The sequence below is a fragment of the Somniosus microcephalus genome, unplaced genomic scaffold (genome assembly GCF_052327205.1).
Source record: "Somniosus microcephalus isolate GS21.2 unplaced genomic scaffold, FLI_Smic_1.0 unresolved_chr1, whole genome shotgun sequence".
Taxonomy (NCBI): Eukaryota; Metazoa; Chordata; class Chondrichthyes; order Squaliformes; family Somniosidae; genus Somniosus; species Somniosus microcephalus.
In genome coordinates, this window is record NW_028225179.1 from 138,537,247 (window position 1) to 138,763,886 (window position 226,640).

Below are 226,640 nucleotides of genomic sequence, written 5' to 3' on the forward strand. Positions count from 1 at the left end.
ATCCACAGGTCTGTGATGCAGTAGTTCCCTGATGGTCAGATCACTTGTACTTGGCAGCACAGCTGCGAGAGGGAGATTGGCACATCCCATTCAGCGGAGCCACGTCACGTCAATGTCTTTATCACTTGCACACATTCACATGCTTATTTATACACACAATGCACATACTTACACACTTATTTATACAAGGCACACACACACATACTTACATGCACTAATTTACACACACACACATACTTGTGACTTCACCTCCTGACTCCCCAAAGCCTTTCCACCATCTACAAGGCACAGGTCAGGAGTGTGATGGAATACTCTCCACTTGCCTGGATGAGTGCAGCTCCAACAACACTCAAGAAGATCGACACCATCCAGAACAAAGCAGCCCACTTGATTGGCACCCCATCCACCACCTTAAACATTCACTCCCTCCACCACTGGTGTATCGTGGCTGCAATGTGTACCATCCACAAGATGCACTGCAGCAACTCGCCAAGGCTTCTTCGGTAGCACCTCCCAAACCCATGACCTCTTCCACCTAGAAGGACAAGGGCAGCAGGCGCATGGGAATACCATCACCTCCAAGTTCCCCTCCAAGTGACACACCATCCTGACTTGGAAGTATATCGCCAATCCTTCATCGTCGCTGGGTCAAAATCCTGGAACTCCCTCCCTAACAGCACTGTGGGAGCATCTTCACCACACGGACTGCAGCGGTTCAAGAAGGCGGCTCACTACCACCTTCTCAAGGGCAACTAGGGATTGGCAATAAATGCTGGCCTTGCCAGAGACGCCCACATCCCAAGAATGAATTAAAAAAATACTTACACGCACTCACGTACATACACATACTTACTCACGCACTCACACACACATGCATACATTTACACACACGCACCCCCAAACACAACTAGACGAGAACAAAATCAGAGCCCACATGCCCGGTGGCGTAAAGTGTTTCTCTTACTGGTTAATTAAACCTCAGATGCCGAGAGCTGTGTTGCTCCCAATGTGGGCACAAACATCCCAATGATTAAGGGTTGGCAACAGGAGGGGCAACAACATTTTTTTTAGGAAGCTAGACACTGCCAGCGCTTGCAGAGGCCAGCCTCACAGAGGCCAAAGAGGTGCTTCGAAACTTTCATACCCTGCACAATGCCAGTCCCAGGCTGACATGACTGCCCGGCAGTGACAAGTACCCTCGATTTCAAGGCAGATCGACAGATTTTGGGTAAGGGTATGAATGAACGTGGATCAAATGCTCAAATGGAGTCGAGGTACAGATCAACCACAATCTAATTGAATGGCGGTACCGGTTCGAGGGCGGTGTTGTATCTATGCTTTAATACGTTCAATCAAGCATGTAGATACGTCGAATTAAATCAGAGTCAGGCAGACAGGCTTCTAACTGCAATCTCTTTATTGGTAAAATGGCTGACTGGAGTTTTCCTGGGTAATTCCCATAATGCAATGCACATTACATTACCGTATTGACTGGTGTCAAACTCGCAATCAATACACGACAGGCGGAATGGCCTCCTCCTGTTCCTACGTATCCCATCTCCTGTATTTAAATGGCTTTGAGGACATAAGCACAGGCAGCGATTGCACGGCCCTAGGAGGCGCACCCTAAGCGAAGGAGGCCAGAAAGTCTCGGCTACTACCTCCTCCATTTTCCCCCCTTCTATTCTTGTGTCCCTCAGCATCTACTCAACTATCTCTGAAAGTTTGCAATTAGACGTTTGAGGAAGTTAAATACAATTTAGTAGAAGCAGACTGGCCCAGCATTGTTAAGGAAACAAAGGCCCAGCTGCTCATTGGTTTTCCCCCTCCACCCCCTACATTCTTGTGGCCATTGAGATGAGAGATGTTAGTCAGAGAATGAGACAGGACAGGAGGTTGCCATTCGGCCCATCATGCTTGTGCCAGCTCTCTGAACAAGCTATCCAATTAGTCCCACTGCCCTTTCCCCATAGCCCTGCAAATTTTTCCTTATTGCCGAGGAATGGAATCTTTATCAATGTTCAGCATTCCCACGTCAAGTGTAGCTCCTTTTAACTCCAGCTGCACAGACATCTGCTACTGCTCCAGTGTAGGTTCCTCCCCCCTCACATTTTGCACAGTATGAATGTTACTGATTTTGTGCCAAATTGTTTTGTACTGAGACTGCGCAAACTCAATAGGGCCTGCACCGGTAACAGAGGCAAATCTCTTATTACATTAGTCTGAGCTGGTTTCAAAGCCAGATCCCAGGACCAATTAAAATATGTTTAATTGTTATAAAATGATTCACATTTTCACAGATTAATTTAAGTAATGTGCAGCCAATCTACACATACATCTTGGGACCTTCTCTTCAGGCTTGGGTCATGACTGTGCAATTAATAGAATTACATAGAAGATACAGCACAGAAACAGGCTGTTCGGCCCAGCTAGTCTGTGCTGGTGTTTATATTCCACACGAGTCTCCTCCCATTCCACCTACCTCATCTCAGCCTTTCAGCATATCTTTCTATTCCCCTCTCACGTACTCGTCAAGTTTCCTTTTGAAAGCATCTAAGCTATTCACCTCAACCACTTCCTGTGGTAGTGAGTTCCACATTCTAAAGACATTTCTCCTTATTCCCCTGTCGGATTTATTAGTAACCATCTTGTATTTATGGCCATAATAGCAAAATACTGCGGGTGCTGGAAATCTGAAATAACAACAGAATACGCTGGAAAAAACTCAGCAGGCCAGGCAACATCCGTGGAGAGAGAAACAGAGTTAACGTTTCAGGTTCTGATGAAGGGTCCCAGACCTGAAACGTTAACCCTGTTTCTCTCTCCATGGATGCTGCCTGACCTGCTGAGTTTTCCCAGCGTTTTCTGTTATTTTGTATTTATGGCCCCTAGTTCTGGATCCTCCCACAAGTGGAAACATTCTCTCCACATCTACCCTGTCCAACCCATTCATAATTTTTAAAGCAATAGCAAAACACTGCGGATGCTGGAAATCTGAAATAACAGAAAACGCTGGAAACACTCAGCAGGTCAGGCAGCATCGGTGCAGAGAGAAACAGAGTTAACGTTTCAGGTCGATGACCTTTCGTCAGAACTGGATAAAAGCTGGAGATGGAACAGGTTTTAAGCAAGTGTAGGGGGAGGGGAAGAAAGAATAAAAAGAACGGTCTGTGCTAGGGTGGAAAGCAGGAGAGATTAAATGTTGCAAATGGGGAATGGCAGAATCATCAACAGCTGCCGCCTGAAAAAATAGGGGTAGGGGTTGTAGTCTGAAATTGTTGAACTCAAATGTTGAGTCCAGAAGACTATAACCCCTGCCCCTATTTTTCCACATGGCAGCTGTTGATGATTCTGCCATCCCCCATTTGCAACATTTAATCTCTCCTGCTTTCCACCCTAGCACAGACCGTCCCTTTTGTACTTTTCTCCCCTCCCCCTTTCCCTGCCTCTGCACCTCCTTCAAACCTGTTACATCTCTAACTTTTTCCAGTTCTGACGAAGGGTCACAGACCTGAAACGTTAACTCTTGTTTCTCTCTCCACGGATGCTGCCTGACCTGCTGAGCATTTCCAGCATTTTCTGTTATTTCATCATTTTAAAGACCTCAATCAGGTCACCTCTAAGTCTTCACTTTTCTAAAGAAAAAAGGCCCAACCTGTTCAATCTTTCCTGATAGCTGTAATCTCTCAGTTCTGGTACCGTCCTTGTAAATCGTTTTTGCACTTTCTCCAGTGCTTCTCTGCCCTTTTTGGTGACCAGAACTGTGCACAGTTCTCCAAGTGCAGTCTGACCAGGGTTAACATAACTTCACTATTTTTGAATTCTATACCCCTAGAAATAAATCCCAGTGCTTTGTTTGTATTTTAGTTGCTTTGCTGGCCTACGATGCTGCTTTTACATAAGAACATAAGACATAGGAGCAGGAGTAGGCCAATCGGCCCCTCGAGCCTGCTCCGCCATTCAATAAGATCATGTCGGATCCAATCGTGGCCTCAATACCACTTTCCCGCGCTCTCCCCATACCCCTCGACTCCCTTGTAGTTCAAATGTCTGTCAATCTCCACCTTGAATATATTCAGTGACTCCGCCTCCACAGCTCTCCAGGGTAGAGAATTCCAAAGATTCACGACCCGCTGAGCGAAGAAATTCCTCCTCATCTCCGTCTTAAATGGGCGACCCCTTATTCTGAAACTATGCCCCCTAGTTCTAGATACCCCCACTAGGGGAAACATCCTCTCAGCATCCACCCTGTCAATCCCCCTCAGAATCTTATGTTTCAATAAGATCACCTCTCATTCTTCTAAACTCCAATGAGTATAGGCCTAACCTTTCGTCATACGTCAAACCCTTCATCCCAGGAAGCAACCTAGTGAACCTTCTCTGCACTGCCTCCAATGCAAGTATATCCTTCCTTAAATATGGAGACCACAACTGTACGCAGTACTCCAGGTGCAGTCTCACCAGCACCCTGTAAAGTTGCATCAAAACTTCCCGACTTTTATACTCCATACCCCTTGCAATAAAGGCCAACATTTCATTAGCCTTCCTAATTACTTGCTGTACCTGCATGCTAACTTTTTGTGTTTCATGTATTAGGACCCCCAATCCCTTTGTACCGCAGCATTTTGTAATCTCTCTCCATTTAAATAATAATTTGCTTTTTCATTCTTCCTTCCAAAGTGGATAACCTCACATTTTCCCACATTATACTCCATCTGCCAACTTCTTGCCCACTCACTTAACCTGTCTATATCCCTTTGCACACTCTTTGTGTCCTCCTCACAACTTGCTTTCCCATCTATCTTTGTATCATCAGCAAATTTGGCTACAATACACTCGGTCCCTTCATCCAAGTCGTTAATATAGATTGGAAATAGCTGAGGCCCCAGCACTGATCCCTGTGGCACCCCACTAGTTACTGATTGCCAACCAGAAAATGACGCATTTATCCCGACTCTCTGATTTCTGTTAGTTAGCCAATCCTCTATCCATGCTAATATATTAGCCCCAACCCCGATTTATTCACCAGTATCCCTCGATCCCTTTGCTCCACTACCCCATTCAGTTTCTTATCTTCTAAGGTGTAGGTGATGTTTCTATTTTTCCTACCAAAGTGCATCACCTCACACATATCTATGTTAAAGTTCATTTGCCATTTAATAATTTAATAATAATTCAACTTTATTGTCATTGTACAATGCACAAGTACATGAACAACGAAATGTGATCTTGCAAGCTCCCATGAGTCCAGTACAAATAACATTAACATTAAACGTAAATAGCACCGTCCTGGGAGAAGCAAAGCCGCTGCGTCCGTGCGCGCCGCCATTCCATTTCCACCATTCCTCCTGTCCGACAATCTTCAGCCCAACGCCCGGGCCTGCTCACCAGCCGCCCCTCCCGGGGCTCCTTCCGTGACCTTCTCACCAACCACCCCTCCTCGGGGCTCCTTCCGTGACCTTCTGCACCTGGTCTTCCCTGATGGTCACCCCTCCAGATACTGGCTCTGCTTAGCTTCCAAGCCTTGCCAGTGACCCTGTCCCTAGTCACAGGAACAGGGTCTGCCCAGTCTGCCAGTTTTCTAATGTCTCCTTGTATTATGTTGCGTTCTTCCTCAGTGTGAGCTATAACCCTCCAGGTACAGGAATCAGAAGAACTCGTACATGGCTTGGTGGTGAGTGAAATAATCTAAAATTCACCTCTCGTGCAAAATCTTTTGCATGTAGTTGGGAACAGGAGGAAGCCATTCAGCCCCTTGAGCCTGTTCCGTTATTCAATTAGGCCGCGGCAGAGCTGCACATCAATTTTATTTACCCGCCTTTGCGCCATATACCTGGATACCCTTAACCATCAAAAATCTATCGATCACAGTCTTTGAAAATTTGAATTGACCCCCAGCCTTTTGGGGGAAAGAGAGTTCCAGGTTTCCGCTACCCTTTGTGCACAAAGTGTCTCCTGATTTCACTCCCGTGCGGCCTCGCTACAATTTTAAGGTCGTGCCCCCTTGCTCTTGAATTCCCCACCAGCGGAAGTAGTGTCTCTGGATCTACTTGATCGAATCCTTTCCTCTCATTTTAAACAGCTGGACCAGATGACCCCTCAATCTTCTAAACTTAAGGGACTACAACCCCTGTGCATGCAACCTGGCCTCGTAATTTAACCCTCGAAGCCCCGCTCATTCTGGTGAATCCGCGCTGCGCCCGCTCCAAGGCCAGTACATCCTTCCTGAGGTGCGGTGGCCAGAACTGAATGCAGTGCCTCAGATAGGGTCTAACCAGAGCTCTGTACAACTGAAGCATAGCCTTCTTCACTGTTGCTATTCCAGCTCCCCTTCCGATAAAGGCCGTGGGAGATTGAAGGAGGGAAAATGCTTTCAACGAGTTGATGGTATTTGAAGCCGTGTGAACAGGTGTTGGATGGTGTCATGGATGGGGAGTATTTGCGTTAGGTTGTTAAGTTACAGATGCCAAAGCAACAGCTCTAACCCAAAATTGTAACGTATTAGAGAACTGAAGATTCCCCTTTTAGACACACACACACATATATGTGTGTTTATGTATGTGTGTGTGTGGGTGTATATACATATACATTTTTTTATTCGTTCACAGGATGTGGGCATCGCTGGCAAGGCTAGCATTTATTGCCCATCCTTAATTGCCCTCGAGTGGCTTGCTAGGGCATTTCAGAGTGCAGTTAAGAGTCAACCACATATGCACGTGTATATATATACACATATATTGCACATACATATATCGTACACATATGTACATATATACAATTTGATGATTTCCCCCCCCCCCCCTCTTTCTTCAACACTCCATGTTTACCAGGCAGCACAGTGGCATAGTGGTTAGCACTGTTGCCTCATAGCGCCAGGGACCTGGGTTCAAATCCGGCCTCGGGTGACTGTCTGTGTGGAGTTTGCACATTCTCCCCGTGTTTGCGTGGGTTTTCTCCGGGTGCTCCGGTTTCCTCCCACAGTCCAAAGATGTGCGGGTTAGGTTGATTGGCCATGATTAAAAAAAAATTGACCCTTAGTGTTAGGGGGGATTAAATACGTGGGGTTACGGGGATAGGGGTTGTGTGGGATGGCTGTCGGTGTAGGGACCGGGTGCTAGGGTTTGGATGATCAGCCATGATCTCGTTGAATGGTGGAGCAGGCTCGAAGGGCCGAATGGCCTACTCCTGCTCCTATCTTCTATGTTTCTATGTTTGATTTAGTTCATTCCTCATTCTGGAAATCTTTTTCCTTTGCTGGTATTCGATGTTGGATTACCTATCTCGAACCTCCTCCAGCCCTACAACCTTCCAGAGATCTCTGCACTCCTCCAATTCTGGCCTCTTGTGCATCCCCCCGATTTTCCATCGCCTCACCATTGGCGGCCGTGCGTTCAGCCTCTCTCCTCCTTCAAGACGCTGCTTAAAACTTACCTCTTCGACCAGGCTTTTGGTCATCTGTCCTAATATCTCATGTGGCTCGGTGTCACCCCATCCGCCCCCCCTTTCAGATGTTCTAGCCTTGATCAGCTAATGCAGCCCAGACCAGGGATCAGTCTGCGGGGGCTCAAGTACACACTACCGTTGCCAAATAAGAGCTACTTCCATCATTCTTTGAATGCAGTTCAACTATTACATATACACGTAAGCCTGTCCCGTGTAGTTTGGCACCTACAAGATGCGGAGAAGGGATGGTCATGTTCAAATGGCACCAACATCAAAAATACATCGCTGCTTTGCACAGAGGATGGGACTAAGTCCCTACCTTATCTCTGTACTTCATTACCACACCACCGATGAAGCATTAGAGCCATCGGTAGCCAGGCTTTCTAAATAGCTTTCAAGCTGAAAGGGTGAAACGGCGTGAGGCTGTAACAAAATCTAGGCCCAGCACCGTCTAGCCCAAAGCCTCTCTTCAAAAAGGCCGATTCTACACGTTTGATGTAGCATCCCAGGGGGCACACACACCCTTTATATATCCGGCAATGCCTCCATTTTAAAGTTCTCATCCTTGTTTTCAAATCCTTCCATGGCCTCGCCCCATCCCTATTTCTGTAATGTTCTCCAGCCCCACAACCCTTCAAGATCTCTGCGCTCCTCCAATTCTCACCTCGTGCCTCCCCGATTTTCACCATTAGCGGCCGTGCCTTCAGCTGCCTGGGCCATAAGCTCTGGAATTCCCTCCCTAAACCCCTCCCTCCTCCTTCAAGATGTTCCTTAAACCTGACCTTGTCAATCAAGCTTTTGGGCACCTGTCCTAATAGCTCATGTGGTTCGGTGTCAAATTTTGTTTGATAATGTTCCTGTGAAGCGCCGTGGGACGCTTTGCAACATTGAAAGGCGCTATATAAATGCGTGTTGTTCATTCATTGCGGATTTGAGGAACCCAATGAGCTGCGTACAGGTAGATGTGATGGTAGTGCAGATGATCGATGACCAGCTCAGGAATACCTCTCATCGCCTCTGTGGTGTGACGCAAATATCCACACCTACGGACTACCCAACAAAAAAAATACAACTGGATGGTGATCAGTAGTAGGAACCCTGGCTGATTTCTCCCTCCTCCCCCCAATCTACATATAGTGTAGGGTTGGCACCACAAATACCAGCCCGTTGACATCAATTCATCAGCTCAAAGTCCAAACCTAGGACCACCTTGGACTGCATGGTTCAATTCCACACCGGCCAGCGTGTTTAGCAATCGAGCCAGTGGGACCGTGACACGTTGAGTACGTTCCCCCCCCACCACCCCCAGGATTGAAGCCGCCCAATTTTCCATTGATGTCGATGCACAGTAAGCAGTCACTGCAAGTGCGCCTCCGCTTTCTCCACAAGCTGTGCACTGCAACCGAGGCCCAGCCACTAGCGTAGCACCTCACTATCCTGCCCACAGTTGTAAGTGAGGAGTAAAGGTGAAATCTGGTGGGTGGTGATGTGTCAGCCACAGCTCAGTGGGTAGCACTCTCACCTCTCAGGCAGAAGGTTGCGGGTTCATAAGAACAGAACATAAGAATGCGGAGCAGGAGTAGGCCATAGTGCCCCTCCATTCAGTAATATCATGGCTGATCTTTGACCTCAACCCCACTTTCCTGCCCGAACCCCTCATCCCTTGATTTCCTCAGAATAACTAACTAACTATCTCAACCTTGAATATACTCAATGACTGAGCATCCACAGCCCTTTGGGACAGAGAATTCCAAAGATTCACAACCCTCTGAGTGAAGAAGTTCCTCCTCGTCTCACTCTTTAAAGGCTGACCCCCTTATCCTGCGACTATGCCCCCTCGTTCTCGACTCTCCAGCCAGGGGAAACAACCTCTTAGCATCTACCCTGTCACTCCCCTTCAGAATCTTATATGTTTCAATGACATCTCCTCTCATTCTTCTAAATTCCAAAGAGTATAGACCCAATCTACTCAATCTCTCCTCATAGGTCAACCCTCTCATCCCAGGAATCAATCTATGGAACCTTTGTTGAACTGCCTCAAAGGCAAGTATATCCTTCCTTAGATAAGGAGACAAAAACCGTGCACAGTACTCCAGGTGTGGTCTCACCAAAGCCCTGCACAATTGCAGCAAGACTTTCTTACTCTTGTACTCTAAATCCCTAGTAATAAAGGCCAATGTGCTATTTGCCTTCCTAATTGCTTGCTGTACCTGCATGTTAACTGTTTCCTGTAAAAGGACACCTAAATCTCTCTGAACACCAACATTTAATAGCTTCTCCCCATTTAAAAATATTGTTTTTCTATTCTTCTTACCAAAGTGAATACCCTCACATTTCCCCACATTATACGCCATCTGCCACCTTATTGCCCACTCACTTAAGCTGTCTATATCCCTTTGCAGGCTTTTGTGTCCTCCTCACAGCTTACTGTCCCACCTTGCTTTGTATCATCAGCAAACTTGGCTACATTACACCCTGTCCCTTCATCTAAGTCATTAATATAGATTGTAAATAGCTGAGGCCCAAACACTGATCCTTGCAGTGGCTCAGTTGGTAGCACACTCGCCTCCGAGTCAGAAGGTTGTGGGTTCAAATCCCACTCCAGGGACTTGAGCACATAAAGCTAGGCTGACACTCCAGTGCAGTGCTGAGGGAGTGCTGTGCTGTCAGAGGTGCCGTCTTTCGGATGAGACATTAAACCGAGGCCCCGTTTGCTCTCTCAGGTGGACATAAAAGATCCCGTGGCACTATTTTGAAGATATCCCCAGTGTCCTGGCCAATATTTATCCCTCAACCAACATAACAAAAACAGATTATCTGGTCATTATCATATTGGTGTTTGTGGGAGCTTGCGGTGTGCAAATTGGCTGCCACATTACAACAGTGACTACGCTCCAAAAGTACTTCATTGGTTGTAAAGCACTTTGAGATGTCCTGTAGTCGTGAAAGGCGCTATATAAATGTAAGTCTTTCTTTCTTGCAGCACCCCACTAGTTACAGCCTGCTAATCTGAAAATGACCTGTTCATCCCAACTCTGCTTTTTGTCAGTCAGAGTTATACAGCAGAGAACGAGGCCCTTCGGCCCATTGTGTCCGCACTGGCCATCAAGCCCTGTCTATTCTAATCCCATTGTCCAGCACTTGGTCTGTAGCCTTGTATGCTATGGCGTTTCAAGTGCTCATCTAAATGCTTCTTGAATGTTGTGAGGGTTCCTGCCTCTACCACCCTTTCAGGCAGTGAGTTCCAGATTCCAACCACCCTCTGGGTGAAAAAGTTTTTCATCAAATCCCCTCTAAACCTCCTGCCCCTTACCTTGAAACTGTGCCACCTGGTTATTGACCCCTCTACTAAGGGGAAAAGTTCCCTTGGCATACCCTATCTATGCCCCTCATAATTTTGTACACCTCGATCAGGTCCCCCCTCAGCCTTCTCTGCTCTAAAGGAAAACAACCCCAGCCTGTCCAGTCTTTCTTCATAGCTGAAGTGCTCCAGCCCAGGTAACATCCTGGTGAATCTCCTCTGCACCCTCTCCAATGCAATCACATTCTTCCAAAAGTGTGGCAGCCAAAACAGCACACAGTATTCCAGCTGTGGCCTAACTAGTGTTTTGTACAGCTCCATCATAACCTCCCTGCTCTTATATTCTATGCCTCAGCTAATGAAGGCAAGTATCCCATATGCCTTTTTAATCACCTTATCTACCTGTCCTGCTGCCTTCAGGGATCTATGTACATGCACACCAAGGTCCCTCTGTTCTTCCTAGGGTCCTACCATTCATTGGTACGATAGCAAAATACTGCAGATGTTGGAAATCCGAAATAACAGAAAATGCTGGAAAAACTCAGCAGGTCAGGCAACATCCGTGGAGAGAAATTTGAGTTGACGTTTCGGGTCGAACCCTTCTTCAAAACTGGAAAGAAAAGTAAATAGATCGAAGGCAGGGCTGCGATCGAACAAAAGAAGTGAAAGAAACAAAAGAAGTAAAAGAGCTAGACGAGATGGTAATATGTAAGAAGTCACACAACACCAGGTTATAGTCCAACAGCTTTATTTGAAATCACAACCTTTCAGAGCGCTGCTCCTTCGTCAGGTGAATAAAGACACAGCTTATATAGTCAGATGGTAATAGGCTGAGATTAGGTGTAAAGTGTACTGGCAGGGCAAGAGATAGCTGCCAGGTGCGAGAGAGAAACAAAGAGGGGGAGGGAAAGGAGTGAAAAAATTACAAGAAAAAATGTGCAATAGGGGCCGAGGTTATGATCTGAAATTGTTGAAATCGATATTGAGTCCGGAAGGCTGCAGAGTGCCTAATCGGAAGATGAGGTGCTGTTCCTCAAGTTTACATTGAGCTTCCGTGGAACAATACAAGAGGCCACGGACGGTGAGGTCCGAGTGGGAATGGAGCGGTGAATTAAAATGACAGGCGACCGGAAGCTCAGGGTCACCCTTACGGACTGAATGGAGGTGTTCCGCAAAGCGGTCACCCAATCTGCGTTTGGTCTCCCCAATGTAGAGGAGACCGCATTGTGAGCAGCGAACACAGTATACTAGATTGCGAGAAGTACAAGTAAATCGCTGTTTCACCTGGAAGGGGTGTTTGGGGCCCTGGACAGTGGGAAGGGGAGAGGGGGGAGGTATAGGGGCAACCGAGGATTCCCCTCTACCGTGGTTGACACTGCCCTCGGCCGTGTCAGTTCTATCTCCCGCACTTCTGCCCTCACCCCTGCCCCTCCCTCCCGAAACCACGATAGGGTTCCCCTTGTCCTCACCTTTCACCCCACCAGCCTCCACATTCAACGGATCATCCTCCGGCATTTCCGCTACCTCCAGTGATCCCACCACCAAACGTATCTTCCCCTCCCCTCCCCTTTCAGTATTCCGTAGGGACTGCTCCCTCCGAGACACCCTAGTCCACTCCTCTATCACCCTAAACAGCCCTTCCCCTTCGCCTGGCACCTTTCCGTGCAAGCGGAGGAGATGTAACACCTGCCCTTTTACCTCCCCCCTCCCCACTGTCCAGGGCCCCAAACACCACTTCCAGGTGAAACAGCGATTTACTTGTACTTCTCGCAATCTAGTATACTGTATTCGCTGCTCACGATGCGGTCTCCTCCACATTGGGGAGACCAAACGCAGATTGGGTGACCGCTTTGCGGAACACCTCCGTTCAGTCCGTAAGGGTGACCCCGAGCTTCCGGTCGCCTGTCATTTTAATTCACCGCTCCATTCCCACTCGGACCTCACCGTCCGTGGCCTCTTGTATTGTTCCACGGAAGCTCAACATAAACTCGAGGAACAGCACCTCATCTTCCGATTAGGCACTCTGCAGCCTTCCGGACTCAATATCGAGTTCAACAATTTCAGATCATAACCTCGGCCCCTATTACACATTTTTTCTTGTAATTTTTTCACTCCTTTCCCCTCCTTTCCTTTTGTTTCTCTCTCACACCTGGCAGATATCTCTTGCCCTGCCAGTACACTTTACACCTAATCTCAGCCTATTACCATCTCGTCTAGCTCTTTTGCCTCTCGTTTCTTTCACTTCTTTTGTCCGATCGCAGCCCTGCCTTCAATCTATTTTCTTTTCTTTCCAGTTTTGAAGAAGGGTTCGACCCAAAACGTCAACCCAAATTTCTCTCCACGGATGTTGCCTGACCTGCTGAGTTTTTCCAGCATTTTCTGTTGTTATTTCCTACCATTCATTAATTAAGAAAGGGAAAATAGAATGAGAGTAAGCTTGCAGGGAACATAAAAACTGACTGTAAAAGCTTTTATACATATGTGAAGAGAAAAAGATTGGTGAAGTCAAGCGTAGGTCCCTTGCAGTCAGAATCAGGGGAATTTATAATGGGGAACAAAGAAATACATATTTTGGTTCTGTCTTCAGAAAGGAGGACACAAATAACCTCCCAGAAATGTCAGGGAACATAGGGTCTGATGAAAGGGAGGAACTGAAAGAAATCAGTTTTTGTAGGGAAATGGTGTTAGGGAAATTGATGGGATTGAAGGCCGATAAATCCCCAGGGCCTGATAATCTGCTTCCTAGGGTACTTAAGGAAGTGGCCCTAGAAATAGTAGATGCATTGCTGGTCATCTTCCAACATTCGATGGAATCTGGAACAATACCCATGGATTGGAGAGTAGCTAATGTTACCCCACTATTAAAAAAAGGTGGTAGAGAGAAAACAGGGAATTATAGACCGGTAAGCCTGACATCGGTAGTGGGGAAAATGCTAGAGTCCATTATAAAAGGTGTAATAGCAGAGCACTTGGAAAACAGTGACAGGATCGGACAAAGTCAACATAGATTTACAAAAAGGAAATCGTGCTTGACTAATCTACTGGAATTTTTTGAGGATGTAACTAGTAAAATAGAGGGAAAACCAGTGTATGTGGTGTATTTGGGCTTTCAGAGGCTTTCGATAAGGTCCCACATAAGAGATTAGTGTGTAAAGTTAAAGCACATGGGATTGGGGGCAAGGTATTGACTTGGATAGAGAACTGGTTGGCAGATAGAAAGCAAAGAGTTAGAATAAATGGGTCTTTTTCCAAGTGGCAGTGACTAGTGGGGTACCGCAGGGATTGGTCCTTGGACCCCAGCTACTCAATATATATTAATGATCTAGACAAGGGAACTAGATGTAATATCTCCAAATTTGCAGATGACACAAAACTGGGTGGGTGTGTGCTGTGAGGAGGATGCCGAGAAACTACAGGATGATTTGGACAGGTTGGGTGATTGGGCAGAAGCATGGCAGATGCACGATAACGTGGATAAATGTGAAGTTATCCACTTTGGTGGCAAAAACAGGAAGGCAGATTATCTGAATGGCAATAGATTGGGAGAAGGGGAAGTGCAACGAGACCTGGGTGTCCTTGTGCACCAGTCGCTGAAGGTAAGCATGCAGGTGCAGCAGGCGGCAAATGGTATGTTGGCCTTCATAGCGAGAGGGTTTGAGTACAAGAACAAGGATGTCTTGCTGCAGTTGTACAGGGCCTTGGTGAGACCACATCTTGAGTATTGTGTGCAGTTTTGGTCACCTTACCTGAGGAAGGATATTCTTGCCATGGAAGGAGTTCAGCAAAGATTCACCAGGCTGATACCTGGGATGGCAGGAATGACGTATGAGGAGAGATTGGGTCGATTGGGCTTGTACTCGCTGGAGTTTAGAAGAATGAGAGGGGATCTCATTGAAACTTATAAAATTCTGGCAGGACAGGACAGACTAGATGCAGGGAGGATGTTCCCGATGGTCAGGGAATCCAGAACCAGGGGTCACAGTCTAAGGATAAGGGGTAAGCCTTTTAGGACAGAAATGAGGAGGAATTTCTTCACCCAGAGAGTGGTGAACCTGTGGAATTCTCTACCACAGAAGGCAGTAGAGGCCAATTCATTAAATATATTCAAGAAGGAGTTGGATATATTTCTTAAGGCTAAAGGGATCAAGGGGTATGGGGAGAAAGCAGGGATCGGGTACTGAACTTGGATGATCAGCCATGATCGCATTGAATGGCGGAGCAGGCTAGAGGGGCCGAATGGCCTACTCCTGTTCCTATCTTCTATGTTTCTATGTGTATTCCCTTGCCTTGTTAGTCCTCCCAAAATGCATCACCTCACACTTTTCAGGGTTAAATTCCATTTGCCACTGTTCTGCCCATCTGACCAACCCATCTATATCGTCCTGTAGCCAGAGGCTTCCCTCCTCGCTATTTACCACTCCATCAATTTTTGTGTTATCTGCAAACTTACTGATCATACCTCCTACATTTATATCTAAATCATTAATGTACACTACAAACAGCAAGGGACCCAGCACCGATCCCTGCAGTACACCACTGGACACAGGCTTCCAGTCACAAAAACAACCTTCGACCATCAGCCTCTGCCTCCTGTCACTAAGCCAATTTTGTATCCAATGTGCCAAATTGCCCTGGATCCCATGGGCTCTTACCTTCTTGACCAGTCTCCCATGCAGGACTTTGTCAAAAGCCTTACTGAAGTCCACGTAGACGACATCAACTGCACTACCCTCATCCACACACCTAGTCACTCCATTAACCAATCCTCTATCCATGCTGATACATAAGATAAGGGCTCATGGGTTTGGAGGTAATGTAACAATCTTTTATGTGGCACCTTATCGAATACCCCATATCAGAGACTTGAGCACAAAATCTAGGCCGACACTCCCAGTTGCAGTACTAAGGCAGTGCTGCGCTGTCGGAGGTGTCGAATAAGACATTAAACCGCGGGCCTGTGTGCCCTTCAGGTGGACGTAAAAAGATCTCACGCCACTACTTCGAAGAAAAGCAGGGGAATTTGCCCCCATGTCTCCGCCACTATTTATCCCTCAATCAACATCACTTAAAACCCAGATTATCCAGTCATTTATCACATTGCTGTTTGTGGGAGCTTGCTGCGCGCAAATTGGCTGCTGCGTTTCCCACATTACAACAGTGACTACACTTCAAAAAGGTACTTCATTGGTTGTAAGGCGCTTTGGGACGTCCTGGGGTCGTGAAAGACACTGTGTACAAATGCAAGTCTATCTTTAGAAAAGTTGGAATTTACTTTCTATGATTTATCTCAATGCTTTAAAAAAAAAAAAAAAAAACCCACAAAACTGGATTGTGAATGCTCTGCAGTTGGCACGCACAAGCTGTGCATCCTCCTCCAGCAGGTGGGCAACGGAAAGGGTTGGAGTGCCAAAAGCTATAGCAGCAGCTGTACCGAGCCAAAACATACAAACATTTACCTGGTGCAACACAACCAACAGGAAACGAGGGAGGCTCAGTATCAACATTTGCTCGAGGAACAGCACCTCATTTTTCGATCAGGCACTTTACAGCCTTCTGGACTCGACATCGAGTTCAACAATTTCAGACCATAACCTCGGCCCCTATTTTTTTTCCCCCCACATGGCAGCCATTGATGATTCTGCCATTGCCATTCACACTTCATCTCAACTCATCTTTTGTTTCTTAACTTGTCTCATTCCCATCTCCTTTTGCCTTGCAACGTCATCCCTTTTCTCTCAATCTCTCCTGCCTTCCGTCCTATCACAGACCTTCCCTTTTGTTCTTTCCTGCCCTCCTCACTCTCCCTGGCACTTGCTTAAAAACCTTTTACATCTCCCAACTTTTTCCAGTTCTGACGAAGGGTCATCGACCTGAAACGTTATCCGTTTCTCTCTCTCTCTCTCCACAGATGCGGCCTGACCTGAGTATCTCCAGCATTTTCTGTTTTTATTTCAGATTTCCAGCATCCGCAGTATTTTGCTTTTGTATCAGTATCAAAGCAAAGTCCATCCACCCACACAGCTAGCTCACAGCACAAAGCTCTTCAGGACATTGACCCTGCAGTTATTCTGCGCCCCCTTTGGCCGATGGGCTATTCAGTACCCGAGCGAGGTGGAACAAATCAGGGAAAGTTGGTCGTCACCCCAAGTCGACAAAACGCACCATCAGTTGGGTTTCGGCTTCCAAGGAGTTCACAGCTTTTCTCAAAAACTCCAGCAGGATTACTGAAGTCCCTCTTCTACCCCTTCAGATAAGGTAGCGCCCACGTATGGTTGCTCCATGGAACATCGGCCTAAATGTAAAAGGACTGCTCCGCGAGGGAGATGTGCTTACACTGTGGAACGAGTGTGATGCAGGAAGATGATTTTTTTTAAAAAAATCCGTAAAACACGTCAACTGACTACTTTTCCCTTTCAGCACACATCCAAATATCAGAGAGTGGCACTCTCCCACACAAATCGCCAACAACTATTTTTTTTGCAAACTCTAAATAAAAGTTCAGACCAATAAAAAGTGCCTTGATTTAAACATTTTAACCTCCAGCAGACAGCAGAGTTCATCCACATACAAGTTCGACAGTATGTACTATTCAATGCAACCCGTCTTCTGAAACACTGCTTGCAGCTTTCGGAGTCCTATTTTCAAAAGGATGGATGCATTGGAAGGAGAGGAGAATGATTCTAGGATAAAAAACAGAAAATGCTGGAAAACACTCAGAGCAACAGGAGGTGGCCATGCAGCCCCTCGAGTATGTTCCGCCATTCAATTAGATCACAGCCGATATGCATCTTAACTCCATCTACCCACCTGGGTTCCATAACCCTTAATACTCCCGCCTAACAAAATCTCTGAGTTTTGACATTTTCATTTGAGCCCCGGCCTCAACAGCTTTTTGCAGAAGAGAGTTCCAGATTTCCACTACCCTTTGTGAAGAAGTGCTTCCTGACATCACCCCTGAACGGCCTAGCTCTAATGTGAAGGTTCTGCCCCCTTGTTCTGGACTCTCCTGCCAGAGGAAGTAATTTCTCTCGCTCGACTCCATCAAATCCTTTAATCAACTTAAATACCTTGATTAGATCACCCCTTAATCTTCTATATTCATGCGAATACAAGACTAGTAGACCACTCAGCAGGTCAGGCAGCATCTGTGGAGAGAAACAGAGATAGCGTTTCAGGTCAACGCCCTTTCATCAGGACTGTTGGGACTGATGAAAGGTTATCGGCCTGCAACATTAACTCGGTCTCTCTCCACCATTTTCTGTTTTTGTTTCAGATTTCCAGCATCCGCAGTGTTTTGCTTTTGTGTGAGAATGATTCTGGGACTCAAGTCACGCAAAGACAGACAGGACTTAGCTCATTTTAGGCAGTAAAAGGTCTTGGGTTGGAGAGACAGATGATGTAGAAGTAGGCAGGCTTTGTGGCTCATGAATGAGCACTGCACTAGAGGGCATGGGGTCAAAATGAACAAGCTTCAAGTCAACTTCAAAACACTTGCTACCTCCTTGCCAAGTAATGTGTGCCAGACAGACTCCTAAGAAACAATAGGAGGCCGAGGCTGTCAACTCCTCCAAAAAGGAACTGGATGAATTCCTGGTTGGAAGTATGATTCTGGGTTATAGGGATAAGTTGAGGCTGGGATAATCAGAAATTCCCACAGGAGACAGCTGCTGGGGGAAGAATAGGTTAGTCTTTATTACAAAAAGATTGGAGTACAAGAGTAAAGAAGTCCTAGTGCAATTATATAGGGCCTAGGTGAGACCACACCTGCAGTACTGTGTACAGTTTTGGTCTCAAAGGATATACTTGCCTTAGAGGGAGTGCAACAGAGGTACACTAGCCTGATTCCTGGGATGGTGGGATTGTCCTATGAGGAGAGATTGAGTAGACTAGGCCTGTATTCCCTAGTTTTGAAGAATGAGAGGTGATCTCATTGAAACATATAAAATTCTTAAAAGGGCTCAACAGGGTAGATGCTGGATGTTTCCACTGGCTGGGGAATCTAGAACTAGGGGTTATAGTCTCAGAATAAGGGGATGGCCATTTAGGACTGAGATGAGAAATGTTTTCACGCAGAGGGTTTGAATCTTTGGAATTCTCTACCTCAGAGAGCTGTGGCTGTTCAGTCAGAGTATATATTCAAGACAGAAATCGGTAAGATCTTTGGATACTAAGGGAATCAAGGGTTACGGGGATACGTGACGATGGAGTCGAGGTAGAAAATCAGCCATACTCTTATTGAATAGTGGAGCAGACTCGAAGGGCCTGCTCCTATTTCCTATGTTAACATTGCCTGGAGGCCTGAGTGAGAGTGGAGATATAGGGATGGATTAATTCTGTAGATTTGCTTGCTTGTCACTGGGGAATCAAAGAGTGTTGATACAAAAGGGGATGAACAGCTGGGGGTTTGAGTCCAGAGTAGGCAGAAGGAACATGGCATGTGCGAGGAGCAATCCGAAGGGCCAGTTGTTCGTGCTTTGCAGTTGATGGTCACCTCTATTTTTTCCAAGGTTAAAAAAAATAAGAAAGCTGCAATTTAAAATAGAGGAGCGAGTTTGCTGCAGCCCTAGGAACAGCCAGTTTTTATTAGGATTATAAATTACACTGTGTGACAGTACATGAAACTGGAGCCAGGTAAACGATGCAGCAGAGAGCTTTTCAACTAGTGAAACTTCACAGAACAATTCTGGCCCATCACAAATGAGGTCGCACACAATCACCAAAAGGAGGATTTGTTTTCCCCCATCTCTCTCCATTGTTTGTCTTTCCTCCCTCCCCCCCCCCTTTTTTTGAACATGAATAGTTTACAAATAGTGATAGAGTGGTACAAATGCTGATTGGCCTCTTGAATCCCTTGCATTTCACACTGTGGAGCTGTTGGGCGACTTGTTTTAAACTGGAATTGACGAGGACTTGGCGGAAAACTGGTCATCCGTGTGGTCCGCCCTGCCCGCGTCAACCCCCTGAACTTGGACGAAAGGTGGAGGAAGGATGGTCATTCCAACAGCAAGCAACTTTTGGGCGACTGAGCATGCGTTTTAAACACTTTACGGATCGAAACCCCCAAACTGAAATACACCCGAGTCTCTCTCTCACTCTCATTGGCGTTAAACTATTTAAGACATAATGTACTGCTATTTCCACCCTGGACTTTGCAACAGCGGGTCTGACGCAGACCAAACGTTGTGAAGCAGTAGCAACCTCGCCTCCTTACCTGCAATCTGAACAGCACATCAACTCCCGACAAGCATCTTATTTCCGTAATGAGCATTACAGACTGATAATACGAGGTGCTTTGATTATTGCAATGATACCTTAAAATAAAAATCACTAAGCAATGATGACTGCAATAAAAATTTTAAAAAAGCATTAAGTGAGGAGCGTGTGCTGCTTTTGTAACCTGCGAATTGCATCTGCATTCTGAGCTTGGATATGGAAGAGCAAACCTAAGGTTACCCAGATCTTAACGCGCTTGCTGCAGAAGTCTTTTTTTTTTTTTTTAAAAAGGGGTCACAATGTTGTGCTGAGATGGAAATATAATAAACTCTTCCCATACGTCTCTGCCTTCAAAATCAGCAGGCTGTTTGGGAGTAGACATTCTATGCACCGGTGTGCTGCTGGCCCGATGAAGATGCGAGTGGCAGCACCAGGATGGAGTAGCACACTCCCTTTCTCTGTTCCGCCAAACTTTTGCGGTGTCACAGCGACGTGCGAGAGGGGCGGGGGAAAAGAGGCGCACCCAGGCTTCCTCAAGCCAGCAGTTCCCCAGCGCCGAGCTCGCCATCGAGGGAAGATACCGGGAAAGGTCAAAGATAATCTCCTCGCCTTCCGCGTACTGGACAATTCAGTCAAAGGTAGTCTATAAATCGGTTTTGGATTCTGACTGGTGAGCGGCGCAGAAAGGTAAATCGATTCTTTAAACAATATAGATAGAAACTCACCCCTTTTGTTTCTTTTGGAACATTTTCCAGTAGGAGATTCACACAAAAAATGTGCACTCAGGGCACAAAACAAGCAATATTGCACAGCAACATACTATGCAGTTTGAGAGTCATTTAAAACCCTGAACTATTTATTCTGAAAAGTCGATATAGCCCTGCCACAATTCCAAATTGCCGTATAAAAGGGGAGTGAAACCCCCAAAGTGATGACCTGCTTCTACTTTTTGCACTGCCGGCTCCTTGTTCCTGTGTAGTATTCACTTATTTAACCCCACTGAGTTGCCATGATACTGTACTGAGAACTTACAGGGCACGCGTGTCACCATTGAGGACAAGTACTTCCCCATCCACAGACATCATTTTCGAACCAATTCCCACCCCACCCAGTTGTCCCCTTCGATACAAAGATGCACCTCGCACCCCCCCTCCCGATTATAAAAAAACATTTTGATAATATATATATTTTTCCCTAAATCAAAAAGGAGTCAGTGGTATGGATTTCCTCAATTAACTAGACTAACTTCATAAAGTACACACAAGATGTACTTTCCAGTGTCATGAATCTCCTACTGAAAAAGGTTGAATTCACAAAACAGGTCACTTTCCTTGCAGCAGCCATTCAAGCTGGGCAGTCTTTACAGCAGCATCTTTTCTGCTGGAGGCCTGGTCCTTACAAATGCTCCTTTTGCCCCCCAGCCCCCACCACCCTTAACTATTCCAAATAGAATAGCAAGAGCAGGCGACTTCACAACTACTTGGTAAGGGGAGCACAGGCCGCACAAACCTGTAAGCAGCAGCTCCCACCAAAACAAAAACCTCCTCCCAGTTTACTCGTAGTAATGTTATTTTTCCAAAACCACTAGCTAGTAAGCTTATCAGTCTAAGTATTTACCAATTGCCATACTTCCCCCCCCACCTCCAGGCAGCTTGGGGTGTAACAATGACCCAAAAGGGGGGGGGGGGGGGGGGTGAATATCGTCCTGAAAAATAATTGCGTTTTAGTTCGGTGTTTCGAACACTTTTTCCTACCCGCATCTTCCAGATATCCGAACACTCGAGCTTTGTCCTCCCTTCCTCGCCCTCAAAAAGAAACAAGGAAAACGCTGAGGCAGAGATTGGAAGATTATATAGCGTACATTGGATTCTGGATAGTAAGTGGGTGATCAGCACAGACTCCTACAGGGAAGGATCCATTAAATGCTCATGGTATACAAAACTCACTCATCACCTCCACCCTTCTATGCAACAGACACCCAAAATTACTCAGTGATCTGCAGAGCGGTTACAGCCACCTTTTAGGACTTTAAGAGTATTTCCGACTACTGGTTTGAGCACCGGCGCTCCACGGACGAGACTCGGGACGTGATGGCTTCGAAGGTCACGTTTGGTAAGGATGCTCATCATCATGGACAGCAGCTTAGAAAATGCTTCCCCACCGCACCCCTCCTTTCAGTTCACAGAACCTGTAACTAAACCACATTCTGCTGGTAGTCAAGTATCGGAAAGGTGGGGGGGGGGGGGGGGGCGGGCGGAAAATAATCCTGTGCTCTTCCCGCTCATTGTTGCAAATCTGACGCCACAGCCTGCAAAAGGGAAGACCTAGGTTACGGGACAGTAGGCGACACTGTTGTATAACCACCAGTGTTTATTTTTTTGTGCCCGCGCGAGTGCGCATTTTTAATCTCAAGTTGCTTTGCTCCACTGCAGCAGCCGTTTTTATTTATTCAAGAGCAGCGCCGCAATTTCACCCCCACCCCTTTGCTCCAACAGCAGCAGCGTGTACAGGTGGAAATCTAGTACTGGATTTGAAATGGTTAATGTTCAACTCTTCAAAGCATTTGTGATGATTGATGTCTGCGCTTTGGCGATACTGACAACAGGGAGCATCCACCAGGGGAGGAAGAAATAACCCAACAAACTGAATTTAAAAAAAGCCACTGTATATTTGTCAGGACTTTGTAAAACTGGGATAAGGGGGGGTGGGGGTGGGGAAGGGCAGTAGAGAAAGGGGAAAAGGAAAAGAAAAAAAGACATTTTGTTGATCTGGAGTGTATTACGTTGCTCAGCACCGCCAAACTTGCATCTTAACAGCGTGATGGACACAGTAAAAACAGTAACGCAAATGGTCATTTGTACCCATCTACCACTATTTACAAACATTCACAACCGTTTTTTTGTAACATAGACAAGACAGAAGCTACAGAGATCTGTCTGCATTACTTTTGAAATGCTCGACTCATCAAGTGGCCCTCTTATTCTAAACACCTTGTGTTCAAACCAATTCTAGTCATTATATGCTTTGTCCCTCAACAAAGAAAGCAGCTGCCTTATAAGGGATTGGCATTTATTAAGTGGATCTACAAGGACTTACTAGTTACCAATAAGATGAATGCTTCATTATGGTAGAGAAATCTAGACCTCTCTCTTCTTAAAAAAGGACTTTTAGCCTCTTCCTTCCCCCATTCCTTCCTCCCAGTTCAGCTTCACTCTCAATCCAGTTATCGCTGCTGGAGATGGCCCTTTTTTTTTGCAAAACAACTCGTGTAGTCCACTGAAATCAGTAATGTTTCGTCTTTTTTTTTTAAAGCCATATTCCTTTGAGACAGACAAATAAACCCCCTTAGATGTAGATTTCTTCAGTTTTGAGAGGCTGCAGTCTCCGGCCATTCATTACAGTTTCTCGTCCTGTGGCTTAATGCTCTGGGGCTTGATGGGCCCCGTTCGCACCGGCTTGGGGTTGCCCGAAGATTTCTCGTCCTTGTGCGGCGGCGCTCTCTCTCCTTCCTGGTGCTCCTTGGCAGGGAGCGAGCCGGCGTCGCTGCTGTGGCGGGGGATCACGCGCTCGAAGAACCTTTGCGTGCTCTGCAGCACCTCTGCTCGCTGCTTTGCCTGGCAGGAAGTGAATTAAAAAAAAGGTTATCGTGACAGCACACATCCGTTCCTTTCAGAAACTAGGTCATCTCCTGAAGGGGGTGGGTAGAAAGGAAAAGGAAGAAGTACTTGTGTATTTTCCCAAAATTACTTTAGGATGAGTAGGGAGTGATTTAAATGAACATTATCTCCTCTTACTGGTGCACAGTTGTATGGGGGCTAGCAGTCACATAGTACCGAGCTTAAGTGACATGCGAGACCCTAGACAGCGAGTGTCTGCAGGATATTCACAGCTGTGAAGGGCATCACAGCCAAGCCCAATGCTCTCCTCACCCAAAACGCATGCTTTCTAGTGAGGGTCGCTAGTTGTCAAGATTGGAAACATTACTGTAGCAGGCAATGCATTCATGCAGAGTCCTAAGGAAGTGTGCCTGCATTTTTGCTAAGACCGGCTCATACAGTCCAAACTAAAGTGCCCCAGTTTCATAAACGTTACAAATTAAAGTCAGAAATAATATATATTTTTTTTAAATGCTGAATTTATCCGTAGTTCTTTCAAACTTAAAAATAATCTCGAAGAACAGCCGTGGCGCGACATCCCTTTAAGAGCAGACCCCATTTCCACCTGTAAAGACCAAACGGTTGGCTGCAACACAACACAGGCACTACATTCAATGTGGAAAAAATAAAACATGCCTACTTGAAAGCTTCCTCCGACATCCCAGTGGTTTGAGGCACTGCCTGGTCGGATACAAAGCCATGCAGACCAGATGGTGCCAGGTTTGCTACCTGGTCTGTGCCGAGTCAGCCAGGAGCACTTCCCCTTGGGGTTGCCAGAGTTCCTGCTCCTGACCCCCAATCCTGCGATGCTGGTCAGAAAGTCCACGCATGTGGACATTAGGCAAGAACAGGTGGCGAAGCCCCCACATAAAGAAAGCCTACTTGAACGACCTAAGCAGAGGTCACCTGGCAACCTGGAACTGAACCCCTGGATAAATCAGTCTTCATAAACGGGAGAAAATTTAGAGAGCAGCACTCACTAAAACATTTCTATTTAATCTGCAATTAATCCAACCTTTAAAGATACCCGAAAATATGCAATTTTGAAAAATTACTACATTGGATCAAACAAAGAGAAATACGGACAATATCCTTGTCTGAATGGCTCTCTCCCCCTCCGCACACTACCCAGAGGTGGGCTGATAACACTCCTGCTGCTGGAGGGAGGTGCGTGCGCGTGGGACCCAGGCAATTGCATCTCTATCTGCTGCATGCCCTCCCACACTCAGCGCTGGCATTGTGAGGGGACTCAGCACAGGCAGATCACGGGTATCAACTAATGACTTGCATCTTTGTGGAGACATGTATTTTAGTGATGCATTGTGCCACCCAAAATAAACACACCACTAGTAAGTTAAGCCGTTGCAAGGTTGGGAGTAAGTGGTTGCAAAGCGCTTACCAGGATTATGCTTTCAGTGAAGGGCGTGTGAAATTTCCATACAATAGAATCAAAGAATTTGACAGCATTTAGCCCATCACGCCTGTTATTGAAGGAGCTCTCCACTCAGTCCCATTCCCCTCATGCTTCAAAATTTATTAAAAAATACATATTTACTTCTCTTTCTAAAACTATTACGGATTCTGCTCCCACCGATGTTTCTGGTAGGACTGTCCAGAATTAGGAGCAGGAGTAGGCCATACCGCCCTATGAGCCTGCTCCACCATTCAAGATGATCATGGCTGATCTTCGACCTTAACTCCACTTTCCCACCCAATCCCCATATCCCTCGAGTCCAAAAATCTATCGATCTCAGCCTTGAATATACTCAAAGACAGAGCATCCACAGCCCTCTGGGGCAGAGAATTCCAAAGATTCACCACCCTGAGTGAAGAAATTGCTCATCTCAGTCCTAAATGGCCACCCCTTTATCCTGAGACTGCGCCCCCTGGTTCTAGACTCTCCAGCCAGGGGAAACAACCTTTCAGCATCTAACCTCGGCCCCCATTACATTTTTAATCCACACCTTTGTTTTGGCGCCCCCCCCCCCCCTTTCTTTCTCTCCCACATGGCAGCTGTCTCCCATTCTGCCAGCACATTTCACACCTAATCTAGAGCCGTCTTTTGTCTCCACCAGTCCTATCACCATCTGGTCTCGTTTTGAATACCTCTTAATGTCTCTTCACTTCTCTTTTGTTCTCTCCCAGCCCCCATTCTGGCCTTTTAATTTGTTTCATTTCCTGTGCTTTTTCAGTCTTGACAAAGGGTTTGACCCGAAACATTGACTCTATTTTCTCTCCACGGATGTTGCCTGACCTGCTGAGTTTTTCCAGCATGTTCTGTTGTTATTTCTCTCAGCATCTACCCTGTCAATCCCCCTCAGAATCTTCTAGATTTCAAAATCTCCTTGGTTCTTTTGGTAATTATCTTAAATTTATACCTAGTTACCAATTCATTGACCAACGGAAATAAATTCCTCCCTCAACTTTATCAAAATCTTTTGAACACCCGAGAACTCCTCTTCACCTTCTCAGTTTTAATTAGAAGAGTTCTAGTTTCTCAAGTCTCATCTCATAACTAAAGCCTTTCATCTATGCCCACTTGAACAGTGGGGGAAAAAAAACCTGGCAGTGCAATTATAGATTAGGTCCTTCCAGATTTAATTAGTGCCTGGAGAGAGCATTTAGTAAGAGAATGAAGTACTGGTAGTTACAGCGCAGTGACTGGTGATCAAAGTAATTTAAGCCAATAGCGTATCTCACAAATCACACATCTAACCTTAGAATGTACTGACTCCAGTTTAATTTTTTCTATGAAGTACTGGTACATCTACATTAAATAAGCCTCGTGGCAACACTGCTGGCAGATTGAATCTCTATCGTAACAAGGGGGCAGATTGTGGGCATGTTGCACGTATTCACCTTTAATGTTCCTCGCCACCCAACCCCCACACCTCATACCTTAGCGTCTTCGTCAGTTTCCTTGGCAGCTTTGGGTGGAAGGAGCCCATCAGTTGGTCCAGAGGGGACTCTGGTCGCCAGGAATGGGCAGGGCGTGAAATAGGCGTTCCGAGTCGCTTGGATTAGGGGGTCATGAAGTGGCGCTGCGTGGCTTGCACCATGGTACGGTCGCGATCGCACCTTCGAGCTGGCGTAAGATGGCATCTGAGAGCAAAGCAGACATTTACCAGGCTTTGCTCCCATTCACTCTGGGCTGCGACATTGCAAAAACTTCAATTTTTTTAATACTAATTCTGCATCGCCAAAAATCATATCTTAATCTTAAGGTTCCAAGTGTATGGACAAGTTCGGGCTATGAGCAGCAAGGCATTTTACATGACTTTTTTCATATTTAAAAAATCACACCGAATTATGGCAAAATTTTATCAAACATGCGCCAATGTTCAATTTTGAAACATCTGGCTGCCTTAAAGTGGTACGAACCAGCAATTATTAATATATGATGGTGGTTGTGAATTTAGAAATTAAGCACCCAGGTTTACAATGATGCATATGTGGAAGAGCGAGCCAATTCAACAGGATTTGAGCAGGTCGGTCCGAGACTCTCGTCCTTCTCGATCACCTCTTATTTGTACGCACATCGGCTCGCTTGCATTTGCCTAGGTTAGGTCTCCTTCACTCCATCCACAAACCAGAACACTTTAAAAATGCTTAAAATGTCCTTCAGCTATTTCTGGCCAGGCTGCTCTTTTAAAAATCTACCAAATCCCATTAAAAACTAATGCTAGATCGGTTTAAAATAACACTTCTTTCTACATTGTAGCTGGATTCTCCAACCCTGGTAATATTGCCATGGCTTCTCTTACGAGTGAATGTGAGCTGCTGTACCAATGGGTGGTTCACTACCCGTCACATTCATGTGCCTGTCCTTGAGGGAGCCTGCCCCAAAGGAAGTTCTCCTGAAAGTAATTTCCCTCTCCCTCCTCCAATTTTCTTTCCACTCATCTAAAAGTACTAAATGTGCGTGTGTGAGAAGGGGAGAGGGCAGGAAGGGAGGGGGCAGTGCCACATGCAAGCAGCCATTCTTCATAGTAACAGGAGTAGACCATTCAGCCTCTTGATCTTGCTCCGAAATTCAATTAGATCAAGGCCGATTTGTTCCTCAACATCGTTTACACACCAGAGCTCCAAATCCCTTGATATCCTAACACAAAGATCTAACTATCTCAGACTTGAAGGCTCCAACTAACCCCCAGCATCCACAGCCTTTTGGGGGTTCAGAGTTACAGATTTCTACTACCCTTTGTTTGATAAAGTGCTTCCCAATTTCTCTCCTAAATCCAAGCTCTAATTTTAAGATTATTTCCTCTTGTCCTTGATTCTCCCACCAGAACAGTTCCTCTGTATCAATCCTTTTAACATGTTAAGCACTTTGATCAGATCACTGCTCAATCATCTTTACTCAAGGGAATACAAGCCAAGTTTATGCAACCTGTCCTCAATTTAACCCTCTAAGCGCCCGTCATTTTGGTGAATCTGTGCCGCATCCCCTCCAAGGCCAATATATCCACCCTGAGGTGCGGTGCCCAAAACTAAACGCAGTTCTCTAGATGGGGTCTGACCAAGGCTCTATACTACTGAAGCATCACTTCATCCCCTTTGTAATCCAGCCCCCTGGAGATAGTAGCCAATATTCCATTAGTCTTTTTGATTGCTTTTTGTATCTGTCTACAGCTTTAAATGATTTGTACTTGGACACCTAAATCTGTTTGCTCCTCCACAGTTTCTAGTTTCTCAGAATGATACAGTACAGGTGACCATTCGGCCCATCGTGCCTGTGCCAGCACTTTGATAGAGCTGTCCAATTAGCCCCATTCCCCTGCTCGTTCCCCCATAGTCCTGCAAATGTTTTCCCTTTAATTATTTATTCAGCTCTCTTTTGAATATTCCTATTGAATCTGCTTCCACCACCCTTTCAGGCCATGCATTTCAAATCACAACAACTCGCTGTGTAAAAAAAATGTTTCCTCATCTCGCCTCTGGTTCTTTTGCCAATCACCTTAAATCTGTGTCCTCTAGTTACCAACCCTTCTGCCACTGGAACAGTTTCTCCTTGTTTACTCTATTAAAACCAGTCATGATTTTGAACACCTCTATCAAATCTCCTCGTAATCTACTCTGTTCCAAGGAAAACCCCAGCTTCTCCACATAACTGAAGTCCTTCACCCTTGGTACCATTCCAGTAAATCTCTTCTGCACCCTCTCTAAAGCATTGACATCCTTCCTAAAGTGTGGTGCCCAGAATTGAACACAATACTCTAGCTGAGTATTCTTTAGAAAATATTCTGATTTTTCTTTATGTTCAAAGTGGATGACCTCACACTTGCCCACATTAAACTCCATTTGTCAAAGTTCTGCCTGCTCACTTAATCTGTCCATGTCCAATTGTAACTTCCTGCTCCCGTCTGCACTACTTAATGTCCCTTCAGTTTTGAACGTGGACATTAAGTGGCAGGTCACTCAACCTTTGAAAGGCACCACAGCGGAGTTTGATCCTGTCCGAACCCAACTTCCACACGTGCATAGCGGGGGTCATCAGATAGCTAGGAGGAGTCTGGCTACTTCTCGTTTCCTCCACAGACCTCCCCCTCCCTGGTCTAGGGGCACTGTAGTCGATTAGTGCTGCGCCAACAGCTAACTCGACAAAGAATGTGAATCGAACCGCAGATGTTTCGTCCGGTCAGTTCCACAGCGCATTTATATGCCAAACCTTCGGGGAGCCTGTAATTAGTTTACTCGTTGCCACAAAATCAGCCAATTCACGCCACTTCTACACAACAGCAGTGTTCACTGGTTTCTGCAACGAGTTCTCTAAATTTGTCAATGTGATGCCAGAGGAAGACGGAATGGATCATTGTCAACAGAATCCCCGGTCTTGGCATTCACTAATGTAATCATTAAAAAAAAGCCTATAAAAAAGGGGGAAATTAATACAAAAATCTCCTGTATTAAATAACAAATTCTGCTTCATGGAATCATACAGCACAGGAGTCCATTCGGCCCATCGTGCCTGTGCCAGCTCTTTAAAAAGAGCTATCCAATTAGTCCCACCCCCCCACATTTTCCCCTTCAAGTATTTATCTATTTCCCTTTTGAAAGCTACTATTGAATCTGCTTCCACCAGCCTTTAGGCAGTGCCTTACACTGCAATGCCATGCTTGTGGCATTTTCTCAGGCTGTGTGATGGACTAAATAACCCTGGAATTAACAGATCAGTCAGCAGAACTACAGTAAAACGTAGATAGGCTGGTTTGAAGTACAAGCTGGTGAAAATCTGAGAGATAATGAAATTATATCAACTTCATGCAACAAGTTTTCATGGAACGAGTTTTCATGAGTTGTTACGAGCGCGGGACCAGTCTGCCAAGTGTGAACCAACTTCAGGGAGAACACAGCAGTCAATTGCACTCCAGGATGTCGGGTGAAGATGGGATTGGCAATGCTACCCACTGCTGAATAGCCTGAACTGCCCAGGTCCACACCTGAAGAATGGCCACTTTGGAGGAGAAAATGCAGGGTAGCCAAAATCCATGAATCTAAACCCCAATAAGGGCCTGTGTTTTGAGAGGTGGGAAAGGGAACAACCCATATCACACAACTCCAAAAATGGATCCACCCCATTGGAAAATGCTACAGTATAAATTTTAGCACCTCCTCTGAATTGTAACCGTACTTGACATGAGTCTGCGTATAGAATATAGCACTTTTAATGATTAACTCTTGAATTAAGAGTTGAATACGAAAGATACAAAAATACACTGTTGTAAATAACCAGGGTGTGTTTGAGGTATCTCAGTTATGTAGAGAGATGCTGGCTCGAGCACAGGGCCTGCCGATAATGAGCTGTGTCAATGCCTTGCTTGGGCTGCCAGGCATGACAATTACTGTTAGTCAAGCTGGATAAAAGGGTGACGAATATAAAACAGAGGCTGCTCATTGCGATCAGGACCCATTAGCTGATTAGCAAGGGGTGCAAGGTGGGAGGCAGTGGGGAAACACAGACAGCTGCCCTGGAGAACCATGCAACCTTCATAGTCTTGCAGTTCGAAGTGGTAGTGTATACAAAAAATTGGCATTTGACCAGGTTTTTAAAGAGTATACGTGCTATGCTTCACTTTCTGCAATCGCTGTACATTTTGCACATTGTCTGTGGGAGAGTACACTGCGTTAGTTCATTTGGCTGTGCACAAGCCAGGAGGAATGCAGAATAAAGACTCAAGCAAATAGCCTGGTCTTGCCCAAATTAATTAGTGGTCCTGTTGGCTGGGGTTGCTGTCCCTGCCTGACTTCAGACGGGCTACTTTAGGAGTAAAATTAGGAATTGGGGCAAGAGGGCTGTACTTGTAAAGCAAGAACATCAAGTTAAGGGCCGAGGTCACCACCATAGCTACGGCCATAGGTTCAGGCAGACAGTGACCGCTGGGTTACCTTCATCTGAATTCAACAGTGCTTGCATTCGGCACCTAGCTCACCTGGGGGAATCCACTCTACAGGAGCTCACGGTTTATGGTTATTGAAAAGCCAAGGTGAAGGCTGTAGACTCTCAGCGGAGAGCGTGCCAAGTTTAAAGACAATGTAAATCAAGAAGTCATGGTTAGGTAATGCAAACACTGGCTTTCAAAAGACTGCAGCCCGTAGGAGGAAGGGAAGAGTCTGAAGGAAGTTTCAAAGTTTAGATATCTAGAGTACAAAATGGCACAATGAGTCTTTGGAGGTAATTTTAACCGGATGTGCCAGGCGGGAATCCCACAGGATTGGGTGGAATGCCGGTTTTACACCCCCCGTTGACGTCGATGGATTGCAAGTGTCCAAGGTGCACACTGTAACTCAAGGGGGAACACATACAAAAAAAAAAAGATCCTTACCTGCTGTGACACGTTCCCTCTGAAACACGGCAAGGGATTGATTCCACACTGGGCTGGTCCCGGAGACTTCCCTCTGGGACTCGTCGCACCAGGCCTGGGAAAAAACACAGGATAAAAAGTTACGTAGTGCACTCTCACGTGCAACGTGTGTATACAGCAGGCTTTGTTCAGGGTGTGTGTCCCTCCCCGCCTGTATTCACCGCACTCCGGTGATCTAACAGCCCCACGTGCATGGAAACTAAAAGCTGCCCAGTTAAGGTCAGGTCCGACACCAGGAAGCACTCGAAGAGTGATTAATACTTGGAATGGTTTACTGGGTAGGGTAGTGGAGGTAAAAACTTTGAAATCACTTGGAAAGTACAACAATACGAATCTGGTGGGACAGCAGCTTTCAATGGAAGGACGAAGCGAATGGGCCAAATGGCCTCCCTCACTGCACTTATCTGCATGTTAGAATTGTAAGGGCAGTGCCGGGGTGTGGACTGGAAACGTGGAAAGTGCTTTTTTTTTTTTTTTAAAAAGCCAAACTTTTCTCCTTTTTCTACTCTTCTGCTGATGGCGCTTTCACCAGGAGATGGTCGTGTGGGAAAAGCCAGCCCTCAGGTGCCTCGTGCCAGCCACTGTCCCTTATGATGGCGTGTCGGCACGCTACTCGATTGCGTGCTGCTTCACAGTCGAGCTAGATCTTGCCCGTAACTGAAATTCAATGGGTGCCTGATGAGCAATGCCGGTTGAAAATCTACCCTGTGGTTTTTTCCCCCCCAAGTGTAGGCCACTGGATTTTCAGTCAGTCATCAGAAGCAGGAACCTCAGCGGATTCTCCTCCTCTACCCCCCAAACCTGGGACCTTCGGTCTGTATAGCTTAGCACTGCATGAGGCCATCATAACAGGCTGGATCAAGTACCAATTCCTTTACAGTTTTGTGCATTACTTTAAAAGTTTCAAAATAAAAACAATGAAGTTTAGCATTAGGATGCAAATTTTAGTACTGAAAACAGAAACAAATTGGAGGTCCTGTATGAATACTGAAATCTAAATGAGGTCACTAACTTCTCACCTGAACATTGCAGGTGAGGGGACAGTGTAACCAAGTGCCCCGGGAGACAGATTCATTTTCCTATCCAAGTGAAATGTCTTGGGATCTATTGGGTTAACCTGCGTTAAAAAGCAGAGTTTCGGTTAAAATATATTGTAACTATTGTACAAGGCTGCAAACATAACTTGCATTTTAACTTTATTTTTTTAAGTGCTTCAAATTTCGTGTTTTTTTTACCTCCCTTCCTAGAGTAGGTGCAGCAGTGTGAAAGCTGGAATGAAGGATTCTTCGGGGAGGCCCTGGAGGGACGGTTTGCGCTTGCGAATGATGCAGAGACTGCGGAAGTTGAACCAGGGGCTGCTGCATGGACCCAAAGCCAGGGATAGACAACTGCGAGCCCAGCATCGGGACCAACATCTGTTAGAAAAAAGCAGTCCAAAATGAGCACAGGAATGGAGGCGGGAAACCGAGGCAAGAGTCTCAAAGTAAACATTAAAAAAAATAAAAATAAAAAGGGCTGCTTCAAGATACATGATCACATCTCAAAGCCTTGAAAGAGTCTGGTTAGGTAGTCAACGCTAGCATCTGTCTGATTTTCAGTTCCTTTTATTGTTTTCAAACCGGTAATAGCAAACCATTAATGGGGACAGTAGCATAGTGGTTATGTTACTGGATCAGTAATCCAGAGGCCTGGACTAATGATCCCATCAGCTACTATCAGTAATGGATTAACGCAAAAACCCATCTGGTTCGCTAATGTCCTTTAGGAAAGGAAATCTGCCGTCCTTACCCGGTCTGGCCTATATGTGACTCCAGACCCACAGCAATGTGGTCGACTCTTAACTACTCTCTGAAATGGCCGAGCAAGCCACTCAGTTGTGCCAAACTGCTACGACAAAATCACCACACAGACTGCAGGTTCAAGGTGGCGGCTCACCACCACCTTCTCAAGGGCAATTAGGGATGGGCAATAAATGCTGGCCTTGCCAGCGACGCCCAAATCCCTCAAATGAATAAAAAAAATCTGAACATATTCAACTTTACAATCAAATATGTGGACTATATTCACACTACACACGTCTACAATTCACGCAAGCCCACTGTAATCTGGGCAGATGTCCTCAGTGCAATACGAAGGAGTGCCGCATTGTTGGGACAGCAGTCCTTTATAAAAAATAAAAAAAAAGATTTGAACCAAGGCCCCTACCTGCCTGTCAGGTGGATCAGATCCCGTGGCATTGTTCAAAGAGGGGGCAGGGAGTTATCCGTAACAATAGACTTTCCTCAACCAACACCACTAAAGGAATGGGTTAACTGGTTATTCAACTCATTGCTGTTGCCTTCAGCTACCTAGCCCCTAAGCTTTGGAATTCCCTCCCCAAGCCCCTCCACCTCCCTCTCCTCCTTTAAAACACTCCTTAAAATCTACCTCTTTTGACCAATGTCCTAATATCTCTGTGTGGCTCGGGATCAAATTTTGTTTGATAACGCACTTGAGAAGTGCCTTGGGATGTTTTACTGCGTTAAAGGCGCTGTATAAATGCAAGTTATTGCGGGACAATCCTGGTGTAGAAGGGCTGCTGCATTTGCCTCAAGTCAGTGCACTTTACAAATAACTTATGGCGTCACATGCTTTAAGATAGTGGCATGATAAAGGCGCGGACGTAAAAAAACTACTAGGCACTTGGTCTAAGCGTTAAACAAAGCTTTAATCAACTGTTTTACAACATGGAGGTCTAGTTGTGTCCTTCACTAGTTCCTGTTAAGAATGTCCTGCACAAGCTGGGCCTGTGCCCGAGTATTTATACTTCCCTGGACAGCGCCACCCGTAGGCCGCTCAGTATTATTTCATAAGTCTTTCTTTCATGAATGACTGATTCATGTCAGGTGTACTTCTCACCTCTACTTACTTCAGATCTCAAATCATTTTCTTGAGTCTTGAGGGATTTAAAATATGGCCAGTTTAATAGTTTGATTTTCAAGCAACATTTGAATAGTTTCTCCCTACCCCCCAACCAGCAAGTAGTATCAGCAAAACTCACTGTCGAGGATTACCTGGTGGAGCGCGCCACTGGACATTGGTGCTGCTGCAAAGTAGTTGCTCTGAGTGGGCTGCTGCAGTGGAGAGGAATAGAAGTCCGATGGCTGGGCCAAGCCTTGCCTCATCTGTCGGAAAGGTCAGCCACGTTAGCATTCAACATGAATTATCTGGGCACATCATAGCGATTCTTGTATAATGTGACACAACCCAGCAAGTGTAAACAGTCAAATCAAACGTGCACTTCAGACGCGTATATAGGACAAAATGCTACCTGCTCCTGGTACAATCTCTTCTTCAAAGGCTGAGCTGCATGGATATAAAAGTAAGACTACTTTCCACGATTGCTTGTGGTGGTGGTGGGGGGGGGGGGGGGAAAAGAGAGAAGAGAAAGAGAGGAGAAGGAAAGGGGCTGCACTGGCACACTGTTCCTCTTGGAATGACACCATTCAAGCAACCCAATGGTTCAGTGGGTAAATGCATATCCTAGAGAGTGTACCAATCCATACAGGGGAGGAAAAGGTTCAGTCCACATTCTGTGCGAAGTTCGACGATCACAGTCAAGGCTGTGGTGTTGGGGCCTCATCATTGTGCTCATTAGGCTAGGGAGCAGTGAGAAAAAGCCAAGGTGGCCAGCGATCCTGTTCCTGCTTACCATCCTGCGATCCCTGCTGCAAAACAGCTGGCAAATCATTCACTGTCTCGTCTCGCCTCGCATATTAACAGAGCGCACTTGGGCGAGGTACTGAAGGGCCGCAGAACTTTTCTTTGGGGGGGCAGGGGAAAAGTGAGATTTTAGGAGTTAAGAATTGCAGGCCAATGTACAGTCATGTGTTCAATTTGAGATTTGAGTAATGACAACGTGGCACCAACACAAGTTTGGCAGTGAAATTAATTCAAAAGCCTTTAAATCGGGTTCATTGCACTGCCAAACTTGTATTGGTGACACATTGTCATTACTCAAACCTCAAATTGAACAGATTTATATGACTCACTTTAAAAAGGGATCCGAGTGCGTAAATATATAAATTGTTTCCCCACCACCCACTCACCTGATTGTCACTCTTCTGCCCCCCCGCTTACCTGAAGGCTGCTTGCTGGCGTCCCTCCTCTACCTCACCCAAGTGGTTACCAAGTGCAAGTTCAGATGGCGCTCACCAATGTTCTCATTGAAACTTATAAATCTCATTGAAACTTATAAAATTCTAACAGGACTAGACAGACTAGATGCAGGAAGGCTGTTCCCGATGGCGGGGGAGTCCAGAACCAGGGGTAAGCCATTTAGGACTGAGATGAGGAGGAATTTCTTCACCCAGAGTGGTGAACCTGTGGAATTCTCTACCACAGAAGACAGTTGAGGCCAATTCATTAAATATATTCAAGAAGGAGTTAGATATATTTCTTAAGGCTAAAGGGATATGGGGAGAAGGCAGGGACAGGGTACTGAATTTGGATGATCAGCCATGATCGCATTGAATGGCGGAGCAGGCTCGAGGGGCCGAATGGCCTACTCCTGCTCGTATCTTCTATGTTCCCTTTAAGCTGCGCAGCCGGCTCACCGGCTTTAAATGCAATAAACCGCGCATGCCCGTTAAAGGGGCAATGCGGCCAAAAAAAATTTAGAGGAAACATTGGTGCTCACCCGACTTCCACTTGACAGCAAGAGTGTCACTGATCAGGAGTGGTAACCAATGTTCTCTAAGCTGCGCGGCGCTCCAGGGATCCCACATAGCTGACATTTCAATGCAAATGCCCCTTAAAAGGGCCGCGTGGTGCCAAAAAAATTACAGGGAACATTGGTGGTAACTGTGGTCAATTTGCCCTCACTATCTCAACAGCATCAAGGTTAGTTACAGCACCTCTACCACCACCCTGGTGGAGATCAGTTAACTCAGCACAAGCCAGGCAGGAAATCTGGGACCTTCTTGACCTACATATGGCTCAGTTCTAGACTAGGTGGTGAACCAATCAACTGAGCAAAGTATTCAAAAAAAATTAAGGGCTTTGATTTTAAAATATATTGGTTGTTTAGACGGATGATGTTGGATGGGGTGAAGACTGGAAAGGAAGAGCTGCCCGAGGCAAATGGCTGACACAACCTCCTCCTCCCAGGCCTATTGTTAAAGACTGGCGCAGGACTCCCCACCACTCATTGAGCCCAGGGTTGCTGCAATCTGCATCAGCCCATGGGGAATTCTCTCCATGTCTTTTCTGCTGGTTCTTCTAGATCTGCAGCAACTACCAGGCTGAAATTCATAAGACAACTGCCCAGTCATTGTGTCTTTTATCCCCCCTCACTCCCATAAATAGACGCAAATTGTTACTTTCAGCCATTCTTCCGTGGTTGGCTTGTTTCCAAGACGATGAAGGAGCTGGGGAAAGTTGATCCAGTCAAATTATGGCAAGCGGGTTCAGATACGAGGGTAAAGTGTTTAGAAGTTAGGAGTAAGGAGGGAAGAGACCCGTGAAATTTGACAGTGACCAAGAAGTGCACAGAAGGAAGAGAGTCAAGTGGCAATTGGACATGCTTCTGAAGAGCAAAAAGACTGGGGAATATGGTGAGAAGGTGGGATTGGATCTGTGAAAAAGGGGAACATAAGAACTAGGAGTCGTCGGCCAACAGTCCCTTCGAGCCTGCTCCGCCATTCAATGAAATCATGGCTGATCTTCCACCTCAGCTCCACTTTCCCGCCCCATCCCCATATCCCCTTAAGGTCCAAAAGTCTACATCACAGCCTTGAATATACTCAACTTGGGAAGGACTTGCTCGGTCTATTTCCCCATTTCTAAATGTTCTTGAGATACTGACAGTGGGCACCAATGTTCCCTGTAATTATTTTTGGGCCCGCGCAGCCCATTCAAAATTTCGCCAATGAGCCGTCTTTTCCCCCCAATTTAAAAGTTGGCTCGCCAGCTGCACGGGACTCCTAGAGCACTGCGAGGCTGTGGAGCTTAAAGGGAACATTGGTGGGCACCCCTCTAATATAGGCAGTGTAGGCCTCTTACCTGTATCAGCTGAGAGTCGATGAGCTGGGAGTTGCCCAGCTGCGTGTTGTAGATAACCGACATGGGCGGGGTGCAAGCTGCCTGCTGGTAGGGCAATCCCGCCTGAGCCTTTGCTACCTCCCCAGCCTGCACTGCTGAAAAGCCAACGTACTGGCCTTTCACTGGACCCCCAGATATTAACGGAGAGCCTTGCACCATGGCTGCAGAGGGAGGGGAAAGTCCAGGCTGTAGATACAGCTGTTGGGACCTGTCAAATACAACAGACAGATGCATACTTTGAGACATTCACTGGCACACACACAGACAGAAGGCTGTGGAAATGCAAATGCACTGAACCCACCGCAAATAATGAGAGCCGCAGCATTTGTACCCTGCATTTTATAAAATGGTCCAGCCCGCCTCATTCCCATGAATTACAGCAACTACAGACAACCGTTACATTTTGCTGGGTTCCAAGTCTCAGGATAGTGATCTATGCTGGGTGGCTCAAGAATCTCAATTTTTTTTCAACCGCATCCGTGACCAGGCTGTGCCAACTTGAAGACGCCTGCATGACTGCAGATGGCTCGTTTACAGGTCGGGTTCAGGAACCGTGGGATATCGGGGGGGGAGGAGAGAGAGAACAGCAAAGAAAGTCCCCACAGCCTCAATATTAAACTTCCTTAATATTAAACTGAGTAACTTGTTTATACTGAATGCAATGAAAGAGACTCTAAAAGGAGGGTCTGTACAATTGAACACAGATAAAACTGTATTAAGGAATTACAATGCAAACAGTGAGCTCTGGCCGAGAGTTACAACCAAAGAGTTACCATGTCCGAGTGCATTTATACTTCTGTTCTATTTATCCCAGTGTGTCAAATCAGTGACACGTTTAAAGGGTTATTTAAAAAGGGGCAGACCTGTTGAACTTCGTGGTCTTCTGCTCTTATTCCGAGGCACAGACTGCAATGACTAGGAAAGCCTTACCTGAAAGACTGGAAGGAACTGAACATATCCTGTGTTTGGGAGACGGGTGTCCCCTGTCGGATGCCAAGAGCAGAAACCTGGGCCTGGCCCTGAAGAGGAGTGTGAAGAGGAAGCGTGATCTGCTGTGTCGGCATCGCCTGCAATGCAACAGAATAGTTTGCAACAATTCAACCTCTTTTCTGGTCCAGCTGCTTGAAAGTGGCTTTTTCTTTTTTTTAGAAAAAGGAAACATTTGAAGAGCATTAAATAATTTTTGACAAATTCTTCATGAGTTGTTCAAAGAAACTGGGGTAACAATTCGCAATACTGGTTACGTCACCGCTTGTTAACACGGGGTAAACCAATTGTGATACCAAACTAGACCATGAAGGCTCCAGGTTTGATCATTGGTCTGCATGGAATTAGACGGGGAAGCAGTGGAGGTGCAACAATTGGCCTCGGTAGCGCTGGGCTAGTGAGAGGAAAATCAATGATCACCATCCGGTTACCACACCCCCTCCCCGCCGCTGGAAAGCTGATTAGCTTCAGTTGCAATGCCCTCCAGTGAAACTCATCAGATTCCCCAACAATGGAGTTTATGGCTGGGGCAGACCCGGTTTAAAAGAAAAAGGATATTCTCAGACCCCCAGCCTCGACAATTCTGGTAAGCTTAACTTGTGTGCGCGCGTGCACACACGCACACAAAACCTGCACGATGGGAGCACGGAAGCTGTAGCTCAGTGGGTAGCACACTCGCCTCAGAAGGTCCTGGGCAATGGTCCCTTTAAGCTGCGCAGCCTAGCGCTCTGCGGCTCCCGCGCAGCCGGCTCACCGGCTTTTAAATAGGAAAAACAGGGCATGCGCGGTACTTTGAATGGGCCGCGCAGCCCCTTAAAGGGGCCACGCACCCAAAAAAAAAATTAAAGGGAACATCAGTCGTGTGTTCACGTCCCACTCCAGTGAATTGAGCAAAATTCTAGGCCGACACTTCCAGTACTAAGGGAGTGCTGCACTGTCAGAGATGCTGTCTTTCGGATGAGGCGTTAAACTGCGTGTAAAAGATTGAAAAGCTTGGGAGTTCTCCCCCAGTGTCCTGGCCAATATTTAGACCTCAAACAACATCACTAAAAAAAGAGATTATCTGGTCATCATCACATTGTTGTTTGTGGGAGCTTGCTGTGCACAAATTGGCTGCCGCATTGCCTACATTACAACAGTGACTACACTTCAAAAGTACTTCATTGGCTGTAAAGCGCTTTGGGACGTCCCGAGTGTGGTGTATGTGCCTTTAAGAGCCCCAGGTGTGCTGTAATGCCGGTAATTGCCACTCGGGCTATATAAGCCTGTATATTGTGTATATCCGTTAGAACCCCCCCCCCCCCCCCAAAAGACTTTGCTTAGTAAATACCTATGAACCAACTCCTGTCTTCAGTGTCCTTATCAACACACGGACACTACACCAAGGTCATGAAAGGCGCTGTATAAATGCAAGTTTTTTTCCCTTCTTTTCATTACAAAAGCACGTGTGGTTGCAAGGACGAAACCTATTGAAAGAGAAAGCTGAAATCTGTCCCAGAGTCCCTCTACATATCCGATGGCCTGTTAACAGCACCGGGACCACACTGGCAACTGCACACACCAAAACCCACAACACAATAGGGGATGACGAAGCTCTTACCCGCGAGAGTCCAGACTGGAACGCCTGATGCTGGGAAATGGAGGGAGGCATTCCGCGAGGCTGGCTTCCATAGAAATGACTTTCCATGTAGCAAGGTGGAATCTGGCCACTTGGCGCTGTAGGGGGTGGGAAAAATATTGATGATTTTTTAACTAATGAAATAGTTCAGTGTTCTCTAGATCAGAGAGAACACACAAGCTCTGTAAATTAAATTCTGACATTGCAGGGAGCCGTGAAGAGCTGCGAAAGACCAAGAACAGTGTTAAACCCCTCAAGAAACCCTTGGGCTCAGCTCAATTACACAGAGTCTACAGCGATGTAATTACTTCTTGTTTTGTGCAATTAAATTAGGATGACAGGTGCGGCGGAGTACTAAGAATATAGCAATTATATCCAATGGGGAGCCAACAATACAATTGCCGTTCTCTATAAAGGGAAGCAGCTTTTTATAAAAAATTAGCCTACTTTAGAGGAACCAAGCTGTTCCTTTAGGATGATTTTCTACCAGCAGATGGTGCTGCTGCACAGTACAAGCAAACAGTATAATCATTTAACTGTATAGCATCCGACCCCACCAAAACAAGAGAATGCTACTTTACTGTTGACAAATTAGATTTCTAAAAAAACTGAACAAAGAGAGACATCTTTAACAGTTTTTAATAGGTTGCTCCCTGATTGCTTAGTCAGTAAAGGCTTCGTCCAGTGAACAGCTGAGCCATCCAAACCAGGACAGTCCCAGGTTGCATCACTGGGCCGTGCTGAGTTCCTAGGCTCAGCTGGGGAGACAGCCGGTTTGGGGGAGGGTGCTACAATTCAATTTGGGCTAGGAAGGTAGAAAATTGCTGGGATCCATGCTGGAAAATTGCCTGTGTGTGAACATTGGGGAGGACCAGGTCAGGCTGGGCTCTGATGCCCTCGGTCACTAAAAACCCTACGGATACTCACTAGTCGTGGCTCAGTGGGTAGCATTCTCGCCTCGGAGTCAGAAGGCCGTGGGTTCAAGCCCCACGCCAGGGCGTTGAATGCATAATCCAGGCCGACACTCCCAGTGCAGTACTGCGGGAGTGCTGCACTGTCGGAGGTGTTGTCTTTCCTCGAGACACTAACCCGAAGTCCCGTCTGCCCTCTTGGGTGGGCGTAAAAGGCCCCATGGCACTATTTCGAAGAAGAGCAGGGGAGTTCTCCCTGGTCTCGTGAGCAGTACTTATCCCTCAACCAACATCGCAAACAGATTTTCTGGTCACTGCTGTATGTGGGACCTTGCTGTGTCATGTTTCCTACATCACAATAGCGACTATACTTCAAAACTATTGGTTGCAAATTGCTTTGGGACGTCCTGAGGATGTGAAAGGTGCTATAGAAATGCAAGTCTTTCTATTTATCAAGATTCACACGTGGGTGAGGTACTAAAGGGTTACCTGCACAGCATTGGCTCATTCAAGAGAAAAGAGGGGGGGGGGGGGGGGGGGGAACAATCAAAACACCCTGCCCCAAAACAAACAAAAGCAAAAGACCACAGAGGCTTAAAATCTGAAACAAAATTAAAAAACACTGAAGGGGCTCAGCATTTGTTGAGGTAACAAGTCAAGTCGACATTTCAGGCTTAGGACCCTCCTTCAGAACTAAAAAAAAAAATTAGATAACGAGCATTTAAAAATTAACAAAACAGAGAAGGGGGAAGTTAGAAAAAAAACAAACCAAGGACACATACAGAAAAAGAAACAGAATGACCTGAAAAGTGTTTAGGTAGAGAACAGGAGATGGTTAAATGGTAGAAGTGACATGCGGAGACGACAATGGGCATAATCAGACAAATCAAGGAAATAAAAACACCCAACATAATGCAGAGTGTGAGGACAACAAAAGGGGGATAGATAAGTGAATTAAGGAGCACAGGAAAAGAAAGCAGGAGCAGGAAGCAGAGAGAGGGAGAACAAGTGGGCAGGGAGCAGATAGGGAAGAGAGAGTGCGCACAGATAAGGGGCAGGGGAAGGGAACAGTATAGGCATTACATCAAAGTATTGAAATACTGAACCTGAGAGGGTGGCAGATGGTGCCACAGAGGCCACAGGTATTGCTGGCATGGAGGTGACAAAAGAATGGTAGCCGCCAGTAATCTCGGGCACGTCTGCATTGGTCACACTAGCAGCAACATCTTTTTCTGTGACACCCGGCGATTTCTCCCACGCTTTGCGAGCAGACTCCATCTGAGGAGGAAAGAGAAAGATCAGCAAAATAGCCTCTTTGATACTAGCCATGTTAAAACTATACTGCAGCCACCACTGTTAAAGCAGGCCCAGCGCTATCACGAAGATTTCCTTAAAGGGAAAAGGCGGACGTGGAAAATTTAGGTGCACGCGAACTGTGAAGAACACCCAGTGGTGCAACTGTAGATTCTGTCTTCCAAACTTGTACCTGGAGACAGTAGTTTGACAAGAGGGCGAGGTGCTGGTGCTGCGGATAGTTTGTGGTGCTGAATTAAAACATCCACAAGCAAGTGCATCCCAGAGTGTACCGGGTTAAGTGAGATTTTTCCTTTACTGTATTGGTATCTGGTCAAGAATTCCTTTTTATGGGTACCATCCTTTGCGATGAGCTAGCTGCATGTCTTTTTCTCAAGGTGTGGGAGTAACTTGTAGGACAAGATCAGGGTCCATTATCAATCTTTCAACAATACAAGACTGTGGACAAAATGGGAAGCCTGCAAATGTGAGGCATTTAGGGTATAAGCCAGACACATTGCAACAAGAAATAAAAGGTAGCATAGCAAAAGCAGAGAAGTTAAAATTGAAGAATTAGAGGTACGTGACAAATCTAGGGCTAATATGGAAAACAAAGTGGAACAAAAGGCTAAGAGAGGGTATGAAGAATGACTCGCAGGTAACAAAGGAATGCTATGTATATAAAAAAAGTAAAATAATTAAAAAACCAAAGAGTAGGGCAATACGATGAAAATGGAAATCTTATGCAGGATGAAGGCACAGCGGAAATACCGAACGAGTACTTTATCTTGGTTTGCACGGAAGTGTGGCAGAGTACAAGAGGAGAAAGTGGAGCAATTAGAATAACTACAGATAAAGAAATAGCACTGGAAACAAATGGTGGAGTTCACAGTGGAAGAGGCATTGAGCTCTTGACTTGCATCCTAGAATGCTGAAGGACAGCGGAGGCTCTGACCACACTGGGATGTTTACAATGAAACATCTCTGTTCAAGAAGGGAGAAAGGGATGAACCAGGTAACTATAGACCAGTCAGCCTAACATTAACAATGGGCAAGGTTCTCAGGGTCGTAACAGTTGGGGAGGATGGGTGAATACTCACTTAGAAAGATACGGGTTAATTAGGACAGCCTGCAAGAATCTGTAAAAAGCAACAGGAGGGGGTAAATATCAGGTCAGACTCACAGCCGGAACTCCAGCCCCACCACACTTCCGGCAGTGGAACAAGGCTCCGGGAATTTCAGATCCCTGATGTTCAAAACTATATGGGGTTTCAAAATAAAGTAAACTGGGGAAAACTACTTCCACCAGTCAGCATATTGGTAACTAGAGGGCAAAAATTCAAATCACAAGAGGGGAGGAAAATTTTTTTTTTTTTTTTTTTTTTTTTAAAAAAGAGGCTTTGTTAGCACATGGAATGCCCAACCAGAACAGCAGTGGAAGCAGAGTCTACAACTTGCTTACTTTTTATTTTATTTTTTTTTAAAAAGGGAAGTAGTAGATAACCATTTGAGAAGGAAACATTTAAAAAAGATTTGAGGAAAGGGCATGGGAATGTGACTTTCAATGAGCAGGAACAGGCACGATGGGCTGAATGGCCACCTCCCATGCTGTAAAATCCATAAACGTTGCTTGCATTCTGGGTGAATCCTGTTTGTACCGAGGAATGAATGCGAAAATCAGCAGTAACACTACGCATAGACCGATGCTCAAGAGGAGCAACCGCAACTTTCTTCATATTCTCCGATCAACCTCACTACTTGCATACACCCCATCACAAGGTCTTTGATTTAGTGGTTGGTGAGCAGGCTTGGTACGTGGCATTGTACTTTGATGTCAAGAACATCAAAGTGGCTGGCATGACCAAGCTGTCCCAGCCTTCCGCTACACTGAAGGCAATGTCCATTGTGTTGCCTACTAGAAAACATGGGATAATAGCAGCCGGGATACATTACCTGAAGACTGGGTACAAGCACGCTTGCTGCCTACCACGATTAGGTTGCAGAGAGGCAAACCGATGCCGATAAAGCTCTACACCGCCAAATGATAGACCCACTCACCATTCAATGGTGCATGCCTATGCTGGGATCAGGAGGATGATGCTAATGCGCCCCAGGTTGTATGGTGAATTGCGCTGTGCGCACTACGGCGGCACTCGAACTCCTAGCATCTGCTGTCCATCTGGCAAGGGCTCAAACTCGGGCTTCATCGATTGTCTAGCTGCCCATTAGTGACTAATGTTCCCCAGGAGGAGTCTCTCAGCGTCAAGGTGGCTCTAAAGTAATACAATTAGTAGCGGAAGCTTGGAACCAAGTCAAATGTTTGTGTGCAGGCTTGGCAATTGGATACCTGAGCCAGATAGGTTCACAGCATTCCCGGGCACTTTTGATGATCAAGCCCACTCACCTTCAGAAGTAAGCCCCAAAACCCTAAAACAAATGGTTCTATATAGCTGAAGCAGCTGTGGGAAGCTTGCCAGCGATCTCTGGTTTGCGGAGTAGTATTAGCTGGTCAAACTCGAGCACTACCTTTTTTTGGGGGGGGGGGGGGGGTGGGGCGGGGAAATGGGGGTCTCCTAATCCTTGGCTCTGACAACATGCAACTATGTTCTTTAAACTATGGTAAGAGGAATGTGTCCCGTAGGGACGAGTGTGTGCACTCCATGCTAGGCATACAGATTAACCCAGGGTATGGCTTCTCCCAAAGTAGAATTGCAGACTCAAACATGTTTCTGTGCGTGTTTAACAGGTAGCTGAGCACACACATTTTTAAAAAAGTCCACGGTTGTTCTCCTAGGGTTCCACTAGATCGCCATGTAAATGGCACAAAATTCAACTAAAAATTGATAAAATTCTTTCAGGATAAGTTTTAAATAGGCACTGATCTGAAGCCCTCTAATTCCTTGACAGAGTTGCTGATTAGTGACTTAGCCTAGTAGAACTGATTGCCCTTTCTCGTCAACAGTGAATCAGAAATCCTACCTTGAGAGTCAACTCATTGCTGGGGAGAGTTACAGGAGCCATCTCACTGTCCTGTGGTGGGGTCTCAATGGTGGGGACTGGCAGTGGGGCAGCTAAAGGCACCTGGGAAGGACAACATAAGAAAAATCAACACCCGACTCCTGATAAAAATAATGAGCTGACTAATATCCCATGCGGTCTGGCAGCCTACCTACACTCACTATCTAGGCTGACACACGAAGAATGGCCACTTAGGTGATTTAGCATACGATGCATTTGCAGCCCAGCAGGGATAAGCATCTTAAGCAGGGGAACAAAAAATAGGGAAAATGACCAAGAGCAGTGCAACTAAAATAGGAAAAAGGTATTCACTCACTGCAGATAAAATGTTACATTTTCATCACTACGAAACATGACTTACACAGGTTTGTCTAATAGAATTATCTGTGATGCACATTAAAACTACTGTCATTAAATCCTTTACCTGCCTCTTCTCGCTTAACAGCAACACATTTTTCAACAAAGACTTTTTAAACACGTACAGAATCATTGTTATTTAGGGATGACGGATAGTTGCTTGGCCATGCAAAGCACATCTTTATAAAGCGCTTTCTCTTACACCGGCCTCGTTTTAATTCAGATTGCGGCACCCACATCCTTAAATCCGGCTCCCTGGTCCCTAGCAAATGGGTCCATGAAGATGTCACCAGGATAAAGGAGCTGGATTTAGCAGTGCAAGGGTCAAAAGCGGGAATAAACACTGGCCAATATAAAAAGTGTCTTTACATTGCGTTTAGCGAGGTGCTTTGGGGTTGCCGCCAGATGTTCAAGACCCTCGGATTTGGGAGCCGGCGGCTCGGACACCCCACTAAACCCAACAGAAAAGTAGCCTTATTGTTGATAAAAATACACTGGTCAGATTAGCCCATTGTGCCCACTGGGCTGGCTTCACAATAGACTCCTGCCTAAGGGGGAGCGGGCTCGCTGTGTGCGCACACAACCAGAACAATTACTTGCAATTACCGCAGCCACTGCAATTAACTAGGAATTCTGGAAGCCCGTCTGTCTAGACCCCTGCAGACCCAGTATTTACATCAGAAAGGGGTTGTACCCTGCAAGCGTTTAACCTGGCAGTAAATCCACTAGTTTTGACATCTTGAAAGCCACGCTTTGCTCATTTAATGATGCCAGATCAATTTGCCAACAGCTGGAAAGCAGGATCTAGAGGAGGAAGTTGCATAAAAGGGAAGTGGTAAAATCATGAGCAGATTAACCTGTTCTTCTGCAGAGATTATAGTTGCTTTTACAAAGGAATTTAATTTGTTTGGATTCCAGGAGATCGGCAAACGTGTGGCAGCTTCCCTTTCGTTTATATTAAAATCGGGCTCCCTGTTCCTGCCAGCAGAATTGTAAACTCCTTGTTTCGTGGGGATATTAATCTGCCGCCAGGAAAAAAGGAGCCAGATTGAGCAGTGCAAAAAAAGGGGAGCCAGTTTATTGTCGTCAATCTCCCTGAATTTTAATTAAATGGCCCCATCGTGAAAGCACTTTGAGATAGTTGTTGTCCGTATTTCCTGAACTGAAAATCTCTCAAAAAAAAGGTGCAGCAATTTTGGTTCCATTCACTGCACACACTTCCGACTTAACTCAACCCCCCGTCTTCGAGACCAGGAACCTTGCAACTCCGTACCGTCCTTGCGCTCTCTTTCCTCCTATAATCTGCAGGCAGCTAAGACCCAAGCTTGGCAACACCCACATACCACTGCTGCATCGACCGCATCTTCGCTCCTGCTCCCGTCAACCGCGGTGGAGTCTTGCACCGTGAATGCTGGCTCTTCACCTACACTTTTGCAGTGGTCAGCAGTGGCACAATCACCTCCCCCTACCCCAAAACAAGTAGAACTCAAAAGCATACGCACACATTAAAAAAAAACACAGCTCCCTGCGATGGTCCAGTTAGTAAAAATAGCACATTCAGCAAGATCAGTAAGGTCTAAAGTTCTGGTTAGCAATGGGTGCAGCGATAGGGTTATTGCAATTGGCCTCAGTATCAGCGTGTTTGGGATGGGGGGGGGGGGGGGGGGGGAGGAAATAAAAGCCAAGGTTCCTGCTCCAAAGTGCATGTTTGTGGGCGCTGAATCAGGGCAGGATTGGGCTCCACACTCCATAAAAGAATAGCCCATCATGACCCATTCTTCAAGGATGAATATTTGGCCGAGTACCAGAATGCAATTGGTGGTTATGCAAACATATCACTGCAAGAGACAGCTTCTTCGGGGGAAAAAAATTACATTCCCAATGATTTTTAAGCCAGTTAAAAAGGCTACGGACCAAGTGCTGGAAAATGGGATTAGAATAGAAAGGGTTTGATGGCCGGCGCGGACACGATGGGCCTCTTTCTGAGCTGTATAACTATTACCTAGGCTCAGGCCCCTACTGCTACCCCAGGTCAGAGTTCAAACATGGAACCTTCCAGGTCTGCATGGCTCAGGTCGACAATGGGTAGTGTCTCTCAGCAACTGTACTGTCAGGGGATTATAAGTCTATACAGAGCACGGTACTAGATTGAAATTTTAGGCATTTTTAAAGTGTGTATGTGTGTGCGTGTGTGTAACCAGCTTATGAAGTAGCACTGTACCAGCAAGGAATTACAAAGGATGGGTAAGTGAGGTTTGCAGATCAGGCAATACGTACATCATTGTTGGCGGTATTCTGCAGGGTGCTGGGCGGTGAACTCGTGGATCTGGGCAAGGTACTCACAGCCAGACTGAAATCAGAATCCTGAAAAGGAAGAGGGCACAGAAGCACAATTAATCATCTGATGCTTACTGAAATTCAAAAAAATGGTTCTTTTGGTAATTGTTCAAAATAACAACCATCTCTCCTTTATATCAGCTTAGCAAAAACTAGCACATTTTCCAAGCTACACAAAAACATTTGGGACTGTCTGCTATCTCACCAGTGATGGCAAGTTCTCTCTCCATCTGGAGGTTCACGGCTCTGGAATTGGAGACCACAGCTCTCCACAATCTGTAGCTTCTGTACAAGTGGATTGTATCTGCCTCTCAAGTTACATCTGTCTGTTCAAGCACATCACGTCGCCCACATTAGTTCCCTGCCAGCTGATCCATCAAATCTTCCCCAGATGGTAATAATTTCAACTTTCCTTGTGACTCTGAATGTGCCAACAGCAAGTACTTTTTTTCTCACCATAATCAGCCTCAGCCCTTCTCAAAGTTGCTGTTTCGATCACTGTATTGTGTGCCAGCGTCAAGAGTTCCCAGATCAGGGCCAGCAGAGTTAGATGCAAATAAAGCTACCTCTGAAATGCTGTGGTCATTATGCATGGACATGCATGGCCAGTTAATCTGTTTTTGGTGCAATTGATTATCAAAATGTTGGCCAGAGTTAACAGGACTAATCCTTGCTCTTTGAATAGTGCCATGGGATCTTCAACAACTACAGGACCAGGCAGATGTCACATCTGGCAATACAGCACTGAATCAGGCCAGGTTTATGCACTTAAATCTTGGGTCTTGGACAGCTCTGACCAACAGGGCCAAATTGATGCACAAAATATGTTGGTGGGGCTAGCTGGAAAAAAAGGGGGCAACCTCACAGTATGGCATGATCTCATTGAATGGCGGAGCAGGCTCGAAGGGCCGAATGGCCTACTCCTGCTCCTATCTTCTATGCATCTACTACCTGGCATAGATGCACCATCCTCATCTCTGAAGAACAGAAAGTTACCGTAGCCGTGTCTTTCAGCAAGTTTATTAAATCATCAGTCTAAACAAACCAAGGTGGGTAGATGAGTTCAGATACAATTCAGCCATGATCTAATTGAATGGCGAGACAGGTTCAAGGGACTGAATGGCCTGCTCCTGTTCCTATGATTGCATACTCCCCATTTCAAACTTGAGGATCCTTCAAAATCATTTTCATGTCCTTGTATGTACTTGCCCCACTCTTTCTTAGTGATGATCTCCACACATCACAGTGTGTGCATTCTGACACTATTATTCATTCCCCATTCTCTTGACTTCACAGTTATTAAGCCTCTTCCCTATGGAAGCCCTGTCCTGGATCTCTCCAAAGTTTCAAAAGACTCCTCAAAAACATTGTTCAACCCAGACATTTCCCCCCACTCTTCCTCCTTTTCCCTTCTGCTTGGATTTCTTTACTTTATCCCTAAAGCACTTTGAGAAGCATTATAGAAGCGATAGTTGTTGCGGTGGTTATACCTGCCAATGACCAAGTTGAACTAGGATCCAAGGTCAACAGGCTCTGAACTTGACAATTTAAAAATCAAGTCTCTCCAAGGTGGTGACTCACCTTTGCACTCACACCAAACTGGATAGGCGGTACAGCGACTTCAGTCTCCAGGAGCAAGTCTGGATCAGGCTTTGATTTCGGCCTGCTGCTTATAGAAAAGCCAACAGCCTTTGCACCCCCCTCGGAACTCTCTTTATGCTGTCCTTCTCTTGCCTTTTTATTTTTCAGTGAACGCTCATTTCCGATTGGTCCAGGTTTATGCTCTTTACTCAACTCACTGGCAGACTCCTGAAACTAGATGAAACACAGACTCTTAATAGATGGTTTATAAAAGACAAAGAATTAATCCATCCTAGCATTAGAACCAAGAACTTGTACAAAAATGTTACGCACTACAATGTACTCCTCTTAATTAAAAGTCAATTAATCCAAATTATTTAATAATTCTACATTTTTAAAGCACCAAATTCCTGCCGTGCACAGTTATTGATTTTGCTAAATTCAAACGGTTGAATATTCCAGTTTTTAAGTACAAAATGCTTCTAATTACCAGGAACAGACTACCGGTGAATAAGTAACCGATTAGGCTAAAGCTCAGTTCGCAGGGCTGCGCCAATGTAGCTCTCTGCTAAGTCTGCAAGAGCAGGATGGCACGGCTGCCACCCTCCCTGGGGGAGACACACAGATGGCTTCTGGAGCCAAGTTTGTATAGAACTTAGTGTGCCAGCCTGTATCCTACCAGTCAGCAGCACCCTCCAAAGATCACTCCTTCAGAATCAAACCCAATGTTATTCAGGAGCGGAATTCTCTACACAAAGAACAGTGTACAGGAAAAATAAAAGACTGCTTAGGGGATGTAAACAAGACCTCTCAATGCCCATGTGCTTTTCAGTGTCATCATGAACATCACAAGATTACCAACTTCCCCCCCCCCCTCCCCACTTAGAAACACTGCATGCAGCTTAAACACTTATAAAAAGCAACAAGCTAATCCATACATATATTATCTAAAGATATATATAAAAATATGCGCCTTGGGAGTCCATTTATAGAACGGGATAGAATTCTGTGCGCTGGAGTGGACTATACATGTTGAACTTGTTGACTTCAGTGTGTGACAATCAGCCTCAGTGACACCTGGGCTGGCTAGGAAGAGAAATCACCCAGGGCTTCCACTGTGAAGTGGACCCTGCTGTAAAGAGAGTGGCACATGTACAGACACTGGATGAGGGAAAGGATCATGTTTTACCTCTGATGTCACCCACCGTGAAATAGTCCTGCCCGCAATACACTCAGATCAAGAACGACTATTGTGCAAGATACCAGGGAAGCTCTGGTGGCCATGCAGAAGGGTCAAGAGCATGAATAAGCACCTTCAGGAGAGGAGGCGAGAATAGCGAAGGGAAAACAAATCCAAACACAGCAAGGCATCAGCTGGATTCCTCTCCCTTTCCATTACCAGTATTAAGACATAGCCAATGAGAAAATGCATTCCCTAATCCTGGAAGTTCATTAGCTGAACCACTGTACACCACGACTCAACTGTATTTTGCTGCTGGACTGGTCATATGATTATGTACTTTGACAGATAGAGCCAGCTGTACTGTAGTTTAGCTTCTGGCCCGTGGTCAACTCAGTCCCTGATGTCGGTGGAGTTCAGTATATAAAATGCATCAAAGCAGGGCTCTGAGCAGCAGCAAAGCATCATCACTATGAGCCAGTGCTTACTCACAAAAAGCAGTATTTGAAATCTGTGTGTTAAATGTAGTTGGGAGAAACATGCTCAAGGCCATTAGGCTATCTATGGGTGGGCTTCAAGCAATCACTCTGCTCGAAATAATTGATCCACATTTGCTACAGATATCGGAAACATAATTTCTACAACATGCTCCTTTTAATTTGCTCCTGTCTAGAGCCAAGCAAAATCCTTAAGTTAAAGGGAGATGGGAGGGTTTAAAGTCTGGACAGTGCTTCATTTGTCTCTTTCACCAACCCCCCCCCCCCCACCAAAATCCCCCACACAAATCTCAGCATTGAAGAACTTTGAATGGGCATAACTCAAATTCACAGCCAAGGCAGAATTATTAGTCAGGACATAGTCTTTTGAATTGGCCACAATGTACACAGTAAACATGTAGTTAAATAAAAACCATAATTAATGAAGGAATTTTTTTTGCAGGGCTACAAGGAAAGGGCAGGGGAGTGGGGCTAGTTGAAGTGCTCTTGCAGAGCCAGCACGGGCTCAATGGGTCAAATGGCCTCCTTCTGTGCTATAACCATTCTATGATTCTAAAATTACTCCACTGTTCATCCTTGGGAGCCTGTTCTTCATTACAGTTGCTGTTACCCCTCACTAGCCACTTCCCCTTCCACCCATGAAAAGAAACACCCCCATGCCGCCCACTTGCACATATTATAAACACACATTCCTAAGTATATATAGAGTCAATAGGGGAGGAAAGAAAAACTGGAATTGTAAAACAAAAACGTAGAAAGTAAATTGGAAGGACAGAGGAATCAAGGAGGTTTGTCTGTACTAAATGGTATATACTTCAATGCAAGGAGTATAGCGAACAAGGCAAATGAGCTGAGGGCACAGGTAGGTTCTTGGGATTATGATATAGCTTTTACAGAGACGTGGCTGAAAGAGGGGCAGGTATGGCAGCTCAACATTCCTGGTTACAGGATTTTCAGACGGGATAGAGGGGGAGGTAAAAAGGAAGGGGGGTTCGCGGTATTGATTAAAGAAACTATTACAGCTGTGAGAAGGGATGATATGTTGGAGGGATCATCAAACGAGGCCACATGGGTTGAATTGAAAAACAAAAAAGGGGCGATCACACTGCTGGGAGTGTACTAGACCCCCAAACAGTGAGAGGGAGATAGAAGAACAAATATATAGACACATTTCTGAGAAGTGCAAAAACTATAGGGCAGTAATAGTAGGTGATTTCAACTACCCCAATATTAACTGGGATAAAATTAGTGTGAAGGGTATAGAGGGTGCGGAATTCCTAAAATGCATCCAGGAGAACCTTTTTAGCCAGTATGTAGCAAGCCCAACAAGGGAGGGGCAGTTTTGGATTTAGTTTAAGGGAACGAAGCTGGGCAGGTAGAAGGCGTATCAGTGGGGGAGCATTTTGGTGCTAGTGACCATAATTCTGTTAGATTTAAAGTAGTTATGAAAAAGGACAAGGATAGACCAGGAATAAAAATTCTAAATTGGGGAAAAGCAAATTTTGCTAAGCTCAGGGGGGATTTAGCCATAGTGGACTGGAAACAGCTACTTGAAGGTAAATCAGTGTCAGAGCAGTGGGAGGCATTCAAGGAGATCCAGAGGGCTCAGGCCAAATATGTGCCCTTAAAGAAAAATGGTGGGACTAACAAATCTAGAGCCCCCTGGATGTCGAGACATATACAGGGTAGGATAAAGAAAAAAAGGGAGGCGTATGACAGATACTGAGGGCTAAATACCCCAGAATCTTGAGGAGTACAGAAAGTGCAGGGGTGCAATTAAAAAGGATATTAGGAAAGCAAAGAGAGAGCATGAAAAATTCTTGGCAAGTAAAATCAAGGAAAACCCCAAAGATGTTTTATAAATATATTAAGAGTAAGAGGATAACTAAAGAAAGGGTAGGGTTAATTAGAGATCATGAGGGTAATTTGTGTGTGTGGAGGCGGGAGACGTCGGTAGGGTTCTTAATGAATACTTTGCGTCTGTTTTCACAAAAGAGAGGGGCGAAGCAGACATTGTTATCAGGGGGGAGGAGTGTGAAATATTAGATGAAATAAACAGTGAGAGGGGAAGTATTAAGGGGTTTAGCAGCTTTAAAAGTGGATAAATCCCCAGGCCCGGATGAAATGTATCCCAGGCGGTTAAGCGAAGCAAAAGAGGAAATAGCAGAGGCCCTGACCATCATTTTTCAATCCTCTCTGGCTTCAGGTGTGGTGCCGGAGGACTGCTAATGTGGTACCCTTGTTTAAAAAGGGAGAAAAGGATAGACCGAGTAATTACAGGCCAGTCAGCCTAACCTCGGTGGTGGGAAAACTATTGGAAAGAATTCCGAAGGACAGGATAAATCTTCATTTAGAAAGACATGGATTAATCAAGGATAGTCAGCACACATTTGTTACGGGAAGGTTGTGTCTGACAAACTTGATTGAATTTTTTGAGGAAGTAACAAGGAGGGTAGATGAGGGTAGTGCGTTTGATGTAGTGTATATAGACTTTAGCAAGAATTTTGATAAGGTTCCACATGGCAGACTGGTCACGAAGTTAAAAGCCCATGGGATCCAGGGCAAAGTGTCAAGTTGGATTCAAAACTGGCTCGGAGACAGGAAGCAGAGGGTAATGGTTGATGGGTGTTTTTGTGACTGGAAGGCTGTTTCCAGTGGGGTTCCACAGGGCTCAGTACTAGGTCCCTTGCTTTTTGTGGTATATATCAACGATCTAGACTTGAATATAGGGAGTATGGTTAAGAAGTTTGCAGATGATACTAAAACCGGCTGTGTGGTTAATACTGAAGGAAGCTGTAGACTGCAGGAAGATATCAATAAATTGATCAGGTGGGCAGAACAGTGGTAAATGGAATTCAATCCGGAGAAGTGTGTGGTAATACATTTGGGGAGGGCCAACAAGGAAAGGGAATACACATTAAATGGTAGGACACTAAGTAGTGTAGAGGAACAAAGGGACCTTGGAGTACATGTCCACAGATCCCTGAAGGTAGCAGGCCAGGCAGATAAGGTGGTTAAAGAAGGTATATGGAATGCTTGCCTTTATTAGCTGTGGCATAGAATACAAGAGCAGGGGGGTTATGCTTCAACTGTATAAAACACTAATTAGGCCTCAGCTAGAGTACTGCGTGCAGTTCTGGTCACCCCATTACAGGAACGATGTGATTGCACTAGAGAGGGTACAGAGGAGATTTACAAGGGTGTTGCCGGGAGTAGAAAATCTTAGCTATGAGGAAAGACTGGATAGGCTGGGTCTGTTTTCCTTGGAACAGAGGAGGCTGAAGGGAGACCTTATTGAGGTGTATAAAATTATGAGGGGCATAGATAAAGTGGATAGAAAGGACCTATTTCCCTTAGCAGAGGGGTCAAAAACCAGGGGGCACAGATTTAAAGTAATTGGGGGAAGGTTTAGAGGGGATTTGAGGGGAAATTTCTTCACCCAGAGGGCTGTAGGGGTCTGGAACTCACTGCCTGAAAGGGTGGTAGAGGCAGGAACCGTAACCACATTTAAAAAGTACTTGGATGTGCACTTGGGATGCTCTAACCTGCAGGGCTACGGACCAAGAGCTGGGAAGTGGGATTAGGCTGGATAGCTCTTTGTTGGCCGGCGCGGACACGATGGGCCGAAATGGTCTCCTTCCGTGCTGTAACTTTCTATGATTCTATGATCGATTCTCACACATCTAGAATCCTAGCTCCAGCTTCATATAAAACCAAATGTGTTTGCTTTATTAACTGACCTGCCATTTATCATGGAGTAAAATGAGTTCATGCCGATACCAGTTTTAAGCTTATTTTTTCACCCAATACAACTTGCATTCATAGTAATTTGCATCCTTTAAATGTACAAAAATGCCCCATGCTGCTTCAGAGACAACATCCAAAAAAATGGACATCAAGCCAAATGAATAGTTATGGGAGGAGGTTGGGGGGGGGGGGGGGAGTGCAACCATAAACTTGGTCAAAGAGGTGGGTTTTAAGCAGGAGAGGGAGGCGGAGAAGAGGGTTTTAGGGAGGGAATCCCAGAGCATGGGGCCTCGGCAGCTGAAGGCACGGCGGCCAATGCTGGGGTAAGAGATGGAGATGCCAGAGTCAGAAGAATGGAGAGTACTGGGAGGGTTGTAGGGCTTGAAGAAGTTACAAAGATAGGGAGAGACATGGCCATAAAGGGATTTAAATACAAGGACAAGGATTGCTGGAGGACTGGCAGCTAATGTAGGTACCTCGTCCAATACATGGATATCACTTTTTGTGGCACGATGGCCAGAAATGATTACAAGAGAGTGATTTGAAAGTTTTTGCATAACTTCTGTAGACTAATCGTCTACTGCTCTGGCTAGATGTCCAAGCACTATTAGTTTTAACTGCTTTGCCACGTCGTCTGAACATCAAAACCCAAGGTCCCATCACACACCACATTAGAAATTCTTCACACCCTATGGTTAATGAGGTTTAACGCTCTAATGCCTTTCCCCAAACCTATGTGGAGGTGGTTTTTTTTTTTTACATTGCCCTGCACCATGCAAAATGGAAGGCCCTGCGTTTGATTGCAGTTTGGGGTGGGGGCACAGAAATAATCGGCCAGATCTCTTGCTCCAAATCGCTCTCCACAGACCCTAAATGGAAAATAAGCGTGTGCTTCTGCAGAGACACAGAGACAGACGGCAAGAACGGTATCAAAATGGCTGTGATTCCCTCTCCTAAGCAAAAGCCTGCTGAAGCTCACTGTTTAGGGTCACACAAGAATGGCTACCGGGAATGGGGAATGAGGGAGGGGGGGGGGGGGGGGGGAAAAAGAGACAGAAGGAAGGACGGTCCCAAAAGTGACCGGTGACCAGTAGAATAAGCACCTTCAGGAGAGGTGCTGTGTGACAGACAAGGTGATTAATAAGGCCAAGTCATGAGAGCAAGTGCTATACCTTATTTTCTTTCAGCGCTCCTGTCCTAGCAGGTCTCTGTCTCTGCTCTTTGGGTTCTGGGAGCTGGTTTTCTGCCGATCGCATCTCGATCACTTTTGTGCCGATCCGGTTAATAAGCCCAACACGCTCCCCGGTGTCTGTTTTCAGGCTGCCATCTGGAGAACTACGCTGCGAGGAACTGGTTGAAGAGACCTGACAGTCGCTGCTCAAATCCACCCCACTGTCAGTCTGGCTGGCCTTGAAACAAAGGGCAGAGAGATACACGCTGCAGTTTAATCAAAATACATAAACTACACTGTCCTTTTAAAGTGCACGGCACCAACTCATTACCTTTTTCTAGGCAACTGTACATCATGGCCAGTTCCTTTAGCCATCAGTCGTTGCACTCCCACTTGCAAAGCTAATTAACCCTTCAAGGAGTGGAGAAGCATTTCTAAAAGCAAATCAAGTCTACTATAACACTTTCCTCCCCTCCTGAAGACATTGGTATCATTCCGTGGAGGCCAGTTGCTCTCCAATAGCTCGCTTGAGTGACCATTCTCCAGGCATGAGCCTAGACAGTGAGTGCCAGCAGGCTGTTCAACCTTTGGAAAAAGAGGGGGGGGGGGGGGGGAAACCTCATCATTCTCCATCTGACATCTAAACACCTGCACTTTGCAGCAAGGGCCACTGAATAGCAACCAGAAGCAGGAACCCTGGCCGATTTCCTCCCTCCTCAGCCAGAGGCTCCAAGACCAAATGAAGCACCTTTACCGCCTTAATTCATCACTGATGTTCAGAAATGGGGTGGGGAAAAAACAAAACAGGGTGTTTAGGGGAGTGGGGGACCGAATGCGGTTCCTTCTGGTTTATAGGGCTGCATTTATGAGTTGTCGGGGGAAGCAATGAAACATTGTGAAGCACTTGCTTTGTATGTTTGCGACTCGAAGTGTTTGTGGGGGGGGGGGGGGGGGTGGGGGTGTCATGGGATCTTTAAAATCTACCTAAACAAGCAGATGGGAGATCGGTCTGCAACTGAGGGGGACAAATGCAGAGCCTGCTCCCAGGTACTGCCATATGCACCCATGTGCTACAGTGCTCCTCTGGTCATTTTCCTCGTCAGTGGAGCTTGAACCCAGGTCAATTCCTGCTCAGCACCTCCCACACGGTAAACGGCAAGCAGCTGCTTTGAAACAACATGAAGGGGATGGCCACCGCCACACAGTCTACCTTGCCTGTTTTAATCAGTCGGGTTGCAGAAAAATCAGATACATGCTTGCATCTGCAGATTACTCCAGAAATACAATCTCAAGTCAGAATAAGGAACTGCAGCAGGTTCGCTCCCGTGACCGCCAAGAGTTTGGGGAACGTTTCTTACCTCAGCACTGGCTGCCTCTGCAAAGACATTCAGAGGTTTGATCCAAGTATCCAGACCCGAGGCTGCTGGAGGACTCAGGGAGCCAACTGCAACATTGGGGGGAAAAGTTATTATTTTTTTACTTGTTTTTAAAAGAGAAAACCACAATGGACTTGGTACTGAGAGCAAAACTAGATTCCTGATCTCTCACAGAAAGTACAGTGGAACTCATTATCCACAAGCTAGACCAGTGGAGTTGGAGACTTCTGGATGTTTTTTTTTGACTGCTGCGTTGAATCTTTTATGCACATTAGATACAACCTCTACACCCAGTGGGCTTCATCAGGTCACGTAGGGTCTTTAATGCAGATTATGCTGCCACTTCTAAATGGATTGAGCCCTTTATTGGCACTGGGCTGCATTTTTGAGTTGGGAGTCAGCTGCAGCCATAGCTGCCAAGTTCTAGTATCACCAAGGGAGGGAGGGTAAGCCTCATTATAAAAGAAGGAATTTGCATTTATATAGCACCTTTCATGACCCCAGGATGTCCCAAAGTGCTTTACAGCCAATTAAGTTCTTTTGAAGTGTAGTCACTGTTGTAAGGTAGGAAAGGTGCCATCCAATTTGTGCACAGCAGGACCCACACAAAGAGCAATGAGATAATGGCTGGATAATCTGTTTTCGTGCGGTTGGCTGAGGGATAAATATTGGCCAGGGCACCAGGGAGAACTCCCCTGTTGTTCTTCGAAACAATGCCATGGGTTGTTTTACATCTACCTGAGTGAGCAGATGGGGCTTTGGTTTAACGTTCCATCCAAAAGCCTAGATTTCGCACTCAAGTCTCCGGAATGGGACTTGATCCCACAACCTTCTGACTTGTAGGCGAGAGTGCTACCCACTGAACCAGAGCTGACAACCCAGTTTTCACTGTAAAATTAAATTCCTAACAGCGTACAAGTGGGATGAGTTTTGGATTGTAAAGCTGCGGTACAAAAGGGATCTGGGGGTCCTAGTACATGAAACACAAAAAGTTAGCATGCAGGTACAGCAAGTAATTAGGAAGGCTAATGGAATGCTGGCCTTTATTGCTAGGGGGTATGGAGTATAAAAGTAGGGAGGTTTTGATGCAACTTTACAGGGCGCTAGTGAGACTGCACCTGGAGTACTGCGTACAGGTTTGGTCTCCATATTTAAGTAAGGATATACTTGCATTGGAGGCAGTGCAGAGAAGGTTCACTAGGTTGCTTCCTGGGATGAAGGGGTTGACGTATGTCTTATGTTTTTATGTAAAGACCTGGCATAGGAATAATAGCCAAATGGCTTCCTCCTGTGCTGTGAACTTCAATGGGACTCGAGACTTGATCCAGAACACGAGGGAAGACCAAAACCCCCAAATTACATTCGTTCAGTGCCAAATGTAGAATCGCTGCAAGGATCTCCATTCAAAAACAATATTTCACCTTTAATGAAGGCTCAGATGCACGCCGGGCTGTCGAGCCATCAGTGCAAACAGCTCTCGGTAACCTTACTCGTGGCCATTCTTCACGTGGGAGTGGAGACAACAAACGTCGAAGGTTATCGGGTGGGGGGCAATCATGGTCAAACCCAATTTTGTCCTCTCCTAACATTCACACATGTCCCCTTGCGAACAGGATGAATTTAATAATTATGGGGAACCGAAAGCCAGAGGTGTTTTAATGCAAAACAGGGGCACTTCAGCCAGAATGCAAGCGCCGCTCGGCAAGCAAAGACATTCTTGGGACATTGATGGGGGTGCTGTTCGCTGACAAATAACTTGCCCAAGCTTTCCTCTTCAGAGTTTGAAGTACTTACAGGTTCCCACTTATACCATGGGAGAAATTTTGATTTAAAAAAAAGACTTCACATCCATGCCCTCACATTACCTTCCCATTCGCACTGCAGAGTGACGTACCGGAATGCGTGGTATTCCAAATCTGGGTTCCCAGATCAGTTGCATTAGTCTGCCCCTTGCAGCTCTCTTCAGGCTCGATGTTTGAAAGAGTCACCTTCTTTGACTGCTTTTTGGGGAAGCCGGGTAATGAAGGATGCAGAGAATCCATCGTGCAGATTTTAACAGCCTTCTGGTGAATGAAAAGCACATCACGCATTAGGGAGAATCAAGTACCATGAGCTACCCAACACAGGTATCACTCCGAATACTACATAGGCTTCTGCCTTACTGCCTGCTGCATGACCACGTCCCCCTCCACCTCTCAAACTCAGCTAGCAATCACAGCCTTCCAGCCCACTGGCATACAGCAGAGGGCTAAAGCAGCAAATCTTCTCTGCTCAAGGTTTCAGGTTCTACCCAACGCCGTCACCGTCATCTGCCAGTTTCAGATTCAGCCAGGAGGTCCAGACAATCTACCATAACTGCAGCAAGTTTTAAGCGGTTATATGTTGTGTGGCAACAAGGTAGTACAGAGTATCGCACCGTGGTACAGGTGTCTGTTCACTGCCCCCTAACAATCTCCCAGTCTCATATGTGCTGTTAGGCAAGGGTGGTGGTGTTTGGGGGGGGGGGGAAAAGAGAGAGCACGGGGAGGAAAGAGAAAGGAAAAACTAACTATCTCACCAGTGGAAAAAAATGTATTCACTCCTAGGATTACACTTGAGTATTTAAACAACCACAGGCTGGAGCCAGGGGTGAGGGGGGAAGAGAAGTTTTTTGGGGGGGGGGGTGGGGCAAGGAGCAGCTATTTCCCAGTTGTTGTAATTAAATGTGTCTGTTTTCTTGTTCCTCTATGTCTGCCTAGGCCTGGCAGCTATAGGCATCATCTTGGTCTCCACGGATTTTCCTGCGTGGCAGCCCCTCCAGTACCATGATGCAGCTCCAGGTAAAACCCTGCAGATCTGTTGCCTTTCTTAAAACAATTTACCAACTCCACGGCAAAGAGCACGAATATTTGCCACGACTGGGTTTCAGACCACAGAGCAACAATGCTCCAAGTAGTGGGGCCACCTCTAGAATCTCCAACAAATACATCGATAACTAGATTCTCCCATTTCCCCAAATTTTCTGCCCTCTTTTTCTGAAGCCCTGATCGATGCCAGGACATGATTTCGAAAACTAGCAGCCCCTCCAGTACCTCACTCAAGTGTTCCATTCTTCACACGTCAGTCTAGATGGTGGCTCCTTCACCATGGAGTGTACTACAGCCAAGCATGATCTTGTCCTCGGCCATCTCCCACACATGTACATTTTCCACCAGGCAGCGCCAAGTAGGCATCGTAGCTGATTCCGCTCACCCTGCCCTCAGCAATGAGGCCATCTGCGGCCTCAGTGTCTTTACTCACTAAATCACAGAGGACACCCACCATCACCTGTTCTTATTTTTATACACAGGCTGCACTCCCGACCAAGAGCCCGCCTCATTGCAGTCACATAGAAACATAGAAGATAGGAGCAGGAGTCGGCCATTCGGCCCCTCGAGCCTGCTCCGCCATTCAATGAGATCATGGCTGATCATCCAAATTCAGTACCCGGTCCCTGCTTTCTCCCCATATCCCTTGATCCCCTTAGCCTTAAGAAATATATCTAACTCCTTCTTGAATATATTTAATGAATTGGCCTGAACTGCCTTCTGTGGTAGAGAATTCCACAGGTTCACCACTCTCTGGGTGAAGAAATTCCTCCTCATCTCAGTCTTAAATGGCTTACCCCTTATCCTTAGACTGTGACCCCTGGTTCTGGACTCCCCGAACATCAGGAACATCCTTCCTGCATCTAGTCTGTCTAGTCCTGTTAGAATTTTATAAGTTTCAATGAGATCCCCTCTCATTCTTCTAAACTCCAGTGAGTATAAGCCTAATCGACCCAATCTCTCTTCATAAGTAATTCCTGCCATCCCAGGTATCAGTCTGGTGAATCTTCGCTGCACTCCCTCCATGGCAAGAACATCCTTCCTCAGATAAGGCAACCAAAACTGCACACAATACTCAAGGTGTGGTCTCACCAAGGCCCTGTACAACTGCAGCAAGACAGCCTTGTTCCTGTACTCGAATCCTCTCGCTATGAAGGCCAGCATACCGTTTGCCTTCTTAACCGCCTGCTGCACCTGCATGCTTACCTTCAGCGACTGGTGCACAAGGACACCCAGGTCTCGTTGCACTTCCTTGTCCCAATCTATTGCCGTTCATATAATAATCTGCCTTCCTGTTTTTGCCACCAAAGTGGATAACCTCGCATTTATCCACATTATACTGCATCTGCCATATTGCCCAACCTGTCCAAATCGTACTGGAGTTTCTCTGCATCCTCCTCACAGCACACACGTCCATCCAGCTTTGTGTCGTTTGCAAACTTGGAGATATTACATCTAGTTCCCTCGTCTAGATCATTAATATATATTGTGAATAGCTGTGGTCCAAGGACCGATCCCTGCGGTACCCCACTAGTCACTGCATGCCACTCGGAAAAAGACCAGTTTATTCCAACTCTTTGCTTCCTGTCTGCCAACCAGTTTTCTATCCAAGTCAGTACCTTACCCCCAATCCCAAGTGCTTTAACTTTACACGCTAGTCTCTTATGCGGGACCTTATCGAAAGCCTTCTGAAAGTCCAAATACACCACATCCACTGGTTCTCCCTTGTCTATTCTACCAGTTACCTGCAGCAGATGCTCTTCCTTTTTGCGACGCTCATCGTCCAGGATTCTCTTCTGCCGCTTTGAAAGGACGCGGGTGAAGCCGTCGTTTAAGGGAGATATGGTCTCATCATCTGCAGAAACTGCTGGGTGATCATCAATGATCACTACACCTAAAATGTGGAACAAAAGATTTTTAAAAATTAAAACCACACGATGGCCCAAATGGCCTCCTTCTGTGCTGTTCTATGAGTCAATGAAATAGAAAATCATGTCAGAGGGAGAAGAGGGGAGGCAAAGAGGGGACCAAAACACACCAACATGATGCAGATTACCAATGGCGTGGAGGCTTAGAAACACACACACACGATATACAAGTCACCCTTGGCACACTGTCATGTGTGCAAGCCCCTCTCCACAGATTTGAGCACATAACCTAAGCTGGCACTTTAGTGCAGCACTGAGGAAGAGCTGCACTACTTGAAGAGCAGGGGAGCACTCCCGGTGTCCTAACCAACATCTGTCCCTCAACCAACAGTGCTAACAGAGATTATCTAGACATTTGTCTCATTACACACTGAAGTCCCACAAAGGGCAAACTAACTGCTGCTTTTGCCTACATTACAACAGTGAAAGGCACTGTAGAAGTACAAGTTCTTTCTTTCACATCGGGATTAAATGGCTTGTAACATTCTAGACTTTGCACTACATAGAAATTAAACTGAATGATGTCAGCTTGGTTCGATTGATGGCACTCGCCCCTGGGTGAGAAGATTATGAGGAAGAGCCGGGGAGTGGGACTAACTGGATTGCTCTTCGAAAGAGCCGGCAGAGACTCGATGGGCCAAATGGCCTCCTTCTGTGCTGTACTATTCTATGATTGTGGGTTCCAATCAAGGGTTGCGTGCATAATCTAGGCCGACTTTCCAGTGCAGTATTGACGTGCGCTGCCCTTTGAACAAGATGTTAAACCAAGGTCTTACATGACTCTTGGAGGTTCTGGTGGAGATTAGAAATTGGAAGGTGCGCAAGTTTACCCACAATCCTTGCTACTAGTGACCTCTGATGCCACAGAATGCCTTCTGCATTTGCTGATAACAGCTTTAAAGTAAGCAATTGTGTGAAGCATGAGAGATGGGATACTTTTTATTATTCGTTCATGGGATGTGACCGTTGCTGGCATTTATTGCCCATCCCTGATTGCCCTCGAGAAGGTGGTGGTGAGCTGCCTTCTTGAACCGCTATAGCGGTTTGGTACAACAGAGTGGCTTGCTGGGCCATTTTAGAGGGCGGTTAAGAGTCAACCACATTTCTGTGGGTCTGGAGTCACCTATAGGCCAGACCAGGTAAGGATGGCAGATTTCCTTCCCTTAAGGACATTCGAGAACCAGATGGATTTTTACGACAATCCGGTGGTTTCACGGACTTCGTGATACTAGCTTTCTATTCCAGATTTATTTAATTAACTGAATTTAAATTCCACAGCTGCCGTGGTGGGATTTGAACTCATGTCTCTGGATCGTTAGTCCAGTAACATAACCACTGCACTGCCGTTCCCTCATTACTACACATTATAAATGCAAGTATTATAAAAACATAAAGCTGAAAGAATCTAATTTCATTCAGTATCAATGTGGAGGTCACAACACAAAACGAGTGGATGACCTTCCACATCTTCAATTATCAGGATCATATCTGAACATGGCACTCTCATTCAGAGCAATCAATGCAGCAAGAGCAGGAGCCTGATCTGCTTTGTTGAAAACCCATTAAACTCTAACTGCGAGAGTAATCTCATCTCAGGGTCAGATGAGCTCAAGCACAAGACCAAAGCTTTGATAACTGATGGGAGACCATAGAGCTGCTGTGTGCAATTTTCAATTTGCCATCTTCAAGCAGCAAGTGTTGTCAGAGACACAAAAACGTTGCATCAACCAGCCACGCTATTCAAAAGGATATTTGAACTAGCCATTTATTTGTTTCCTTCTTCCTTCCTAAAGATGCCAACCCCTTCTGGGCAATGTTCCCTGTAAGCTGCACTTTGCTCTGCACAGCCGGTTTCTGTTAATGCACGGTCCCTTTAAATTTCTGCGCATGCGCGAGATTTACAATGTAACAAAAAATAGGAGCAGGAGTAGGCCATACGGCCCCTCGAGCCTGCTCCGCCATTCAATAAGATCATTGCTGACCATCGACCTCAACTCCACTTTCCCGCCCGATCTCCATATCCCTCGATTCCCCAAAAACCTCTCTCTCTCAGCCTTGAATATACTCGAAGACTCAGCATTCCCAGCCTTCTGGGGCAGAGAATTCCAAAGATTCACAACCCTCAATGACGAAATTCCTCCTCATCTCAGTCTTAAATGGCCCATTCCTTATCCTGAGACTATGCCCCCTAGTTCTAGACACTCCAGCCAGGGGAAACAACCTCTCAGCATCTATCCTGTCAATCCCCCTCAGAATCTTGTATGTTTCAATGAGATCACCTCTCATTCTTCTAAACTCCAGAGAGTATCGGCCCATTCTACACACACTCTCGTTGTAGGACAGCCCTCTCATCCCAGGAATCAATCTAGTGAACCTTCGTTGCACCGCCTCCAAGGCAAGTATATCCTTCCTTAGATAGGGAGACCAGAACTGTGCACAGTACTCCAGGTGCGGTCTCACCAAGGCCCTGTACAATTGTAACAAGACTTCCTTACTCTTATACTCCAACCCCCTTGCAATAAAGGCCAACATGCCATTTGCCTTCCTTATTGCTTGTACCTGCAGGCTAGATTTCTGTGTTTCTTGCACGAGGACACCCAAATCTCTCTGAACACCAACATTTGAAAGTTTCTCACCATTTAAAAATATTCTGTTTTTCTATTCTTCCTACCAAAGTGAATAACCTCACATTTCCCTACATTATACTCCATCTGCCACCTTACTGCCCACTCACTTAGTCTATCCATGTCCCTTTGCAGACTCTGTGTTCTCCTCACAGCTTACTGTCCCACCTAGCTTCGCATCATCAGCAAACTTGGATACATTACACTCGGTCCCTTCATCTAGGTCATTAATATAGATTATAAATAGCTGAGGCCCCAACACTGATCCTTGCAGCACCCCACCAACCTGAAAAAGATCTGTATATCCCTACTCTGTTTTCTGTCCGTTAACCAATCCTCTATCCATGCTACTATGCTACCCCCAACCCCATGAGCCCTAATCTTGTGTAATAACCTTTTATGTGGCACCTTATCGCCTTTTGGAAATCCAAGTATACTATGTACATCCACTGGTTCCCCATCATCTACCCTGCTAGTTACATCCTCAAAAAACTCAAATGTCAAACACGATTTCCCTTTTCATAAAACCATGTTGACTCTACCTAATCATGTTACGATTTTCTAAGTGCCCTGATGCCACTTCCTTAACAATGGATTCCAGCATTTTCCCCGATGACATAGACACCAGGCCAATGTAAATGCCGGTGAGCAGCCTGCACGGGAGCTTTCAGATTACTGTGCAGTCATGCGTGCACCTTAGCAGGAACATTGCTTCTGGGGTGCAACTCCATGCATGGCAGCGGCCCCACCCCCCCAGGTAAGTGTTAGCTGGCTACTCGAGTATGTAGATGAACGGCAGCACAGCTAATCTGGAACTGGTCCTCACCAGTCACACACACAGCCACATTTCAGCAAGAGTCAGTGATCAGGCACAAGAACCCCGGTTTATTCCCCTCGCGGCCCCCCTCCTCCTTAATATCAGGGGGATGGGTTCGGAAGTCAACTTGTAGCAAGCACACCACCATCCTGGCTGAAATCAGTAGTTCGTCACAGAACCAGGGGTCAAACCTGGGACTTTCCTAGTCTGTATGGTTCATTTTCATACTCGGTCGTGTTTTACTCAGCCACTGAAGATTTTAATGATCACGGTCGAACCACATCACTTAATCAAATGCTAATCGACATCAGAGTACCAGCAAATATCATAATCGTACAACGTAGGTTTGTTCCATCGCGTGGAAGTTTAACTGTTGCGGGCACGTTCAGAATAAACGCAAACCGACAACACAGCTGCTCAACACACCCAGTAACAGAACATTGTTCCCGGACTTACTTGCGTAATTGTTCAGATCGAATTGCGTCAGCATGTCAGTCTTCTCCTTGGCTTTGCCGGGCACCAGCCTGCGGTCCTTGTGCCGGCTGTTGACTTCTGCAATGGCTTTCTGGATGGCGGCGGAATCGCTGGGGATGATCCTGTCCACTCTGAACACAGCGCTCGCATTCTGAGGAAGGGCGGCAGGGAGGGGAGGCGCCCGTTCTTCCACTGGCCTGCCAAGTAGACAGTGCAAGCTCGTTACAAAATGCGTAGCCTTATTCCCTCATCTCAACGCATTCACGAAAAGTTAAACCGCCCCATAAATTCTCTCACCTGGTCGTTGTAAAGATACATTAATCTCTCTCTCCCCCCACCCCCCCCCACTCCTTCAGTAGTTGATTCATGCAGAGATATGGTCTCAGACATTGAGCAACCTGTAGTACCTCTCTCAAGAGGCCATTACTATATGTAAGCCTAGACACTCAGAACTACATAAGCTTACAGAACAGAAGGAAACACTCGACCCATCATGTCCGTGCCAGTTCTTTGCCAAAGAAATCCAAAATTAATCCCGCTGTCCTGCACAGTCACCGTGGCCTTGCATAGTAATCTTCAAATATTGTTCTAGTTAAGTGTCAGCAAATATTCTTTTGCGGAGGGGGATCACGATCAATGCAATTCTGCCCTTACCCGACGTTAGAACATAAGAAGTAGGAGCAGGAGTAGACCATACGGCCCCTCGGGCCTGCTCCGCCATTCAATAGGATCATGGCTGATCCGAACCTAGACTCACATCCACTTCCCTGCCCGCTCCCCGTAACCCCTAATTCCCTTATCAGCAAGGAAACGGTCTATCTCCGTTTTAATTTTATTTAATGTCGCAGCTTCCACAGCTCTGAGGTAGCCAATTCCATAGATTTACTACCCTCTGAGTGAAGAAGTTTCTCATCACATACATAGTTTTCTACAGTGGTCACTGGACATACGTTAACAGCAGGAATCCTGACAGATTTCTTCAATCCCTCCCTATCCCAGGGAACCAATAGAAGTAGCAGTACCCTCATCCAAGCACCTGTATTTTCTCCTTCTCAGAGCCCACAGGACGTTAAGAACATAAGAAATAGGAGCAGGAGTAGGCCATTCGGCCCCTCGAGCCTGCTCCGCCATTCAATATGATCATGGCTGACCTTCTACCTCAACTCCACCTTCTCACCCTATCCCTATATCATTCGATTCCCTTATCGCTATTCACACACCTCCTATTCTTTGGAGAAGGCCAGTTGCGTTTCTCGTTCCTGACAGACCCGGCGCTATTTCGGTTGCCTTTGCCACTGGAATCTGCCGGATTCGAACGCCGATTCTGTCGGTCCATCCCGGGTCTCTGGCTGGAGAAACTGCGCTTGGACGATTCCTTCTTCTGGGCAGAGTTGGGATCGATCGACTTGATGCCTCCAGGGGTATTTTTCATGAAGACGCCGTCCTTGTCCCGCCTCTCCGTGAAGTCGCTGCTTTCGGACGCGGTCTCCCATTCTTCGTTGGCCTGGTCGGAGTTCTGGTTGGACAGGTCCGGGGATTTGGTGCCGGCTGCGTTACGCACGACTTCTTTGATCTCCTCCGTTTGCGGGTTGGGAGGGGGGTTAGGTGGCAAGGCTTCGGCTGGGAAGGGGGTCCTTTCTCCGTTCATTCTGGCGGCCACTTCCCGCTCTTGCTTCAGGCGGCGGAACCGTGGCGGCTTGTCCTGCTGCTGGGCACGCCCGTGACGCCGCCTCCTCGGCGGTCTATCGATGGGTCTCTCTGACCGGTGAGGCTGCCCCTCAGGCATAACGGGGTCGCCGACTGGCGGCGGCTTATCGGGTAGGCTCTTGTCGTTTTCCCTGCCCGGTGGGACGTCCGGGGGCCTGTTTTCTGGGGCTTTCATCTGTTCTTTAGAGGGCTGCTTCTTGGGAGGGGGCATTTTTGAAGGAGGACACCAGCCACCTTGCTGAGGGCGGCCACCACCACCACCACCACCACCGCCTCCCCCGCCTCGGGGCATACCTCCACGGCCTCGTCTAGACGGCACGCCACGTGGGGTGAAGATCCTGCCACGAGAAGAGTCACTCAGCCGGGGAGGCATTTTATCTCCAAACTTTGGGGGTTCGGATCTGTTCCTCTTGTCCATCCGACCTTGATCTGAATTTCTAAACTCTTTCGATGGCTCTTTGGAGCTGGAGGAGACCTCCTTATCGGAGTGAGCCACGTCACTGGCGCTCTCGTGAGTCTCGCTACCGGTCTCTGAACCCCTCTGGCGGCGGCGCTTGGGAATCTCTTCGTACTCCGAGCCTTCGCTGCGCGTCTCGCTGGGGTTCCTTGGCCTGAACGAGCCTTTGGGGCCGCCCTCATCAGTCCTGTACATGGGCTCCCGGTAGCCTCGGAACTCTCTGCTGCGGCCCCTGCCGCCTCTTCCCCGCCCGCCATAGGCGCCTCGGTAGCCTCTGCCCCGCGAGAAGAACTCACCACGCCCTCTGCCCCGGCCTCGCCCAGAGTAGCTGCGGTCAAATGAATGATCCCGGTCCCTATTCCGCCGAGGGGGCGGAGGGCCGCTGTTGAAGTCCTTGGGAGGTGGCTTGGACGGTTTCATTTTCTCAGGCCTCTGATCCTTTCCAGCAGGCTTAGCCTTCCCTCGATCGTCCTGCATGTTCGAAACAGGAGGGCCTGGCAAAGGCTTATTGGAGGCAGACATAGAAGGACCAGGCTGGCTCACTTTCAAACTTGCAGGAGAATCTTGCTTCAAAGGGTCAGCCTCAAATTTGGATTCCTGTGGCTTGTCCTTCCCTTTGACAGTGGTTTTATCTCCTGATGCAGGCTTTCCCTTCTCTGTTTCCTGCTCACTATCTTCTCTCTTCATGTCCTTGAGTATCGGCTTTTTGATGGGGCCGGCTCTCCGGGCAGGTTTGTCCCCCATCTCATCGCGGTTCTTACTGCCTGGCCGCGGACCCCAACGGGTTTCCGTCTTGGATTCCTTCCGCTGAGCTCTGTGCATGTCCTGACGGCTGGGCTTGTCTCCTTTCCTGCTCTCATCCTGCTTGTTCTCTTTGGTGGAGTGGTCTTCCTTGTGCTGTAGGAGTTCCAGAGCTTGAGTGTGGGGCCCTGCCTTCTTCACGCTGTTGGAAAGCTGGCCGGATTCTCGAGACACGTGCATTACGAGCGGCTCTACCTTTTTGTCTTCGTGATGCATTTGAGCGGTTTCCCTGCGCAAAGACATCGGCTCCTGGTCTGCCTTGCGCTGCGAATGCGAGTGTGAATGCTGGTGCTGCGAAGGCATCTCGACCCGCCTATCTCTTCCCAGCTCCGCCTGGACACTGGGCAGGGAATTCTGCCAGGGACCCTGTCGCTGTTCATCCAGACGTTCTACCAGTGGATATCGCTGCATCTGGGCAACATGCCGAGGCCCACTTTCTGAAACCTGCTGGAGGCCACTCATGAAGGCCTGAGGGGGCCCAGTGTCTCTTTGTCGGACTGGTGGGGTTTCACTTCTGTGTGTAAAAAAATAATAGCCAATGAGGAACAGATATTGTCACCAATGTTATATTGCACAATATGCCAAAAAATCTAGGACCATCTTTTAAACATGGCTGTCAAAAGGTATCACCATTGACGCTATATTGTTATATACATGCCTTTCCCCTCACTTTTCTCCCTTCAGCACGCTGACTCCTCCTGACGCTTATCTCAACATCTGCTGACAGCCTTCACCCAACTAAACATTCCCCATGTGAGCTTAAACAGGGAGTGCCGGCAGTCTGTTTGCAATTTGGAAAGTGGGGTATGGGTGCGCTGGACCTCACAGCCAAACCCCAGTCCTATCTGCTCCCAAAGTTCACATGCACAAAATTTCCAATAGAAACAAGCACGGTCGCTGATTTCTCCCACACCCCATCTCAGTACTCCCACTATTGTTGCCTTGGCTGGGATCAGATGACTCAGGACTAAATTAGAGACCTCCCAAGGTCTTTATGATACAGCACCTACCCACTGAGCCCTGGTTTGGGGGGGGGGGGGGGGGTGGGGGCGGGGAAGACATGTTAAAACTACATATTTTTAAAACTGCACAAGGCAACTGTGAATAGAGAATCTTTAAATTGCCATAATTAGCATTATAACCTAGAAATTGCATATTGCAACTTTAGCATACAGAACCCTTAATGTTCATATGATGTTTCTTGCGACCCATTATTTTACCAGAGCCAGTTCATTTAAAATAAAACTGGAGTTATGGGACTGTTTCCTCTGCAGCGGAGAAAGGAAAGCGATCTAACCAAAGTCCAAAAATTGTGAAGGATTCTAATAAGCTGAACAAAGAAAAACTGTTTCCCCAGATGGCGAGTCAGTGATGACGGTCAGCATTTTAAAAATAGCCATTTAAGAGATCAAGGTTAGTAGAAATTTCTTTACGCAGAGTGTTGTTGAAACATTAAAAAAAACAACTGTCACAGGGAGTAGTTGTGGCTCAGTTGGCAGCACCCACGTCTCGGAGTCCGAAGGTTGTGAGCTCAAGTCCCACTCCAGATGCTTGAGCACAAATAAAAAATCTAGGCCGACACTCCAGTGCAGTACTGAGGGAATTGGAGGTGCCGTCTTTTGGGTGAGACATTAAACCGTGGCCCTATCTGCCCGCTCAGGTGGACGTAAAAGATCCCATCGCACTATTTTGAAGAGGAGCAGGGGCGTTTCTCCCTGGTGTCCTGGCCAGTATTTATCCCTCAACCAACATCACTAAAACAGATGATCTGGTCATTATCACATTGCCGTTTGCGGTGCGCAAATTGGCTGCTGCATTTCCTACATTACAAGTGACTCCACTCCAAAAAGTACCTCTGCGAAGCGCTTTGGGATGTCCGGTGGTCATGAAAGGTGCTATATAAATGCAAGTTCTTTTTTTCTAGTTGGGGCAGGGACCACTTCACCCATTACAGTAAAATACAAGATGAATATTTGAAGCAGAGGAAAATGCAGGGCTATGGGGAGAGTATAAGGCAGCGGGATTAGTTTCAGATTGCTCTGGCCAAGAGCTGATAGACAGAATAGGCCGAATGGCAGCCTCCTGTGCTGTAAACTATTATGGTTCTAAACAGACAAGGCCTCTCCTGAAATACCAAAATCATTTCACAAGTACGAGCACAACTTGTCAATTCGGGTGGTGTGATTAGTGGTTTTAAACAGAATAACTTTTGGTTAGAAACTGAATTTGCCATTTTCCTGCAAAGCAGCAGCAGCAATTAAAAAAAAAAAAAATTCATTTACGGGATGTAGACGTTGCTGGCTAGGCCAGAATTTATTGCCCATCCCCAATTGCCCGCGAGAAGGTGGTGGTGGTGAGCCGCCTTCTTGAACAGACCGTGTGGTGAAGGTGCTCCCACAGTGCTTTCAGGGAGGGAGTTCCAGGATTTTGACCCAGCGATGATGAAGGATCGGCAATATATTCCCAAGTCAGAATGGTGTTTGTGACTTGGAGGTGGTGGTGTTCCCACACGCCTGCTGCCCTTGTCCTTCTAGGTGATCGTGGTCATGGGATTGGGATCAAATTACCCACAGCCAACAAACAAGCAAATAATTGCATTTTGGTGCTTTGAAGTGGTGAACTCCCTTTCAGGATAATGCATGGCAAAGTGAAGTAGCTTCAATATAATCAAGATAGCTAGTGAGTGCGGGCAGCTTCTCTCAATACAAGTCATCCTTGAAAATACATTAGCTACCCTCCCTAATTTTCACTCCACTCCTGAAGATGCGCACTCCTGCTGCTATGCAGTTCCACAGGCATCGGAAGCCCTCCAGTACCTCGTCCAAGTAGCTATTTCTCGTGTGAAATCCTCAATGGCAAAAGTTGGTCTGATATTCAACCATTTGGGGCACCACAGGTGAGCCTGAATCCGTCCTTACTCACTGACATCTACATATTCGGCCAGGGATCACTACAACAACAACCTGCATTTATTATAGCACCTTTAGCGTAGTAAAACATCCCAAGGTGCTTCACAGGAGCGTTAGCAAACAAAATTTGACACCGAGCCACAGAGGTACTAGGACAGGGGACTTGGTCAGAGAGGTAGGTTTCAAGGAGCAGAGAGAGGTAGAGACTTGGGGAGGGAATTCCAGAGCTTAGGGCAGACGGCACGGCTGCCAATGCTGGAGCGATTAGATAATGATCAGGAGTGGGGGGGAACCTTTGCTAAGTGCAGAGCCCCAACGGAGAGCAGTTAACTGACACAGGCCTGGTACCTTCTGGTTTGTATGGCTCAGTTTCACACATGCGGTGCATTTACCCACTGTCATGTGGTACTGTTAAAAACAAACTGACTCCACATTTGAGGCACATCTGAACAGACCTCAAGCCTTTGTCATCGTCCTCGTGTGGTCTTATAGGTGAAGCCAAAGGCCGCATCTCTGTTGACGGGAACACTTCGCCAGCCCAGGCCAACTTAGGGTCAATAGGAGGCGTACCCCTTGAAGGGTGCCGGTCAAAGGGTTCAGATCCAGAACCACCACTGTCTGAACGCTCACGAGCCAGTAAACCTAAAAAAGAAAAGAACCGTTAGTATAGATGTAGTCCGTCCTGCTCGAACAGGATGCCAATTATACAAGGGAACAAACCGTTTAGTAAAAAGTGGATGCTCAAGATCTGTATGTTAAACTGGGAGAGTGAAAAGGACAGGTTTCAGCACTACAGGGACCAATAAACTGAAACCAGAGATTTCCCTCCTTTTACCTCCCCCGATTGCAGCTCCGACAATTCCACAGGGAATTCGCATTGCTACCCTTCCCCTCTGCATGCTGAAGCAGGCATCTAATCCGACTATGGGACTTCCCGTTTAGCTCCAATATGGCCAAGTGTTTACTGATGCATCATTTTCTTCCAGTATCATGGCTCGGCATCAACTTTAAGAACTTACGGTCTTAGGAAACAGTCTGATAGGAGGACATTTTGAACACTGTCAGATGAACAGTCCCAGCCCAGGAACCTGCACGTGGGACGTGTACAAAGATTCTTCTTCAGAAATCAGGAGGGGCAGGTTTTCACTGCATGTGTTGTAATTTCAATTGCATGACTAGCAAACAGATTACTTTTGCAGTCCTAAGTAAGAGGAGCAAATCCTGTGTGAAAGGCAGCTTTTGTTCGCATTTAAACCATTTTCATATTACTGGGGCAGAGACCACCAACCGTGATTGTAGTTTCATATCTTTGCTTCTGAAGGTAAAGCATCACTGCCAACCAATGTAAGAGACTACCAACGGGGCCATACTGCGTTGACTGTGGACCAACAAGGTTTGCACACAGCTGAAAAGGGATTTTGCCCCCCCCCCCCCAGGGATATCGAAAAATTAGACATTAAGACTAGTCGAATGCGTAGTAACCAGCAGCTAACTGCAGGATCCCTTCCAGCGCAACACACCGCAAATGTGGTATCGATGGGAGCAAGCGTTTCGGCTCAGTTTTGCACCCAGTGACAAACTCTGCAAGTTTCTCCACTTAAGAGTGCAATCTGTTTGCTGAATTTTTGGGAGTCGCCACTTACCCGAAGGATGAACGCCAGGCGGGAAGTAGTCAATAGGGGGCCTGCCTTGCATCATGCGAGGATCCATGTACGGCGGCATCATCATCCAGCGCGGGTCGTAACCCATCGGGGGCATGGGAGGCGGCGGGGGGCGGCCAATGGAACCCGGGTACATGGGCTTCTGCTGCTGCTGCGGATGCATGGGTGCCGACGGGGCCATGGCAAGTGGCTGTGGAGGTTGCTGCTGCGGCGGAGGGGCCTGCTGGGAAGACTGATGCTGCTGATGATGCTGGTGGTGCTGCTGCTGTTGTTGTTGTTGCTGCCACTGCTGCTGCTGTTTAAGAAGCTGCTCCTGAATTTAAAAAAAACACAAGCCACAAATAATGCCGTGTGCGGCAGTGATGCGATTTATATACAACTTAAAAAACTCTTTACAGCTTTGTACCATCTAATTTTTCTCTCTCCTTCCTTAAAAAGGAGGCTGCAGGACTATGGTCACCTGGTTCAACGGACCATCCTTCATGCGCCAATTTGTACAGAGAGTTGACTGCAGGAGGCATCACAGCCAAGCCGAACGCTGTTCTCACTTGATTATCACACTTGCACATTCCAGAAGAGGTCTCTGGATCGGCAACTTGGTCTTCAAGACCAGTTAAAAATCTTGTGTAGCGTGTGCACATCCTGCCCACAGACATTACTTTCTGATCACATTTTTCTTTCAACTATGTTAACGGTCACTGTAGTTGCAGGCTCTAGCCATTAGACAGCTGCATAGCAAGTATTTGAAGTCTCTCTCAACTGAGTCATCACCTTGTATATATAAAAATCCAGTGTGTCTATTGACAGCACTGCGTCAAGAGTTGGAGCGGAATGGGACTTACGACAGGACTCACAGCAAACAATGTATTTTACAGCAAACAGTCTACAGAGTCTTTTTTTTTTTTTTTTTTTAAAGTCTCTACAAACTACAGCAAACAGAACTCATGACAAACTGCAGCAACGTCTCCCGATACAAGCAGGGCGATTTCGCCAGCAAAATGCAGAGTGGGGGATAGCTACATACAAATGGTGAGTAAAATAAATCCAAGTAACTTACAGCGGGATTGACAGGGGAATTACCCAATCATCTCCATTCTGGCTGGGAATAGTGGTGTCACTATATGGAGCCATAAAAATCCACAAATTCTTCATTAACCGTGCGTGGGCATTGCCCATGGGCAATTCATTAGTTTACATTAAAAACGCTAGAACCTAAAAACTTAACAGGATGTTAATCGGTTCTCCATGTAAACTGCTCCATTGCAGCAGACTACATTGCAGTGTGAAGCAGTTGCACACTGCCTTACTTCAGGATGGGAGAGTTTGCTTGCGATGGCTAGACCACAAAGCTTACCTGCTGCTGTCTTTGAAACCTGGGTGGCAACGACTTCTGGTACTTGGAGTAGCCCTGGGAAGCTTGTGGTTGTCTCCCGGGTACCACTGCTTCTACCTTTGACTCAACTCTCACCACCCCTGCCTCCTCTTTCACTTCAATAGTTTCCTTTTCAGCAGGAGGTGGGGGCTCAGCTGGAAAGCAAAAGGCAAAGAAAAAAAAAGAAAAAAAACTGGTATTACATCCAAGCTCTTCCACTCTGGTCCTTTCTAGGACGTTCAGGCGAGTCCCACGCTTGCAGCAAGTAGCTATTGTATGGCTCACAGTAGGCTGCGAAATGGGAAACAAATTCCCTGCAGATACCAAAAGATCAAGGTCGAGCACTCTTGCTCACACAAGGTACTTCCAGTCAAACAGGACAGTGGGGAACCTGCACAACGGTGTAGAGCAGCCAAGTTCAACGATGAAGACCCATTTTGTTAAAGATGAAAAAAACACATGCCTTCATCTCCCTCATGCAGCACATGCCCATTTTTGCGAGGTTGTCAAGTGGAGGCATAGCAGCCTTCCCTTGGAGGGTGGGAGAGGGGAAATAAAAGAGGCCACGAGCAACTTGCACACACCACAAAAAGACAGGAGCAGAGGGTCACTTACGTTCTCAATTGGAGAACGGTGCGTGGGACCCAGAGAGAGGGGGAAAGAAACACAAAAAAAAAAGCTAGTTTACCCATGAATTGGCAAGGGCTTTAAAAAAAAAAAAATTAAATACCTTGCGTCATTTCAAAGCTGCTGCTGCTGGCCGTTCGCTGCCGTTTATTGGAGGCGACGGGTTCTTCGTTCTCCTTTTCCTCCGACGCCTCCTCCTTCTCCTGCTCAGACTTCTGCCGTTTCTCCGAGGCGCCAAACTTCTCGTCGAGGCGTTTCAGCTTCTCCGCGCAGGCAGCCCGCCGCTCCTCCTGCATGCGGCGCTCCTCCTCCTCGCGCCGCTTCCGCGCGCGCTCCACGGCGGCCGAGATCTCGGTGGAGGACTGCTTGCGCCGCTGACGCCAGGCCTCGTCTTCGTCTTCGCCCACTGGCGCCTTCTGATTCGCCAGGGCGGGGTTGGTTTTGTCCTGGGGAACTGCAGCCTGCAACGTGGGAAAGGAGGGGACCTCCCGTCAGAATGACCATTTCAGGGATGTCCACACGCACCGGCCGGATCAGAGGCAGCCCTGCACGGCGTTCTTGCGGGCTCACGTATACAGCAAGCAGAGCCTGAGCATGTTTCCCCCCCCACCCACCTCACCACTCAGATTGCCTGCGTTAAAACACCAGACTTAATGCGGATGGATTCAAGCAATCTTGATAATAGTGGAGTATTAAGATAATAGTGGAGTATTAAGTTAATTCTATCAACACAGAGGAACTGCAGAAGGCACTGAATCAGGCAGCTTTAGTCGCAAGACTTTAGATGATAGAGAAGACAGTGACAAAGAAAAAAGCTGCACAAATAAATTGGAACAAGAAAAACACTGGTAATGCACAGCCTGACCAGCAGAGAGAAAGAAAAGGTCAATGGTTCTGGTGTGATGCGGACATCAGAACTGGGAGGGAGTTGCACTAGACAACTTCTACCTGTTCAGGTCCAGACAATACTGGGCAGACTGAAAACGGGGAACAACAGTCAGAACTGGCGTTGCAGAGACATATGCAGAGCAGCACCTGTGGAGATATTACTGGCCCAGGCCACTCTGCTCATAGGAAGAGGAAAATGGTGTTCAGCATGTGCCTAAACAAACCAAAAAACATTAAAGGAAAGGGGAAGGACTTAGTGAATGCGAAGGGTGGTGGGGGGGGGGGGGGGAAGGAAAAGGAAGATAACATTATTTATTTAAAACTTAATATTTATTCATCTGCTGATTCAAAATTACCCAGCCAGTGGTGCACTTTCCCAGGGCTTCGGACAGGTTCAAAGGGCAATCTAAAATTGCAGCCCCCATGGTCTTCAAAAGACATTCGGTGTCCTATATCACAAGGCTGCCTCGCAGTGAGGGGTCAGATCCAGTCAATCCCTTACATGAGATTACAACTTCAAAAAGACACCTCCCTATTTAAAAAGAAATCCATGAACAATGGCAAAGTGCACGTCCTAGGCTCTCAGAGTAGGGCAACCCCTGGCTCTCACGAATATTAATTTTCTCAGTGACATCCCTGTGGCTTGAGTTTTCCAGATACTTGACACCGTTTCGCTCACATCTTCTCTCTAACCATCATGTCCTGGACTATGGACTGTGACCCCCCTCACCTGAGTATCTCAAAAATGAGAAGACGAGGTAAAGCCAGTTTAACTTTAAACCCAAGGCACTCCTTTTTGTAACTTGAATTAAATCAAGTCATCTGTCGTAACCTATTGCTAACCCTACAAACCTGATGCATGCTGGGGGAAGCGGCCTGCCTGTAGATGCCGTACGGCCCTTGAGCAATCTGATGCTCGTGAGGTGAGCCCATGCCTGTTCTTCGACCCTAAAAAGACAGTTACTGAGTTTAAAATGTTAGGATTTTACCCCAGTAGTAGGCATTGGAAGGGGGTGGGGGGTAAAAAGAGAACGGGGTGGTAAGGAAGAGGAGGTAGATTTAAAGGCAGACTGTGCATAGCTAAAATCTTTTGCACGATAACCAGAAATAATTATTAGCAAAAACCAAAACAAGTGGAAAATTAAACTTTTGCAGCATCACTTTTCTTGGATTTTGGCACTGCTGAGGGAATACTTTCCATTTCAGACACACAGTGCCAGAATCAAACAGTCCCCCGTCAGGGACAGCATGGTTTGGAGTAAGGCTCCCATATCCAATACTCCCAGCTCAGGTTAGATATACTGTAGAATGAAGCTCCTTATACACTGCCCCTTTACACATATCCAGGCCAGGTATAGTACTGCAGAAGCCTGTATTTTAAGAAATCAGAGAAGATGCTACACTGAGACAATTACTTGTCTGCATCAATGAATCTGCATGGATGTTACAATAAGACAGACAGGGGGTTCTTTGCACCAATTTTCCAACTAACACTGGGGTAGTTAGTTACACAGCGGCCAGTTGCCCATCGGTACCTTGCCAAGTGGCCACTCTTCATTTGTGAGCCGAGACAGCAAGTGTTAGCAGGTTACTTGACCAGAGTGCAACTCAATCGTGTACTCCACCGACATCTACAAATGTGTTTTCTAGTGGGAGTCACCAGAAAGCAACTGGATGCATCTTTTCCCTCTACTACACAGAGGCCAACTGTAGCACTCGAACCACTGTCCCGGTTGTGGTTCAGCTGACTTAGTGCAGACTCGGAATCAAACCTGGGCACCTCCTGGTCCTGACTCAGTACCACACTACGTACAGCATTTAGCCCACAAGGTCACCAGGGGGAAATTAATACATTTGAACAGGCAATTAGCTCAGGGCAGTGGCATGTGGAAGGTGTCTAAATTGGATAGCCTGTCAAAGTCATGGTTGATGCAGCATTGAGGCCCTGAAATATGCTTATTTATAATAATAACCTGTCACCAAGCAGATAGATCACCAGAAGTGACACCTGCTCACTCGTCACATCTGGCCTGGAAAACTGGCCTCAGGCAGGGAGATACCACACAACTACCTGCAAAAATGGTTCCCTCAAATGGTAAAGCTGAGAAGTGCCACGCTGGTTAAAAACAAAATCAGTGCAGAAATTGTTTTTGCTGTTCGCACCCTTGGCGTCATATTTGATCCTGAAATGAGCTTCTGACCTCGGAACTAAGGCTGCCTATTTTCACCTCCGTAACATCGCCCATCTCCACCCTGGTCTTAGCTCATCTGCTGCTGAAACCCTCATCCATGCTTGGTTACCTCTAGACTTGACTATTCCAACGCACTACTCCTGGTTGGCCTCCCACATTCCACACTACGTAAACTTGAGGTCATCCAAAACTCGGCTGCCCGTGTCCTAACTCACACCAAGTTCCATTCACCCATCACGCCCGTGCTCACTGACCTACATTGGCTCCCGGTAAAGCAACACCTCAATTTCAAAATTTTCCCTTGTTTTCAAATCCCTCCATGGCCTCGCCCCTCCTTAGCTTGGTCATCTCCTCCAGCCCCATAAACTGCGCCTCCCACCCCACCCCCAAGATATCTGCACTCCAGCATCCCCGAGTATAAATTGCTCAACCATTTGTGGCCGTGTCTTCTGTTGCCTAGGCCCTAAGCTCTGGAATTCCCTCCCTAAACCTCTCTACCCTCCTTTAAGACGCTCCTTAAAACCTACCTCTTTTACCAAGCTTTTGGTCATCTCCCCCAATTTCTCCTTATGTGGCTCGTTGTCAAATTTTTTTGTCTTGTAATACTCCTGTGAAGCGCCGTGGGACGTTTTACTACGTTAAAGATGCTATATAAATACAAGTTGTTGTTGTTGGAGAGTTTCGCACACCCTCTACCCTGCCCAACAATGCACTCAGCCCCAAACTCAAACAGCCATCCCCCAATTACTGTACCAGTTCCAACACCAGCAATCTAATTAAGTGCCACCTTAGCGCTAACCAGTGGTAGCTTCATCCTTGAAGCCACAATCTCTAGGAAACAGATTTGACTACCCAAACCCATTTCACAGAAGACCCTTGCATCTTGGTAAATATCTGGTGGCAGAATTCCAACATCAACAATTCCAGTGTGGCAAAACGTCAAAGAAACACACGGCTTTAATCTACCGATGGTGAAATCAAAGTTCATCCCAACAGGACTTCTACTATAAAGCAATTCCAATCATCAAATTAGTTTCAAGCAAACAATCTGTAGGAGAACAAGCCTTTGGACCTATTTACTGAGATTACGCAGCTTGGAAAAACCCATAAAGATTGGCAAACAATGAACAAAAGAAAATAAAGGTGGTGAATTATAATTGCTTCTCTTGGTCACGTACCTGGTAATCCACAGCAGGACCCCAGCTGGCAGAAACTCTGGGTGGTTGGGCTCCAGGTGGCCCCAGCTCTGTCTGGGCAGGGGCTGGACCTTCACCCCTAGCCGCTTTGACAGACGAGTGCTCTTCCAAGGGGGTCTCCTTCCTGTTCTCAGAGTTGCGCAACTCTTGCTGCTCAGGCCGACTCAACTGGCCGTCCCTGTACAAAAGAATATCATTATTTTCGGCAGCACTTACTGCAATCTTGTATACGTTTACACAAGGGCAACTTGAATGCCACAAAGCATTTACAAATCAGACGACCACAGCACTAGAATGGTCATACTTGGCTGCGGAGCAGAACATCGAAACAAAAAATAAATAAAGCTGGAATCAGAAAGAATTGGAGAGTTAGAGAGTTGCAGTGGCGTACAGCATTAAAACACACCTTAAGAAGGGAAGGCTGGAGAGTAGAGAAACAGGGAACGGAATGACCCTGGTTGTGGACAAGAGAGTTTGGAGAACCAATAAGCTTGTCCAGACAAAATTTGAAGAAATGATAAAAAAACAGGTTTTGTCTGGGCAAACAGTTTGTCTAGTTTACTCAGCTGGACAAACTCCTCTTTTAGTGCAATGCACTGTATTAATCAAACTAGGTTCTAGGATTTCTTCAATCAGATGTGTATATATGTGACTTAGATTACATCTAAACCCTATAAAAATCAGAGTACAGTTCTGACAAAAGGTCATTGACCTGAAACATTAACGGTTTCTCTCCACAGATGCTGCCTGACCTGCTGAGTACTTGCAGCATTTTCAGGTTTTTATTGGATTTCCAGCATCTGCAGTATTTTGCTTTTGTATAGAGGAATACAAGTTCAATACAAGTAAAAAGAATACTAACTGCAATTTAAAATAATGAAGTGTTAAAAGCCATTTTCTCCAAATTCTATGCTTTTTTTTGTAATCATTGAGATTGACTAATGTTTCCGTCACACTGACCTGTTCTCAGATTTCCCCTTTTCGGCATCATCGTCATCTTCGTCATCACTGAACTTTAGCTTTTCAGTGTAGTCTATTTCCTCGTGTGCTCCTGCAGAAGTAAAGATGCACATTAACACAGTAGAACAAACAGAATGGCCAATGCCAGCCCCGATTCCCAGTTTCACAATTGCTTGTCCCTGGTCCAGTTTAATAAACAAACCATTTAAAAAAGAGTTAACTGTGCAATTCCACCCCGGCAACATAAACTCCCTCCGCTTCCCTCCCACGAGAATGAGTTTCTCTGGTCACTATGAGTTAGCATCATCGTAATCATAACAGGAAGATTTTCTCATCCCGATGATTGCAATCTCACTACAAACATAATTTTTCCCTCAAGAGTCAAGTACCAACTTGCTGCCAGCTCTGGGTAAATCCTGCAGGCACTGCCAGAGTGCAACAGGTCACAACGTGACACTTAACCCTTCCAGCGCCACAAATGAAGTTACTCGTACCACTGCGGTCAGGCTTTGAGGGCTACCCATGAGTCGACTGTGGCACAGCCAGTTTTATGTTTGACGCATAAAAGCAAGGTGATCCACCAATCTGGTCTCTGCCATCAAGTCACATTTGAAAACACACCAGTCACTAAAAAGATAGTTCTCAACCAATAAAAAGACAGTTCCCATCTCTAAAATCAATGGTGGGAAGCAGAAGGAAGAAGAAAGAAATTAAGCAACTCTTAAGGTTAGAAAAAGTAGATTAGGCAGAAAAAAAGTTAAAATTAAAAATAGGACAGCGAATGAGAGGGAAGGAAGAAAAGGATAAGAGAGCCAGCAGAATGAATGGTTAAAATAGCTCATTTATAATTAAATTATATTTGAAGGACTTTAGTGGTTTATGGTTGATACTATAATAATGGTACTCCCAGCACTTTACAATAATAAAGCTATGCAAATGTCTGTCTCAGTGTCATGGCCCATGGGTTTAAAGCTTAAATACTGCTTTGTACAGGGAGAGTGAAATTTCTTATGCCAGCCCAATAATTAAAATGAAGGTAGCAACAGTAGATTTTCTCCCAGTCCTTTGAGAGTTACCTGCCCATCCATCATCAGTCTCGTTTTCAAGCTCATCAAACTCTTTCAAGTCGTCCTGTTTGAGGATGGAGGGTCTTTTCACTGCTTCGGGCATCCGTGTTGGATGTTGAGGCAGTCGAGGTCCTGGAACACGAGGAAACCTATGAAGAAATGCAGACAATGTGTCCATTATTTTATACATAGGTAAACATATAAAGCAAGATCGCCATCAGATAAATACTAATTGCGTTCAAATCCGCAAGGACCCGCAGCAGACTCATTCAAGATTCTCCTTGTACAAGTATTTTTGGTGTGATGCCAGGATACGGTCCACAAGTAATTCAAGCTGGTAATTCTCTAGTATCTTAACTAACTGATAGGTATGATCCCTGACTGTGATTAATGGTAGGCGATTCTGTTGTAAGCACATCAGGAACAAAGCCCTGTCCCAACACTCACATCCACACTCAACCTTGCCTGTACACCATCACTAGATAACAAACCAGGAATGGGCCTGAAGGATGATCCCCATTCCATTCAAGGGTACTTCTCCCAGTTAGGTTAAAATTGCCCCCTAGAGATCCAGGATGTCTTCCCCTTTGAAAGATCATAGTCAGATTACAACATCTTCTGATTTGCACACTCTTGCCCCAGTCACCAGTATCTTTTCTGCTGTCCTTACCAGCAACAAATGCAGAACGGTGTCTGTTTTTGACCCAAACTATATTAGACTGCAATTTTTTAAAAACCTACAAAATCAATGTTACAGGCTATAAAAACAATATGGTAATTAATAAGCTTTAAAAGGACAGTCAGTAAAGAAAGAACTTACAAAGCACCTTTCAGGACATCACAAAGTACCGAAGTATAACCACTGTTGTGATGAAAGAAACATAGCATAGCAAGGTCCCACAAACAGCAATAAGATAAAATGATCAGATAATAGATTTTTCGTGATGGTTGAGGGATAACTTAGGCCAGGATATCGGGAGAACTCATCTGCTCTTCTTCGAATTGTGACATGGGATCTTTTACATCTAGCGGAGAGAGTAAACAGCACACTCAGTATTGCACCGAAATATCAGCCTAGGTTATGTGTTCACGTCTCTGGAGTGGGGGCTTGAACCTAGAATGCTCTGGCTCAGATGCGAGTGTGCTACCATCGAGACAAGGCAGACACCAGTACATAAAAGCATCAAGCAGCAAAGTTTCAATTTCTAGGAGTGACTACTTTGCCTTCTGTGTCTGCAACTACAATCAGCCCTTTAATAAGAGAAAACTTACTTGCTGGCATCGGGTGGTGGGTATCTGTATGGTCCCTGTGGTCCGTAAGGTGTAGGAAACGGTAAACCACAATATGGGGAATACATCTGAAAATAGTAAAAATGACAGATGGGAATCAAAAGAGGTTTCGAGTTACACTTCTTTTTTAAACCTTCAGGCCAGATAAAAGGCAACCATTATTCTCTCAGTACTTCAAAAGAAAATAATTTATTTTTGTATAGTCTCAGACATTTCAAAATGCATCAAATGCACTTAATTTGAAGTGCAGTTACTGGTGTATAAGTAAACACAAGATGAACAATGTACTAGTTCATTTGTTTTTGATGGCCTTGATTGAGACAGGAATGTGTTCCCAAGATCAGAACCCTCTGCTCTTCTTTAAAACAATGCCACGATCTTTAATGTTCACCTGAACCACCACACTTTGCACAAAGCGGCACTCCCTCAGTACTGCACGAATGCGTCTTTGTGCTCAATTCCCAGAGTGAGGCTGGAACCAACAACATTCTGACCTAGGGGCCCGTATACTGCGAGCCAAGTCAAGCCAACACACAAGGCAGGTCAAAGCTGCAGGGGCCGACACCTGGGACAGCACTTATTCTCAACTTTACCTTGTTTAAATTTTGATCAGTCACAGATGAATAAGGTACATCAGGTGCTCCAAACACTCACAAGTAGCCCAATCATTCCTTTGTGTGGAGTGGATCTCCAGCTGCGCTGGCATTTTTGTGGCCCAGTCTCAAACTGAACAAAGAACAGCCACATGCAATATATTCTTAGGCAGAGACCTAGTGTAATCCTGGTGGTCTTTTCAAAAGGGGAAGAGAAGTTACTACAGCATGTTGCAACGGCACCCTCTCCTACTCAAAGCTGTGGAATTTCTTAACTCCCCCAGTCTTTCCTCCCTACAATCTACAGGTTCTTAAATTCAAACTTGGCATCACTGAACCTCAAATTCTTGATTTACCAAGTCGTTTTTCTGTTCTTTCCAAGCTTGGCGGCATGGTCTTTGCCCTTTACCTCAGTATTTCAATTAAAAAGATAACGTTTTAGAAGCGAATTTATCAGCGGAAAGGCTAACGTTAGAACTTTATCCACCAGAACTTAAAACCATGAGCCGCCCTTCCATGGATTTCCTGGCATGCTCTCGTGACAACCCTGCCCACGGGATGTCTGTTTTTAACCATTACCTTATCACTTAACTCACCCTTCTTTGCTACTGCACAACCATGATCATGTACAGCATTGTGGCTTTGGACCTTCACCTAGGTTTTTTTTTTAAGTAATAAAACCGACCAACACCCCGTCAAAGTCAGAAACCCTGAACTGATCCAGTTAGGGAGCTCTGGTAAACAGTGTGGAGTTGAAGGGCAATTGTTACCTTGGACAAGTTTTCCATTTCATGTGAAAAAGTTGAAGCGTTTAAACAGTGATGTTATTTACTAGGGGAATTCGATCACTAAAAGTAAACCAATCCTTAATGCTACAGCTGGAATTGCCAGGCACAATTCATTCAGACAAAAAAAGGCTTAGTTTTAAATAGGCGATACATGATGAAAAGCTGTGGGATAGGTAAGGCTGGATCGCTAACTCACAAGCGACAGTCTTTCAGAGATCAGCCCTCCTGTAGATCATAAATCCTACCCCAACGGTCTCTTGTAACGTATGTGTCTTACAATGGGTGTTAAAAGTTTTAGTAAAGAATTAGATTAAACTTTGCAAAGCACTAAACGATCACTTATACTCCTTGGTGATTTTGTTCTAATTAGTAGTAGTTAAGCGGCATTATGTTTTTTCACCCCCCCAGCCAAATTTCATCCTTGCCCTCCATCCCCCCGGCAATGACTCATGATGGGGTATAGTTTCACCCATGCCAATTCCCCTCCAGTAGCCTTTCTTGATATGTGAAACTGGACAGCGAGCATTAGTGGGATATTCACCTGAAATCAATGCTCTTTCCAGGAGTCACTGGTTGGCCACCAGCAGCAGGAACTCCGGTTCTGCCACCCGTGCTAACCTAGTGGTGCCGAGACCAACTGTAGCACCTAGACTGGTGGTCCAACCTGGATCAGCTAACTCAGCACAGCCTGTGATGGAACCAGAGATCACCCTTTCTGTACGACTCAGTACCACACTCAGCAGCTCATCAATTAAACTTGGGACGCGACTGCTGCCAACGAAATAAAGTTGCGCAAGTGCAGTGCCAGGGTTTTTTTTGGGGTTGTTCGCGCCGGACTTCCCACAGATTGGCGAGAGAAAGGAGGGAGTTTTGGGGGGGGGGGGGGGGGGGAAAGAGAGATTGCTGCTGCCGAACTGAGCCGTGTCAGAAGAAACTAAAAATTAAAAGATGAATTTGTGTTTCTATCGGCTTACTAATGAAAGTTAAGTTATGCGCAGCCGAACTGAGCTGAAAATAAAATTTAAAAAGCTGAATTGGTGTTTCTATCGGCTTATGAAAGTTAACGCTTATGCGCAGAAGCTGCCGGTTCGTTGGCAGCAGTCACTATTAAACTTGTCACCTGGGTTTAGGATATTTGGAGTATGAATGTGCAATTGATCAACGGAAATAAGTGCCATCAGTACAAATGCGATTAAATATCACATTAGTTTTCACATGCAATGGAGGCAACAGCAGACTGAAAAAATTAACAACCGACATCTGCATGTTTTCCTACTGTACCCTTCACCCTCCAGTTCTCCTCCGTTCAAGATCTTGGTTACTTACAAAAGCCGGCATCATCCCCCTGTATGGTGGAGGGTATGGTTGGGGAACTGCCTGCTGCGGCACACCGACCCCTGGTCTAGGTGGTTGTTCGGCCATCCTCGCAGTCACCTTCTGGTCGGCTGAGGATGCTATAGAGCTTGCTGCTTCTTCTGGGCTTAGCTCTTTGGTTTCCCCCTCGATCAAAGAGCCACCCGGAGCACCCAAGTTCCGCCCACCACCCTCCCTCCAGCTGGTCACATCTGTGTGGGGGGGGGGGGGGGGAAGGAGGAAAAAGCAGAATTATTAACAAATAGCACATCTTACAGAATTCAGACAAGACAGAGTGCTTCAAGAGCAAGATTCAAAGTGAACGCCTCAAACTGCATAGATTACACAGTCTCCTGTTAAATTGAGCAAGCATTTTGGGGGCAAAAAGTCCTTCCCTACTCCCCTGAAGGCACAGATTCTCACTGAATTCTGATTTTATGGGTGCCAGCAGCCCTCCAGTAGCTCATCAAAGTAATCATTCTTCATTGGAGCCCATCAGCTCGAGGGAGCAAGCTATCGGACTGTGGAAAACATCACAGCCAAGTCCCACATGATCACGAGTAGTAACCCTGGATGGCTTTCCCCCCATCCCAGCGGCAAGTAGGCCAAAAGGCTAGGTAAGCAACCTGATCTTTAGTCACATGGTAGGCAGCCAAAGCATGACTGGTGTCTCCCATTTTCCTCTGGTTTGTTCTGTGAAGCACCTTTCCCTGGGTGGCTTGCCCAAGAACAGCAACTCAGTGCAGAGGAGAACCCCATTGATGATTCTTTTTATCTGATTTTTTATTTCAGATTTCCAGCATCTGCAGTATTTTCTTTTTGCCCCATTGATTCTACCACTCCATGAAACTCCCGTTGCCTCTTTGCTTTAGAAACCTCCAGGCAGTTTGTAGCAACATCTTTCTTCTTAATAAGACGTAAGGGAAACCAACATCAAGAAGGGAAAGTTGTCTGAAATTTGAACTTATTTATACTATCTAACATTTCCCCCCCGCACCATATAATTAGTATACGTACATCTGCTACCCATCTTGACTGACAAACAGTAATTTCAGGCCCCTCTAATAACACCTTACTCTAAAGATCAGAGTTCTTGCTTTTTAAAGTAGCCATGATTCACTTCTGAAAGAAATCCATGTTAGTCAAATCCACGAGCCACCACCCCCGCAGCCAGAGGCTACGTGGCCACCTGACCAGCATTTTAGAAGTGCAAGCTGGTTATGACATGACAATCTTATTTTTTCCTCTTGGTGCGGTCAAATGCTAGTAGAGTTCAAAATAAAAATGATGTTTGAAGTATACAGATCAGTCAGCTTCGATGAAGAGAAAGAGACATTAATGTTTAGTGTCGATCTAACCTCAGTTCAGATGGAATGTCTACACCAAAACTTTAGCCCGTCTTCCAGATGCTGACTGACGTGCTGTATATTTCCAGCTTATTCAGGTTTCCAGCAGTTAAAGCCTTTTATTTTCTCTCTACTGCTGCCAGAGATGCGATTGAACAATTAAAAAGACACGCTATTTCTGAGAGCACACCAGTACATGGCCAAGGGGTGAAAATCCTGGCATTATCCACCCAACATCTGGGAACATCAAAGCCACAAGTACTGGAGCAGTTCAAGGTGGCGGTCCACCAATACCTTCTCAGGGCAACTAGGGACAGGCAATAAATGCAGGCTTGCTGGCATTACCCACATCCCAAGAACAAATTTATCTTGTAGGGAACAAGAGTGTGGCAAAAACCTTAGTAGCCACCAGTATTTGTTAAATGTGCTGCTGTAGGAGGAAGAGACGAAACAGCTGACATTTTATTTTAAAAGCTCCTTTCCACCCCAGTCTGTGCATAGTTAGATGATCTCAAGAAGTCAGTAGGGATGTTGTAATTGTTCGAGCGTCCCCTGAAGGAGTGTAGTTTGGGGGGGGGGGCGGAAAACAGAGAAAGGAAAAAAAAACCACACATTCTTGCTCCTGTTCACTAATATAGGAACAGATATAGGGCCATTCAACTCCTCAAGCCTGCTACTCCATTCAATTAGATCATGGCTGATCTGTATCTTAACTCCATTTACCCGCCGTGGCTCCGTAACCATTAATATCCTTAATTTCAAAACCGAGATTGATTTTCTAAGTTATCAATTGACCCCCAGCCTCAACGGCTTTGAGGGAGTGTTCCAGATTTCCACTACCCTTTGGGTGAAGAAGTTCTTCCCGACATAACCAGTGATCCCTTCTGCAAAGTGCAGGTCTGTGTGAACTCTACATGAAGATGGGGCTGAATTTGGCTGCACCGCTCCCGCAGTTGAATAGCCTGCCAACGCTCCTCTTCAAAGGTCACACATGAATAATGGCTAGCTGGCAAGGAACTGGAGGACTCCCAGTGGTTTTTGGTTGCTTTCCCAAACCACATCATCTCATGTACTATAAGCAATGGATCCACGTCCTTTAAGACCACACCCTCTGATTCCACTTGACCAACACTGCAGATGTTCAACTAGTTACTAAAAAATGTTTTGGAGCTCCCCGTGGTTGCAACATAAAATCTCTCACTTTGTCCATACTTTAAAACAAAAGAAAACTACAAACCCATCGGAGACAAGAGACGTACTTTGAGGGCGGAGGCTTGGTCCGGGCCCATACGACTGATCTGCAATGTCCCTTTCTCTGCCAACTTTGTCCTGATCTCCAGCCGCTTGCAGGGTTGGAAATTCCTCGCGAGAGAATGGCGACTGTTGGTTTGATCCCTTTCCACCTGAACACAAGATGTTTCCATTAAAAATCATTCCATCCGATCCCAAGTGGAGCTCCTGCTCCAGCAATCATTTACATAGCCCCTTTCAAGTCAAAATTTCTCAAAGCACTTCACGCAACGATTCTCTTTATAGAATCGAAGAACGATACCGCACAGGAGGCCGCCATTCGGTCATTCAGTCCTGTGCTGGCTCTTTGGTAGAGATATCTAATTAGTCCCTTAGACCTGAATCTTTTTCTCCAAGTATTTATCCAATTCCCTTTTGAAAATTACTATTGAAGCTGCTTCCACCACCCTCTCAGGCAGTGTATTAATTGTAAAAAAGTGTAATGACTGTTACGTCAGCAATTTTCCACAAACTGCAATGAGACAAGTAATCACTTGATGTTTGGTTTTATACTTGGTTGAGGGAGGAATATTGCCCAGGACACCAGAAGAGCTCCTTGCTCTTCAAACTGTGCCAGGGAATCTTCAACCACCCACAATAGGAAGGTCACACCTTGGCTTGTGCATCATCCAAAGGACAGCAACTCCCAACAATACAGCAGTCCTTCTATACACGGACGTGCCAGCCAGGTTATGCTTGCAAGTCCTGATGTAGGGCCTCAACCCACAACCTGCTGAGCCAAAGGAGAGCGAGCAGCGTTGACACATGTAAAATGAAGTCAGTCTGAGCCAGTGCAAATACCAGTTCCAAATTCCAACTTCCAACCAACTGACAGTTAAGATGAACGCAAAATTTTTTTAAAAATTGGAGCAGTGGAAGACAAGGCCTCAAACCAGTATGCAAGTTTCTTCAGACTGAACTATATACTGTAGTTAGATGATTTTTTTTGTATTTTATTATGAACATGCAGTCTCAACACAGGGTTAGGCCTTAATATTAGATTAGATCTTGGATGATTTTTTTAATAAACATGCAGGCTCAATGCGAGGTCAGGCCTTAATATTATTCTTTCTGAACAAATCTGATGGAACTATATTTATTTGAATGTGAAAGTAGTTTTTTTATTTTTTATTTTAAATAGTACTCACCTGTACACCAGGCAACATAGCCACTATAGTAAAACCAGCCAATCAGGTCACAACATTATGACATCACAATAGCATCTGATCAGATAATTTCAGGGTTACTATTTCTAGTTTAAAAGAAATATCGAGATGCACAAATTGGGTTAAACAATCTTCCACTTCTTGGATTGGGTGCCGCAGTGGCTTAGACCGTTGACCTCTGGGACCTAGGTTCACATCCATCAGATACAAAATCAGTACTCAGTTCCTACCTCACTCATAAGCGGCGGAGGAAAATGGAAACGTGGTATAATAGAAGATGCTCTCATGAGGCTGAGGGACACATGGCTCGGGCAGAATACAAGAGCTTTGTCCTGCATTTTTACCGTTCTGTACCTGGCCTGGGAGTGTCAAATTGGCAAGTGTTACATTCCCAGCACGTTGGGCATAGAATTCTCAAAACAAAAAGGGACCTGGTTTAAATCCAACCCTCACAATGAGATTGTAAGTCCTTCACAATCTCTCTCTCAATTGTACTGATATCAGCTTCAGCAAGTCTTGCCCTATTCACTATGGGTAAAGGCCTGGGCATGAGAGCGGAAATGGAAGCAATTGCCCTAGAATAAAATCACTCAGTATAGTATATGGAGACACTTCAACAATGCACAATGCTACACAGCGCTGCCGTCAACTTTTGCTGCCATCTCCTAGCTGAGGAATTCAGTCAAAATCAGATGCCATCTACGAAGTGGAATCTTCAATTCTCAATTACCAGCACCTCCATTGGAAAACCAAAATATAAGACGCTGCCAAGATGTACAGCAGACTTGTAGGTCCGCCACCATCACAGTTGCTAATCGTTCAGCTTACAAGCAGTGTTTTTGGCAGGTTGATTTGAACTTACCATCTCCTTGTGCACCATGTGTAACGCTCGCCTGTGCCCAGGATTTTGTTCCGCTTTGTGCTGAAGGGGTGGCCTGCGTTTAACAGAGAAGCAAATATGTTGGCTATTTACTTAACTTCTAGCACCTTTTTTTTTGGTTGCCTTTTTACAATGCAGCTTACTGAAACTTCACAAGCACTTTCAACATGTCCTTGAGTTGACAAGACTGGTTATTTGCTCAGACTGTAGCAACAGCTGAGCAGATAGGCAGAAATGCAATCAGAAAGAGTAACAATTGGCCTGGGGGCAGGTGGGTGAATGGTGGTCAGCCCATCATGCCTGCTCTTTGAAATAACTAGCCAATTAGTCTCCCTCCCCCATAGTGCTGCAAATTTTTCCTTTTCCAGTATATATCCAATTCCCTTTTGAAAGTTACTATTGAATCTGTTTCCAGTGCATTCCAGCTCAAAACAATTCACTGCGTAAACAAAATTCTCTTCATCTCCCCCAGTGCTTTTGCCAATTATATTAAATCGGTGTCCTCTGGTTACTGACCCTCCCGCCAGTGGAAACAGTTTCTCTTTATTTACTCTATCAAAACCGCTCACAATTTTGAACACCTATCTGATTTCCCCTTAACCTTCTCTGCTCCAAGGAGAAGAATCCCAGCTTCTCTAGTCTCCCCACATAACTGAAGTCCCTCATCCCTGGTATCATTCTTGTAAATCTCCTTTGCATCCTCTCCAAAGAAACATAGAAGATAGGAGCAGGAGTAGGCCATTCGGCCCCTTGAGCCTGCTCCGCCATTCAATGAGATCATGGCTGAGTGCCAAAGAGGGAAGAATGTTGTTTTAAAGAGAGGTAGGGGCAAGTGCAGTAATTGTTACCTAGGCAAATGCAGCAGCCAATCTGCATCATCAATGTCTCCGAGACAGGAGGTGAAGGACCAGTTCATTTTTTTTTGTGGTAAGGGTTGAAACATTGGCCAGAAAAATTCAAGTGGGTTTCTTTTCAAGGGGACCTCTGATATCCATCCAAACCACCAGAACAGGTAGACAAAACCACAATTCAACATCTCACCCAAAGGATGACACTCCCCAAAGTTGCAGCATTTCCTCATCACGCACTGGAGTGTCAGCCTAGGCTGGGCTCAAATCCTGGCATGGGGTTTGAACCTGCAACCATCTTATCCACAATCTGAGCCAAGCGCAAAGTAACTTTTTTTGTTGTTGAAAAAAGACTATCTACATTTTATTACACAGAAATACTAAACAAAATATGCTGTTGGGATGTCTCAATGCCAACCACGGACCAACGCTCGATGTCCACACAAGCAAACGCGAGCCACAAGCACCACCTACCTCCTGTGAAGCTGCTACCACTGCTGTTGCTGCTGCTGGACGTTTCGGCTGACTGGAGCCAGACGTCTGTGAAGCCGGCGGCAGCTGCGATTCCGGCTGCTGAGGTGTCGATGCATCGGTACTGAAAAAAAGAGACAAAGCTGATATGCTGAATACAGGTTTTTAACCCACCACAAACTTTACCACTCAAAATTATACTGGAGGGGGAAAAAACTATTGGGAGGAATGACTACTTTTTTTTTAATTGGAGGAGGAAGGAGAATGACGAAGGCCCACAGTTATCAAGATTGAAAAGATGAGACAAGTCCTTTAGTAATAAGGCAATGCCAAGTATGGGGGTTAAAAGCCATGTAGCAGGAAAGGACGACAGAGGGAGGTGGAGTGTTTCCACAGTTTTGAGGTCCTGGTGAAGAATAAGTTCAGTTTGAGGAGACTCAATTTCAACACAGGTGAGGGCGCAGGGAGGAGGAAGCGTGTGGGACGCCATCTTTAGAGCAAAAGGTAAATTCAGAGGGGCAGTGACCATAGCATTACTGTTAAAACAGAAATAGATAATACAAGCATGGCTGATGGTGGAAACATTTTACATGTAAAAAAAGCATATGGTTTTTAGTTCTTCCCTTTGGACTATTGATCATCTCTTTTCCACCTCACACCCTCCCAACAAAATGATTGAATTCAGTCATGCCATCACACCAGAAAACCTCCACGAATGGATGGAGAACAAAGCAGAAAACCCAAGCCGCAGCACTGGTAGTTTGAGAAGATTAAACTATTGCGTGCACAGCTGCAGTTTTGCTTCCACATCTGCTCGTTACAGCACTTCCCCACTTTATTGAGCAAGGTCAGTCCTACAGGCTTCGTAGTTGAAAATAAAGAGCGCTGAACAAATCAGGCCATGAACGAACCACATATGAATTAAGTGGCACACAACACAAACAGTCCAGAGTGGAAAGCTAATAAAAAATATTTAGCACAGGGTATAAGCAAGGTGATTTTTGCCCACCATTTTCACCAAATGGGTGCCTGGATACAAACAGAATGCTTAAAAATGCTTTCTAAGCTTCAGGCCACTTAGCCCAATTGGAATTATGTAAAATAGAACAGAAGTGGGATAACAGGACTTCCGACCTGCTCAGCCTGCATCTGAAAAAGGATTAAGTACAGACATCTATTATGTCAATCTAAAGCATGTACTATTCAGGTGCGATCAGGTGGAATTCAGTTTCTGCTGCAACAGAAACACACTGGACTGCATTTTTAAAAAGTTACAAGTATCTGATTTTTTTTTTTAAACTTCCTGCTATCGCTCCATTTGCTAGCATGCCAGACATGGCAATGGCATAATTGAAGAGGCAAACGTTTTGGCGCAATCCAACATCCCACAACAAATCTCCCATACTGGGAGGATTTGCATTAAAAGTCCCGGAGGCAGCAAAAAGGTAGGTTAATGGTACACCAAACTTGCTGTGCAACACGAGACTTTGAACATCAGCAGTGATTTTTTTTAATGCATTTTTTTCTTTAAAAAGCAATATACACTTGTCACCTAGCAAATCCGAGATACATAGAAACATAGAAGATAGGAGCAGGAGACGACCATTCGGCCCCTCGAGCCTGCTCCACCATTCAATGAGATCATGGCTGATCATCCAAATTCAGTACCCTGTCCCTGCCTTCTCCCCATATCCCTTTAGCTTTAAGAAATATATCCTACTCCTTCTTGAATATATTTAATGAATTGGCTTCGACTGCCCTGTGTGGCAGAGAATTCCACAGGTTCACCACTCTGGGTGAAGAAATTCCTCCTCATCTCAGTCCTAAATGGCTTACCCCTTATCCTTAGACTGTGACCCCTGGTTCTGGACTCCCCCCACCATCGGGAACATCCTTCTTGCATCTAGTCTGTCTAGTCGTTTCAATGAGATCTCCTCTCATTCTTCTAAACTCCAGCGAGGATAAGCCCAATCGACCCAATCTCTCCTCATACGTCATTCCTGCCATCCCAGGTATCAGCCTGGTGAATCTTCGCTGCACTCCCTCCATGGCAAGAACATCCTTCCTCAGATAAGGCGACCAAAACTGCACACAATACTCAAGATCATAAATGACTAACAAAGAAACAACATTTAAAAGAACCGCAAAGAGGAAATGGCCACATCACCTCAAATCCCTAATAGAATTCCAGAGCAGTGGAAATGGATCGGAATAGATACTTGCCAGTTCATGTTGACACACAGAAATTTGACACCTATTTTTCTATAGGCACAAAAGGCATTAAGGGGTAAGGGGAGAGAGCGGGACTATGGTATTGAGATAGAGATTCAGCCACGATCATATTGAATGGCGGAGCAGGCTCGAAGGGCCGAATCCTGCTCCTATTTTTCTATGCTTCTATTTGCCCCGAGAAAGTAGCTGCAGCTGCCCAGGTGGTCTTTTAGCATTTCCACCATATTGTGAGCCTACTCTCCCAAATACAATTGATCATTCGGGGCGTTTAAGCACAGATGGATTTTTAGTTCAATTAAGTGATAAAGTAGAGACTTGCAAACTAAGTACACTTATTTTTGTGTAGCATTCCACATTTGGTGGCAGCTCATAGATCAGCAGAATTTGGGTCTTGATTTAACATTTGATATTCAGAATTTGCACCTTTATATTGTTAAGTGTAACATGCATCAGGAGCATGTCGTGCATGTACCACTGATGGCTTATTGCCAACATAAAACTCAGAATTTAAGAATTATAACTTGGAGAATTAGACCCGAGTGACTCTAAAAGGTACCAAGCGATACTAAGGGGCAGCAATTTCAGTGCGCAAATTTTTAAATGAATGCGTTAATGAGTGAAATTGCCCTGCTTGCTATCTCAAATGAAGCTGTTCAAAATAGATGGATTGCTGACTGTGTTAAAATGTTTAAAGCAAATGGTTACAATAGCACGGAGGAATTTGTAAGTACCAAGTGAATTCTTATTTAAAAGATAATTATGAACGAGCAATGCTATTCGGCCTAGTTTAGCTCATCCGTCCAGAATGACGCAAAATTTTCCATTGCAGCATTCATTGGTTTTTAAGTGATTCCAGGGTTTTTCCACTTCCATTGCTTTATTCAGGAGCCCATTCATGTGTTAAATCACTGTCAAGAAACATTTCCTGATATCAGACCTAAATTTGCAGCTACCCGCCAAGTAACGTTCCCTCGAAGCTGCACCTCTGTGCGGCAGCGCAGCTTGGGATCAGCTTTTAATGTGTGAAGTTTTGTGCGTATGTGCGAAACTTTGAATAGGCTGCGCCACCCATTAAAGGGGCCTCACACCCAAAAACAAAATTAGGGGGAACATTTCCGCCAAGGTTTCTTTGATAGCATCTCCAGTACCCGCGACAACTACCACCTAGAAGGACAAGGGCAGCATGTGCATGGGAACACCACCACCTCCAAGTTCCCCTCCAAGTCACACACCATCCTGACCTGGAAATATATTGCCGTTCCTTCATTGCTGGGTCAAAAATCTTGGAACTCCCTACTTAACAGCACTGTGGGAGTACAGTCACCACATGGACTACAGTGGTGCAAGAAGGCGGTTCACCACCACCTTCTCAAGGGCAATTGGGGATGGGCAATAAATGCTGGCCTTGCCAGCGATGCCCACATCCTGTAAATAAATTTTAAAAATTGCCATTTACAAGTTTAAACCTAACTGAAGTTAAATTCATCATCATGTCTCATTCCGGGTCCCAATAACTGCTTATTTTAAACAGGAAATCAGGACTAACTGGAAACACAAACAGGTACAGACAGAAATGAAGACTCATGAAAATGAATGGGCTGAGGAGAAATGCAAAGATGAATCAGGTAAATGTTGGAAATATCTGGGCTTCACACACGCAACCGAAGTTTTCAGGATTACAAAGGGTAACAATGCAAGCAAATTGTTCGCTATGCTGAAGAGGTTATATATCAGGCAACACAAATTAAAAATTAACATGCCGGGAGCATGTGTGACAACAAAAGTATTCCGCAAAACTATTGCTCAGAGTGTAAAAGTAAACCAGAGAGATCAGTGAAGCAGACAGTACACATTAGAGGCAATTAGATACCTTTATGCAGAGAGAAGGAAATGAAAGATATGGTGATAAGATTTGAGAGTGGGGTTGATCAATGAGATAGCGCCTATATGGGCCTATTGTTTTTTTCCTAACACAGCGTCTCCTGTTCCATCATCTGCTCCCATCCTTGTCCACTGTCTGCACAAGGCTGATAAGCTGATGGTAAGATTCCAATATAATTTGAAGACTAAATAGTACTGGAGACCATGGTTACAGAATGTCAATAAAAGTGCATTATTAGCGTCACAAAAACAAGAACTCAGCGCAGCCTCCGATCCAGAGGTAATGTACGTAGTCAAAACGCTTACCTCTTTTGGTCTTGCGATTCTTGCTTGCTTGCCCATCCTGTTCCGTCTTTTGGTACTAATGAAATATTGGGGTCATTGCCTTTATTTTCTGCTTTTAAACTTGGCAGGTTTGCAGGGGGTGGCATACGCCGAGCTGCGGCAACTTTACCGAGACTCTGCAATCCATGACGTGCGGTGACTGGCAAAGAGGGGAGGAAAAAAAAGAGACAAAATGTAAGCAATCTCAGAACAGCTGCCTTGCAGAGGAATTATTGCAGTGGAAATGGAGCGCAAAGACAATGTCCTAAAACCAATCTCTCTGGGAAAATGAAAGGAATTACCAAAGCGCAGAGCTGCACAGAATACTAATCTGCACTAACGGTCTCCAGCTCGAACCACTAAAACAAGGCACAGCTGAGCCGTGTGGGCTCCACCTTTACTCAGTAGGTTAATGGCGTGTACGTTCAAACAACAAAAAGGCAGTCTAACAGATGGGGCCCCTTTTAAAATGGAGTTACAAACAACCCAAAATCCTCTCCCCCACACCGTTGACTTTTGAAAACACTCATTTACTCCCCTGGTGTCTCAGTCGCACCTGCACTGCCTGGTGATACGGAGCCAAGGAGCGTGGGAATGACTCCCAGCTTTGATCCTGGGTTTCTGTTGAGTATGTACACTTGGGCAAGAAACCAGAAATTTGCCTGGCACATGTGGAAGCTTAGCCCCAAGCAAGTGCTACGACCTTCTAGAGAGGAGGGCAATTAATTGGGTAAACGAAATGCTGCACTGGCGAAACCCTTCAAAAATCATAGGATGGTGAAGAGACTTGCCTTTTGCCCAAAACACCTTTTTGCACCTCAGAATGGTCTGATTTTCCAGGGGAACTGTATAGCCACCCTGAACTGACTGGCACTGAAAGGGTTCAAGGAGCAGAACTACACCACAGAATATCAGATTGAGCGATTAATTAAAGCATCAGAAGCATACAGTCACAGAACTAAAAAAAACAAAGCAATCACACGACTTACCCAGGCCAGACAAGAAAAAAAATAATCAAAGCAAAATCTTGGCAATGATTTTGGGTCTGCACTGGTTTCAGAGACATTAGCAACACAAGAAACCAATAACCCAGCTGATTAAGACATTGCTTTGAGTGCCCATTCACATCAGGGCAGCCTTCCAGCCTCACAATACAGCTGCACGGAAGTCAGGTTAAAAAAAATTGCACTTAAGAGTGTACTTTATCACAACTCTCAACCCTCTAAATGACTTCACATTCAATTACATTCTCTGAAGTGCAGTGACTGTTGTGTCAGCACACTGGTAGAGTAGAATGGAATGGAGAGGAATGGCCATTTCCCAGTGCCTGTTGCAGCTAAGGTTGCCAACCCTCCAGGACTTGAAGGTTGATCTCCAGGGAACGGCGGAGAGCAATCCTGGAGAAAAATCACTGGGACATTAAACACATTGCAAGCTTTAAAAAAAATTAAAAAATTCTTTGAACACTTTCGCTTATTAAAATTATTTTAAAAAACTGGAGATGGTGGGGGGGGGGGGGGGGCCGTTTGCCTGAAGTTGAGAATCGCCCAATCCGTTAATGAAGTGTCTGCTCGCTTCTCAAATTGGCTTGGGAAGGTGGTGTGCCGCGAGGACAGACATGTTGGTAGACCAATGGTGGAGCTGGGACAGTGGTAGAGAAGGTCATGGATGGAACCTCCAGGAAGACATCCAACAAGAGTCTACAACCCTAGCTGCACAACGATTAGTGACGCATATTTAGAATCTGTTACTCAAGTGGCTCAGTTGGTTGGACTTGTCTCCAGAAAGCTATGGGTTCAAGCCCCATTCCAGAACTTGACCACATAATCTAGGCCAACACTTCATTGTTGAAGATGTCATCTTCAAAAGGAGAAGTTAAATCAGGGCCTCTGCTTGTCTGGCACATTCAAGGTCCCACGGCACTACCTGAACAGCAGGGAGCTCTCCTGGTCAACATCGATCTCTCAACTACCACCACAAAAACAGATTGATTCTGTTTATTACTCCAGGCATCGCGCCATATATTCTGTGCAGCATACAAGGATACTAATTTAATTTTGTTTTTCTCCTGAAAGTGCCAATGTTTGCAAGGGTACAGCCATCCAATAGCTCTGCCAATGCGGAAGCAAGATATTTGCCCATTATAACAGATTGAGGCCTCACCCAATGCCCACATACCTGTGCATTTTTCAGAAGGAATCACTGCAGGGGCAAGGAAACTTTTTTTTTTTTTTAAATCCCCATCCCTCTTTAGCCATGGAGCGGCGTCTAATTGCAGTACGCGGAGGTGAGATCAGCGAACTCAGTACAGACTTGTGATCCTCTGGCCTGTATGGCTTAGTACCATGCCACATGGTTCATGTACCAACCAAGGCACGGGGAGCAGGGAAGTAAAGCAAAACTGTTTTTCTACAACAAGCCTTCAGGAAGAGGGCAAGCACCAAACTACAAGAACAAGTTAATGAGGCAGCAGTGGAGTGGCTAAATTTCAATACAGCCTGCCTGAAAGATGATGATTCACAAAATGAGTGTGTGTGTGTGGGGGGGGGGGGGGGGGGGGGGGGCGGGGCGGCGGCGGGGGAAGAAAGAGATTATAAATGTAATAAATCTAAAACTAGATCTAGTGTGAACTTTATAATATAAAGGTAACAGATGGCCAAGTGCATTATGGCCCTGGACACAGTCCCAGACACCTGCTATTTTCTGTCATAAATACAAGCAAGTCCCAACAGTGTAAAATGAATTGCTCAAGGGCTAAAAATTAACAGTACTATATAGTAATTCAGGCAGTAATTTCCCAGCTATACAGGCATGTGTAATAGATACAGAAAAGAAAAGGGTTTATAATTTCCCAGTTTTCCAATGAAGACCAGATATCTTGTTACCTCCAAGTTTTTCTTACAAAATAGTCTTACTTCAATTATACAGCAGTTCACAGGAAAGTGATTGGATTGAAAATGAATCCTATTATCCTTGGGAAAATGGCCCAATTTTAATTTAAACATTCTGTTTTAAACACTTCCCTCCCTCCACCAGCCAGGGTATGGATAGACAACCTTCTGGCCCCGCAGCTCTCTAGCCACCCACGAGCAGTCTAGGCGAACTCATCCAGAAAAGAAAACCAAACTGGAATGTCAAGTTACACCAGTTAAAAGACACTGCACTTCATTTCTGGGAACTGGGCAACAGTTCAGCCCTCAGCTCAGGTGGTAAAAGTTGTCCATGTCTGCTGGATACAAGTAAAAGACTCTCATTTATATAGCACCTTTCCCAAAGCGCTTTACGGCCAATGGAGTACTTTTTGGAGTGTAGTCACTGTTGTAATGTGGGAAACATGGCAGTCAATTTGCACACAGCAAGCTCCCACAAACAGCAATGTGATAATGACCAGATCATCTGTTTTAGTGATGTTGATTGAGGGATAAATACTGGCCCGGACACCGGGGATAACTCCCCCTGCTCTTCTTCTAAATACGTCCACCTGAGAACGCAGACTGGGCCTCGGTTTAGCGTCTCAGCCAAAAGACGGCACCCTCCCAACAGAGCACTCCCTCAGTACTGCACTGGGAGTGTCAGCCTAGATTTTTGTGCTCAAGTCTCTGGCGTGCGACTTGAACCGACAACATTCTGACTCAGGAGAGGGTGCTACCCACTGAGCCACAGCTGACACTCCAGTGCAGAACTGAGGGAGTGCTGCACTGTTGGAGGTGCCATAGACGTGACTCAACATGAAATGACTTTTGGGGAAGTTTAAACTTCAAATGGGGTGCTACCCATTAGGAGAAAACTGCAACACTGCACTGATTTCTCTCATTTAAAAGCCAGTGTGGGAAATGGAGAAGTCCATCTTCGTGCAGCAAGTGATGTGGCACAACATTTGGAGAGCAGAAGGGGGCTCCAGTCTGCATCTGACTGCACTGTAACCCAATCTGGGAGTGCTTTATGCTGACATTAGGTGCTCAAGTGCAAACATACCCTGCTCTCCAGCAATTATAAACCTCAACTTAGCTTAAAAAATAAATGCTTTTTGTGCCAACAGTTGCAGAGCTGGTTTCAGCTTGTAGACCCACAATAGATTTTTTTAATTTTTTTATAATCACCGGTGTTTAAAAATCACAGCAAACCAGCACTCGCATGATTCCCACCAGTTAGAAGTTCCCCCATTATGAAAAGACCTCGGTGTTAAAAAATTATTGGAGGGCTCAATGTATAGCAATCAGAAGCAGGAACCGTGGCGAATTTTTCCTCTGAAACCGAGACTAATTCCAGCCCCAGTTGAGATTCGTGCAGCACAGGCTGGAGATCAAACCAGACACCTATTGATCAGCTTTACTCAATACCGCACAGTGCAATTACCAACACAGCAACCAGAGCAATTCCCACTGCAAAAAGTTATTTATATTCTCTCCTCTTCCTATTGACTGCTCCACAGTAGCTGTTGCCGACCCTCTCCCAGACCTTCAGCATTGTTGCTCTGGAACTGTCCACTGGGAGCTGTTGCCAACTTCCCTCTTTCCTTGAAATGAAAGTGCCTGCGCTCCAGATTTATAACTGGATTCCACTGCAGTAAGAAAGCAGGCAAATACCTGCAGTTGAATACGTCATCACAACAGGGTGCGGCCCAACAAATTTATACCAAGCCGCATATATTCAGTGTTTTTGTGTGCATTGAATGTAAACAGCAAGGTTAGAGCAGCTGCACAAATGGATAAACTTTGAATTGCGTTGTGCACTACAGCATATTAATCGGTGGGCAGCAACATTGGGTGGGCCAGGTCTGTAAATGCTTGATCTAATCCTTTTGCATGTAGAATGGTCAATGGCAATCAGTACCACACTCTAGTTGGAGGAAGAGGAGGAAAAAGGAGAAACTAAAGCAGGGAGCGGGAGTAAAGGGGGGAATTTGAGCCCTCTACAAATGAGGATCCATAGGAACAGGAGGAGGCCATTCAATTAGACCATGGCTGATTGTATCCTAACTCCATTTACTCGCTTTGGCTCTATATCCCTTAATACCCTTGGCTAGCAAAAATCTATCAATCTCAGATTTAAAATTAATTGAGCTAGCATCTACTACTTTGAGAGTTCCACACTTCTACCACCCTTTGCATGAAGAAGTGTTTCCTAACTTCTCTCCTGAATGGCCTGGCGTTAAGGTTATGTCCCCTTGTCCTAGACTCCATGTCACCCAACACCACCAGCAGAAAAGGTTTCTCTATCTACCTTATCAATTCCTTTCAAAATCCTAAAAACCTCAAACAAATCACCACTTAACCATCTGTATTCCAGGGAGTACAAGTCTAGTTTATGTAATCGCTCCTTAATTTATCAACAACAACTTGCAATTATATAGCACCTTCAACATAGTAAAGCGTCTCAAGGCGCTTCACAGGAGCGTTATCAAACAAAATTTGACACTGAGCCAAATAAGGAGATATTGGGACAGATGATCAAAAGCTTGGTCGAAGAGGTAGGTTTCAAGGAGCGACTTAAAAAGGGGGAGAGAGGCGGAGGGGTTTAGGGAAGGAATTCCAGAACTTAGGCAACCCAACAATAGCTCAAGTCCTCCAAATACAAGAAATAATATAACAAAAGAAAGCTGCCGATAAACTAGGGAGAGATGATGATTAACAAACAGAGTTAAGATCATAGAATGATTACAGCACAGGAGGCTGCCATTCGGCCCATCCAGCCCGTGCTGGCTCTCTGCAAGAGCACTTCAGCTGGTCCCACGCCCCGGCCCTTTTCCCGTAGCCATGCAAATTTTCTTCTTTCAGGTACTTATCCAATTCCCTTTTGAAAGCCACGATTGAGTCTGCCTCCACCACCCTCTCAGGCAGTGCATTCCCGATCCTAACCACTCGCTGTAAAAAACCATGTTGCCTTTGGTTCTGCTGCCAATCACCTTAAATCTGTGTCCTCTAGTTCTCGACCCTTCGGTGTGTCTCTCTATCTACTCAGTCTAGACCCCTCATGATTCTGAACACCTCTATCAAATCTCCTCTCAACCTTCTCTGCTCTAAGGAGAGCAATCTCAGCTTCTCCAGTCTATCCACGTAACTGAAGCCCCTCAGCCCTGGAACCATTCTTGTAAATCTTTTCTGCACCCTCTAAGGCTTTCACATTCTTCCTAAAGTGCGGTGCCCAGAATTGGACACAATACTCCAGATGTGGTCTAACCAGATGCGGGCTTTGTACAGCTCTATCAAAACTTGCTTCCCTTTATATGCTAACCCTCTAGTTATAAATGCTAACATTCCATTAGCGTTTTAGATTATTTTTTGTAACTGACCACTACATTTTAGTGATCTGTGTACGTGGACCCCTAAATCTCTTTGGACCGCCACTGTTCTACTTTATCACCATTTAAAAAACTCGAATCTATGATTATTTGGTCCAAAATGGATGACCTCACTCTTACCTGGTCGAAATCCATCTGCCAACAGTTTTGCCCACTCAGTTAATCTATCAATGCCTCTTTGTAATTTTATGTTCACAGCTACACTACCTATATTGCCACCAATCTTTGGGTCATTGGATGTGTTATCCAAGTCATTAATATAATGAATAGTTGAGGCCCCAGCACAGATCCTTGTGGGACACCACTAGTCACTTCCAATTTGAGTACATACCCATTATCTCTACTCGGTGACTTCCACTGCCGAACCAATTCTCTAACCAGGTCAATAATTTGCCTTCAATTCCATGAGCTTTAACTTTAGCCAACAGTCTCTTACGTGGAACCTTATCGAATGCTTTCTGGAGGTTCATATTCACTATATCCATAGACAGCAAGACCCTTACGATGCTCTTCACAGCATGTAGTGCCAAGGTATTCAAAGCAGAAGACAGACTGTAGGAGCTCAGGGTTTGTTATGCAAGAAAATAATTTGCAATTATATAGCATCCTTCACATCAGCACGTCCCAAAAGGGCTTCACAGGCAATTAATTTTTGTTGTTGAATTGTAGTCAATGTAGGAAAATTTATTTCCACCAGTTGGGCATGAAGGCAAGAGAGTTGAAGAAAAACAGCAAAATGTAGGGATAATACCAGAAAGATGGACTAATACTAGAACTGTAGTGAGGCTTGAAGACCAGAATGGCTCTTGCAATGCAGACAAAGTAGCCACTGCACAATGGGAAACTGAGCCATACGGACCAGGAAGGTTGCAGCATCCATCCATGGGCTCAGCAAAGGCGACAGCTACAGTGTTAGAATTGGCCGCAACATCCTGGCTTTGGAAATAGGGATTTGGGGGCGGAAGGGGGAAAAAAAAAAAAAATCAGCGAAGGTTCCCATTCCTGATGGGTATTCAGTGACTCCTGGTGGAAAATGAGCTGAGCATAGACGTCAGGTGAGAACAGAACTCGACTATATGCTCTACCGATAATTACAATCCATGTTAACAGGGTGACCAAGGCAAGGTACTGTAGGCCATCAACAAATGTAGAAGCATACTCCAGCACGAGTCAATGTCATCACTTATCAAGAAAGTTCCTTTAATTTTTAAAAAAGAGGCAGCAGTAATAAAGGAGTGATAGCAGCAGCATAGACCGAACACTTGACAATGCAATGAAATGCTGTGCACGTTTCTCCACTAAACACCATTCAGCTGATATTGGTGTTTTATTTAAAGCCATTTGCTATACAAACATTCATCCATGTCCTTCGGTGTGTTACTAGGCTTATTTAGTGTATTGTTACCAATATGCTAACAGAAAGAAAAAATAAATCCAATACGCTTTGAAGTTGTGCCAATACACTCTTCTGCAATACTGTGCTACAAATTTACTAACATGAATTGTTCCCACCAGAACTTCAACCTTGTGTTACACAGCTCAAAATACTCTCTCCAGACACAACCAATATTTGAAAGTGCAACTAAACTATAGTGTTCCGACGAAAGGTCATCGACCTGAAACGTTAACTCTGTTTCTCTCTCCACAGATGCTGCCTGACCTGCTGAGTATTTCCAACGTTCTCTGTTTTTATTATAGATTTTGTTCCAAGTGTTTGACAATTTAAGTGAACATAGTGCGAAAATTTCAAAACCCACATTTACACTTAACTAAAATCCTGACAACTCTGCCCTCCTCCATTTCTCACTCCAATGGTCCCCATCCCACAGCTCCTTACGTTTGGTATCAGCCCACAATAATACATCAACTGGTCTCAAAGCACAAAATATGCCAGAAAAGCATGGGGGAGGAATTGGCTAGTAATGAGAAACCATGCAATAACAGGCATTGGTGTGGGTCTGGCACCGATAGCAAGACATCACATGGCATACAGAACAAAAAGATGGCAGGTTTGTTTCTATATGGACCAAATTAGCTGATCTCGGCTGGGGTGCCTTCAGCTGCCTGGTCCCCAAGGTCTGGCATTCCCTCCCTAAACTTCTCCGCCTCGCTATCCCCCTTTTAGACGCTCTTTAAAACCACTTTGACCTTTTGGTCACCTGTCCTAACATCTGTGGCTCGGTGTCAAATTCAGTTTGATAACACTCCTGTAAAGCCCCATGGGACATTTTACTACGTTAAAGGCGCAAGTTGTTGTTGTTGGGGTAGCACATAGGCCCCAACTGGCCCAAGTACCCCCGAGCTGGGTAGGAAAGAAAGCTAGCTAAGTGACCTCCTGCTGGTAAGTGCGAGTGTGTAGATGCTGGGTGGGGCCAGGATTCGGTTCAGCTGCAACACACTTCATGGGCAGGACCTTCAGGAATGGAGGGGAAAGAACACGGCAGTGGACCAAAGGTGTATTGGTATAAATGATGGTATCCGTACCCTATTGGACAACTAATACTTGAAGCAAGTCTAGTGACAAGATTCGATTAACTAGATGGAGGATTTCTCTGATCTCAGTCTGTTACAGAAATAAATATGAACACAAAGTTGGGCAAGAACAAGTCCTTACAGGCTTCATTAATAATCACACAGAAATCACCCTCTTGGGATTACCTGCGGGTTTCTGAGTTTCTAAGGACTTTCCTTTGTAAGTATCAAATAGGTTGAGCGACGAGTACTTGGTTTTTCCATCCTTTCCCTTTGCAGTTTGCCCCAAACGATCTGACATCTCGCTGGAAGGTCATTGAGTACGGTGGTCCCTTTAGGCACCCCTTGAAACGTGCCTCCTTCTAAAGAAAAAGGAAAGGAGTTTATACTCAGATCTGCTGCAAAGAGATTAGCTGTAAACAGTCGCTCACTTGTTAACAGTATTCAGTTAAGCATACCGACAGTTTAGTGCTTAAAACAAGTGCGATGTGGAGCTGCACAAATTAGGGAAGATCCTAGGTTAAATTCCAGGGTTGTGCCGAGTTACCTGATCTCAGCCAGCTGGGCAGTATAGTATGTGTACTAGGATTACAGCTGCCCTGGGTTATGGAAAGGAGAGGAGAGGAGAGAAAATCAGCCAGGGCTGTTGATCACTGCCCAGGCGATTCCTGCTGGCAAACGTGCATGTGTGGGCTTAAGATAGAGATGGACTACAAGGCCCCATCCCTGGTTATATAGTCTACTGACACGTCCCAAGACACTCATGAAAAAACACTTGGAAACCTCCTGACAGATAACCTGTCCTCTGGCAAAGGCCAATGCTGGGGGCAGTAAAAGAGAGAGAGAATAAAGATATCATTCAAAACAATCTAGAGAGCTTGGTTGCAAATGGCCAAAGTAACTTAGATTGTTGTAGTGAAGTCACACACTAAGGTCCCACATTGAACAATAAAACTGAGGCTTGAATCCCCGATTGTTGTATTAACCAGTGGTGACCACACTGGAATTAGAAAGAGGTCAGCCCATCCATTTAATCATCAGGATAAGAGGTTCACCTATATTTTATACCAACCCTAGAGACAAATTCTCCTCAGTACTGAAATTTCTTCTTCCAGGTAGATTCAACACAATTCTTGATGCTTTATTCTGCACTTTGGTTGCAAAGTGATACAAGAAAACCAAATGTGCTTACACAAAAATGTCCACATTTAAATAAAGCATTTTTAATCAAGTCGAGGTGCACCAAGTACCCGAGCGTTGCACATTTCCACACCACATGAACTTCTTATAGTATTTACAGCACAGAAACAGGCCATTCGATATGTTTAGCAATAGCCACCCTAGTAGTGAAAAGTGCTCAAGCCCTCAAGAGTGCCCCAGCCCCCCACCCACCCCTTCATTCTACATAGCTTCCATGACTGTCCAGTGCAAACTCTTGGCTTCAAAGCTCCTCTGCAACTCCAGCTGGCAACTCTGGTTTTCTACCGTCTTGCAGAAAAAACAAAGCCTAACCCCAATCTGGCGTGCTTCCCCTTCAGCACATCAGCAGACATAACCTGAACAGAGATCGATAAAATACACGGTCACCTTAAATTAGAATATCTCACCCTCGGGGAAAAATTTAATTCTTACTACTGGGAGGTATGAGAAGTGACTGGCCACATGACTTGTTAGAAACAATTAAATGGGCAACTTGGGAAGAAAGTTCGCATAGATCCTGAATTAACATAGAAGATAGGAGCAGGAGTAGGCCATCCGGCTCCTCGAGCCTGCTCCGTCATTCAATGAGATCATGGCTGATCATCCAAATTCAGTACCCTGTCCCTGCCTTCTCCACATATCCCTTGATCCCTTTAGCCTTAAGAAATATATCTAACTCCTTCTTGAATATATTTAATGAATTGGCCTCCACTGCCTTGTGTGGTAGAGAATTCCACAGGTTCACCACTCTCTGGGTGAAGAAATTCCTCCTCATTTCTGTCCTAAATGGCTTACCCCTTATCCTTAGACTGACCCCCCTGGTTCTGGACTCCCCGGCCATCAGAAACATCCTTCCTGCATCTAGTCTGTCCAGTCCTGTCAGAATTTTATAAGTTTCAATGAGATCCCCTCTTATTCTTCTAAACTCCAGCGAGTATAAGCCCAATCGACCCAATCTCTCCTCATACGTCATTCCTGCCATCCCAGGTATCAGTCTGGTGAATCTTCACTGAACTCCTTCCATGGCAAGAACATCCTTCCTCAGATAAGGCAACCAAAACTGCACACAATACTCAAGGTGTGGTCTCACCAAGGCCCTGTACAACTGCAGCAAGACATCCTTGTTCCTGTACTCGAACCCTCTTGCTACGAAGGCCAACATACTATTTGCCTTCTTAACTGCCTGCTGCACTTGCATGCTTATCTTCAGCGACTGGTGCACAAGAACACCCAGGTCTCGTTGCACTTCCCCTTCTCCCAATCTATTGCCATTCAGATAATAATCTGCCTTCCTGTTTTTGCCACCAAAGTGGCTAACCTCACATTTATCCACGTTATATTGCATCTGCCATGCTCCTGGCCAATCACCCAACCTGTCCAAATTATCCTGGAGTTTCTCGGCCTCCTCCTCACAACACACACGCCCACCCAGCTTTGCGTCGTCTGCAAACTTGGAGATATTACATCTAGTTCCCTTGTCTAGATCATTAATATATATTGTGAACAGCAGTGCTCACATACAATCCAAAACATACACTTCCCTGTGCAGCATTTCGTCACATACTGAATTACTTCCGGCATATATGTTTTGCGATTATTATAGTATATAAAGCTGACTATTGACAAACTTTGTTTGGGGGTGGGGGGGGGGGGGGGGGGGGGAATTTCATTGCCGCCGCTTCTCCTTTCAGGCACAACTGCACAATTCTAATTACAGGTGGGGTTTTTTTTTTTGAAGGGGTGGGGGGTGGTTGTCAATTCAGTTAAACAGAAACAAGTGCAGCAAGTATGAAAGAAAAACAATAGTACAAGAACAAGCCGATTACAAAAATCTTTCCATCTCCCTCTCTCTCTAACCTCCCCCCACCCAAACAATGGCTTACACGAGACAAAAATATTTTGGACGCTTCTGCTGCTACCTAGAAACACATAGCAGTGGGTTAGTCATAGACAATTAGGCAAATTGCAGGCTGCCAAAGAAAATAAAGTTAAATCATAGGGCTCGCCCAGCCTGGATTGGTTCTTCTCTTACTGCATTCAGCTCCCAAAATAAAACAATGTTGTTTTATATACACAAGTTAAAGTTAAAGTAGGCTTTTTCCAGTTGAGAGGAGGCAGGACATAGGTGTTTTCCTAACTCCATCTCTAACACAATCAGGTATTTTTGTAAGAGGCATTAATTTGTGGACCGCAAAGCCTGGTCAACACAAGCTACATGTAAATACCATAATACAGACACGGGTTACAACAGGAAAGACACACCATTACTTTAGTTTAGAGAATTCAAAACAAATCTACCCTCTCATCGCACAAGATAAATAGCATCACCATTAATAAGAATTTTTCCCTTTTTCTTACAAATTAAGCCTTGGCCATCTTCCGTTCCCCCGACAAAAGGGAGTTAAGAGGCTGCAACACAATGAGTTCACTACCAGACAAAGTAAGTATCTCGCAGAGTCAGAACCAGTTAAGCTCGCAGTGTCAGATACAACACACACACACAGCTACTGCTTCCTTCACTTTGCACGTAATGCATTCCAGAATCTGCAATTACTGCCAAGACAAACAGGAGAAATCTACATCCTTACACTTTTCAGCAGAATTAAGAATCCTGTAGCACACCATCATTGACATTCTTGCAAGGCGCTGCATTAGAATCCTTATCTAAAAGTACCTGCAGGCTGGAGACAAGGAATCGAATGATAAATAAAAATTTAAAGGAGCATGGAAATTATCCAGCATTTACTCCATACCTTTGCCACCGAAACCATTGCCCCTCCCTGGCCACGGTCTCAGACTGACCCAAGGAGAGCACTGGACAATCGAGTATGGAGATGATGAAGGTTGCCACATTGGGGAAACACTATGTAGATAAACCTGTACAATCCCCTTTTAACTGCTGTATTCCCCTCCCCCCGCAAGACAGTTGCAAGCTGAGAGGAATAAGGCATGTTCAGACTTGCCTGCTGCTGAGAGAAGGAAAACCAATCAGGTTCCAGCAGGTGACCAATCCGTGAGTCATCACAGGTTCGCGGGCTGTACGAATTCAGTACTGTATTGAGAGTTGGAGTAAAGACCTATTTCTTGTAGCTCGCTGTGTTGCCTATTTCTTTACGCGGGAGACCGTAGTCCCCCACATTGGTGACCCCGAATGTCGGCGGCCGAAGCCCCCGACTCACGCAGCCCTACAGAGGCCAGCAACAACCCGACGGCAACCAGCAGCAGCCCGATGTCGGCCGGCGCCGCGTCCTTGAAGCTCCCCACCTTCTGGGAACACCAAGCACCAGCTTGGTTCGCGCACTCGGAGGCCCAATTCACCCTTCGCAGGGTTCGAGACGATGAAGAAAGGTACCTCCACGTAGTCTCAGCACTAGCAAGCTCCGCCGCCGCCGAAGTTCTCGACCTGCTGGGGAACCCACCACAGACTGGCAAGTACTCAACCATTAGGGGCCGCTTGCTGCAGGCTTACGGCCTGTCCGGGGAGGAGAGGGCCCGTAGGCTTCTTTCACAAGCAGGCCTCGGCGACTCTACCCCGACCCAGTTGATGAGCCAGATGCTTGCACTCCTGGGCTCTGAACCGCAGTGCTTCTTGTTTCGGGCCCTTTTCCTCAGCCGGCTTCCTCAGCAGGTACAGACTGCCCTCGTGGGGTCCCCGATCACGGACTGCGTACAACTAGCAGCCGCCGCGGACAAAGTCTTCGCCGTCGCCCAACTCGGCTGTGCAGCCGCGAGGCTCCCCGACACCACCGAGCGCGCGCCGCCATGCCAGGCCGCAGAACTATGCTACTGCCACGCGCGTTTCCGCCACAAGGCCCAACGCTGCAGAGCACCCTGCTCTAGCGATCAAACCAAGATGGCCGCCCGGCCCAACGCGCCAGCCCCACGCCGCCGTCTAGGCCCGCTCGACCGCACCCCCGCCGCCACGATGGCCATCGGCACCGCAGGTAAACTGCTGTACATAACCGACTCCCTTTCAGGGCGCAGATTCCTTTGCGACACCGGAGCCCAATGCAGCATAATTCTTGCCTCCCAGCTCGACATCCAGGCAGGCTGCAGCGGCCCACCCCTCGTGGCGGCAAATGGCGCAGCCATCGCTACTTTTGGAAAGCGACGGGCTGAGGTTTGTTTCAACGGCCAGTGACTTACATGGGATTTCGTGACGGCCTCGGTGGCACATCCCTTGCTGGCCGCCGATTTTCTTTGCGCCCACGGACTACTGGTCGACGTCCGCGACAGGCGCCTGATCGACGCAGCAACTTTCGCTTCACTGGCCTGCCAGCAGAGCAACAGCCCGGCCCTCGTCGGGTCCTGCTCTGCCCCGGCGGATGACGACTGCGCCCGCCTACTCGCAGATTTCCCGAGGCTCACAGAACCGACCGTCTCAGCTGCGGCAGCCAAGCATGGTGTCGAGCACCACATCGCCATTACGGGACCACCAGTGTTCGCCCGAGCCAGACGCCTGGACCCAGCCAAGATGGCGGTGGCCAAGGAAGAATTCGCCACGATGGAGAAACTGGGCATCATCCGCCGCTCGAACAGCCCCTGGTCGTCCCCCCTCCACATTGTGCCCAAGCCGGGCGGTGGCTGGCGCCCCTGCGGCGACTACAGACAGCTCAACGACGCCACCACGCCCGATAGATACCCAATTCCGCACATCCAAGACTTCTCAGCACACCTAGCAGGAAAGTCCGTCTTTTCCAAGGTCGACCTGATTCGCGGCTACCATCAGGTCCCCGTCCACCACGCAGACGTCCAGAAGACGGCAGTCATCACCCCCTTCGGACTGTTCGAGTTCCTCCGCATGCCCTTCGGGCTCAAGAACGCCGCACAGGCCTTCCAACGGCTCATGGATTCCGTCCTATGGGACCAGAGCTTCCTGTTCGTCTATCTGGACGATATCCTCGTGGCCAGCACCAGCAAGGCCGAGCACATCGCGCATTTGTGCTCTCTTTTCCAGCGCCTCAGCCAACACGGGCTAATCGTCAACCCAGCCAAATGCCAGTTCGGAGCAGCCCAAATTGACTTTCTCGGCCACAGAATCTCGCCAAGGGGAGCCATTCCCCTACCTTCCAAAATGCAGGCGGTGGCGGACTTTCCCCAGCCCACCTCGGTCAAGGCGCTGCAGAAATTTTTGGGGATGACCAATTTCTATCACCGTTTCGTGCCCAAGGCCGCCTCACTCATGCGCCCCCTCTACGAAGCCACCAGGGGCAAAACGGGCAAAGAGCAACTCACCTGGTCCAGCGAGATGGCGACAGCCTTCCACTAGACCAAAAGCGCCTTGGCCAACGCCACACTACTGGCCCACCCCATCCCGGGCGCCAAGACCGCCCTCAGCACGGACGCCTCGGATTACGCCGTCGGCGCTGTCCAGCAACAGTGGGTCGAAGGCGCGTGGCAGCCACTGGCATTTTTCAGCCGACAGCTGCGCAAGAACGAGCAGGCCCACAGCACGTTCGACAGAGAGCTCCTGGCCCTGTTCCTGGCAATCCGGCACTTCCGTTTCCTCCTGGAAGGCCGGCCGTTCACCGCATTCGTGGACCACAAGCCGCTCACTTTCGCCATGGCCAAAGTAACCGAACCCTGGTCCGCGCGCCAACAGAACTTCATCTCGGAGTTCACCACGGACATCCGCCACGTCGCCGGCAAGGACAATTTGGTGGCCGACTGCCTCTCAAGACCCTCGCTCCACGCAGTGCACCTGGGCGTCAACTACGCCAGCATGGCGAGAGACCAGGCCGCCGACGCAGAGATCCAGGCCCTCAGGACGTCAACCACCAGCCTCACTCTGGCCGACATCCACTTCCACACAGCCGGCACAACCCTCCTGTGCGACGTCTCAGTCCCCTCGCCTAGGCCGGTCGTCCCATCCGCCTGGTGCAAGCGAGTTTTCGACATCATCCACGGCCTCTCACATCCAGGGATGCGTGCGTCTCAGAAACTCATGTCCGCCAAGTTAGTCTGGCCTGGACTCCACAAGGATGTGAGAGACTGGACCAACACATGCGTGGCGTGTCAGCGCGCTAAGGTCCAGCTGCACACCAAGGCGCCATTGGAGTGTTTCCTGGTGCCCGAGAGGCGTTTCGACCACGTCCATGTCGATCTGGTAGGCCCCTTGCCGCCGTCGCATGGTTTCACACACCTGCTCACGATCGTCGACCGCACCACCAGATGGCCCGAGGCGGTTCCCCTCGCCTCCACCACCACGACCGACATCGCGCGAGCATTCGTCTCGACATGGGTGGCCTGGTTCGGCGTGCCGACCGACATATCCTCGGACAGAGGCCCCCAGTTCACCTCCCACTTGTGGAATGTCATCACCGCCGGCCTCGGCACCATGTTGCACAGGACAACAGCCTACCACCCGCAGGCCAACGGGCTCTGCGAGCACTTTCATCGTTCCTTGAAAGCCTCCCTCCGCGCCAGCCTGGCTGACACCAGCTGGATCGACAAACTACCCTGGGTCCTCCTGGGATTGCGCACCGCGCCCAAAGAGGACCTCCGCGCCGGAGATGGTCTACGGCCAACCGCTCAGAGTACCAGGCGACTTCCTCCCCCTGACAACGGAGCCGCGGTCGGCCGCCAGACAGCTTTCCCTGCACCAGGACGCGGCCCAGCAATTCCGTCCAGTGCCCACTTCGCAACACGGCCTGCAGCCGTCCTACGTGCCTCGGGACTTACGACATGCGGAGTTAGTCTTCGTGCGCCGGGACGCACAGAGGCCCGCTGCAGGCACCATACACTGGCCCCTTCTCAATATTGGAGATGGGGGACAAAGCTTTTCTTATCGACGTCGGCGGGAAGCCGGACCTTATTTCAGTAGACCGTCTCAAACCGGCGCACCTGGACCTCAGCTTCCCGTTTCGTCCGGCTCTTCCCCCACGGCGGGGCAGACCTCCCGCGTTGGCGGCGGCCCCACAAGAGGACCAAGACACGCCAGAACCTTACTTCCCGGCCGCCGCCCCACCTTCGCCGGCAGCCCGTCCAGCCAGCCCACCGGCAGACCAGCCGACGAACCAACCGGCCGGCCTCCCAGGCAGCCCTCCTCACACGCCAGATGGCTACTACAGCCGCTACGGCCGTTTGGTCAAACCTCCGCAGAGACTGACTTTTACAGTTAACGAGGATTCTGGGGGGGCGTATGTGGCGTTGCCACATTGGGGAAACGCTATGTAGATAAACCTGTACAATCCCCTTTTAACTGCTGTATTCCCCTCCCCCCGCAAGACAGTTGCAAGCTGAGAGGAATAAGGCATGTTCAGACTTGCCTGCTGCTGAGAGAAGGAAAACCAATCAGGTTCCAGCAGGTGACCAATCCGTGAGTCATCACAGGTTCGCGGGCTGTACGAATTCAGTACTGTATTGTGAGAGTTGGAGTAAAGACCTATTTCTTGTAGCTCGCTGTGTTGCCTATTTCTTTACGCGGGAGACTGTAGTCTCCCACAAAGGCGTGGATAAGCATTTCCGCAGAGGTTGGGTGGGGGGGGGGGGGGCGGTGAGAAGGAGGCGAGGTAGGGTTGGAGATGGGCAACATTGCAGAGGTGAAAAGACACATGCTTGGTGACGGCAAGAAAACGAGCTTTGAAGCTCAACATCAAATACAACACTAACTGTGCACCCACCGACTGAGGAGGGATGTGGGTGCTGAGGTGCGAGATTTAGACAGAGCCAAATGTCTTCACTTTGGAGTTGCCAATGCAGAGTTGGATGGAAATTCCTCCTCATCCAGGACGCTACATTGACAAGACAATGTTGTACAGCTCAATGGTCGGCAAAGAGCCCAGAGTGGTGATAGAGGCAAAGCTGGGGTCGCCTGCATGCGTATGAAAACTGACCTCAGGCCCACGAATGATATTGCCGAGGAGCTGCATGTACGTCAGGAAAACAAATGAGCCAAGGACAAAGCCTTGGGGAAACACCAATAGAAAGGGATGAAGTGCCATTACCGACCGCTCTGTTGAGACAGACAGGGGTGGAACCAAGCTGAAGCAGTGCCACAAAGGTAGACCACAGTGAAGAGACGGTGGAGAAAGACGAAGTGGTCGACAGTATCAAATGCTGTCTTTTCCCGCCCACTCCCAAGGTGTCAGCCTTGGTTCAGTGGTAGCATTCTCAGCTGAGTCAGGTCATGGTTTCAAGCCCCATCCCAAAAGGCTTGAGCACATGATCTGGGCTGACACTTCACTGTAATGCTGAGGGAGTGGTACATGTACCATCTTTTGGATGAGAAGTTAAACCGAGGCACCATATCTAAACGTGAATGAGAAGATAGGCAATCACCGTTCAAGGGACAGGCGATGGCCTCCGTTGCCCTCAGCCAATTGGACATCTCCTTCAAAGAGCTGATACAGGCACGACGGGCCGAATGGCCTCCTTCTGTGCTGTAAGATTCTATGCCCTGTGTGGATGTGAAAGATCCCATGGCACAATATAGAAGAGCAAGGGAGTTCTTGGCCAACGTTTATCCCTCAACCAATATCATGGAAAACACATTGGGCCAACATTTGCGATCGGAGGCTTCCTGCGGGCGGATGCCCCTGACCTGCAAAATGTCTACGACTTTACCCGGTGGCCTGAGAAGAATGACAGCTTGCGCTCCTGGGCCTCTCTGGGTCAGCACGGGCAGAGCCCCACTTATCCCAGGGGCGCATGCGGCTCGTCGGTGTTCCTGGGATCATGTGGGCCGGTCCAACCAATGGAAGAAGGGAATCCCCATACAACCTTCTGACAGTTCTGTACGTACAGAACTGTCAAACGTATGAATGGGGATCGCCTAAAAAAAAAATTACATTTAAAATTAATTAAAATGCCATTTAAATATTTTGAACAAAAATGTATTTTAAAATAAAAAATTTAATGTTTTTATGGGGCCAAATGTAAGCTTCTTTTTGAAGAGTATCTTTAATTTATAAATGAGTTATCAAATTTCATTTTTCTATTTTTTTTTAAAACTCTAGCTGGTAAAAGCAGGCCTTACGCCTGCTTTTACCAGGCGTAAGTATTTGACAATCATTCATTCAGCAGGCGGAAGTTGTGCAAATAGCACAACTCTCCACCCGCAGAGGCCCTTTCCCTGGGCAGGCGGATGATCTGTCAAGAGTTGACAGATCGCAAGTGCCAGTTTTCAACGCATGTCTGAAACCGGCACTTGCGTGGCCCCTACAGGCACGTACGCACCCGTAGGGGGGGGGGGGGGTCGCAAAATCCGGGCCATTATCTGGTAATGTATCGCATTGCTGTTTATGGAACCTTGCTGTGTACAAATCGACTGCTAGGTTTGCAAAAGTACTTCATTCGCTGTGAACGCTTTGGACCCTCCCGAGGGCGTAAAAGGTGCTTTATAAATACAAGTTCTTTTCCTTTTTTTCCCCCCCCTGAGGGTACAGGCTCTTGCTGTATGCTTCCAAGGCACCTGAAGTCCTCCTGAGCCACAACTAAAGATTATTCTTCAATCAATGAACCCAGAGAGTGTTGGCACGCAATCCAACAATTTCTAATTGCAAATGGAAGAGGGGCAACAGCATCACAGCAGAGGCCAATCTGGTCCTTGCTCAACATTCTCAAACCACCACTTTCCAGCAGGGTCACTGGATCCTCATTAGGAAATCTCAGCCCGATTTATTTTATTTTTTTTACTTCCTAATCTAGGGACAAAACCCAATTGTAGCATCGCCAGCAATCGTCCAGGTGAGATCAGCTAACTTAACAAACCATGGATTGAACCTGGGACCTCAGTATGGCACCGTAAAACATTGGCCAGTGCTTTTAACAACTATGGAATTGAGAGAGTTGCTCTACTTGTTTTATTAGGTGCTCGCTTGTTGCTGGGTCCACGTAGAGCTAGCACGAATTGTCAGTTGCAGAAAGCATCTGCCCACACCCACCAGGGTCAAACAGCTTGAGATGAAGGTACTGCCAGACAGTTGCAGTTCTTGGATACTTCAGATATAACCTCAGGGCAGGTACATTTTGTCTTCATTTGCCCATTGACGTGCATACTTTTAGCCTGGCAAACAATAGGATGTTTTGGCAAACTTATTCAAATCAGTACGATCCTTATCCAGCAGAATAAAAACAGAAATTCCATAACTAGAACTCAGATGGCACTCTTGCTTCTAAGGCTTGAGGGTTGCAAATTCAAGACTCATTCCAGGAGTTTTGCATAATCTAGAATGACACTACAGTACGGTAGAGGCCACACCTGGAGTACTGTGTACAGTTTTTGTCTCCTTACCCAAGGAAGGATATACTTGCCTTACAGGGAGTGCAACAAAGCAGACAAATTCCTGGAATGGGGGGGATTGTCCTGTGAGGAGACTGAAGAGACTAGACCTATATTCTCTAGAGTTTAGAAGATGAGAAGTGATCTCACTGAAACATAAAATTCTTACAGGGCTCGACAGGGTAGATGCAGGGAGGATGTTTTCCCCTGGCTGGGGTGTCTAGAACCAGGGGTCACAGTCTCAGAATAAGGGGTCGGCCATTTAGGACTGAGATGAGGAGAAATTTCTTCACTCAGAGGGTGGTGAATCTTCGGAATTCTCTACCCCAGAGGGCTGTAGAGGCTCAGTCGTTGAGTATATTCAAGACAGAGAGCGATAGATTTTTGGACATCAAGGGAATCAAGGGATTATGGGGATAGTGCAGGAAGGTGGAGATGAGGTAGATCAGCCACGATCTTATGGAATGGCAAAGCAGACTCGAAGGGACGAATGGCCGACTCTTGCTCTGTTTCTTATGTTCTTATGGGAGAGCTGCATCGTCAGAGATGCTGTCCTTACGGATGAAACATTTAGCCAAAACTATTTCTCTTCCAGTGTTTCAGATGGATGTTTAAGATACCATGGTGCTAATTCAAAGAACAGCAGAGAGTTCTCCATGTCCTGGCCAATATCCCTCCTTCCATCAATACAGGGTACCATCAAAAAAAAGTTAACTGCCCATTCATCTCATTGCTGTACGTCAGATCTTACGGTCATAATTGCCTACATAAATGTCAATGCATTTGCAAAGCGCTATGCATTACAGTGAATTATTTTTAAACATTTGAGAGAAGTGACAATGATGTGATAATGTCTTTCCTTGCAGGAATGATTGTGGGTAAAAGCTTTAATATCAAATTAAAAACAACCGCAGGATTTGCGCTCTCCATAGATACAAAGTAGCAGCTTGGAACCTGTAAAAATCCACAATACAGGTCCTACCTCAATTGTTTAGATGATTCCCACCAGCACAAAAATTACTCTCACCCCCTCAAAACACTGAGACAGTCCTTTAGAACACAAGGTATCTTCATAATCAAATGAGCACTTGCACCAAGTTGAACAAAATGACTGGAAATATCTGCCTGCAATGAAGCTAGCAAGCACCATTGTGCATACGAGCAGCTTTATAAAGAAAGTGGCAGCGTGTCGGCTGATGAATTACTGACCATTTCAAGAAGCTGCTTTGCTATTAAGCCCAGTGGCCTTCGTGCTATGGAAAGCACTTTTATTGTAGTGTGCATTCCACTATATTGATAAATAGAAAGACAACAGCACATACTCTAGTTGCTGCACCTTCCCCAATGGGTGCACAGGCTAGAGGCCAGTATCTTGGAACTCCATCTTAAAAGACCAGTGGTGTTGCTTCTGGTTTGGGAAAGCACCCGTGTCCCACTTTCCCCATAGCTGATTTCTGCTGTGTAAAACAGAGACTCGGTGGGCTCTCCTGCTAGAACTGGCCGTCTCAACTGGACGGCAGATTCATATAATGCCGTCAAGTTTCCCGAACCTCAACCCGTTCACGCTACAGAGCCCCGCTAACAGAGGGAGAACCACATGTCTGCCAACAGCTGCACCCCCCCCCCCCCCCCCCCAATGTGTATTAAAATCTTGAGGTGGGTCACAAGAGTCTCTGGAGGTCGGTGCAGAGCTCTCCCTGTGTAGTTACAGCAGTCCTGACGTATATGGTGTGGAATGCAGTCACTGCAGACAGTAGAACACAATCCCGAAGAATCACACTGCCACGACGAACTAATATATGTGAGTGACCGGCGGAGACAATTGCTTTATCAAGAACTTAATAAAATATTTACGGCCCCAGGGTGTGTGACGCTTTCATTTACACGTGCTTAGTGGTTTTTGCCAGCTCTAGCTGCAACATTATTTCTACTAAAAGCAGCACAATTTAACCTCGGAGGGGGAAAAATCCTTGAGGCAGCCGACGAGAAAGTAATGTGACCACTGCCAAGAAATTTAGCGACTCTCCTGCCTGATCCCATATAGTTTAGACATTGTTTTGGTGGTTGCTTATTACCCTCGAGGTGAAGGCAGACCATATATTTTTCCACTTTTGGCATCCAGTGTTAGCCACCAAGCGAGCTAGAACAGTAAAACAAAAACTGTTTGAGACGTGGGCGACACGAACAAGCCAGCATTTATTGAGGGGTTTTTTTTTCCCTCAAAGAGTGGAACTGACACTGCATGCAAGCCAGACTGGGGAGGGGTAGCAGGTCCCCTCCATGAAGGACACTAACATGCAATTTCCAAAACACATTCAGTACTCAACCAGCTGTGTTTTAATGGGTTTTCATGTGTCAATTACCAGGTTTTTATTGAATTCCACATTATATATTGCCATGGTGGGAATTGAACTGACGACCTCAGTTGTTAGCCTTGGAATTACTTGCTTACTGTACCCAAGCCAGCATTAAATACATAGTAAACTTCCCTCAAACCTGCTCATGACAACATACTTTAAACCGAACTTCAGAACTCCAAAATCTACAGAATTCCTCACCGTGCTCAATTTTTCTTTGCTTACTCCTATAATCTACTGGCTTTTAAAATCCAAATTTATCAACACTAGTAATCGACTGATTTAATCTTTCCACTTTCCAATCTAGGCGGCATACTGCACTATGGACACCTAGCGCTTAAAAGAAATGCCCCATTGTGCCAGTTCCCATACTAGGTATTCTTAAAATCTTGAATGAAATGGGGAATTTAGTGCCAAGTTATAGGCAGCTCCTTGCTCAGGTCACGCCGAAAAGGTGGACTGAGATTTGGACAAACTCATTTTGGAAAATAATTTTCATCTAATCACTGTGCTGGATTCAAATCCAGATCCAGATCTCAAATGTTAAAGAACCACATTGCAAAGCTGCTGCCAGCATGTCCAAATTTCACTCTCCTCCTTCTCCACCCCACTCAAAAGAGAAAGTAGTCTTGGGAGAGAGGGAGAGACAAGCCCAATGTGGTCGAAAATAACTTCCCTTCTCATGTCCCAGAGTCTTAAAATGTAGCTTAAGCAGCCACACAGGTACCTGGACATCATGTCAGCTCAGAGCTCATTACCAATGCGCTTGGATGAATGGGATCTTGTTTGACAATTGATGTACTACTGTACTGCTAAACTGAACTGGCTGGCAAACATTTGAGGCAACAGTTGTAGGAAGGTGCTGCGCCGAAACTCTCCCACTTTCCGAACGCTGCCAGGATTGCCATTTTGGAATCAATACTCCAAGCAGCTAAACTATATTCCATTACACATTGAATGAATCACCACAGTAAACCAATTCTTGATTACTTGAGTATCAGAAGGTAGGCTCTAAATTAAAAAGCAGGACCTCGACGGTAATAATCTCTGGATTATTGCCCGAGCCACGTGCAAATTGGCATAGAAGCAGACAGATCAGGAGAATTAACACGTGGCTAAATGGCTGGTGTGGGAAAGAGGGGTTCCTTTTCATGGGACATTGGCACCAGTTCTGGGGCAGGAAGGAGCTGTACCGATGGGACGGGCTCCACCTGAACTGGGATGGGACTCGTGTCTTAGCGGAAAGGGTAAATAGGGAGGTGGCAAAGGCTTTAAACTAGCAAGATGGGGGAGGGATCTACAAGAACCGTAGCCAGCCTAATTATAAACAAAACAGGAAAGGAGCGCATAGGAAAGAATAAAGGGAGCACATTGATGGCAAGGGAATAAATAGATTTATAGAACAGGAGTCTAAAAAGATGGTTAAACATAAAGTGAGAGGAAATCCTATTAAAAAGGAGTTTAATCTGTCTGTACAGCAATGCACAGCGTCCATAATACAACAGGGGAGCTGGAGGCAATCATGCGTTGTGAGGAACCATAGTAGGAATTACTGAGACATGGCTACAGAAAAATCAGGACTGTGAATTAAATATATTTAGAAAAGATAGAGGGGGAAAAAAGGGGAGGTGGAGTAGCTGTATTTATTAGGGATAACAATGGCAGTAGAAAAAAGTGACGCAGCTATCGGCAAGACAAAAATAGAATCCATATGGATAGAGATAATAAAAGATAATAAAGGATCAATCACACTAAGAGGCGTAGTCTACAGACCACCTAATAGTGGAAGGGAGGTGGAGGAAGAAATATGCAGACAAATTAGGGAAATGAGAAAAAACATAGAATAATCATCATGGGGGATTTCAACTACCCCGATATTAATTGGACAGAAGAAGGTAAAGGGGATAAGGGAATGAGTTCCTACATCGTGTACAGGACTCCTTTCTAACCCAATATGCAAAAAGCCCAACAAGGGAGGATTCGCTATTGGATCTAGTAATGGGGAATGATAAGACAAGGAAAAGTAGGGGGAACATCTAGGCAAGAGTGCCCATAATATAATACGCTTTGAGATAATAACGGAGAAGGACATAAGTATGACAAAAACCAGGTTAATAGATTGGAGAAAAGCTGATTTAGGGGCAGAGAATAGAACTTGAGAAAATAAAATGGGCAACAATATTGGCAAACAACGATGTAGAACAGCAATTTAAAACGGTGTTCAGAGTGCAGGAACAATATATTCCGCTAAAATGAAAGAACAAACTAAACACTAATGAGACTCCATGGATGAATAACGCCATAAGGGAAAAATTGAGGGTAAGAAAAGAAGCATACATTAAAAAGTACATGGACAGCAGGGGAGTGTATGATAAGGGAGAATACAAAGAGATTAGGAGAAGTCAAAAAACAATTAGGAAGGCAAAGAGGAACTATGAAATTAAATGATCAAGGAACATAAAACAAAATAGTAAAATATTTTACAGGCACAGCAATAAAAAAAGGTTGGGATGGGAATAGGATCATTAAGGGATAGACAGGGTAATACCACAGGTAACGATGGCAGAAATATTAAATAATTATTTTGCTTCAGTATTTACCAGAGAGATAGAACAGGTAGACATGACATTGGATGATGAGTAGTAATGAGATAAGTGCATTTAAAATAAAAACAGGGGATATATTAAATAAATAATTAAACTCAAAGGATAAAACCCCTGGTCCGAATGGATTGCATCCATACATTTTAAAAGAATCTAGGGAAGAGATAGCAGAGGCATTACCACACATATTTAATAATTCATTAGAAAAAGGTGCCGTGCCAGAGGACTGGCGGATAGCTAACGTAATACATGTACCTATATTCAAGAAGGGGGATAGAACATGTCCAGGGAATTATACACCAGTCAGCTTAACATCGGTGGTAGGAATCATAATGGAATCTCTACTAAAGGAGAACATAGAAGAACATCCAGAAACCAAAAACATAGTAATGAATAGTCAGCATGGATTTCAAAATGAGGTTGCTTGACCAACCTCATTGTTTACTCTCTCTCTTACTTCTTCAAAAATTCAATGGTAATACAGAAGATGTAATTTATCTAGATTTTCAAAAGACCTTTGATAAGGTACCCCATAATAGACTGGCGAATGCGGAGTACCAGGGGACTAGTAGCAGAATGGATAGCTAGCTGGCTTCAAGACAGAAAGCAGAGAGTAGGAGTAAAGGGTAGCTATTCACAGTGGCAGAAGGTGGGTAGTGGTGTCTCACAAGGATCAGTGCTGGGACCACTGCTGTTCACAATTTATATTAACGATTTAGACTTTGGAATCAAAAACAATTTCTAAATTTGTGGATGACACCACATTTTTTTTGGGGGGGGGGGGGGTGGGGGGAAATAGTCAATACTGAGGAGGACTGCAACAAATTACTGGAGGACATTAATAAACTTGCAGAATGGGCATATAATTGGCAAATGAAGTTCAACAGATAAATGTGAGGTACAGTATTACATTTTGGTAGGAAGAATAGGGAGGTCACGAGTCTAGGTGGGGTAGAGGAACAAAGGGATCTCAGAGTACAAACACACAAATCACAAAGTTGCGACACAGGTTAACAAGGCCATAAAAAAAGCAAACCAAGCACTAGGGTTTATTTCTAGAGGTATAGAATTGAAAAGTAGGGAAGTTATGCTAAACCTGTATTGGTTAGACCACACTTAGAGTACTGCATACAGTTCTGGTCACCATATTATAAAAAGGATAGAGAGACACTGGAGAGGGAGTAGGGAAGATTTCCAAGGGTGATACCAGAAATGCGAGGGTATACATATCAGGAAAGAATGAACAGGCTGGGTTTCTTTTCTCTTGAAAAAAGGCTGAGGGGTGACTAATACAGGTCTTTAAAATTATGAAAGGTTTTGAGAGTGGATACAGAGAACGTCACCAAGAAATCCAATAGGGAATTCAGAAGAAACTTTACCCAGAGAGTGGTGAGAATGTGGAGCTCGCTACCACAGGGAGTGGTTGAAGCGAATAGTATAGATGCATTTAAGGGGAGGCTAGACAAGCATATGAGGGAGAAGGGAATAGAGGGTTATGCTGACAGATTTAGATGAGGAAAGACAGGAGGAGGATCGAGTGAAGCATAAACGTCGGCATGGACTAGTTGGGCCGAATGGCCTGTTTGTGTCATATATCCTATGTAATCCTACGTACTTTTATCAATGATAATTCAAACTTTGCAAAATAACATTCATAATTAAAGTTCATTCCTACACCTTTTCAATTAAAAAAAAAAGGTCCAATTTTCAAGATCACAAGATAATTATGGATGAGGAATGTCATTCAGCTGCATTTAGACTGCACTTACAACATACTAAATTTTTCTTAAAATCTGCTGGGAGAAGGATGTCAACGAGAGTCTAATACCATTTTTCTGTGCTGCTGCTGATGGCAGATCAGTAATGCCGAGGAGGAGCCACCAACATGATAGATAACAGAACTTAAAAAGCCCAAACATATTTATAATAATTGGCTGTTCCTTTAAACCAACATTAGAAAGCTTGACAGGGTAGATGGCGAGAGGCTGAAGAATTTAGAACTAGGGGTCATCGTCTCAGGATAAAGGCGTCAGCCACTTAGGACTGAGATGAGGAGAAACTGCTTCACTCAGAGGGTGGTGAATCTTTGGAATTCTCTACCCCAAAGGGCTGTCATTGAATGCATTCGAGAGCAGAGATCAATAGATTTTTGGACACTAAGGGAATCGAAGGATATGGGGGATAGTGTGGGAAAGTGGAGTTGAGGTAGAAGATCAGCCATGATCTTATTGAATGGCAGAGCAGGCTCGAAGTGGCCATATTGCTTACTCCTGATGTTCTTAAATCACTGAAGCCAGGGACCACAGACACAGCAAGAAAATCCTGCCCTTGGAGAAGCCACCCGTCAAGCTGCATTAGGAACCCCTTCCTCCAGCATACAATCTTCTCTCCCAAGCTATGGCACAGTTCCAAGGACACCAGCAGCCCTCTGCAACTTCAGCCAAGTGGCCACCGTACATGCACAAACTAGATTGATTGTTCGAAAGCTATACAATTGTGGAATGCACCACAGCCAAGTCCAATCCTGTCCTGTCCTTATGCTAGGTCAAAAAAAAAATGTGCGTGTGTCCCCCATACACACACACCAGCATGTCAGTGGATAGTGATCACGAGTCATAAGAGTATGACTCCCGATTGATTTCCTCCTCCCTGGCCCAGTGACAAGAGACCTACAGAGTTCCTATTGCTGCCTCGGGAGAGATCAGGTAACTAAAGCATCGACGTGGTTTCATCGGTTGCAATTCTCAGTAGCAACACGCTCCAGGCATCCACACAGCAAAGCACCAGTTGAACTGGGGCTGCCTTTGACACTAGATTTTGCCCGTGACTTACTGTGAACTACTGCCAGGCAGTTTGAGGGGTACAGGGAGGAGAGAAGGATTGCAGGTTGTAACTGGTGAGTCAGGCAACTATTTTTCTCTGTGCCAAGTGGTGTAACAAACTGAAAAGAGGAGAAGTTAAATAGCTTTGAGGATGCGTATAAATTTGGAGGCTGTGGAAAGAAACCCAGAAAGACTACTAGAGATGACAAACAACAACAACAACAGCACCTTTAACGTAGTAAAACCCAAGGCACTTCACCGGAGTATTTTAAGACAAACAATGACAAAGTAGGAAGTCACAGCACTAGCCGGACGAATGTAAAGCAATCACTGAAATGAGAGTTCCCCTTAATTACAGGGTCTTCGCCACTTTGGTGAAAGATCCAAGACATCCTGCCAGGCCTGTACAGAGGAATGAGCCGTAGCCGCATTGTGCTGCAGACAGCATCGGTTTCCAGTTATTCCACTCTGACTATATAGTAAGGTGCAGTGTTATTTTTCAATAATCCACTGCAGAGCAAGTTCTAGTAGCCTTGCAATGATTACATTAAATACTTAGCTCCCAATATCACCACACATCCACCGAATGCAGGTGCAGCAGGCGGTTCAGAAGGCAAATGGTATGTTGGCCTTCATAGCGAGAGGGTTTGAGTACAGGAGCAAGGATGTCTTGCTGCAGTTGTACAGGGCCTTGGTGAGACCACACCTTGAGTATTGTGTGCAGTTTTGGTCGCCTTATCTGAGGAAGGATGTTCTTGCCATGGAGGAAGTGCAGCGAAGATTCACCAGACTGATACCTGGGACGGCAGGAATGACGTAAGAGGAGAGATTGGGTCGATTGGGCTTATACTCGCTGGAGTTTAGAAGAATGAGAGGGGATCTCATTGAAACTTATAAAATTCTAACAGGACTAGACAGACTAGATGCAGGAAGGATGTTCCCGATGGCGGAGGAGTCCAGAACCAGGGGTCACAGTCTAAGGATAAGGGGTAAGCCATTTAAGACTGAGATGAGGAGGAATTTCTTCACCCAGAGAGTGGTGAACCTGTGGAATTCTCTACCACAGAAGGCAGTTGAGGCCAATTCATTAAATATATTCAAGAAGGAGTTGGATTATTTCTTAAGGCTAAAGGGATTAAGGGATATGAAGAGAAGGCAGGGACAGGGTACTGAATTTGGATGATCAGCCATGATCTCATTGAATGGCGGAGCAGACTCGAGGGGCCGAATGGCCTACTCCTGCTCCTATCTTCTATGTTTCTATGAATAGAGCACCCCCAGCCACTGGTGTTTAGCATGCCAGTGAAAAACACCTTCCAGACAACATTGCAGATATATCTTTGGCTCCCTCCCCACCTAATTCTCCCCCTCTCTTCTGAAGGAACAGACTCGGGCTGGCATATGGTTCTGGGCATCTTCCTGCACTTTGCCCAAGTGCTCATGCGCCCCCTCCCTCTGCCAATTTTCCTTCCGTATGGTGTTGATTCCTTGCTAGGGTAAGCTTCTTCCACCAAGTGTAATTATTGATATGCAAGCCCAGACACAGAACGTCATCAGGGTAACCAACTGCAGGGGACATCACATCCTAGCCTGATCCAGTCCTCACGCGATGTTTCTACAGGTGCAAGGCAGATCAAAATTGGGAACAGAAATTATTTTTCCCTCCCCAACCTCGGGCAGTGAGGCCAATTGCATTACCCACCCCTTCCACTGCCTTTAACATCAGCTAGTTCAACACTGATCCGGGTTGGAGCCTGGGACTTTCCTAAGCTGCAGGAGTACAGTGTACAGTTCTGGTCTCCTTTCCCAAGGCAGGATATACTTGCCTCAGAGGGGGTGCAGCAAAGGTTCACTAGGCTGATTCCTGGGATGAGAGGGTTGTCCTAGGAGGAGAGATTGAGTAGACTAGGCCTATATTCTCTGGAATTTAGAAGAATGAGGGGTGATCTCATTGAAACATACAGGTACAACCCCGGTAATCCGGCACCCTTGGGACCAGGCCGGTGCCGGACTACTGAAAATTCCGAACCACTGAAAGTGTCGAAAGTCACCACAAACACCGCCACCACCTGCTCCCCCTCTTCCTGCTGCTGCCCTCCCTGTGCTGCCGCCAGCCCCGCCGCCCACAGGCTGCTCGAGCTCGATCGCTCCGCCGAGCCGTTGGTGATGCTGCGTGGTCCAGGCGCTGATCCTGACCCGGCGGTGGTCCCGGGACCTGAGCCGGACCCATCCCAGGGAGGGAATGTGACAGCAGGACCTTCCTCGTGCCGGACTACTGAAGGTGCCGGACCGTCGGGTGCCAGATTACCGGTGCACTACCTGTATAAAATTCTTAGGGAACTTGACAGGGTAGATGCCGAGAGGCTGTTTCCCCCTGGCTGGAGAGTCTAGACCTAGGGGTTAGTCTCAGGAAAGAACCATTTAGGACCGAGATGTGGAGAAATGTCTTCAGAGGGTTGTGAATGTTTGGAATTCTCGACCCCAGAGGGCTATGGATGGTCATTGAGTATTTTTGGACACTAAGGGAATCAAGAGATACAGGGATGGGGCGGGAAAGTAGACTTGAGGTAGAAGACCAGTCGTGATCTTATTGAATGGCGGAGCAGGCTTGAGGAGCCGTATGGCCTACTCCTATTTCTTATGTTATGCTTAGCTCAGTACCAAAGTCCTTCTTAAAGGGAAGCCATCACTTCTAAATTATGGATACATTAAAAAAAAAATTAAGAGTGTAGATCTGCACTCTTACGATGGAAATCTCACCTTTGGGACTCAGATGATAAACTGCTTGAGCTTTACCAAGCAAATTCCATCTGTTATTTCTATTACATTTAGACTTTAATATCCAAAAAGCTGCATTAAGGAAGCCTCTGCCACAGCACACATTTTCCTCGTGACTGACAAGGCAGTGGTTAGTGAGTTTTGGGAGTCGGTTGTCCAAAAAAGAGTCTGTCCACAAAATACACAGTATGGTCATCATGTCCATTTAAGTACAGAGCGAGAGACAGGCAGTAAATTGTGCGCGTGGAGGACCAGTTAGGACAATTATTTTGTATTTTCTCTATTTAGATATGTTGAGAACTTCCAGGAGGTTCACAAAGATCCCAACACACAAGTCATACCAGTACCAAGATCAGGTGTTGGGAGTTTTTGAATTCCATGCAATTGGAGTAAATACTTCCACAGCACCATTTTATACTGGGTTCCAGGGGAACACATTGGCTGGTAATGCATATTTATAGGTAGTGTAGTGTAAACAGGAGTTTTGGGTGCGCGGACATCAGACAGATACAGGATGGGACTCCGCTATCAGGCTTCTGACAGTCAAATAGCTCAACAGGGCTCAAAGATTAGGCACTTGAGCGAGGTACTAGAAAGTGCCCAGTGCTCAAATAATCTGATCAGATTCTGCACCCCTGCATCCATATAGCAATTATAATGAAACTACATATGCTTCAGTGTAGCTATCATTGCAAGTCAATAGGATGTAGAATCTGAGCCAACACCCGTCAGGATATCCACTGCCAACAGCACACAAAAAGCAGCTACCACAAATCATGGCTATAAATCTCTCATACAAAATGTTTTTTTAATAAAGCTTATAAACAATGAATTTCTCAGGGTTGGCAAGTGGTAACCATCTTGTCACTGGGATTTCAGCATAGCTTAACTATGGACATGTGAAATATTGTCCACTCAAATAGTGAAACCCAACAGTACAATTATAGATTTTGTTCTTCCAAACTTGGGTTAAGTCTGAAGAAAATGTGTGAAGGATGGGTGGTTATAGGTATCTCACTGGTTTTCAGAGTAGTGGGAATAATTTAAAATGGCGTAATACTGAAACATAACATTAAAGCATATTGGGCTCAAAGCACTATAGGTAAAATTGCATGGATACCAGTATGTTAAATTGGTCAGCTATGCTCAGTGGGTAGCACCCTCGTTTCTGAGTCAGAAGGTTGTGGGTTCAAGTCCCACTCCAGGGACTTGAGCACAAAAATCTAGGCCGACACTCCAGTGCACTACTTAGGGAGCGTTGCACTGTCGGAGCTTCAGTCTTTCGGATGAGACGTTAAACCGAGGCCCTGTCTGCTCTCACAGGTGGACGTAAAAGATCCATGGCACAATTCTGAAGAAGCGCAGGGGAGTTATCCCCGGTGTCCTGGCCAATGTTTATCCCTCAATCAACATCACAAACAGATTATCGGGTCATTATACAGTGATGTTTGTGGGAGCTTGCAGTGCGCAAATTGGCTGCCGCGTTTCCTACATTACAACAGTGACTGCACTTCAAAAACTACTTCATTGTCTGTAAAGCGCTTTGAGACGTCCTGAGATTGTGAAAGGCACTATATAAATGCAAGTCTTTCTTTTTTCTTTAACACACCCTCAGATACCAATTATATCCCTGCCCGAGGAATAAAATACTATGAAACATCTACTGTCACAGTAAACAAAAAAATCATAAAAACATGCTGGCCATAACAGCAGCAGCTACAGAGAGGTGAATGAAAAACTAACCTGATGAGAAAGCTCAAGAAGAGGCACAAAAAAAAGACACTACAAAGCAACAAGAAATTGGGGAACGTGCTACAACACTTGGGCTTTAGATAACCGTGCAAACCATTCAAGCTTTGCTCTTGTGGTTTACGTGATCATCTAAACGCTTAAGGTACTCCAAACTATCATTTATGCTCCATTTATGGATGAATCTTGCAGCAGCTTCACTCTCTCCAGCAGATACAGGCCATGCACATTAAATACTTCAACATCCGAGCGAGTGGTTTCAAACGTTTATCGCGCCAAGTAAAAACAAAACCTTCAAAAGAACAGCATCAAAGTGAATGCAGCGGAGGCACTCCAAGATTACTAACAAGACTAACATCGCTGCAAGAGTTCCTCAGGGCAGTGTCCTAGGCCCAATCATCATCTGCTGCTTCATCAATGACCTTCCCTCCAACATAACATTAGAAATGGGGATGTTCGCTGATGACTGCAGTGTTCAGCGCCATTCACAACTCCTCAGATAATGAAGCAGCCCATGTCCGGATGCAACAAGACCTGGGCGATGTTGGCTTGGGCTGGTAAGTGGTAGGTAACATTCGTGCCACACAAGTGCCAGGCAATGACTGTCTCCAACAAGCGAGAGTCTAAACACCTCCCCTTGACATTCAACGGCATTACCATCGCCGAATCCCCCACCATCAACATCCTGGGGGTCACCATTGACCAGAAACTTAACTGGACCAGCCACATAAATACTGTGGCAACAAGAGCAGGTCAGAGGCTGGGTATTCTGCGGCGAGTGTCTCACCTCCTGACTCCCCAAAGCCTTTCCACCATCTACAAGGCACAAGTCAGGAGTGTGATGGAATACTCTCCACTTGCCTGGATGAGAGCAGCTCCAACAACACTCACAAAGCTCGACACCATCCAGGACAAAGCAGCCCGCTTGATTGGCTCCCCATCCACCACCTTAAACATTCACTCCCTCCACCACCGGCGTACCGTGGCTGCAGTGTGTACCATCTACAAGATGAACTGCAGCAACTCGCCAAGGCTTCTTCGGCAGCACCTCCCAAACCCGCGACCTCTTCCACCTAGAAGGACAAGGGCAGCAGGCGCATGGGAACACCACCGCCTCCAAGTCACACACCATCCTGACTTAGAAGTATATCACCGATCCTTCATTGTCGCTGGGTCAAAATCCTGGAACTCCCCACCTAACAGCGCTGTGGGAGCACCTTCACCACTTGGGCTGCAGCGGTTCAAGGCAGCGGCTCACCACCACCTTCTCAAGGACAACTAGGGATGGGCAATAAATGCCATCGATGCCCAGATCCCATAAGCAAAAAAAAAAAACACTTGTATAAATGTGTGCTTGCTAACGGTACAACTCAGTCATGGCAGTAGCGCTACACAGGCATTATTAAAAAGGCAGGACCAAGGTAATACCAAGTTTGCTCTCTATTCTCAGACATACCGGCAGCAGCAGCGAGAGTGGCCCTGGGTGTAGACTGAGGATTTAAAGAGCAGGGGCGAGAGAGCGGCCCAGACTCACCGGCAGCAGCAACGAGAGCGACGTTAAAAAGTAATCGAAGTGTGACGTCACCAGAAAGCAGGTACAGGAAACTTTGTGATATCCGGCACCGAGCTGTTGCCGTCCCATCAAAACTGCCGGACAAACCAGCGCTAATGTTAAAACATATACGGAGCTCCGTATCTAGCAACAAACCCAGCTTCTAAACAGTCGGTCGTAGCTTGCAAGCGTCTCTGTAGCGAAACAACAGCTTTAGCTAGACCTTGCAGAGCCTGACTGGTGAAAAAAAAGCAACGAAAAGAAAAAAAACTTACTGAACCGACTCCTGAATTTTGCCAGTGGCTCGAGCATTCCGGACAGTTAACCTCCGGATAAACCAAAGTTTCCTGTAAGTGATTGGTTGGTGAGTATTTCTCTCTTTCTCCCTTTTTTCCAAACTTAATTTTTGTGGTTTATAGTTTCTAGGGTCTCTGTTGTGTAGCGGGAAGTGCTAGTAAACAAGGGCCCTTGAGTATATCATTTAATTGTAGCGTAATTAGTGGTATTGATTTAATTTAATTTGAAATAATTAAAGGGTAAGTTATGGCAGCACAGCTCGGCCCCATGGCATGCTCCTCCTGCACTATGTGGGAAATCAGGGACGCTTCCTGTGTCCCTGACGACCGTGGGTGTGGGAAGTGTATCCAGCTGCAGCTACTGGCAGACCGCATTGCGGCGCTGGAGCTGCGAATAAATACATACTGGAGCATTCACGATGCGGAGGACATTGTGGCTAGCACGTTTAGGGAGTTGGTCACACCGCAGGTAAAGGCTGCACAGGCAGGAAGGGAATGGGTGACCGCCAGGCAGAGTAGTAGGCACAGGCAGGGGCCCCTGTGGCCATCCCCCTCTCAGACAGATATACCACTTTGGATATTGTTGGGGGAGATGGCTCATCAGGGGAAGGCAGCAGCAGCCAACTTCCTGGCACCATGGGTGGTTCTGCTGCACAGGACGGGAGGAAAAAGAGCGGGAGAGCTATAATGATAGGGGATTCTATTGTAAGGGGAATAGATAGGCGTTTCTGCGGCCGCAAACGAGACTCCAGCATGGTATGTTGCCTCCCTGGTGCAAGGGTCAAGGATGTCTCAGAGCAGCTGCAGGGCATTCTGGAGGGGGAGGGTGAACAGCCAGCCGTCATGCTGCATATTAGGTAAAAAAAAACAGGATAGGTCCTACAAGCTGAATATAGGGAGTTAGGAGGTAAATTAAAAAATAGGACCTTAAAAGGTAGTAATCTCAGGATTGCTACTAGTGCCACATGCTAGTCAAAGTAGAAATAGAAGGATATTTCAGATGAATAAGTGGCTAGAGGAATGGTGAAAGGGGGAGGGATTCAAATTCCTGGGACACTGGAACCGGTTCTGGGGGAGGTGGGATCAGTACAAACTGGACGGTTTGCACCTGGGCAGGACCGGGAACGATGTCCTAGGGGGAGTGCTTGCTAGTGCTGTTGGGGAGGGTTTAAAACTAAAATGGCAGGGGGTTGGGAACCTGTGCAGGGAGACAGAGGAAAGGGAAGCAGGGATAGAAGCAAAAGACAGGAAGGAGAAAAGCAAAAAAGTGGAAGGCAGAGAAATTAAGTGTGTAAATCAAACAGGGTCACAGTAAATAATCATTCCAAAAGGACTAAGTGTTAAAAAAACAAGCCTGAAGGCTTTGTGTCTTAATGCGAGGAGCATTCGTAATAAGGTGGATGAATTACCTGCGCAAATAGATGTAAATGGATATGATCATTGGGATTACGGAGACACGGCTTCAGGGTGACCAAGGCTGGGAATTCAACATCCAGGGGTATTCAATATTCAGGAAAGACGGGCAAAAAGGAAAAGGAGGTGGGGTAGCATTGCTGGTTAAAGAGAGTAACAAAATATTAAGGAAGGATATTAGCTCTGATGATGTGGAATCTGTATGGGTAGAGCTGAGAAATACCAAGGGGCAGAAAACATTAGTGGGAGTTGTATACAGACCCCCAAACAGTAATGCGGAGGTTGGGGATGGCATTAAACGGGAAATTAGAGACGCGTGCAATAAGGGCACAGCAGTTATCATGGGTGACTTTAATCTACATATAGAGTGGGCTAACCAAATTAGTAACAATACTGTGGAAGAGGAATTCCTAGAGTGTATACGGGATGGTTTCCTGGACCAATATGTCAAGGAACCAACTAGAGATCAGGCCATCTTAGACTGGGTATTATGTAATGAGAAAGGATTGATTAGCAATCTTGTTGCGAGAGGCCCCTTGGGGAGGAGCGATCATAATATGATCGAATTCTTCATTAAGATGGAGAGTGAAGTATTTGACTCAGAGGCTAGGGTCCTGAATTTAAATAAAGGAAACTATGATGGTATGAGGCGCGAGTTGGCTAGGATGGATTGGAGAATGTTACTTAAAGGGTTGACGGTGGATAGGCAATGGCAAACATTTAAAGACCACATGGATGAACTGCAGAATCTGTTCATCCCTGTCTGGCATAAAAACAAAACAAAAAAGGTGGCACAACCGTGGCTAACAAGGGAAATTAGGAATAGCATAAGATCCAAGGAGAGGACATATAAATTGGCCAGAAAAAGCAGCAAACCTGAGGATTGGGAGCAGTTTAGGATTCAGCAAAGGAGGACAAAAAGATTAATTAAGAGGGGGAAAATAGAGTATGAGAGTAAGCTTTCAGGGAACATTAAAACTGACTGTAAAAGCTTCTATAGATGTGTGAAGAGAAAAAGATTGGTGAAGTCAAGCATAGGTCCCTTGCAGTCAGAATCAGGGGAATTTATAATGGGGAACAAAGAAATGGCTGACCAATTAAATACATACTCTGGTTCGGTCTTCACAAAGGAGAACACAAATAACCTCCCAGAGATGTCAGGGAACATAGGGTCTAATGAGAGGGAGGAACTGAATGAAATCAGTATTTGTAGGAAAATGGGGTTCGGGAAATTGATGGGATTGAAGGCTGATAAATCCCCAGGGCCTGATAATCTACATCCTCGGGTACTTAAGGAAGTGGCCCTAGAAATAGTAGATGCTTTGCTGGTCATCTGCCAAAATTCGAGATTCTGGCACAGTTCCCATGGATTGGAGGGTAGCTAATGTTACCCCACTATTCAATAAAGGTGGTAGAGAGAAAACAGGGAATTACAGGCCGGTAAGCCTGACATCGGTAGTGGGGAAAATGCTAGAGTTCTTTATGAAAGATGTAATAGCAGAGCACTTGGAAAACAGTGACAGGATCGGACAAAGTCAACATGGATTTACAAAAGGTAAATCGTGCTCGACTAATTTACTGGGATTTTTTTTGAGGATGTAACTGGTAGAATAGAGAAGGGAGAACCAGTGGATGTGGTGTTTGGACCTTCAGAAGGCTTTCGATAAGGTCCCGCATAAGAGATTAGCGTGCAAAGTTAAAGCGTATGGGATTGGGGGTAAGGTACTGACTTGGATAGAGAACTGGTTGGCAGACAGGAAGCAAAGAGTTGGAATAAACGGGTCTTTTTCCGAGTGGCAGGCAGTGACTAGTGGGGTACCGCAGGGATCGGTGCTAGGACCCCAGCTATACACAATATATATTAATGATCTAGACGAGGGAACTAGATGTAATATCTCCAAGTTTGCAGATGACACAAAGCTGGGTGGGCGTGTGTGCTGTGAGGAGGACGCCGAGAAACTCCAGTATGATTTGGACAGGTTGGGTGATTGGGCAGAAGCATGGCAGATGCAATATAACGTGGATAAATGCGAGGTTATCCACTTTGGTGACAAAAACAGTAAGGCAGATTATCTGAACGGCAATAGATGGGAAAAGGGGAAGTGCAACGAGACCTGGGTGTCCTTGTGCACCAGTTGCTGAAGGTAAGCATGCAGGTGCAGCAGGCGGTTAAGAAGGCAAATGGTATGTTGGCCTTCATAGCGAGAGGATTCGAGTACAGGAGCAAGGATGTCTTGCTGCAGTTGTACAGGGCCTTGGTGAGACCACATCGAGTATTGTGCGCAGTTTTGGTCGCCTTATCTGAGGAAGGATGTTCTTGCCATGAAGGGAGCGCAGCGAAGATTCACCAGACTGATACCTGGGATGCAGGAATGACGTATGAGAAGAGATTGGGTTGATTGGGCTTATATTCTCTGGAGTTTAGAAGAATGAGAGGGGATTTCATTGAAACTTATAAAATTCTAACAGGACTAGACAGACTAGATGCAGGAAGGATGTTCCCGATGGCAGGGAGAGTCCAGATCCAGGGGTCATAGACTAAAGATAAGGGGTAAGCCATTTAGGACAGAGATGAGGAGGAATTTCTTCACCCAGAGAGTGGTGAACCTGTGGAATTCTCTACCACAGAAGGCAGTTGAGGCCAATTCATTAAATATATTCAAGAAGGAGTTAGATATATTTAAGGCTAAAGGGATCAAGGGATATGGGGAGAAGGCAGGGACAGGGTACTGAATTTGGATGATCAGCCATGATCTCATTAAATGGCAGAGCAGGCTTGAGGGGCCGAATGGCCTACTCCTATCTTCTATGTTTCTGTACTAGGTTAGCCAATTTCAGTTGGGGAGTAGATAATAAGTCTCAGTATCCCTGAAACAGGAACAGTGTAACAAACAAGACAGCCAAGCTCCCCACTCCTCATTACTAGCCAGAGATCACTGGCGTAAAGTGCAAGTGGACTGAATCAGGTTTGAATGTGATCTGCAGCCATGGACAAATAGTATGTCGACACTCACCATCTAGGTTCACGCAAGAACCACTTAGGGGAGCCATCACACGCATGGAACCATATCGCGGTTAAAAAAATTAGCATCTTAAGAGGCAAGGAGGAAATTGGGGAACGGCGCAAAGTTAAATAAAAGGTGGTCTGGTGGAACGATATTGTGGGATTTACATGATTGAAAAACAGGAATTCTGCACAATAAAAGTTCTGTGAAAGCAGAAGCACTGTTGGGAAGAGAAGCAGCAATGGCACAAAAGGGAACCCATTGGGTGGGGGAGGGATAGAGAATAGAAGGAAACCAATTAAAGTGCTGCTGCACTGGGCCATCTAATCTTTGTGACTATAGACACACTGGAAACTCTTTGGGTTCAACTGTGCACATGGATCTGAAAATCAACTTCAGCATTAAAATGAAACAGAAAGAAACTGGTCAGGCTGACTGATGAACGAGCCATTTGCTACAGTGGTTTTTAAAAGGGAGCTGATCACTGGCATTGTTGGTTCTGCTCGTAACTAAATAATGTAATTACAGGATAAAAGAATTAAAACTAGACAATCAAAACAGGGCTAAAAGGTGCCACAAAAATATGAAGAAAGTCACAGCAGTATCCTGTCAGCAACATTATCCGCAATTTAAAGAACAGCACTACAAGAATTCTTTTTAAACTGCTCCCCCACAGCTTAGATGGCAAGTACACTGCCTAGTGGAGAACTGAGTCATACAAAACCAGGCCCCAGATTCAAATGGCAGTCTATGATGTGTTTACTGATCTCAGCCATGGCAGTGTTAGGGAGGGCTACAATTGGCATCAGAATCTCTGGGCTCCCTAGGGTTTTTTTTTACAATATAAAATCAGCCCGACTTCCCCACTTCTATTCACGACCACTGCTGTAGATTTTGGATGTGGACATCAGGAAAGGGCAAAAATCAGGCTTGGTTGTCATGATCACCAGTCAAACAGCCTGCCAGTATTAACTCCCGAGGGTAGTGCATGATAAAAGGCCACTTGGATAAGGTATCAGAGGGAAGTCGGCCACCATGACTCCCTACCCCAGCTGAAAACTAGCCAATCGCAGGTTCCCTCATTTCCCTGGGCCGAGTTAGTTGTTCTCAGGTTAGGGCGGGATGGGAGTGCAGTGGAGGCACTTGAATTGCTCTCTCTGCCCCTAAACTGGAAAAGAAATAAAATCAGCCAGGAGTCCCAATCCTGATCATGACCAACAAGTCCAACTCAAACATATGCTCGTGTGTGAGTAGTTGATGAGGACAGACCAGACACAGCGGTGATGCTTTCCCATGGATGAACAACCTGCCAAGGCTCACCACCTGAACAATGGTCACTTAGGCGAGATATTGAGCATCCAGCACCTGAATCACTGCTCCGCTGCACGAGCGAGCGAGCATCTTTGGGAGTTTGGTAGCATTACATTTCCTACACTACAACAGTGACTCCACTTCAAAAAGTACTTCATTGGCTGTAAAGCGCTTTGCGACGGCCAGTGGTCGTGAAAGGTGCTATATAAATGCAAGTCTGTCTTTCTTTTCAAGGGGAGAAAACGGAGAGGAAAACTTGAACAGCTGCTGACCCTGGAACCGCTGTACTGTACATTGCCAGCATCATCTGTTTTCATTCCAAATCTGATCCCCAGCTTTTCTAGGTTTTCCACAGGCCTCCTCGTGTCTCAACTATTCACATATCCGTGGTTTATTTCAATTTCTTTCATATTTCTTTCCATCAACCAAGTTGATTTGCTCGATCACCCAACCATCCCTCGCAGCATTTGCTCGATTTCCACATCTGCTGCCCCTTTTTTTGATATTATTCTTGTTTACCTCTTATTCTGAAGTACAAGCTCCAAATGTTAACTGTTCTCTCTATAGCTGCTGACTGGCCTGTTGCCAGGTTTTTCGGCTTTGAATCCAGGTTTCTAGCAGCTGCAATGTTGTTTTTCCAGTTGTCAAGAGATTTGCAGTAAAAATCCACCGTGCATCAAGAGCTGCAAAGCCAGTTAGACCAACACGGGCCCAAAGACAGCAGTGTAACACTATCTCTGAAAGCCTGTAATAAAATCCAGCACCAAGCTTAAAACCAACCAACCATGAGGCTTTACTAATGGCAATTCAATCTGCCCAATACTTCAGCATACGCAAGGAAGGTTTAACCAGTCTGTCATGCAAGGAATCATAAATGCTTCACTGGCTTCTCTGACACAATAGACTGTTTAAACCGGTTTGAGGGAAGTCTGTAGTTTGGGATTATTGAAATCCAAAAAGGGAGGGAAAAAAAAATTAGAGCAACAGTGCTTCAAATCAAGACCAATACACTCAGCTATCACCGAGTGGCACTCACAATGAACCAGCCAGAGCGCCATCTTGAACTTGGTATAGATGACGAGAGATCACATAACATTCTACGATGGTAGCACAGAAACAGGCCATTCAGCCCATCCAGCCTGCAGTCTTTTTCTCCACAATCCACCGTGTCTAATCCTACTCTCCCTCACACCCATTCAAATTTATTTTTCCCGCTATCGTCTCAAATCAGTGGAAATAATGAAATGTAATTTACCTTATAACCCTTCATAATCTTCAAGACCCCTATAAAATATTATTTGGCTGGTAGTGAACATGGCTACCAAGGCTTTGCAGTTGGAAGCAGGCTAGTTATGGAACACAGATCCACTTCTTACTACTATGTGGCGGTACCACTGGTTGTCCCTTACATTGAGACACATAATTCCCTTTAACTTACCTTACTGTATGTTTAACTTGCCTTTTGGGGCCGTTGCCCTTTTAACTTACCTGTTGGGGCCATTGCCCCTTTAAGACGCGCCCTAGCGTGCTGACGTCACGTCACGTACGATGTGATGTGCGTGCGCCGGCACAGCCCGGCCTCCCGACTTCGGCCTCAACGGCCAACGACGCATATCACGTGACGCCCTAAGCGCGGGAAACGCGAACGCGATGACGTCATCACGCTCCCCACAGGACTGCGAACTCAGTCCTCGTGGAGTCCCCGCTGGGACAAGACCTACACCACTGTGCTCCTAGTCAGCCATCTTACCGGCCATCTAACCTGATGTAATTAGTCTGTTCCTGTAAATAAACAACTTGTTAATAGTTCGTCGCAGTCAAACTCGTGAGCACGTGCGTGGTCTGTGCCGCATCGATGTTCTCGGCGAACAGGGCTTCTACCTTCATAAAGCACGAGGGAGACCGTGGCTCCCTGGATTGCGGTAGCGACAGCAGAACGGCGTAGGTCTTGTCCCAGCGGGGACTCCACGAGGACTGAGTTCGCAGTCCTGTGGGGAGCGTGATGACGTCATCACGTTGTTAGTGTTTCCCGCGCTTAGGGCGTCACGTGATGCGCGTCGTTGGCCGTTGAGGCCGAAGTCGGGAGGCCGGGCTGTGCCGGTGCTTGCCGCGGGAGATCGCGTCGCTCCAGTCGGCTGGCCGTTGAGGCCAAAGATGCTAGGCCGGGCTGTGCCGGCGCACGCACATCACATCGTACGTGACGTCAGCATGCTAGGGCGCGTCTTAAAGGGGCAATGGCCCCAACAGGTAAGTTAAAAGGGCAACGGCCCCAAAAGGTAAGTTAAACATACAGTAAGGTAAGTTAAAGGGAATTATGTGTCTCAATGTAAGGGACAACCAGTGGTACCGCCACAACTACATGTTAATTGGAGCACCTTGCTCGTAATAATAAACATACATCAAACTGTATGTCGGCCAACTCAAATAGCAAGTGTCCTAGCCAACCCTCTCCCTGGCTGAATTATGAATTTTGAAATTCACCTGAGCATGTGGTTGAACTTTGGGAGTGAGCCATTTCAATCGTGATCACCAATTGCTTAAATTTAACAGGATTTCTTCTCCCAGGTACATGACGATGTATGTCTAATGTCAGTTATTCCATGTAGTTAGCAGAGGAAGGGGGGGGGGGGGCGCATCACACAGACAAAAGGACACAGAAGGATAATTTCTGCACAGGGCAAGAACTAGGTATGAAAGGCCAGAAGTTGTAAGCGGAGAGGACAGACTGATCCCCCAGCACCCCCTTATCTAGACTAAACCTACAGGCAGAGTAAACAGGTCAAACCAGCAGGAACAGTCATTAGATCCAAATGGAAGTTGCACTGAATCAATTGGCCTTTTTAAACAATACCAAATTTAAGAACTAAGTAAAAAGCATACAAGAACTATTCCTTTCATTTTAACTGTTGTCATGGGCAGATGGAATTTAATACAGAGAAGTGTGAGGTGATGCACTTTGGCAGAATGAGCAAGGAGAGGCAATACACACTTAATGGCACAGTTTTATAGCTTGCAGGGACAGAGGGACCTGGGAGTTAATGTGCATAGGTCACTGAAGGTAGAAGGACATATTGAGAGAGAGTGTGGTTAGCACAGCATATGGGATCTTGGGCTTCATAAATAGAGGTATTGAGTACACAAGTAGAGACGTTATGCTGAACGTTTATAAAGTGCCGGTTAGACCACAACTGGAGTATTGCATCCAGTTCTGGTTACCACAATGTAAGAAGGACGGAGAGAGCGAGTGAGCGCGAGCACGAGCGAGAGAGAGAGCGCGCGAGAGAGAGCGCAAAGGGGATGGGGGTTAGAGATGCTGGATTTGTTTTCATTAGAGCAAAGGAGGTTGAGGGGTGATTTGATAGAGGTGTACAAGATTATGATGTGTTTGGATAGGCTAGACAGGGAAAGGCTGTTCCCACTAGTTGATGGTACAAGGACTAGGGGACACAGATTTAAGGTTTTGGGCAAGAGATATAGGGGGGGGATGTGAGGAAAAACTGGATACAGTCCACAGAAGAACCACAAGGCCCATCTCTAGTGTCATAGGATTTAGTTAGGAGGAAAGACTCCAGTGGTGAGAGAGAATCGTAAAAACACATACAAGATAGTAAATGGTAAAAGGTAAATAGATAACACTGCAAAGACAAACTGTGACAGTAGAACAAGCAGGTAGAGAAAGAACAAACTTCTGTTGACATAGCACCTTCAGAACCACAGGATGTCCCAAGACACTTCACAGCCAATGACTTACTAACTGGAGTATGGTCAGAGTTGTAATGTAGGCAAATGCAGCAGTCAATTTGTGCATAGCAAGGTTCCACAAACAGCAATGTGATAAGTGACTAGATCATGCTTTTAAAAAGAGATGTTGGTTGAGGGATAAATGTTGGCCAGGACACTGGAAGAATTCCCCAACACTTCATGGAATAGTGCTGTAAAACACCGCCCAAGGGTTCTCGGTTTTAACATCTCGGCTGAAAGATGGCATCTCTTACATTGTAGCAATCCCCAAGTCGTGCATTAAATTGTCCGCCTAGATTACAAGCTCAAATTTCCGGAGTGGGGCCTGACACCATGACTTTCCGACACGGAGCCAAGGCTGACATCTATGTCATTCAAAAAGAGAAACTTAGGGCTGATGTGGGGAAGTTCTTGCCAAAGAGCGAACACCACTGAACTAGTTCCCAGGTAGTCTGGTAGAGCCACTGATCAGACTGCAGCACTCTCGCCTCGGAGTACATGGTCAGAGGTGCAGTCTTTCAGATGAGACGTTAAACCAAGGCCCTGTCTGCTCCCTCAGGTGGACATAAAAGATCCCGTGGCACTATTTTGAAGAGGAGCAGGGTGGAGTTAACCCCGGTGTCCTGGCCAATATTTATCCCTTAATCAACATCACAAACAGATTATCTGGTCATTATCACATTGCTGCATGTGGGAGCTTGCTGTGCGCAAATTGGCTGCCGCGATTCCTACATTACAACAGTGACTACACTTCAAAAATACTTCATTGGCTGTAAAGCGCTTTGGGACACCGAGGTCGTGAATGGCGATATATAAATGCAAGTCTTTCTTTCTTTAGGAGACATTTCGATACTATGATGGCAGACTGTCGGTTCTTTCTGGATGAATGAGCCAAGATGGCTGAATGGCTTTCTCGACAATATTTATCTGGTGATGACACTTCTTTGGGCTCTCTGCCATTGCCACCAAGACCCAGCACTATCCTTGCTGTGCAAGGAGTTTGGCCACCTGCTTCCAGGATTCTGCCACTCTAACCAGCCTGAAGCAGGCATTCAAATGGAAGCTGGATGTCAATTCATCCCAATTTTCCTTCGATCTGAGCAAGTGAATGAGTTTTGCTGTGCACCAAGATATTAACCAAGCAGCAGAGGGGATGGAGGAGAAAGGCAAGAGCCTGAATATGGGAAGGCAGCAGCAACCCGGAAAGAGGACAGGCAACCAGCCTCATGCCTGTGCCTAAATAGCAAATAAGCCAACTTCTCCAACCCTAGTTTGTAATTAATCACCACAAGAGACTTTGCATGTGCAAGAACATGGCATAGCGAAAATGTGTTAGCTTTGGAACGCAGAGCACTAAATGAGCCAAGGATCAGCAAAGTACACTGATCTTGTACTGCAAACTATTAGGCCAAGATACCTGCTTGTTTCACCCATTTAAAACTTGCAATCACACAGTAGAAAATGCTGCTCTCATAATGGAAGAACCTCTTACCCAAGGACAAATGGCCACTGTCTCCTACTCCACTTCCAACTATGACCCTAAAAACAACAATTTGCATTTATATGGTGTCTTTAAACCTATAAAGCAGAGACCAAGCCATCATTTCCCAACTGAAAGATGTGATCGCACTAGAGAGGGTACAGAGGAGATTTACGGAGACTGTTGCCAGGACTAGAGAATTTTAGCCTTGAGGGAAGATTGGATAAGCTGGGGTTGTTTTCTTTAGAAGGAGGCTAAGGGAGATTTAATTGAGGTGTATAAAATTATGAGGGGCCTAGATAGAGTGGGTAGGAAGGACTTATTTCCTGTAACAGAGAGGTCAATAACCAGGGGGCATAGATTTAAAAGTAATTGCTGGAAGGATTAGAGGGGAGTTGAGGGGCAATGTTGTCACCCAGAGGGTGGTGGGGGTCTGGAACTCACTGCCTGAAAGGGTGGGAGGCGCAGAAACCCTGATCACATTTAAAAAGTACTTGGATATGCAGTTGAAGTGCCGTAATCTACAAGGCTACAGACCAAGAGCTGGAAAGCGGGATTAGGCTGGAGAGCTCTTTGTTGGCTGGCAGAGACAATGGGCCGAATGGCCTCCTTCTGTGCTATAAATTTCTATGATCACGCCACATCTCTTCTAAAGATTGCCACCCTTATTCCAACACTTCACTTCCAGATATTACCCGCAATGTTCAAAACCAGGTCAGATGTTTTATGGCCATTCACACCCACAGCAATTATAGCTTTGAATTAGAGCCGCAACTGGAATTCTAATCTAAAGAAAGTGTCACAATGCACAGCTTCAGTTGTCTGCCTGCAGATAAGGAAAAAGTCATTCGAAAAAAGTCAAGATGCCGGCTGTCCATTTACCCACTGGCATCAACCAGCAGACAACAGTAAAAGCCATTCTCTACTGCGCGACTGCAGCTTTTAAACTGGGCGAAACAAGCAGGCATCCCACCCAGCTTAACACTGGTTTGCTACACAAGGCCAGCACACATAGCTGGGTGGACAGTCAGTTTGCTATTAAAGTCAATACATTCCAAAGCCATACTTTCAGGCACATGGGGTTTCTTGCACAAGTTGTTTACAAATTGCTTTGAGCACACATCCGTCAGTTGAGATACAAATGCATTTTTGTGTTCCGCTATGTTAAAGGGGTGTTAGTTACCTTGTATGGCATGTACAGCACATGATTAAGATCAACTCCAACAACTTTCCAGCTTTTGAAGTAAATTTTCTCAACTCCTCTCCTGAAGGTGTGCGCTCGCGCACAGTTTCATGGGTGCCAGATGCCCTCCAGCATCCAACTTACCATTCTTCAGCATTTTCTGTTGCTGCCGTTCTTCGTGTGAGCTAAACAGCATCAGTGGGCTATTGAAACACACACACACACACACACACACACACACACACACACACACACACACACACACACACACACACACACACACACACACACACACACACACACACACACACACACACACACACACACACACACGCACGCACACACGCACACACGCACACACGCACACACGCACACACGCACACACGCTGCCCCACCTCAGAGCAGCTTCCAAAATGAAGACAAGTCAAATTGGTAAGTGAGCCAGAGGCAGTTTTCACATCACAGGGGCTTTAATCAACTGCAGAATTTTTTAAAAACCTATTCTTAAAAAAAGGTACTATGGCAAGCGGTTAAGAAACATCACATTTTACAAAACACATGCCCTCCCCTTTTAATCCTTGAACCTTCATATACTTATAAAAAAAAAAGGGTTTTACCGTGCTTGCCATAGATCGTACTTCAGACACAGAATTAAGTGGCTGAATTTTCTTTTCGCAAAGCACTTCATGTCTATCTGCATTCTTCCTGCTCACAATATCACCTTTGTCTAATCTCTGTCTTCATGGAAAATCCAGGATATTACAAATTGGTTTAGTTGACAATTTACCCAAAAGTAAAAAGGACACAGACCAGGAAGATCCCAAGTCTTCCTGGTCTGTGCCAAGTTAGTCCATTTCAGCCAGAGCAGCAACAACAGCAGTGCTACAATGAACCTCAAGGCCAAAAGGAGGAGAGAAGAGGAGCCAGGGTCCCTACATCTAATCACCGGTAACTTTTGCTCAAAAATGCGTATGTGTGGATGTCGAGCTTGGACACGATATTCCTCAATGTAGACTGGCCGACTGACACTCAGTCTCGGTTCACATGAAGACTCACCACTGTGGCAAGACACCAAACGGTTACTGCCACTCGCGGATCCATACTGCAGCTAAGTAGTCTTCAGGATCACATGAACAGCAGTAGGCCATGTAGCCCCTCGAGCCTGTTCCACCATTCAATGAGATCATGGCTGATCTGCGACCTAACTCCATATACCCGCCTTTGCCCCTTATCCCTTAATACCTTTGGTTAACAAAAATCTATCAATCTCAGATTTAAAATTAATAAATTGACCCAGCATCAATTGGCATTTGCAGCAGAGAGTTCCAAACTTCTACCACCCTTTGTGTGTAGAAGTGTTTCCTAATTTCGCTCCTGAAAGATCTGGCTCTAATTTTTAGACTATGTCTCCTAGTCCCAGACTCCCCAACCAGCAGAGATAGGGTAGATAGAGAGAAACTATCAGTTCCCCTTAATAACTTGAAAATTTCAATCAGATCACCCCTTAACCTTCTAAATTCTAGGGATTACAACCCTAGTTTGTGTAATCTCAATTTAACCCTTGGAGTCCAGGTATCATTCTGGTAAATTCAAGCTCGAACCGCCCAACTTGGGGCTCGAACCCACAACCCTGAGATTAGGGTTGCAAAATTCTGGGAATTTTTAAAAGAGGAAACTTTCCATGGGAATTTTCAGGAATTTAGAGTTTTTTTTAAACACACTGATGGTTTTTGTCTCTGACCCTTCTATTATCTTTGTCGTCAAAATAGACATACTGTTCCATACAAATAAAAACAGGCTTTCAAAACATTATTTAGGTTATAATTTTGAACTTTATTGAACCCCTACAAAAAAGACCCATCTAAAATAAAATAAAAAGAGCGTCAGCTTATTTAGCCTGTAATTTGTCCTTATTTTGTCCCTTTGAGTCTTCTACTCATGAGTCTTCTACTCCTCATTGCTCCTCCTGATTCTCTGACGTGTCCATTTCCTCCTCTGTGTCAGTGTCTAGCTGTGTGGTGGACACTTCTGTATCTGGCTCAATAAGTTGTAGGTTCGCCCGGATAGCCACCAGTTTCTCCACTCTCTTGTTAGTCAGCCTGTTGCGCACCTTTGTATGCGTATTCCCAAAAAGTGACCAGTTTCGTTCAGAGGCCGCTGATGAAGGTGGGATTTGGAGTATCACCGATGCAATAGGTGACAGGGCCTCAGATGCACAAAGTCCCTTCCACCAGGTATGTGCACTGATATGCTTGCATGATTCCCATATCCCATCCCCATTCCAAAGACCTTGCTTGGTAGAGAACTTTGCCAGACTTCCCAGAACTTTGCCCACACCCAGATTGAGATGGTGTGAGAGGGTAGAAATCACACTAAGCGCTGTTGCTCTGTTCTCCAGAAAGTATTGGTCTCCCAACATGCTTTGGGTCCAGCATGTATGCTGCAGCATGAATCGGCTTGACACAAAATTCTTGACGCGTCTGTATGAATTGAACAATTGCCTTCTCCTCTGCTTTGAGCAGCAGGGATGTGGGTAGGGCAATGCTGATTTGTTCTTTTAAATCAGTAAAAAGCCTGAGAACATCTGACAAGACAGCGTCATCTCCTTCAATCTGAGCAATTGCAGATGCTACTGGTGAGTAGTTTAAGGCTGCTAACCACTCTCTCCCAAAACACATCATCCAGCAGTATTTTCTTGATGGTGGTTTCCATATCCCCAGACTGGGATATTGCCATTTCTTGCAGCGACTCCTTACCCTCCAGAAGGCTGTTGCACATTATGACAACACCACCCTATCTAGTGTTGTTGGGCAGCTTCAGTGTGGTGTGCTTGTTCTTTGTCATTTGCTTGGAGTTATAGGTTGCTGCAACTACCTGTTTTCCCCTGACATACTTAACAACTTGCTTGGCTCTCTTGTACAGTGCTTCCATGGTTCTCAAACCCATGATGTCCTTGAGGAGCAGGTTAAGCCCATGAGCTGCGCACCCAATAGACGTAATATGAGGGTCGGCCTCCTCCACTTGAGCCCAAGCAGCCTTCATATTCGCAGCATTGTCAGTAACTACTGCAAAGACCTTTTGTGATCCAAGATCGTTGATGACCGCTTTCAGCTCATCAGCAATGTATGTGCCTGTGTGTCTGTTGTCCTTCGTGTCTGTGCTCTTGAAGAACACTGGGAGAGGAGTGGAGACGATGTAGTTTATGATGCCCTCCCCTCGTACATTTGACCACCCATCTGAGATAACTGCAACACAGTCTGCCATCGCTATCGTTTCTTTGAGCTTTCCTTGGACTCTGTTATACTCAGCCTCCAGCAAATAAGTAGACAAAGCATGTCTGGTGGGAGGACAGTATGCAGGGCGAATAACATTGAAAAATCTCTTCCAGTACACATTGGCTGTGAGCATGAGGGGTGAGCCTGTTGCATATACAGCTCGAGCAAGGCACTCATCTGCATTCTTCTGGCTATGGTTATCCATTGTATCAAAGAACCTTCCAAGTGGGCCAGGAGTTGCTGATAAGGAGCCTGATGCTGAATGAGAACCATCATCTTCCTGAATGGAAGCAGAGGAACTCTGGGCTGACTGCTGTGAGCTTTGAGTGAAGTTGTTGCATTTGGATAAATGCTGCTGCATCTTTGTGGCATTCTTTACATATGGCTTTCTACAGTGTTTGCACACGTACACAGTCTTTCCATCTTTAATGCCTGGGGTAAAATCCTTCCACACATCCGACGGTAAACGTGGCATTGTTCTATGCAGAGAAATAAAGGGCAATCATCTCTGTGTCGAACTGCGGTCGATCAGCACGATTGCAACAGGGTGAGTACATTTTTGCTGATGCTCCATGTGATGGAAGCATGACCTGTGCACACACGACGCTACATCACCAATAGTGTATTATTTTGTATATTTTAAATTGAAGGACAACAGAGTTCAACAAGGAACTGGTTTATTTGGTATAAAGTCTGATTTACTTACTGCATCATCACAACATCAGCAGAAAACAAAATGACTTCCCTCAGGACCCCTAACCTGGATCTTAAAAAAACTATAGCAGTCTTACAGATGCCTGCAGGCCAATCACAATTCGATATGCAAATATTACAAATAGAGGGAGCTAATCGCTCATCCAACCAATCAGGACACATTTGTTCACAGTCACACACAAAACTTGTAATTATTAAAACAAGCCAAGTAAGAAGATAAACATATATTGATTAAGAAATTCCTTAATAATTAAGATTCCATCTCTGTTAGTAATTTTAAGAGAGGACCTGTGGAAAAAAAAAGAAATACAAAAAAAAACAATATTATGCTAGCATGTGCTTTTATGGGCAAAATTCCCAAGCTAAACTTCCCGTGGAAAATTTCCGGAAATTTACCGGAAACTTTCCACCCCTTTGCAACCCTACCTGAGATTAAGATGTTCATGCTCTAGCGACTGAGCTAGCCAAGACATGTCAACAGGCAAGGTTTATGATTTCCAATGGGAAAAAAGAGGCATAACTGAAATTTAATCCCCTAAAACACAAGTAAAAAGATCCCATTTGCTTACAACATAATTTGACTAATCGAGTCGCTATATAAATCCATGTGCTAATTGTTAACAGATCAAATTGAGAATGCAATCCCCAAAGTCAGCAAAAGCCTCAGAAGCCTACATCATAAAAATGGAATTTGGCGTATTCAGTGACTATAAATTAGTGGCCCCGGTGAATGCACGAATACGTCCTCCAGTTTACAGGCTCAAAGAAGTTGGAGCACTGAAGGAGACCCTTCAACCCACTGTGGCTCAGTCAGTGTTAGCTTTCTAACTGGAGTTACCCCACTCTAATCCCATCTCCCCACATCCTTTCGCAATCTTCCTTTGCAAATACTTAGCCGATTTGGTTTTGAACATTATAGTCTCTGCCCCAATAACCACGTGGCAAAACATTCCATCTAAATATGTGGGAAAAAGTTAACTGCCCCCTATAATCTTCCAGTGATAAGCCAGAGTCTACGCCAGCTTGTGACAAAACATGAATCTTTTCCCAGCACATCCATTCTCAGTCATTTTAAATCAAAGCGCCTTGGGACGTTTTACTATGTTAAGAAGAAAAAAGACTTGCATTTATATAGCACCTTTCACGACCACCGGACGTCTCAAAGCACTTTACAGCCAATGACATACTTTTTGAAGTGTAGTCACTGTTGTAATGTGGGAAACGCGGCAGCCAATTTGCGTGCAGCAAGCTCCCACAAACAGCAACGTGATAATGACCAGATAATCTGTTTTTTTCATGATGCTGATTGAAGGATAAAGGCAAGTTGTTGTTACTGTTAAAAAAAAAGTGCAGTAAAAGCAAACCAAGAGATTCAGTTCTTGACCAGACAAACCACTGGGAAACAGCTTCCTCTGTTTGCCAACATGAGCAAACAGAGGACAGTGCGTCCTAGCATAAATTGTAAAGACACAACAGAAAGCAGCAGCTGGGTGAGTCAGTCCATTGGAGGGCTGAACACCTTTATATAGAACCTACACTCACTCTCGAGTCTCAGTTTCTACAACTTCGTGCAACTATACACTCTCACTAGTGACTTCAGACCAAAATCAGTTTGTGTTTTGCCCGACGATTAAAAGAAATGACTTTTACCAGGATAGCGGCAAAACCGACACCAATGTAACAACTCGATTGCCAATGCTCAAACATCACAACAGTGTCATATATACCAAGTGTTCTAACAAAGGTTCCCACTGAAATTCTGAAGACCTGCCCTATGTTTCCGGTATTTCAGATTTCTAGATTCAGTTTTTCTTTTTCCATTATACAGCTGGACTATTTTACACAGAACCTGCCAGAAGCAAGAGAAAGCTGTTGTTCTCTAGCCTTATTTGGCAACTGCACTCAAGTGTACTGTGCACAGCTTTGGTCTCCTTATCTAAGGAAGATTATATTTGCCTTAGAGGTGGTGCAACAAAGGTTCACTAGACTGATTCCTGGGATGAGACGGTTGTCCTTTGAGGAGAGATTGAGTAGATTGGGCCCTATACTCTCTGGAGTTTAGAATAATGAGGGGTGATCTCATTGAAACATAGAATTCTGAGGGGGGCTGACAGAATAAATGCTGAGAGGTTGTTTCCTCTGGCTGGAAAGTCTAGAACCAAAGGGCATAGTCGCAGGATAAGGGGTCGGCCTTTTAAGATTGAGATGAGGAGGAATTTCTTCACTCAGAGGGGTGTGAATCTTTGGCATTCTCAGCCCCAGAGGGCTGCAGATGCTTAGTCGTTGAGAGCATAACATAAGTAGGAGCAGGAGTAGGCCATACGGCCCCTCGGGCCTGCTCCGCCATTCAATAGTATCATGGCTGATCCGAATCTAGACTCACGTCCACTTCCTTGCCCTCTCCCCGTAACCCCTAATTCCCTTATCAGCTAGGAAACTATCTCCGTTTTAAATGTATTTAATGTCGCAGCTTCCACAGCTCTCTGGGGTAGCAAATTCCATAGATTTACTACCCTCTGAGTGAAGAAGTTTCTCCTCATCTCAGTTTTGAAAGGGCAGCCCCTTATTCTAAGATTATGCCCCCTAGTTCTAGTCTCACCCATCAGTGGAAACATCCTCACCGCATCCACCCGATCAAGCCCCCTCACAATCTTATATGTTTCGATAAGATCGCCTCTCATTCTTCTGAATTCCAATGAGTAGAGGCCCAACCTACTCAACCTTTCCTCATAAGTCAACCCCCTCATCTCCGGAATCAACCGAGTGAACCTTCTCTGAGCTGCCTCGAGAGCAAGTATATCTTTTCTTAAATATGGAAACCAAAACTGTACGCAGTATTCTAGGTGTGGCCTCACCAATACCCTGTATAACTGAAGCAAGACTTCCCTGCTTTTATACTCCATCCCCCTTGCAATAAAAGCCAAGATTCCATTGGCCTTCCTGATCACCTGCTGTACCTGCACACTAACCACCTGTGTTTCATGCACCAGGACCCCCAGATCCCTTTGTACTGTAGCACTTTGCAGTTTCGCCCCATTTAGATAATAACTTGCTCTTTGATTTTTTCTGCCAAAGGGCATAACCTCACACTTTCCAACATTGGGCCAGAAATTCGGGTCCCAACGCGCGAGTACGGACGGGGTACTCACGCGTGGGCCCGGAGGAATTGCCGGTTTTCAGCATGCACAGCGCATGCGGGGAAAACCAGCATTTCCTGTCCTCTGACCCAAGGGGTTAAGAGGCGGAACGCTTACGGATTGACAGGCAGCGCGTGCGCAATGGAATTCCTGTTTTTTGACAGGTTTGCGCGTGTGTAAGGGCCTCTCCTTTTTATGAATGTAAAAAGGAGATGCAAGGACTTCATTCTTGAAGGTAAGTGGTCTTTAACTTAAAATTACTACTTTTTTCCACAGCTTTATTGTTTTTAAGGACTTTACAGTAAGCTAAGTGTAGTTTTAGTCCCGATTTATGAAAAATTATTTTTCTCAAAAATGTTATTGTTTAAAATAGTTTTTTAAAGTTATTCATAGTTAATTTAATTATTGGGATTTTTAAAAAAAAATTATTTAAAGTTTAAGTAGCGTTTTGGGGTGCCGTACTTTTCAGGAGTTTGACAGTTCTTACTCTCAAACTTATGAATCAAGTTTCCCCTCCCGATTGGCTGAACAGTGCTTACCTGATCCCAGCCGGCACATCGCACTAACTACGCCGCTGGGTCAGGTTAGCACAGCGCGCCGACATCAGAACCAGGCCACTGACAGGAAATCCACTGCGGGCCAGGTTTCAGATGTCGGCGCGCCGGGTAATTGCACATCGGGGGCTTGCACGTGCGGCAAGCGCGCGACACCAAGTTCTGGGCCATTATATTCCATCTGCCAAATTTCTGCCCACTCACTTAGCCTGTCTATGTCCTTTTGCAGGTTTATGTCGTCCTCACTCACTGCTTTCCCTCCCATCTTTGTATTGTCAGCAAACTTGGATATGTTGCACTTGGTCCCCTCCTCCAAATCGTTAATATAGATTGTAAAGAGTTGGGGTCCCAGCACTGACCCCTGCGGAACACCACTAGTTATTGATTGCCAGCCCGAGAATGAACCATTTATCCCAACTCTCTGCTTTCTGTTAGATAGCCAATCTTCCACCCATGCCAGTATATTACCCCCAATCCCGTGATTTTTTTCATCTTGTGCAGTAATCTTTTGTGTGGCACCTTGTCAAATGCCTTTTGGAAGTCCAAATACACCACATCCACTGGTTCCCCTTTATCCACCCTGTTTGTTACGTCCTCAAATAATTCGAGCAAATTTGTCAAACATGACTTCCCCTTCATAAAACCATGCTGACTCTGTCCGATTAAATTATGCTTATCCAAATGTCCTGTTACGGCTTCCTTAATAATGGACTCCAACATTTTACCAACCACAGATGTTAGGCTAACTGGTCTATAGTTTCCAGCCTTTTGTCTACCTCCCTTTTTAAATAAGGCGTTACATTAGCAGTTTTCCAATCTGCTGGGACCCTTTCTGAATCCAGGGAGTTTTGGAAAATTACCACCAATGCATCTGCAATCCCTACTGCTACTTCTCTCAGGACCCTAGGATGTAAGCCATCAGGTCCAGGGGATTTATCCATCTTAAGTCCCATTATCTTACCGAGTACCATCTCCTTAGTGATTTTAATCGTGTTTAGCTCCTCCCCCCCCCCATAGCCCCATTTGTCCAGTGTTGGGATATTTTTAGTGTCCTCTACTGTAAAGACTGATACAAAATATTTGTTCAGCGTTTTTGCCATCTCCATGTTCCCCACTACTAATTTCCCGGTCTCGTCCTCTAAGGGACCAACATTTACGTTAGCCACCCTTTTTCTTTTTATATAACTGTCGAAACTCTTGCTATCTGTTTTTTATATTTTTTGCTAGTTTACTTTCATAATCTATCTTCCCTTTCTTAATTAATCTTATAGTTATTCTTTGCTGGCTTTTAAATGCTTCCCAATCTTCTATCCTCCCACTAGATTTAGCTGCTTTATATGCCCTTGTTTTCAGTCGGATACTATCCTTTATTACTTTACTTAGCCACGGATGGCTGTCTTTTCTTTTACGCCCCTTTTTCCTCAGTGGAATATATTTTTCTTGAAAGTTGTGAAATATCTCCTTGAATGTACACCACTGCTCAGGTACCGTCTTACACCTTAATCTATTTTCCCAGTCCACTTTAGTCAACTCTGCTCTCATACCTTCATCGTCTCCTTTATTTAAGCTTAGTACGCTGGTTTGAGATCCAACACTCACCCTCCAACTGAATTTGGAATTCAACCATGTTATGGTCACTCATTCCAAGGGGATCCTTTACTAGGACATTTTTTATTAATCCTGTCTCATTACACAGGACCAGATCTAAGATTGCCTGCCCCCTGGTTGGTTCAGTAACATACTGCTCAAGGAACCCGTCCCTAATGCACTCTATGAACTCTTCCTCAAGGCTGCCCTGCCCAATTTGATTTGTCCAGTCAATATGAAAGTTAAAAGCGCCCATGATTATAGCTGTTCCCTTATTACAAGCCCCAACTATTTCCTAATTTATACTCCGACCAATAGTGTTGCAACTGTTAGGAGGCCTATAGACTACGCCCACTAGTGACTTTTTCCCCCCTTATTATTCCTCATCTCCACCCAAACTGTTTCACTATCCTGATCCTTTGACCCAATATCATCTCACTATTGCAGTGATTCCATCCTTTATTAACATAGCCACCCCACCTCCCTTTCCTTCCTGTCTGTCCTTCCTAATAGTCAAATACCCCTGGATGTTTAGTTCCCAGTCATGGTCACCTTGCAGCCATGTTTCTGTAATGGCCACCAGATCATACCTATGTGTAGCTATTTGTACCGTCAACTCGTCTATTTTGTTACAAATGCTGCGTGCATTTAGATAAAGAACTTTTAAATATGTTTTGTGACAATTTATTCCTGCTTTTACCCCCTTTACTACTTTATCTTTATATATTCTGTCCCTTCCTGACACGCTCTGGTTTTTAATGCCCCCACTGCTACCTTGCTCTATTGCCTTCTCTGCTGACATTTTTATTTTTCGCTCTCTTGAAACCCACCCCCCCCACTAATTAGTTCAAAGCCCTCTCTACAGCCCTAGTTATTCGATTCGCCAGAATTCTAGTCCCAGCACTGACCAAGTGAAGTCCGTCCCAACGGAACAGCTCTCTCCCGTCCCAGTACTGGTGCCAGTGTCCCAAGAAGCAAAACCCATTTCTCCCACACCAGTCTTTGACCCACACATTTAACTCTCTGATTTTATTTATCCTAGCCAAATTTGCTCATGGCTCAGGTAGTAATCCAGAGATTACCCTTATGGTTCTGCTTTTTAATTTGGCCCCTAGCTGCTCATACTCCCTCAGCAGAACCTCTTTCCTTGTCCTATCTATGTCGTTGGTACAAACATGGACCACGACAAATGGATCCTCCCCCTCCAAGTTTCTCTCCAGCCCACAGGAGATGTCCTTAACCCTAGCACCGGGCAGGCAACACAACCTTCGGGACTCTCGCTCTCGGCTGCAAAGAACCCTATCTATCCCCCTAATGATACTATCCCCTACCACTACAACATTTCTTTTTACTCCCCCCACTTGAATGGCCCCCTGTTCCACGGTGCTGTGGCCAGGATGCTCATCCTCCCTGCAGTCCCTGTTCCCGTCCCCACAGGGAGTAAGAGCCTCGAACCTGTTGGACAAGAGCAAGGGCTGCGGTTCCTCCAACACTACCTCCTGGATCCCCGTACCTGCCGCACTCAGTCACATCCTCCTGTCCCTGACCACGGACTACATCTGAATTAGTTAATCTAATTGGTGTGACTACTTCCTGGAACACAGAGTCCAGGTAACTCTCCCCCTCCCTGATGTGTCGCAGTGTTTGAAGCTCGGACTCCAGCTCATCAACACGGAGCCGGAGTTCCTCGAGCAGCAAGCACTTACTGTAAATGTGATCACCATGAACATCAATGGTGCTGAGGATATTCAAGGCTGGACTCCAGAGGAATCCAGGGATATGAGGATAGGACAGGAAAGTGGAAATGAGGTCAAAGATCAGCCATGATCTTACTGAATGGCAGAGCAGGCTCAAGGGGCCCTATGGCCTGCTCCTAATTCTTATTTTATGTAATTAAACTCGATGCGAGAGAGATCAGGAAGGCTCCAGGTTTAATCGCATTGAATGCCAAAGTAGTCAATCTCAGCAGAGGTTCCTGTAGGTGTGGCTATGATTGGCTTCAGTATCCTTAAGTTAGGGGTAAAAGGATATCGGCCAGGGATACTTCTCCTAGACATTATCGAGTCGCCCTTGCTGGAAAGTGCATGTGTCCCCTGGGGAGAGCAAGATTGCTTTGAATACCTGGTTCAACACGGAAGAATATCTGCCAATACCTCAATGTCACAGTTTACCCGTGAAGAATGACCACCCACCCCTGTTTTTAAATTTGATCCCAGGATGTGGACAAGGCCTTATTTACTGTCTGACCCCCAACTGTCCAGGTAGCTGGAGGTGGCTGTGGAACTCTACCCAAGGAGAAGTTGCTTGCCTTCAGAAGAGCAAGAACTCAAAAAGGGGGAAATATGGAATTGCCAAAACCAAACACCAGTTTTCTTTTCACATTAACAGAAACTGACACCGTGATCAATGGGCATGGGTCACTTAGTGACACCCAAGAGAATATCTTGCAAATGAACACAAGCCATACGAAATACAAGACTAGTAAGCAGCGATTCAGAGACCAGATGCATGCTTAAAGCACTTATACCGAGATCATGTCACAATATACAACGAGCCCCACACACCAGAAAGGCTGCCATTATAGTTAATGAAACCTGCTGAAAAGACCGCAGTAAATGGCGACCAGAACATACATGAATGTTTGGAAATGCCACTGAATCCTTCACCACCTGCCAAGAACACCTCAAATTAGCCTGAAAGACGGTTGGTACAAATACAGAGTGGAATAACCAAATGTCATATTTATGCACGCACTTGCATTTATACAGTGTCTTTTACATAGTAAAACATCCCAAAGCGCTTCACAGGAATATTATCAGACAACATTTGACACTGAGCCACATATGATATTTGGACAGGTGACCAAAAGTTTGGTCAGAGGTAGGTTTTAAAGAGGGTCTTAAAAAAAGAGAAAGGTAGAGAGGCAGAGAGATTTAGGAAGGGAATTCCAGTGCTTGGGGCCTAAAACAGCTGAAAGCACGGCCTGCAATGGAAATTGGGGATGCACACGAGACTAGAAATGGAGGAACGCAGAGTTCTCCAAGGGTTGTACGGCAGGAGGAGGTTACAGAGATAGGGAAGGGCGAGGCCACGCAAGGATATGAACACAAAGATGAGAATTTTTAATCTGAGGCGTAGCTGGACCGGGAGCTAATGTGGGTCAGCAAGCTCAGGGGATATGGGGAGAACGGGGCTTGGTGCGGGTTAGGATACAGGCAGCAGAGTTTTGGATGAGTTCAAGATTACAGAGGGTGGAAGCTAGGAGGCAGGCCAGGTGAGCATTGGAATAGTCAAGTCTGCAGGTAACAAAGGCATGAATGAAGGTTTCAACATCAGATGGGCTGAGGCAGGGATGGAGATGGGCGATATTAGAGGTGAAAGTATGCTGCCTTGGTGACGGAGAGGATATTGAGTCGGAAGCTCAGCTCAGAGCCAAACAGTACGCCGAGGTTGCGAACAGTCTGGTTCAGCCTCAGACACTCTTGATTCTCTGTCATAACTTAGCTTTAATAAGAGTTTGCCAGACTGAAGCCAAATATTAAAGCAGTCTCTCTCCCTCCTCTACATCTTAACTACAATAGTCAAGGATGAGAAATGGCTGCTTGGACCATTGCTGCTCCTGTCCTAGCTCTTCCATTTCAGTATCCAATTAACTAAACCAAATTGGCTCTGCACACAATGGATATTGATATGAAATTGACTTTTTTATTACTGTAGCAATGCAGGAAACACAGTTAAGCCAAGTGCACTAACTCCAAAGTGGTACTATTTAGGCACAGTGTCAGTCAATGGTGCATTTCTTGACAGTCACTGCCCTGACTAAACCTCAACAACCCTCAACTTATGATACCACTGGATACAAGGACAAGAAAAAGCCCACAAGTAGAATTAGAATTCGCACTGAAGCTTACCCAGGTAAACTGATGCATCAATAGGGCCTGCCTCAAACAGAAACAATTAAGAGATGTCACAAGCAATTAACACAATCTTCACCACCATTTTCTACCTATAACAGCTGGTTACACGTAGGAGAGCTGAAGAAGCGACTTACTCAGCTGAAGTTAGTGAAACTTTTGGGTTCACTTACTTTAGTAAGAAGCAACTTTGGTGAAGTTTGTGTTGAGCCCTGGCCTGGGCACCTCTCTCCAGCCAGTACTACTTATAAAAAAAAAAAGGGGCTTATATAGTGACATCACAATAACTATTGAAGCCCTCCACAACCCAGGATGAGTCAGACAACCGAAGAGTTGTACAAAAAAAACCACACACACACCAAAGAAAACGCAATCAATCCCATCTGAAAAAAAATCAAAGCAACGTTAATCTCAAAACAAAAATCAACAATTCAATGCTTCAACCTGCATAAAGAAACCTCTTGCCCATGAAGGTTCTCGCAGATCAGCCCCTATGGCTGACAGCTTTTCCAGATTTCACTTATTAAACGCGTGGTAGAAATCAGGATATAGAACATTAATACAAATCAACGGCAGTGTTTTTTGCATTCATAGAAAATTGGACAGATTGGAATCTCCAAGGTACATGTAAACATCCTAAAATTTGACTTATTCGGTCACTAAACCAATGGCCCTGGTTATAAGGAACAATCATTTTTGTAGATAATAGTCACGATCACGGTTTCTTAATGATGGAATCATAGAAGTTTACAGCACAGGGGGAGGCCATTCGGCCCATCGTGTAAGTGCCGGCCAAAAAAGAGCTCTCCAGCCTAATCCCACTTCTTGGTCTGTAGCCCTGCAGGTTACGGCACTTCAAGTGCATATCCAAGCACTTTTTAAATATGATGAGGGTTTCTGCCTCTACCACCCTTTCAGGCAGTGAGTTCCAGACCCCCACCACCCTCTGTGAAAAGTTTTCTCCGACTCCCCTCTATCCTTCTACCAATTACTTTAAAATCTATGCCCCCTGGTTACTGACCTCTCTGCTAAGGGAAACAGGTGCTTCCTAGCCACTCTATCTAGGCCCCTCATAATTTTATACACCTCAATTAAATCTCCCCTCAGCCTCCTCTGTTCCAAAGAACACAACCCCAGCCTATCCAATCTTTCTTCATAGCTAAAATTCTCCAGACCTGGCAACATCTTCATAAATCTCCTCTGTACCTGCTCTGTTTTTATGGAAAAAGAGATCGAATTGCCAAGATCTCCAACAGGTCACTAAAATCCCAGAATCATTGCAATAAACAGAATTTGACATTCATTCAGTCATTGCAACCCAGTGGCCTTAATTGTATTTTGCGAAATCCTGGCCCAATAGCTAACTCACGATTTATAAAGCCCAGGTGCCAGTCTGCAGATGTTACTTGGCACAATGACATGTTTAGTCACATAATCCCTCAGTTATATGGCAATGGGGTAGACCGTTATTGGGAATACCGAAAATATTGGTAAATATTGGGAAAACTGAAGCCACCATTTTCAATCCCCACCACAAACTCTGTTCCCTAGCAACCGACTCCATCCCTCTCCCTAACATCTGAGGCTGAACCACACTGTTCGCAGCCTTGCTGTCATATTTGACCCTGAAATGAGCTTCCAACCACATATCCACGAGGTAACTAAGACTGCCTATTTCCATCTCCGTAACATCGCCCGTATCCACCCCTGCCTCAGCTCATCCATGCCTTTGTTACCTCTAGACTTGACTATTCCAACGCACTCCTGACTGGCCTCCCACATTCTACCCTACGTAAACTTGAGGTCATCCAAAACTCGGCTGCTCGTGTCCTAACTCGCACCAAGTCCCGTTCACCCATCATCCTTGTGCTCGCTGACCTACATTGGCTCCCTGTTAAGCAACGCCTCAATTTCAGAAATTTCATTCTTATTTTCAAATCCATCCATGGCCTCACCTCACCTTATCTCTAATCGCCTTCAGTCCCACAACCCCACCCAGCGAGATATCTGCGCTCCTCTAATTCGGCCCTCTTGAGCATCCCTGATTATAATCGCTCCACCCTTGGTGGCCGTGCCTTCTGTTGCCTAGGCCCTAAGCTCTGGAATTCCCTGCCAAACCTCTCCGCCTCGCTACCTCTTTTCTCCTTTAAGACGCTCCTTAAAACCTACCTCTTTGACAAATCTGCCCCAGTTTCTCTGTGGCTCGGTGTCAAATTGTGTGTCTTATAATACTCCCGTGAAGCGCCTTGGGATGTTTTACTACATTAAATGCACTATATAAATACAAGTTGTTGTTGCAGAAACTCTCAAATATTAGCTCAAATACCACAGGGGAGGAGGAAATGGGAAATGAGAAAGGGAACGGGTACCTAGATCAGGTATTATATAACAGTGCACCACCATTACATAAGAACATAAGAAGTAGGAGCAGGAGTAGACCATCGGGCCTGCTCCGCCATTCAATAGGATCATGGCTGATCCGAACCTAGACTCACGTCCACTTCCCTGCCCTCTCCCCGTAACCCCTAATTCCCTTATCAGCTAGGAAACTGTCCATCTCCGTTTTAAATTTATTTAATGTTGCAGCTTCCACAGCTCTTTGAGGTAGCAAATTCCATAGATTTACTACCCTCTGAGTGAAGAAGTTTCTCCTCATCTCAGTTTTGAAAGGGCAGCCCCTTATTCTAAGATTATGCCCCCTAGTTCTAGTCTCACCCATCAGTGGAAACATCCTCACCGCATCCACCCGATCAAGCCCCCTCACAATCTTATGTGTTTCGATAAGATCGCCTCTCATTCTTCTGAATTCCAATGAGTAGAGGCCCAACCTACTCAACCTTTCCTCATAAGTCAACCCCCTCATCTCCGGAATCAACCGAGTGAACCTTCTCTGAACTGCCTCGAGAGCAAGTATATCTTTTCTTAAATATGGAAACCAAAACTGCACGCAGTATTCCAGGTGTGGCCTCACCAGTACCCTGTATAACTGAAGCAAGACTTCCCTGTTTTTATACTCCATCCCCCTTGCAATAAAAGCCAAGATTCCATTGGCCTTCCTGATCACCTGCTGCACCTGCATACTAACCTTCTGTGTTTCATGCACCAGGACCCCCAGATCCCTTTGTACTGTAACACTTAGCAGTTTCTCTCCATTTAGATAATAACTTGCTTTGATTTTTTCTGCCAAAGTGCATAACCTCACACTTTCCAACATTATATTCCATCTGCCAAAATTCTGCCCACTCACTTAGCCTGTCTATGTCCTTTTGCAGGTTTTTTTATGTCCTCCTCACTCACTGCTTTCCCTCCCATCTTTGTATCGTCGGCAAACTTGGATATGTTGCACTCGGTCCCTTCCTCCAAATCGTTAATATATTGTAATGTGTTGGGGTCCCAGCACTGACCCCTGCGGAACACCACTAGTCACTGATTAACAGAAAAGAGAGTTGGGATAAATGGTTCATTCTCGGGTTGGCAGATAGCCAATCTTCCACCCATGCCAGTATATTACCCCCAATCCAGTGATTTTTTATCTTGTGCAGTAATCTTTTGTGTGGCACCTTGTCAAATGCCTTTTGGAAGTCCAAATACACCACATCCACTGGTTCCCCTTTATCCACCCTGTTTGTTACGTCCTCAAAGAATTCGAGCAAATTTGTCAAACATGACTTCCCCTTCATAAAACTATGCTGACTCTGTCCGATTAAATTATGCTTATCCAAATGTCCTGTTACTGCTTCCTTAATAATGGACTCCAACATTTTACCAACCACAGATGTTAGGCTAATTGGTCTATAGTTTCCAGCCTTTTGTCTACTTCCCTTTTTAAATAAGGGTGTTACATTAGCAGTTTTCCAATCTGCTGGGACCGTTCCTGAATCCAGGGAGTTTTGGAAAATTACCACCAATGCATCACTAATGCATTACTATGGGGATCCCTGATGGCATCAAATTCAAATGAACCACATCCATTGTTAAAACAGCAAACACAGGACAGAATTTCAACCCCTCGGCATGATTAAAAGATCCAAGGTTTCAAGATACTTTTGATAATCAGAAAATTCCAGAAGCAATATCAAGATTTTGGCTTTAGTAGGGCGCTTGGCTCAGTGGTACCACTCTTGCCCGAGTCAGCAGCTCATGGTTTCAAGCCCCAGGACTTGAGCACGTAATCTAGGTTGACATTTCAGAGCAGTACTGAGGAAGTGCTAGATTGTGACAGGTGCCATCTTTCAGGCAAAATGTTAAAACAAGGTCCTCTCTGCTTGTTCAGTGTGGCTGGCGGATCTTTCACACGCACAAAGACGATCAGGGCAATTCTTCCTGGTATCCGGGCTAATATTTATCCCTCCATCATCATCAGCAAAGCCAATTACCCAGTCATTTATCTCATTGCCGTTTGTGAGATCATACTATGGGCAAAACGACAGCGACTACACTCTAAAAGTAACTGGTTGTAAAGCATAAGAACCATGTTCAGACATCCCGAGGGTGTCAAAAGTGCTCCGTAATTAAATGTAAGTTTTTACCGTTTCAAATTATAAGGATAATAATAGTGTACGTACAGATCCTGTATGACCATGGAATATGTATTCCTTTTTATACTGGTTATGCACGTTCTGTCCTGCCAGTGGTTAACACAACTTACATTTCTATAGCACTCTGTGTACGGAAGGTTTCGGAGCACTTTACAAGAAAGGTGGCACTAAGGGGTGAGGGAAAATAATAGGGGCTTTGGCAGAGGGAGAAAAACCACAATAGAAGATGGCTTTCAAAACAGAGGGCGAGTGCGGGTCCAGGCAGAGGGGTTTCGGGAGGAAGTTCCACAGAACAGGTGCATAGTGGAAGAAAGGACAGTCAACTATGCTGCTGGAGAGGTGCAAACCAGAGTTCAGAGTAGCAATAATAAACATTAACTGCATTATAAATAAAAATCGTACCAAAAAATCTCCACCCTTAACACAGCATGAAGCAGACCACATGTAAAACCCTTAAAACTTTGATAAGGTAAGGAATAGTAAAGCTCAGATAAAATACAGTTGGGGAGGGCAGCGATAGTACAAATATGCACAACACATCACAGCACCATTGTGAACGATGCACTCAACCCACACACCAGAGGAAAATCCAGCCTCTTTCAAAATCTAGAAAAGGACAGTTCTCCAAATGTCAAACACGCAAAAACCCCTTCCAATGACATACACAGAGAAGAATTCAATCAAAATAACTACTAAAAGAGGGGAGTTTTAAAACAAAAAATGCAGGAGCCCAAGTGTCTTGGTATTTATAACATGGCACTAAAAATATGTGCCAATGGGTATGCCTGCAACAGAGTAAATAAAGGATTAAATTTCTACGAGTGTCGGTGGACATTCTCAGAGACACGCATAAAATACACTGTAAACAGAAACACTCTCTCCACCCCCACCCCCCTAATCCAAACTCTAGATATTTCCACTTTCAAAAATCACACCAAAAAATTAGTCAGTCTGCCTAAAAAAAATGTTACTACCTAAATAAAATAAAATGCCTTAAAAAAGTAACTACCTAAATAAAATGCCTAAAAAAATAAAGGTAACTACCTAAATAAAATGCCTAAAAAACGGTAACCACCTAAATAAAAGAAAATGCCTAAAAAAATAAACGTAACTACCTAAATAAATAAAATGCCTAAAAAAAATGTTACTACTATAAATAAGAGGGATGGAAATAACAATTCAAATAAGTGATTTTCTAAAAATACAGAATGAATATTTTGTAAAACAATCAATGATATGGGATTATTTATAATTCACCTGAGTCAGTAGCTCAGGCCTTGAGGATTTAAACCGGGTATAAATTCTGACCTGACCTCCTTTGCCACCCCCCCTTGTAATATGATTTTATTTATTGATATATGTATTTTTTAAAGGCCTGTATTTCAGGGGAGGGGGGCCGAGGGAAGCCTCCTCCCCCTTTGCTTCCCTTCTTCTCCGTGTCTGAAGTCTCCCTGCTTGGGCCGGGATGATTTTAATTTCGCCAACACGGGCTTTGGACGGGGAGAGGCATCTTCCAACAAAATGGCGTCCGACAACAGCCCGGATCCACCCCGGCCCCCGGATTCAAAAGCTCGGCAAATAACCGTCAAACCGGCGGCCATCGGCCGACAATACTCACCCGGGCTCGTTCTTTCGGGCCGACACAACGTGAATACTGATCTGAGAAAAGAAATAACGCGACGATGGAGTCCGGATGGAGACGGATTCTAATCTCTCCGGCCTCTCTTTCCTTTTTTTTTCCCCCCCTCTCTGTTTCTCTCTCTCTCTCGTCCCCCCCTCCCCCGCTTATCTAATTAAAAAAAATACCCAGCTGCCTAACGGCTACGGCGGACCCGCTTATTAACATAAATTATTCTCAGTGCGGCAGCCAGCCGACCAATCGAGCGCCGGCTCTATTAGCATAAATTAGGTGGGCCGCCGACCACGCCCCCTTAGAACGCCGTCGGCATGAATTACGGCCTTGCGTGACGTTGGCATCTATTTATCATATATTATGCTTAATGCATGCGCTCTTTCCCCCCCCAGGGGGGCGGGGCAACTGAAAGCCGACGAGATTCGCGCATGCGAACAGGAAGGCACCAGCAAGCTTGGAAAGAAAAGGCCAGCCAGCTCATCGCCTCCTATTGGTGGGAGGGTTAAAATGCCAGTTATAAACATTTTTAAAACTTTAATCTTTCTTTTTTCCTTCTTTTGTCATGAAAGCACTGGCTCATGTGGGATATGGTTCCATGGGCCCTTTGGTAGACCTTCTTCTTCTTCTTATGTAAGAAGTCACACAACACCAGGTTATAGTCCAACAGTTTTATTTGAAATCACAAGCTTTCGGAGCGCTGCTCCTTCGTCAGGTGAAGTGGAGAGATGCATAAAGACACAGCTTATATAGTCAGAGAATAATGCCAGATGATTACAGGTAATCTTTCTAACTGCCATTTATCACACCTCGGCAGAGAGATAATCACAGCAATCAAAGGTGTGAATGGTGTCCAAACAGGTTAGTCAGGAAAACATTACATCAAAGAACAATGAGGTGGGGTCACAAGGGGTCAAATGTTGCAGATGCTCGGGTCTGTATGTAAAACAAAAAACAGACAAATAAACATTGTTTTTGCTGGAAATCACAGCAGGTCCGCCTCATTGTTCTCCACTTCACCTGACGAAGGAGCAGCGCTCCGAAAGCTTGTAATTTCAAATAAAACTGTTGGACTATAACCTGGTGTTGTGTGACTTCTTACAATTGTCCACCCCAGTCCAACACCGGCATCTCCACACCATGGCTTCTTCTTAGGCAGTCCCTCGGAACCGAGGATGACTTTCCACATTAAAAATGAGTTCTCAGGTGACTGATTAGTCCAATGTGGGACCTACAGTCTCTGTCACAGGTGGGGCAGACAGTGGTTGAAGGGGCGGGTGGGTGGAGTGCTTGGGTTGACGTGCGCTCCTTGCGCTGCCTGCGCTTGGCTTCCGCTTGCTCCCGGCGAAGAGACTCGACGTGTTCGGCGCCTTCCCGGATGCTTCTCCTTCACTTTGTGCAGTCTTGGGCCAGGGATTCCCAGGTGTCGGTGGGGATGTTACACTTTTTCAAGGAGGCTTTGAGGGTGTCCTTAAAGCGTTTCCTCTGCCCACCTGGGGCTCTCTTGCCGTGCCGGAGCTCCGAGTAGAGCGCTTGTTTTGGGAGTCTCGTATCGGGCATGCGGACAATGTGACCCGTCCATAGGAGCTGATCGAGCATGGTCAAAGCTTCGATGCTGGGGATGTTGGCCTGAGCAAGAACACTGACGTTGGTGCACCTATCCTGCCAATGGATTTGCAGGATCTTGCGGAGGCAGCGTTGGTGGTACCTCTCCAGTGCTTTGATGTGCCTGCTGTACATGGTCCATGTCTCTGAGACATACAGCAGGGCGGGTATCAGACAGAAGGCTGTGGGCTGAAGTCCCACTCCAGAAACTTGAACGTAAAATCTAGGCTGACACTCCCAGTGCAGTGCTGAGGGAGCTCCTCTGCACTGTCGGATGAGACGTCAAACCGAGGCCCCCGTCTGCCCTCTCAGGTGGATGTAAAAGATCCCACGGCACTATTTTGAATTAGAGCAGGGGAGGTCTCCTGGCCAATATTTATCCCTCAACCAACAGCTAAAAACAGATTATCTGGTCATTATCACATTGCTGTTTGTGGCACCTACCTGTGCGCAAATTGGCTATTCTCCCCTACACCAAAGCAACTTTCCCAGCTTCTCATCTCCAACCCCCAAAGCATTGCTTCCAGCTTCTGCCTTTATCCATTTCCCCTTCCTTGCCATCGCAATCTAATTTCCCTCTTCCCCTTTTACTGCAATCCAGTCTGCCCCTTCTTTCAGTGCCAACCACTCCCTCTTCTCTCCATTTCTCCTCTTCTCCTTTCACTTTCCCCTTTCTTGCCATGCATTCTGTCCCCTCCTTTTCCCTTCCTATGCATTCTCTCCCTCACCTGCCCATGCATTCTGCACCCCACCCCCATTGCCATGCACTCTGCCGTGTTCCTTCATTACTAACAACCAACAGCATGAAAACAGATGATCTGGTCATCATCACATTGCTGTTTGTGGGAGCTTGCCGTGCACAAATTGGCTGCCGCGTTTCCTACATTACAACAGTGACTACACTTCGAAAGTACTTCATTGGCCGTAAACATAAGAACATAAGAATTAGGAGCAGGAGTCAGCCATACCACCCCTCGAGCCTGCTCTGCCTTTCAATAAAATCATGGCTGATCTTCTACCTCAACTCCACTTTCCCACCCCATCCCCATATCCCTTGATTCCCTTAGCCTACTCCTGCTCCTAGTTTTTTATGTTCTTATTTCCCCCATGTGCATTTCTCCTGTCTTCCATAAAGGAGACTGATGAAGACTCTAATTATAAATCAACAGGGTTATTTATTTTTCAAATAACATGTAATCAAACAGAATAATGGTTACAGTGAATATCAATTTATTTCGAAATTCTCCTTGCCACATAGAAAATAACAAAGCACAACACACGACCCCTATTAACAATAACAACCTGCATTTATATAATGCCTTTAACGTGGTAAAATGTCCCAAGGCACTTCACAGGAACGACTATCAAACAAAATTTGACACCAAGCCGCAGAAGGAGATATTAGGACAGGTGACCAAAGGCTTGGTCAAAGTGGGAGGTTTTAAGGAGTGTCTTAAAGAAGGAGAGAGAGGTGAAGAGCTTTAGGGAGGGAATTCCGGAGCTTAGGGCCCAGGCAGCTGAAGGCACGGCCGCCAATGGTGGAGTGATGGAATTCGGGGAGCTAGAAGAGGGCTAAATACACTTTTCATATGAGGGTGGTCCCTGAATCTAGTTGGCACTATGCTTAAAAAAAAGAACTTTCTGTTCTCTAAGCCTGACTTCCTTACCAGTTCTTGCAGACTGTGTTTGCAGACCACGTATTTCTTTCATAATTGGACAAGGCGGCAAAGGCTTGACCTCTAACCCGCCCAAGCTCTACTTATTCAGGGATTGGCCGGTTGAACTGCCAATCAGACTGGCTGCCTTGGAAAAGACACCTGCCTCACCCACGGCATCTGCATGGCCTGTTCAGCCGAGCCTCCTGCTGTGCTGAGCGAAAGGGGAGCTCTTCTAGCCTGCTCGTGTGACTATCACAAGGAAGTCTTGGATTATGTTAATTAAGTTACCATTGTCTCAAACTGATATGGATTACAGTCAGGAATCGAAGGGGTGTTAGTTATGCTTCAATTGTACAGAGCCTTGGCCAGACCCCATCTGGAGTACAGCATACAGTTCTGGGCACTGCACCTCAGGAAGGATGTATTGGCCTTGGAGGGGGTGCAGCGCAGATTCACCAGAATGATACTGGGGCTAAAAGAGTTAAATTATGAGGACAGGTTGCATAGACTTGGCTTGTATTCCCTTGAATATAGAAAGTTGAGGGGTGATCTGATGGAGATGTTTAAAATGTTAAAAGGATTTTACCGAACCTGTGGAATTCTCTACCACAGAAGGCACTTGAGGCCAACTTATTTAAATATATTCAAGAAGGAGTTGGATATATTTCTTAAGGCTAAAGGGATCAAGGGGTATGGGGAGAAAGCAGGGACCGGGTACTGAGTTTGGATGATCAGCCATGGTCGCATTGAATGGCGGAGCAGGCTCGAGGGGCCGAATGGCCTACTCCTGCTCCTATCTTCTATGTTTCTATGATTTGATAGGTGAGTCGGATGGTCCTCACCTGGTTCCATTCCTATCTATCCAGGGATAGCCAGAGAATCACCTGCAATGGCTTCTCTTCCCACTCTCGTACTCTTACCTCTGGTGTCCCCCAAGGATCTATCCTTGGCCCCTTCCTATTTCTCATCTACATGCTGCCCCTCGGCGCCATCATCTGAAAACACGACGTCAGCTTCCACATGTATGCTAACGTCACGCAGCTCTACCTCACCACCACCTCTCCCGACCCTTCCGCTGTCTCGGATTTGCTATGTTGCTTGGCCAACATCCAGTATTGGGTGAGCAGCAACTCCCTCTAACTAAATATTTTCAACGCCAAAGCCATTGTCTTTGGTCCCCGCCACAAGCTCCATTCCCTAGCCATCTATTGCTCTCCCTGGCAACTGTCTGGGGCCGAACCAGACTGTTCACAACAATGGTGCCCTACTTGACCCCTGAGATGAACTTCTGACCCCATATCCGGCCCATCACCAAGACTGCCTACTTCCACCTCCGCAACATCGCCCGTCTCCGCCCCTTGCCTCAGCTCATCTGCTACTGAAACCCTCATCCATGCCTTTGTTACCTCTAGACTTGACTATTTCGTAGCACTTCAACAAGTATTTCATTGGCTGTAAAGCACTTCTGGGAGTCCTGAGGTTGTGAAAGGCGCTATATAAATGTAAGTCTTTTTTTAAATGGTTGGCATGTGTGCCTATTGTTGCTCTGGCCAAAATTAATTAGCTCTGCATAAAAAATAATCTCCTCACCTCTCCGCTTTGCTCTTTTGTAAATGATTTTACATTTATGCCCTCTAGTTACCGACTCACTGACCAGTGGAGATAGTTTACTTGTATCAGGTCTCCTTTAATGTCACCTGTTCTAATGAAAAGAGCCCCAGTTTCTCTAGTTTCTCCCCATAACTAATGCCTCTCATCCCTGGTACCATCTTTCGTGAATCTCTTCTGCTCTCTCTCTATGGTCTTGACATCCCTTCAAAAAGTAAAGCGGCCAAAACTGGAAAAGAAAGGCTTGTAGGAATGTCTAGTTCCTATCCAAAGACTGAGGTCCACTCAGGCGATCAAACAAAATGAAGTTTAATGGATACTAACAGGTTTAAACAAGTAACTACAGGAGAACATCGAGTGTAGGTCTGCTCAGTTCGGAGGCTCCAGGAGGACTGCTCGGGCGGTCCCGTGGTTGACGTCATGACGTCATCACGTTCTTCCCGCCAGTGGGGGATCACGTGATGAATGGCGTGACGTCATCGCATTTACCCACGCTGTTAAAGTAATCACGCTCTGTGCAAGTAAACAGTATAAAGAAAGATACAGACTCAGGCTGTAGCTAACATGTTGTTAAAGGGAATTATATACAAACGATCTGAGTCCTTTAGTGGCTTCGCCACATGCGCCCCCCCAGAATTGTCTTTAACAGCAAAAGTGAGATGGCGAGGAGGCCTGACAAGCCTGTCCGAGCGACTTCTGTAATCCTGAAGTGGAAGCTGATGGGCAGTGGTCGAGCTGGCGGGCGGTTGTGGTGGGTCTGGCACGGCGACTGTGGGCGCCATACGAAGACTGGCCCGCAGAGCGGCTTTGAACGACCTGTGGAATCGTTCGCACAGGCCGTTCGCCTGTGGATGATAGGCGGTGGTGCGATGTAGTTTGGTGCCGAGCCCCTGAGCCACAGCGTTCCAGAGCTCAGAGGAAAACTGCGGTCCACGATCGGAAGAGATGTCCGCTGGTACCCCGAAACGAGCAACCCAAGAGGAGATGAAAGCTCTGGCTACGTCTGCTGAAGTGGTGGAAACCAAAGGAACTGCCTCTGGCCATCTAGTGGTGCAGTCTACCATTGTGAGGATGTGTGTAAAATCTTGAGAAGGTGGAAGCGGCCACACGAGGTCCACATTCACATGGTCGAACCGACGCTCCGGAACAACGAAAGTGGCCAATGGAGCTTTTACATGACGCTGTACCTTGGCCTTTTGGCAGACCACGCAGGTGTTGGCCCAGTCGCAGACATCCATGTGCATACCCCTCCAGATGAATTTTGATGACATCAGCCTTTGCAAGGCCTTCATGCCAGGGTGTGACAACCCGTGTATGGCGTCGAACACTTTTCGGCGCCAGGCGACTGGTACCATAGGGCGGGGAGCTCCCATGGAGACGTCGCAAAGTAGCGTGGTGCCTGCGGCATGGAATTTGACGTCGGCCGCTTGGAAACTAGAGGGGCTGGTTCTGTAGGATTGGACCTCTGGGTCCGAGGCTTGATCCGCAGCCATTAGGGCATAGTCGATTCTGAGTTGGACTGCGTGAACAGTCGCGCGGGAGAGGCAATCCGCCACCAGGTTGTCCTTACCGGACAAATGCTGAATGTCCATGGTGAATTCTGAAATGAACGTCAGGTGACGTTGTTGCCGAGCTGACCACAGTTCGGCGGTCTTGGCCATAGCGAACGTTAGTGGCTTGTGGTCTACAAAAGCCGTGGACGGACGTCCCTCTTGTAAAAACCGGAAATGGCGGATGGCTAGCAAAAGGGCCAGCAACTCCCGGTCGAAAGTGCTGTACTTTCTTTCGTTTCGCCATAGTTGACGGCTGAAAAACGCCAGCGGTTGCCACGTCCCATTCACCCACTGTTCCTGCACTGCGCCGATTGCGTAGTCCGACGCGTCGGTGGTAAGGGCGATGGTGGCACCTGGAAGCGGGTGCGCCAGCATGGTTGCATTGGCCAAGGCGCCTTTGGTGTCGATGAACGCCCGGTCCATCTCGGCCGTCCAGCTGATTGGATCCTTACCGGACTTGGCCTTGAGGGCCTCGTACAAGGGCTGCATAAGCAGGGCCGCCTTAGGAACGAACCGGTGATAAAAATTGACCATCCCGAGGAACTCTTGTAGGGCCTTGACGGTCTGCGGGCGTGGGAAAGAAGTAACCGCCTCGACCTTCGTCTGTAAGGGAATTGCGCCATCTGATGTGATGCAGTGGCCCAAGAAATCAATCCGCTGCAGGCCGAACTGGCACTTGGCCGGGTTGATAATCAAACCGTGTTGACTGAGGCGTGTAAAAAGGGTGCACAAATGGCAGAAGTGCTCCTCTTTGCTAGGGCTGGCGATGAGGATGTCGTCGAGGTACACAAAGAGGAATTTTAGGTCCCGAAGCATGGAGTCCATCAAGCGCTGGAAAGCCTGTGCAGCGTTCTTCAAGCCAAATGACATCCGCAGAAATTCAAACAGGCCGAATGGGGTGATGACTGCGGTCTTCGGGATGTCTTGCGGGTGCACGGGGACCTGGTGGTAACCACGGACGAGGTCGACTTTTGAAAAAAAAGTATTTCCCGCCAAATGGGCGGAGAAATCTTGAATATGCGGGATCGGGTACCGATCAGGAGTAGTGGCGTCGTTCAGGCGTCGGTAGTCGCCGCATGGCCGCCATCCGCCGTCGGGTTTCAGAACAATGTGGAGAGGCGAAGACCAGGGACTATTCGACCGGCGAATAATCCCCAGCCGCTCCATCGTGTCGAACTCCGCTTTCGCAGCCGCGAGCTTGCCGGGTTCGAGTCGTCGGGCCCTTGTGTAAACCGGGGGGCCAGTAGTGGTGATGTGATGTTCTACACCGTGTTTCATGGCCGAGGAGGAGAAATTGGGCCTGGTCAGATCTGGGAACTCTCTGAGGAGGCGAGTGAAGTCATCTGGAGGTGGGAACGCATAGGAGACAGTGCGCGGCACGGCGTTACTGCGGTGGCATGGGATGGAGTGGAACGTGGCCGCATTGATCAACCGGCGGTGCCTGACATCGACCAGGAGGCCGTTGGCGCACAAAAAATCCGCCCCGAGGATGGCCTGCGAGACTTTGGCCATGATGAATTCCCAGTGGAAGCGCTGGCCGCCGAAACACACCTGAACCCGCCGCCTTCCGAAGGTCCGCGCCATTAGCTGCCACGAGGGAGGGGCCGTGGCCCCCAGCTTGTATATCGAGATTTGACGCAGGTAGTTTCTCCCCACAACTAATGCCTCTCATCCCTGGCATCATCTTTCGTGAATTATATACAAACGATCTGAGTCCGCCACAGACTTGCATTTATAATACCGCCTTTCACGACCACCGGACATCCCTAAATGCTTTACAGCCAATGAAGTACTTTTTGAAGTGTAGCCACAGTCGTAACCTAGGAAACGCAGCAGCCAATTTGCGCACAGCAAGCTCCCACAGACAACAATGTGATAATGACCAGATAATCTGTTTTAAATGATGTTGATTGAGGGATAAATATTGGCCCAGGGCACCAGGGAGAGCTCCCCTGCTTTTCTTTGAAATAGTGTCATGGGATCTTTTACATCCACCTGAAAGAGTACACAGGGCCTCAGGTTTAGCATCTCCTCGGAAGGACGCCACCTCCAACAGTGCAGCGCCCCCTCAGTCCTGCACTGGAAGTGTCAGCCTAGATTTTTGTGCTGCGAGTCTTTGGCGTGGGTCTTGAACCCACAACTTTCTAACTCACAGGTGAGAGAGAGCGCTACCCACTGAGCCCCAGCTGACACAACTGCGGCCTAACCAATGATTTCATACAAGTTGTCTATTTTGTGTTTTGAGGTTTTTAATTACTTAACCTTGGCGAAACATTTATATCAAGATGTTGCTATTAAGTTAAATTTGGCCCACAATGGATTAAATCCACAGAACAGCTATGTTTCTGGGAATGTGAATTAGACTCAGTCGCAGGATTGATCTGGGATAGTATTTCTCACATACCACATCAGTTTGAGACAGTTGAGCGGGCAATTTTAACCTAGCGGGATCGGGTGGTAAAAGGATTTGCACCCCTCCCCCGCAATATTACTCTCCGTTAACCTCAGTGGAGAGTAAAATCAGGCGGGGTTCAAAAACAGCATCACACACGGTCCCGCCAGTTTCCCAATGGGCAGGTTAGGTTAGAATTGACCCGTAAGATTAATTAAATATAACCCAAAGCAGAAACTGGGTGTCATATGTTGGATTGGCTTCATTCATGTGATCCCAGTAGGGGGCGCTGCTGGGGAACCTTCCCCCATCCCCCTCCCCCTCCCTCTCCACTTCCCCACCCCTCCCCTTCCCACTCCCCACTCTCTCCCCCACCCCTTCCCCCTCCCCTCCCCTCCCCCTCCCCCTCCTCTCCCTCTCCACTTCCCCACTCCCTCTCCACTTCCTCACCCCTCCCCTTCCCACTCCCCACCCCCTCCCCCACCCCTTCCCCCTCCCCTCCCCCTCCCCCTCCCCTCCCTCTCCACTTCCCCCCTCCCTCTCCACCTCCCCACCCCCTCCCCACCAATTCCCCCTCCCCTCCCCCTCCCCTCCCTCTCCACTTCCCCCTCCCTCTCCACTTCCCCACCCCTCCCCTTCCCACTCCCCACCCCTTCCCCCTCCCCTCCCCCACCACTCCCCCTCCCCCTCCCCTCCCCTTCCCTCCCCTCCCCTCCCCTTCCCCTTCCCTCCTCCTCCCCACCACCCTCTCTCCCCACTTCCCCCTCCCCACTCCCCCATCCCTCCACCTCCCCCTTCCCCTCCCTCTGCACTTCCCCATCCCTCCACCTCCCTCTCCCCCTCCTTCTCCACTTCCTCCTCCCCTCCCTCCCCATTTCCCCCTCCCCTCCCTCCCCACTTCCCCCTCCCCCTCCCTCCCCGCTCCGCCATCCCTCCGCCTCCCTCTCCCCCTCCCTCTCCACTTCCCCTCTCCACTTCCCCTCCCCTCCCTCCCCACTTCCCCCTCCCCTGCCTCTCCCTCTCCACTTCCCCCTCCCCCTCCCTCTCCCCCTCCCCTCCCTCTCCACTTCCCCCTCCCCCTCCCCTCCCTCTCCACTTCCCCCCCTCCCTCTCCACTTCCCCTCCCCCACCCCCTCCCTCTCCACTTCCCCTCCCCCTCCCTCTCCACTTCCCCCTCCCCCTCCCCTCCCTTTCCACTTCCCCTCCCCTCCCTCTCCACTTCCCCTCCCCTCCCTCTCCACTTCCCCTCCCCGCCCCTTCCTCTCCACTTCCCCTCCCCCTCCCTCTCCACTTACCCTCCCCCTCCCTCTCCACTTCTCCTCCCCCTCCCCCTCCCTCTCCACTTCCCCTCCCCCTCCCTCTCCACTTCCCCTCACCCTCCCCCACCCACCCTTCCACCTCCGCACAACTAGGAGGATATTAGCTGGTTTGAGGGGCAGTTCAAGCAGACAGTCGCTGCACACAGGGTGCTGCAGATGGTCAGCGACCAAGCGGTCCAGCTAAGAAAGGAAGTCAGGAACAGTCTTCCTATGGCTGGTAAGGAGCTCAGATAGAGCGAGAGAGAGGGAGCAAGACTGAGCGTTCTCTTCTTCAGTGAAATGTCAACTAGAATCAGGGAGACTATTCATCAGAAAAATGCATTTAATCCTAATAAAGATAGTGTGGCGTGCTGTTGTCATTTTCTATGCCATGAGGAGGATAACAAGATAAGTTAAAATTCACTGCAGTCATTATTCTGCTTGTTCACAAGTGGTCCAGAAATTTGGGTCTCCACGGGTGAGTACGCACGGGGTACTCACCCGTAGGCCCAATGGAAGTGCTGGTTTCCTGCATGCACTGCGCACGCGCGGGAAACCGGCACTTCCGTTCCCCTGAAAGAAGGGGTTCCGTGTTCCAACGCGTGCGCAGGAGAGGCTGCACGTGCGCATCGAACTTCATTTTTTTTTACAGGTTTTCCCAGGAGGGTAAGTCTGCAGAATTTACACATTTAAAAAGCAGGCGTAAGGCCTGCTTTTTACAAGGTAAGTGGTGAATTAATTAAAATTAAAACATTTTTTCCACAGGTTTATTATTTTTAAATACTTTAAAGCAAGGTAAGTTTATTTTTAGCCCCGTTAGAATATAAAAAATGTATTTTCAAAAATTTAAATTATTGTTTAAAATAGTTATTTCATGTAATTTATAGTTTATTTAAAAAATGTGATGTATTTTAAAATTTTATTTGAAGGTTTAGTGCTATTTTGGGGCCGTAGTATTTATAAGTCTTGACAGCACTTCCTGTCAAGACTTATGAATGAAGCATTCCCTGCTCCGATTGGCTGCCCATGGCCCACGTGATCCCAGGGGACGCATCGAACTAACTACGCCCCTGGGATACGCAAGCACTGAGCGCCGGCAGCTGGACCAGGCCCAGGATTGCAATTCCACGGGGGCCCACAGCTCAATGGTCGGCGCGCAAGGTAAGTGCAGGTCGGGGGCTTGCACCTGCAGGAAGCCGCCGACCCGAATTTCTGGGCCGAATGTATCTATAGCTTACAAAAAAAAACTTACCTCTGCATGCAGTTCCTGTCTGTACAACTTAACATCCAGATGTCACATTTTTGTCATACTTTCTCCATTTTCAATTTTGCTGTTCACATTTACAATGGGTTTTGCCTGATTAAACCCGTCACTCTGACTGCGCAATCAGGCTCACATAAATGGCTCAAAATGTTCCCTGGAAATTCTTTCCCTCTGCTTTTTTCTCTCTCTCTCTATCTGAAATTTCTCACGTCCAAAAGAAATTATTCACATTTCATGATAAAAAGGTTACATTTATCAATTTTACACAACGAGTGGGTTAGCATTTGGAATGCGCTGCCTGATAGGGTGTTGGCTACAGATTCAATAGTAGCCTTCAAAAGGGGAATTGGATAAATACTTGAAGGAGAAAACATTGCAGGGGTAGGGGGAAAGAGCCGGGGGAGCAGGACTAACTGGATTGCTCTTCGAAAGAGCCGGCGCAGACTCGGTGGGCTGAATGGACATCTTCTGTGCTGTACTATTCTATGATTCTATGAACTGGATTGTCCTTTTTTAAAATTTGTTCAGGGGATGTGGACGTCGCTGGCAAGGCCAGCATTTATTGCCCATCCCTAGTTGCCCTTGAGAAGGTGGTGGTGAGCCGCTGCCTTGAACCGCTGCAGCCCAAGTAGTGAAGGTACTCCCACAGTGCTGTTAGGTGGGGAGTTCCAGGATTTTGACCCAGCGACAATGAAGGATCGGTGATATACTTCTAAGTCAGGATGGTGTGTGACTTGGAGGGGAACTTGGAGGTGGTGGTGTTCCCATGCGCCTGCTGCCCTTGTCCTTCTAGGTGGTAGAGGTCGTGGGTTTGGAAGGTGCTGCCGAAGAAGCCTTGGCGAGTTGCTGCAGTGCATCTTGTAGATGGTACACACTGCAGCCATGGTACACCGGTGGTGGAGGGAGTGAATGTTTAAGGTGGTGGATGGGGTACCAATCAAGCGGGCTGCTTTGTCTTGGATGGTGTCGAGCTTCTTGAGTGTTGTTGGAGCTGCACTCATCCAGGCAAGTGGAGAGTATTCCATCACACTCCTGACTTGTGCCTTGTAGATGGTGGAAAGGCTTTGGGGAGTCAGGAGGTGAGACACTCGCCGCAGAATACCCAGCCTCTGGCCTGCTCTTGTTGCCACAGTATTTATGTGGCTGGTCCAGTTAAGTTTCTGGTCAATGGTGACCCCCAGGGTATTGATGGTGGGGGATTCGGCGATGGTAATGCCGTTGAATGTCAAGGGGCGGTGGAACTAGTGGGAACAGCCTTTCCCCGTCTAGCCTATCCAAACCCGTCATAATCTTGTACACTTCTATCAAATAACCCCGCAATCTCCTTCGCTCTAATGAAAACAAATCCAGCTTCTCCAACCTATCCTTGTAGCTAAGATCCCCCATCCCCAGAATCATTCTGGTAAATCTCCTCTGCACCATCTAAAGGGCCTTCACATCCATCCTAAAATGTGGTGAGCAGAACTGGACGCAATACTCCAGTTGTGGCCTAACCAGCGCTTTATAAAGGTTCAGCATAACTTCTCTACTTTTGTATTCAGTGGGGGAAAAATTCATTTGGTAGCGCCACCTGTTAGCGCCTTAAGAGGGCGCTAAGTGGGGCGCAAAGCAACTAGCGCCCGGGCGCGGCGATATCTGCGCCTCTCGCGAAATTGACTGGACATTTTGTGGTGGCGCTAAACAATACTGCCACCGCCGTCAGATCGTGATGTCAGTCGAGTGCGCAATGCCCCGTTAACGCCCCGGACTGGAAATTGAGTGGCGCCCCCTGCCTTACCGCCTGCCGCTAGCAACGACAGGTTATGGGGAGCGTTATGCTGTCAGAAAGGGACTAGGGGAGCGCTATTTAAAGGTGACCACTTCCTGCCTTTTTTTATCAGTGACATTTTTGCACCACGCATTCTGAGAGAGAGAGAGACTTCTGGAGAGATTCAACGCTGTGTGAAGGAGTTTCAGGTACTGAGCAGCACTTTGCAGGTTGGTTTTGATTTGCCCTTCCTTGTATCGATTTAGAAGAGACTATGGGGTCTGCACTCTGAGCTCTTCCCCTGGTTCTCTCCATTGTTCTTTCCACCAGATTTGATGTACAGGTCTCTCCAGGCTGAGATTCAGGCCGAGATTCAAGGCTGCAATGAGCAGGATGTGGAGGGAGAGCAAGATCAACCCTCCCCTTTAAGATAAAAACAGAAAATGCAGGAGAAACTCAGCAGGTCAAGCAGCATCTGTGAAGAGAGAAACAGGTTTAACGTTTCAGGTCGACGACCATTCTTCAGAACTCCCCTTTAAGAATTGGACAGTGCCAGTGTGTCTGTGTTCTATTGCTAACTGAAATCACATGAGCTTCGCCAGCGCTGTGAGGTAGCGCCTCGCTCCTCAGCCTTAGTGCCTTAAGAGAAGTGTGTAGCGCCTGATTTAGCGCTCCAATCACCTCCAGGGGCAATAAAAGCCAAGTTTGCTGTCGGGGGCGATAATTAGCGCCAGGCGCTAAACTTTGCGCACCGCCAATAATAGCGCCCCAAATGGGGTGATACCGAATTTTTCCCCCAATATCTCTATTTATTAAACCCAAGACCCCATATGCTTTGGTAACCACTGTCTTGATAGGTCCTGCCACCTTCAGGGACCTATGCACATTAACTCCCAGGTCCCTCTGTCCCTGCATACTCTTTAAAACTGTGCCATTAAGTGTATTTTGCCTCTCCCTGTTCCTTCTGCCAAAATGCATCACCTCACACTTCTCTGTATTAAATTTCATCTGCCACTTGACTGCCCAGTCTGCCCATTCTGCTAGCCTTTCTATGTCCTGTTGCAGTCGATTGGCATCATCATCACTGTTTGCCACACCCCCAAGTTTGGTGTCATCGGCATATTTAGAAATTCTACTTTGTATTCCAATATCCAGGTCATTTATATATATCAAAAAAATCAGTGGCCCCAGCACTGACACTTGGGAAACACCAATGTCTACCATCCTCCAGTCTGAAAAACAGCCATTTACCACAACTCGCTGTTTTCTGTCCTTAAGCCAATTCCTTATCCAAGCTGCCACTAACCCACTTATTCCATGAGCCTCAATTTTGTTAACCAGCCTTCTATGTGGTACTTTGTCAAACGCCTTCCGAAAATCCATGTAGACAACATCCATTGCATTCCTTTCATCAATCCTCTCTGTTAATTCATCAAAAAATTCAATTAGATTAGTCAAACATGATCTGCCTTTTACAAATCTGTGTTGGCTCTCCTTAATTAGCTTAAATCGCTCCAAGTGCCTGTTAATTTTTTCCTTGATTATTGTTTTTAAAACTTTACCCACCACTGATGTTAAACTGACCAGCCTGTAGTTACAAGAATTGTCCTTACACCCTTTTTTGAACAATGGTGTCACATTTGCCATTTTCCAATCCTCAGGCACCTCCCCTGCATCTATGGAAGATTGGAAAATTATGGCAAGCCCTTCCGCTATCTCCTCCCCCAATTTTCTTAGCAACCTGGGATGCAAGCCATCTGGACCAGGCGAATTGTCCACTCTAAGCATACCCAGCCTTTCTAGTACACCCTGCCTATCAATTTTCACCCCTTCCATTGCTTCTACCTTTTCCACTGCTACCGATATTTTGTCAGCATCCACCTCCTTAGTAAACACCGATACAAAGTACTCATTGAGTATTCTAGCCTTGCCCTGTGCCTCTAAGCATATATCACCTTCTTTGTCTCCAATAGGTCACACCTTGCCTCTTACTATTTACATGCTGGTAGAATATTTTTGGGTTCCCTTTTATGTTAACCGCCATTCTGCTCTCGTTCTCTCTTTGCCAATCTTATTTTCATCTTCACAGCCCCTCTCAACTTATTGTATTTGGTCTGGTTCTCCCTTGAAGAATTCACCTGACATGCATCATACACCCTCTTTTTTGTTTCATCATCTTCTCTATCTCCCTCGTCATCCAAGGAGCCCTTGCTTTGGTTCCCTTACCCTTCCCTCTTGTTGGAATGTACCTAGCCTGTACTTGGAACATCTCCTCCTTAAAAGATCACCCATTGTTCCGTTACAGTTTTTCTGTCAGTTCCATTTTACCCTGGCTAGATCCTTTCGCATCCCATTGAAGTTAGCCTTATTACAGTTTAGAAGTTCCACTCTAGATTGTTCCTTGCTCCTCTCCATTGCTAATCTAAATCTTACGATACGATGATCACTCGTACCCAAGTGTTCTCCCTCAGACACTTGGTCGACCTGGCCCACCTCATTCCCCAGCACCAGATCCAGCAATGCCTCCTTCTTAGTTGGGCCAAGAATATATTGGTCAAGGAAATTCTCCTGAACACATTTCAGAAATTCCTCCCCCTCCTTTCCCTTTACCCTAGCATTATCCCAATCAATATTTGGGTAATTAAAGTCCCCCAATATCACCACTCTATAGCTCTTGCATTTCCCTGCAGATTTGCTCCTCTACCTCCTGTAGTGTATGTAACCGTTCTACCTTTAAGAGAACTATTGTATGTAACCGTCCACCTTTAAGAGAACTATTTTATAGGTGTTGCACTACTTTATCTTGGCTGCTGTATACTGTAATACCGGTGGTGACCACACCGGTATATAAGTGCTGTGTAAGGATTTATTGGGCAGATTCACCCTGACCTTCAAATAGTAAAGTCCTGTTAAAGTTACTCTTGTAGTCTGTGTATTAATTCACCATATAACTCACAGACTTTACAGTGGCGACGGGTTCGATCTTACCCTGCGGCAGCGACACACCCGAAGCAGTTAACGAGCGTCAAGAAGAGGCACCCGCCCTCGTCGTTCTGCTGAGAGAAGACTCGAGTCTGCAGAGCAAGGAAGAAGGAAGGATTCAGACACGAAGCCTTCCATCAGCAACAGGCTGTTATTGTCCCTTCTGCCACGGCGGTGAGTGAGCCGATCAGCCAAGAGAAGCAAGTCGGCCACGTTGACTGTGAGTAGGGGGAAAATAAAAAGAAACGGAGGATAAGGGCGGTGAACTCGACCACGGTCGGGGGAAAGGAGCCGGACAGAAGTCGGGCCCAGAGGCGCTGAGACTGGGGCAGCGTAGGGCACGGAAGCCGCGGTACAAGCGGGAACACAGCCGGTGTGAGAGACCGGGCTACAAGTGGGCTGGGAGACGCAACAGCGTCGTGAGACAGCTAGACCGCGACCGGCGAAAAAGGCCGGGCAGCTACCGAGGCCACGAGGCGCTGCGACCGGGATCGTAAGGCGCGGGAAGATATAAAAATAAATAAAACCGCGGAGAACTCAGCCGCAGCCGGGGGAGGAAAGGACCGGACTGCGAGAGGGCTGGGAGGCACGATTGGAAGCCGCTGAGGGAGAGACAGAGCCCGAGTGAAGGGGGAACGGGACCGAGCGAGGGAGACCGAGCGAGATTCCGCCCAGCGGCTGGAACTGTTCGCCGCCAACGGGTTGTCCCCAGCGTCGGTTGCCGGCCGAGAAAAGGGAACAAGGAACACACTGAAGCCGGCGCGCAGGCTGCGAACTCCGAAAGCCAGCGGTCGTCGCCCGAAGGAAAGCTTACCCCTCCCGCCAGGGGAAGAAACGCGGGAAGCCGCCAGTAGGCGGGGAAGAAGACAGAAGCGGGAAACCGCCATTTTGAAAGCAGGCGGGGAAGAAGACAAGCGCGGGAAACCGCCATTTTTGGAAAAAAAAAGTAACGAACAAATTCGTTGTGGGTTCTCAAAAAGATAGTGAAGATGCCTAAGCATGGTAACATCAACAACTTCGATTCCGAGGTGGAAGATTGGGCCACGTACGTAGAACGCATCGAGATATATTGTGAGGCCAATAAAATAGCAGATGATGATAAAGCTCTCACCTTATTAAACGCAATGGGGGCGAAGACATACGGGCTATTGAAGCATCTTCTATCACCAGCTAAACTGGCGGATCAGACTTTCGCTGATATTGTTGCTGTCCTGAAGGATCATTTGAACCCCACACCGCTGATGTTGGCGGAACGATTCAAATTTTATGCGAGAACGCAACGGAAAGAGGAAAGCAACGCGGAATACTTGGTCGAACTGCGTAGACTAGCGAAATACTGCCAGTTTGGGGAAAATCTGACAGAGGCATTGAGAGACAAGTTCGTGTGCGGGTTGTCGAAGGAAGGAACACAAAAGCGACTGCTCGAAGAGAACGATCTTACACTTGACAAGGCTGTCCTTATTGCAGCATCACACGAAGCAGCCACGAGAGGCACTGCGGAAATGCAGCTGAAGGCAGCGGTACTCAGCGTGGATCAAATGACTTCGGGTACAACAAAATGTTATCGTTGTGGGAAGACAACACACGACCAGAACCAATGCTGGTTTAAAAACCAGGAATGTAGAAAATGTGGCAAGCTTGGTCACATAGCTAAAGTATGCCGGTCAGGAAAGAAGACCAACAACAGAAAAAAGTCACCGCAGGGAAAGTACAGCAAGGTACACAAGGTGGCTGAGAAGAGTTCAGATGAACAGAATTCGGATTCAGACCCGAACGGCCAGGAACTGGGTAGTCTGAGAATTCACAATGTGAGTAAGGAAGCTGACCTACAAACTATCTGGGTCACACTAAAAGTAGCCGGAGTCCAAGTGAAAATGGAATTGGACACAGGATCAGCCCTATCAGTCATAAATCGAAGGGATTACAACCGGCTATTCTCACATATACCCTTGAGACATACCAAGATCGTATTGCAGACATACACGGGGCATAAAGTATACCCCATGGGAAAGATACAAGTCCAGGTGAGAGACAGGGGCAAAGAACACCAAGGAATGGACTTATATGTACTACCTGAGGGAGGTCCACCACTTCTGGGACGGGAGTGGATCAGGGAAATAAACATGGAATGGCACTACCTAAAAGCAATAACGAGTGAGAACTCGGTGAAGACAATCAGCTCAGACTCTGAAACGGATGACGACAAGACCAGCCCAGGTGCGAAAGACAAGTCTAAAATGGACTTGCTGACTAAGGTTGGAAAAACAAAGGAGTGCATAAATACTGATGCTTCAAAGGAGAACAAAGTTTCAGAACAGAATTCCACTGAACAACAACAACATAGTTTGGCAGAGAATTCTGAGTCTGTCCAGTTTACAGACATGCACAAGTCTGAGGAACACCGGGCTCGAACTCAACTCCATTTCAAATTACAACAGCAATTAGAACAATTGAGTTGCCGTCTCGAGCAAGAGATAAAAGCAATGAAAACGTTCTTTGACACAGAGTGGGAGAATCTGGAAAGACAACAGAAACAGCTGAGGGAGAAAAGGGAGCAGGAGCACACAAACCGTCTGCGCAAGGAGGCCAAACGAATCAAAGCTGATTCGGTTTCTGAAGGTGCGTGCTCTAATCTGGTGGAGCAAGATGTTCAGCAACTGAAGGCGCTTGTTAGCAGATTGCAGGCAGAAAAGGCTGAGTTGGTCGCCATGAATTCCGAGCTCCTACTGAAGTTGGGTGCAGCATCACCAGACGATTCATTTGTGGAAATTCGAATGGGGGAGGCTGCGGATGATGGCGAAGTAGAAACAGCAAAGGAGCCCCAGGGCAAGGTTATAAACAGCCCTGCAGCTACTGGGAAACGGATGAGGTCAGAAGAGTTAACGGTCAGCCAACTCCTTCATATGCTGAGGGACAAGACTCTGAAATGGGAACAATTTGAACACGAGCTTCAATCTTCAAAGGAAAGGGGTTCGGAGCTCTCAAAAGTTATTGAAATAGCTGAGGTTGCAACACAGACTGAGAAGATGGCAGCAGAGCAACCCTTGGATGCCAAAAGTACGCTGACTCACGTCAATGTCGAACAACAAAATGCTGAAACAGCTGCTCCAGTAGAGGGATTGAATAGTACGATCAATCAATCTCCGAAGGAAGTTGAAGCATTGAAATCACGAATGAGGTCATTAATAAAAGACTTGCAGGAAGCCCAGAAAAAGCTGGAGGAAGCTGAACACATGAAGAAGTCTCTTCAGGAGAGATGTCGGGACTTGGAACAAAAGCTGGCTAACGTCCAGCTGGGCATGGAGGAAATAAAAGACCCTCTCGCTGGCCTAGCTCAGGACGACACCGATTATTACCATGTCCTGTTGAACGACACCGAATATAACGATGACCTGTTCTGCCCAGCTTGTGGGGAAATCTTCCGAAGTGCACAAACCCTGAAGAATCACAAAAGTCTAAGAAACACCGGGAGATGGTGGCGCTGCTAAGGCAACAGGAGAAAGAGGAGGAGGAACTGTGCATGCGGCTGGCAGCGGAGCACAGAGAGTCTCCAAGAAGCAGGAAAGGAAAAGACGAAACAGAAGAAGATGTCCCATCTGAACCATTATCACCTCTACCAGATCACGCACGTGGTCCCTCCGAATGGAGCCAAATCAGTTTGGAAGTAGAAAAACTTCCCAAGGTACTCAAGCTTTTAGAAGTCAACAATGCTGGTTCAGAAGTGACGGAAGTTCAAGCTATTAAGTCCAGTGAAGGACTATTGGATGAGTCACTCCAGCAACGTGAACCGACTACACCACAGGAAACTGCTACACCACCGAGGCGTTGTCCGGACCGAGTCAAGAAGCACAGGAGGCGCCTCCACAGAGACTGAATCTGTGAACTGTTTTCCGCAGAGACTGAATCTGTGAACTGTTTTCCGCAGAGACTACATCTGTGAACTGTTTTCCGCAGAGACTACATCTGTGAACTGTTTTTAAATGAAGTTGGATAGATGTTATGATGTTATGTTTAATGGGGAATAAGTATGTTGTAAGCTAAAAAGGGAGGATTGTAGTGTATGTAAACGTTCTACCTTTAAGAGAACTATTGTATGTAACCGTCCACCTTTAAGAGGCCTATTACCATCTCGTCTAGCTTCTAATCTCTTTTACTTCTTTTGGTTCTTTTATTCTTTTGTCCGATCGCAGCCCTGCCTTCGATCTAGTTCCTTTTCTCTCCAGTTTTGAAGGGTCAAACCCGAAACGTCAACTCAAATTTCTCTCCACGGATGTTGCCTGACCTGCTGAGTTTTTCCAGCATTTTCTGTTGTTATTAACTATTTTAGGTGTTGCACTACTTTATCTTGGCTGCTGTATACTGTAATACCGGTGGTGACCACACCGGTATATAAGTGCTGTGTAAGGATTTATTGGGCAGATTCGCCCTGACCTTCGAATAGTAAAGTCCTGTTAAAGTTACTCTTGTAGTCTGTGTATTAATTCACCATATAACTCACAGACTTTACACCTCCCTCTCACTATTTGGAGGCGTATAGAATACCCCCAATAGCGTGATCATACCTTTTTTGCTCCTCAACTCTAACCAAATGGATTCTGTCCTTTTCCCCTCAAGAACATCCTCCCTTTCCAAAACTATAATGTCTTCCTTAATCAGCACTGCCACCCGACTTGGAAATATTTCACTGTTACTTCATCATCGCTGGGTCAAAATCCTGGAACTCCCTCCCTAACAGCCCTGTGGGAGCACCTTCACCACACGGACTGCAGCAGTTCAAGAAGGCGGCTCACCAACACCTTCTCAAGGGCAATTAGGGATGGGCAATAAATGTTGGCCTTGCCAACGATGCCCACATCACGTAAATGAATAAATAAATTTAAAAAAGATTTATATTGAGATTTTGTTAATAGAGGGGCTGTGCCCCTTTTTAAAGAGAGAAAGGGTGTGTGTGTGTGTGTGTGTGTGTGTGTGTGTGTGAGACAAAATAGAGAAACTACTGACTGCACACCTATAATAACTTTTGTTTCGTGTTCTACTAACTTTAGAAAGTGCATTAAGCTTAGAGAGACAGTGGTAGATTTTCCACTTGCCCCCTGGGTGCAAAGCTGGCATTGCAGATTGGCCATCTGTTCTAGAAGCTGCCGGATTTCCATTTCCAATATGTTCTGCCCACTGTTGTTGAGTTCATTGCTCGAAAGAAAAAAAAATGAGTCGAATTTTGAAACACATGAAAAGTAATTTATTGGTTGTGAAGCAATTTGGGATGTCCTGAGGAAACAATAAAGCTCTTTATAAATGCAAGTTCCTTCTCATTTCCTCAATGAGTTGAGTCATTCTTGAACAGACGTGTTAGGCATCGATCCAGGGCAAGCATCTTCCACTGCCGAGTTCTTAGACTGCGGCGATTTTTGCATTTCACTTTCATCAAAGCCTCCTCATCTGCCGAACTTTGAGATTAAGCGGTTAAGAAGGCAAATGGTATGTTGGCCTTCGTAGCGAGAGGGTTTGAGTACAGGAACAAGTTTGTCTTGCTGCAGTTGTACAGGGCCTTGGTGAGACCACACCTTGAGTGTTGTGTGCAGTTTTGGTTGCCTTATCTGAGGAAGGATGTTCTTGCCATGGAGGGAGTGCAGCGAAGATTCACCAGACTGATACCTGGGATGGCAGGAATGACGTATGAGGAGAGATTGGGTCGATTGGGCTTATACTCGCTGGAGTTTAGAAGAATGAGAGGGGATCTCATTGAAAATTATAAAATTCTAACAGGGCTAGACAGACTAGATGCAGGAAGGATGTTCCCGATGGCCGGGGAGTCCAGAACCAGGGGTCACAGTCTAACGATAAGGGTTAAGCCATTTAGGACAGAGATGAGGAGGAATTTCTTCACCCAGAGAGTGGTGAACCTGTGGAATTCTCTACCACAGAACGAAGTGGAGGCCAATTCATTAAATATATTCAAGACGGAGTTAGATATATTTCTCAAGGCTAAAGGGATCAAGGGATATGGGGAGAAGGCAGGGACAGGGTACTGAATTTGGATGATCAGCCATGATCTCATTGAATGGCGGAGCAGGCTCGAGGGGCCGGATGGCCTACTCCTGCTCCTATCTTCTATGTTTCTATGAGATCAAACTGTATGGTCTGGGTTTCACGTGGACAGGCTGCCTGTCCAAATTGTGATATATGGTTAGGCGATGCAGCTTCCATTTTAACCCGAGCTGTCTTCTCAGACGCGGTCTGAAATAAAGACAGAAACTTTTCTCCGCTTGACACCCGCTCCTGCCACTGCCATCCCCTGGAAGAAAAAAGGCCTCTTCGGCAGGATTTCCCCATTCCGAGCCTGTGTAGGGCTGCATGTGAACTTCAAAGGCAGATTGAAAGCTGTCCCCAAGGCAATAAATCGCAGCTGCGGTTATTCAGCTTTGGTTCTGCCTGGAGAGCTGGGCTGGGCTTTTCCGCCTCTTGCGGCAGGTCAGCAGCACAGACATCGGGAAACCGAGCGCCCAGCCCATGATTCTCTGACCGCAGATTGGATCTTTTTCATCATCCACATACAACTTCGCATCATAACCTAGAGCAAGAACCAAATACAATCTGATAGACAGGTATTTCTTATTTCCTCACTGAGTTGAGTCATTCTTGAACAGACGTGTTAGGCATCGATCCAGGGCAAACATCTTCCACTGCCAGGTTCTTAGACAAGCGGGGAGTCCAGAACCAGGGGTCACAGTCTAAGGATAAGGGGTAAGCCATTTAGGACTGAGATGAGGAGGAATTTCTTCACCCAGAGAGTGGTGAACCTGTGGAATTCTCTACCACAGAAGGCACTTGAGGCCAATTCATTAAATATATTCAAGAAGGGGTTAGATATATTTCTTAAGGCTAAAGGGATCAAGGGATATGGGGAGAAGGCAGGGACAGGGTACTGAATTTGGATGATCAGCCATGATCTCATTGAATGGCGGAGCAGGCTTGAAGGGGCCGAATGGCCTGCTCCTGCTCCTATCTTCTATGTTTCTATGTTTTTATATTCATTCACATTTCCCTTTTGATAACCAAAGTTTCAAAAAAAGTCCCAGGAAATATCATACTTTATCTCTAGTGCAGGGCTGAGGGAGTGCTACACTGTCGGCAGTGCCGTCTTTCAGATGAGGCGTTAAACCGAGGCCCCGTCTGCTCCCTCAGGTTGACATTAAAGATCCCACTGCCACTATTTCGAAGAAGAACAGGGGGAGTTCACCCCCGCCCCCGGTGTCCTGGGGCAATATTTATCCCTCAATCAACATGACTAAATCAGATTATCCGGTCACTATCACACTGCTGTTTGTGGGAGCTTGCTGTGCGCAAATTGGCTGCCGCGTTTCCTACATTACAACAGTGACCACACTTCAAAAAAATACGTCATTGGCTGTAAAGTGCTTTGCGACGTCCAGAGGTCGTGAAAGACGCGATTTAAATGTAAGTCTGTCCTTCTGTAACCCGATGCATTTAGCTGCCGTCACAGGGATATCATTGTTAATGGCAAAGTGGCTAGCTGGGGCATCAGGTATGAGCAGAGAGATCAAAGTTTCCACCTAAAATTCTGAGGGTCAGAATTAGTCTCCACTTGGAGAGGACAGGATTAATCAGGGATAGTCAGTATGGCTTTGTCAAGGGGAGATCATGTCTAACCAATTTGATTGAATTTTTCGAGGGGGTGACTAGGTGTGTGGATGAGGGTAGTGCAGTTGATGTAGTCTACATGGACTTCAGTAAGGCTTTTGACTAAGTCCCACGTGGGAGACTGGTCAAGAAGGTAAGAGCCCATGGGATCCAGGGCAATTTGGCACATTGGATCCAAAATTGGCTTAGTAGCAGGAGGCAGAGGTTGATGGTCGAAGGTTGTTTTTGTGACTGGAAGCCTGTGTCCAGTGGTGTACTGTAGGGATCGGTGCTGGGTCCTTTGCTGTTTGTAGTGTACATTAATGATTTAAATATGAATGTAGGAGGTATGATCAGTAAGTTTGCAGATGACATGAAAATTGGTGGAGTGGTAAATAGCGAGGAGGGAAGCCTCAGGCTACAGGACGACATAGATGGGTTGGTCAGATGGGCAGAACAGTGGCAAATGGAACTTAACCCTGAAAAGTGTGAGGTGATGCATTTTGGGAGGATTAACAAGGCAAGGGAATACACAATGAATGATAGGACCCGAGGAAGGACAGAGGATCAGAGGGACCTTGGTGCGCATGTACATAAATCCCTGAAGGCAGCAGGACAGGTAGATAAGGTGATTAAAAAGGCATATGGGATACTTGCCTTCATTAGCCGAGGCATAGAATATAAGAGCAGGGAGGTTATGATGGAGCTGTACAAAACGCTAGTTAGACCACAGCTGGAATACTGTGTGCAGTTGTGGTCACCACGCTATAGGAAGGATGTGATTGCATTGGAGAGGGTGCAGAGGCGATTCACCAGGATGTTACCTGGGCTGGAGCTCTTCAGCTATGAAGAGGGACTGGACAGGCTGGGGTTGTTTTCCTTTGAGCAGAGAAGGCTGAAGGGGGGACCTGATTGAGGTGTACAAAATTATGAGGGTAGATAGAAAGGAACTTTTCCCCTTCGTAGAGGGATCAATAACCAGGGGGCATAGTTTCAAGGTAAGGGGCAGGAGGTTTAGAGGGGATTTGAGGAAAATTTTTTTCACCCAGAGGCTGGTTGGAATCTGGAACTCACTGCCTGAAAGGGTGGTGGAGGCAGGAACCCTCAACATTGAAGAAGCATTTAGTTGAGCACTTGAAACGCCATAGCATACAAGGCTACGGGCCAAGTGCTGGAAAATGGAATTAGAATAGACAGGGCTTGATGGCTGATGCGGACACGATGGGCCGAAGGGCCTCTTTCTGTGCTGTATAACTCTCTGGCCTAGAAATTCAGTGGGCCTTGCGCCCACTTAGCGCCTAAAGAGGTCTTTTGCGCCGGCGGGGTGGTAGCGCGGAAATTGAGTGCAGCGGTATTGGCGGCGGTAGCCGTTAGCGCTGCACCGGGACCGATGACGTCATCGGTGTGCGCGGTGGCCCGTAACGCCCCGAAACCGCGCCGATCCCCATATTTATTTGTGGCCGCCTCCTCCGAAGCGGGCGCAAACAGCGACCAGAAAACGGGGCCATCCTGCTGCCATAGTGGGGCACTTTAAAGCGGAAGGTGCGGCCGGCCGCTTTTTCGGCGGCCGCCTGCCCGCACCTCCTTCCCCGGCCTCCTCCGCACCCCCCGCGGCATTGCCGGCTGGTTTCCGTGGAGCCCGGCACTTCTCCGTTGTGCCGGGCTCTTTTGCTGGCACTCGCGATCGGGGCTCCGGCCGTTGCAGGCACCTCCCCCTTAAGAGAAGGAGGAGGCCTGCAGTACCGCAGCCTGCCGCACCGCATCGGGTGGCGCTGCGGCAACTAGCGCGCCGATATTCAGTTGCAGCGCCCCAAACGGAGGCGGGCATACCCTGGTATAACGCCCGCTTCCGAATTGGGGTGCAGAAGACGAATATACGGCGTGCGCTAATGCCTCCCCGCCCAGCGCTAACTTTTGGGCGCGAGCGAGCTGCCCGCGCCCAAGTGAATTTCTAGGCCTATGACTCTATGACCTTTCATTCAGGAATGGGTCAGAACCATCCTTTTTATTTGTGAATGAGAACAAATTGCAGAAACCCCTTACAACCAGCAGAGGACGATGTGCCACCACGGTAAGGACTGTGAATAGCTCTTTGATTTTGCGTGTGCAATACATTTACTTTTGCATTGAAAACCTTTTTTTTTGCTACAGTTTTGTTCCCTTCTTTCACGAAGTCAGTGATTCATAATGGAATAGATGGCAATTCATAGAAGGAGCATGCCGTGATTTTTCCCTGCAGTTCAACAACCCTGCACAGATGGGGCATCGAACACGTGAACCTATTTGGTTTCGTGGGACTTTCTATCAAACCACCTGGTAGGTTTCTCCAGCGATAGACCCTGGAGCTCTCAAGATAAGTGAGAGAGAGATAGAGATACAAGGCTGGGTGGGAATGTAAGTTGTGAGGAGGATGCAAAGAGGCTTCAAGGAGATATAGAGAGGCGAAGTGAGTGGGCAAGAACAGGGAGGAGAAATGTGAAGTTATCCACTTTGGTAGGAAAAATAGAAAAGCAGAGCAATTTTTTAAATGGTAAGAGATTGGGAAATGTTGGTGTTCAGAAGGACCTGGGTGTCCTTGTACAAGAATCACTGAAAGTTAACAGGCAGGTACAGCAAGCAATTTTTCTTTTTTATTCGTTCATTGGGATGTGGGCATCGCTGGCAAGGCCAACATTTATTGCCCATCCCTAATTGCCCTTGAGAAGGTGGTGGTGAGCCGCCTTCTTGAACCACAGAGGGCATTGCTGTGGGTCTGGAGTCACACATAGGCCAGACTGGGTAAGGGCAGCAGATTTCCTTCTCTAAAGGACATTAGTGAATCAGATGGATTTTTATGATAATCCAGTAGTTTCATGGTCACCATGGTACTAGCTTTTTAATTCCAGATTTATTTAATTAACTGAATTTAAATTTCCCAGCTGCCATGGTGGGATTTTGAACTCAAGTCTCTGGATTACTAGCCCAATCACATAACCACTACGCTACTGTACGTATGTTAGTGGTTGTTACATGAGGATTTGAGAATAAGAGTAAAGACGTCTTACTGCAATTATATAGGGCCCTGGTGAGACCACACCTGGAGTATTGTGTACAGTTTTGGTCTCCTTACTTGCCATAGAGGGAGTGCAATGTAGGTTCACCACAATGATTCCTGGGATGGGAGGATTGTCCTATGAGGAGAGATTGAGTAGACTAGGCCTATATTCTCTAGAGTTTAGAAAAATGAGAGGTGATCTCATTGAAACATACACAATTCTTACAGGGCTTGACAGGGTAGATGCAGGGAGGATGTTTCCCCTGGCTGGGGAGTCTAGAACCAGGGGTCACAGTCTCAGAATAAGGGGTCGGCCATTTAGGACTGAGATGAGGAGAAATCTCTTCACTCAGAGGGTGGTGAATCTTTGGAATTCTCTACCCGAGAGGGCTGTGGAGGCTCAGTCGTTGAGTATATTCAAGGCAGAGATTGATAGATTTTTGGATATTAAGGGAATCAAGGGATATGGGGATAGTGCAGGAAAGTGGCGATGAGGTAGAAGATCAGCCATGTGCTTATTGAATGGCAGAGCAGACTCGAGGGGCCGAATGGCCGACTCCTGCTCCTATTTCTTATGTTCCAAAGAAAGATAGAAAGAAAGAGAGTTGCATCTAAATAGCATGTTTTCATGTTACTCAGGACACCCCAAAACACTCCACATCCAATCAATTGCTTTTGAAACTGTAGTCACTGTAGTTTTATAAGCACATACGACAGCCAACATGCATATAGCAAGGTCCCCCAAAGAGCGATGAGCTGAATGACCAGGTGGTCTGTTTGATGATAGCGTTGGTTGAAGGATGAGTGTTGGCCAGGACAATGGGGGAGCCGCAATATCCCCCTGGACCACCAGAACAAATAGGGCATGGGTGAGTGTAAGGGCCTTCTTCCCTGCCGGTGCTGACTTACGCTGGGGTACAGTTCCGTAGGAGTTGGATGCTCTCCAGTGTCTTGTCCGATTAGAAAATTCTTCAAATGCGCATCTAGAGTTTGAGTGGCCGCAGTCTTCCTAGCGAGGAGGCACCGACCAGGTCACAGCAAAGTTTAGTTACAGAGTGAAGCTCCCTCTACACGGTCCCATCAAACAGTCCCAGGGCAGGGACAGCACGGTTTAGATTCAGAGCAAAGCTCCCTCTAAACTGTCCCCATCAAACACTCCGAGGGCAGGTACAGCACGGGTAAGATACAGAGTAAAGCTTCCTCTACATTGTACCATCAAACACTCCCAAGGCAGGTACAGCATGGGTTAGATACAGAGTAAAGCTCCCTCTACACTGTCCCATCAAACACTCCCAGGGCAGGTACAGCCCGGGTTGAATAAAGAGTAAAGCTCCTTCTGCAATGTCCCATCAAACACACCCAGGGCAGGTACAGCATGGGTTAGATACAGAATAAAGTTCCCTCTACACTGTCCCATCAAACACTCCCAGGGCAGGTACAGCCCGGGTTAGATACAGAGTAAAGCTCCCTCTACACTGTCCAATGAAACATTCCCGTAATGATCAATAACATGTCATTCTATAGTGGACACTAGGTGGAGCCGTAGAGCTGTGTAGAGCTATATATAGCTGTATGTATATAAGACTACACTACCCAGCTGTATGTATATTAAGACTACATTACCCATGAGGCACTAGGTTACCCACAAGGCAGCAGTCAAGGTGGATGCCTCTACAGATACTGTTACTAGTCCACATGTGCTCAATAAAAGTGTCTAGCAAAAGCTAGCTGTGTTCATAATAAGAATGTCTATTTATTAATGAACATAAGATGGTACCAGGATGGTGAAGATCTGCTGAAAATTGTGAAAAGCGACATGGAGAATTTGAAGCCACCAGAGCGTTTGAAACTCACAGGAAATATCGACTACAATTGGCAGACTCTTAAACAACAATTCGAACTCTACATTGCAGCCATCAGATTCGGTACAAAGCCAGACGCAAGGAAGATAGCGTTGCTGCTTACGGTTGCAGGCCCACAGGCGATAGAGGTATTTAATACATTTGTATTTAATCCAGAGGAGAACAGAGAAAAATTAGAAGATGTGCTAAAAAAATTTGATGCACATTGCTCTCCCAAAAAGAATGAGACCTAGGAAAGATACATGTTCTGTTCAAGGACACAGCAGCAAAATGAGACTTTTGATAGCTTTATAACTGATCTGAAACTGAAAGCACAGACATGTAATTTCTCTGAGCTCAAAGCATCCATGATTCGTGACCAGATTGTGTTTGGTATTCATGATAAAAAAGTCAGGGAACGTCTGTTGAGAGAAACCGAACTAAATTTGGAAAATGCAGTGAAAATATGCCAAGCCAGCGAGCTAGCTCGAAAGCACGCGAAGACTTTCAGTGAAATCAATAATGATGCGATTGTAATGAGTGATAATGCTGCTGTTGGTGCTGTGTCCTACAAGGGGAAGAAACGTGGGCAGAACAGAAATGAAAAGCAATCGGAGGATGAAATTTTTAATTATAAACGCTGTGGTTACAAACACCAGTTGAGACAATGCCCAGCGTTTGGAAAAATGTGCACAAAGTGTAATGGAAAGAATCACTTTGCCAAACAATGCTTTTCAAAAGTAAAAACTAAGAAAGGGCAACGAGTTAATGTAGTTGAGGACACTGATTTAAGTGAGACATTTTTTGTAGGAATGGTGTCATGTGACAATATCAAAAAGGATACAGAAAATGTGCAGCCCTCAGAAATGGACAATGCTGAACATAAAGTTAATGCAGTAAAAGAGGACAAATGGATGATCCCACTGCAGATAAATGGAGCATTAGTTACCTTGAAACTAGACACTGGGGCAAAAGCAAACTTAATCAGTATGAGTGACATTAACAATATGAAAGAAAAGCCCAAAATACAGAAAAAGTCAGTACTACTGAAGGACTATAATGGACAGAAAATAGATAGCTTAGGTGTATGCAGACTTAAAGTGACAGTCAAAGACAAAGTGCATCATCTCATGTTTTCTGTTGTGGCTGAAAGACTTGATTCACTACTGGGTGACAAAGCTTGTGAGGACTTAGAACTGGTCAAGAGAGTCTACCGTATAAATTGTGCCATAAGCAGACCAGATGACTCGAAGGATTCTGTAGTGAATAATTTCCAGGATGTGTTCAAAGGATTTGGAGTTCTACCATTCACTTACAAGATCCAGCTAAAGGAGGATGCTCAGCCAGTGGTACATGCTCCACGAAGAGTTCCAGCACCCCTGCATGACGGGCTCAAGAATGAACTGGACAGAATGACCACACTAGGAGTCATCAGGAAAGTCGAAGAGCCAACAGACTGGGTTAACTCCATGGTATGTGTAAAGAAAAAGAACAATGATCTAAGAATATGCATGGATCCAAAGAACTTAAATGCAAACATAAAACATGAACACTACCAGATTCCCAAGCGAGAAGAAATCACCAGTGAAATGTCAGGTGCCAGATACTTTACAAAGCTCGATGCCTCACAAGGATTTTGGCAACTAAAACTGGATGAAGAGAGCACCAAATACTGTACCTTCAACACACCATTTGGCAGGTATTGTTTCCTCAGAATGCCTTTCGGGATAATATCTGCATCTGAAATCTTTCATAGAGCGATGGAACACATAATTGAAGGTCTGGAAGGGGTTCGGGTCTATGTTGATGACATCATCATCTGGGGCTCCACACTGAAAGAACACAATGAGAGACTGACTAAAGTGCTACAGAGCATACGCCGGAATGGACTGAAGCTCAACAAAGCCAAGTGTCAGTTTGGCGTCCAGGAAGTCACTTTCCTAGGAGATAATCTATCTGGTAAAGGAATAGAGCCAGATATGGAAAAAGTAAACGCCATACTCAAAATGCCCCGACCCACTGACAAAAAAGGAGTGCTACGCATCATGGGGATGATAAACTTCATTGGAAAGTTCATTCCTAACTTGTCAGCCAAGACAGCCTGTCTGCGAGACCTGCTACATAAAACAAATGAATTTGCATGGACAGAAAGACATGAACAAGAGTGGATAAACCTCAAAACAGTGCTGACAACCACACCTGTACTCACCTTCTTCGACCCAACAAAAAGAATCAAAGTGTCAACGGATGCATCAAAAGATGGCCTAGGTGCGGTCTTGCTACAAGCAGAGGGTGAAGATTGGAAGCCTGTTGCCTATGCCTCCAGGTCTATGACTGATACTGAGTGTCGATACGCCCAGATTGAAAAGGAATGTCTAGGCTTGGTAGTTGGACTAGAAAAGTTTCATGGCTACATATATGGACTTCCCACCTTCACAGTTGAGACAGACCACAGCCCTCTGGTTGCCATCAAAAAAAAAACCTGAATGAGATGTCTCCAAGGATTCAACGACTCATGATGAAGCTGCAAAGATATGACTTTGAACTGATCTACACACCAGGCAAATACATAGTGTTAGCAGATGCACTATCCCGAGCACCCACAATGAGTCATGTGAGCTCTACTGAAGAAGACGTGGATGTTCATGTGAGTATGATCACTGCTGCGCTGCCCGTGTCAGACACAAAATCAAAGCAAATAGCAGAAGAAATAGTAAAAGATACAGGCCTAGAAATTGGGTTTTGGCGCAGCAACGGCTTTAGCGCCGGAAGTTAGTGCCGGAGCTAAGTCGCGCTGGTCGGGCCAAAAATTCACTACTTCTGCGCCCAAACGGCTGCCGGCGCTGCTGAAAGCTGTTAGCGCCTGAAAACTGGCGCTATGCGCTGAATTTCGGCGCTATTCCGGCGCTGTGGCGCCCGCTGCGGTGCGGCAGGTTCGGGAAGTGCAGGCCTCCTCCTTCCCTTAAGGAGGACCTGCCTGCACCCGGCCGCGGCCCGCGATAATCTTATTAAAAATGAGCCCGGCACCTCGGACAAGTGCCGGGCTTGCTTCTGTTCCGGGGGGGGGGGGAAGTCCGGGGAGGGAGCTGCGGCCAGGCGGGCGTCGGGAAAGCGGCCGGCCGCCGCGGGGCCTTTAATGCGCCGGCGCAAACTTGTGCAAGGCACCTCTGCCAGAACGTTGCTTGCGGCTGCCACGGGCGAGGCGGCCGCAAGTCAATTTCCCAGTTCGGGCGGGTTACCATGGCAACCGGGACGCTGCGCACACCGATGACGTCATCGGTGCCGGCGCAGCGCTACCGGTCTACCGCGGCGGAAGGGCCCCAGGCAATTTAGGCGCCGGCGCCAATTGCAGCGCTAGGCCCTCTGGCGCCGGCGCCAATTGCAGCGCTAGGCCCTCTAGCGCCGCAAAATCGGCGCTAAGGGCACTGAATTTCTAGGCCACAGTGTTACAAACAGTAATAGAGAACATTCATCATGGTTGGCCAAAAGGTTCCTGTCCAAAATATTTTCACATAAGGTCAGAATTGAGTGTCACAAGTGGACTATTACTAAAACAGAACAGAATAGTCATTCCACAGGCTCTACGTCAAGACATGCTCAAAAGGATTCATGAGGGACACCTCGGAATTGAAAAATGCAAAAGGAGAGCAAGAGACACTGTTTATTGGCCTGGCATAAATAAGGACATTGAGAACATGATAGGCAAATGTGAGACATGTCAGAAACACCAAAACAAACAAACAAAGGAACCAATGATAGTAGCTGACATACCAACAGCACCATGGCAAAAGGTTGGTATGGACCTTTTTCATTTAAATGGTAAAGACTATCTAATAGTGATTGACTACTATTCTAACTATCCTGAGATGGCGCTGCTCTCAAGCACCACAGCAAGCAGTGTCATAATGCATGTGAAATCCATCTTCGCCAGACATGGAATTCCCAGGATTGTCGTTAGCAACAATGGTCCGTGCTTCAACTGTAAGGAGTGGCAACAGTTTGCAGCGCATTATGACTTTCAGCACATCACATCCAGTCCTTTGTATGCTCAGTCAAATGTTAAGGCAGAGAAAGGTGTTCAAGTTCTCAAGCAGCTGCTGAAGAAAGCGACAGAAAGCAAGTCTGATCCTTATCTCGCCCTGCTGAGCTACCGAGTCTCACCTTTAGACTGTGGTTCTTCACCTGCTGAACTACTAATGGGTCGCAAGTTGCACACCACACTACCCTGCTGTGCAAAAGAACAGCAAAGTGAGGAACTGAGACAGAGACTTCAACTGTTAAAGCTGAAACAGAAATCATACTATGACAAGTCATCCAAAACTCTAAAACCATTGACAAGGGATGATGATGTCAGGATTGAGGATCCAGATGCATGGAACAGGAAAGCTACAGTTCTTGAGGAAGTAGGACCAAGGTCATACACTGTTAGAACTGAGGAAGGACAGATTCTCAGGAGGAACCGCCGTTCCCTCCTAAAAACACAAGGGACTATTCAAGACCAGATTGATGACAATGCCGCAACTGCATCTTGTCATTCACCGCCAGAACAATCTCATGAAGACACATCAGACTTACCCGTGTTGAGAAGATCCACACGTGAAGTAAAAAAGCCTGATAGACTTAATCTTTGAGTACAATGTAAAGCTTTGAAAATGTGTTGACTGTTTTGAAAATGTTTATCTTTATAGAGCACTAATAAAAGTGTTACTGATATTATCTTTATTGTTTTCTTGAAAGTTGATTGATATTGATTTTATTAAACCTCAAAGAAAGGGGGATGTAATGATCAATAACATGTCATTCCATAGTGGACAATAGGCGGAGCCGTAGAGCTGTGTAGAGCTGTATATAGCTGTATGTATATAAGACTACACTACCCAGCTGTATGTATATTAAGACTACATTACCCATGAGGCACTAGGCTACCCACAAGGCAGCAGTCAAGATGGATGCCTCTACAGATACTGTACCTAGTCCACATGTGCTCAATAAAAGTGTCTAGCAAAAGCTAGCTGTGTTCATAATAAGAATGTCTATTTATTAATGAACATAAGAATTCCCAGGGCAGGTACATCAGGGGTTAGATACAGAGTAAAGCTTCCTCCACGCTGTCCCATCAAACACTCCCAGAGCAGCTACAGCATGGGTTAGATACAGAGTAAAGCTCCCTCTACAATGTCCCATCAAACTCTCCCAGGGCAGTTACATCATGGGTTAGACACAGAGTAAAGCTCCCTCGACACTGTCCCATCAAACACTCCCAGAGCAGGTACAGCACGGGTTAGGTACAGAGTAAAGCTCCCTCTACACTGTCACATCAAACACTCACAGGGCAGGTACAGCCCGGGTTAGATACAGCGTAAAGCTCCATCTGCACTGTCCCATCAAACACTCCCAGGGTAGGTACAGCCTGGGTTAGATACAGTGTAAAGCTCCCTCTACACTGCCCCATCAAACACTCCCAGGTCAGGTACAGAATGGGTTAGATGCAGAGTAAAGCTTCCTCTACACTGACCCATCAAACACTCCCAGGGCAGGTACAGCATGGGACAGATACAGGTTAAATCTCCCTCTACACTGTCCCATCAAAGACTTCCAGGGCAGGTACAGTACGTGTTAGATACAGAGTAAAACTCCCTCTACACTGTCCCATCAGACACTTCCAGAGCAGGTACAGCATGGGTTAGATACAGAGTAAAGCTCCCTCTACACTGTCCCATCAAACACTTCCAGGACCGGTACAGCACGGGTCAGATACAGAGTAAAGCTCCCTCTACACTGTCCCATCAAACACTTCCAGGGCAGGTACAGCACGTGTTATATAGAGTGTAAATCTCCCTCTACAATATCCCATCAAACACTCCCTGGGCAGGTACAGCACGGGTTAGATACAGAGTAAAGCTCCCTCTACACTGTCCCATCAATGCCTTCCAGGGCAAGTACAACACGGGTTAGATACAGAGTAAAGCTCCCTCTACATTGTCCCATCAAACACTTCCAGGGCAGGCACAGCACAGGTTAGATACAGAGTAAAGCTCCCTCTACACTGACACATCAAACGCTCATAGATCAGGGACAGCATTGGTTAGATACAGAGTAAAGCTCCCTCTACAGTGCCTTCTGGATACTGCACGGACACCTTTCTCATCTGTATGACTCCATCGCACTCAAAACGGAGCAGTCATCCAGTGAGCCATTTGGGAAGTTTTACAATAGCGTTACCAAAAATAAATCTATTTCATTGATCTCATCTCTCTTGAGCATTGGCTTACTGACAATTTTTGTAAACATAACTTGGTTATCCCACCATGAATATAGTAAAGCAAAAACATTACCTGTATTTAATTGTAAAAAAATCCCTTCAGTATATTGTGTGTTGGCCCAGAAATTCGGGTTGGGGGCTTCCCGTGGGTGTAAGCCCCCGACATGCACTTACCTTGCGCGCCGGCCGTTGAGCTGTGGGCCCCCGTGGAATTGCGATCCTGGGCCTCCTCCAACTGCAGGCGCGCAGTGCTTGCGTATCCCAGGGGCGCAGTTAGTTCGATGCGTCCCCTGGGATCACGTGGGCCATGGAGAGCCAATGGTAGCAGGGAATGCTTCATTCATAAGTTTGACAGGAACCTATAAATACTATAAACCCCAAAACATCACTAAATCTTCAAATAAATTTTAAAAAACCATCACATTTTTAAAATAAACTATAAATTACATGAAATAACTATTTTAAACAATAAATTAAATTTTTGCAAAAATTAATTACATTTTCTAACGGGGCTAAAAATAAACTTATCTTTCTTTAAAGTATTTAAAAATAATAAACCTGTGGAAAAAATGTTTTAATTTTAATTAATTCACCACTTACCTTGTAAAAAGCAGGCCTTGCGACTGCTTTTTACATGTCTAACTTCTGGAGACTTACCCTCCCGGGAAAACCTGCAAAAAAAACGTAAGTTCGATGCGCACACGCTGCCTCTCCTGCGCACGCGTTCAACTTCTGAACCCCTTCTTTCAGGGGAACAGAAGTGCCGGTTTCCCGTGCATGCGCAGCGCATGCAGGAAACCAGCACTTCCATTGGGCTTACGGGTGAGTACCCGTGCATACTCACCCGTGGAGATCCGAATTTCTGGGCCAATATGTTTTGAAACTGCTTTCTGATTGTGCCATGGCAGCCAAGGTATCGATAATACCACATGGTTAGCAGGGACCAATCAGTTGTTAGATTTGCAATATGCGATTAACACAGAAGGCACTGTAGAGGGAGTTTTACTCCATATCTAACCCGGGCTGTACCTGCCCTGGGATTGTTTGATGGGACAGTGTAGAGGGAGCTTTACTCTGTATCTAACCCGGGCTGTAACTGCCCTGGGAGTGTTTGACTAGACAGTGCAGAGGGAGCTTTACTCTGTATCTAACCCGTGCTGTACCTGCCCTGGGAGTGTTTGATGGGACTGTGTAGTGGGAGGTTTACTCTGTATCTAACCCGTATTGTACCTGCCTTGGGAGTGTTTGATGGTGCAGTGTAGAGGGAGCTTAACCATGTATCTAACCCATGCTGTACCTGCCCTGGGGGTGTTTGATGGCACAGTGCAGAGGGAGTTTTACTCTGTATCTAACCCATGCTGCACCTGCCCTGGGAGTGTTTGATGGGTCAGTGTAGAGCGAGCTTTACTCTGTATCTAACCCGTGCTGTACCTGCCCTGGGAGTGTTTGATGGGACAGTGCAGAGGGAGCTTTACTCTGTATCTAACCCATGCTGTACCTGCCCTGGGAGTGTTTGATGGGACAGTGTAGAGGGAGCTTTACTCTGTATCTAACCTGTGCTGTACATGTCCTAGGAATGTTTGATGGGACAGTGTAGAGGGAGCTTTACTCTGTATCTAACCCGTGCTGTTCCTGCCCTGGGAGTGTTTGATGGGTCAGCGTAGAGGGAGCTTTACTGTGTATCTAACCTGTGCTGTACCTGTCCGGGGAATGTTTGATGGGACAGTGTAGAGGGAGCTTTACTATGTATCTAACCCGTGCTGTACCTGCCCTGGGAGTGTTTGATGGGTCAGCGTAGAGGGAGCTTTACTCTGTATCTAAGCCTGTGCAGCACCTGTCCTGGGTGTAGTGTATGTACCTTTAAGGGGAGAACTACTTTTTACAGCTCCTGTATACTGTAGTACCGGCAGTGACCACACCTGTATATAAACCCTGAGTAGGGATCTGTACTTTAGTTTTAGAGTAACCTGCATCCAGTAAACACCTGTTGATTGTTCCTTTGCAGTCTCTGTCGATTTATTGAAGGACACCATACATCAAAATTCACGGATTTAACAGTGGCGACGAGTCGATTCGAACCTACCTGCAACTCTGTAGAAGAAGGCCGATTCGACCAGTGCGGGCGTCGACCATCCGGAGAGGACTTGAACATCGCAGAGGAGGCTGTAGAGAGCTGGGCTTGGTTCCCCAGTCGCAACGATCCAGCGCAGTGGGCTGGCAGCAGGTATGGCGCAGACCCTTCCCAGACAGCGGCGGCTGGAGCTGACCGACGGCACAGAAAAAGGCCGAGCAGCGTCGACGGGGTAAGAGTGAGGGTACAGCGCACAGGGCGCAGCCGGGGTTGAAGACCGAGCGGCGTCAACGAGAGAGGGGAGAATGCGCAGAGCGCGGCCGGGGTTTCAAGGGCTGAGCAGTGTCCGCGGGGGAAGAAAGGAAGCGCGGGAGACGCCATTTTGAGCCAGCGGAGAAGAAGGGAGAGCGCGGGAGACACCATTTTTAGCCAGTCTAACCACACCCAGGGATGCAGAAGAGTGGCAGTGTCACAGCGTTCGACAATGAAGTCGAAGATTGGGCAACATATATAGAACGCGTAGAAGTGTACTGCAAGGCGAATGAAGTGCCAGATGCCAGGAAAGCACTGGTATTGTTGAATTCCATGGGTGCAAAAACGTACGGCTTACTGCGAAACCTAGTAACCCCAGAGAACATAAGAACATAAGAACATAAGAAAATAGGAGCAGGAGTAGGCCAATCAGCCCCTCGAGCCTGCTCCGCCATTCAATAAGATCATGGCTGATCTGATCCTAACTGCCAATCTACTATCACAGAACCATCTCCTGAATCTAACAGAATTAGACACACGAAATAGGAGCAGGATCAGGCTACACGGCCCCTGGGCCCGCTCCGCTACCCACAGGGCCATGACCGATCCGAATCTAGACTCATGTCCAAATTCCTGCCCGCTCCCCATAACCCTTTATTCCCTTTACTTCTAGGAAACTGTCTATTTCTGTTTTAAATTTATGTAATGATGTAGCTTCTACAGCTTTATGGGGCAGCATATTCCATGGACCTACCACCCTCTGAGTGAAGTAGTTCCTCCTCATCTCAGTTTTGAAAGAGCAGCCCCTTATTCTAAGACTATGCCCCCTAGTTCTAGTTTCACCCATCATCGGGAACATCCTCCCCGCATCCACCCGATCTAACCCCTTCACAATCTTATATGTTTCAATAAGATCGCCTCTCATTCTTCTGAACTCCAATGAGTAGAGTCCCAATCTACTCAACCTCTCCTCATATGTCCATCCCCTCATCCCCGGGATTAACCGAGTGAACCTTCTTTGTACTGACTCGAGAGCAAGTATGTCTTTTCTTAAGTATGGACACCAAAACTGTATGCAGTATTCCAGGTGCGGTCTCACCAATACCTTGTACAACTGAAGCAATGCCTCCCTATTTTTATATTCTATCCCCCTAGCAATGAAAGCCAACATTCCATTGGCCTTCTTAATCACTTGCTGCACCTGCATACTAACCTTTTGAGTTTCGTGCACCAGGACCCCCAGATCCCTTTGTACTTCAGTACTTTCCAGTTTCTTGCCATTAAGATAATAACTTGCTCTACGATTTTTCCTGCCAAAGTGCATAACCTCACACTTTCCAGTATTGTATTCCATCTGCCAAATCTCTGCCCACTTACTTAGCCTGTCTATGTCCCCTTGCAGGTTTTTTGTGTCCTCCTCAATCACTACTTTCCCTCCCATCTTAGTATCATCTGCAAACTTTGATATGTTACACTCGGTCCCCTCCTCCAAATCGTTAATATAGATTGTAAAGAGTTGGGGACCCAGCACTGACCCCTGTGGAACACCACTAGTTACTGATTGCCAGTCTGAGAATGAACCATTTATCCCAACTCTCTGCCTTCTGTTAGATAGCCAATCCTCTATCCATGCCAGAATATTACCCCCAATCCCGTGACTTTTTATCTTAAGCAATAATCTTTTGTGTGGCACCTTGTCAAATGCCTTTTGGAAGTCTAAATACACTACGTCCACTGGTTCCCCTTTATCCACCCTATATGTTACTTCCTCAAAGAACTCCAGCAAATTTGTCAAACATGACTTCCCCTTCATAAAACCATGCTGACTTTGTCCTATTAAATGATGATTATCCAAATGTCCTGTTACTGTCTCCTTAATAATGGACTCCAATATTTTACCTACCACAGATGTTAGGCTAACCGGTTTATAGTTTCCAGCCTTCTGTCTACTGCCCTTTTTAAATAAGGGTGTTACATTAGCAGTTTTCCAGTCTGCCGGGACCTTTGCTGAGTCCAGGGAGTTTTGGAAAATTATTACCAATGCATCCACAATCCCTACCGCCACTTCCCTCAAGACCCTAGGATGTAAGCCATCAGGTCCAGGTGATTTATCCGCCTTGAGTCCCATTATTTTACCGAGTACCACTTTCTTAGTGATTTTGATCGTGTTTAGCTCCTCCCCCCCTATAGCCCCCTGTTTGTCCAGTGTTGGGATATTCTTAGTGTCTTCTATTGTAAAGACTGATACAAAATATTCATTCAGTGTTTTTGCCATCTCCATATTTCCCACCATTAATTTCCCGGTCTCATCCTCTAAGGGACCAACATTTACTTTAGCCACCCTTTTTCTTTTAATATAACTATAAATACTCTTACTATCTGTTTTTATATTTTTTGCTAATTTACTTTCATAATCTATCTTCCCTTTCTTAATCAATCTTTTTGTTATTTTTTGCTGTCTTTTAAAGTTTTCCCAATCCTCTATCCTCCCACTAGATTTGGCTACGCTATATGCCCTTGTTTTTAGTCGAATACTATCCTTAATTTCTTTACTTAGCCACGGATGGCTGTCTTTTCTTTCACACCCTTTTCTTCTCAGTGGAATATTTTTTTTTTGGAAGTTGTAAAATAACTCCTTAAATGTACACCACTGATCATGTATCGTCTTACCCTTTAATCTATTTTCCCAATCCACTCTACTCAATTCCGCTCTCATACCTTCATAGTCTCCTTTATTCAAGCTTAGCACGCTTGTTTGAGATCCAACCTTCTCACCCTCGAATTGAATATGGAATTCAACCATGTTATGGTCACTCATTCCAAGGGGATCCTTTACTAGGACATTTTTAATTAATCATGTCTCGTTACACAGGACCAGATCTAAGGTTGCTTGCCCCCTGGTCGGTTCAGTTACATACTGCTCAAGAAACCCATCCCTAATACACTCAATGAACTCATCCTCAAGGCAGCCCTGCCCAATTTGATTTGTCCAATTAATATGATAGTTAAAATCCCCCATAATTATAGATGCTCCCTTATTACAAGCCTCAACTATTTCCTGATTGATACTCTGTCCAACAGAGTTGCAACTGTTCGGAGGCCTATAGACTACACCCACTAGTGTTTTTTTCCCCTTATTATTCCTTACCTCCACCCAAACTGTTTCATTATCCTGATCTTTTGACCCAATATCATTTCTCTGTATTACAGTGATTCCTTCCTTTATTAACATAGCCACCCCACCTCCCCTTCCTTCCTGCCTGTCCTTCCTGATCGTTAAATAACCTGGTATGTTTAATTCCCCGGCATTGTCACCCTGCAGCCATGTTTCTGTAATAGCCACAAGATCATACCCATATGTAGTTATTTGTGTCATTAACTCATCTATTTTGTTACGAATGCTACGTGCATTCAGATAGTGAACTTTCAAATATATTTTGTGACACTTAGTTCCTGCTTATGCCCTTTTTATTACTTTACCTTTTACTCCATACCTTCTGCCCCTTCCTGACACGCTCTGGTTTTTAATTTCCCCACTGCTACCTAAGTCTATGACCTTCTCTGTTGTCATTTTTATTATTTGCTCTCTAGGAACCTCCCCCCCACTAGTTAGTTTAAAGCCCTCTCTACAGCCCTAGTTATATGATCCGCCAGGACTCTAGTCCCAGCACTGGCCAAGTGAAGCCTGTCCCAACGGAACAGCTCCCTCCTGCCCCAGTACTGGTGCCAGTGTCCCAGGAAGCAAAACCCATTTCTCCCACACCAGTCTTTGAGCAACGCATTTCACTCTCTAATTTTATTTGTCCTAGCCAAATTCGCTCGTGGCTCAGGTAATAATCCAGAGATTATTACCCTTGAGGTTCTGTTTTTTAATTGGACCCCTAGCCAGTGGAAAAGGATTTTGAAAGCATAGTGGCAATCCTACAGGACCACTTAAACCCCACACCGCTGCTGATAGCAGAAAGATTTAAGTTTCACAAAAGGAACCAGCATAAAGACGAAAGTAATGCTGAGTATTTAATGGAACTGCGCAAACTATCGAAACACTGCCAGTTTGGAATGGGACTAGCAGATACTTTAAGGGACAAGTCTGTTTGGGCTTCAAAGTAAAGGAACCCAGAAATGGCTTCTATCAGAAAAGGATCTTACGCTGGACAAGGCTTTCAGCATGGCAGTATCACACGAAGCAGCCGCACGGGACACTGCAGAGCTACAACGGAGACCGCAAGAATATGGCACAAATGAAATGTCATATGGAGCAGTGAAGTGTTATCGCTGCGGCAGAACAACACACGACCATAAGGATTGTTGGTTCAAGGACCAAGTGTGCAGACAGTGTGGAAAAGTAGGACACATAGCAAGTGTCTGCAGGTTGGGAAAGAAAACCAGCAGCAAGAAATCTCCACAGGAGAAGTACAAAAAGGTACATAAGGTGACAGAGTAGTTCAGACGAACAGGAAAGTGATACAGACTCCGGAAGCAAGGAGCTGGGTTGTCTGAAACTACATAATGTAATCAAAATGGAGGATCACCAAACTATCTGGGTCACGCTCAAGATAGACGGAGTCCAAGTGAAAATGGAATTGGACACAGGATCAGCCCTAACAGTCATAAACCGAAGGGACTACAAGCGGCTATTCTCACATATACCCTTGAGAGATACAGAGATTGTCTTGAAGACGTACACGGGGCAAAAAATCTACCCCAAAGGAAAAATAAGGGTGAACGTGATATACAACGGCAAGGAAACACCAAAAATGGACCTATATGTATTGCCAGATGGAGGACCACCACTACTAGGGCGTGAATGGATCCGGAAGATACAGCTAGATTGGCATTCCATACAAGCACTGACTGTAGATGCCAAAAAGGATGACAACGTCACACCTGGACGACTGTCAAAAATGCTAACTGACGCACAAGAAGTGTTCTAGGAGGGACTCGGAACACTAAAAGGCATAACAGCGACGATTAAAATAGAGGAAAATGCAAGCCCAAAGTTTTTTAAGGCCAGACCGGTACCTTATGCGATCCGCCCAGCCGTCGAAGCAGAGCTGGAAGGTTTGGAAAGTTCAGGAGTACTATCCAAAGTGGACTGGAGCGAGTGGGCTACACCCATCGTTCCTGTAATGAAGAGGTCGTTGAGTAATACGCCTGGGGAACCAAAGAAGGTTCGCATCTGTGGGGACTTTAAGGTGACAGTGAACCCAGTCCTTCACACTGTACAATATCCGCTTCCGCGGATTGAAGATATTTTCGCCTCGCTATCTGGAGGGAAACGCTTCACTAAGATTGATCTGGCCCAGGCGTACCTGCAAATGGAGGTAGAAGAAGCCTCGAAACAGTACCTCACGATCAACACTCATAAAGGTCTCTACCAATACAACCGGCTGGTGTTCGGGGTAGCATCAGCTCCGGCTATTTGGCAAAGGGCAATGGATCAAGTCCTGCAAGGGATTCCAGGGACCCAGTGCTATTTGGACGACATCCTGGTCATGGGCGAAAATGACAGTGATCACCTCGCCAACCTGGAGCAGGTGCTCACTAGATTGAAGGATTATGGGCTCCGAACTAATCGCCACAAATGCGAGTTTTTCCAGAAGCAGATCTCGTATTGTGGCCACGTTATTGATGAAGAGGGGTTACATAAGTCCCCTGAAAAGATTGAGGCAGTAGTCAAGGCTCCAGCACCGGAAAATGTGTCACAACTGAGGTCGTTCCTCGGGTTGGTGAACTACTACCATAAGTTCTTGCCGAACTTGTCTACAGTACTACACCCACTGAACACCCTACTGCAAACGGGGGTACCATGGAAGTGGAATGACGAATGTAAACGAGCTTTCCAGAAGTGCAAAGAATTGATCACATCAAAAGAGGTGTTGGCTCATTTCAACCCAGCACTATCAATTCGGTTGGCGTGTGATGCATCACCCTATGGCATTGGAGCGGTGCTGTCGCACAAATTCCCGGACGGCTCGGAGAGGCCAGTAGCCTTTGCGTCTCGGTCACTAACCTCAGCCGAGCGTAACTACGCCCAGATTGACAGGGAGGCCCTCAGCCTAGTGTGGGGAGTGAAAAAGTTCAACCACTATCTGCACGGGCAGAAGTTCACCTTGCTGACTGAACACCAACCACTTGTCTCCATCTTTAATCCAAAGAAGGGCATTCCGGTGATGACTGCGCAACGGCTACAAAGATGGTCCCTTTTTCTAGGGGTGCACCAATATGATATCGAGTATAAGGGCATGAAACAGCATGGAAACGCTGATGGGCTATCACGCCTGCCACTGCCTACTGTGGAGGAAGCACCAGCAGTGGATCCTGTCGAAATATTTCATTCGACTATAATTGAATGCTTGCCAGTAACTAATGCTGGTATAGAGAAGGAGACCCGAAATGACCCGACACTGTCTCAGGTATATGATTTGACGGTGAAGGGATGGCCAGCACATGGCGACTCACTGTGCCAGCATTCTCATCCAGAAGAGAACAGCTGTCAGTATGCCAGGGGACCTTGATGTGTGGTTCCCGAGTGGTAATTCCACCCAAGTTAAGGGAGAGAATGCTCAATGAGCTTCACGAAGGCCACCTGGGAGGGGTGAAAATGAAAAGCCTTGCTAGGGCTTATGTGTGGTGGCCGGGGATCGATCAGCAAATCGAGGACCTGACAAAGAGCTGCTCAGGATGCCAGAAGGTCCAAAATGCACCACCACATGCCCCTCTACACCCATGGGAGTGGCCCTCATCTCCACGGCAACGGGTGCATATTGATTTTGCTGGTCCATTCATGGACTCAATGTTTTTAATAGCCGTGGATGCGCACTCGAAATGGCCTGAGGTGATCAAAATGTACTCCACCACCACGGAGAAAACTATTGCAGTCCTACGGACCATATTTGCCAGGAACGGCTTGCCAGAGCAGATTTGCTCTGATAACGGACCACAGTTTGTGTTCGAAGAGTTTCGAAGATTTATGAAAAGGAATGGGGTAAGGCATTACACATCCGCCCCGTATCATCCAGCCACAAATGGATTGGCTGAGAGGTTCGTACAAACCTTTAAAAAAGCAGTAAGGGCCATGTGCGATGACGACATTCCACTGCAGCATAAGGTGGACAATTTCCTGTTAGCCTACAGAAATGCGACACATGCAGTCACCAACCAGACCCCGGCCATGATGTTCTTTAACCGAAGGTTGAGATCTTGTCTGCATTTGCTCAGACCAAATGTACGAAGAGATGTTGAGAATAAGCAATTCCAGCACATCAATGAGAAGCCGACAAGGAGCTTCAATGTAGGGCAACCAGTCTTGGCCCACGACTACCGAACAGAGAAATGGCAACCAGGAATGATATGTACAGGGCAGGGGCCACTAATGTACACAGTGGATGTTGGGGAGAACATTGTGAGACGCCATGTCGACCAGATCCTAGAGTCACAGGAACGAATCAACCCCAGGTCTCGCGTACCTGGTGATGAACCTGACATACAGGTAGCATCTACCCCAGAAACAGTAGCATCGGAAGCTGATGAACCAACCGACGACAGGGGGCCAGAATCGCCCCCGCACCAAGGGCAAGACACTCAGGAAAGGCGCTATCCAGAAAGGATCAGGAAGCCGCCCCAAAGACTGAGGCCTAGAAATTGAGTGGGGTTAGCGCCCAATTAGAGGCGCTAGAGGGCCTTGCGCCGGAATTATAGCCGCTTCGGAAATTGATTTGGGCCCTACCATCGGCGTTAGCCAGTAGCGCTGCGCCGGCACCGATGACGTCATCGGTGTGCGCAGCGTCCCGGTTGCCGTGGTAACGCGGCCGGACGCCGAAATTCAGTTGTGGCCGCCTCGCCCGTGGCAGCCGCAACCAACGATTTTTCAAAAGTTTCTTGCTGGACTTAGCGCCGGCGCATTAAGGTGGCGCGGCGGCCGGCCGCTTTCCCGGCGGCCGCCTGCCCGCACCTCCCTCCCCGGACTCCTCCACCACCCCCCCGCGGCACAGATGTGTGTGGGCCTCGAGCCCGGCACTTCTCTGAGGTGCCGGGCTCATTTTTCGTGCGATTCCACCGGCCAGCGGTCATAGTAACATAGTAACATAGAGATAGGAACAGGAGTAGGCCATTCGGCCCTTCGAGCCTGCTCCGCCATTCAATGAGATCATGGCTGATCCTCGTCTGAGATCATAGCTGATCTTACCAGTTCAGTACCCCGTCCCCGCCTTTTCTCCGTAACCCTTAATCCCCTTAGCCTTCAGAAATATATCCAATTCTCTCTTGAAAATATTTATTGAATTAGCCTTCACAGCCCTCTGTGGCAGGGAATTCCACAGGCTCACCACTCTTTGAGTGAAGAAATTCTTCCTCATCTCTGTTTTAAATGATTTGCCCGCTATTTTTAGACTGTGGCCCCTGGTTCTGTGCTCCCTGGCCATTGGAAACATTCTCTCTGAATTCAGCCTGTCCAGGCCTGCCATAATTTTATATGTTTCGATGAGATCCCCTCTCAATCTTCTAAACTCCAGTGAGTACAAGCCCAAACTATTTAATCTCTCTTCGTAGGTCATTCCCGCCATTCCAGGTATCAGCCTGGTGAATCGCCGTTGCACTCTTTCCATGGCAAGAACATCCTTCCGCAGATGGGGCGACCAAAACTGTACACAATACTCCAGATGCGGTCTCACCAGCACCTTGTACAGCTGTAGTAAGGTATCCCTATTCCTATACTCGAACCCCCTTGATATGAAGGCCAACATACCATTTGCCTTCTTAATCGCCTGTTGCACCTGCATGCTCTCCTTCAGTGACTGGTGCACAAGAACACCCAGGTCCCTCTGCACTTCCCCATCTCCCAATCTATTGCCAATTAGATGCAGGCAGCTCCTCCTTAACAGAAGGAGGAGGCCTGCAGTACCCCAGCCTGCCGCACCGCATCGGGTGCCGCAGCGGGGGATTAGCGCCGCAATCCTGGATTCAGCGCCCATTGCGAGGTGCTGACACCCTCCATTAGCGCCCGCAGCCGTCTGGGCGCGGCGCAGCTGAATTTTTGGCGGGCGCAGCGGCAATTAACGCTGGCGCTAAATTTCGGGCGCTACAGCCCTGGCGGAGGCAAACTCAATTTCTAGGCCTGAATTTATAAATGGACTATTTGCAGCTAATGTTGCATGTTAAAAGTGTTAATTGTTAAATGAATGTTATGGTACTGTTAATCTAAAAGGGGAAGAATTGTAGTGTATGTACCTTTAAGGGGAGAACTACTTTTTACAGCTCCTGTATACTGTAGTACCGGCAGTGACCACACCTGTATATAAACCCTGAGTAGGGATCTGTACTTTAGTTTTAGAGTAACCTGCATCCAGTAAACACCTGTTGATTGTTCCTCTGCAGTCTCTGTCGATTTATTGAAGGACACCATATATCAAAATTCACGGATTTAACACTGGGAGAGTTTGTTGGGACAGTGTAGAGGAAGCTTTACTATGTATCTAACCTGTGCTGTACCTGTCCTGGGAGTGTTTGATGGGACAGTGTAGAGGGGGCTTTACCCTTTATCTAACCTGTGCTGTACCTGCCCTGGGAGTGTTTGATGGGGCAGAGCAGAGGGAGCTGTACTCTATATCTAACCCATGCTGTAACTGACCTAGGAGAGTTTCTTGGAACAGTGTAGAGGGAGCTTTACTTTGTGTCTAACCCTGTGCTGTACCTGCCCTGGGAGTATTTGATGGGACAGTGTAGAGGCAGCTTTACTCTGTATCGAACCCGTGCTGTCCTTGCCCTAGGAGAGTTTGATGGGACAGTGTGGAGGGAGCTTTACTTCGTATCTAACCCGTGCTGTACCCATCCTGGGAGTGTTTGATGGGACAGTGTAGAGGGTGCTTAACCATGTATCTTATCCGTTCTGCAGCTGCCCTGGGATTGATTGATTGGACAGTGTAGAGGGAGCTTTACTCTGTATCTAACCCATGCTGTACCTGGCCTGGGAGTGTTTGATGTGACAGTATAGAGGGAGCTTTATTCTCTTTCTAACTCGTACTGTACCTGCCCTGGGAGTGTTTGATGGCACACTGCAGAGGGAGCTTTACTCTATATCTAACCCATGCTGTACCTGCCTTGGTAGTGTTTGATGGCACAGTGCAGAGGGAGCTTTGCTCTGTATGTAACCCATGCTGTACTTGCCTTGAGAGTACTTGATGGCACAGTGCAGAGGGAGCTTTACTCTGTATCTAACCCTTGCTGTACCTGCCCTGGGAGTGTTTCATGGGCCCGTGTAGAGGGAGCTTTAATCTGTATCTCACCTGTGCTGTACCTGTCCTGGGATTGTTTGATGGGACAGTGCAGAGGGAGCTTTACTCTGTATCTGACCAATGCTGTAACTGACCTGGGACAGTTTGTTGGAACAGTGTAGAGGGAGCTTTACTTTGTATCTAACCCCGTGCTGTACCTGCCCTGGGAGTGTTTGATGGGACAGTGGAAAGGGAGCTTTACTTTGTATCTAACCCTTGCTGTCCTTGCCCTGGGAGTGTTTGATGGGACAGTGTAGAGGGAGCTTTACTATGTATCTAACCTGTGCTGTACCTGTCCTGGGAGTGTTTGATTGGACAGTGTAGAGGGGGCTTTACCCTTTATCTAACCCGTGCTGTACTTGCCCTGGTAGTGTTTGATGGCACAATGCAGAGGGAGCTTTACTCTGTGTGGTAAACCACTTTTATCGTTCACTATCGTTACACTATAGTTATCACTGTTATATCGTTACTCTATGGTTATCACTGTTCACACTGTTGTATCACTATACGAGGTCGCCTCTTGTCACGCTGCTATACCTGGGCTGACCACTGCTGACTCCGCCCATGACTCCACCTACCTGCCCAGGTATAAAGGTAGTCGACTGGCTGGCATTCCTCCTTGTTGTATCCGATCACCCACGAGGGTGGGCTCTGTTATTTAGCCAATAAAAACCTATAGTTACTTTCTTAACTCGTCGCTTTTCATTGGATGAATTGATAGGTATATCAATTTTATTGGCTAAATTTTAAAATGTCGACACTTGAGCAGTCAAACGACCAGCCAAACGACCAGCCAAGCGACCAGCCAGACGCCCAGCTACAACAGCCACAGCAGCCGGCCTGGCTGCGAGCCCTCAGACCACCGTACCTGGACCTAAACCCACAGGCAGCAAACTCAGCCCTCGACTTCGAACACTGGCTGAGCTGCTTCGAAGCCTACCTGGGAGAATCCGGCGTGCCTCAGAAATCCATGCTAAGAGTTCTGAACGCCCAAGTGAGCCCTAAAGTATTCGCACTCATCCGGGACCTTAAAACATACGAGGACGCCATCAACCGGCTGAAAAGACAGTACCAAACCCCGGTAAATTCCATGTATGCCAGACACCTCCTAAGATCCCGCCCGCAACAGCCAGGAGAGCCCGTGGAGGAATTTTTACGGGTGCTACAAGCACTCGGCAGAGACTGTAACTTTAAAGCGGTAACGGCGGCAGAAAATACTGAAGACAATGTCCGCGATGCCTTCGTGAAAGGCCTGCGGTCCGACTACTCACGGCAAAGACTACTGGAAGCAAGGGACCTCGACCTGGACAAAGCTGCAGCCCTCGCTCTCTCTCTAGAAGTGGCCCATCGGGACCTCGAGGCATACTCAAGGTACTGTAACTCGCGACCCTGGGACTTGGGACCGACCCCGACCGCGATACCCCCCGCAGCAACCCCCCTGGGACCTACCTCAGCGTCGGCGTCCCGGACCCGATCGAGACCGCCACCCCCGGTACCGGCTCCGACATCGGACCCCCGCGATCGGGCCGCCGGCTGCTTCTTCTGCGGCCAGGCGAAACACCCGAGGTCGCGCTGCCCAGCCAGGAACTCTACCTGCTCAAACTGCATGAAGAAAGGCCACTTCGCTAAGGCCTGCAGAGGTGGATCATCAGAGGCCAGCAGTGCCTCATGCGAGCTGTGGGGGCGGCCATCTTCCTTCAAGGCAACAGAGGCCAGCATCCCCACATGTGAGTCATGGGGGCGGCCATCTTTGATACAGGCAACCGACACCAGCAGTGCCTCATGTGAGTTATGGGGGCAGCCATCTTCTCCGCCATTTTGTCCAACCTCGTGGGAGACGCCATTTTACCCACCACGCCCGACCGCCACCGTGCCTCTAGACCCGACTACCGCCTCAACCGCAGACTACAACAACTCGCTCAGCTATACACTAGCCTCCGTCACACTGGACCAGGCCCGCCCGCATCACCTGTCCAAGTCGATGATGGACATCAAAGTAAACGGCCACGCCACGACCTGCCTGTTCGACAGCGGAAGCACGGAGAGCTTCATCCACCCAGACACGGTGAGCCACTACTCCCTCCCTGTCCTGCCAACGCGCAACCGGATCTCGATGGCATCGAGGTCACACGCCACAGACATCAGCGGCTACTGTGTTGTGACCCTGCCGGTTAAGGGTACGGAGTATAAAAATTTTAAACTCCTCGTCCTGCCCCAGCTATGCGCTGCCGTCCTACTAGGCCTAGACTTCCAATCCCACCTCCAAAGCGTCACGCTAGCATACGGCGGACCCCTCCCCCCACTCACAGTCGACAACCAGCAGATTTTAAACCGCCCACCGCATAACACCTGCGGCCTATCCACCCTCAAGGTCCCGCCACCTTCCCTGTTCGCTAACCTCACCCCCGACTGCAAACCCGTCGCTACCAAGAGCAGGCGGTACAGCGCTGGGGACAGAGTTTTCATTAGCTCTGAGGTGCAGCGTCTCCTGAAGGAGGGCATCATCGAGGGGAGCACCAGCCCCTGGCGTGCCCAGGTCGTGGTCGTTAAGACCGGCAATAAAAACCGCCTGGTCATCGACTACAGCCAGACCATAAACAGGTACACCCAGCTGGACGCATACCCCCTTCCCCGCATATCTGATATTGTCAATCAGATTGCGCAGTACCGGGTATTCTCCACCATCGACCTTAAGTCGGCCTATCACCAACTCCCTATCCGCCCTGAGGACTGCCAGTATACAGCCTTCGAGGCGAACGGCCGCCTCTACCACTTCCTTAGGGTTCCCTTCGGCGTCACCAACGGGGTTTCGGTCTTCCAAAGGGAGATGGACCGGATGGTTGACCAGAACGGGCTGCACGCCACGTTCCCCTATCTAGATAACGTCACCATCTGCGGCCGCGACCGGCAGGACCACGATGTTAATCTGGAGAGATTCCTCCGTACGGCCCAACGGCTGAACCTCACCTACAATAAGGAGAAATGTGTGTTTAAAAGCTCGCGCCTTGCCATCCTCGGCTGTGTAGTAGAGAACGGAGTCATCGGCCCCGACCCCGAAAGAATGCGCCCCCTCATGGAGCTACCCCTCCCCCACTGTCCAAAGGCACTGAAGAGAACCCTGGGGCTCTTCGCCTACTATGCCCAATGGGTGCCCAATTATGCAGACAAAGCCAGACCCCTCATGAAGTCCACATCCTTCCCCCTTACGGAAGAAGCGCGCGCAGCCTTCTCCCTCATTAAGGGAGACATTGCCAAGGCCACAATGCACGCAGTGGATGAGTCTATCCCCTTCCAAGTCGAGAGCAATGCATCCGACTTCGCCCTAGCCGCCACCCTTAACCAGGAGGGGAGACCGGTGGCCTTCTTCTCAAGGACCCTACAGGGCCCTGAGATCCGACACTCGTCGGTCGAGAAGGAGGCCCAGGCGATTGTGGAGGCGGTACGACGCTGGAGGCACTACCTGGCAGGCAAACGATTTACCCTCCTTACCGACCAACGTTCGGTCGCTTTTATGTTTAATAACAAGCTGAGGGGCAAAATCAAGAATGACAAGATCTTGAGGTGGAGAATCGAGCTCTCCACCTATGATTATGATATCTTGTACCAGCCAGGTAAGCTGAACGAACCCCCCGATGCTCTGTCACGAATTACGTGCGCCAGCGCGCAAAGTGATAGACTTCAGACCCTCCACAACGACCTCTGCCACCCCGGGTTCACCAGACTTTACCACTTCATTAAGGCCCGCAACCTGCCCTACTCCATCGAGGAGGTCAGGACCATGACCAGGAACTGCCAGACCTGTGCCGAGTGCAAACCGCACTTCTTTAGGCCGGACAGAGCAAGCCTGATCAAGGCCACCCGCCCCTTCGAGCGCCTGAGCATCGACTTTAAGGGGCCCCTCCCGTCCTCTGACCGTAATGTGTACTTCCTCAACATTGTTGATGAGTACTCCCGTTTCCCCTTTGCCTTCCCCTGCCCAGACATGACCAGTACCACGGTCATTAAATGCCTGAACGACCTCTTCGCCTTGTTCGGGTTCCCAAACTATATACATAGTGACCGGGGCTCCTCCTTCATGAGCGAGGAACTCCATCAGTTCCTACTAGCGAGAGGTATTGCTGCAAGCAGGACCACCAGCTACAACCCCCGAGGGAACGGCCAGGTGGAAAGAGAGAACGCGATGGTATGGAAGGCCGTCCTCTTAGCCTTAAAGTCTAAGGGCCTCCCAACCTCCCGCTGGCAGGAAGTCCTCCCGGCAGCGCTGCATTCCACCCGGTCACTACTTTGCACTGCCATCAACGCCACCCCCCATGAACGAATGTTTGCTTTCCCCAGGAAGTCGACTACGGGAACCACGCTACCAACCTGGCTGACCTCTCCGGGGCCCGTCTTGCTGCGAAAGCACGCGAGGGCCCATAAAACGGACCCCCTGGTCGAGAGGGTGGACCTCCTGCACGCCAACCCCCAGTACGCCTATGTGGCATACCCAGATGGGCGGGAGGACACAGTCTCCTTACGAGACCTCGCACCCTCGGGCACTCCGGAGACACCACCTTCACACCCCCCCCACCACCCCCCCAATTCCAGCCCAGGTAGATGGCATGTCGGAACCCCACGAGCCTGCGCCGACCACGCAGATACCAGCATTAACACCGGATAATGCAACACCGCCGCTGCGACGATCAGAAAGGCTTACGAGGCCTCCGGACAGACTGACATACCAGAACTGGTAGTACACTTCACCCCGCCGGACTCAAATCTAAACAAGGGGTGAATGTGGTAAACCATTTTTATCGTTCACTATCGTTACACTATAGTTATCACTGTTATATCATTACTCTATGGTTATCACTGTTCACACTGTTGTATCACTATACGAGGTCGCCTCTTGTCACGCTGCTATACCTGGGCTGACCACTGCTGACTCCGCCCATGACTCCACCTACCTGCCCAGGTATAAAGGTAGTCGACTGGCTGGCATTCCTCCTTGTTGTATCCGATCACCCACGAGGGTGGGCTCTGTTATTTAGCCAATAAAAACCTATAGTTACTTTCTTAACTCGTCGCTTTTCATTGGATGAATTGATAGGTATATCACTCTGTACCTAACCCATGATGTACCTGCCCTGGGAGAGTTTGAGTGGACAGTGTTGTTGGAGCTTTAATCTGTATCTAACCTGTGCTGTACCTATTCTTGGATTGTTTGATGGGACAGTACAGAAGGAGTGTTACTCTGTATCTAACCCGTGCTGCGCCTGTCCTGGGAGTATTTGATGGGACAGAGCAGAGGGAGCTGTACTCTATATCTAACCCATGCTGTAACTGACCTGGGAGAGTTTCTTGGAACAGTGTAGAGGGAGCTTTACTTTGTGTCTAACCCTGTGCTATCCTTGCCCTGGGAGAGTTTGATGGGACAGTGTGGAGGGAGCTTTACTTCGTATCTAACCCGTGCTGTACCCATCCTGGGAGCGTTTGATGGGACAGTGTAGAGGGTGCTTAACCATGTATCTAATCTGTTCTGTAGCTGCCCTGGGATTGATTGATGGGACAGTGCAGAGGGAGCTTTACTCTGTATCTAACCTGGGAGTGTTTGATGTGAAAGTATAGAGGGAGCTTTATTCTCTTTCTAACTCGTACTGTACCTGCCCTGGGAGTGTTTGATGGCACACTGCAGAGGGAGCTTTACTCTATATCTAACCCATGCTGTACCTGCCTTGGGAGTGTTTGATGGCACAGTGCAGAGGGAGCTTTACTCTATATCTAACCCATGCTGTACCTGCCTTGGGAGTGTTTGATGGCACAGTGCAGAGGGAGCTTTACTCTGTATCTAACCCATGCTGTACCTGCCTTGGGAGTGTTTGATGGCACAGTGCAGAGGGAGCTTTACTGTATATCTAACCCAAGCTTTTATGCCTTGGGAGTGTTTGATGGCACAGTGCAGAGGGAACTTTACTCTGTATCTAACCCTTGCTGTACCTGTCCTGGGAGTGTTTCATGGGACCGTGTAGAGGGAGCTTTAATCTGTATCTCACCTGTGCTGTACCTGTCCTCTGTAAAAGTATCCTCCGGACTCAAAGGAAAACAGTAAACAATGCATGCAGGGCGGAACTAGGCCAATATCCATTAATAATCACTATCCAAAAAAGAGCCACCAAATTTTGGAATCACCTACAAATGAGCAATCCCCAATGCTATCACTACGACGCCCTGAAATGCCAAGAGCTGACCATAAAGAAGAATACCCTCAGTCAACTAGTCCTGGGACTCAGTGAAGTAACTACTAACAATACCAACAATAACCAGCCCCAGGACAGTGACAGGGTAACACAAAGAATTCGACCCAACACAATCGTCGCTAAGCAAAAGGAAAAATATCTGACATATTGGGCAGAAACAACAAAAACCCAAAGCAAACTCAATTGCTACTTGGCCCTAAACAGACAATACAACATAGCTGATTACCTGACCATGGTAAAGGATAACAAACTGAGAAGAACCTTGACAAGGTACAGACTTAGCGAACACAGCCTAGCGATCGAAAAAGGCAGACACAGGCAGACCAGGCTACCAAGAGAAGACAGGATATGCTCTCACTGCAGTCAGGGAGTAGTGGAGACAGAGATGCACTTCCTCACAGCCTGCGGAAAATATCAGGGCATCAGGGAGAATTTCTACCAAAAATTCTCACAAATATGCCCTGATTTCAGAAATCTGAATGACAACCAAAAACTCCCATTCCTACTGGGAGAGGAGAGAAGCTGTATAACACTGGCGGCACACTATGTTAGAGCTTGCCATGAACAGAGGGACAACCAGTAAACTAAGAAAAGAATATATATAAACAATGCGAATGTATATTTATACACTCAGGGATATACCTGTTTATACACTGTATGAATAGAACTGCGTTTATGTGCTAAACCATAAATGTATTTTGATGCTTTGGCAACATAAGATGTAACTTATCATGCCAATAAAGCGATTTGAATTGTGAATTGTGAATTGTGATTGTTTGATGAGACATTGTAGAGGAAGTTTTACTCTGTATCTAACCCATGCTGTTGCTGACCTGGGAGTGTTTGATGGGACAGTGTAGAGGGAGCTTTACTCTCTGTCTACCCCATGCTGTACCTGCCCTGGGAGTGTTTGATGGGACAGTGTAGAGGGAGCTTTACTCTGTATCTAAGCCATGCTGACCCTGCCATGGGAGTTTTTGATGGGACAGTGTAGAGGGAGCTTTACTCTGTATCTGACCCATAGTGTACCTGCCCTGGGAGTGTTTGATGGGACAGTGTAGATGGAGCTTTACTCTGTGTTTACCCCGTGCAGTTGCTGCCCTGGGAGTCTTTGATTGGACACTGAAGAGGGAGCTTTATTTTGTATATAAGCTCGTGCTCTACCTGCCCTGGGAGTTTTTGATGGGATAGTGTAGAGGGAGCTTTACTCTGTAGCTAACCCGTGATGTACCTGCCCTAAGATTGTTTGATGGGATAGTGCAGAGGGTGCTTTACTCTGTGTCTAGCCCGGGCTGTACCTGCCCAGGGAATGTTTGATGGGACCATGCTGAGGGAGCTTTACTCTGTGCCTACCCCCTGCTGTACCTGCCCTTGGAGTGTTTGATGGGAGAGTGTAGAGGGAGCTTTACTCTGTATCTAACCCATGCTGTACCTGCCCTAGGAGAGTTTGATGGGATAGTTTAGAGGGAGCTTTACTCTCTATCTAACCCGCGCTGTATTGGCCCGTAAGTTTTTAATGGGACAATGAACAGGGAGCTTTACTCTGTATCTTACCCGTGCTGTATCTGCCCGGGAAGTGTTTGATGGGACAGTGTAGAGGGAGCTTTACTCTGTATCTAACCCGTGCTGTCCCTGCCCTGGGAGTGTTTGATTGGACAGTGAAGAGGGAGCTTTACTTTGTATCTAACCCGTGCTATACCTGCCCTGGGAGTTTTTGATGGGATAGTGTAGAGGGAGCTTTACTCTGTATCTAACCCGTGCTGTACCTGCCCTGGGAGAGTTTGATGGGGCAGTTTAGAGGGAGCTTTACTCTGTATCTAACCCGTGCTGTACCTGCCCTGGAAGTTTTTGATGGGATAGTGTAGAGGGAGCTTTACTCTGTATCTAACCCGTGCTGTACCTGCCCTGGGAGTGTTTGATGGGACAGTTTGTTGGAGCTTTACTCTGTGTCTACCCCGTGCTGTACATGCCCAGGGAGCCTTTGATTGGACAGTGAAGAGGGAGCTTTTCTTTGTATCTAAGCCCATGCTCTACCTGCCCTGAGAGTGTTTGATGGGACAGTATAGAGGGAGCTTTACTCTGTATCTAACCCGTGCTGTACCTGCCCTGGGAGAGTTTGATGGGACAGTTTAGAGGGAGCTTTACTCTGTATCTAACCCACGCTGTATTTGCCCGGGAAGTTCGGGGGAGAGCAGCAGCAGAGGAGGTGAGCCCGGTATAAAAACCAGCGCCAAGGCAGAGGCCCGACCAGTTCGGGGGAGAGCAGCAGCGGAGGAGGTGAGCCCGGTATAAAAACCGGCGCCAAGGCAGAGGCCCGACCAGTTCGGGGGAGAGCAGCAGCGGAGGAGGTGAGCCCGGTATAAAAACCGGCGCCAAGGCAGAGGCCCGACCAGTTCGGGGGAGAGCAGCAGCGGAGGAGGTGAGCCCGGTATAAAAACCGGCGCCAAGGCAGAGGCCCGACCAGTTCGGGGGAGAGCAGCAGCGGAGGAGGTGAGCCCGGTATAAAAACCGGCGCCAAGGCAGAGGCCCGACCAGTTCGGGGGAGAGCAGCAGCGGAGGAGGTGAGCCCGGTATAAAAACCGGCGCCAAGGCAGAGGCCCGACCAGTTCGGGGGAGAGCAGCAGCGGAGGAGGTGAGCCCGGTATAAAAACCGGCGCCAAGGCAGAGGCCCGACCAGTTCGGGGGAGAGCAGCAGCGGAGGAGGTGAGCCCGGTATAAAAACCGGCGCCAAGGCAGAGGCCCGACCAGTTCGGGGGAGAGCAGCAGCGGAGGAGGTGAGCCCGGTATAAAAACCGGCGCCAAGGCAGAGGCATACCAAATCAACAGCAGAGGAGAGAGGTAAAAAGTAATCAGTGTGTGACGTCACCAGGGAGCAGGTAAGTGATTGGTTGGTGAGTAGTTCTCTCTTTTCAATACAAGCTTGACTTCTGTGGTGTTAAATTTCTAGGGTCTCTGGTGTAGTGGGGACAGTTGGTAAATAAAGCGCCCTAGAGTATACCTGTAACTGGGGTATTGAATAAATTTTTTAATTAATTAAAGGAGTAAGTCATGGGAGGTGAGCTCAGACCCGTGTTCTGCTCCTCTTGCTCCATGTGGGAAATCAGGGATGCTGCCAGTGTCCCTGACGACCATGTGTGCGGGAAATGCATCCAGCTGCAGCTACTTGCAGACCGCATTGCGGCGCTCGAGCTGCAGGTGGATGAATTTTGGAGCATGCGCGATGCTGAGAGGCTCGTGGATAGCACGTTTAGCGAGTTGTTCACGCCTCAGGGCAGGGCAGCACAGGGGGTGACCATCAGGCGGAGCAACAAAGGCAGGCAGGTAGTGCAGGGAACCCCTGCGGGCATCCCCCTTTCAAACAAGTATACCGCTTTGGATACTGTTGAGGGGGATGACTCACCAGGGGAAGGCAGCAGCAGCCAACTTCCTGGCACTGGGGGTGCTCCTGCTGCCCAGGAAGGGGGGAAAAAGAGTGGGAGAGCAATAGTGGTAGGGGATTCTATAGTAAGGGGAACAGATAGGCGTTTCTGTGGCCGTAGACGTGAATCCAGGATGGTTTGTTGCCTCCCTGGTGCCAGGGTCAAGGATGTCACTGAGCGGCTGCAGGGCATTCTGGAGGGGGAGGGTGAACAGCCAATGGTCGTGGTCCACATTGGTACCAACGACATAGGTAAAAAGAGGGATGAGGTCCTGCATCAAGAATTTAGGGAGCTAGGTAACAGATTAAAGAGCAGGACCTCAAAGGTTGTAATCTCTGGATTACTCCCAGTGCCACGTGCTAGTAAGTATAGGAATGGGAGGATAGAGCAGATGAATGCGTGGCTAAAGAGTTGGTGTAGGGGGGAGGGTTTTACTTTCCTGGATCACTGGGCCTGCTTCTGGGAAAGGTGGGACTTGTACAAGTCGGACGGGTTGCACCTGAACCAGAGCGGGACAAATATCCTTGCGGGGAGGTTTGCTAGCACTGTTGGGGGGGGTTTAAACTAACTTGGCAGGGGGATGGGATACAGAGGGGAGCTGAAATAGGGGGGGATGTGCTGCCAATTATAGAGAAAAAAACAAGTCAGCTTGGTAGAAAGGGCAAATATATAAGGGCAAGGCTGGATGGCATCTATTTTAATGCAAGGAGTCTTGCAAATAAGGTGGATGAACTGAAGGTGTTGATAAACACATGGGAGTATGATATTGTTGCTATCACGGAGACATGGTTGAGGGAAGGGCAAGACTGGCAGCTCAATATTCCGGGGTACAGAATCTTCAGGCGAGACAGAGGGGGAGGTATAAGAGGAGGGGGTGTCGCAATATTAATTAAGGAGTCAATTACTGCAGTAAGGAGGGATGATATATTAGCAGGGTCCTCTAATGAGGCCATATGGGTGGAGCTTAAAAACAAAAAGGGGGCAAGCACTTTGCTGGGAGTGTACTATAGGCCTCCAAACAGTCAGGGGGAGATAGAGGAACAGATATGTAGGCAAATCTCAGAAAATTGTGCAAATAATAGGGTAATAATAATGGGGGATTTCAACTTCCCCAATATTAACTGGGATAGTCAGAGTGTGAAAGGCTCAGAGGGTGTAGAATTCTTAAAGTGCATCCAGGAGAGCTTTTTGAGCCAGCATGTAGAAAGTCCTACAAGAGAGGGGGCGGTACTGGACCTAATTCTAGGGAATGTGGCCGGCCAAGTGGAAAAAGTGCTAGTAGGTGAGCACTTTGGTGATAGTGACCATAATATGGTAAGATTTAAGGTGGCCATGGAAAAGGACAGGGATGGGCCGGAAATAAAGGTTCTAAATTGGGGGAAGGCCGATTTTAATAGGATAAGGCAGGATCTGGCCAAAATGGACTGGGATCAGCTACTTGTAGGAAAATCCGCATCGGAGCAATGGGAGGCTTTCAGAAGGGAGATTGAGATCATACAATGGCAACATGTTCCCGTAAAGGTCAAGGGTGGTTCCAAAAACCACAGGGAACCTTGGATGTCAGGGGATATACGAGAATGGATTAGGAAAAAAAGGAGGGCTTTTGGTAGATACAAAAGGCTAAAGACGGAGGAAGCCCTAGAGGAGTACAAAAAGTGCAGGGGGATACTTAAAAAAGAAATTAGGAGATCAAGGAGGGGCCATGAAATAACACTGGCAAGCAAAATAAAGGAAAATCCGAAGATGTTTTATAAGTATATTAAGGGTAAGAGGATAACTAGGGAAAAAATAGGGCCCATTAGGGACAAAAGTGGCAATCTGTGTGTGGAGCCGGAAGATGTAGGAGGGGTTCTAAATGAATTTTTTGCATCTGTTTTCACTATGGAGAAGGACGATGTAGACATAGAAATAGGGCGGGGGGACTGTGATATGCTCGAACATATTAACATCGAGAGGGAGGAGGTATTGGCGGTTTTAGCTGGCCTAAAAATGGATAAATCCCCAGGCCCGGATGAAATGTATCCCAGGCTGCTGTGTGAGGCAAAGGAGGAGATTGCGGGGGCTCTAACACATATATTCAGGACCTCTCTGGCCACAGGGGATGTGCCAGAGGACTGGAGAACCGCTAATGTAGTACCATTATTCAAGAAGGGTAGTAGGGAAAAACCGGGGAACTACAGGCCAGTGAGCCTAACATCAGTGGTAGGAAAATTATTGGAAAAAATCCTGAGGGACAAAATTTGTCTCCACTTGGAGAGGCAAGGATTAATCAGGGATAGTCAACATGGCTTTGTCAAGGGAAGATCATGTCTGACTAATTTGATTGAATTTTTTGAGGGGGTGACTAGGTGTGTGGATGAGGGTAACGCAGTGGATGTGGTATACATGGATTTCAGTAAGGCCTTCGATAAAGTCCCGCACAGGAGACTGGTCAAGAAGGTAAGAGCCCATGGAATCCAGGGTGCCTTGGCACATTGGATACAAAACTGGCTTAGTGGCAGAAGGCAGAGGGTGATGGTCGAAGGTTGTTTTTGTGACTGGAAGCCTGTGGCCAGTGGGGTACCACAGGGGTCGGTGCTGGGTCCCTTGCTGTTTGTGGTCTACATTAATGACTTGGATATGAATGTAAAGGGTATGATCAGTAAGTTCGCGGATGATACAAAAATTGGTAGGGTGGTAAATAGCGAGGAGGGTAGCCTCAGTCTGCAGGACGATATAGATGGGTTGGTCAGATGGGCGGAACAGTGGCAAATGGAATTTAACCCGGAAAAGTGCGAGGTGATGCACTTTGGGGGGACTAACAAGGCAAAGGAATACACAATGAATGGAAAGACCCTAGGCAAGACGGAGGGTCAGAGGGATCTGGGTGTGCAGGTACACAGATCCCTGAAGGCGGCGGAACAGGTGGATAAGGTGGTAAAAAAGGCATATGGGATACTTGCCTTCATTAGCCGAGGCATTGAATATAAGAGCAAGGAGGTTATGATGGAGCTGTATAAAACACTGGTTAGGCCACAGCTGGAATATTGTGTGCAGTTCTGGTCGCCACACTACAGGAAGGATGTGATCGCGTTAGAGAGGGTGCAGAGGAGGTTCACCAGGATGTTACCAGGGCTGGAGCGCTTCAGCTATGAAGAGAGACTGGGCAGGTTGGGTTTGTTTTCCTTGGAGCTGAGGAGGCTGAGGGGGGACATGATTGAGGTGTACAAAATTATGAGGGGCATAGATAGGATGGATGCTGAGGAGCTTTTTCCCTTAGTAGAGGGGTCAATAACTAGGGGGCATAGATTCAAGGTAAAGGGCGGGAGGTTTAGAGGGGATTTGAGAAAGAACTTTTTCACCCAGAGGGTGGTTGGAGTCTGGAACTCACTGCCTGAAAGGGTTGTGGAGGCAGAAACCCTCACAACATTTAAGAAGCATTTGGATGTGCACTTGAAATGCCATAGCATACAAGGCTACGGGCCAAATGCTGGAATATGGGATTAGATTAGACAGGGCTTGATGGCCGGCGCGGACACGATGGGCCGAAGGGCCTCTATCCGTGCTGTATTACTCTATGACTCTATGACTCTATGAAGTGTTTAATGGGACAATGTAGAGAGAGCTTTACTCTGTATCTTTCCCGTGCTGTATCTGCCCGGGAAGTGTTTGATGAGACAGTGTATAGTGGGCCTCACTCTGTATCTTACCCTGCTGTATCTGCCCGGGAAGTGTTTGATGGGACAGTGTACAGGGAGCTTTACTCTGTGTCTAACCAATGCTGTACCTGCCTTGGGAGTGTCTGATGGGACAGTGCAGAGGGAGCTTTACTCTGTATCTAACCCGTGCTGAACCTGCCCTGGGAGTGTTTGATGGGACAGTGTAGTTGGAGCTTTACTCTGTGTCTACCCCGTGCTGTACATGCCCAGGGAGCCTTTGATTGGACAGTGAAGAGGGAGCTTTTCTTTGTATCTAAGCCCATGCTCTACCTGCCCTGAGAGTGTTTGATGGGACAGTATAGAGGGAGCTTTACTCTGTATCTAACCCGTGCTGTACCTGCCCTGGGAGAGTTTGATGGGACAGTTAAGAGGGAGCTTTACTCTGTATCTAACCCACGCTGTATTTGCCCGGGAAGTGTTTAATGGGACAATGTAGAGGGAGCTTTACTCTGTATCTTTCCTGTGCTGTATCTGCCCGGGAAGTGTTTGATGAGACAGTGTATAGTGGGCCTCACTCTGTATCTTACCCGTGCTGTATCTGCCCGGGAAGTGTTTGATGGGACAGTGTACAGGGAGCTTTACTCTGTGTCTAACCAATGCTGTACCTGCCTTGGGAGTGTCTGATGGGACAGTGCAGAGGGAGCTTTACTCTGTATCTAACCCGTGCTGAACCTGCCCTGGGAGTGTTTGATGGGACAGTGTAGAGGGAGCTTTAATCTATATCTAACCTGAGCTGTACCTGTCCTTGGAGTGTTTGATGGGACAGTGAAGAGGGAGCTTTACTCTGTATCTAACCTGTGCTGTACCTGTCCTGGGAGTATTTGATGGGACAGAGCAGAGGAAGCTTTACTCTGTATCTAACCCATGCTGCACCTGCCCTGGGAGAGTTTGATGGGACAGTTTAGAGGGAGCTTTACTCTGTATCTAACCCACGCTGTATTTGCCTGGGAAGTGTTTAATGGGACAATGTAGAGAGAGCTTTACTCTGTATCTTTCCCGTGCTGTATCTGCCCGGGAAGTGTTTGATGAGACAGTGTATAGTGGGCCTCACTCTGTATCTTACCCGTGCTGTATCTGCCCGGGAAGTGTTTGATGGGACAGTGTACAGGGAGCTTTACTCTGTGTCTAACCAATGCTGTACCTGCCTTGGGAGTGTCTGATGGGACAGTGCAGAGGGAGCTTTACTCTGTATCTAACCCGTGCTGAACCTGCCCTGGGAGTGTTTGATGGGACAGTGTAGTTGGAGCTTTACTCTGTGTCTACCCCATGCTGTACATGCCCAGGGAGCCTTTGATTGGACAGTGAAGAGGGAGCTTTTCTTTGTATCTAAGCCCATGCTCTACCTGCCCTGAGAGTGGTTGATGGGACAGTATAGAGGGAGCTTTACTCTGTATCTAACCCATGCTGTACCTGCCCTGGGAGAGTTTGATGGGACAGTTTAGAGGGAGCTTTACTCTGTATCTAACCCACGCTGTATTTGCCCGGGAAGTGTTTAATGGGACAATGTAGAGGGAGCTTTACTCTGTATCTTTCCTGTGCTGTATCTGCCCGGGAAGTGTTTGATGAGACAGTGTATAGTGGGCCTCACTCTGTATCTTACCCGTGCTGTATCTGCCCAGGAAGTGTTTGATGGGACAGTGTACAGGGAGCTTTGCTCTGTGTCTAACCAATGCTGTACCTGCCTTGGGAGTGTCTGATGGGACAGTGCAGAGGGAGCTTTACTCTGTATCTAATCCGTGCTGAACCTGCCCTGGGAGTGTTTGATGGGACAGTGTAGAGGGAGCTTTAATCTATATCTAACCTGAGCTGTACCTGTCCTTGGAGTGTTTGATGGGATAGTGAAGAGGGAGCTTTACTCTGTATCTAACCTGTGCTGTACCTGTCCTGGGAGTATTTGATGGGACAGAGCAGAGGAAGCTTTACTCTGTATCTAACCCATGCTGTAACTGACCTGGGAGAGTTTGATGGGACAGTGTAGAGGGAGCTTAACCATGATTCTAACCCGTTCTGTAGCTGCCCTGGGATTGATTGATGCGACAGTTTAGAGTGTGCTTTACAGTGTATCTAACCTGTGCTGTACCTGACCAAGGAGTGTTTGATGGCACAGTGCAGAGGGAGCTTTACTCTGCATCTAACCCATGCTGTACCTGCCTAGGGAGTGTTTGATGGCGCAGTGTAGAGGGACCTTTAATATGTAACTAACCTGTGCTGTACCTGTCCTGGGATTGTTTGATGGGACAGTGCAGAGGGAGGTTTACTCTGTACCTAACCCATGTTGTACCTGTCCTGGGTTTGTTTGATGGTACAGTACAGAGGGAGCTTTAATCTGAATCTGACCCATGCTGTAACTGACCTGGGAGAGTTTGTTGGAACAGTGTAGAGGGAGCTTTACTTTGTATCTAACCCCTTGCTGTACCTGCCCTGGGAGTGTTTGATGGGACAGTATAGAGGGAGCTTTACACTGTATCTAACCCGTGCTGTACCTGCCCTGGGAGTTTTTGATGGGATAGTGCAGAGGGAGCTTTACTCTGTCGGTAACCCATGCTGTACCTGCCCTAAGAGAGTTTGGTGGGACAGTTTAGAGGGTGCTTTACTCTGTATCTAACCCGGGCTGTACCTGCCCTGGGGGTGTTTGATGGGACAGTGCCGAGGGAGCTTTACTCTGTGCCTACTCCCTGCTGTACCTGCCCTGGGAGTGTTTGATGGGACAGTGTAGAGGGAGCTTTACTCTGTATCTAACCCCGTGCTGTACCTGTCCTGGGAGTATTTAATGGGACAGTTTAGAGGGGGCTTTACTCTGTATCTAACCCGCGCTGTATCTGCCCAGGAAGTGTTTGATGGGACAGTGCAGAGGAAGCTTTACTCTGTATTTTACCCGTGCTGTATCTGCCTGGGAAGTGTTTGATGGGACAATGTAGATGGAGCTTTACTCTGTATCTAACCCGTGCTGTACCTGCCCTGGAAGTGTTTGATGGGACAATGTAGAGGGAGCTTTACTCTGTATCTTACCTGTGCTGTATCTGTCCGGGAAATGTTTGATGGGACAATGTAGAGGGAGCTTTACTCTGTATCTTACCCATGCTGTAGCTGCCCGGGAAGTGTTTGATGGGACAGTGTAAAGGGAGCTTTACTTTGTATCCAACACATGCTGTACCTGCCCTGGGAGTGTTTGATGGGACAGTGAAGAGGGAGCCTTGCTCTGTATCTAACCCGTGCTGTATCTGCCCGGGGAGTGTTTGATGGGACAATGTAGAGGGTGCTTTTTTCTGTATCTTACCCATGCTGTATCTGCCTGGGAAGTGTTTGATGGGACAGTGTAAAGTGAGCCTTGCTGTGTATCTAACCTGGTTAATTTTA

General features: G+C 46.7%; 1 protein-coding gene across 7 annotated transcripts; it reads right to left on the reverse strand.

Annotated features, from left to right (window-relative positions):
- Positions 1-19,283: 19,283 nt before the first annotated feature.
- On the reverse strand, positions 19,284-162,596 carry LOC147096002 (protein PRRC2A-like). 7 transcript variants are annotated; one of them, XM_085974965.1, is made up of 35 exons: positions 162,440-162,596; positions 105,577-105,752; positions 96,600-96,777; positions 92,184-92,304; positions 90,844-90,916; positions 88,785-88,928; positions 86,153-86,391; positions 83,428-83,513; positions 82,165-82,304; positions 81,089-81,179; positions 80,111-80,306; positions 77,593-77,688; positions 75,956-76,313; positions 75,208-75,380; positions 73,836-74,166; positions 72,648-72,834; positions 67,539-69,797; positions 66,301-66,515; positions 62,221-62,369; positions 59,524-59,692; positions 57,612-57,697; positions 56,255-56,491; positions 49,659-49,892; positions 48,018-48,104; positions 45,345-45,446; positions 42,179-42,350; positions 40,144-40,259; positions 38,487-38,623; positions 37,518-37,764; positions 34,529-34,639; positions 32,711-32,890; positions 32,495-32,592; positions 31,437-31,530; positions 26,512-26,715; positions 19,284-23,571 (listed from the first exon to the last, which is right to left on the reverse strand). In XM_085974965.1, the coding sequence occupies exons 2-35, from the start codon at positions 105,689-105,691 to the stop codon at positions 23,353-23,355; spliced, it is 7,644 nt and encodes a 2,547-aa protein (XP_085831091.1). In that variant the 5' UTR covers positions 105,692-105,752; positions 162,440-162,596; the 3' UTR covers positions 19,284-23,352. The 7 variants fall into 7 exon arrangements, with proteins under 7 accessions (XP_085831091.1, XP_085831085.1, XP_085831088.1 ...); XM_085974959.1 differs by lacking the exon at positions 77,593-77,688; XM_085974962.1 differs by lacking the exons at positions 56,255-56,491; positions 77,593-77,688.
- Positions 162,597-226,640: the final 64,044 nt, after the last annotated feature.

Coding starts and splice junctions, on each gene's coding strand:
- LOC147096002 (XM_085974965.1), bottom strand. CDS start 105,691: ATGTCAGATCGTTTGGGGCAAACTGCAAAGGGAAAGGATGGAAAAACC. Junction 96,778..105,576: donor AGAAACTCAGAAACCCGCAG/GTAATCCCAAGA, acceptor CCTCTTTGCCAG/TCACCGCACGTCATGGATTG. Junction 69,798..72,647: donor GACGATGACAAAGGCTTGAG/GTCTGTTCAGAT, acceptor TTTTACACACAG/AAGTGAAACCCCACCAGTCC.